The sequence below is a fragment of the Pinus tabuliformis genome, chromosome 3_2, assembly GCF_031772625.1.
Source record: "Pinus tabuliformis cultivar Carrire ecotype Pingquan chromosome 3_2, CPIR1, whole genome shotgun sequence".
Taxonomy (NCBI): domain Eukaryota; kingdom Viridiplantae; phylum Streptophyta; class Pinopsida; order Pinales; family Pinaceae; genus Pinus; species Pinus tabuliformis.
This window is the reverse complement of record NC_142302.1, coordinates 1,004,960,734-1,005,249,091: the sequence shown is the minus strand read 5'-3', so window position 1 is coordinate 1,005,249,091 and position 288,358 is coordinate 1,004,960,734.

Genomic DNA, 288,358 nt, shown 5'->3' with positions numbered 1-288,358 from the left:
GGGGGCATGAATGATCCAGGTGGATATTGGTGGCCACCTACCAAGTCCACTTGGACCCCCATCATTGTTCCTTTCAGCTTTTCATTTTCCTTAATTGTAGCACAATTTACTATTTTTAGCAGTTTTTCGGGTCGTGAACTTCCGGAGCCATTTTGAGGCCCTAAACAAAGTTTTTTGGGAAAACTGGGAGCAACATTGGTCCATGGACCAATGTTTCTCTTCCCAAAGTTGTAGTTCTCGGATAGATCTTTCTAACGAGATATTGTGCGTGTCAAACGGAGATCGTATGCCAAAGTTACGACCCCGGGAAGTTGATGTACCAATTTACCCAAACGAGGCCCACAGTTTGGCATTTCATCTTCTAGGGTTAGGTTTTTGGATGTTTAGGGTTTTCCATTATTTCTCAACAATAAATAGGCCTTCGAGCCTCATTGTAACATAGTTCAGAGGCATGTAGCCACCACATCTCTTCTCATAGATAAGTTACCATCGCGCTAGCTAGTTTATTTCCATTTCTATTTGTAAGCATATTTCAGTATTTTACAGTAATTAAATGAAGTATTATTTCTATTGCATCTCTATATGTATGGTTATATCTATAATTTGTTGCATTCCTATTTAAATCCTGACCAGAGATTCCTTGGACTATTCTTATCTTAGATAGCTAGTCCTCAAATAATATTGTTCCATCACTACTCATATATTGGATGCCCTACCTCATCCTCAAAGAGTATCGAATGATATAAGCTTACCCAATCCTCCATTTTGTCTTCCCATGTGAATATAAGAAAGATGTTCCTACCTCTCCCTCTCAACCATGGAGGATACGTCAACCATACCAAGCATGTCTCTCAAATATACAAGCTCATTATTAGGAATATATTTTGTCAATATGTCAACTACCCGATCATCGGTGGAGATATATTATAGTTGCAACACACCGTCTTGTACTAGCTTTAGAATATAGTGATACTTATTGTTGATGTGATTTGTCTTTCCATGAAATAATAGGTCTTCAAACAATCATATGCATCTGGTGTTATCACAATGTGTCACTGTAGGGTCCATCGGCCCTTTGAACAGGTCAGATAGAAGCTTTCTCAACCAGACCGCTTCTCTGCTTACTTCACATGCTGTAATATACTTAGCCTCAGCACTATTCAAAGCAACTGTGTCATTCTTTCTGCTCATCTATGAGATCAAGGAGGATCACAAACTAAAACATCCTCTCGTAGTGCTTCTTCCATCCTGCTCACTTCCCCCCCTAGTTGGAATATGTATATCCAATTAAGTGGACATCATTCCTCCTATCATATTTCAAGCAGTAGTTGATAGTTCCTTGCAGGTATCTTAGTATATGGTTTGTTGCTATCCAATGATCATGATTTGGCTCCACTTGGAACTAAATGAAAACATTTACTGTAAAACATATGTATGGTCTTCTATTCACCAAGTACATTAGTGAGCCAATTAATTGTCTATACTTATAAAGATCCATAGGGTTTGATTTAGAACTCCTTAGTCCTTTCATGTTTTTTTTATCATCGGTGTTGTCATTGTTTAGAATCCATCATGTCAAAATTATTTAACATCTTGATCACATACTTCCCTTGACATAGATAGACCTCATTAGGTCCTTTCATACTTCCAATCCCAAATAGTAGTGCATCGGCCCAAGATCCTTCATGTCAAATTCTGTTGCTTGTTGCCTCTTACATTCTTCAATTCTAATTTCCACACCTGTCAAGAGAATATCATCCACATATATAAGAATTATTATTGACTCTCCCTTCACAACCTTAATATAGAAGTTTAGATAAGCATAACTCTTTGTGAAGCCTAATATCTATCGGTATGCATCCATCCTCGCATACCCTGCCCTTGGGGATTTCTTGAGGCCATATAGTGCCTTCTTTAATCTACAAACATATGCCTTTTTGTCTTTAACTTTGAATCACAAGGGTCATTCTTTATAGAATTCCTCAACAATTGTTCCATTCAAGAATGCATTCTTGACATCCATTTGGTGGATGTTCCATCCCATCGATGCTACCAAAGAGACCGATGAATGAATAGTAGTATACCATGTTGTTGGAGCAAATGTATCTTCATATTCAATGCCTTCTTGTTGAGAGAATCCCCTAGCCACAAATCTTGCCTTATATTTATCAATGATTCCATTTGCCACATGTTTGATTTTGTAGATCCATTCAGAAGTTACCACATATTTGTCTTCAGGCATAGGTACGATCTCCCAAACTCCATTCTTCATTATAGATTGATATTCTTCATTCATGAAATCCTTCCATTCTTGGTGAGTGAAAACTTCTTCAAAAGTGGATGGCTTTTCTTCTATTAGTTTTTTCATGTAGGCTACATAGTCATAATATCATTTCGGCTTCCTGCCTTCCCTTAATGTAGCTTTAGTTGTTCCATTACATTTTTCATCTAGAAGTGTAGAATTCAACTAGTTAGGTATTTTTCTAGATTTAGGGATAGCCACAGGTTGTATAGGTTCACTGGAACCATCATCTTCATGATTTGATTCCTTGTCCTCCCTAGTAACTTCTTCTTTGAATATAGGAAGTTCTTCATCATAAGAGTCCATAAGGAGATCCTTTGATTTCTTGAATGAAATTCTTTTGTCAAATATCACATCTATACTGAATTATATCCGATGTCCTTCTTTTATGTAGATTATATAGGCCTAAGAAGAAATGTTGTAGCCCACAGATGTTCCCTTCATGCCTGATGAATCTAACTTCTTTCTCTTGTCCTTAGGCATATGAATGTAGACAGGACATCCAAAAATTTAGAGATGATCCACGGTAGCTTTCTTCCCAGTGAAAATTGCTTCAGGAGTTTTATTATTTAGAGACCTGTGGGGAATTTGATTTTGTATGTATACAACCATATTTGTAGATTCATCACACATAAATTTCAGTAAATCTTGTTCATGTATCATTGTTTAACATTCTATTAAATGGATCAATTATTTCGTTCTACAACTCCATTTTGTTCAGGATTATAAGGGACTATCAACTCCCTCTTAATCCAAAACTCCTTACAGAAAGTGATGATTTACTTAGATGTATATTGTCCTCCATTATCAGATCTTAATATCTTGATTCTTCTTTCTATAAGGTTCTCTACTTCAGCTTTGAATTCTTGAAATTAGATAAATACTTCATCCTTGGATTTCATTAAGTAAACCCATGTTTTCCTTGAATGATCATCTATAAATGTGACATAATATAGATTACCTCCAAGTGATTTAGGAATTATAGGACCACAAACATTAGAATGAATAAGGTCCAAGATTTGTTTTGACTACGAAGCACTACTTCCAAATGGTCTCTTGGTGTTCTTATCCAGTGCACATCCCTTCCATACTCCTTCATGATATTCCTTCTGTTTGGGGATTCTATCTACTATTTTATTTAGGGTTGGAAGGATTTTGAAATGGAGATGACCAAATATTCTATGCCAAAGTTAACATGGTTTTATTTAAATGTGAACTAAAGCTTGAGCAAGAGCAAATAGCAACCTGCAAAGTATTCCTTCAAAAATACCAATTACTATAGCATTTTCTATGCTTGCATTTTTACCCCATACTACTAATTTTCCATCAATTAAATCAACTATATCGCATTTATCTTCTAAACTTGAAATTGGGAGTAAGTTTTTGTGCAAACCTGGAACAAATAGGATGTTGTTGAGTGGAATATTTCCTCCATTTTCTAGCTCTATTGAGGTTCATCCAATTCCCCACATAGGATAGCTCTTATTATATCCAAGTTCTATAGAGTAAGAAGACTTTCCTTTTTATAGTTTCTTTAGTTGCTTGTGATGACCAGTCATAGGCCATGATTGTCGATCATCTAAATTCTTTCATCTTGAACAGTGCCTGTGAGTACGGAGAAGGGTCCTCCATCCTTTGTCTTGCTTGCTTCCTTCTTTGGAGAAAATAGGAGATTCTATACTTCTTTGATACCCTTCTTGAGATGAATTTCCACCTTTAAACACTTCTTAAGAAACTTCTTCAATGTAGTAGAGATATTCATAATTCCCTCATTTAACCTTAGCTCTAATACCATGTTGAGAAATCTATAGGGCAATGGTTAGAGTGATTTCCTTATATTTCATAACTTCGTGTGATGTATTTTTACTTATTTTAATTATCATCTTCTCTTATTATTATTATGTTTGTGTATTGTCAAACAACTACCAAAACAAGAAGAACAAGAACAAAAAATATAGGCTGCAAGCTAGGGCCAACACCTCTCCACTTGAGAGGAAATGAAGAAATTTAACACACTAATAATCCAACACTCATAAAATAAATAGCAGAAATATAGAAAAACCAGACATGGCGGAAAAGCCAGAGAGCCATCATGTGGTCTCTCATGCTCATGTAATTCTTCTTTTATTAAAATAATTTAATAATACATTTAAATACATGAGCTAGTGGTCTTAAGATAGTGTGTCTATCTTATACTCACTTGGTTGAGACAATTTCTCAACTTACACACTAATTTAGGAGAGCTAGTTGGAGAGAATCTCTCATCCAAACTAGAATCCTTGGTTTGAGGAATTCTCATGATTTTATCTATTTAATTTAATAATTGGATTTATTATTGATTTTTAAGAGAGTGAGGCTAACAGGAAAACCCACAAATCTCTTCTTCCTTATAGATTATTCAATTTATGAATTCCAAGATATTTATACCAAGACCAATACCCTCCAAGGCCAATTCTAGCCTCTTCGGATGATGTGCTTTCCTTGTCCAAGTTAAACCTAGTCAAATATCTTCCAATAGCACAACATAGACCCCTAGCTGCAAAATTTTGGTCTCTACTGTAGATCTGAAATTTTTGGCCCTCCTACAGTTATTGTTGCCACACTTGTGGGCTTATTTTAGTCTCCCATGGCTTCCTAAGACCTTCACTTGGGTTTCTCTAATTTTTGGAGCTTGAGGATGGTTTCTTGTGACCTTCACTTGACCTTCTTGCCTTGTCTACTTCAAGATCAAACTTGTAGAGGAAAACCCTAGATCTGGTACATAAACCCTAGCCTTCCTTCGCATGTGTGAGAGAGAGATAGACAAAAACGAAGTATTCTTCATCATCTTCATTCTTCTCTACCTTATTCCTCTTCTTCCTTCTCTTGGATGAGTGAGAGATGAATGTGCTTCAAGGAGGTTGAGTTTTCTCCTTTATATAGACTTCTCAAAGGTGGATGTGGCTCCACAAAATAGGTTGACTTCCCAATTTCTAGACCGACTTGATCTTGGAGGGTATTTTGACACTTTTAAAGAGAAAAACAATTTTCTTTACAAGCTACAATGTTCCCGAAGGGGTCTTCAACTTATGACAATGACTCTTTTTATTTCTTGACCTAAGAGTTGACCTATAAAATAAAATACCTTGAGCATGAAACCCACGCTCCAAAAACAATAATAATATTTTTTTTTTCATTTTACAATTGACAAGAATCAAAAGTACATTTCATACCTCTAAAGACTCAACCTAGTCACACTTTTTTCAACAGAAAAATTGTTGCAGCATCATGTGTAGTTTGATACAATGATGACAATGGTTGTGCATTGATGACTATTCATTCATGAGTAGTGATTTTCAGTGTGCAGTGACAATGATGTGCAATTAAACAATGATAGCTTAATGTGTAGCTTTGTGTAGTGATCAGTTTTTGGGGACAGTGATCAGTGGCTACCAGGATTCGAGATTTATTATACATCTTTCTTACAACTATTCTACATTGACTCAACATATAGGGGACCTAATGTGAAAATTATGAAACGTGATCTACCGACTCTTCTAGGTGATTGGATTCACCTTCATGTTGTGGCCCGAGAACACATAAGGTTGGTAGGGTGGTGCTAAAGCAAGTTTTGGCTTGCATATGGCATTGTGGTGTTCATTCAATTTTGGATGATAAACTAACAGGGCAACAAAGTATCCTTTCTAACAACGTCTGGTAAACAGAGTGTTGGGGCACTCATTAGGTTGTGGCTTGATCTATAGGGCGTTGAGGCGTCCTTTTGGTTGCAACAGAATATTAGGGTTTAGTAGTGTCTTATAGGTTGTGGCATGTTAATTAGGGGGTTTAAGAATACCTCAATTGTATCTGAAATCTTGACGTATATAATATTTCTTTTTAAAAGGGAAGAAGGTAATTAATAGAGAAATGTTCAGTGGTTTTTGACCGAGAGGGGGTTTTCCACCTAAAACTTATTATGTTCTCTGTTTTATCTTTCTGCATTGTTGTATGGTGTTTTCTACTATTGATTATTATTTATGATCATCTGAAGAAGAAAAATAATAATAATTGAAGATCAATTAATGCTCTGAAAAAAATTAAAAGTGTTAATATCTAATAAATGTTGATTCCCCCCCACCCTCTTATTTTTTCCAACACATCGCTAGAATTAACAGATCCTTGAGAGGAGGTTAAGAACATGTTATGAAACACGCAAGGAGTGCTAGATTATTGAATGCCCAATAATACAGTTTATGATCCATTTCTCTCTCTCCTACTCCAACTTCTTTCATAACCAAAAGATGTGAGTTTATTGTTATTCACCATGTATATACATATATTTACAATCACAGCAACAATTGTCACCATGTATATACATATATTTATAATCACAACAACATTTGTCATATAAAGGCCAATGTGTAGAAATTGTAATGCAGTGAGAAAATTCAGACAAAAGAGAAAATGGCAGTGTATTCACTTGTTCATTGAAGTCAACTTGGTGAAGAAAGTGCTGGAAAATCTTCAAAAATTAATTGAAATTTTGTGTCATTCACATAAATGTAATTCTACATGCTTAGAAAAACAAGCAAGGGAGAAATGGGTTTTTTAATTTGAGAAAGGAAAAAAAGTTAAATCATTCAAACTTCCTTGAAATTTTGTTACTTGCATACTTGGAGAAAAAAAAAAAGAAGAGAAAATGGAGCCTATTGATCTTGACTAAGAAAAAGGAGAATGGAGGCTAAAAAATCTTTTAGATATTGATAGAAATTTAATCGTGTAGACAACGAAGTAAAAGCAGAGAAAGAAATGGATGTATTGATTGATTTGATTTTCAAAGAAGAATGTGGGAAACTGGAAATAAAATTTGGAAAAAAGAGAAGAAAAATGGGGCATTTGACTTTGAACCGGCAAATATTCCACATATAAACGGAAATTTTGTGCAATTGATAGAAATTTAATGTCATGTATATGGAAATAAAAAATAGAACAGAATAAGAAAAATGAATTTATTGACTTGACCTGGAAAAAGAGAGTAAGGAAGCACACATTATGGACCTTCGATCCTTTAAATTTGGAAAAAACAAAATGGCGAAAGAGAAATGCACCGAACGGATAAAAAGGATAGTGGCTACAACAGTAGTTGTCATATAAAGTCGTGCATATGAACAAAAGTGAAGGAAATGAAATCATTTGAGTTGCAAAATTGTATGGAAAAGAGAAAATCCAAAGAAAGGGAAATCGATGTTGTATTAATTTGATTCAGTGGGGAAACATAGTGAGAAAAGTCATGGAAACTCTTTCCAAAAAGTTAATTGGAAATTTTTTTAATTCATATAAAATCCAATTCTACATATTTGGGAAAAAGGGGGAATGTGCCTCTCTACTTGACAGGGAAAAAGAGAGTTAACGTTGAACTAAAAAATGTTGTGGAACTTCAATGAAATTCAATCCTACGGATAGGGTAGGAAAACAAAAAAAATTATGAGTGGAGACTGGAAAATCTGGCTATTATTGGAATTTTGTTCAGTAGATAAAGATTCAATTATTTGAGTTTTGTTTAGTTGATATAAATTCATTCATACTGAAAAACTAGTGAAAACATGAAATATCATAAATTTTGTGTTTTTGTACTTTTTTTCAATCTTGACTATATAATGTTAATATGTCTTTTTATATCCATCTTAACTCCATATTTACTCTAAAAGATATTTGATCCCTCTCAACACTTGGTAGATCCGAAGTTAAAATAGGTCTACGTTGGTTATATTTTAATTGAGCTCAAATGTAAATGTTTACACCACTACAACATTTTCCCATATTTTTTGGTTTTAGAGTTAATTTAAAAAATGAGAGTTGTCTATATGTGAGACTTTTTAGAGTTTCTGACAAAATTCCAACCAGAATCCCACAAAAAAGTTTGTGCTAAAATCTTGATTTGTGTTATTTAAACTGGTTTTTTGACTACTTATATGGATTTAGCACCCTTAAAATCCCTAAAAAATAGACAACCCCTAAAAAATGCTATAAAATAAAATTAAAATAAATTATTTATAAAATATTTTGATTTTGAAATGAGTTATGGTTTTTGGGAAAATGGTATTGATAAGCCATGGTATTGGCCTATGGTATTGTAACAAATCCTATTTACAAGATAATAATATCCATGGTAAAATGAGGGTGAATATCTATGGATAAGAATCTTGTTATAATGTAAATATTAAGATTGGTTTTAAAATGTTATGAAATACTATTAAAATAAAACATTTATAAAATATTTTGATTTCAAAATGAGTTATGATTTTTGGGCATGTGGTATTGGCTCATGGTGTTGGAACAAAATCTATTTACAAGCTAATAATATCTATGGTAAAATCAAGGTGAATATTCATGGTTAAAAATCTTGTTATATTGTAAGTGTTAAATTTTGTATGTTTTTACTATTTAAATTCAAATATGGTTCATGAATCATTATTTTAAATTATATGGTAAAATGAATTTTAATTTACAACTACTATTTATATGTTATATATTTTAATCTGATATGTATATTATAATTTGACTTTATCTAAAATATGGTAATTTTATTAATTGCACTCTCTCGCCGAGTATGTAGAGATGTTGTAATGTAATGTAATGTGGGATGTTGTAATGTTATGTAATGTGGGATGTTGTAATGTTATGTAATGTCATGTAAACTTGACTTGATCAAGTTACTAGTTTTTTTTTAGGTTTGAGAACTCATGGTATTCATGTGAAATACAGCCTAGAAATTAAACCAACATAGACCCATCTTAACTCTGGATCTAGTACCAAGCTCCCACAAGGATCAAATCTCTTCAAATACAAATATTTTTTAGAGTGAAAAGATATTTGATCCCTCTAAGTGCTTGGTAGATTTAGATTTAAGATGGATCTACGCCGGTAAAAACAAAATTACAATATAAAAAAATGTAAACTTACAAAATGTTTACATTCTAACATCTAACACCTACACATCTCCCTTATATTGAGTTAAATATCTTGACTATATACTAAAACAAATTATTATATTTTTATATAATGCTAATGTTCCAAGAGGCCCTCTACAACCCATTATAGAGATAGATGTGTAGGCCTAAATATTTAACGTTTAACATTTATATGTCGGATCAATTAAAAAATAATAAAATTTAAAAGTACTATAGATTCAAGTATGGTGGAGATGTAATGTAAACACTTAAATATTGGCTCAATTAATAATAAAATTCAATTTTGTTTTGTAGGGTAGCTTAGCCCCTCCAACTCAAGTTAGAACTTATTCTCTAAGTTACATTGGTCAATGCTAAATTAATAATGGTTGATAGACAAATCATCCTATAATATTGCTTTGGTAGTAACTAATAAATGGAGATCTAAAATGGATAAGTAAATTGTTTTCTCAAGCAAAAAACTTGTATAAATTTTGGTGGGTAGTAATCATTAGTAACTATAAACATTTATAATTTTACTTGAGTATGTTGGAAAAAACATAAATAATGGTGGGAAGTAACTCCTTTAAGTATATTTTTTACATCTTATTCCTCTCCATTTTTTATACAATGGATTTCCTAAATTATGGTTGGAAGTAATTGATGGTAGATATGTTATTTACTTGAGTATAAGTTATTTTCAAGTATTTTATTTTTGTATGGTTTTCTTGCAAATATTAAGAATAAAAAATCACTACACAAATATCTAAAATCATGCATGAATATTGCAACCATATCCATAAATTATGGAATAAAATATGTAAGATAGTTATCCACATTGTATTATATTGTGCAAAGGTTGCAACAAGGCCTTCAGGTTATGGTCCAAATCAAAAAACAAATCCATTGCTAGACTACTACCTTGGCAAGGACTAATAATGATTCCATAACCATATTTAAATATAATTAATAAACACATAAAAACTTAATACTTACAACAAAATTACAATATAACAAGTTTCTTAACCTTGGATATCCACCCCCACTTTACCATAGATATTATTAACTTGTAAATAGGTTTTGTTACAATACTATGTCTTGTCAATACCACATGCTGAAAAAACATAACTCATTCCACAATAGAAAATTAAAACTTAAAATATCTTAGACATTACATATATAATTGATTACATAGAGTGAAAATTTTCCATCATATGGATGGAGAGAGAGAGAGAGAAACATATATAGATGGGGTAGGGAGAGAGGGGGTGGGGAGAGAGAGCGATATGGGCAAGCAGAGAGTGTGTGAGGGCAGAGGGAGCGGGGGGAGAGAGAGATGGATTTGGAGGTGGAGAGAGAGGGAGGGAATAACAAAGACATGGAGAGTTAGAGGTAGAGAAAGAGGGAGTAAGGAGGTAGAGATGGAGAGAGAGGGATAGAGGAGATGAGGGGAGATAGAGAGAAATAGAGGAGAGAAATGGAAGGGAGAGATGGGGACATAGAGATAGAGGGGGTAGATGAGGAGAGAGAGAAGGATAGAGGGAGGGAGATAGTGACATAGTTAGAGGGTAGAGATAAAGGGGGGTGGGGGAGATAGAGGGAGGTTGGAGAGAAAGGGAGAGAGAGGAAGGAAGAGAGAGGGGACTTGAGAGAGAGAAGGAGAGAGGGAGTAAGAGAGTAGAGTGGGAGGCAAGAGAGAGAGAGTGAGAGAGTGAGAAGAGAGCGAGGGAGAGATGGATCTAGCCTAGATATGGTATGTGTATATAAAAAATAGCCTAGATCTATATGAATCCCATATCTATGTAGCGTCGAGAGGAATCAAATCTCTTTTCACTTTAAAAGAGGTTTGTATATCAAGATATTTTATCCCTCTTGGTTCTTGATCGATCTGAGGTTAAGATGGATCTAGGCTGGTATATAAAGCAATATCTTCATTATACACTTTTAAAAAAACTTAATTTTTTTTTATTATTATTAAACTCATTTGAATTCATTAAATTATTTTCATTTAGTTTTGAATATTAATTTTTTCTTCAAAATATCATTTATTATTATTATTATTATTATTACTTTTCATTTTTCATTTTTTTATAAACTATTTATTAATAAATTAGCATATCCTTAACATAGGTGAAAGGGAATGCTAAAGTGAATTATGGATGAAAAAATGGGAGGAGACATGATTGAATTTGTGTTATCTATAATGTAGAATTGTTTTTGAAGAAGAATCTCATCATCAGGTTAGTGGACTAGTAGTTGTGAGTGAAGTCTCATTCTTGAGTTTTAATCATACATACAAAATAAGATTATGGATGGCACTAGTGTAAAAGGAGGTGGGACTAACATGGTAGTGGTTAAGTGAATTTTTAAGTGAGGTTGATTGATAAGAGTAAAAATAGCCACGTGAGAAAAGAAAAAGAGAGATTGACATGCTTACACTCTACAAAAATAATGTCCCACTCAAAGGGAGAAGAAGTCAACCTATCTATTGAATCCATTTTTTTTGGTTTTCTAGTTTTAGTGAGTCTTGAGATAACTGGCATAAATAACCCATGGCTTGAGTACTCACAGCCCTATGGGCATCTAAGTCGTCAAAATCACCTGAGGTTCACACTCGACCTAAGCCACACTAACTCTTGGCATGGATGAATTTTTTCCTATGGAATTTCCAACCGGTGACCTTTACACCATAGAGTGCCTTAAGAGAACACCCTACAACTATTTTCATTAAGCCCCTTGGGAAACATATTTGTTGAATCCATTAGTGTTGGTGGGAATAGTAGTGAACTGCCTTTCTAGGTAATTTACTAAACCATGTTACATTTAACACAACAAGTGTACAAGAAGGAAAAATTATTTGTATATATCATATTCTTTATTTTCTAGATATTCTTTTTCATTATGAAATTACAATGATTATGTGACATGCATGATCTTCATATGTTATAAAATTCAATCCTATTAAAGGAAAAATCATGTCCCTATGATTTGGTCATGCATTTTGTGAGTTGACATAAGAGAAGTGAATGAGACTGTTTTTTGGATGTGTGTTGACATTACTAAGTATTGAAATGTTGATTTTAGACATGGTTAATAGCACCTTGGATATAGGAATAAATTACATAGGTATATTTCTAAGTCTATTATTGACTATTGTGAGAAATATGAATGAGCTCTAGGTAGAGTATGTGTGGTTGACAAACACCAAGGAAATTGATCAAGGCATTTAGGGGAAGATTTCTTTCAACCAGTGTGAAACCTTATCATGCTAGATCAAGTTACACATTGGTGAAGGAGGACATTGAAAATGGATAATGCAACCTTTAAATATCCAAATATTTTGAAAGTTGTTAGTATTGTCTTGTCAAGTTGGTTAAATAAGGGTGATGTTATCACCCTATAAGGGTTCAAGTCTCTCTATTGAAGTTAATTCTTGTTGCATACCTATCCTTATGATTGCCATCAGAGATAAGTTCAAATATTGGATGAATTTAACAAAATGAATATCCCTATTCATTGCTTTTTAGAGAAAAAAAATTGATTTGAATATCACATAATAACTATACTGATAGGAAACTCTCATGTATTAAAGAATGGAGAAGTTTCCACTTAAATAAAATCAAGGAATAGGAACAAAAACTTTGAAAGAAAAGATTATGACCTTAAAAAATCTTTAACACAATCCATGTGACTAGCCCACTAACTAAAAGGGGGACATTGAAATGTCTATACCCCAGAAATAATTGAAAGTTTAAAGCTTTAACAAAATCCATGTGACTAACCCACTAAGGAAAAGGGGAACATTGAAATGTATATATCCCACAAATAATTGAAAGTTTCAAGCTTTAACACAATCCATGTGACTAGCCCACTAAGGAAAAGGGGAACATTGGAATGTCTATATCCCACAAATAATTAAAGTGTCAAATAAAATTGAATAAAATTAAATTCACGAGAGATTCACTCTACAAACCTTTGACATATCATGTGCGTTCATATTATACTAAACAATACCCCTAATTTGACTACATATTGGAAAATACCTCTAAAAATCACATTATTTAACCCCCTACGAATACGAACCCAATACACCTTCCCAATCTAAAAAACCCTTGATTTCACTAGATATTGTAGGTATTGATAAAGAATTCATATTTCTATTATCTCTCCCCTTCCATTCATCAAACAAGTTGATTTCATTCATCATGGTAGGCAGTGATAGCGACATTAATGTTGTTATTCATCATGGACTTAGATTGGCCAGACATGTTATGGATCTCAATGTTGGGTTGAATATAGGGTCATAACTCTACCTATCCAGTCACTAAAAAATTATAAAATTGCCTTGCTAATACTTTCAGGTAATCATGAAATTTTTTATTTAAACAAAGATAATTAATCATACAATAATAAAGATAGAAATATAAAATACATTTCAAAAAATAAGATTCACATGAAATCGCCCAATGTATAATCCATTATTCACAAGAAATTGCATGTTGAATTAGGGTCTTATCCTAATCTAGGTGGATATTGGTGTTCATCCTCCTATTCCACTTGGACCCCAAACACCGTCTCTTTTAGTTTTTTAGTTTCCTTAATTATAGCATAATTTACTATTTTTTGCAGTTTTTCAGGTCTTGAACTTTTGGAATGGGGCTTCAGCCTAGAGATTACGCAGAACCTGAGGGACAACTAGATCAGCTCAGCCCAGAAATTTCATAGAAGCCATCCATAACTTGCAGTCTAATGCATGTGCTCCCAAGTTGACCGGTTCCCTCTAGACTGAGAAATCTTAATTTGCATGCACGAGCTGCTTTTCCCAAAAAAATATAAAAAGAAAAAAAAGAATCCCTAGATTTTAATGATCCATTTCTAGTAGCTGGAGGCTACATGCAAAATCCGTTTTAGAAACCTCTCGCCAAGTGTCACTTTTTCCTAGATTTGTGGCATTCGCATCATAAGTCTCGATCTTATCAAAATTATTTATTCGATGCTTCAAAGCTCATTCCTCACTTCGATATTAGAGCTTTGGCATTCCTCATTGCATATAGGAGCATTCGGCACACTCATTTCAGTGCTTTTCGGGTAAGTCCACTTTACATGTGTTTTGTTGCTTTCTTGTCATTTTTTGTATTTCGATTTGTGTGAGTGTTGTTTTCTTGGTTTTGTTGAACGCTTGCTGTCGTTTTAATGCATGTTAGCTTGTAGAATCATTATTTCGAGTTTTCCAATGCATCTCACTACTGTCATATGCATGACATTGTTTCTGCACTAACGGTCGTCATTGCGACGACTCGCTCCACACACTTACTTGTTTTCCCATTTTCTGAACCTTGCACTCACTGTTTGCATGCATGATCATTCACTCTTGTCTGCACTTAGATCCTCCATGCATTCAAACTTTGCATGTTTTTAGTCACCCCTCGACGGGTTTGGGTTGCCTTAGCCCGGACCTTGCCTTGCCAGGCTTGCACTACGCATTTCTGAGAGTGAAGGCTCTACCTTCCTTCCAGAAATTGCACAAAGCCTGCCCAACACTGGCCTCTAGGCTTTCTCTGCACAATTCTGAGAGGCAGTGTCCTGTTGGCCCCAATAATTGCGTAGATGCAATTCTTGGTTTGCAGTCATTGCTGATTAAAACTATGCATTGCGTAGTTTCAGTCCTCAGCAGGCCAGGATGGAATGTGCTCTGAACAGTTTTAGCAGTTAGTTAGCCTAATAATAGTCTAGACTATGCTCTACATAGTTCTAGAAATCAGTCTCCCAACCTCCCAACGAAAATAACGCAATCCTTCCAGTCAGTCACCCGGGTGTGTTGCATATTAGTCCTCAAGTTTTCTTGGTTTTTAAATCGCATTGTGCTTTCCATGAGTGTTTCTCTGTCTCCAGGTATCATTGGTGTTCTTCTATCTCTCAACAGTACCAGTACAATGGCTTCTAAGAGAGCAGGGTCAAAGGACATGGTTGAGAGTGCAAATGGGGATGCAGTTGAGCAAGTGTTTATGAGATTGCCCATCTACGAAGACACTAAGTTCTTCATAGACAAGGAGATTTAGATGAAATGGCATGACATCAATGACACAATTTCAGGTGCACTTGAGGAGAATCTGAAAGGTCGCAGGGGTCTATGTCAACATACACAAGTCTAGTATGTACTGGATTTCATGCAAGTATCCCACGTTTCCATGTGCGGACATGATCCACTAGATTGTCACTCATACTGATGTGGAGATGATGGTGTTGAGAAATGTTAGTGGAACAAAATTTTCTACCTTCTGGGAAAAGGAATTTCAAGAGATGTATCCCTTGCCACAACCGATGATCACGATGGATACACCCTTCACCAAACCCAGCAACAATGCAAACTCAAGAGACATCTTGAAGAGCTGGGTGAAAATTGATTTTAGAGAAAAAAATTGATTTGAATATCATAGAATAACTATATTGATAGTAAGCTCTCATGTTGTATCAAAGAATGGAGAAGTTTACACTTCAAGATAATCAAGGACTAGGAAAAAAAACTTCGAACGAAAAGACCATGACCATAAAAAAGCTTTAACACAATCCATGTGACTAGCCCACTAATGAAAAGGGGAACATTGAAATGTCTATACCCCGTAAATAATTGTAAGTTTCAAGATTTAAAACAATCCATGTGACTAACCCACTAAGGAAATGGGGAACATTGAAATGTCTATATCCTACAAATAATTAAAAGTTTCAAGCTTTAACACAATCCATGTGACTAGCCCACTAAGGAAAAGGGGAACATTGAAATGTCTATATCCCACAAATAATTAAAAGTGTCAAATAAAATTGAATAAAATTAAATTCACGGGTGTTTCACTCAATGAACCTTTGACATATCACATGCGTTCATGGCATACTAAATAATACCCCTAATTTGACTAAATATTGAAAAATACCTCTAAAATCTCATTATTTAACCCCCTACCAATATGAACCCAATACACCTTACTAATTTTAAAAACCCGTAATTTCACTAGATATTGTAAGTATTGATAAAGAATTCATATTCCTATTATCTCTACCTTTCCAGTCATCAAACAGGTCAATTTCATTCATCGTGGTAGGCAGTGACAGTCACATTAATGTTGTTATTCATCATGGACTTAGATTGGCTAGACATGTTATGGATCTCAATTCTAGGTTGAATATAGGGTCATGTCTCTACCTATACAGTCATAAAAAAATTATAAAACTACCTTGCTAAAACTTTCAGGTAATAATGACAATTTTTATTTAAACAAAGATAATTAATCATACAATAATAAAGCTAGAAATATAAAATACATTTCAAAAAATAAGATTCACATGAAATCACCTAATGTATAATCCATGATTCACAAGAAATTGCATGTTGAATTAGGGTCTTATCCTGATTCAAGTGGATATTGGTAGCCACCCTACTATTCCCCTCCAACACCATCTCTTTTAGTTTTTCAGTTTCCTTAATTGTAGCACAATTTACTATTTTTGTCAAATTTTCAGGCCTTGAACTTATAGAGCTATTTTGAGGCCCTAAACGACGTTTTTAGGGAAAACATAAAGACTCATGAGAGACCCAAATACATATACTTGTTCCTTTTCATCCTACTCTTTGAGTTCTTTGAAACGAGGTATTATGATAGCCAAATGAATATCGTATCCCAAAGTTATGACCTCGGGAAATTGATGTACCCAAACAGGGCCCATGGTTTTGGCGCTTCATCTCCTAGGGTTAGGTTTCTGGATGTTTAGGTTTTTCCATTGTTCCTCAATAATAAATAGGCCTTGGAGCCTCATTGTAACACAGTTCAGAGGCATGTAGTCACCACATCTCGTCTCGGAGATAAGCTACCATTGTCCAAGTTAGTTTATTTCCATTCTGTTTTGTAACACATTTCAGAGGCATGTAGTTGCCACATCTCTTCTCATAGATAAGATACCATCGTCCAAGTTAGTTTATTTCCATTCTATTCATAAAGATATTTCAGTATTCTGATATTAATGAAATGAAGTGTTATTTATGTTTCATTTCTGTATTTATGGTTATATATGTAATTTCTTGAATTCTTGTTTAAGTTTGTATCAGTGGTATCAGAGCGGTCTGCTCTTTCTTTCTTTTTATTTGCATGTCCCCAACATGGTCAAGGTATAAGATGTTAGGGCTCGATCTGGTTGAACCTTTGCAATACCAGCCTCACAAACCCCGATACCCTCCCATGGCAGAAGAAAAGAAAGACGAGGGAGCATGAGATACTTTCAAAATATTGCTTGAGGAAACCCTTGAGCGACAGAGGAACACAACGATGGATAGATTTTCCTAGATCCTTCGATGACTACCCACAGGTGACGTGTCTTCATCTAGGAGCCGCTCTGGAGGCGCCTCTCCTTTTAAGGTACACTTTAACTTCGATATTCCCATATTTGAGGGCCAAATAGATGCAGATGCCATAGATAAATGGTTGAATATAATGGAAGGATATTTTTCAATTCATGACTTTTCCAATCGGGAAAATATTACTTTTTCACTTCTCAAATCCATCCCACACATCAAGAACTAATGGGAAACCTACTGTGAGCAAAAGGATGAGAGAGAATCCTCACTATTTTCACCCGCACCCACTTGGGATTCTTTTCTAGATGCCATCAAGGAAAAATATTACCCTTTTGGGAACTATGAAGGTAAATACATAAAGTGGACCATGCTACAGTAGGGAAGGGACAAAGATGTGCCAGAGTTCACAAATACTTTCCATACCCTCCGCACTAAGTTGGGTATCAAGGATTCTGAGCGGCATTTTGTACTCAAGTACCGCGGCTGTGTAGACAAGTACATCCAAGATGAGATGGAGTTCCTAGACATATCCTCACTCAGCATGGCATACCGATACACTGTAAAGTTTGAGGAGAAGTTTAAATAGAAGAAGTGATACTTTGGATCTATGAATCCAAATAAAGGAAAATGTGCCCCCAAACCACAAACCAAACGCAAAAGCCAAGGCAGGGTGGCCCCAAAAAAATTTCCGAAGTCGCAAGCAAAGAATGACACCATGAAGTCAAAGAAGGACACAGGAAAATGGTGAGTTACATAAGAGCTCCATTCACAACACAAGTGAGTGTCGGCGCAAGTAGTCACTGGTGGCCGAGTTGAAGGCTTATGAATCAGACACATGTTCTGACTCTAAGCTAGAACTTGACAAGGGGGATGATAAAGGGAAGTAGATCATTTATGCAGAGCCCAATGCCACCATGGCCACCACCAAAATCCAGAAGAATGAGCCTGAAGATCCAAAGGAGGGGAACACCTCTTCCACTCACAGAGGTAGGTGAAAGGTTCTCTGGTACAGTTCATTATCGATAGCGAGAGCCAAAAAACATGATTTCAACAGAGGTCATGAAGCAGTTGGTGCTACCAACAACAAAACATCCACAGTCATACACCATCCGATGGCTTCACCAAGGATGGGATCTCTGTGTCAGCCATAAGTTCCTCCTTCCCTACAACATCAAGCCCTTCATGAATGAGATACTATGTGATGTTGCTCCTCTTGATGTTTGTAATTTATATTAGGAAAACCATACTTGTGGAAGCGACGTGTTTTATATGAGTCTAAACCTCACTCTATGATTATTACTTTGGGCAATAAGTTGTACAGGATACCAAAGGTAGCCTCGCTTACCGCCATCTCTTTGATCCCTGCAAATAAATGCAGTAAGATCATTTCCTAGACTACGAGATTCTCTTCCTTATGATTCACCCTCAGGGCAAGAAGAAGGTTGGGGCAACAGCTTCTGGACATGGCTTCTCCACACAGCCGCAACATATGGACAAGGTAATGGAGGAGTGGCGAGGGTACCTATGCACAATCAGGTCAAGCAATCCATCGATCTAACCCCAGACCGATCTATCGGTGCTCTATTGTGGAGAATGAAGAGATCAAGAGGTAGATTTAGGAGTTGTTTCAGAAAGGACACATCAGGTGAAGGTCATCAACCTATGGCAGACCGATTGTATTGGTACAGAAGAAGGACGGAACCTGGAGACTCTATATTGACTATTCGGCGCTGAACAAGATCATTGTTCGGAATAGGTACCCAATCCCACGGATTGATGAATTTTTGGTCCAGCTCAAGGGATCCAAATATTTAAACAATATTGACTTGAAGTCTGGTTATCACCAGGTGCCTATTGAACCATTTGATGTGTGGAAGACTACCTTCAAACCGAAGGAGGGCCTTTTCAAATGGTTGGTGATGTCTTTCGAGCTGATGAATGCCCCCCCAACCTTCATGAGATTAATGGATGACATCTTGCGACCCTTCACCAATGCAGTCATGGTGGTGTATTTAGATGACATCTTGATCTTTAGTCGGAGTAGGGAAGATCACCTCCACCATATTTGTCAGGTCCTTCAAACCCTACGACAACACAAGCTGTGTGCCAATTTGGAGAAATGCACTTTTGGCATGACCTAGGTTAAATATCTGGGGTACATCTTCGATGAGAAGGGTGTGCATGTGGACCCATCCAAGCTACAAGTCATTCAGGATTGGCCAGCCTCAACCACTCTAACAGAGCTCCGCATCTTTCTGGGTCTTGCCAATTTCTACCACAGGTTGGTGTTGGGGTTCTCTCATTTCACCTGTCCTTTAAGTCAAGTCACCAAGGGTGGAGTGAAATAAATTTATTTTTGGTCCAAAACCCAACATAAGGTGTTTTCCGAGTTGAAGCATTACCTTTGCTCTGTACCAGTTCTCACATTACCATACCTGAAGCAACCATTTGAGATTGAGATAGAGGCCTCCGACTATGATATTGGTGTAGTTCTTACTCAGCAGGGGCATCTAATGGCTTACCATAGTGAGACACTTTCAAAAACAGTCTGAAAGTATCCTACTTACAATAAAGAAATGTACTCCATTGTGCATACATGTCATCAATGGAAGCAATACATTATGTGGAAGGAAATAGTCATCCACACAGACCACCGACCCCTGCAATTCATACAGACACAAGGGAAGTTGTTGAATGATTGCCATCAGAAATGGTCCACACATCTGCAACAATTCCATTTGAATATTAAGAAAAAGAAGGAAAACACTAATAATGTTGCAGACTCCCTCAGCTGACCACCAGTCATGGCGCTAATCACTGTGCTTGACTCTTGTGGGCACGAGAATGCGGGGTGGCCGCATCTTTACGAGTGTGATCCAGAATTATGCAACACATACTAGACACTCCTAGAAGGTAAGAAAGTTCCAAATTTTCACCTCCAGGATGCATTGTTATGCCACCTAGGACACATCTATGTTCCTTCAAGCGAGTGTACCAAGATGATTTGGGAGGAATTCTATAGTTGGGTCGCTAGACATTTCGGAGTAGAGAAAACAGTGGTAGTGTTGCAAAAATACTTTTATTAGCCAAACTTTCATTAATTTGTTGGGAGGTACATTAAATCCTGCACTGCCTGTGCAATTTCCAAACCAACCGTAAAGAAGCAAGGCCTATATACTCCTCTGGCTACTCCTAGTCGACCTTTGGAATCCATCTCCATGGATTACATGTCAAGACTTCCTTCTACTAATCATAGCAACAATTGCATTTTCATGGTCATTGACAGATTCTCTATGATGGCCATTATGACGGTCCACAAGAAGAGTATCACAGTAAAGGCCACTGCTAAGCTCTTCTTTGAGCGAGTTTGGGTACACTGGGATCCCACAGTCCATTGTCTCTGATTAGGACAACAAATTCCTAGGTGCATTTTGGTCAAGTTTCTGGTCGATGCTGGATACCAAACTCGCTAAGTCCACAACATTCCATACCCAAATTGATGGCCAAACATAAGTCTTCAACGGCATGATCATACACATTATGTGCATGTACAACTCGAAGCATCCACACACATGGGATGGAAGCCTCCCTTATGTCTAGCACATCTACAACATAGCTCTCCATAGCTCAACGGGCCACAACCCCTTTAGGTAGGGTTGGGATTTCAGCCATTATGTCCCATTGATGTGGCCATACCATTTCTAGTTACTCAGGAAGATTCGGCTCATGTCTAGTCCAAAGCCGAAAGGTTTAACAGCTTCATTGAGCGTATTCAACACATCCGCCAATAGGTCCATGACATATTTGACAAAGCCAATTCTAAGTACAAGCATCACCATGATCAGCATCAGGTGCCACACAAGTTCCAGGTGGGCGACAATGTTTGGCTACATTAACAGAAGGAGCGCCTCATACATGAGAAAAATCCAGGCAGATTAACCTGAAGGGTTCTACCCGCTGACCAAACAAGCAGGATTTAACCCCAAGGGTGTCAAGGATATTTGACCCTGTGACCTCCCAACTATTGAGGTACTTGGAAACGGGAACTCGACCAACTGAGCTAACCATTGGGGCTTATACCTCATAGTTATTTAAATGAATAATTAAATATATTTTATCACTCGATGTAGGGATACGAGCTCAAGGGAATAGTTTTTGTTTCATTATCATTTAATCATATTAATATCCATTTTTAATGTTACCTCTTAAATTTAATATTAGAGTAGTTGAATAGTCAAGGGCACCACCTAATTCCAAAATTATATGGTGATAAAACAACCATGCAGTCAATTTCCACACATATGAAATAATGAACATGTTGTAATTCCCCTCCAAAACTGATCCAGGTGGATCTCCAGACACAAGTGGCATGGAAAAAGCTCAAAAATAAAAGTGGAAAAAAGGCAATGAACTTCACATCAGATTGAAGTGCTTGTCGCCCTCATTCCAACAGTGCAAACGGCACTACAATCTAAGTCCGGATGAATGAGATAAAGGCAGTCAAAGTTGGGTTGACTTTTTGATGACTGGGCAGGATTAATGAAGGCACAATTTAGACTTTTTCTGGTGGATGGAATCCGGCCAACTCCTACCAGATTCCGAGCAAAATTTCACCTAGATAAAACGACTCCTTCGGTCAAAATCCAAATTTTCAAAAATCTATAATTGTTTTAGTAAACAAAAAAAAAATATTAAAAAAAGGGTGGCGGGCCACCAATGCTTCCACCCCAATCATTTAATAGTTGTTAATGGAGGGGTGGGTCACGACCCTCGGCCCCTCCCCCACACCACGAAACTCCCACGAAACCACAAGGTTGTCAGCACAAGTGGTGGGCCAGCCCTTGGGGCACGAGCTGAACCACACCATGTCAAAAGAACACTGCAACGAACAAAAAGGGATATGGAACCGTCGGAGAGGAGGTAGGTAAGGTGGGTGGACCGCCCAAGGCAGGCCCAACGCAACCTCTTTTTAATTAAAGAAAATTTGTTATGTAAAAGGGGAGGAGGCGAGGTTTGACCGCCTGACCTCCTCCGTAATAAATGAATACTAAACCAACTCATCCAACGATTTTATTGAGAAATATGCCACATTTTTATTATTTAAACGTAGGATTATCAGTGCACCCGGGCAGAGGAGGCAGTGCATGCAGTTCGAGGTAGAATTTTGTAGGAGGGTCGAATTTCCACTTTGTCAGATTTTGACAAATTTTATATGGTTTCAACATTTCTCGACGCCACGAACGTAATGGCGCTGTCCGTTTCTCCATCAGAGTTCTGCATTTTCAGCCATTTTTCAGTATGGAGGTATAAAACTCCTTTTTTGTAACTGATGCTTGTACTCTTCTTTCTCATGCCACTTAATGAATGAAGGCCTCCCCATTGATCGAGCAGGGCCCAGAGACATAGTCCAAGTCGGACAAACTCCGTTATCAAGTCTTGTTTTCTTCTTTCATGCTTTATGTGTTTCTCCTCTTCTCTCATGTGCACATTAAATTTCTATGTTAAGCTACAATTTATGCATGTAATTCTTTAACACATCTATAAGCAAAATATCTTGGATCAAGTGGTGTCAAAGCAGGTCTTTTTAGATGTAAATTGTGTGGTTGTTTGCTAACAAGAAACAGGCTCCGAAGAGGCAAAGGGAAACTAAAGTCTTTTGATCCTGAAGCAGGGTGTGCACATTGAAGGAGAAACATGGCAGATGAAGAGACTCGTTATGAAGAGGAGCTCAATTTCCATAAAACCTTCTATACAATGGTAGAAAATGTTGGTCAGTTGCTTTCAAGGTTGGAGAAAGAAGAAGGGAAAAAGGCAGAACAACAAGGTTCAGTGCATGGAAATGGTGAAGAAGAACCCCCTCCTTCTCCTTCCACAAGTGAAAGCTCTTCTTCCTTTCATCATTGTCATCGTAGAAATTCAAGGGGTGCATCTAAGAAACCTTTCTTTAAATTAGATGTCAACTTTGAACTTCCCATGTCTAAAGTGAAAGTAATGTAGAAAATCTTAATAACTGGATTAGGCAGATTGAGATCTACTGCAGGATTCATCAGATCAAAGAGGATGAGGAAAATATTCAGTTGGGTTCTCTTCAACTGAGTGGCACCGCTCTTGTCTGGTGGGAGAGAAAATTGCGAAGCAATAAGAGCGTGGGTAATCTTCTTTCCTCATGGCCTAGTTTCATTTCTGCATTAAAGGAACAATTTTATCCCTTGGGTTATAAGAAAAAATCCTTAATGGATTGGCAATACTTAAGACAAGGCAGAGGTAAGGATGTTCAAAGCCTTACCAAGGAGTTTAGAAAACAAGCACTTAATTTGGGCATTGCACTTGACTCACTTGAAATAGTAACTAAGTATATTGGATCATTACATAGTTACATTAGACATTCATTATTATTATTTGAACCTACTACCATTGAATCAACTAGTGTAAAGGCCATTCATCTAGAAAACAGGGGAACACCTGAATGGGATGACTACCAAAACAAAGCCGCAATAGCCAAGAGAAGGGGAGCAAAGCCCTCTTATACACATTGTGAGAAAGAGGGGCATGATGAAGAAAATTGTTGGAAGTTGCACCCTGAGTTGAGACCTGAAAGGAATGACAGAAATGGGAAGGAGAAGGTCGTCACCACCATGCAACAAAACCAATATTCTGAGTTAGAGGGATATGATAAGGTCATAGCTGCAGGATTTGCATGAGGTAGGCCCATTGAATTGGGGTCCAATTCGGTCGATGAAACAAAGTTTGCAGTCCTTGGGATCGTGGCAGGAGGACCCATAGATTTGGGGTCTGATTCCCGTCATGAATCAAGGATTTCAAAAGACATAATGAAAAGGGAACTCCCCATAGCAAGACTCCAAGAACTTGAGGAGATCAACCACTGCATCCAAGCAGAGAATGTTGAGCTATGGAGGCTTCTACAGGAGGCAAGGGAAGAAAAAAAAAATTACTACGCCAGTTGCAAGCCAAGGATGAGGCCTTGGAAAAGTTGCAGCATCACTATCCGGAGGTAAAAAGTGATTCCTCGATTTCATATGACTTTCATGATGACGACATTATTGCTTTTGAAAAACATACTACTAGGATTGGATCCAAACTATTGAAGAAAATGGGGTATCAGGGAAAGGGCCTCGGCATCAAAGGCCAAGGCATCATAAACCCCATCGAAGTCAAGGAATTTCTGCATCGTGCAGGACTCGGATACACCAAAAAGGAAATGGGAGAAATATCCAATATAGCTAGTAACCAGCCAATGATAGATGATGAAATTCCCTCCTCACAATCCAGCAATAGTGAAGGCCCCGTAAACACTTATCGGAGGAACACCAAGGGATAGCACCCCAAGGCAACCCCGAAAGTTTGAAGGAAAAAGAATCGTTGTAGCCATTGCAACAAAGAGGGACACCAACAAACCATGTGTTCGATGCTCCATGCTCTGGAAACATCACTAGAGGAGCCGAAAGGTGAACATGTTCAACAAATGAATCCACCCCATTCACGGTGGTCTACTTTATTAAGTTGGTTTTTCTAAGGTAGTAGCTTGTTATGGCCACCATTGTAAATCATACATTGCAAGTAAATGTAAAAGTGATGGTGTGTTTAGTAGTTGAGGTATTGATTACTTTTTATGTAATCCTTGGCCAAGGAGTGTGTGCTATAAACTCTTGGCAAGGAAGGGTTGTTAAGTCATGTGTGGTGTGCATGATTGCAAAAAAAAAATGTACTAGTTTTGTGTGTAGGTGATCGAAAGTGTGGGTTGAAAGGACACAAATAGTGTGCTAAGTGTAAATGCTTTTGGGGTCCAAAAGCTCCTTAGTAGGGAGGATTGATCCAAGTGGATATCCAAACACCAGTGGCTTGGAAAAGGCTCAAAAATAAAAGTGGCAAAAAGGTTATGAACTTGATATCAGATCGAAGTGCTCACCGCCCTGATTCCAACAGTGTGAATGACACTCCAATCCGAGTCCGGATGAAGGAGATAGTGGCAGTCAAAGTTGGGTTGAATTTTTTATGACTGGGAAGGATTAATGAAGGCACAATTTAGACTTTTTCCAGTGGACAGAATCCGGCCAACTCTGGCCAGATTTTGGGCAAAATTGTCACCTAGATAAAATGACTCCTTCAGTCAAAATCCAATTTTTTTGAAAATCTACAATTTTTTTAATAAACAAAAAAAAATATTAAAAAAAGGGTGGCGGGCCATGACCCCCAACCCCTTCCCCACACCACGGAACTCCTACAAAACCACAGAGCTGTCAGCGCAAGTGGTGGGCTGGCCCTTGGGGCATGGGCCCAACCACACCATGTTAAAAGAACACTGCCACAAAAAAAAAGGATATGGAACCATCGGAGAGGACATAGGTAAGGTGGGCGGACCACCCAAGGCAAGCCCAGCCCAACCTCTTTTTTATTAAAGAAATTTTGTTATGTAAAAAAGGAGGAGGCGGGGTTTGACTGCCCGACCTCCTCCGTAATAAATGAATCCTAAACCAACTCAGCCAATGGTTTTATTGAGAAATCCACCACATTTTTATTATTTAAATGTACATTATCAGTGCGCCCAAGCAAAGGAGGCAGTGCACTCAGTTCGAGGTAGAATTTTGCAGGAGGACCAAATTTCCACTTTGTCAAATTTTGACAAATTTTATATGGTTTCAACATTTCTCGACGCCACAAACGCAATGGCACTGTCTATTTCTCCATCAAAGTTCTGCATTTTTCGGCCATTTTTCAGTATGGAGGTATAAAACTCCTTTTTTGTAACTGATGCTTGTACTCTTCTTTCTCATACCACTTAATGAATGAAGGCCTCCCCATTGATCGAGCAGGGCTCGGAGACGCAGTCCAAGTCGAACGAACTCTGTTATCAAATCTTGTTGTCTTCTTTCATGCTTTATGTGTTTCTCCTCTTCTCTCATGTGCACATTAAATTTCTATGTTAAGCTACAATTTATGCATCTAATTCTTTAACACATCTGTAAGTGAAAGATCTTGGATAAAAACACTTACACAAAACCACTAATATCAAGTTTCATATCTCTACCTATCCGGTCATTCAATGTGGTAAGTAGTGAGAGTCACGTTACTTTTGTTATTGATCATTGACTTAGATTGCTCAAACATGTAATGGATCTCAATGCTGGGTTAATATAGGGTTATATTTCCACCTATCCAGTCATCAAAAAATTATAAACATGCTTGATCAATACACAAAAGTAATCATTAGAATTTTTATTTATAGAAAAGATAATTAATCATGCAATAATAAAGCCAGAAATGTAAAATGTATTTAAAAAAAAACATTATTTTCATGAAATCTCCCAACATAACCTATGATTTTGGTGTTCTATAGATAAGATGTGAATTCTATGTTCAAGTATTAATCTAGTGGATCTGGAGAAATATATTATAATAAAGGATTATATTTTAAAGTAGGCTATATATACTGCAAGTTTTGTCTAATTTTGGGGCTCTGTTGGAAATTATTCACCTCCAAAGACCCATATATGCTAGTATCATTTGTGTTACTCTTTAGAGAATAATTTTATCTCATGAGTTTTTAGATGATACTGAAGATAGAAGAAAATCACAATGTAACTCCCAATATATAGCTATAATCTCCCCTTAATTTTTGCAATTAATGTAATTTTTTGTTGAACTTTGGTGTTCTTTCGGAAATTATTTTCCTCCAAAGACCCTTATATGCTTAGTATCGATTGTATTCCTCTTCAAAGAATTATTTTAGTTCATGAGTTTGTAGATGATACTGAAGATGCAAGAAAATCATAATGTATCTCCCAATATATAGCTACAATCTCCCTTTAAATGTTTGCAATTAATGTAAAGTTTTGTATAATTTTGAGGTTCTGTTGGAAGGTATTCACCTCGAAAGCCCCATATATGCTTACTATCAGTTGTATTCCTCTTCAAAGAATAATTTTAGTTCACGAGTTTGTAGATAATATTGAAGATGGAAGAAAATCATAATGTAAGTCCCAATATATAACTCTACTCTCCTCCTAAATTTTGCAATTAATATATATCTATATATATAAAAAATTAAAAAATTGTTTATATATATATATATATATAGATATAGATATAGATATAGATATAGATATAGATATAGATATAGATATAGATATAGATATATATATATATATATATATATATATATATATATATATATATATATATATATATATATATATATATATATATCATCATCATTACTATCATCCAATTTTAAGGTCATGATCAAGCCAAACACCAAATTGGTGTATGAGACTCCCTTGTTTGTGGGACAAGAGAGATACCTCCTCACAAGAGTTTCACTGTGAAAACTACAAAAGAATACATACTCTACTCTCCTTCGATTTTGAACCTGTGACCTTTTAAGAGGAAACACATGCCCTTAACCATTAGACCCACTATATATATATATATATATATATATATATATATATATATATATATATATTATAATTTACCTACAAAACCTTTAAAATTTAATTAAACTCTTTATATAAATAATAAATACTATAAATTCCATACCAACTTTGCTAGCAACAATTATCACCTTCCTCTTTACCCTTTCACATGTCATGTAAATTATGACTCGCTGAAAGATAAAAGGAATGCAAAAATTGGATAAACAAATATGTTGGTGAATCATCATTGTTATGTGGCTTATTGTCCCTATAATATTTTTCCCTTAAATGATTGGTTGATATGTTATTTTATATTTTTAAGTAAATAAATACAAAATGTATGGTATAGAATATTATATTTTTTTATCATTTAATTATTTTTTAAAATTAATATTGGGATAATAATTAATAATTATAATAGTAGTGCACAAAGTCAATCTCATATTATAAGAAACAATCTCAATTATCAAATTCACTACTAAAAAAATTCACATGAAACAAATATATTTTTTTATGACTTTAAATTCAGAAATATCTTTAATATAATAATTTTATATATTAATAAAAATAGATAATTAAGTTGTAAATATATATATTACTTTTTTCCAAATTATATAATTTTATATAATGTAATATTTATGTTATTTGATTGGAAATTAATTGGATGTGATTAAAAATGAATAAGAGATATAAGTAAATTGAAGGTTAACTTGAAAATGTAATTATAGGTAATGATCATACTAAAATTTTTATATGTGAGAAGATAATATACCATAAATACCATTTAGTATTTATATGACAATTTAATTGACCACATAATAGAGTCACCAATTAGAAAACACAAAGTTTAACACAACGGAATACTTTTATTAATTTAGACTTAAGCCTGGTTACACTTGCTCACACCAAATACATCACAATGTGTCCCATTATATAACAAGGCACACATAGACAAACTTTGAAACAATATAGATCCAAATAATTCTGATCACCAATTCACAATACCAACTAGATCCAAATAATTGGGATCACCAACTCACAACACCAACTACGAAGACAAAATTCATGATAGGTAGACTCAAACACTAACTACAAGAACACAACTCATGAACTCTTATATAGACTCACTATTTCGACATTATTCCAACACCAACAACTATTATGTAGATCTACATATTTTAGAAGGAAAAATGGGCTCTCAACTTAGCCGGGAAAAAGAGAGTTAACATTGAACCCGAAAATCTGGCAGAACGTCACTGAAATTGAATCCTACAAAGAAAATGAGCAGAGTGCAAACCGGGAAATCCGGCTACTATTGGACTTTTGTCCAGTATATGGAAATTCAATCGTTTGAGTGTTGTTTAGTTGATATAAATTCATTCATACGGAAAAACCGGTGTAGGAAAGACAGGCAATTGAAAAAGTGGGGAAATTATATTTTGATTTCGCATAAATTTTTGTCACTTATATAAAGTACCTTAAATTTTGCGGTTTTATATTTTTCTCAATCTTGATTATATAATGTTAATATATAAATAGATATTTTAATTACATATTTTAAAATAATATATTATTTTGTGTATTTAAAAAATAAAATAAAATAAAAATTGTTATTTAAAAAAATAGATTTTTGTGATCTATGATTTTATATAAAAAATAATTCAAAAAATTATATAACTGTTTTATGTTAATAAAATCATATAATTGTTTTTATTTCAACATGTTTAGGACCATTCACTGTGGTTCATCATCAAGAGATATCTAGATAAGAAGACACATAAATACAGCAGAGATGCAATAGCTAAATTTTAATTGACAAAAATTAAATAATAATACATTCAAAATAAACATTAAAAGGAAAATAAAAATAGAAACATAAAACAAGAAATTAACAGAAAAGAATAGAAATAAAAATTATAAATTAACAAACTTAATTATATAAAATTATTATTTTAAATAAATATGAATACCAACCTAGATCCATCTAACTCTAGATCTATCATGCGCTGAGAGGGATCAAATCCCTCGAGGTGTTTACCTTCTTTTTGTGGAATTTGAGAAAGGTTTGCACCTCAAGGGATTTGATTGCTCTCAGTGCATGATAGATCCAAAGTTAGATGGATTTAGGTTGGTTGAGTTGAAGGAAACAATGACACATTTTTAGATTATCATTATTATGTATATGTTTGAGATAAACTTCATACTTTGAAATTTATATCATGTTTTCTTTGTTTGAGATGACTATATCATTCTCTTCTTTAATTGTATTTTTGCTGCGTATCTTGAATGGTTTCTGCAACTGCGGTTGGATGCTTTGAGTGGTTTGTGTGTTTATGTGTTTGGATTTGGATGGTAATTTTTGTGAATGTTAGAATTGGTGTGTTATATTTCTATATGTGTATATAATTGTTTGTTAGTAATTAGTTGGTGATGAAGAAGGGAAACAATCTTGTCAATAGTTTGCAAGATGCTTTGTTTGTTTGTGTTTGGATTTGGATGGTGATGTTTGTGAATATTACAATTGGTGTGTTATATTTCTATATGTGTATGTAATTGTCTATTAGTAATTAATTGGCAATGAAGAAGGGAGACAATCTTGTCAATTGTTTGCAAGAGGATTGATACTGCACATATATTTCATTTAATTTTAAGTATCACAATTTTTGACAATTAATAATTCTTAATAGAATCCATTGAGGTATTACTAAATATATTTTGAAGAGTAGTTTTAATAATTTAATGCATCAAGATTTGTCTTGAAATCTGTTGACACCTAATCATTGGGATTAGGTGAACACTTGTAAATAATAGAAAATGAAGAGTCATCGGGAGGTGAAGCCCAAAAGTCACTCACTCATGTATATAACCATGAGTAATCCTAATGAATAAACACAATTCATTTGAGGAGTTACCTCCTGGCCTGACATGGTATCAAAGCCAGCTCCATTTTTAGTTTTTCTTCCCTTGTAACTCCCTTCTGCCATTTCTGCAGTCTGTTATACTCTCTGTCATTTGTGTTAGTTTTATTGAATGCATGAATAGTATGTGTTTGGTGAAAGGTATGCTCTTTTTCCTCACGCAGCCCCTCCTCCATATGTTGGTTGTTAATACAGTCCACTATCCTCACCTCTGTCCTTGAACGCTCAAACAGTCTGTGTTACAAAGTCCACTCATTGACTATCAACACTCCTCTCTACCAAACTTTGACTGCATTCAATGGTGCTAACTTCACATCGCTCGGCCCTTGGCCCCTCCCCTCGACCTTGGTCCCTTAGCTCCAATTCCGCACAATTTTTCTACACAGTTGATACCGCATAGTTCATATCCACTCATCCATACTCTGACATCGACATCAAACCACCTCCTCCCCGTCGACAGCAGAGTTGCATTTCTCCCATACTATGGCACTCCAAACTCGCTTGGCATATGGGCATGTCAATCTGATATACAATCTGGTCATTCCATCAAACAATGGAGGAGGCTCTGATTTGGAGTTGCCATATGTAGCTATACACTGAGCCGCCTCAACAATTTCATTATTTTAATTTGAAAAAGTGGATTCCATTGCTAAAGACAACATTGCATTGGCATATACGCTGGCCCATTGCATACATCTACGCTTACCCATCGCAGACATCTACGTTGTCCCCTATATGTTATCTACGCTCTCTCCATTTCATGCTATCTACGCTCACTACCTCCTCGAAATACTTCCTCCCCCACATAATCCATCTCCCATATAACAACTACCCCATATAATTCCTCTGTCCTCAAATATCAAATTGCATTTGTTACACTAGAAGTGCATTTTTAGCCACCAAAACTACATTTTTTTCCATCAAAAGTACAATTCTTTTTATAAAATATAAATTTTAAAATGCATTCATTGATATTTATAGTGGGAGTGGTTATCATTAGGAAGGAGAACTATCTTGAGTGGTCTCAAAAGATCAAACACACTCTCATTTTCAATGATGTGTGGAAAGGAGTTTGTGTAGGAGAAGGAGATAATGAACCTACAAATCCTACCTCATACAAGGATTTCGCCATTTGGGAAAACATGAACAGCAAGGCCTATGCCTTGATTGTAGCATCTGTAAATGAAGAGGTGATTCGCCATATTTCACCATTTTTAAATGCTTTTGAAGCCTTACAAAAGTTGAAGGAACTCTATGACTCACACTCTGCGCTTGAAGTTGTCCAATTGATGATTAAATTGGTCAATCTTGAATTACAAAATGATGATCCTCTTCCTCTAGCATTAGAAGTAAAATCTATTATGCATGATATCAAAGTCACTAATGTTGAACTATACATTCCTCTGATAGATTTTGTGAAGGAACTTTATCCCACTTATTCAAATTATCTTGAGCCATTGCAAGAAAATGGAAACCTCAAAGAGATTATCTTTGACTCCCTTGTGAATAAATTTGCTGAGAGAGAGAAAGCTTTTGGGAAGAAGACAACTCCTCAGTCTTTTGAATAAGTTTTGTGTTTTGTACATAGAGAGAAGAATCATTCTCAAGATTCTTCCAAAGGAAGAGGTGGTTGAAGAGGAAGAGGAAGAAGAAATTTCAGAGGCAAGGGGGGTTAGACACTCTCAAGGAGAAAATTCTGATCTTCATTGAATACGTTGCAATAGAGATGGATGGCATGATGCATCCACAGGCAATTTTCCTTGGGACAAAATTGAGAAGGAACGAAATCAAGCCAAAGGTAAAACAAATGACAAAGAGAAAGGTTAAGCACCTGAATCCTCTCACTATGTTGTGTTGGTAGTTGACAACTAGTTAATGTAAATTTAGATAAATTGTATTAGTTATTGACAAGTTCATTTCATATCGAATCAGCAGTTATGTAATGGAGGCTCATATATAAAACTGATGAATGCTCCAACTAATGTATGGAGAATAATTTATTGATTGAATAGAGATTCCAATCCCTTTGCCCGTGGATGTTTCCTTGACACTCTGTTAGGGTTTTACCATGTAAATCCTGAGTTATTACTTGTGTGTTTATATTCAGTTTTCTTGTTAGTTACATTCCTTTCTTGGTTAATTTATAACTGTAAATGCCTTCTTTCTTGATTAGTAACTCATCTAACAACAAATGGTATCAGAGGCAGTTGAGTTGAGCCAGTTGTTGAGTTTTTTGGAGACAAATACGTCCCAGTCGATTTGAGTGAAATTTGTGTGAAAGAAAATGCTGCATAAGAGCCTGAGTGGTCTTTTTTTGCCTCTGCGTGTGCATAGACCAGAGCTCAGAGAGCCTACCACCCGTCTGCGTGAATACCAAACCCTCTTCCCTCTGCATGTGCTCTCTGTGTGGACAGAGGAGGTCGTCATCGTTGCTTCCTGTTTAGCCACTGTTGCGCTTATTGTTGGCTTGTAAACTGTGAGGAGGAAGGTGCGCCCCTATCTAGAGCCCCGTGGAGCTGTTGCTAGCTTGGAGGGCTGCCTTCTGGAGAATACCTCTACCTATACGTGCTAGAGCCATGGTCGACCTGCGTGTTGGTCCTGCGTTGACTGGAAAGGAACCTGCCTCTGTCGTTGTTGGAAACCCGCCCTAAATCCACTGGTTGTTGCTGGAAACCCTGCATTGGCTTATTTGACAAAGAAGTTGCCGAGTGAAAAAAAAGGGGCCATCAGTAAAAGAGAGGAATGACGTATGGAGCGTCCACTGCTGTTTGAAAGAACCACGTTGCCACTGTTGAAAGAACCATGCTACGTGTCGGTTTGATTAGCAAAAAGCCTGTCTGAGTCCGCTGAAGCTGAGAGCCCAAAACAAAAGAACCGCTAGTTTCAAGAAAGTTGGGTAATTTTTTTTTTTTTGAAAAAATTGTTGAAGGGTTTCTCTGGTTAAGAAAAAAAAGGGAAATTTTTCTATTCTGGAATAGTAACAGAAAATTTGAACAAAGTTTTTTGAAGGGGATTAGATTCAAAAAAAAAATTATAAACAAGCTCAATTTTTTGTAAGGTTCAAAATTGTAGAAAGGAGTTTCTTTATTAAAAAAGGCTCAGATTTCTGAAGAGGAAACCAAAAATTGAAGAAATCTTAAGAGGAAACCAGAAATTGAAGAAACCCTAATCCCTTGTTTTTTTTTTAGAAACCTACTTAATAGAAGCAAATTAGAAAGAAATGACCAAGATGTCGAATGCAAAGTTCAAGGTGGAGAAATTCACCGACAAGAGCAACTTTGCTATTTGGAAACTGAAAGTTAAGGATTTGCTGGTGCAACAAGGGTTGCACAAGGCATTGGACATGGCAAATAAGAAACCTGTAACCATGACTAATTTAGACTGGGAGGACTTGGATGCCTGAGCTCTCAATACCATTAGGTTATGCCTGGCGGATGAAGTTCTCTTCAACATTGTTGAAGAGAGTACAGCTTCAGGTTTATGGGAAAAACTGGAAAAACTATATATGAAAAAGTCATTAACCAATAGAATTTATCTGAAAATACAACTGTACAGTCTTCGAATGAAGGAGGGTTTAAAAGTTGCAGAACATTTGAATGTTTTTAATACACTTATATGCCAATTAACAGATATGGAAGTTAAAATTCAAGAAGAAGACAAAGCTATAACCTTGTTGTGTTCTCTGCCCGAATCATGGGATCACATTGTAACTTCAATCAGTTTGAGCACCATTAATTCTTTGAAATTTGAATCAGTTGTGGGAGCTCTCTTGTCTGAATAAGTACAAAGGAAATCCAGTAATGAAACAGTTGCATCAGAAGCCATGATAGCTATAGGGCAGTCAAAGGAAAGAGGAGAAAAAACAAGGGGATCTTCCAGATCTAAATCAAAGGGAAAGAAGTGTAAGGCAAAATGTTGGCACTGCAATAAAATTGGACACCTGAAGAAAGATTGTTAGAAACGATAAGAGTTTGATAACTCGAAGAAGGAAGAAAATCAGGTTGATTTAGGTATGACATACAAAGTTTTATCTGTTGAATAATTATGTATGATAGATGAAACTTCATGTAATGTCTCTCAGGGTGTTGAAAGCTGGTTGTTAGACTCTGGTGCTTCTCATCACATGTGTCCACACAGAAATTGGTTTACTTCATATGAAAATGTAAATGGTAGTTCTGTGTTTATGGGTAATAATGTATCATGTCAGACTGTTGGGATGGGAAATATCAGGATTAAAATGTATGATAACACAGTTAGAACATTAACTAGTGTTAGACATGTACCTGATTTGAAGAAAATTTTGATTTCTTTGGGAGTGTTGGATTTGGATGGTTATAAGTTTATAGGTCAGAATGGCGTGCTGAAAGTCTTTAAAGGCGCCCTAGTTGTTATGAAAGAAAAAAATGTCGGGAATATTTATAGACTCAAAGGAAATACTCAAATTAGTGAAGCAGCGATTGTGTCAGAAAAAGAAGAAGCAGGTACTCGCCTATGGCATCAATGATTGGGTCACATGAGCGAGAAAGGTCTTCAGATACTGATGAAACGTAAATCTCTTCCCGATCTGAAATCTTTGAAGTTGGATTTCTATAAACATTGTGTGTATGGAAAACTATGTAAATAGAGATTTAAAACTAGAAATCATAATAGTAAAGATATTTTAGACTATATTCATTCTGATCTGTGGGGACCGTCTCCTGTTGTATCATATGGAGGTGCTCTATATTTTTTAACGTTTATTGATGATTTCTCCCGTAAAGTTTGGGTCTTTATGCTAAAAAATAAAGCTGATGTATTCAATGTCTTTAAACAATTTAAAGCAATGGTAGAGAAAAGAATAGGAAAATCAATTAAATGTTTAAGAACTGACAGTGGTGGTGAATCACTTCAATAGAATTGAACAATACTGTAAGAATGAAGGATTTGTTAGACACAAAACTATTGTTTATACTCCTCAGCAAAATGGTGTTGTTGAACGTATGAATTATACTCTTATGGAAAGAGCCAAAAGCATGATCAACAATGCTAACTTGCAAAAGGAGTTGTGGGCAGAAGCAGTATCCACTGCTAGTTATTTAGTTAACAAATCACCTTCCGTAGCAATTAATTGTAAAATTCCTGAAGAAGTTTGGACAGGTCAGTCTTGTGATATTTCACATTTAAGGATATTTGGTGGTGATGCTTATTCTCTTATTCCTAAAATCAACGTTCAAAATTAGATCCAAAATCGAAATGTTATGTCTTTGTTGGGTATGACTATGTAGTGAAAGGATATAGGTTATGGGATCCTAGATCGCGGAAGATAGTCATTAGTAGAGATGTAACATTTGATGGATTCTCTTTTAAAATCAATTGTTGAAAGAATTGAACAGGAACAGGTATCGCCAAATCAACAAGTTCAGTTGGAGGCTAAATTTTTTGGTGACAGTCAAAAGGAAAAAGAAGCTTCTAGAGAAAAAGGTGTTGCAGATACAAAGGAAACTATTGAAGTTTCTAAACCATTTCAAGTTTTTGAACCAGTTCAGCAACCAGTCACTCTAAGAAGGTCTACAAGGGAAAGAAAAACTCCTAAAAGGTATGAAATTTCTGCTTCATCTTTTGCTTTGATTACTGAAGATGGGGAACCTTCTTGTTATCAGGAAGCAGTAGATGATACAGATAGTGAAAAATGGAAAACAGCTATGGAAGAAGAAATGGATTCCTTAGCCAAGAAAAATACCTGGGATCTTGTAGAACTTCCTGAAGGGAGAAGTGTTGTTGGATGCAAATGGGTCTTCAAACTGAAATAGAAAGTTGATGGAAGTATCGAAAGGTATAAGGCAAGACTGGTAGCAAAAAGGTGTTCTCAGGTTGAAGGTATCGACTTTCATGAGATTTTTTCACTAGTTGTAAAACTTGTTTCTATTCGTACTGTGTTGGAACTAACTGCATTACTTAAGCTTGAGTTAGAATAGTTAGATGTTAAAACAGATTTTCTACATGGTGATTTGAATGAAGAGTTATATATAGAACAACCAGAAGGTTTTGTACAAGGTCACAGCAGAAGATTAGTTTGCAAGCTCAAGAAATCATTGTATAGTCTGAGGTAGTCTCCCAGACAATGGTACAAGAAGTTTGACTCCTTCATGGTGAGCCAGAACTTTATTAGAAGTGAGTATGATCATTGTGTATACTTCAAAAGTTTCAATGGCATATTCAATATCTTAGCTTTGTATGTTGACGATATGCTCATTGCAAGCAAAAGCATGGAAGAGATCGACATGTTAAAGGCTCAGCTCTTTAGGATGTTTGATATGAAGGATCTTGGAGCAGCAAAACATATCTTGGGCATGGAGATAATGGAAAATTTTAGGGGCGAATGTTCGCCCTTTGGCAAAATTAAGGGGTTTTAAATTTTTAGTGGGCGAATATTTTGTATCATAGTACATTTTTACAAATCACCTCAAATAGCCCACCTTATTTTAAGGGAGAGGGTAAAAAAGGTAAATTTAGCCCTTGAAATTAGGAGTTACAATGTTCCATTCGCCCTAATTTTCAAGAACAGGTTTTATTTAAGTGAATCCTATGGGCCAAATACCATATTTATAAAAGAGGTATGGTAAATTAATAAAAATATAAATAAATGAGAGGTATGGTAAATAAATAAAACATTTTTTATATTTACTCCATAAGTCACCTTATATACATGCAAGGGTGTAAACAAATAAAAATATAAGTAAAGTGGAGGTATAGAAAAGAAATAAAACGTCTTTTTATACTTACTCAAAAGGTATGGTAAATAAATAAAAATATAAATAAACTAGACGTATGGTAAATAAATAAAACCTCTTTTTATATTTAGTCCATAACCCTCGTTCTATTTATGAAGGCTCAAAAAAGAGGTTTTATTTAAGTGAATCCTATGGGCCAAATACCATATTTGTAAAAGAGGTATGGTAAATTAATAAAAATATAAATAAACGAGAGGTATGGTAAACAAATAAAACATTTTTTTTATGTTTACTCCATAAGTCACCTTATATTTACGAACACTCAAAAAATGCTTTATATTTAGGTGAAACCTATGGGCAAAATACTATGGGACAAATACCATGGGCTATATTATTATTAATACCATGCAAAAAAACATTATTAACCCTAATATTAGTATTAATAAAATTAAAAATGGCACATGGTATTGACCCATGGTATTCACCAAAATGGCACATGGTATTGACCCATGGTATTCACCAAAATGGCACATGGTATTGACCCATGGTATTCACCAAAATGGCACATGGTATTGACCCATGGTATTCACCTGGAATGTAGCCTATTTAAATGGGGGAATTAAACTAGCATAGATCCATCTTTACTCTGGATCTACTAACCCCCAAGAGGTATCAAATATCGTGATATGCAAACTAGCATAGAGTGAAAAAATATTTGATCCCTCTCGGGGCTTGGTGGATCAAGAGTAAAAATGGATGTTGTAATTTAATGTATGTTAAACATTTTAGCTTGGTTAAAATAAAAAATAAAATAAAAATCAACTATTAATTTTATTAATTTTTATAAATTACTAATAGTAATTTTTAAGCTCCAGGTTTATGATAACCCATGGTAATACCATGGTATTCATGTGAGAATAAACTATTTAAAGGGGAAATTCTATCATCTTAGATCCATCTTAAGTACCAAGTGCTCAGAGGGATAAATAGATTTCATCCCCCTAAGAGTGGTAGATGTGGAGTTAAGATGGATATAGGTTGGTTTTTATGATAATCAAGATATTAAATAGACTTAGGAAATTATATTGTAAAAACATCTTAAGGTGAATGGTTAAAGCATAGACATTAGACAAGTATATTTGTATACTTTGTTTTAAACTGAAACAAATCCAGTGCTAAAAGGAATGGATTGATTGCACTAGTCATCCTTCTATAACTTTCCAACATAGGCTGGAGTAAACAGATTGTAATTTGGGTAACTTTTCTAACTGCAAACAAGAACATTCTTGTGTATTGGCAAGGTGGTTACGAGATCCCTAGAAGTGATGAATTTGAATTTTTCTTGGTTTTATATATAGTATTAGGTTTTTTCTCGTGCTTTCTGTGAATGACACGGGTGAATTTTATCCTACACCCACTAGGTTATCGATATGTAATTTCGGTAATTTTGATTTCAAAATATATTTTAAAGAAATGCAATGATTTCATTTGTGTATTCAATAAACACAATATTCTAATGGAATTTTGCATTTGTGGTTTACCTATACAGATTCCATGGAGAAGTATTAGTGGTGCGACATCAATTGTCCTCAAGCAGAGGCTTTAGTTTTACTCTTTTCTGGAAGCAAATACTTTCTTCCAACATTTTTGAGTTCCATGAAAAATTTGAAAGTCCTAATAGTATTCAATTATGGGTTCAAGAGAGACATAGTATTCAATTATGGGTTAAAAAGATCTACATTGAATGATCTATCAGCCTTATCTTCACTTACTTTAAGACTATTCACTTGGAGAGGCTGCATGTGCCCCCACTTCAAGAGCATAGTAAAATCATGTAGAACTTAGAGAAGCTATCTTTAAGCTTTTAGTGAAGATTGGAAAAATGTCTGGGTTCAATAACACCCAGTCGAGCATTAAGCTTCCAATAATGCTAGATTTTAACCTGGAGCACTTTTGTGATTTGGAGTAGATGCCCCATCGTATTTGTGACACATCTTCAGTTGTGAATTGGACTATTACTAACTGTCATTTCCTTCGAAAGTTACCTAATGACTTGGGGAACCTCAACTCTTTAAGAATGTTAAGGAAGGAAAGAAAGTACATTATTCTAAGTTCTCTTATGCTTTTCAAGTTTTTCTTGGATATATACAACGTTTCAGGTAGGAAGTACATTCTGTTAATGAAAATTTGTCTTGATAGAAAGGCCCAATTTCAAATTCTAATGCTTTTAAAAAACATTGTATAACTGTAATGTTTCTAAAAGGAAAGCATATTTTTTCAATTTAAGTATCATGATCCCATGTTCCAAATTATTTTTCAGTAACCCATTAGGCTTTGTAGCTTTGAATAAATCCATGTCTTTTGATAAGATCCTCTTCTAAATTAGAACGCAGTTTCCTTTTGGCAATAACCACATACAATGTCTTGATTTTGTTATTGAGAAAATAGAGGTTGTGAAACAAGCCTGTGCCATACAAGGACTTGATTCATTGATTATGTATCAATTATGGCTCTTGATGTAACAATGTCTTGATTTTGTTGCTTGAAAATAGAGGTTATGCTTTACTATTTCATAGAATTTCTTACAATCTTTCCATAAGTATTGATTTGTAATCTCAGTCACTGAGGGATGATAGTAATGACAAAGGTAATATTCCATGGTTTGAAGCTCCCCTCTTACTAAATATTTAAATATATCACCACAATTTAACTGATAGTTAAAGGAATTGTATTTGATTTGTAAACAATTCATTGCTTGATTTATAGATTTTGATTTAAATTTTCCCTTCTCTATTTTTTTCTCAGATTTGGTATGAGATATCTTCCAAGATTTGGGTTCCCTAGTTTCCCCACCATAGCTACGAGGTTCAGATGCTATCATTAAATATTCTCGGAATGTTACAACTTGTCCAGTAAGTGTGCTTTGAAACATTGTTGTTGCTTTTCCATGGTGTTAATGCAAATAAGAACTGCAACGAGTGCCATTATTTAGATTAAGTGCCGAAATCTAGGTGGTATTGTAATGATGGAGTGATTGTTTTCTAGCTACTAAGGCCATATTCATTTTTATCTCTTATGTTGTCCTGAGATATTCAAATTTAGAATAAGAATTGAGGTCTCATTTCCACTGTAGATTGCAGTCAGTTTCTTGAACATAATATATAGTAGATTATCTTTTACTAATCAACTGTGGATGTGATCCCTCGCAGGAAAGGAAATTCAAAATGACTTTGATTTCACATTGATTTGTCAAAACATCCACACAGAAAAGGAGATTCAAAGTGACACTGATTTCACACTGATTTGTCAAAATGGAGGCAAGAGAAAAGGAAACTTTGTATTCAACAATGCTCTTAATTTCATATGTACTTTACAGACATATTAGTAGAAAATATTGAAGGGTTGCCTGAGTAATATTATCCATTCCACTACATTCTTTAGAGCCTGTAAATAAATAACTCAGAACAATTCATTACACTACTTGTTATTCTTTATTAATCAGTGGTTAAGATTTTGATATTGAGTGGCTAAGATTTTTCTTCCTTCTGTGAAATTGTGTTTTCTATAATGCTTCTTTTCCATTCACTATGTATAGCATATAAAGTGTGTCTAATGGAGTAGGAAGATTGGAAAGTCTTGTGATCCTTGAACTATGTTACAAGGTAGAAACCCAACGGGGCAGGGTAGGTGCATCCCCACAAAGGGGTCACAAATACCGAAGTTGGTATTGGCTAGTTCCTTGAGCTAGAAAATTTCCTTTACCCTTGTATTAACAGTGAATCTGGAGAGGATTCTAATATTATCTTTACAAGATTTATATAAGTTAATATTGATGAATAAAATTCATGAGATATGTGCTAGGATGTCATTTCAAGGTGGTTGTTGATTATTGGAAGCTATGATGGCCATTATGTTAGGTTAGGTGGTCGCACTCCCTTGATCGTGAGCATGATTTTGATCAAGATGGAAGACTTCATAGTCTAGATTGATTGTTTAGCAGTGATAGTTAGTGGGCTCATTCACAAAAGCTTCTATTTCACTAATCCTTTTTATAAAGTTGTCAGATTCAATTTCCAAAGGTTTTAATTACACTATAGAGTTGATTTCTGAGAGAGTTGTGATTCACAGTGTTAAGTATAGCAGCTATGACACTTGAATGAAGACAGGCATAGTAGAGGTATCAGACTCTGTTATAAGCTTACCTGCATATTATAAGGGACTTGGTCGGATTTTTTATAATTTTATAAACAAGTTCCATGTCGTGGAAATGTGAAAAAAAACAGTGATATTGCCACCATGTGGCTCTTGTCATATATGGTTTTATACTTTTTCAAAAAATTCTCTAAGAGTTCACAATGCTAAGATTAACTAGGACTTTACAAAGTTTTATTATTTAGTGAAAGACTCGCCAAGATCTTATAAGATTTTATAATTGAGTAAAATATTCGCCATGCCTGGTGAGAGATTCGCCAAAAAATTATATATAAATATTATATTATTGATAAAATCGCCTTCCATTTTTCCTATATACCATGGAGATTCACCCATTTATTATACATATAAATTTGGGGGGTTCTTAAAATTTTCCCTAATGGAGATACACAGAGACAGGAAAAATGGTAAGCTTTGGTTATCACAGCAGAAGTATGTGGAGAAAGTACTTGAAAAGTTCTGTATGAACAATCTGAAACCTGTTAATGTTCCATTAGCTTCCCATTTTAAGCTTTCTTTGATTTTGAGTCCTAGAACTGATGAAGAAAAGCAGTATATGTCTCATGTACCATATGCAAATGTTGTAGGCAACTCAATTTATGCGATGATATCTACAAGACCTGATATTTCACATGCAGTTGGAGTTGTTAGCAGGTTCATGGCAAATCCAAGTGAAGAACATTGGCGAGCAATGAAATGGGTGCTTCGATATCTAAGAGGCACAAGTGACCATTGCATCATCTTCAATGGTAGTGAAGGATCGGTCTACGAATATGTAGATGTTGATTATGCAAGTGATTTGGACAAAAGAAGATCTACTACAGGTTATGTCTTTACTCTTGCAAGTGAAGCAATTAGTTGGATGTCAAAGGTTCAAGAAATAGTTGCATTGTCCACTACCGAAGCAAAATATTTAGCTGGTTCAGATGCTAGTAAAGAAGCAATCTGGTTAAAGGGTCTACTTGATGAGATTGGAAGGATGCAGGAGAAATTGAATGTACTTTGTGGCAGTCAAAGTGTTATTCATTTGGCTACAAATCTTGCTTATCACAGTAGAACCAAGCACATTGATGTAAGGTATCATTTTCTGAGACATGTGATCGATGGCAGAAAAGTAGCTCTTCAAAAGGTCCATAAGCGAGATAATTGTGCAGACATATTCACAAAGCCAGTTACATTAGAGAAGTTGTGATGGTGTTTAGCTTCTCTAGCTTGCAAAAAAGATGATGAATGGAAATCGGCAAGGGATTAGGAAAATTGCTGTCAAGGTGGAGTTTGTTGGTAGTTGACAACTAATTAATGTAAATTAGGGTAAATTGTATTAGTTATTGACAAGTTGGTTTCATACCGAATCAATAGTTATGTAACAGAGGGTCATATATAAAATGGATGAATGCCCAAACTAATGTATGGAGAATAATTTATTGATTGAATAGAGATTCCAATCCCTTGCCCCGTGGATGTTTCCTTGACACTCTGTCAGGGTTTTACCACATAAATCCTGAGTTATTATTTGTGTGTTTGTATTCAATTTTCCTATCAATTACATTCCTTTCTTGGTTAATTTATAACTATAAATGCCTTATTTCTTGGTCAGTAACTCATCTAACAACATGTTGTGGCTCATTGTAATATTGGAGTAAATGAAAACTTGTTTAATGCTTCACTTTCTTCTTGGGAAAATTATTGGTTGCTTGATTCAAGAGCAACTTGTCACATGACATTTAGAAGATATTTTTTTGAAGAATTTATTGAAAATGTTGATGGAGTAGTATACTTTGTAGACAAATCAAAACTCAAGCCATTAGGGCTTGGCACAAATAGGCTCAAATTGCTTGGTCTTATAGACTTTCTTCTACATGATTTTTAATATCTCCCATAGTTGAGGAGAAACTTGTTGTCCTTGGTCCACATACACCAGTAAGGACACTCCATTCATATGCTTGATGGCAAGGTTGAGGTCTGAAAAGCATCAGATCACTCACTTTTCATGACCTCTGCTCATGCATAAAATTTCTCATACAATTCTCTTTATGATTAATGTACATTTCCATCAAGTATTTTATGGCATGCTATATTTGGACACTTGAAATATGACAACCTTCGCTTGTTGAAGAAAAATGGTGTTACTGGTTTTCCTACAATCCCTAGGAAACTTAAGCAATGTGATGCGTGTATTCTAGGAAAGCATAGCAAATAATCTTTTCATGATTCACATTCTAGAGCACATAGAAAACTTGAACTCATTCATTCAAATTTATGCAGTCCAATTCATGTTCTTTCTATAAATGGAAATAAATATATGATGACATTTATTGATGACTACACTAGAATGTGTTAGGTTTATTTATTGAAGAACAAATGTGATGCTTTTTAAACATTCAAGAACTTTCATACATGGATTGAAAATTATGCACAATCTCATATTGGCTCTATTCGCACTAATAATGGAAAATAATACACTTCAAATGAATTTGAAATCTATCTTCACCAACATGGAATCAAACATCAAACAACTGTGCCTTAATCCCCAATAGAATGGAGTAGTTGAAAGAATGAATAGGACAATCTTAAATATGGTACGATCCATGATGATTTTCAAGAATGTAAAATTGAAATTTTAGGCTGTTTCAGTTCTATGTGTTGTATATGTAAAGAATAGATGTCCATCTAATGCTATCAGAAACAAGACTCCTTATGAAATGTGGTATGTCCACATTCCTTCTATAAAGCATCTCAGGGTCTTTGGTTCCACCGGTTATGCCTTGATACCAAAGTTACATAGAAACAAACTTGGTGCAAGGAATCGTAAGTGTGTCTTCTTGGGGTATTAAAATACATCCAAAGCATATTGTCTTTATGATGAAATTAATAAAAAAATTGTTATATCTAGAGATGTAATCTTTCTTGAATCTTCCAAAGCTGACAATATTGTTGAGCGACAACTTAATTGCTTAGATAGATTCAGACATGAAAAATCATTTCAAGAATTTGATAATCAAATTCCACATCTTGAATGGGGGATTCCTATACCGGATCAATCTGTGGAATCTTCTTCTGAAGCACTCTCTCCCCCACATGAAACTCCAACCACTGATTATACTTTGAGTGATGTGATTGATGGAATTGGGAGACTCAATTTTGATTCGGTCCCAACTCAGTCAACTAAGCATCCCGGACCATCTTAGAAAGGTCCCCCAAAGTGGCTGACAAAGACACTTGAAAGTGGTCTTCTTGATGAGGCTAGAAAGACAGGAACAAGAAATTCAACCAGGAAAAATGGAGGTGATGTACATGATTCTGATTCACTTGTTGTTAAGTTTTGGTATGTTCTATGCTAGAGCAATTTATTTAAATTTTCACAGTTAGCAATCACATCAGCATTACAATAAACTGCAGATAGAACATAAATATAAAACGCAGAAGACAAGCCAAGACAAGAGGACACAAGATATGGCGCAAGCCAGGGACAAACCCCACAATGTGTGGGGAAACCCTTGATCAATTCTTCTTTTATCTTCAAATTTCAGCAGAGAAAGAGAGAGAGAGTACATTTACAACAGAAGTCAACACTTTGACTTGTCTAGATCTGAGCATAGATCATCTCCTATAACGATGAGATCAGTTGAAGACATTCTGCTTCAACTGATCCTCCAAGGTGACTCCTTCACCTATCATTATCCTACATCAGGTTCTCAAGCTCCACCACTGCATATGCATCATGCTGCATCATGCATCATCATGCTGCTTCATGCATCATCATGCTGTTCTTGATCTCATGCATCACTAAGGTTGTAGAAGTAGAATGTCCTATCATAGTGGTCATGTGATGGCACCAAACTGAGGTCACTCTAGTAGTACCAAATCTTGTGGTCACTGAGTTTATCACTACAATGACACTGAACCTCTCCTTCTGCAATAACACCGAAACTGAAATCACAACACCGAATTGAAGTCACTGTCCTTTGTGGTAGCACCGAGACTTTTTTTTTTTGAGATAGTGACAAGACCTTGTCCCTGAGATAGCATCGAGACCTTGAACTTGAGATGGCACCGAAATCCTTTACTGAGATTTCACCGAGACTGTGGCGCTGTGGTGAGACTTCATCACTATGTCTGCACTAAAAACCCTTGTTGTAGTAGCACCAAAATATTCTCATTGAAAGAGCACTGAACCATACATGTGATAGTACTGAAATGTAGCATCAAAGTTGTGGTTACTTTGGTTACTGTGGTGTTGTGGGGAAAAATGCCTATGCAGGACGATCCTATCCACCTAAGGTGTGACAGTGCCTTAGCAACAAACAAAGCCAGCTATTCTGGTATTCTTCCTTTATGAAATGTGAAAGAAGAGAGATCAATAGACTTACCAGTGTCTTCCGTTTGTCCCTCGATCCGGTCTCTCTCCTCTTTGGGTGTTCACAACTACTCGCCTTCTTGCTCGTCCAGCTTCAATAGATTCCTGCAAGATCACAAGAGAATAGCTACTTGCGACAAGAGAAGAACACTACTCAAAGACAGATATTCACATTCATAACTGATTCAGGATTAGAAATAAATCAAATACACTAATGCAATCATACATCAAAGATACATCAGTATATAGGAGAAACCAAGATAGCTTTATTGATGAATAACAAGGTTCAGGAAGAGATACAACCCAGAGAGTTCCAATCCAGCATCTCCTTCCCAGCAAATGGAATTCCTATCTTCACCTCCCTTCAAAGCATTAAGCACCCAATGATGTCAGTCTCAAACTAGCAGCAATTCTTTGCAATAACAAAATTCCAGCCTTTAGATCTCATGGAGGAGAGATCCATATATAGATGTTTGGAGAGAGGATGAGTCAGCTTGAGATCTGACTAGTGTCCTCTCCCTCTGTCAGTTCTTGATTCCACTTGGAGGTTCTTGCTTCCACTTGGAGATTTGGAACCTCTTACTCATCACCAGTCGAATTCCTTGAGGCAAGTGTCATTTTGGAAGCTTCCTGGGTTTTGACACCTTGTGGAATGAGCTTGCCACATGTCCACTCTTGCTCAGCGTAGGTAGCCAGTGTTGGCTTTGACATTCAGCGCAGGTAGCCAGTGTTGGCTTTGACATTCAGCGCAGACAGCCAGTGGAGCCATTGACATGATCCTGAATTGACTTGTTTTTGAGCAGTTTCTGGTGGAGAAATTCTATGAATTGCTGTGGTTTGTTAGCCTTGTTCCTCTAGGGGTAGGAACAACATGTTTAGGGACTTTGGATCCCTTAGATTATGGACATTTCATGCTCAATGCTGTAAGGCACAAAAATGTCTATAACAGTTGCCCCCTAAAGTATGAGGCCGTTTATCGAGTGAAATGCTTTATCCAGGAGGGTCCGAAGTTCATCCAATGCTGGGAGGGGACCTGTAATAAGATACAATACAATACATTATTTTTCATACTGCTTTCATGATCTTAGCTGAGGCGGGCATTCCCATGCTCAGCTTTATAAATTCATTTTTCTGTACATAGAACAGACAATCGTCTGATGGTAGACTGATAATTTTGATGAAATTATCATCCTTTGGGTAGGATGATTATCTGCTGCAATGATGTACATGTCAATGTCTTTATCTTTCCTGAATATATATTGCAGCCCAGATGGATGGAACTAGATCCGGGGTCTTCAAACTCGTTCGATTTTCACTCTAAGTACAAGTCAATCGATGAGAGAAATGTTCTGAAGTCGAACATGGAAAGACATCGCTTGATTACCGGTCAATGAGGTAAACCATTAACAAGCACAAGAGGAATCACCGATAATGATAATGACCCTCAAGGTACTGTAGTACAATTCACGTGGTGTGAATAAAGGACCTGGCGTCGAACACCACGCAAAATCTTTCGATCGAAGGTCATTGATGTATACCTGTCGCCGGAAGTGAGAAACTTGCCATTGAGGCATGCAAGCTTCAAAGTACTGAAGGGGTTGTTCCTAGATCAACTTCTTGGATAATGAGCTGATGTCGACAAGAAGTGATCCGTCAAAGGAGGGCCTTAATGAATCCCACATCAATGACACGGAACGGAGCTAATGATTTTGATGGAGGTGAAAACGATCTGTGACATATAATTCAGGGTGGCGGTCATGAAAGGATGAAGGATAATGTACGGCAGTGGATGGGACATGGTTGACTTCTCTGAATGACTTCTCTTGAACATATGGCGACACTGATGCGATGGATCGGTAGCATTACCCCAAATATGGATGGTATGGCGAGACCATGGTGATGTGACTGGTGAATGAAACAACCCAACCCGATTGTGGTACGGAAGAAAAGTGTCATGTTCAAGAGCGACTTGCTACCATCAAAGTTCTCTTTAGTTTCTCCCAATTTTTCCCCAGTCATTGCTAACCAGTACCTCTTTATTTTTGTCAAGCTTGAGGAGGATAACATATGCTTGTTCTATAACCTGCCCTTCGGGCAAGCCCATCGCTATGTTTTAACGAGCCTAGCGATAGGGAAACTCGTTCTCGTCTAAAGACAAGTTTGTCACTATTTAATGCATTTAACGAGTCTAGCGACAAAGACAACTCGGTCCTTTTCATTTTTAGAGAGTCTGAAAAGGTACGTAAAGTTAACTCCAAAGGTTCTTTTTCGTCATCTAATCCCTTAAGTCCGAAAAAGTATAAAACAATACAGAAGGGATGAGTTTTCGATAGTTTTAACGAGCCGAACAAAACAAGCGCTCGATCTTTTTGTGTAATAATCCCTCAGGTCCAAAAAGATTAAAATCTAGAGGAGGGATAGAACTTCCGGTCGCTTTAACGAGATGGCAGGCCAAAACTCAGCAATATTTTCATATTTTACGAGTCAGATGAAAAGAGCTTAAAGAAGACTCGTCTTTTGAGGAACGAGTGATAAACAGGGTTAGCAGCTGATTCCAGGTACAGGTTGGAATTTTCCAATCACGGCAGTGTCACAAGGATGGCTAGGTGAAATCACTCTTCGCAGCTGTTCCTCAAAATGGGTAAACAATCATATGGAGGTGAACGATCGGCCAAATGAAAAGTGGAGGTGACGGTGCAAACACGACCAAGGCTTTAATGGCTGATTGTCACTACATTCACGGTGGTTATTTACCGGGTAGAGGTTCATTTTTTATTTTAAAATGAGCTTAAACGCTGGTGGAAACACTTGCTCATTGCTTATGTTTATTTTTTAACGAGCATGAAGTCTGCGTTAAAACTGCTCGGATCTTGCGTTTATTTTTTAACGAGCATGAACTGTGTGCTAAAACTGCTCGATGATAAGTTTGCATGCCCCCAACATAATAACGCAAATCGAGGTGGATGCCCCCCAAGCTTCATTTCATTCAACTCGGTGGTTGGAATGAAGGTTTACCTTTGAGATTTGAAAAGGAGATTTGTTTCATTTTTTAATGAGGTTGACACAGTAAAAGAACTATCCTCATGACTCCTTGTTTCATTTTTTAACGAGGTTGACACGAGATAAGAACCGTCCTCGGAGTCCAAATCCATTAGATATAGAAGGTTTCATATTCCACTATGGCCACTTCTGCCAGATTACTCGGAGGCGGTAGGGCAAAAGTACCCATTAAGGTAGGGTCTTTTAGGAGACCTACTCCGATATTTTGGAGCGAATGATTGCTTCCATGGATCATTGGAATGCTTCCTATAACTTGTGAATTGTTGGGGAGAAAAATTTGTTGGTCGACGATTGTAATTCCTCTTTGGAAGGGAAATGCAATTTTCCTGAAGTAGGTCGACACAACTGCGGCCATGGCATAGATCCACGGTCTTCCTAGTAGGATGTTGTAATCAAGATTCCCATCGATGACTTCAACATCTATTTCTACTGTTTTCCCTCCTAGTTCAATTTTCAAGTTACTTAGGATACCATATGGGGTATATGTCCTTCCGTCGAATGCTTTTAATGTCGTCGAAGATCGTGACAAGGTTGGAGATCCTAAAGTTTTCCAGCAACTCATTGACATAATGCATGTAGATGCCCCCTCATCAATAATTGTTCGATGAACAGTTTTGTTGAGGGCTTTCACTTGAATAAGGAAAGCTAGTTGAGCTGGTAACTGAGGGTCATATCCTTTATGATCAAAGGCCACGAGATTGGAATCCATTGGGTCAATCCCACCTATTGCTGATAATAAAGCTTGCTCTTGGGAGAAGCAATTTTGCGGTACCTCAAGTGTCGACATAGCGGACGACGGTTGGGCCAGGTCCTCTATCTGTGCTATTTTCGCACAAGGATTAAATGTCGATTTGTGTACTGCTCCCTTTTGTGACTTTATCATTGGCTCAGGAACGATGGGTGGCACAATTTCGATCAAAGTTGTTGTCGAACTACTAGGTTGTTCATTAGCCTTGTTGTTCGACAGCCTTGGATTCCTGTAATCTTTATTCCTCATCAAAGCATCATTTTGTTGCTTTGATATAGACAACATAAGCACTTGGGATCGGGAAGCATTTTGATTAGCAACCAGTTCGGTTCCCGGGCTTGGAAACGGATCAGTCAACACACTTGAGGTTTTCGAACTCTTAAAGAATCTTTTAAGCTCAGCTTTGTATGGACAATCTGCTGTCCAATGATCCTCATCGCATATATGACACCCCGCAGGGGGTTTCCTTTTTCTCCCTTTCTTTTTATTCTTGCCCCCTGGTTGCTTCAGTTGTTTGCCCTTGTCGTTCGACATGACACTTACTTCCGAGGCAAGAAGTTCCTCATTTGCATTTTGACCAGAAATCTTACGGGCCTTTTTAGATATAGCCTTTGTCGATTTCATGTCTGTTGCACCAATCACGCCATCGCCGGCATGAGAGTCATTGTTTGATTTAGGAGGAGGAGGAATTGAGAATTCCGGTCTAGGGGCATCGGGTATTTTGTCGTAGAGCATGCCAGACTGAGTGTAAACCAAGTCCAGATATTGCGCACGAGCGATGACTTGCTCTTCCGTTACGACTCCCCCCTTTGCCACATCTTCCGCGATGGCAGGAAGTAATGACTTGATAAACCATTCAACTAATAGCTGATCAGGAACGTACGTTTTTACCATCCTACGACGACGTCGCCACTCATGTATATGATCAGATATGTGAGTGGCCGTTGTCTGTTTGAAGTTGGTTAGGAGTTCCGTTCCCGTTTCATACCTTATGGGTAATTGAAAATGGGTTAAGAAAGTCGTGGCTAGGGTACTGAAGTTGTCGAATGAAGCTCTAGGCAATTCGATATACCATTTTGCTGCCAGACCAGTTAACGTCCTCTGAAAAAGGCGAAGCCTAATCGAATCATCATTTAGGGTGTTTGATGAACACCACAGATGAAAGGTCATCACATGATTCGACGGATCTTCACCCGGATTTCCATTAAATTTAGGAATATCTGACGGAAGTTTATGCGGAATCGCTGGCCACCAAGGGGCATAAGAAATTGGATCATTCATCAGCCGGTTTAGATCTGGTAATTCTAGAGTTGCTACAAAGGGCAACTGTTGATTTAGGTTAGGCGAAGCATACCCAGGATAAGATGGAATCGCCTGAGCAGTGGGTCCTTGTATACCAGCATAATGTATTTGATGCTGGCAACTTTGACAAGGTTGATGGGCATAACCATTATAATATGGTTGTTGGTAACCGCTTTGTAAATGCGATTGCCCATTACTTACAAAGACTTGTTGCTCAAGTCCTCGATATGATTGCTGGAATGGGGGTTGATGAGTTTGAACCAGCTCTGGTTGTTGGACCATTTGCTGTTGTCCAATACTGGATGATTGACCAAGATGAGGAGTCATAGTACTTGTTTGAGCCTGAGTCGCTCCAGATAAGGAGGCACTAACCAGAGGTTATGATTGAGTTGTCGAGACAAGAGGCTGTTGTATGGCAACCTGAGAAACTTGGGGTTGACATACAACAGGTAGCGCTTGTACTTGCGACGCAATCACCATACCAGGTATAGTGGCAACATTCGACACAGGGTGGACTGGTTGCATTGAATATGCAACCCTTGGTTGCTGAGGCAGTATCGGTACCCATCCGCTGGATGTAATTCCGGTTTGACCTGAACTTTGTTGTAAACTCCCATATGGTTGTTCTCCGGGGGGGGAACAATGAAAAGGTGTACTGCCCTCCATATGGTGGCAATCTAGTACTTAAAGGGTAGATTGGCCTTTGAAGACACATTGGATCAATTTGTTGAGTTTCAACATAAGAAATACCAGATGATAATCCGGATGAAGAAATAGGAACTAACCATGTCGTCGAAACAGTCTCTGATTGGACTCTAGCTTGTTGTTGACAATTTGCCGGGACAGATGGTATACCAGCGAACATCGTTGGAGTAGCGGCAGGAGGTTCTGCCGCTACTGTGTCGGATGACACAGTCCTGGATGTCGACGGTTGTTCAGACATATTTAGTCTATCCAAAATATTTCCTAGCGATTCTACAAGAACTTTGTGATGAAGGTAGACTAACTTCGAAGATCAACGAGGGAAAGGTGATGATTATTCCGTTTAAAATAAATTTTTAACGATGCTTAGACACAACTTGCTTTTTCAATTTTAAAGAGTCGAGAAAAAGCTAAGGATGACTCTAGTCTCCTTCGATGTTTTAACGAGCCCGAAGTGACAAATGCTCGGATGGACTTTTTCCGTTATAGAGTCTGAAAAAGGCCAAAAGGAACTGCTCTGGAGTTCTAGGCAGAGGGTGTGCCAAACTTTTCGTAAAACCGCAGAATACTTTTTAAGGTACGGGCGGTCGATCTTCCTGAATGTTGTGTTCAGTGCATTGCGATCAGTAGGGCGGCCGACACGGCTTCCTAAGGATAAAGGTTATATTCGTATAGGGGTCTCCCAATATATACGCGACGGTACGTGGGAGCACAATCCGTACTGGCGCTATCGTCCCTCAGGAGGAATCACCCACCTTCAACGAGATCGACAGTCACCAGGCTTTACGACGCCGGAACACGTCTCTAGCCTAGACCTCTATGTTGTGCGTTATGTTGCAAAGCGTTGTTAAGTTCATTCAATTTATTTTAAGTTGATCTTTTTAGAAGTTTTCCTTTTTGGATCACCACGAGATGTATGATACAATTCCTAAATGCAGTCTAAAGATGATAAGCAAGCTTTATATCTTTTCAACTATGAAAATCCTAGCTACAAAGGGAAAAGAAAGACACCATCTTTTCTCAAAGAGCAATCAGCACACTCTAATGCACTTTTCCTAAATCAAACATGCAAACTATCAAGATGCAAATGCACAATGCAGGTGTTTGTTTTCCGCTTTCTTAGTATTGATGCCTACAAAGAAAACTTTTTGTACAACTTTGAATTTGCTTTTAAATGACAAATACAAACAAGTTTACTTTTTCGAAATCAGAAAGGGTAAAAGAGAATACAACACTTTACGACTTTTCGAAATGAACACTTGTTTCGACACTTAAAAGAGACAAACTCAAACCGAAAGCAAAAGTAAATGTATAATCAACTGTAAACAGCCAATGAACTCTCTCCTAAGATCACAATCAACAGATCTGAATCAAGGGCTACAGGATGACTATTTCACTCATGCAAAAGGAGACTGTAAATGATGCCACAAACAAATAAAAACACTCACAGTCTTTTGTACAAAAGGAGGTGGAATTTAAGCAGAGAAAAGGAGTTATCAGACTGGTACCTATGCTGGTTACAGGCTGCAAAAATCAGAGATCAAAACAAGGCAAAACAGAGCAGAGAACCCCAGCTGCACAAGGCCTCACTGGATCAGCGCAGGTTCAACACAGGGGTTTTGACATTCAGCGCAGGTAGCCTTCACGGGACCTGCGTTGAAATGCAGAACCTCTTCACTGGGTCTGCGCTGAAGGAGAAACGAGAGTTTCTCACCGGTTCTCGGTCACAGATTGCTGATTAATCTACTGTTTCAGGCCAAATCAAAGCAACAAACAAGGTACAATCAAAGGGATGCTTTGAGGGATGACTAAGATCTATCACAAAGGATCATCAAATCATTTGTGAGTCCATTGTTCAGATCATAGACAAATCCAGTGATTGGATCAAAGCAGCAGCTGCCTACTTTGCATCTGAGCCAAGCAGATGCAGTTCGATTGCTGCTGTTGAGTCTATGAAATAAACAATGATAGAGACACAAATAAAATGACTAAACAGATCTCCCCAGCGGAGTCGCCAATTTGTTGTGGGGAAAAATGCCTATGCAGGACGATCCTATCCACCTAAGGTGTGACAGTGCCTTAGCAACAAACAAAGCCAGCTATTCTGGTATTCTTCCTTTATGAAATGTGAAAGAAGAGAGATCAATAGACTTACCGGTGTCTTCCGTTTGTCCCTCGATCCGGTCTCTCTTCTCTTTGGGTGTTCACAGCTACTCGCCTTCTTGCTCGTCCAGCTTCAATAGATTCCTGCAAGATCACAAGAGAACAACTACTTGCGACAAGAGAAGAACACTACTCAAAGACATATATTCACATTCATAACTGATTCAGGATTAGAAATAAATCAAATACACTAATGCAATCATACATCAAAGATACATCAGTATATAGGAGAAACCAAGATAGCTTTATTGATGAATAACAAGGTTCAGGAAGAGATACAACCCAGAGAGGTCCAATCCAGCATCTCCTTCCCAGCAAATGGAATTCCTATCTTCACCTCCCTTCAAAGCATTAAGCACACAATGATCTCAGTCTCAAACCAGCAGCAATTCTTTGCAATAACAAAATTCCAGCCTTTAGATCTCATGGAGGAGAGATCCATATATAGATGTTTGGAGAGAGGATGAGTCAACTTGAGATCTGACTAGTGTCCTCTCCCTCTGTCAGTTCTTGATTCCACTTGGAGGTTCTTGCTTCCACTTGGAGATTTGGAACCTCTTACTCATCACCAGTCGAATTCCCTGAGGCAAGTGTCATTTTGGAAGCTTCCTAGGTTTTGACACCTTGTGGAATGAGCTTGCCACATGTCCACTCTCGCTCAGTGCAGGTAGCCAGTGTTGGCTTTGACATTCAGCGTAGGTAGCCAGTGTTGGATTTGACATTCAGCGCAGACAGCCAGTGGAGCCATTGACATGATCCTGAATTGACTTGTTTTTGAGTAGTTTCTGGTGGAGAACTTCTGTGAATTGCTGTGGTTTGTTAGCCTTGTTCCTCTAGGGGTAGGAACAACATGTTTAGGGACTTTGGATCCCTTAGATTATGGACATTTCATGCTCAATGCTGTAAGGCACAAAAATGTCTATAACATGTGGTAACAACGAGCTTGTGATAACATTGAAGTTTGATTACTGTGATAGCACCGAAGTTGAGATCACCTATCCAACTTCCTTTACTGAAAATATTTTCCTCTGCAATTGTCATCCGAACTTGTCTCTGTAATAGTCATCCGAACTTGTTTTTGTAGCATATGAGACAGCGTTCCAAAAAATTACAGCAGATTTAGGGCACCTCTGATTAGCGTGTAAGGGCCTCTTGGGACAACGTATAAGGGACATTTAGAACTGCGGATTTATAGATTCATTGACCAACGTAATTGAACAGTGATTGAATCATGAACAACGTATCTTATAGACCAGCGTAATTGAACAGTGATTGAATCATGAACAGCGTATTGACTAGCGTAATTGAACAGTGATGGAATCATGAACAGCGTATCTTATAGATTCATTGACCAGCGTAATTGAACAGTGATTGAATCATGAACAGAGTATCTTATAGATTCATTAATCAGCGTAATTGAACAGTGATTGAATCCACTACGGTTGCCCTTCACGTATCATCTCCATTGCTTGTGGACTTATGACTGTGTTATGAATTCCATTACTTACTGTGGCTAGGGTTTGATTGTGTTAGGATTACAGTAGCGTTTGGGCCTCCATATTTAAGCGTATATGAGCTTCTTCATGACTGAGTGTAACAGGTTTCATAATGTGTGTTAGGATGGCTCCCTGTCTCCTTTGCGTGAAAAAGATTATGTTGTAGAAGCGTTTAGGAAGCCTTCTTGACTTGCATAGATGAGGGCTGTTGTTTGACCTGCAGTTAGGGCACTTGAGCTCCAATCACACTGCGATTATGCCTTCTTTGGCTGCAGCTAGGGTAAGGCTAGATCAGCCTTTAGAACAACGTATTCTCCTCTAGATCTCTCTGTCCACAAAACCCAAACACGTGGAGAGAGATCACAAGAGATATGTGTAAAATGTCTTCAAGTTCTCTTCTATCTATACTAAAAACTTGGAGGTTTAATAGACATGACGTTTGGGCTTCTAGAGCCTACATAAGTGCTAGTCGGCTTGATAATAATTACATTGACAAAATAAATTCATATCTCCATAAATACTTATCGGAATCGGATGATTTTTGGATCAATCCTACACCTCTCGATGAGAGGGATCCAATAAAAATATCAGCTGCCATAAATAAGCTGACCCACATGCAGTTTGGCCCTAGTTGCCAATTTAACACTCCCTCTCAACTAGGGGAAACTCCATCTGTTGATCCATATGTTCGACTGTAGTATCTCTGCCATTAGTGCCCTGCACTGTTCTACCCAACTCTGCTCAGCCCTGCTAGCTCTGCTCTGCTCTGCTCTTGCTCAGCTCTGGTGGCTCTGCTCAACTCTGCTGGCTCTGCTCTGCTCAGCTATGCTGGCTCTGCTCTGCTCAGCTCTACTCAGCGCTGCTGGCTCTGCTCTGCTCTGCTCATCTCCGCTGAACTATGAAGAAGAAGAATTGATTGAGAATGTCTCATAACATTCTCCACTGACCCGAAGTTAGACTCAGAGTGCGTACCACTAGTCCTAGACCAGTCTCAACTGACCCGAAGTCAGCTTCATAGTAAGTACCACTCCTACCACTGGTCCCAGACTAGTATCGCAGTCTCAGAGAGTGTACCACTGGTCCCAGACCAGTCTCAACTGACCCGAAGTCAGCGTCATAGTATGTACCACTCTCACTGGTCCCAGACCAGTACTGCACTGACATGAAGTCAGTCTCGGAGTATGTACCACTGGTCCCAGACCAGTCTCAGCCGACCCGAAGTCAGCGTCATAGCATGTACAACTCCTACCACTAGTCCCAGACCAGTATCATTGATCCCAGATCAATGGAGGACATCCTAGCGTAGGGAGTACGGTAGATACAACGATGCGTCCATCGGTACTACTATGGTCCCTAACTTCATTTCCCTGCTCATTGATCAGATGAGAGTTACTTCCCATGAGTCCCAGATTGCATGGGTAGGATGCCTCGACAGGAGAACTTAATCAATCCTGTCCTCACAGGAGAACACATCAATCCTGCTACAATCGCCATGGAGAACACATCAATCCAAGCTGCCATGGAGAACACATCAATCCAGGCCTCACAGGAGAACACATCAATCCTGCTACAATCGCCATGGAGAACACATCAATCCAGGCCTCACAGGAGAACACATCAATCCTGCTACAATCGCCATGGAGAACACATCAATCCAGGCTGCCATGGAGAACACGTCAATCCAAGCCTCACAAGAGAACACATCAATCCTGCTACAATCGCCATGGAGAACACATCAATCTAGGCCTCACAGGAGAACACATCAATCCTGCTACACAAGAGAGAGAATCATCTTGTCCCACAAGAGAGCGAATCATCTTGTCCCACAAGAGAGCGAATCATCTTGTTTCAGTGCGCACCACCAGGGGAGGGTGAGTCACCCTGTAGTCATATGTTGCTCCAATAGAACTGCAAGCCCCCCAAAGCTCCTAGAGCTCAAGGTATGCAGCATGCAGGACCCTTTTACAAAGGTCTCTCGACGACTCCAAGTCGTTCGGGAAAATCACAAATTTGATCTTTCCTTAGGGCTCTGTCCTGTACATCATCTCAGTGTGATGGAGCCTCCTTGATCATTGACTTACCATATCCAGATAAGGCAGTAATTGATGTCTATCTGCTGGAGCAATTGTCAAATACGGGATTCCTCAATAATCGAATCCCATCTCTGGTTGTCATAGAGATTCACAGTGGTATTCATCATGTGTACAAACAGCTCACTGAAGAGCTTCAGCAACTAGACTGCCTCACAGAAGGCCATACTATCAGCAATGTATTCTGCCTTGGTGGTGCTCAGAGTTACCGACTTCTGCTTCCTGCTCATCCAGGATATCAAGGCAGATTCCAAACAACATTGAGAAGTGCTCTAGTGATCCTCCATACTTCCTGCCCACTCATCATTCGAATAATCATGTGGTTTCATATTTCAGGCAGTGTATCTCAGTTCATGAGAGATTGTGCCCTGAAGATATCTTAGAATATTCTTGGCACCAATCTAGTGAGGCTCAACCAAATATGAGCTCACCATGCTAACTACAACACAGATGTCCGGACGGAGGTTCTCCAAGAACATCAACGCGAATGAAACTCAGAGGCATTTCCCAAATCTGGTCCGACATCATTACCATATAACTTCTTAAAGTTAAGATCCTCGAGGTAGTCATAAGCTTGCAGCGTATCTTATCACATTCAGAATCCAACTCCCTCTGTCTCCTATAAATGAGAGGGTCTGCACTTGTCAAACATAGGTGCCGGTACAAGAGGTTTATCATCCACAACCTTCGAGTATGGTTTGGATCGGTTTCATTCCTAGTGAATCTCAGCTGCATTAGACAGCTATCAATCCTCTCATATTATGCCTGAGGTGTTTTTCTTCAAGCCATAGAGGGCTTTCTTCCACCTGTATACATGAGATTCCTTGATCATGATTCTCAAACTCCTCGGGTTGTTCCAAACCTGTGAACCTGCTGCATGAGGGGAATGGTACCCTTATAATATTTTTCTTTGGTACATTTCAGACATGTACCTTCATGCTTCCTCTTGAATTCAGGCATCCTAGACACCATTTGACTCATAGACCTCTAGAGCTGAGTCAATGGACATGGTCCCCAGTGGACTTCTTGCAACTTGATACAACCCTGAACTCAAAAACATCTTTAAAAAATCTATTTTCAAACACGTACCTTTCCATCGATAAGTGCCACCCTGCAACCTTTGAATTCCATTTCCAAGATGGACATCAGGTTCAATTAGGTACATAAAAGATATTTTGGGGTTCCTTGCTTTCGTGGAAGAGTCGACCATTTCCTTGATGACCTGCATTACCAGTCATTCTTTTGATCATTGAAGATGTCCCAGGAATGATTGTTATCTTCATCAAGAGATGTGTCACTGCCATTCGGACACTCCTTCGCATAACGGCTGAACTTATTTCAACAAGGCATCCGCCTTTCCTTCCACCCTTAGATCCGAACTTCCCAATGAAGTGATCTTAAGATGGACCATCAAAATCTTCCGCTACGCCATTCTGATAACATTCTTTACTTTGAATTCACCCTCGGTGAATTATGAGGAACCCATTGATCCTTCTATCTTGTCCCAACTGTCTTCGGTGATTGCTGTTTCACTCTTGCTTGGGCATTGTCTTCACCTCAGCTCTGATACCATGTTAAGTTTTGGTATGTTCTATGCTAGAGCAATTTATTTAAATTTTCACAGTTAGCAATCATATCAGCATTACAATAAACTGCAGATAGAACATAAATATAAAACGTAGAAGACAAGCCAAGACAAGAGGACACAAGATATGGCGCAAGCCAGTGACAAACCCCACAATCTGTGGGGAAACCCTTGATCAATTCTTCTTTTATCTTTAAAGTTCAGTAGAGAAAGAGAGAGAGAGTACATTTACAACAGAAGTCAACACTTTGACTTGTCTAGATCTGAGCATAGATCATCTCCTATAACGATGAGATCAGTTGAAGACATTCTGCTTCAACTGATCCTCCAAGGTGACTCCTTCACCTATCATCATCCTACATCAGGTTCTCAAGCTGCACCACTGCATATGCATCATGCTGCATCATGCATCATCATGCTGCTCTTGATCTCATGCATCACTAAGGTTGTAGAAGTAGAACGTCCTATCATAGTGGTCATGTGATGGCACCAAACTGAGGTCACTCTAATAGTACCGAATCTTGTGGTCACTGAGTTTATCTCTACAATGACACTGAACCTCTCCTTCTGCAATAACACCGAAACTGAAATCACAACACCGAATTGAAGTCACTGTCCTTTGTGGTAGCACCGAGACTTTTTCTTGAGATAGTAACAAGACCTTGTCCCTGAGATAGCACCGAGACCTTGACCTTGAGATGGCACCGAAATCCTTTACTGAGATTTCACCGAGACTGTGGCGCTGTGGTGAGACTTCATCACTGTGTCTGCACTAAAAACCCTTGTTGTAGTAGCACCGAAATATTCTCATTGAAAGAGCACTGAACCATACATGTGATAGTACTGAAATGTAGCATCAAAGTTGTGGTTACTTTGGTTACCGTGGTAACAATGAGCTTGTGATAACATTGAAGTTTGATTACTGTGTTAGCACCAAAGTTGAGATCACCTATCCGACTTCCTTTACCGAAAATACTTTCCTCTGTAATTGTCATCCGAACTTGTCTCTGTAATAGTCATCCGAACTTGTTTCTGTTGCATATGAGACAGCGTTCCAAAAAATCACAGCAGATTTAGGGCACCTCTGCTTAGCGTGTAAGGGCCTCTTGGGACAGCGTATAAGGGAAATTTAGAACTGCGGATTTATAGATTCATTGACCAGCGTAATTGAATAGTGATTGAATCATGAACATCGTATCTTATAGACCAACGTAATTGAACAGTGATTGAATCATGAACAGCGTATCTTATAGACCAGTGTAATTGAACAGTGATTGAATCATGAACAACGTATTGACCAGCGTAGTTGAACAGTGATTGAATCATGAACAACGTATCTTATAGATTCATTGACCAGCGTAGTTGAACAGTGATTGAATCATGAACAGCGTATCTTATAGATTCATTGACCAGCATAATTGAACAGTGATTGAATCCACTGCGGCTGCCCTTCACGTATCATCTCCATTGCTTGTGGACTTATGACTGTGTTATGAATTCCATTCCTTACTGCGGCTAGGGTTTGACTGTGTTAGGATTACAGTAGCGTTTGGGCCTCCATATTTAAGCGTATATGAGCTTCTTCATGACTGAGTGTAACAGGTTTCATAATGTGTGTTAGGATGGCTCCCTGTCTCCTTTGCGTGAACAAGATTATGTTGTAGAAGCGTTTAGGAAGCCTTCTTGACTTGCATAGATGAGGGCTACTGATTGACCTGCAGTTAGGGCACTTGAGCTCCAATCACACTGCGATTATGCCTTCTTTGACTGCAGCTAGGGTAAGGCTAGATCAGCCTTTAGAACAACGTATTCTCCTCTAGATCTCTCTGTCCACAAAACCCAAACACGTGGAGAGAGATCACAAGAGATGTGTGTAAAATGTCTTCAAGTTCTCTTCTATTTATACTAAAAACTTAGAGGTTGAATAGACATGACGTTTGGGCTTCTAGAGCCTACATAAGTGCTGGTCGGCTTGATAATAATTACATAAACAAAATAAATTCATATCTCCATAAATACTTATCGGAATCGGATGATCTTTGGATCAATCCTACACCTCTCGACGAGAGGGATCCAATAAAAATATCAGCTTCCATAAATAAGCTGACCCACATGGAGTTTGGCCCTAGTTGCCAATTTAACACTTGTTGATATGGATGTTTCTTATGATTGTGAACTGAATTTTTCTATAGATTTTGAACCAACTTCCTTTAAAGAAGTCACTTCTCATGATGAATGGAAAGAAGCAATGCAAAAGGAGTATTATTCCTTGATAAAGAATGGATCTTGGAAGCTAGTTGATCCTCCATTGGGAACCAAACCAATTGGCTGCAAGTGGGTCACAAGAACAAGTATAAAACTGATGGCACACTTGACAAGCACAAAGGCAAGGTTGTCGCAAAAGGTTTTGCACAGAAGGAAGGGGTTGATTATGAGGAGACTTTTTCCCCCACGGAAAAATGTGCTAGCATCTAGACACCTTTTGCCTTAGAAGCTCAAAATGGTTGGAAAGTCCATCAAATGGATGTAAAAACTGCTTTCTTGAATAGAGATCCAAAAGAAAATATTTTTATGTCCTAGCCAGAAGGGTTTTTTATGAAGGGACATAAACATAAACTATGAAAACTTGTGAAATCCTTGTATGACCTCAAGCAAGCACCGCGAGCCTGGTATGAAAAGTTACCCGATCATCTTCTGAAACTCAACTTAAAACATTATGATGTTGATGATGCAACTTAGTTTGTCAAGAAAGTTAGAAAAACAATTGTATATCTTGTATTATATGCAGATGATCTTTTGATGACATGGAACAACGAGAGATACATTGCATCCATAAAGAAGGAATTGAGGAAAGGTTTTGAAATGACTGACATGGGGTATGTTCACTACTATCTTGGTATTGAAGTAACTCAACATCTGAAGTCGATATTCCTCTCTCAAAAGAAGTACATTAGAGATTTGTTGAACATGTTTGGCATGGCTGAGTGCAATCCTCTGACTACTCCAATGGAAAAAAACTTAAAGCTCACATCCATTGAAGGAAAATAAATTGAGGATGCAACAAAGTATAGACAACTTGTATGAAGTCTCAACTACCTAACTACTACCAGACCAGACATTTCGTTTGTTGTTGGAATCCTCTCTGGGTTTATGCAACAGCCTTGTGAGGAAAATCGCTCTGCTACAGGAAGAGTTTTGAAGTACTTGAAGAGAACCCAAGACTTTGGACTCAAGTATACATAGGCGGGCGACTTTAGCTTGATTGGATACTCTGATTCAAACTTCAATGGAGACAAAGGAACTAGGGTATCTACTTCAGGTTATGCTATGAGTCTTGGATCAGGAGTTGTCTCCTTGAGATCACACAAACAATCAGTTCCAGTAGATTCCACAACAGAGGCAGAATATGTGGCAATAACTAAGGCAACAAAAGTGTTGGAAATAATACTGAGAGGGGGGGTGAATCAGTATTATCAGAAAAACTTTTTCATTTTATGCTCAGAAACATACACGCTACTTCAGTTAAGTAAAACAGCGTGTACACGCTACTGTGTCTAAAGAATCCAGCGTATAACAAGAAAACCTATGATTCAGTAGTTTATCTTCAGTAAATGCATCAGGACATTATTAACCATGATAGTAAAACATGTGCAGTATAACAGAACAGATCATCACATAAAAACCACACACATGAACACTAAGATATAAGGTGGAAACCCAATGTGGGTGAAAACCACCTGCTGCAAGTTGTCTCTATCTTTCTTTAAAATGAAACTTCAGTTTACAATATTTTGTACTGGTGCAGCCTTATACCAGTACGCAGGCTACAACCTGCAGAAGGCTACAACCTTCTCTCGTTCTCCAAACTTCCTTGGAAGGGAGCTCCAACCCCCTCTGCTCTTGTACTAGCTAAGATACTAGTACGTAGGTGCTGGCCTACAATCTTCTTTCTTTCAGGTACCACCTTTCATACATTTTCAGACTGGATATTCCTGAAGCACAACATTACAATCTGAAGACCACAATTCATTCAACTTTCATAATAGATCACTGAAGCACAAAACAACCAATACTAGCATCATCAATCTTTGAAACACTGAACCACTGAAACCCTGTCAACATCAGTCACAGAAACACAGAGCAGACTACAGAACTCTGCAATAGCAGTCAAACCCAACTGCAACCCCAAAAATCAAACTTCAAAAGGTATACGCTACTTCAATGAGAGAAACCCGCGTATACACGCGCTTTTACCGAAGACAACCTGCGTACAGATCTCAAAAAAAATATTCTCAACTTGCAGCTGTACCAGACATCAGTTGGACCCAGAACATAACATTGCGTCAGTATGCAGATCTAGAAATACGCATAATCAACCATATCATAATAGTGCATTTCAAACCATTAGATCCCGATCTATCCTTAGATCTAGTTTTCCATCAGCCGATGTGATCTCTCCTTAGCTTAGATCAAGCAACCCAGAACCTGCATACCAGATCTCTTCCTTTTTCAGATATTCAAGCCTCTTCAAAGATGTATTTGCCTAATGATCTTCTTCTCCTTATATAGCCTTAGGCCTTGCTCAATACCAAGAGCCAAAACCATAGAAATCCAATACCATCAACTTAAAAACTAGGGATCAACACGTCTGTCGAGATACTTTGGTCCAAAGACATAGGCTCAAGTACCGAGGACTAACTACCACGGACCAAAGGGAAGCTTCCCGACATATACGCCCTTTTCTGTTCATGCATCTGCGTGTATACGCGCCTTCGTATATAGCTCACCTGCGTATACGCGACTTAGTATGCATATCACCAGCGTGTATACGCAACTTGGACTTAATTAACCTGCGTATATGAGATTTCTCTTCATTCTGTAGTCTGAACGGAGATCTGTCATCAAGGAGAGTTGCCATCAAGGACAACACCTGTATCATAGTGCTACACCTGTGCCAAAATTCCAACAAAAAGAAATTGTGTGGTTCAGGAAAATTATGGAAGACTTGTAGATAAAACAAGTACATTCAACTCCACTCATGATTGCCAACACCTCTGCAATAAATTTGGCCAAGAACCCAAAGTTCCATGATCAAATGAAGCACAACAATACATAATACCATCTGATTCGACATCATGTTCAGGCCAAGACAATACATTTACACCATTCTTCCACCAATGAGAAGATTGCATACATCTCCACTAAAGCACTTGGAAGAGAAAAATTTTAAATATTCAAAATGACGCGTGGAATCACCAACATCCCTTTAGATTAAGGGGCGGGGGGGAATGTTGACACCTAATCATTAGGATTGGGTGAACACTTGTAAATAACGTAAATAGTAAATAATGGAAAATGAAGAGTCATTGGGAGGTGAAGCCCAAGAGGCACTCCCTCATGTATATAACCATGAGTAATATTAATGAATAAACATAATTCATTTGAGGAGTTACCGCCTGGCCTGAAAAAATCATTTGTTTCATTTCTAATGTTTTTTTTTATCAAGTAAGAGTAGGACCTTCTATTAATCTAGCCAATAATACATAGTTTACATGTAGCCGCACCTGCTCTATGAGAGATCAACAGACAGCAGTGCAAGAAAAATCCTAACCATGCACCCAAAACCATGAGAAAACCGGTGAGATCCAGCCAAACACTTTGGGCAAAAGGTAAGCAAATGACCATCTGGTTGTACTGACGTGCACTAAATGAAACCTTGAACTCCTTGGAACACGGTTCCACAGTACCGAGGCCCACAAAAATGCCACAAATGACCCGCAGAGGGTCCACAAGAATGCCAACATCAAACCACCCTTAAGACTTTCTTACAGACTCAACGAAAAATTTAGGCACAGCTCCCAAAACCTTTTCGGGTCCGAAACACCAAACCAACTAACACGAACAAATCTCCACCGTTGAACACCCGACTTGGATCCGACAGTCTTCGTAGATATCGGGTGGACAAGTAGCGAGAGGGTTAACCACCCAATGAGGGTGGTTTTCTCTCACCTCCTCGCCGTAATGTGTCACACGAAGAGTGGAATCGGGGTCCAACCTCAAAAAACCAGATACCACTTGGACCTCGCCTGATATACCACTTGTGGTTTTTGAATCGATCGTCTTGTGAAAAAGCATGCACGCTCTTTCTCCAAGCAATAACCGTTAATCCAGTCTGGCGGGCAGTTCTTGAGCCTTCCTCCCATATTCTCTATCAAACACCATCTAAGCAATATGAAAATGGACAACCAAACTTGTGGTACTTCCTGAGTCAATCCTTTCGCCACCCAATTGAAAGAAAACAGAGTTTTGGATTGCAGCCAAAACCAAAATTGGCAGACGATTTAAGGTTCTCTGTCCTCCCACCTGTCTCCTGAACCCCTTCGATCCATCCTGTTAATCCATACCTCCATATCTATGTTCGTGTGACGGAGACAATTCTCCCACAGTTTTCCTGGAGGTAACAAATCCCAAGCATACTGAGAATCCTTGTCCCTATTGGTGACTCCTTCATTCTCCAAAAGATCTACTAACATGTTAGCTTTCCTTTTCACATGGACAAATCTAACATTTTTTAGGGTTTATAGGTGGGAGTAGATACGGTGAAAGACCTGCAAAAGCTTCCAATGCTTCAACACTTTATCTGGAGAAGTTCCATTGAATATTTTCTCGGTCGCTCTAATAATGAATTCTGAATCTACTTCAATGATAACATTATGTGAATTTTCATCCACCACGATTTCCAAGCATTGCTCTAATGCCATGAGCTTTACCATGTTATTAGTGGCCTTCCCCAAGTGGCCATGGAAGATCTTCTTTATTTTCCCCTGATCATCTCTTATGGCACCCCCAAAGCCAGCTAATCCTGGGTTGCCCTTAGATGCTCCATCTATATTAACCTTTAAGAAACCATAAGGAGGAGGCTTCCAAATGTTAACATCTGTATTTATTTGGCTCACTCCCTTTATTATTCCCTATGGGCTTATGGACTGGAGACCCAAATGAAGTATAATACTCACGTTTTAGGGCAGACGAGGATCCTTAGGAAGTGTCCTCAACAAGCTTCTTACTGTATCTTTGAGCTACCTTAGAATTTGGTCAATTATGTGTTGGGGCTTGCTTGTTTTGTTTTTGAAGATCTGACTGTTGCGCTCTTTCCAAACATTCCAGATAACAAAGCCTGGAACCAGAATCCAGGCTTTATTAATAATATCATTCCCTGAGAAGTTCTTCCTCCAGTTCTTCAAAGTGTTGGATATGCTGAGTTTGTCCCTATCAATTTGTCTAAAGATTGAGGCCACCTAGTCCCACACGTTGGATGTGAAAGTACAGAGGTTGAGAAGGTGTTCCATCATCTCCTCATGTGAGCCACAGAGGTAACTTTGGAAGGACCAATGAAACCTTTCTTTAAGAAATTCTCCCAAGTTAAGATCTTCCTTTGATACACTAGCCAGATGAATAGATTTATTTTCATCCAGTGGGGGCTTTGCCATAGTTTCTTCCAGACTTGATCAAGATTCAGATAGTTAAATCTTGTAACTTCCTGTTTAGCCTCTTTGAGGTTAAAGTTACCTTCGGTGTTCTTTCCCCATCTTAATTGGTTAGGTGAGGAGGAAACCAGAATCATTCTATGCTCTAGATCCTAGGTGAGAGCGTCTGCCTGGCGTTTAGATGACTCTCATCACTGTGTCCTAGATCCTTCCAATTCCTCCATTTTCCATTATTCCTTTCCTGGTCCCAGAATTATTTTACCTAAATTAGACCTTTGTTATCTGTGTCACTCTTGAGAGCTGCTAATTCATCCTTATAAAGTTTGGGTTCTTATTGCCAGTTGTCCTCCCAAAATCGAGCTAGGTTTCCTACTCGTATTTCCCATAAACATTTTTGTTGAACAATAATTTTATTTTCCCAAGCAAGGTTCCAAATATGGGAGCCCCTGATTTGCCCTGACATTCTAATGTGATCCTTCTCCTGCCAATACATGGCATATTTTTGTTTCCAAAGCTTAGCCCAGGGAGCAGTCGACTCCTTGATCCATCTCCACCAACGTTTGGCTCCCGAAACTCTGCTGAGGGTCTTAGGATCATGAAGCCCCAAGCCACCATGGATTTTGGGCTTTCAAATCTTGTCCCAGGCTACTAAAGCCCACTTCTTTTTCTCTTCCCCTCTGCCCCACAGAAAGTCCCTTTGTATGCTTCTTATCTACTTCTTAATGCCTTGAGGAGCAGGAAGAGCCGAAAACATGAAAATGGGAATGGCCTGCAAGACCGCCTATGTGAGCACAAGGCGCCCTACCAAATTTAGTGACCTACATGTCCATTTTTTGACCTTGTCATGAGGCTTATTTAAAATTGGCTCCTACACTTTCTTTCTTAGAGGTTTGTCAGTAAGAGGTGTGCCAAGATATTTGTAAGGTAGTTGTTCCCTATGAAACCCAAGAATTCTGGTAATGTTTCTCTGAATAGCAATATTAGTGTTAAAGAAAAATACTTCGGACTTGTTGAGGCTTACCTCTATGCCTGTTGCCATAGCAAAGTCATTTAAGATGTTTTTGATTGCTCTGGATTCCCTGATTGTGGGCATGCCCTGTAGCATTGTATCATCCGCAAATTATTAATGAGTGTTTGCCGCTCCATCCAAGGTGAGTTTGATACCCTGGATTCGTCATTCTACATTTGCCATTTTGATCGCTCTAGCTAGCCCTTCCATCATGAGAACGAAGAGGAACGGTGAGAGCAGATCTCCCAGTCTGAGTCCTCTAGAGGGTGTGAAGGTTCTTGATGGTGCTCCATTAAGTAGTATAGAAAAACTGGTCGTGGTGGCTAGTGCCATAACCCATCTTATCCAATTTTGGTCAAAGCCATAGGCTCTTAGAATTGCTCTTATGTAAGACAAACTTAGCTTATGATAGGCTTTAGTTAGGTCCAATTGAATGATCATACCAGCTTGTTTGTTGCTTTTGAGAGAGTGTACCAACTCATGAGCTTGGATGATATTGTTGAGGATTCGTCTTCCTTCCACATAGCCTGTTTGCTCCTCTGAGATTAGAGATTGTAGAAGGGGCTTGAGTCTATTGGCTATCACTTTGGAAATAATTTTATATGCCACATTACATAAGGCTATGGGTCGAAAACCATCTGGAGTCATGGCATTTTCCTGTTTTAGGATTCAAGCTATGAAGGAAGCATTAAGAGCCTTCAGAACCTTTTTGGATTTTCTTGAGTCTTCCACAACCTCGAGGATATCCTATTTGAATGTTTCCTAGCAGGCTTTGAAGAAGTCTACATTGAATCCATTTGGGCCTAGTGCTTTTCCATTTTGAATTTCATTAATCACTTCACTGACCTCCTCTTCCAACACTGGCCTATTAAGATTGTGGTTGTCCTCTCTGGTAACCAGCTGAGGGATATACTGAGTGAAATGGTCAATGAACCTGGATCTATCCTCTAATGGATCCTTTGCAATATTGAGGAAGTGTTGTAAAAGGACCGATTCCATATCATTGTGAGAGACAAGTTCAATCCCTTGAGAATCTTTGATCTTTGTGATTCTATTGTGTGCCCTATGAACCATGGTAGATTTATGAAAGAATTTTGTATTTCTTTCTCCCTCTCTAATCCATTGTGTCCTTGATTACTACCTCCAGAAACTTCCTCTTGCAAGCAACGATATTCCCATTCTTCCTGCAAAGAGTCAGTTAGCTTTTGCCGCTCCTCGGTGAACCCATCTGTGATGTTGATCTGATTGATCTCCTGGAGCTTCTACTCAGCTTCTATTTTGGCTTTGAAGATATCGCCAAATTCCTTTTTGTTCCAAAATTTAAGTCTGGATTTGATATGTTTAATTTTTTGTTGGAGCATGAACATTTTAGTGCCTTGAATGTTCAAATCCTCTCTCCACCATTTCTCAATGTTACTGGTGAATTTAAGGTGAGAGAGCAGGCATTTTCAAACCTGAAAGTCTATTTCTCAGTGTGCTCATAAAGGTGGCTTCCAGCTGTACAGGCCACTGGTCTGAGCCTCCAAAGGGCAGAATGGAAGTCGTCATGGTAGGACCTATGAGAAGGAGGTCCTCTAAAATAATAAATCTATCAAGTTTGGAAGCAACTTGAGAAGCCCCTCCCCTCCTGTTGTTCCATGTGAAGGTTCCATTTATTGTTTTAGTGTCCACTAGCCCCATGTTCATAATGAAGTTCTGGAAGGCCATGGAGTCTCTGCCTAGCTGTCTAATACCTCCTTTTTTCTCTAAAAGAGATGTTATCATGTTGAAATCTCCTGCAACAATCCAGGGTATATTGGGATGTCTTGCTCTAAGATCCTACAGGGAGATTAGAAGCTTGAGTTTGTCTGCTTGATTTTGAGGTCCATAAACATTTTTGATCATGTATATCTCCTTATCACCTATAGGTTGACATACCAAAGAAATATAGTTCTTGGATGCTTCAGCATCCAGGATTCCAAATTTCTGTGGATCCCATAGCGTGAGAATCCCCCCACCGAGTTATTTGCCTTAACTTCTAGATACTCATACTTGATTAACCACTTATTATGAATTTCTCTTATCTTATCCATCGAACATTTTGTCTCATGAATAAAAACCATATCTGGTTTTTCTTCTTTCATTCTGTTACTGAGATTTCTTTGTTTCCTTCTATTTCCTATGCCTCTAATATTTCAGGTTATGAGCTTCATTAAGAAAGGTTAGTATAGGATCATAATTACTTTAGTTGATCAAAAATTTTCCACATTCGTTCAACAACTCATTCTGTCTTTTTCTTCCTCTTTTCCTACTTGAGTTCTTTGGAGATTGTGCCTGTATATTTTCCATCATTTTGACCCCACTGGGCTCCTGGCTTTCATGATTTCTTTTGACTCCAGCTCCCTTCAATTGTGATCTCCATAGAAAGAGCTATTGTACTCTGTCATAATCCTCTTTTGGCAGGGAGTCCACTCCTATGATCTTCCCTTGTTCCAGAAATTTCTCTAGATCTAGATTTTCCCTATCTAGAATCTCCTGTAGTTCATGGTCCTCCATTCCCACTTCACTCGGAGTCATCTCATGGTCCCTACTGATCTCCATATAGCTTGGTAGATCATCCTTTTATTGGTTGTTTACTATGATATCCTCCATGTCAGCTACCTTTTCCTGCTCCTTGGTTATGTTCTCCATGTATTGGATTGTATCCTTGTTCCCCTCTTCTTCCTCTAGGATCTTGAAACTGTTGTCTCTTGTATGTCTATCCTCATTTATCTTATTTTGTGGACATTTACCCCCTTTCCCTTCCCCCCCAACCTTGGTGAAACCTTCGTGATTTCTATCCACAGTAGTTTTCCCATTACCTTCCAGATTGATTGTTGGGTAGTCTCTGAATAGATTCCCATGTTCATGGCATTTGCAGCACCTAAATGGGATGTACTCATAGTCCACAGTCTGCACCCATTCTTCATCATACACTTCTAAAATTATTGCTTCCAGAAGGGCTCCAGATAAGTCCATTTCCACACATATTCGGGCGAAGGATGTATATTTTCCTTTCAGAGTTTCCTCTAAGATCTTTAGAAAATGCCCCAGCTTGTTGCCTATTATTTTCAGAGATTTTGGTAGCCAATAATCCAGAGGAAGGGAGTATAGTCTAATCCATACCGGTGCTGATGTGAATGTTTCACATTCCAGGGCAAAGTTCATCATCCATGGCCGCATGTAGAGTCCTGCGGCAGCATAGAAATATGCCCCCCTTCGAACACTCTATCTTTGTCCTCTAGGATTGTGAACACCACTATCAAGAAGCCCTTAGAACCCAGATGTAGATGTATTCCCCCCTTTGGCTTCCAATGGCTCCTTATCCAGACGTGTAACACCCTCTCCGTCGGCCATAACCCCATGAATTTACATATGATCGCATGTTCCGTCATATGATCCCTATGCGCTTGTATCATTGGATCACTCAATATGACCTGGGGAATGATGCTCGACTTGGGTTTGCATACCCCAGTAGGCTTTATGGAAGTAGGTTTTTCATTGTTGCCTCCATTCTCCTTTTCCTTACTTGTTTCCTATTGATCCCCTTCCAGATCCTGAAGTCTTTTTCGCCCCAATATTCCCTTGCTTCTTGCCTCTAATACCTTCTCTAGAGGTTTTTTGAAATGCTTCTTTCCCGCATCCTTACTTCCCTCAGGGAGCAGCACTCCCCCCTGCGCATCCCACCATGGTACCCTAAGTCAAAACCCTAGCGCCAATTCCAACCCTAGCTCAAGTTGCAGTCCATCCTCTGCTCCCCAGACATTGCATTTTAGAAGCCTTATGTTTTCTCAAAACCGTTTCATTTCTAATGTTTGAAAAAAAATATTTCCTTCAAAATATTTTGATGATTATTTTTTTATCTATAGTTTGTTTTGCAAAAGTCAAGAAATAATGTAATTTTGAATTTTTTTAATGAGTGATAGGATTTACAAAATCTTTACATTATTTGTTAGCTTTTCCATCTTTTCATATCGATTATATGAAAAGGATAGTTGAGATTGTAAATCATCCAATTATTTAATTCAACTCGTTGTAGTAAACATCATACATTGTGCTCTCCAATATTAACAGGTTGAATTACTATAATACAAAAATCAATGCAAATTGTCAATCATTTTTGTGTGCTTACACTGAATTCAATGCATCTAATGCACGCAGTTAAATAAGATTAGAAAACATATACACTGAAATCAATGAATCTAATGCAAGCAATTAGATAAGATTAGAAATCAACATCTACAATAAAATCAATGCATCTAGTGCAATCAATCAAATCAGATTAGAAATCAGCATCTACACTAAAATCAATGCATCTAGGAAAAGCAATTAAATATGATTAGAAATCAGCATCTACACTAAAATCAATGCATCTAGGACAAGCAATCAAATATGATTAGAATCAACATCTACACTAAAATCAATGCCTCTAGTGCAAGCAATCAAATAGGATTAGAAATCACCATCTACAATGAATTAAATGCATCTAGTGCAAGAAATCAAATAGGATTACAAATCATAATCTACACTGAAATCAATCCACCTAGTGTAAGAAATCAAATAGAATTAAAAATCACCAACAACACTGAAATTGATGCATATAGTGAAATCAATCAAATAGAATTAGAAACCAACATCCACAATGAAATCAATGTATTTAGGGAAAACAATCAAATAGAATTAGAAAACATCTACACTGAAATCAATGCATCTAATGCAAACAATCAAATAGGATTAGAAATCAACATCTACACGGAAATCAATGCATCTAGTGAAAGCAATCAAATATCATTAGAAATCAACATCTAAACTAAAATTAATGCATCTAGTGCAAGCAATCAAATAGGATTAGAAATCACCATCTACCATGAATTCAATGCATTTAGTGCAAGAAAGATTCTTCCCTCTCTCCCCCCTTCATTTATATATATATCTCCCTCCATCTCTCCTTCTTTGTCTCTCTATCTCACCCCTAAACATACAGACTCTCTCTCCATCTCTTCCTTTTCACTCCCCCCTCTCTCTAGCTCCACATTTCTCTTTGTATGTCTTTTTTCTTCCCTCCCTCAGCCCCCTTCCAAATCCATCTCTTTGTCCTCCCTCTCACCTCCTCTCTCTCAATTTCTCTCTCTCTCTCTCTCTCTCTCTCTCTCTCTCTCTTTAACCTCTAACCCTGTCACTATCTTCATCCCTCTCTCCTTCTCTCTCTCCCCACTCCATCTTTGTATCTCCCTCTCTCTCTTTCTCTCTTACTCTTCTCCCTCTCTCTCACTCTTCTCCTTCTCTCTCTCTCTTCATTCCTCCTCTCCCATGTCCTTTAGTTTATATCCTTCAATGGAATCAATCAAATAAGATTAGAAATCACCATCTACACTTAAATCAATGCATCTAGTACAAGAATTTTTCTTCCCTCCATCTATATCTATATCTCCATCCATCTCTCCTTCTTTGTCTCTCTATCTCAGCCCTCTCCCCAAATAGACATGTTTTCTCCCTCAATATCTATCTCTTTCTTCTTCCCTCTCTTCACCTTCCATCTATATATCTATCTCTCTCTGTCTCTATTCTGTCTCTTTACATCACCCTAAAAAAATACACACTCTTTCTCCATATTTATCTATCTATCCCTCCATATTCCTCTCCCTCTCTCTCTTTCTCCCCCTCTCCCTCTCTCTCCCCTTCTATCTCTCTTCCCTCTTGCTCTCCTCTCTCCCTCTCTCTCCATCTCCCTTATCACTCCCTCTCTCTCACTCACTTCTCTCTCTATATGTCTTTCTTCTTACCTCCCTTATTCTCTCCCCTCCTCTCTCCTTCTCTCTCTCACATCCAAGCTCTCTTCCTTCCTCTCGCCACATGGATTGCTCTCATATACGATCCAAATGGATCTCTCTCCAATTGGATGGCCAATAACTCAAATAACATCTGTCGCAGGCCACACACAAAACGAGTAGTTGCAATTTTGCAATTTGGTTCAGACCACACACGAAATGAGTAGTTGTGAATTGAATGGTACGTTATCCCCATCTATTGGCAACCTCTCTCTATTGCGACATTTAGATCTTTCCTGGAATTCTATCCTTGTTTGGGCGGATGAAAGCTCTAGGAATACTTGGATACAATGACTTGAGGGGTCCAATTCCCCCGCAACTCGGTTGTCTGGACCGGTCCAGTTGGAATATCTCAGGTTGTTTGACAATGCTCTAAGTGGTCAAATCCCACCACAACTCGGCCATCTGGTCCAGTTGGAATCTCTCAGGCTGTATGGCAATGCTCTCAGTGGAAGCATCACAACTTCTCTCGCCAATTGCACTTTACTTGGACATTTGTATATTAACAACAACAATTTGAGTGGTCCAATCCCAATGGAATTCGGTTACCTAGTCAGGTTGGAAACACTCTGCTTCAGTCACAATTGTACTCAGCTATCAAGTTTGGCCCTAGATAATAATGAACTTATAGGAAGCATACAAAGTATTCCCAAAGCCAATATGTCATTGACCACTCTTTATTATCAAACAACCATTTAACTAGACTTCTTCCCCATAGCATAGGCAAACTAAATTATTTATATCATTTAGAGATATATAATAATAATATTTTTGGCATTATACCCAATATTATTATTGGTTTAGTGTCCCTTGAATTTCTTGATTTATCCATGAATAATTTTGAAGGATCAATTCCTGAAACTATTAGCTATTGTATTTCTTTAAAACAATTTTCTTCTCATACTATTATTTTTCTGGAACTCTTCTCATATCTTTTGCTAATTGCAATGATATTAGGTTATTGGATTTGAGGATAAATAAATTGATAGGAAAACTTCCTTCTTGCTTGACCCTTTTTTTTGGAATTTTTAAACTTTGGGTACAATAATTGCCATGGTGACATTCTAGAATGGGTAACAAATTTCACCCAATTGTCTCTCTTGGATTTATCCAACAATTTATTCACTGGAAGAAATGCCACGATTTGTAAACAATTCATTACTTGATAGGGATCTAGGTAGAGAAATGCGAGTTTACATCAAAGGAAGTGAAACCTATCAAGGAAAAGCACTATATGTGATTTGTTCAACAATAATCTCATAGGACAAATACCTTCAAGCATAGGAACTTTGAGTAGCTTGAGATTGTTAAATTTATCTGTTAACCAATTGGAAGGGTCAATCCATGCATCTCTCAGTAACATATCTACTTTGGAGTAGTTAGAGTTGAGGAAGAATAATTTGAGTGGACAAATTCCGAAAGAGCTCTCTAAACTATATAGTTTGGCTATTCTAGATGTTTCATCTAATAACCTTTGTGGGCCAATCCCTAGAGGAACACAATTTTCCACATTCAGCGCAACATCATTTCAAAGTAATAAATGCTTGTATGAGTGTCCTCTAGATTCATGTAATGGAAAGGAAAATCCAAGGAGCGAAGCTCACAATAATAGTAGCAGTGCCCATATTAAAGTGGGATGAATGGCATTGGGAATTGGATTTGGGATTGGAATTTAGGGAGTAGTTGGTGTGTTCATCTTTTGCAAGAGAGCCAAATTGTGAGTGTTGGGTCTACCACCTAATAGACCACGACCCTTCTATAGATTGTATCGATTCCCTACATAGAGATCCAAAAACAATAATTGTTGACTCTATTATGTGGTGAATTAAATTGTCATATAAATACTAAATGATATTTATGGTGTATTATTTTATCACATATAATTTTTTTACATTTTTAGATTAATCTTAGTTTAATTTATATCTCATTATTTTTTATCACATTTAATTAATTTCTAATCAAATGGCATAAATATTATTTTATATAAAATAATATATTTTGAAATATATATATATATATATATATAAACTTAATTATCTATTTTTATTAATATATATTTATTTTAATATAACAAATTATTATTTATCACATATTTAATAATATTAATTAAAAAATAAAAACACAACTTTTTAACTAAACATATTTTCCTTATTATGAAATGTGCTCAAATGAAATTGTTATATATATATATATATATAAAATAATAATTTATTATTTTTTCATGTTAAAAAATATTTATTATTGCTTTTTATTTCTTTAGCCGTGAAGATGACTTTGTCCACTACCATTATAATTATTAAAAACAACACAATATTTTTGACATAAAAACAATTAAATAATAAATAAATAAAAACATAATATTTTATACTACATTTTGTATTTTTTAATTTAAAAATATAAGTAATATATTAATTCATCATTAAAAAAAATAAAAAATCCAGCTTATAGTCCTAGGGTTGTTGATTCACCATATTTTTTTTATAAAAATGTAAGGCTGTATTTATAGTGGTTAACCCAAGTTTCATATTCATTTTATATTTTATATTTCTATTTGTCATAATTTATATGGCAAAGTGAAGTAAAAGGTTAAGCAAGATGATATTTTAATTACTAGTAACAAAGTTGATCTCAAAATTATAAGTTTTTTTATAATACAAATTTTAATAATTATATATATAAAGTAAAGAAAATATTTATATTAATTGTAAAATTTATGTCTATAAAATTGGGACTCTTACATTATGATTTTTTTCCATTTTGAGTATTATATACAAACTCATGAAATAAAATTATTATCTCAATACTAAATATATACGGGTTTATGGAGGTGAATATCTTCAGACAGAGCCCCAAAATTATATAAAATAGCTTACTTCAAAATATAATCCTTGATTAACATATTTCCCAAAATCCACTGGATTTATACGTAAACATAGAATTCGTGTCTTTAGTGTAAAACACCAAAATCATGAGCTATATATTGGTGATTTCATGTAAATCAAGTTTTTTGAAACACATTTTACATTTCTAGCTTTATTGTTATATGATTAATTGTCTTTTACATAAATAAAAATTCTATGATTATTTCTAGAATATTTCTGTGTATTTACAAGATTGTTATAAATTTTTAATTACTAAATAGGTAAAGATATGACCCTATATCTCAACCTAGCATTGAGATCCATTACATGTCTCGCCAATCTAAATCCATGATCAATAACAACAGTAGCATGGATGTCATTGCCTACAACACTAAATGGCGTTGGTATGTTTAACGAATGGATAGGTAAAGATATGAACCTATATTCAATTGTTGAGATCCATTACATGTCCAGCTAATCTAAGTACATGATCAATAACAAAAGTAACGTGACTATCGTTTCTTATCACCCTGAATCACTGGATAGGTAGAGATATGATAAGTAGAGATATGAAATTCAATATCAAGGGTTTCACGTGACTGTTTTGGATAGGAATTGGAACATGTCGTTGCTTACCACCCTGAATCACTGGATAGGAGTCAATATCAAGGGTGTCACATGACTGTTTTGGATAGGAATTGAAACATGATTGTTTCTTCGTACCCATGGAAATGGAAATTGAACATATGGTAGTTTTATCACTTGACATTTTCATAATTAGGTGGAGCTCTTGACTATTCAACAAACTGAATATTAAATTTAAGAGGTTATATTAAAAAGTAGATATTAATATGATTAAATGATACGAAACCAAAAAATCTATATTCTCAGTGACCAATATATATATATATATATATATATATATATATATATATATATATATATATATATATACATCAAGTGCATACTTATTTATTTATTTATTACGCTGATAGGCGTTTCCTTTGTTGTTTTTGGGTGGACAAACACTATTCACCTAGCCAATCAGAATGCCTAGATTTCGCCCTTCTAGCCAATAGAATCATGACATGTGTTTTTCCTTCATCTTGCCATTTGTCCAATTTCTGCCTAATTTATTTCTCTTGCAGAATTGTCAAAAAATTTAAAACTGCAGGTGTTCGTTGAGCGTTTATGGTCTAACTTATTGTATGACATGCCTAACATGCCATCCCTTATCATTGTGATAGATATGGGTATATACAGTCCCCCGTTCAATACTCATTAACCAGTCCGCATGTGCCTTCATACATTGGTCCCATAATCGATGTTGAACAAAGCAATCAATAAGTTCTTTAACAATCTGCTCAAGAAAGGCTCCAAAGAGGACCAATCATGTCATGGCATTAGATCTAGTAGCAATTAATCATGGGGAGCAAGGGATGGTTCGATAAAAAAAACTAAAGGCTTAATGGGTAGCTGTTTGGCAGAAGGACACCATCCCAACATGGAAGCAATAAGTTCTTTAACAATCTATTGATTCAGGTTCAGGTGTGACAAAGGACCCTTCCAAGACCTTTTACTTTCGTGATGTGTTAAACTGCATTTTTAAAAGAACATAAATGAATACAAGTGCATGCTGTAAAGAAGAGGAACATGTCAGTCATCAACACATGAAAATATAAGCCGTTGATAATGGAGTTTGTCGAGAAGGGACTACGTCTCCAGGTCCCGGTGTCAAGATGGTGTAGACCACTACATTAAATGTTGTCAATAGTGATGATGTACACAAAAGATGATGTCATGATCATGCAAGGAAAATGACCTCACGCAAGAGTGGCTCTAAGAGATGTTTCGCTACAAGAACTCTCAGTAAAAAAGACTCCTATCAGTATGACACAAACTCATGCATGATGAGCATCCCGCCAACATGGCATAAAAGGGATCTCAATGCAAACATGCATGACGACAACATGAGTATCCCATCAACATACAACAAAGGGATCTCAAAACATAACATGACGAATCATGACAACAAGTACATCACATAGACGATTCCGCGTCACATCAAGCAGGAATCATGAAAACAAGTAATAAACAAGATCCCTCATCAACATCAAACAAGGATCTGTGCAGCACAATGCATAGCAAAAGAAGTACATGAACACACTGCATATACCTCACAACCAGGGGCCATCTGAAGAAGCGGATGTCAAACTGCTGAAGCTGTTTGTGCCATTGATCTCACGGCATCAATCGCATGGAAATGGCTACTCGCACATGAATGCTGACAGTTGCATTCCACTTAGAAACATGGCTGGAAAATAAAATGAGCAAGTGAAAAATTGGAACGCACCATCAGATTTGTGGCGTCAAATAGTGCAAAATTGATTGTCAAATTTATGAATTCTGAGAAATTAAGAATCTGGGGCTCAAGGAATCTTTTAGATTCCCCTAGATTCCTCAAAGATTTTGCTCCATGGGTGAACTGGAAATTTGCAACTCAAAAGGTGAATCTGACTTTCCCATTGTGATCCTTGCGGAAAACCATGAAAAATGACTATAAACTTGACTATATTCCGACATGGAGAAAAATTAGCTCCTCCGGAAAATTTCAAGGATCATGGTTCTGCGCCTTGTTTCTACAGTAGTCATGGTTCCACCTGCATCGGTTTGCATGTGCACTCCTGGCCTCCTCTATCTCTCCTATGCACTGAGGAAACTGGGTTCTTATAAAAAATTTCGAGCAAATTACTCAATGAAACGGTATGGTACAGTGGTAAATAGGGAAAATGGTTAAGGAGGGGTCAGGTGGTCAAACCCCACCCCTCTCTTTTTTAAACAAATTATGATTTAATTTTTTAACTGTAATTTATTTGGGGGATCAAGTCCACATTGGGCGGCCCACCCCAATACCTTCGCAATTCAACTTGGCGAAAAAAAACGTTTTGGTTGGCACATTAAGGTGGTACGTTGGTATGTATTAAATGTTTGTTGGGTCGTATGGTTGCATGGGTGTGAGATTAGTGAGGGTGCCGGGGAGGCGGGCTGGCCATGCTGGCCAAGTGGGTTCAAGCCTTGCCACCCTCAGCTTGTTGTTGTTCTATGTTTGGTGGGGAGTCGGCCGGGTCCACCAGAGGTGGCCCGCCCACCGCCCTTAATATATATATATGGTGCATATATGGGAGGGCTCGGTGGGGTAATGGTCGCCGAGCCATATAATTAAATTGTTTTGTTAACAAGGTTGGAAAGGGAGGTGGCGGGGGTCATGGCCCGCCACCTCATATTATATTTTTGTTCTTTATTAAGAAAAAGAGCCTTTTAAAACTATTTGGATTTTAGGCCGAAGGAGACAAATTTTCCCAAAATCTGGTCCAGGTTGTCCGGAATCCAGTGGCTGGGTTCTGTCCAAATTGTGGCCTCCTTAAGCCTGCCCAATCAACAAAAAGTCAACCAAACTTTGACTGCTTCTAACTTTCGCATAATGGCTCGGTTTGACGAACCATTCACATCACCGCGATCAAGACGACGAGATCTACACTTTGGTCCTAGTCCGAAATCATTATGATCACTTTGATTTTTGAGCATTCATAAGCCCTCTTTGTCTTGTGTGTGTCGCTGGAGCCACCTAGATCAATCCTCCCCACTAAGGAGCTTTTGGTCCTCCAAAAGCATGAAAAACAATATGCAACTTTTTTGTACCTTGTCTACATCACAAGCGTCCTGAAAGGCCTCGCTTCCATCTCCTTCACCTTTGTTCTTCGGAGCCTTAAGCGATGAGCCGACACCTTTAACCTGTAGTACATTGTTTTTCAAATTACATGCTTGACTTTCATGACCAACTAATGACCCAAGCATCCCACACTTGCCATGAGTTTATAACACATACTCGGTGGTCAAGTTTACAACAAGATGGACACAATACTCCAGCTACGACAACAAGGCCGAAATATCATTGTTGCTTCAACAAGTGATGGAAAACACATCATCACTGCAACACATGATTTACAATTATCAGGCCAAGCACTATTGTCTTGACATGTGATGGAAACATGCCATCACTTTCACAGTTTATCATGCTACTAAAAATAAGACCAGACATCATTGTTGCTAAACAAGTGATGGAAACCACATCATCACTTTTACATTTTAAAATGCAACAAATGATTTACAAAAGCATGACCATGACAAGCTAACGTATCTAGAAACCATTTTCACTTATCAATGTGAATGGGTCGCCTCCTTGTGGCAGTTTTTCTTGATAGGGTCTTTCACGCCTCATCCTTTTGTGTGCTACCATTCTTTTCCAACACTTAGAAAATGTATGGTTATGTAATCCACAAAAGGTACATGTTTTTCGATGCCATGTTTTACATTCATCATTAACAGCATGATTATAATTGAAATGAACATTTGAATATCGAGAGTGGTTATACCTTTCCGTGTTGTCCCTAGTGTAAGTATGGCGATGAGAGCTTGCCTCAGCTCTTTCCCTGCTATTCGAACTACCATGGGATGATGTGGATGTGTTCCAATCATTCTCTTTCCTTGACGATTTCGGTGATGTCTCGGAAGAATCTGACACCTTCGAGCATTCTCCTTCGGTGTATCTCAAGCCTGCAAATTGAGGTCTCTGCACAACCTCCAATGGTTGAGTTTTTCCTTGGTTATTAACACCAAGTTTTTCTTCCTCCTCATGCCTCGTCCTTGTAAGGAGCATCATGTTTGTCCCTATAATTTGGATCTCCACATCTCCAACATAAATCATACTATGTGAAGATGAAACTGAAAGGAAATCAACATATTTTACCTCCTCTATCGATTTGGAAATAATTGATGAGGGCTTTTCATCATCTATTGTTGGTGGTTCGCTAGCTATCTCGACGTATTCCCTAACTTCCTTTCTGACATACCCAAGTCCTATCTGACATACCCAAGTCCTATCTATTGTTGGTGGTTTGCTAGCTGTCTCAGGTAATTCCTCCACTTTGATGGGGTTGACAATGCCTTGGCCATTAATGCCCACGCCTTTCCCTTCATACCTCATTTCCTTCAACAGTTTGGAGCCAATCCCTATGGTATGATTTTCAAAAACAGCGAAATCATCATTAGGAAACATACATGAATTTGGAGAACTACTTTTTACCTCACATGGGTCATGCTGCATCTTTTCCAAGGCCTTGTCCTTTGCTTGCAGTTGTCATATCAAACTATGTTTCTCCTCTTTCTCTTCATGTAGAAGCATATTCAATAAAGCGTTCTCTATTTGAAGATTATGTTTGTTGTGCTTCAGTTCTTCCATGGCCTCTTTCGTGGCTTGCAACCGAAGTTGCAATCGCTCTTTTTCCTCTGTCTCTTTCTGTAGAGTTTCATACATTATTTCCACCCTTTTGGAAATTTTGAGCATGGTCTCGTACATTGATTTTTCATCCTCTGTTGCTGCATGTTCAATTGTTCACGCTGCAATTCACATCAACGCAAAGACCACTCTAATACCACTTGATCCAAGTCTGGGTGTGACAAAGGACCCTTCCAAGACCTTTTACTTTCGTGATGTGTTAAATTGCATTTTTAAAAGAACACAAATGAATACAGGTGCATGCTGTAAAGAAGAGGAAGATGTCAATCATCAACACATGAAAACATAAGCCTTTGATAACGAAGTTCGTCCAGGAGGGACTATGTCTCCAGACCCCAGTGTCAAGATGGTGTAGGCCGTTGCATTAAGTGTTGTCAATAGTGATGATGTACACAAGAGATGATGTCGCGATCATACAATGAAAATGCCCTCACACAGGAGTGGCTCTAAGAGATGTTCTGCTACAGGAACTCCCAGTCAAAAACACTCCTATCAGTGTGACACAAACTCATGCACGATAAGCATCCCACCAACATGGCATAAGAGGGATCTCAATGCAAACATGCATGACGACAATATGAGTATCCCATCAACATACAACAAAGGGATCTCAAAACATAACATGACGAATCATGACAACAAGTACATCACATAGACGACTCTGCGTCACATCAAGTAGGAATCATGAAAACAAGTAATAAAAAAGATCCCTCATCAACATCAAGCGGGGATTTGTGCAACACAATGCATAGCAAAAGAAGTACATGAACACATTGCATATACCTCACAACCAGGGGCCATCTGAAGAAGCGGATGTCAAACTGTTGAATCTATTTGTGCCATCGATCTCATGACATCAATCGCATGGAAATGGTTGCTCACACATGAATGCTTACACCTGAATTCCACTTAGAAAAGTGGCTGGAAAATAAAATGAGAAAATGAAAAATCTGAATGCACCATCAGATTTGTGGCGTCGAGTAGTGCAAAATTGACTGTCAAATTTCTGAATTCTGAGAAATTGAGAATCTGGGGCTCAAAGAATCTTTTAGAGTCCCCCTAGACTCCTCAAATATTCTACTCCCTGGGTGAACTTGAAATCTGCAACTCAAAAGGTGAATTTGACCTCACCATTGGGATCCCTGCAGAAAATAGTGAAAAATGACTATAAACTTGACTATATTCCGACATCCAGAAAAATTACCTCCTCGGGAAAATTTCAAGGATCATGGTTCTGCTCCCTATTTCTACAGTGATCATGGTTCCACCTACATCTATTTGTGTGCACACTCCTAGCCTCCTCCATCTCTCCCATGCACTGAGGAAACTGGGTTCTTATAAAAGTTTTCGGGTAGATTACCCAATGAAACGGTTTGCTACAGTGGTAAATAGGGAAAATGGTTGAGGAGGGGTCGGGTGGTCAAACCCCGCCCCTGTATTTTTAAACACATTATGATTTAATTTTTTAACCGTAATTTATTTGGGGGGTCGGGTCCGCATTGGGCGGCCCGCCCCCATACCTCCAAAATTCAACTTGATGAAAAAAAACATTTTGGTTGGCGCATTAAGGTGGTACGTTGGTAGGTATTAAATGTTTGTTGGGTCGTATGGTTGCGTGGGTGTGAGGTTGGTGAGGGTGCGCGAGAGGCAGGCCAGACTTGTTGGCCAGGCAGGGCCAAGCCTCGCCACCTTCAGCTTGTCGTTGTTCTATGTTTGGTGGGGTGTGGGCCGGGTCCACCGGAGGTGGCCTGCTCACCGCCCTTAAATTATATATATATATATATATATATATATATATATATATCTATATATATATATATATATATATATATATATATATATATATATATATATATATATATATAGATATATATATATATATATATATATATATGGGAGGGCTCAGCGGGGTAATGGCTACCGAGCCATGTAATTAAATTTTTTTTGTTAACACGGTTGGGAAGGGAGGTGGCGGGGGTCATGGCCCACCACCTCATATTATATATATATATATATATATATATATATATTAATTTTTATTAAAAAATGGCCTTTTAAAAGTATTTGGATTTTAGGACGAAGGACACAAATTAACCGGGCCACAAATTTGCCTAGAATCTAGCCCAGGTTAGCCGGAATTCGGTGGCCAGGTTCTGTCCAAATTGTGGCCTCCTTAATCAGCAAAAATTCAACCAAACTTTGACTGCTTCTAACTTTCGCATACGGGCTCGGTTTGCTAAACCGTTCACATCACCGCGATCAAGACGACGAGATCTATGCTTTGGTGCTAATCTGAAATCATTCTGTTCACTTTGATTTTTGAGCATTCATAAGCCCTCTTTGTCTTATGTGTGTTGCTGGAGCCACCTAGATCATCTTCTTAAGCAAGGCTCGAAAGATGACCAACCGTGATGTGCCATGTGATCCAGTAGCAATCAATCATTGCGAGCAAGGGATGGTTCGATCAACAAGAACTAAAGGCTTAATGGGTAGCTGTTTGGCAGAAGGACACCATCCTAGCATGGAGGATTCTTACACACATTTAACTAGTATGGAGTTATGTTTCGATCACCCGCCATCAAAACCGTTTTATTGTAATCTGGTGCTACATCTTGCAAATTGTTTATGACCAAGCGAGTTGATAGGAAGAAGACCATTTTCACAGCATCCGTCAGACTACAACCTTTCTTGCTTGTCGAAAAGAAGAGGTACCTTCTGTCTACTTCCCTCTGTAGTGTTTGTTTTTCCTTTCTCTATATTGAATTTGATTGGTAGAGAAAAGGCTTTGATCAAGGTTATGTATTTCATGTTGAGATGTCTTCTTTGAGAGGCAAAGACACTGGGGAAAATGATTAAACTTGAAAACATCCATGTTAAACAAAATCTCTATTTGGGCGGATCTGTTTCTCTGATTATGGTTGACTTAAAAGATGTATTTTTCATTTGTTCTTTGTTTTTCCTAAAAAAATTGGTATTAAATCTTGTATTACTTATCACAATGGTTGTCTAGAGTAATAAAAAAAAGCATATTATATGCATAGTTGGAGACTCGTGCAATCTTCTGTATTGCTTTATGTTATGCTCTCTTTCAATTCTGCTGTCAACATGTGCCTCTCAGTGGTTTTATACACCCAACCTTCTGTTTCCTATCATTGAATTATTTTCAAGTACATTTCTACTTTAAAAAAATCCCATCTCTTTTAAAATGTTTACAGATCAGGCATTCTCCATTTGTTTAGTGATCTCCTTTCAAACATAATTGTTGAGACAATGAGACAAATAACAGTAAAATTCATATTAGCATCTTAACATTCTATGTGCCATAGAACTATCCATTATGCCAGTGTCAACAATGTACTTACACAGTTGGCACAAAAAAAAAATGCCCAAGAACGCCATTTTTACTATGGTATTATTCTTTACTTGTTTCAAAAGTTCACTTATTGTTAACTACCTGAAAAATCAATGTTAAGAATGAATGTTTTTTGACACCCCAAACATACATTCATTTTCCAACGGTGCCAACAGAAACCACATGTTTTCTTATTGTTTTCTGATCATGAAACTTTAGGATATTATATGGACTGGAAATCAGCCAAAATCCAGAGAAGGATTTTCCATGACTGACTTGAAATTATCGGGCACACAGTTTGGGACCAAACTTTTGCTCATGTAAGATCACTGAAATACTTCACTCTGTAGTGTTTCTTTTGCCTTCCTCTGTATTGAATTTGATTGGTAGAACAAAGACTTTGATCAAGGTTCTGTATTTCATGTTGAGATGTCTTCTTTGAGAGGCAAAGACGTTGGGGAAAACAATTAAACTTGAAAATATCCAGGTCAAAGAGAATCTCTATTTGGGCAGATCTGTTTCTCTGACTGTGGGTGACTTAAAAGATATATTTTTCATTTGTTCTTTGTTTTTCCTAAAAAAAATGGTATTAAAGCTTGTATTACTCATTGTAATGCACTCCTTTGTGTCATCATCAAGGACATCAATACTCGTTTCCAAGCAATGAAGCAATTCCTCTTTGTGATGTTTTCATATAGATTCTTCTCTTCAAAGTTTCTTCTTAGCATTTTCCCAAACTGCCTGTGGTTCATTGTGCAAAGAGCTTCCTATCACCTTGAGGTTAAGTGGTAAACCTATACACACTGCTTCAACCTACAAATATGTTACAGTTAAACATGTTAATATTCTGTAGAAATATATAGCATTACAAATTTTGCTCGACTTATATCACAACACACTGTGGTTGTTAACTCTTCGATTTTAGACCTATAAAACTATTTATTTGTCAAAGGGATAGAAAATCAATATAGATTTGAAAAAATTATAATAGGATGCAAAGCATTCAAGTAGGAGAGAGAAACAAACAGTTAGGGTATGAGATTTTAAATAGTATGTCATTTGCATACCTGTTTAACAACAATTTCATCTTTTGTTGTTGGAATCGAAGGTTGTCCAAAGGCCCAAAAATAGAAAAGAGACATGGGCATCAGCGTTCTGCAGCATGCCCATGTTATACACACGATTGTTCTCTGTATGTGGAATAGTGAGATCCTGCCTAGTTGTGATAACCATTTTGCATCCCTCTGCTTCAAACAATTGTTATCACCCCAAGAAACTCACCTAGGTTGTATATCAGTGATGCTCAGGAACATTACAAACTCAACAATTATGTTGGATAAAATGATGGATGAAAGGAAGATATGTTGCACATTCAAGCCAGATAACCACTCCTACTATGATTAACCCCAGACATGGGTGAACACCCCCAAACTACAAGGCTTTTAACCACCAACTACTCACAGCTTAAGGTAAAGGTGATGATGGAGAAGACTGATTACACCAGCAGATGCACAGGACCCTGTGATGGCCAGCTGCAACCAGTTAGGAGGTCTGTAAAACTATTATTTAATACACAAACAGGATGACAGCTCTCTGGTATTAAAACAACAGCAATCTGCAAGAAATTTCAATGAACAACTAAATTCTAACACAGAGGTGGGATGACAGCCCCTCTAATGCTAAACATTCACAGCACATCAAATAAATGCAAAGCAGGCATAGCCTGGAACATAGAAGAAGTGAAAAGTGAGCAAGTGACAGCAAAAGAAGCTTGTATTAGTTGGAAATGAAGACCAGAAGCTGCAGGTCTCATAGTATTTACAATCTCTAAAAGTTGAAGGCTACAACAGACTAGCACTCATCAAACACTCATCAATCCTATTACATTTGTCTTCTGGGTATATATGGAGTTTGTCTACAAAATTGCTCTATTGTGCTATGCGTGGAGGGGTCATAACTGACCACCAACCACATTTACAATCTAATACAGGCCTCTGATACAAATCTGACTGTGTTTGCAAATGGATTTGACCTTCTCTGGTGCTCTGCAGTCCTCCTCAGGCAGGTGGAGTGTAATATGGACGAATTCCATGACTGATAAATGCGCTGATCTGCTCGAGGCATGTCCTCTTTCCACTCGGCCATACTGCGTATTGAATGTGGTTGCCTGTTGCTCTGTACTGCTCCATGACTGCTTTAGAAAATTCCATGCCACTGAGAATTCCCGCCCACTTTGCTTCATTTGAACATAAAAAGTCCAAACACATGAATAGCTTCTCTATCGGGTCCGTCTTTCAGGTCGCAGTCGCATATCGCAGCCGGCCGATCCCTTGCTTTTCCTTATATTTGAAAATCCATGAAAAACGCTGGAAAACATGAAAAATTGTCACTGGCGAACTTTTAAAATATATATATTTCACTTCCCGGACACCTTAGGGTCTGGGCCTCATCGCCATCGGCAATCTCCCAAGGCTCCCCTCATATTTCATATATCTAACGAAAATACACCAACAACGTTGAAAACGGCCTGCGTGCAGACTTGTAATTTTATAATAAATCCCTTGCAAAACCATCAGGTCCGACTCATCGGCTCGCATGCATGCCTTATGTGAAAGCGTTGCCCCCTTTGGTTTTGCCGATAGCGATACGCCGATGCGACGTGAGCCGTTGATCTGCCAGTGCAATCGACGGTCCTCGCTTAATCGCTGATCTCCATTGCCATCGCCCTTTTGAAAGCGCCGATTGCGATATTGCTGCGGACCCGACCACCCCATTATACTCTGATTAATAGAATTATCATGTCTGATAGGGTAATCGCTCATCGGCCATCGGCGATGTTATAAAACATGGCTTGAAAGGGGCCTAATGGAAGCTCCGATTGCGATCCGCCGATTATATATGGGCCGTTGAGCAGCCATATCTAACGGCTGTCATGCAATGCCCAGTTTAAGCCTACGGAAATGCATTTGCATATTTTTAGAGTGTTTTGAGCCCTGATAGTGCATTTCCACTCTCCTGAGGGCACTCTTCTTGCAACTATTTCGATCGGTGGATGGCCTTTGACCAAAACTTGGGGATTTCAACAGCACACTTGGATCCATTTTAATCCTTTTGTATAGCAGCGCTAACACTAGCTCCTTCTGGGGATGAGATCCTCCCTGTGAGGTCTCAAGAACCTGCAGATCAATGCCTTTCCAGCAGCAAACAAATTAGCCAAAATTCCTAGTGTTCCATTGGGCATGGAGCCCACTGCACCTATACTTAAAACTGATAAAAACACAATATTTATAGCTTTAAGGCCAAAGACCTTAAATCACATAAACTTTCAAAAACCGCCCATTAACTGGGCCATCAAAAACTGCCTCTCCTCCCATACTTTTCAGTATGAAGGTGTTGTTCCCTTGAATCTGTGAAATGATGAAAGGGCCTGTCCAGAAAGCATCAAATTTCCCATGATTTCCTTTCTTTTCTTTCAATGCATCCCATTTCAGAACCAAGTTACCAACCTGAAAATTATTTGTTTTTGCCTTCTTGTCAAAGGCTTCCTTGATCTTTTTCTGATGTGTTGCAGCCTTTTCAACCAGCTGTTCTCTAATCTGATGTAACTCTGTCAAATCGGTGATTCTGTTCGCCATATCATCTTCATCATTATGTTCATCTTGAAGGAACTTTGCGACAGGGAGGGTTAGCTGAATTGGAACTACAGCCTCAGTGCCATATACCAGCTTGAATGGAGAACTCCCTGTAGATCTCTTAATGGTCACTCTGTCAGCCCACAGTGCATACTTGAGCTTTGAATCCCAATTCTTTTTATTGTCCTCTAACAGCTTCTTAATTATCCTGATCAGACTTTTATTAGAGGATTCTGCTAGACCATTCCCTTGAGGGTAATAGGAGGTGGAATGAACAAGTTTAATGCCCATTGAATCACACATTTCCACCAACTCTTTTGCCCTGAAGGCTGCTGCATTATCTGTTATTAGCTTATGTGGGCAACCAAATCTGCTGAAAATATTTTCTGTTAAAAACTTCATGACCACATTATGATCAGCCTTCCTTGTAGGGATTGCTTCAATCCATTTTGTAAAATAATTAGTGGCAACTAATATCCACCTGTGCTGGCCACTGGAATGTGGGTTGATTTCACCAATGAAATCCAAGCCCCACTGCTGAAAAGGTCCTTTTGCAATTATTGGTTTTAGGGGCAGGGATTTTAACTGCTGCTTTCCTTCAAATCTTTGGCACTTGTCACAAGATTTAACAAAATCAAATGCATCAGAAAATAAGGAGGGCCAATAGTACCCAGCTCGGAGAATTTTATGGGCTGTAGTTTTCCAATAATGGTGCCCTCCACACATGCTGTTATGGAACTGCTGCATAACCTCTACTGACTGTTCTTTGTCCAGACACCTTAAAAGCACTCCAGATGGATCCCTCCAGTACAACAGATTTTCCATAATGCAATACTTTGCTGCTTTAAGTTTTAGAGTTCTGGCTTGACTTTGGGTGAATTCTGAAGGGATTTCTAGCTTCAACAAGAAGTTAATGATTGTAGTATACCAATTACAAGAAGCTAGACTCTCGGCCACTGACTGCTTTTGGTCCGGTCCAGCTGCTTCTTCCTCATTTGTTTGACTGTTTGCTGCAATTGTGCACAGGAAATCAATGTCCAAAGACCTGCAATTTTCTTCAGCCAATAACTTGGCAAGACCCTGACCTCTGACAAGCTTTGTGGGCTTCAGCTCTATGTTAAATTCTATCATTTTTGCAATCCATTTTGCTCTTCTTCCATCAGCATCAGGTTGCGTTAGGACATCTTTTATTGCAGCAGAAGGCACGTATGCAATTATCTTGGAATGCAAGATATAAACTCTGAAAGCTTTCAAAGATTTGATAAGAGCATATTCCTGCTTTTAAATAATATCATACCTTAGTTCAACATCCCTCAAACTCTTGCTGAAAAATGCCACTGGATGCTCTGGACCTTCTTCATCTTGCTGCAACAGAACGGCTGCAATGGTATCCTTAGAGGCAAATGAAAACAGGTGAAACTCCTTGCTATAGTCAAGACTTATTAATGTGGGAGCTTCCATAATAGCCTTCTTAATGGACTCAAAATATTTTCTTGCTGCATCAGTCCATCTTACCTCTGACCCTTTTTTCAACATGGAGGTTACATGCTTGACTAGCTCTGCAAAATTCGGAATGAACCTCCTTACAAAATTTATTTTACCCAGAAAAGACTGCACATCTTTCTTTGATCTTGGGACAGTCAAAGCTTGAATTGCTTTGACTCTTTCTGGGTCAATCTGAACACCTGCAGCAGACACTACATGTCCTAACAGCTTGCCTTCTTCCAAAGCAAATTGAGATTTTTTGGGATTGACTGAAATTCCAAACCTCCTGCACTTCAAAAACACTTTTTTCAAATGCTGCAAATGATCATAATGGCTGCTGGAATAAACAGTTATATCATCAAGGTAGATAAGCACAAATTTTTCCTTCTCTCCCACAAAAGCTATATCCGTAGCTCTCTAAAAGGTAGCTCCAGCATTTATCAACCCAAATGGCATTTTGGCATACATGAAAGTGCCCCAAGGAGTGGTAAATGTAGTCTTTTCTTGATCATCTGGGTGCACAACAATCTGATTAAAGCCTGAAAATCCATCTATGAAAGACATTACTTTGGCTCCTGAGACCTTTTGCAACAAATGCTCCATTTTTGGTAGAGGATAATTGTCTTTCTTGGAGCATTTATTTAAATTTCTGAAATCAACACACAGTCTGATTTCTCCACTCTTCTTCCTCACCACCACTAAGTTGGCCACCCATTTTGAATATCTGAGGGGAACTATGATCTTGGCAGCCAGCAACTTTTTGATTTCTTTTTCAACCAGAGGAAGGAGCATAGGATTTATTGATCTCAGCTTCTGTTTGAAAGGAATAGTGTCTTTCTCAAGTGGAATTTTATGCTGAACTATATTCTTGTCATATGTTTTTAGATCACTGTATTCCCAAGTAAACACATCAGCAAACTGCCTCATTAATTTGCAGTATTCAGCACTCTGGTCAACAGATAGATGAGTAGACAGATTTATAAATTTGGGCTAACCTGGACTTCCTATATCATGCTTACAGACTGCAGATTGGTCTTCTTCTTGGGTAGCTTTGTAAGGCACATCATTGTGGTCAAACAATCTTTCAAGAGGAATTAGACCCTTAGGAATATGGTTACTAGGAAGCTGGACTATGCTATTCTTGCCAATCTTATTTCTAAGCTGGGACTTGGGATTTTCTAACAAGGCAGCATTATTTTGGTCAATTTGCATTTCAGAGAACTCATCAATGACTTGAAGGAACCTATTTATCTCATCATCATCATCAAAAACCTTCCAATGGTGGACATTATCAGGCAAGGAGGGTCTATACTTCATTTGCACCTCATAAACTAGTTTGGGAGGCGATGGAGGGATGAAAAAACTGGTTGAAACAGCGAGGGAATCAGCAAGTTGATTTTGGGCTCTAGGAATGTATGAAATGCAGAAATAATCAAAGAAATCTTTGACTCTCCATACCTCATCTCTGTATGCTCTTAGCCTTGGATGCTTTGCTTGGAATGTTTTATTTACTTGCTGAATTATCAGATCAGCATCTCCAAATACCTTCAGATTTTTTATTCCTCTGTCTTTTGCTGCATTAAGGCCCAATAGCAGTGCTTCATACTCTGCTATGTTGTTTGTCACCTGAAAAACCAGCTTTAAAGACAATTGAACTCTTTCTTGTTGAGGAGACACTAGAACCACTCCTGCTCCTGCAGTCTCCCTGGTACATGCTCCATCAAAGAACATCTCCCAAATCTGACTTCCTTGCTCTTTTTCGGCCTGAGCTGTTGGTTTCCTGATCTGCAATGAGGCCTTCTAAGATTCTTCTATTTGGAGAATGCATGCTCCAAAATCAGTGTCCACTGCATATATGGGATGATTTGTAGGATTCTTCTCATCACTAATGATATATGCTAGTTGTGCTTCTCTATATAACCTCCTGCTTTCTCCTCCAAACACTGGGACAGTTGCATAAGATAGATCATTCTGTAATGTCCCACCTAGTCTCTTAATCCACCCTCTAGACAACAGCATACCAAACTTAGGAGGGACATCAGCCACCACTATATCCATCATCATACTCTTCATGGGCAGCTGGGTTAAGGTAATGGCTAGATCCTTAATTAATCCAAGACACTTTACCTTCCTTGAATCAAAAGAAAACAAATCATGATAGGGTCTAGTGATATCAAGGCCTAACTCTTCCATGACAACTTTAGGCATTAGATTGTGGCTGGCCCCTGTGTCTAGCAGGCAATTGTGGAGGATTTTATCATGGATAGTTAATGAAACATAGAAAGATGGAGAATTATTATCAGCAGGTTGAATCATGGGGCTAAGCACAATAGCAGGCTCGTCATCTTGCAAATTGACAGAGTCAATGGAGGTTTGTTTAGATTCTAGTTCAAGGGCTTCAAGGATGGGCTTTCTAAATAATTCACTCTTCACCAACTCAGCCAGAGGCACAGATATTTTCAATTTCTGAACTTCTGACTCAAAACTGAAAGAAGAGAATAATTTATCAGCAATTTTTACCTCTTGAACTGGAGCTTTGAGGGTGACAGGATCAGTTGCTGGTCTTCTTTGCTTGGTATTCTGTGGCGCTGTTTGGACAACAGCTCCTTGTGCAACATTTTCTTTGGCATTCTTTGCATTGGATCTTAGATTATATCTCTGCTGCTGCTCACCAGATTGCAGAACAGCACCTCTGTCCCACATCTGACTATTTTGTTCTTGCAGCAATGACTCTTCATATTCGGCCAATGTCAAAAATGCAGCGCTGCCTTTATCTTCCATGCAGTGAATTTCATCCTCATCTTCTTCAAATTGTTCCCCCTCCATGACTACATTTTGAAAGGGAGCCTTAACTTTATGATCTTCTTTTGTTTCTTCACCCCTTTTCATAATTTGTAAGTGCTCATTTGCTTTTCTGAATGGGTTTGGATTTCTTGGAGCAAATGTGTTTTGCTGCCTTGTTTTCCCTGAAGTCTGCTCAACTTTTAGCTTAGAAATTTCAGTAGCCAATGACTCTATCATCTTAGTCATTTTGTCTAATTTAGGCTCTAAAGTTAAGGTAGGGGAAGAAGAAGCCTCACCTCTCAGCCTTCTTCTATCAACTTGACTCTTTAACTTCTCTGCTGCCATAATATTGGATTCCACTTCTAGGGTTGCATCTTGCATATCACCCAGAGTAGCATATCGTCTTTCTCTCAACAATAAGCAGAAATCAAAGTCAAAAGCATTGGCATATGTGAGTTTGGCAGCGGTGGGGGTAGGCTTTACCTCAGCTGGTATTTTACTATACATTTTATTAAATCTTTTATTGAAGTCAGGCAAAGACTCACCCTTTTCTCTTTTCAAGTTTCCAAACTCAGTATGATAATACAACAAGTCCTTCTTATCTCCCCATTGCTTCAAAAATGCATCATCTAATGCTTCAATATCTGTTATAGATCTCTGGGGTAATTCTCTAAACCACTTCCTAGCCTCTCCATCAAGGCTCTGGACAAAAACTCTCATCCATACATCATTTTCACTTATATCTAAATTATCAGCATAACTGTAAAAAGCTTCAAGATGTTCTTCTGTTGTTACTCCCTCTGTTCCAATAAATTTAGGCATATATTTTTGATATCCTCCCACAGGCATAGGATTTACAGGCACAGGCAATACCAAAGGTCCATATCTAGCAGCAACAATTCTCTCAATCCTAGTAGGTGCTTGCTGCCCTGCCATGTTTGGAATATGTGGAAGAATACTAACAGATGGAGTAGTAGGAAATAATGAAATGGATGGCAGAGATATAGGGATGTTTTAGACAGTATGGGAAGCTTTCTTTGGACTGAGATTCAAAGGGGGACTAACTACACAAGGGGCTAAACTAATCTCTGAAGGAATTTGTTTATTAACAGTGCTGGGCTCTAAGACTTCAAACTGTAATTCTTCAGCTATGAATTCATCTTTCAGAGATAAATTAGAGTTTTTAGGCTTACCTGATCCTGATGCCCCTTTCTGTGATGATTTCTTCGATTTAACAATTCTCTCAGGGTCATGCAACGGTTCAAGTGGAGATTTCTGAGGATTTCTTCGAGTATGTCTCACAAACTGAGCTAGAACTTCCCAATGGAGTCGCCAAAGGATGGTCTTCCACCAATGGAGTCGCCAGACAGATGATTACAACCAAAATCTGTGTTCAAACCTTGTCTGTCATCAAAATTTGAAGCTGTGTCATTCTCCCAGGGAAGCTGAGCTTCGATTCTCCTCTCCCCGGCAATGGCGCCAATTGATGTTATCACCCCAAGAAACTCACCTAGGTTGTATATCAGTGATGCTCAGGAACATTACAAACTCAACAATTATGTTGGATAAAATGATGGATGAATGGAAGATATGCTGCACATTCAAGCCAGATAACCACTCCTACTATGATTAACCCTAGACATGGGTGAACACCCCCAAACTACAAGGCTTTTAACCACCAACTACTCACAGCTTAAGGTAAAAGGTGATGATGGAGAAGACTGATTACACCAGCAGATGCACAGGACCCTGTGATGGCCAGCTGCAACCAGTTAGGAGGTCTGTAAAACTATTATTTAATACACAGACAGGATGACAACTCTCTGGTATTAAAACAACAACAATCTGCAAGCAATTTCAATGAACAACTAAATTCTAACATAGAGGTGGGATGACAGCCCCTCTAATGCTAAACATTCACAGCACATCAAATAAATGCAAAGCAGGCACAGCCTGGAACATAGAAGAAGTGAAAAGTGAGCAAGTGACAGCAAAAGAAGCTTGTATTAGTTGGAAATGAAGACCAGAAGCTGCAGGTCTCATAGTATTTACAGTCTCCAGAAGTTGAAGGCTACAACAGACTAGCACTCATCAAACACTCATCAATCCTATTACATTTGTCTTCTGGGTATATATGGAGTTTGTCTACAAAATTGCTCTACTGTGCTATGCGTGGAGGGGTCATAACTGACCACCAACCACATTTACAATCTAATACGGGCCTCTGATACAAATCTGACTGTGTTTGCAAATGGATTTGACCTTCTCTGGTCCTCTGCAGTCCTCCTCAGGCAGGTGGAGTGTAATATGGACGAATTCCATGACTGATAAATGCGCTGATCTGCTCGAGGCATGTCCTCTTTCCACTCGGCCATACTGCATATTGAATGCGGTTGCCTGTTGCGTTGTACTGCTCCATGACTGCTTTAGCAAATTCCATGCCACTGAGAATTCCCGCCCACTTTGCTTCATTTGAACATCAAAAGTCCAGACACATGAATAGCTTCTCTATCGGGTCCGTCTTTCAGGTCGCAGTCGCATATCGCAGCCGGCCGATCCCTTGCTTTTCCTTATATTTGAAAATCCATGAAAAACGCTGGAAAACATGAAAAATTGCCACTGGCGGACTTCAAAATATATATATTTCACTTCCCGGACCCCTTAGGGTCCGGGCCTCATCGCTATCGGCAATCTCCCAAGGCTCCCCTCGTATTTCATATATCTAACGAAAATACACCAACAACGTTGAAAACGGCTTGCGCGTGGACTTGTAATTTTATAATAAATCCCTTGCAAAACCATCGGGTCCGGCTCATCGGCTCGCATGCATGCCTTATGTGAAAGCGCTGCCCCTTTGGTTTTGCCGATAGCGATACGCCGATGCGACATGAGCCGTTGATCTGCCAGCGCAATCGACAGTCCTCGCTTAATCGCTGATCTCCATTGCCATCGCCCTTTTGAAAGCGCCGATTGCGATATTGCTGCGGACCCGACCACCCCATTATACTCTGATTAATAGAATTATCATGTCTGATAGGGCAATTGCTCCTCGGCCATCGGCGATGTTATAAAACATGGCTTGAAAGGGGCCTAATGCAAGCTCCGATTGCAATCGGTCCATTATATATGGGCCGTTGAGCAGCCAGATCTAACGGCTGTCATGCAATGCCCAGTTTAAGCCTGCGGAAATGCATTTGCATATTTTTAGAGTGTTTTGAGCCCTGATAGTGCATTTCCACTCTCCCGAGGGCACTCTTCTTGCAATTATTTCGATCGATGGATGGCCTTTGACCAAAACTTGGGGATTTCAACAGCACACTTGGATCCATTTTAATCCTTTTGTATAGCAGCGCTAACAACAACAACTACTCCACATCTAATTTTGACCAAACATCATCCAAAACCACCAACAACTATGGATTTCCTTTTGAACTGAGATTCTTCTACAATTGGTTGTATTCATCCTCCATCCTCTCAAAAACAGGTCTTCGACCTCCAATTATTTTATCCCACATTAATCTCCAAAAGGCATTGCTTGCACACTGGAGATAGTACTTGTGTGCAGCATGTGCATGAGCACATAATTTAATCAATAGTAACGTGGAGGGTGGTTGTACAAAATTCTAAATTTATGACATAATTTTGGTTGAGTTCTTATCATTATTGAAGGCCTTGGTTTCTCATACTAATGAGTTTGAGAATGTAGAGCTCAGTCTTTAATGGGACATTTTATCAGCGTATTTCTTTCCACACATCTTTATATCATAATTTTAGTTCATTATGATCTGCATGGGCAAGTTTCTCGGCATTGAAGGTAAAATTGTCTTTTGTGATTTATCTATGAGAAACTGCATACGCTTGATTTTGATGATATCTTTGTGTCTCAACTATTTTTTGTGGCACCCTCCTTTGTTCCATCATTGGGTGGTTTCACGCTCTTCTTCGCAGTCTCCTTGTCTGCTTACTTTTCAACAACCTTGTCTTATTCTCTGTATACTCCTTTGCTCTTTGTTTTTCATTACCTTGAATAAGCTATGCCACCATTCACAAAATATTGTAAGTGCCTGCATATGATTTTTGAACTTATAAAGCAGTTATCTTTGGAACATGCCCTTTATTTAAAAAAAAGGACTTTTATGGAAATCAACAAAATTTATACGAAATATGTTTATTGTGCAGTTAACCTTCAACCAAGATCGAAGACTAAATCAACAGATCTTTCTACCCTTGGGAATTTCCTCCAAGTCCAAAAAGCACTCCTTTGTTTTATCATCAAGGACATCAATACTCGTTTCCAAGCAATGAAGCAGTTCCTCTCTGTGATGTTTTGATATAGATTCTGCTCTTGAAAGTTTCTTTTTAGCTTTTTCCCAAACTGGCTGTGACTCATTGCACAAAGAGCTTCCAATCACCTTGAGGGCAAGTGGTAAACCCATAGACACTACTTCAACCTACAAATATTTTACAGTTAAACATGTTAATCTTCTACAGAAATATATAGCATTAAAACTTTTGCCTGACTTATATCACAACGCACTGTGGTTATCAACTCTCCGATTTTAGACCTATAAAACCATTTATCTGCCAAAGGGACAGAAAATCAATCTAAATTTTAAAAATCTATAATAGGATGCAAAGCATTCGAGCAGGACAGATAAACAAACAGTTAGGGTATGAGATTTTAAATAGTATGTCATATGCATACCTGTTTAACAACAACTTCGTCTTTTTTTGTTGGAATCAAAGGCCGTCAAAAGGCTCAGAAACAAAAAGAGACAGGGCATCGGCCTTCTGCAACATGGGCATGTTATACACACGACTGTTGTCTGTATGTGGAAGAGTGAGATCCTTCCTGGTTGTGATAACCGTTTTTCATCCCTCTGCTTCAAACAACAACTCTTCCAAATCTGAATTTAACCAAACATCATCCAAAACCACCAACAACTGTGGATTTCCTTTTGAACTGAGTTTCTTCTGCAATTGGTTGTGCGTATCCTTGATGCTCTCAAAAACAAGCCTTCGACCTCCAATTATTTTATCCCACATAATCTCCAAAAGGCCCTTTAATTTTGGAGACCGTGCAACAGCTATGAAAACTATATTATTTTGGAAGAAATATGATAATCACAAATAGAATAAGCACTGCAAAAACCAAAAGGAAGCAATAAAAGGGAAGCATGGTGTGACGATTAAAACAGGGGAGTTGTTCTTACCTTTGATGTGGGGATTGTTGCAAAGGGCTATTGCAAGGGTATTTTTGCCACTTCCACCCATCCCTTCAACCCCAATGATACTAACTCCCTTCTGGAATAGGATCTGTTTGACATCATTGACAATATTATTCAAACCCACTACGAAATTTGGCATACTCGGGAGTTGGGAGTTGTCGCTTCCAGTGGACTATTCAGACTATTCAGACATTGGAGTATCATGCACCCATCAATGGCACTCTGAAATAGTTTAGTTGTGCTCATTTGATGAAGCATGAAATAATTGGAGCTGGCATCATTAGTCATCTTAACCCTTTCCATTATAAGCCAACCCATTTCTTCAATAAGTTCATATTATTTGCTAGATCCCTTGAAATCCTTGATATTCTTTTCTATCTTTTGGTTTTTCTTTCCATAGCGATACCTTCTGTATAAATTAAGGCTGCTCATACGCTCTAATTTTTTGAGGAGGTGAATGCCATCTTGCAGATGCGCTTGAATGTATTTTGAATGGGTGGTGTCACACCCCCAAGCCTACGGTAGTCTTTCAACCGTGCCGGCGAGGTGCGGCACCACCGAACACTTTCTTTTTAACAATACTCGTGCACATGGACTACGCCTAATTCACTTGTCCTTAGTTTGTGTTTCTCAACCAAGTAAAATGCATTAGCCTTTATACTTAATGAAGCCCATACTCATTCATTATCCAATATGCAATTAAACCGAGAACAATAACAATTGCACACAAGTATAAAGGGAGGGGCAACTCCCGAACAACTCTGCCCAACAATAATATATTATAACAGTTCTTGGTTAATACATCATACAAGTGTGCTTGACAGACTTCAAGCCAACACTTAGAAATATTTACAATCAAGGCAAAGACAGCCTCTTACAACCAAGTGCCAACCTCACACGGTAGGAGGGTGCTCACCCGAGACACCAAGAACTCCTCCTTTCGGTTCTGCACAAAATACCAACTCCAAACCGTATCTCTGCACCTAAGCTCGATCTCCGATAAAACTGCGCACTCCAATGGTAGAGTGCATGAGTTATGCGCACTCTACTATTTTTGCGCCTTCCCTTTTACCCTTATCGCAGTTGTAGAAGAGAGATGCGAGTTGTTCGATGCCCAAATGAAGCTCTGCGCCTTTGTATATATACGCATGCCAGCTCCAAGTGTAAGGGGTGTCAGCCTTAAGGCCGACCCCATAAACCTGTCAAAACGCCCACACTTTCGCCCAAGTGTAAGTCGGCTTGCCCATATGCAAGTCTCTCCAACGCGTGGGTATAAAGCCTTTCACCCTTCGCATTTTTTCACTAAGTATCATCGCACTTAGTTCCAACGTCGCATATTTTTGTCACAAGTGGCTCAGTCGTTTGTCGCACTTCGTCGCATGCCCGGAGAATCGTCGCACATCGTCCGCCCGCTTGTCGTGCATGGAGCGCCCGCCCATCGTGCAAGGAGCGCCCGCCCGTCGCGTTCACCGTCCGCCCGTCGTGCACGCCTTCCCGAGTCGCGGAGGCCTTACATCCTCCTCCACCTGAAATCGTTGTCGTCCTCGACAACATACCATCTCGGTAGCTCTCCACCAAGATCATCATCAACCATGATGTAGACTCCTCTATATAAGGCAAACATCTCTACAACATATATAAAGCTCCATCTCCATCATGTCACACCTTAGTGACCAATTGTCACCAAGACAACCATACCAATGTATGTCATAGATGTCCATGATCACCAACCACCTTGTCACAATCTCCCCATGCTGCTCTCTACCATGGAAGGTCAATCCCTCCAACTCAAGCTACATGTCCACCGCAACAATGTGTCAACTCCACCATGTCATCATCTCCATGTGAAAAACTGCCCATGATATGTCAACAAGTGCTAACACACCTCAACCATGTGTCAACAACTCATCTCCACAATGTAGTAGTCATCTCAATGATCATCATGTGAACCAATGTCATGATACTCCAGCATAATGCCAACACATCTCTGTACACTTCGCGAACCCATGTCTGAACTAGTTGGGTAGCTAATCCAACCATCACGCCCAATCCATGAGAGTGAACATAGCCATGTCCTCATCAACTGTCTCTCAAACATCTGCCACATCCTCGACTCATCAAGAATCCATAATCCCATGCTCAGGTCCATGGAAACTCCATCCATCTGCAACATGTCATGATGCTTGATGCCAAGCCATCCCTGCACCATCAATCATACCTGCTCAAACATGTTTTAAGGACTCACTGCCATGAGCAGCTAACAATGAGCCCCATCTTCTATGTCATCTAAGAAGATGTAGAGGGAGTAGAGCCTGAAGGCTCTCCCTCACTAATCAACTCAATCCATCTATCAGGATCCTCAACCTCCATCCTTTGTAGATATGCTTCCCGGTCTTCCTTCTGGATATTCGGTCTCACATATACCTCATCAACATCATCATCATCATCTTCCACCAGCTCTAGCCTTCTTGTCAAATCCAAGATGCTATCTGAGAGTGATCTAATGACCAATGACTGCTCCACAAGCTTTGCCTCAACAGTGGACAACTGCTTGTTCCCCTTCTCCATGTCCTCCATTTGCATTCCTCCCAATTTATGATCAGGTTTTGTCACACCAATGGTTGGAACACCAATGGGTACATCTTCCCTTCCATCATAAATGTAGAGCTTCCTCAAATGTGGTACAACCATAGCCTCAAATTGTTTCATGAATTCCATCCCCAATACAACTTCATAGTCATCAATCTGCACTATAGTGAAGTCCACCTTCCCGGTCCATTCACCAAGTGTAGTGTCCACCTTCTCAGCTATACCAAGAATCCCCATAGGAGGAGAATTCATTGTCTTCATTTGTGCCTTAACCGGTACAAATTTCAGTCCAATTCTTCTCACAGTATCTTCACTCATGAAGTTGTGAGAAGCCCCACTATCCACCATAGTGAGTATATCAGCACCTCCAACCTTCATTTGAACATACTCCAATCTGTTCCTTTCCGGATCTCTTCTCTCATAATCCTCATCAATCACTGCCTCTGAAGTAGCACTCGGCCCCCCTTCACTTGTAGCTCCATTGTGAAGATCATTAGTAGAAGAGACTTCCACTAAGTGTCCCTATGTTCGTGAGGTCCTCTCCCCACTTCCTTCTTTTTGCTTTCCATCGGATTCAACCTTTTTCTTCAAGGCCTTGAGATGCCTCACCTCAAGGGCTAAGCAATCCCACTTTTTCTGATTCAATTCATGTCTTATCTCTAGCTCCTTGAATTCTGCTTCAAGTAAGACCACCTCCTTTGCAAGTTGAGAGGCTTCTTCCTCACCCTGGTCGGAAACCCCTTCTTCCATCAAGGTACGAAGAGCAATTCTTGTTTCAAACAACCTTTTGCTACAATCTGCAAATCCTTGTTTTACTTCCCTTGACTCTTCAAGTAGGTCTTCTTCGAATTCTTTAAAGGTAGCATAACCCAATCTCTGCCAGATAGACATCTTTACCAAGTCACCTGCAATTAGAACCAACCCTTGTTCCACTTCGTGTGAAACGGCTTCCTTCACCTGCAAGAACTTGTCAAGAGCAACCCTACTCAACAGCTCTTAAACTACTTGTCAAATGCTTCAACACCTGAACCTGCTTCAATCATCAACCAGGATATCTGCTCTGATACCACCTGTCACGCCCCCAAGCCTACGGTAGTCTTTCAACCGTGCCGGCGAGGTGCGGCACCACCGAACACTTTCTTTTTAACAATACTCGTGCACATGGACTACGCCTAATTCAATTGTCCTTACTTAGTTTGTGTTTCTCAACCAAGTAAAATGCATTAGCCTTTATACTTAATGAAGCCCATACTCATTCATTATCCAATATGCAATTAAACCGAGAACAATAACAATTGCACACAAGTATAAAGGGAGGGGCAGCTCCCGAACAAGTCTGCCCAACAATAATATATTATAACAGTTCTTGGTTAATACATCATACAAGTGTGCTTGACAAACTTCAAGCCAACACTTAGAAATATTTACAATCAAGGCAAAGACAACCTTTTACAACCAAGTGCCAACCTCACACGGTAGGAGGGTGCTCACCCGAGACACCAAGAACTCCTCCTTTCGGTTCTGCACAAAATACCAACTCCAAACCGTATCTCTGCACCTAAGCTCGATCTCCGGTAAAACTGCGCACTCCAATGGTAGAGCGCATGAGTTATGCGCACTCTACTATTTCTGTGCCTTCCCTTTTACCCTTATCGCAGTTGTAGAAGAGAGATGCGAGTTGTTCGATGCCCAAATGAAGCTCTGCGCCTTTGTATATATATGCATGCCAGCTCCAAGTGTAAGGGGTGTCAGCCTTAAGGCTGACCCCATAACTGTGCTCAAAACGCCCACACTTTCGTGCAAGTGTAAGTCGGCTTGCCCATATGCAAGTCTCTCCAACGCGTGGGTATAAAGCCTTTCACCCTTGGCATTTTTTCACTAAGTATCATCGCACTTAGTTCCAACATCGCATATTTTTGTCACAAGTGGCTCGGTCATTTGTCGCACTTCGTCGCATGCCAGGAGAACCGTCGCACATCGTCCGCCCGCTTGTCGTGCACAGAGCGCCCACCCATCGTGCAAGGAGCGCACACCCATCGTGTTCACCATCCGCCCATCGTGCACGCCTGCCCGAGTCGCGGAGGCCTTACATGTGGCCTCTGTGAGGCGCGGGGCCTGACTAAGAAGACAGCTTGGCAATTTCGTCAATGCTAGGCTTAAGGAGAAAAAGGTTTTTTTTAGTTCCTCGCAGGAAGATTTGTTAGAAACCATACTATTCAGGCTGGTTTTGGTTACTATGAAGAACTTGTTGATGATCGACTGAGAAACAGAATCCATAACTATACTGCAAAAATCGATACCAATCACTTTACTGAGAATGTCAAAGAATTCTTATTTCAAGTAGATAGACAAAAGAAATGGCACAATTCAAGCAGATATTTCAATCAAATGGTTATATACGAGAACCGGTATCGTTGAAATAGTTGTGCCTGATCAAATTTTCAGCATATATAATGATAGTCCCAACAATTTTCAGTGTTTGGTTGGTGGAAAGTGCTTGGTCAGCCGTAATTTGCTGATTTTTTTTAATGGTTACCGACGCCACAATTTTGCCCTGAAATCTATTTTTTTTATTAGTTTTATATATTTTTTAAAAATAGAAATAAGTTCAATACCATCAAAAATATTTTTCAAAAATAGAAATAATTTAAACACTATCAAAAATTTTGAAACATCCAAATCCTAAAATGCTATAACAATTTCTGCCTATTTTTAATCAAAATCTTACTAAAATTTACATTATTTTATAACCTCGTTAGACTACTAGAAGTCATGGATATAGTGAAACCGTTTCTCAAATTATATACTGTAAAGGAAGCTGTCCTTTAATCTTTTTAAATCAATCAAATTGTCTGGTTCGAAAACGCTAATTTATAAAAAAATAAAAAAAAAAAAATTTGAAGTGACCAATAAATGCCTTATTTCAGGGTATGTAATGGTCAGGCACTAAGTCAAGTTGCATATTTTAATGTCGAATAAGATGATTTTTAGGTCTTTTAATCATTTAAATTTGGAATATTTAAATTATATAGATTGACACACAGAGCAACAATGCAATGTGATTCAACAGTTTTTTCTCCATGACATGCATGCAGAGGAAATACCTGTACATTGTTCTTTATCTATATACAACAACATAGAAGTAGAGAGTTCGAGATAGCTGTCAAGGGTTGAAAAAAACCCTTAAATGACATCACTTACTCTGGGTTTAGAAGTAGAGAGTTTTAAAATGAGCAAGAAAATTTAGATAATTTAATTTAATTTCTTTGTTTTTCAATTATTTAAATTTTCAACCATTTAAACCAACTTAAGCTACATGTGGATCAGATCTCAAGTTGGAATGAATGTCATTCCCTTGATTTGAACCCTTATCATATCCAAAATTAAAATTGTCCAAGTAGTATAACATAAGCTCTAAAAGGGATTAATCTTTCCTACCTTATTCCTTATTGAGTTCAATTAATCCAATGATAAGGGACTTGAGACCTAGCAATCTTCTTTAATAAAATATAGTTGCTACAACGATCATTACATACCATACCCCTTTATTGCTTTCTTATGCTATATTGCAACAAAAATTGATTCTCTTCACTTATTTTTTCAAATCTTTCCTTAATGAAATTTGCATTTCGTTTATCCATACCATTTTTTTCCCTACATTCATATGCATACTGTTCAAACCTTCTACAATAATGACATTGGACATTGCATTTGTCATACCTCTGAGAAAATCTCCCAAGTGACTTGCCACTATGTCTTCCTCTTCCATGTGATTCTAAAAGGCTAATATGTCCTCCTTCATCACTCTACTATTTAAAAAGGTCCTCACATCTTGTTGTTAGCTTCACAATTAGCACACTTTGTTGGACAAGGAATCCTTCTATTCCCCTTTGCATACAACTGACCCCTTTTCATATTGTTCTTTTATAACTTCACTTCTTTTGGAGGAACAATTTGCTGCTACTTTGCAAATGATTCATGGTATTTTACAAATGTTGCAATTAGAGGCATTACTTGGCCAAACTGGTTTAGTCATTTTCCTTGTCATATTTAAATACCACTTACCTAACACAAATATGTTTTGACCTTGCAGGATATCTTGTGTTCTTCCTTGTTGAGAGGTGTAGGCCTTTGGATTTTCCTCTTTATTGCATTGCTTTTTTACATGCTGACATGTATGCATTTACACTTTTCTTATCCTTAGGAAATTAGTGTAACATTTATTTTCCCCTATTATGGAAGTTTTTCCTTTATGGTTGTTTTTTCTTATTTTGTTACACTATGTATGGTTGTTATGTAACTAGTGTTACATGCTGCCTGAAAACACAACTTATTCGCTTCTTTGTACCCTTTTTTTTCCTTTTCACTTTTCTTTCCTAAAATACAACATGCTCTTTTATTTTTACTATAGTCAGCCATTTTCTCTCGCATAAACAACCAAGCCTATTTTTTTCACTACTTTTAATTTCCTGCATCCATAGATCCATTTCATCTCAAAAGTTGCAAGGTCGCTTGAATAGGGTGCAAAATTGTCATTTCCATCATTCTAGAAAGACACTTTACTTTACACACAAAAACCATAATCAAAACAATGCTTCCTACTTTTCCTTGCTACTGCCAAACCTCTTTGTTTGAACAAGCCCTCAATGTTTGCTAGGTATCTCATTCAAATTGCCTACCCCTTCCTCTCTTCCTTCAAAAACTTTCCTTCACTCAACAAATAACAATATCATGGTGGGTCTTGTTTTCTTCTTGTTTTTCTTTCTTACTCGTGAAACATTTAACTTTGTCACATGCAAATTTCACAAATCATAAGGACAATAGTCTAGCTATCTATTCGATTCTTGTAGAACACTTGTTCTTGCTTGTTCTTCCTTCCCCCTCATGTTTTTTTTATCTTCAGTGCTTTTCCCTTCCATTTCTACTGTTGCTTCATCTCATTTTAGATAAACTCTTTAACCTTTTCCTTTCTTTTTACTACACATATTTTTCTTCACTTTTGTACACTTACAATTGTTATTCACTTGCAACACCTGTTTTTCGACAATAAAGTCGTATCACCATTGAACCAACCATCACTAACAATCCACTTCCATTGTTGCTTGTTGGCTCTACCGAGATGCAACCAATCCTCCAAGTCGTTGTTGTCAAAGAAATACCCCCTACTAGGACGTCAACCCCTTGCTACTGTGCCTTCCTTTCTGATGGTGTTCACATCCATGCGGTCTTTCTTCCTTCTTCACATGACACACTTGCAAAATCCGGACACTTGAAAATAGTCTCTATCATGCTCTTACAAAAATTATCATGCACATATGCACATCATACTATGTATGTTGCGCAACGGGAATCTTGCCTAGTCCTCCCTGCCTTTCCTCGCATTTTATGTCTGATTTAGAATCTATTTGCTTTTATCATGTTGTACTTCCCATCTACACTCACATATGATCTTTCTTTTAAGTCACTTTCTATCCTCGAACTTGAAATACTCCACCGTTTGGCACCTTTAATCGGCGAGCCAACCCCTCTTATTCTCTCCATTGAACAATTTCACCATGTGCCCTTGTCCTCATCCACTGAATCTTCCCTTTCATCACCTCCCCCCCCATTGAAAGCGAATCTTCCAACTTCACAAATTTTCTTTCTTCACCCACAACAACTCTCCCTTTTAAGGAACTTACCCCAACACGTAAATTTTTCTCCATCCAAGGTATATTTCTTGCAAAAACACCCCTTCATGCATACAAAAATGCATGCAGCACTAGGAAATCCTTCAGGTTTGACCTCGCTAATTGGGACAACGACAAAATCCATGTCTCCACATTCAATGATTTGGTAGACTCACTCCATGCCCTCATCCAACTTGGCCAAATATACACAGTTTCGAATGGCTCCATAAAGCTCCTGAATCCTATGTACAACCATCTTAATCGCCCTTTCAAAATCCTCCTCTTCTTCACATAAAATGTATCTCACCTTTTAGATGGAGATCAAACAATACCTTCCCATACCTTCCATTTTGTGGCAATAAGTTCACTCAAACTTTTGCCTCTCAACTCATTTGTTGATTTTATCGGTGTCGTTAGCTCAACCTCTCTTGCCTTGATCGTTCACATGCGTGATGGTTCTGAAACTCCCAGACAAACTATTTCCCTATGCGACAAGTATGATAACATCATCGATGTCACCTTGTGGGGAGACCACTACCACACTGAAGGCCATGCTCTCTCTAAAGTCTGCATGGAACGTATTGTCCCAATCCTTTCTATAATTGGGGGCTGACTTGTCGAGTTCAATGGGCGAACTATCAGAACTATCCCGACGACTTGCCTTCTTATAGATCTAGATATCTTTGAAACACATCAACTCAAGAAATGTTTTCAAGAAGAAGGCGTCAAATCTTCCTTGCCATCACTTAGTAAGATATACATCACCACAGCGAGCAAGCCGATGCAAACAAAAACAATTTCTGCCATTCTTGCAATGCCCCACACTGAGACGTCTTCATGGTTTTCCCTCTGTGTTACTATTACAACAATTGACTTGGATGAATTCTACTTCCTCGCATGACCCCTTATGGTTGATGGGCTTCAATGCATGAAAAAATTTGTTCAGCAAAGTGACAACACATGGCATTGCTCAAAATGTGAAGGATCCTTCCTCGAATTTGACTATCACTATGTTCATTGACTTGAATTGCATGACTACACTGGCCAACTTAAAAATGTGGTTCCTTTTGACGATGTTTACCATGGCCTTTTAAGAATATTTGCAAAGGTCCTTTTCCTCCTTTCAAGCGAGCAAGAAATTTTCTGAGCCATATCTAATGGGGTCACATCACGTCGATCCTTCTTCACGCTAGTTGTCACGCTAGTTGTCAAAATAGAAACTTTCAATAGCGTTGAACGCCTCCAACCAACCCTCATGCACTCTAAAGAACTACCTTATGCCTCCATGTCTTCTCTCCTCCTGCAAGACCTTCAACCCACTCCTCCCCCTCGAAAAAAAATTCCCGCCACCTATAAACATACCTCTCTCCCCTCTCCCTCGCTATTTGCCATCTCTTGCTCTATACTCCCTTGCCCTTTAACACTTTTCTTCCCATACTCTGCCCCCTCCCCCTTCTCCATTGATGCCCATCCTTCACCTTGTAAACAATTTCCCTATTATGCCCCTCCCTTTCCCGATTTCCAATTCCTTTCCCACCCTTCACTCTCATTAATCCCCACTTGCCTTTTTGCACCTTGTTGAACCCTCTTGTCTGCAAATTGAACTTTACTTTTTCTAGAACTCATCTTCAACAATGCTTCGGCCTTTTGTATTGCTTTCTCATTACTATATTCACTCTCTCTCAAGTTTATTGGTTCTCATGAAAAAATGGGCAAGCACTTATTTTTTCCTCTCATGCGTACATGCCCATTTGCTCACTTGTAATGTCTGTTCTATATACATGGCCATTCGGTCACTTTCTTTTCACTATCCTTGTTCATCATATAAGCTTATTTGCAACACACACACATTATTAAAATGCATATATGAATAAGGTATGCTCTATATGAAAAACACTACACACCTAATGCTTCTAATTATGGTCACATGCACAAATGAGATTCCTTTAGTCTAGGATAAATATGCATCATGTGGTTCTGTTTAAAATTAGTAATAATCATTTGAACATACCATGATGGATTACTTTACTTTGAACATGTCTAACAACCAAAAAAAACAAATATCATTTGCACCCGTCTTCGTACTGCACCTTCAATTCACATTCATCACGTTACATAATGCATACACTTTCCCTAAAAGAAACACTCACACCATATATATGATACTATACTTTGTAATGCAAAACAAAACACAACAAAAAAAATAAAACAAAAAAACAAACACAAAATTTAAACAAACAGGGAAAAAAACAAACTTATCAAGCATGCTTTACTTTCCTTTGCTCCTACTTCACTTACACCTTTGATGTTGAGACAACTTTTCTTGTTTGAAATAGCTCTGCAACCCACCCCAGTGAATAATGCACAAAAGGAACAACGACGGCACCAATACGTAGTTAACAATGATAGAATGAATGTGCACCATCGTCTTCTCTACAAAAATCATCGATCCAACCTTCCCTCTCAAACCAACCCAAACCGAACACTTCTTCCTTCCCAGGTTCGTCTCCATCCCCTAGCATCCACCCAAATTCTTCCTCTTTCCCTTCCATGTCCACTCGCTTCCCAATCAATTCCAACTGATGCCCTTTCATCACCTCCCACTTTCCATGTGCAGTCATCCCCCCATGAGGCTTCCTCTTCAATTCCAACCAATTCCCTTTTCTCACCTACTACTTTCCATGTGCAATCATCCCCCCATGTGGCTTCCTCTTCAACTACTCAGCAATGCCCCAACAACCATCTCCATCATGCACATCATCGCTTTTGTGAAAGAATTGATGCACTTAACCCCATACAAGACTGCTCCACTTGTAGTGAAGCTTACCCATCAATGAAAAAATAAATTTGTCAACATTGTTTGCTCCCGTTGTGCCTTTGAGTGAATTATCCATCACTTCTCATCCTCAAACAACATGAACCCAAGAAACCAACCCCATGTCCTCGCTTTCCTAACTCAGGTTGTAGAGATTTCGTGAAGGGTTAGATTATTTTATCTGTAATTTATTGTGATTTCTGCATTTTAAGGGTTAGGGTCCATGAAGGTCAGGATAAAGCACTAGAAGCAACAGAAACCCATCACACAGACCTCTAGAGGCAGAACCCAATACTACTTCAGGTGACACTGCAACTTGCGATACGTGGGTTGTTGCTGAAGGGGCCAATAGTTTAGGTTTTTGTTGGTTGGCGCAACTAACGTTGAACCTAGGTCAGGACCCCTCAAGTCAACAATGGCTATGGGAATTGGTAAAGGCAATGGAAAAGTTAAAGAGACAATAAATGACATTTATTTAAGTAAATAAATGAAAATAGGAGAAAGGAAGCTGAAGAGTCAGAAATATGCATGCAAGGGAAATTCGAGAGAAAATGAAGGAAAATGTGTTATCACTCAGGTTGTCCCTTGGCTCCTTAAGGGATACGGCCGAGGTAACCACAGATCAATCTTTGGACTGCAGGTTCTAGCCCACCTGCAATCAGAGAGGGCTCTCTCTTTAGGATTTAGCTTTGTTGATGAAGATTTTAGGCTAGTTATTGGGTTCAAGGGTTTTTGTTTATGTTTTGGTGGGAAGGTGGAAGGAGGATGCTTTTAAGCAGAGAGGCAATGCATAGTGTGGTAAGTTTCAAACCATTGGGCATGGAGTCGTGGAGCAGGATTGCTGGTGCGTTTTATTGGTCACAAGAGGAATGAGGAGCAAGATAGCTGCACAGGAAACAACATTCAAACTAAATGGAGATGGATTTAATGCTAAGGAATGAGAGGCAACAGAGAATCTCTCAATCAGGTTAGCAGAGGGAAGATGAATGAAACCTATCTAGGAACAGCTAAGAATTCCTAGATAACAGTCAGTCATATGTGAATTAGAGCAAATATGAGCCATAAGGAATCCATATTTATGCCTAAATCAAGAGGAAAACATTAAGAAGCCACAGAAACTGAGCATAAAGTGCAATTAGGCAAATTCTAAACCAATCTTTCGTTCTGTGACTTGAGCATATATGAATTTGAAATAGCAGAGATAAGAAACACTTATTGATTCATATGGCAGCACAAGAATTCCATCATTCACTCATCAGAACCAGTAACAACACATTAACAGTCCATTCTCCAAGCTTTCAACAATCTTTGATTAAGTAAAACAATATCAGTTGCAGAGCGAGTCTCTTCTCTAGTCAGTTCATCCACTAACCAAAAACCAACCCCTCAACAATGAATTAGGGTCGTTTATATAGAGACAGATATAAAAAAATATCTATTACGGTGGACCTAAACAGGTCTGCAGGAAAAAGTCCTTTTAACCTAAATTTGTGCTAAAATTAAATGCAAGAAAGTAACTTTAGCTGCGCCGGATGCAGCTGAGCAAAAATGAATTAATTCGGTGCTTTTGGTGGCTCGATGTAATGCTTCTGCAATAACTGTGCTTTGGGACCTGATCCACTGATCTCATGTGACTTTGATGTGCATTAACTGTGATTTGAGAGCCTTTAAATGGATTTTATTATTTTGTTGACTTTGTTGGGGGCTCTTTAATGTTCAATCTGCTTCGAGCCGCTGGAAAAATCTCCATTGATACTCTTTGCTGCATCCTGATACTCTTTGACACGAAATTGGGGTTTATCTGCTCCTCTAGTACTCAAAACTGCTAAATAGCTCATTTTCTGCTCCTTTCGGACAAAAACAGCTGCTGTGAACTTGCGCTGGACAGAGGTTTTCCATTTTAGCCCTTTTTTCTTAGCGATGCACGAGGCGCTAATCGCGCATCAAAAACTGCCTCAGAATTTGATTCTGGGCTTCCTAAGTCACAATTTCGCCCTTTCGCGCCCTTTCGGTGGTGATGTCAGCATGAAGTAGGCATGACACAAGCAAGTGGGACCCAATACGGTGGATGATGTGGCAAGGTGATGTGGCAGGGTGACATCACACAAGAAGGCAGTAACTGGTTTCATGGCGCATCGCTTCTGTGCGCAGGCGGTTTGGGAGGAGGGGGCTTCTCCACAATCGAGAGGGCGACACGTGGCGGGAGTACGACGGGAACACCGCCCATCTCCCAGATGCTAACCATCGACATGCTTCGGAGGGGAAAGGACCCACCCACCGTAGATCTGGGGCGCGAGCAATCGGACGGCTGGCAGAACAACTGAAGCGGCGGAGGGATAAGGGACAGGGCCCGCAACGCATTTAATGATTTATTCATACATCGGGCAGGGGGTAGACTTTAGAAAAGTGGGTTTTTTGGGATTATATGTGAACGAGTCAAATATTCGTAGGTAGAACTTTAGGACAAGGGAGGAATATGGGTGCTGCAGGGTTAGGGTTAGGGGGAAATGGTTGTTAGTGTGACCAGATGTCAGACTAACTCCAATTAGGACACGGATGGGTTAGTAGGAGCCCCAGATGGACTACTGCTTCCCAGACTTAATAAATATGGCTATAGTGCCAAAGGGAGGGGATATTTAATATTTTTGGGATTTTATATAGTTTTTTGCATAATAGGGGATAAGGAGATGATTTAGGGAGTTAGATAATAGAGTTAGGAGTTAATATGAATTTGTAAGATGAAGTGAAGGGGAGAATTTAAGCTTTGTGAACCGAAACTTTGACACAGAAAGTGAATGGACTATGGAAAGATGACTGTTACAGAAGAAATGTGGCTTTCTCTTGACTAAAGAAAGTCAAAACCTGACTTGTCATTTTTACAACAAGTGAAGTGAAACAGGACTGGTTGGGTAGATCCCAAGGTCCTCCAGGGGATGTTAGTGAGTGATTTGGGGAGTAAGAAGAAGGGGGAAATTAGACATGCCTCGCTTGATCTGATCCAGCTGAAAAAGTAACTCATGACTGTGATCTGAATAAATATAACACTTGAAAACATGAAATGGATCACATAGCTTGATTCTGCAACCACAAAACTACCTACCCAGCCTACTTACCTAGCATTTTTTCTTCTCTTTGGTTTGGGTGCACTTGAACAGGCAAACCCATCTTTTCCAACTTTTCTTTTACTGTTCTCCTATCTACCGCTACACTTATTTCATCCAGGGGCTCAGATTAGGCTGTTAAGCGCCCTTGCTTCTCTACCTATCTACAAATCTGCCAAGATTAAGCTGTTTGGACAGAAAAGATTCTCTATATTCTACAACAGGAAATTGAAACCTAGGGAGGCCAAGATTAAGCTGTTTGGCCTTCCTTTACCTGAAAATTCTTCAAAAATGGATAGCTCATCAAAATTGGGATACAACAGTGGCATTTAGACTAGCACACTTTCATGGCTTCTTCTGGAAATATGGGGCATTGCAGCATGCAAAGAATGACATATTTGGCCTGTGGGAATGTCAATCATGAAATATGAACACCTGTTGCAATAGGAGGCCAACAGTGGCTCCACTTGGGGATGGCTTTGCTTGGAAAGCCAAGAACGACAGGTCAGACTGCCTTGATCTTCTATTGTTGCTGTGGACTAGAAACACCTCTTTGTGCTGGCTATTGGATAATCGAAACTTTGGAATAAGAACAACACTTCCCTCAACTGAATTGCCTGCTAAATATTAGTGCAATGACAGAGATCTGATATGGCAGACCTGGCTTGATTCTGTCTTCAGAAAACTTTAATGTTGCTCTTCTAACAATCGAACCGCTTATACAAAAACAAAATAGAGTGCTGATATATACAAACATTTATGTACAAAAATAACCTAGCTGGGCTGTTTTCAACAAAAGGGATCATGATAATGCTTCAACATTCGGCCATTTACAGGGCCTTCTTCAGCTGTGCTGCCATCTGTAGACTTGAGAAAATATGTGTTATTGCCTTGCACAGCGCTGATAACAAATGGGCCTCTCCATAGAAAATCAAATTTAGCATGTTTGCCCTTGTCTTCTCTTCTTGAGTCCCACCTTAGAACTTTGTTGCCAACACAGAAATCTTCAGCCTTAACTCTCTTATCAAACATCTTTTTGAGCTTCTCTTGCAAAATTTGAGCTCTGTCATACACTTGCTCTCTGGTTTGCTGAAGATGGATGGTCTGGTTAATTCTTCTTTGAATGTCATTTGGTTCAGCTTGAATCTCCTGTAACAGCTTGATAGTAGGAATGCCCAAAGATGAAGGAAATATGGCTTCCATGCCATATACTAGCTCATAAGGGCTCATCCCAATGGATCTCTTGGATGAAAGTTTGTCTGCCCACAGGGCATTTGTGAGCTTTTTGTGCCAGTTCTTTTTGTTTTCTTCTAGCACTTTCTTTATGATGTTGATGAGGCTTTTGTTGGATGATTCGGCCAAGCCATTACCTTGAGGGTAATAGGTTGTAGAGTGGCCCAGGGTAATGTGAAATTTATGGCAAAAATTGATCATCTTTTTGGATTTGAAGGCAGCGACGTTGTCAGTGATGATTTTCTCAGGGCAGCCAAATCTAGAAAGGATATTGCACTCAAGAAATTGGATAATGGTGGTGTCATTGGCTTGCCTACATGGGATGGCCTCAATCCACTTGGTAAAATAGTCGGTGGCTGTTAAGATCCACTTGTGTTGGCCTGAAGAAGAAGGATGCATTTCTCCAATGAAGTCAAGACCCCATTGTTGAAAAGGCTTTTCGGTTGAGATGGGCTTAAGGGGTAAAGGCAATAGCTTTCTTTTTCCTTCAAAGATTTGGCATTTGTGACATGAAACAGCAAATTTCTTGACATCTGCAAATAGAGAGGGCCAATAGTAACTAGCCCTCAAAATATTGTCAGTAGTGGACTTCCAATACAAATGTCCTCCACAATCTCCTGAATGAAATTCTTTCATGATGTTGCTAGTTTCGTTCATAGTCAAGCAATTAAGTAATATGCATTCATGATTTTTCCAAAATAAGGCACCGTCTAAGACACAAAACTTTAAAGCTTTCATTTTCAAAAATCTGTTCTTGGTTCTGGACAATCCTGGGGGAGCACACAGGTTTAACAATACAAAGCAAATATCAGCATACCATGGGGATTGTAAAAAGGTTTCACTGATCTGTGGAGTCGCCAGCTCCGGTTCATTGTCTAGTTGGTTAATGTCTAAGGCCTGAAAATTTGTTTCGGAAATTAGTTTGGCTAAACCTTGTCCCTTTATCAGTTTGGTAGGTTTTATTTAAATGTCATATTCAAGAATGCTGGCAATCCATTTGCCTCTTTTGCCTTCAAGTCCCTCTTGAGTTAATATGTCTTTTGCAACAGAGTTTGGGACATAGGCAATCACATGGGAGTATAAAATATAAACTCTGAAGTCTTTAATGGCCTTAACAAGGGCATATGCCTGCTTCTCCATGATTTGGTACTTTAATGGTGCATCTCTTAAGGCTCGGCTTAAAAACGCAATTGGCTTTTCATTTCCTTGATCATCCTTTTGCAAAAGGACAACAGTTATGATGTGCTCAGTTGCAAAAGAAAAGATGATAAAATCTTTGTCAAATTGTGGACTTGTGAGGACAGACGTTTGAGTCAAGGCAGTTTTAATACTCTCAAAAGCCTGCTTGGTTTCAAGAGACCATTTTACCTTGGCATCCTTTTTTAACATGTTGCTTAACAGCCTTATCAGCTCGGCTAGATTTGGAATAAATCTCCTTAGAAAATTGATCTTTCCTAGGAATGCTTGCAGATCTTTTATGTTTCTTGGATAGGGAATTTGGAGAATGGCTTGGATCCTTTCAGGATCAATTCTGATACCATCTTTTGAAATGATGTGGCCAAGTAACTTGCCTTCTTCAAGGCCAAACAAGGACTTCTTGGGGTTCAAGGAAATGCCATATTTCCTACATGTCATGAATATTTGCCTTAGGTGTTTGAGGTGCTCTTGATCAGATTTGGAGAAAGCGGTTAAGTCATCAAGGTAGACAACTAGGAAATCATGTATTTCCTTGGCAAATTCAATGTCCATTGCCCTTTGAAATCTGGCACCAGTGTTCTTTAGTCTGAAAGGCATTTTAACATACTTGTTCCCCATGGTGTGGTAAAGGCTGCCTTATCTTAGTCATCCGGGTGAACAAGTATTTGATTGAAACCTGAAAATCCATCTAGCAAAGAGATTCTAGATGACCCTACTACTCTTTGTAGGATGTGATCCATCTTGGGCAATGGGTAGTGGTCTTTAAGGGAGACTTGGTTTAAATTTCTTAGGTCTACACACAATCTGATCTCACCTGATTTTTTCCTTGTAGGAACCAGAATGGATACCCACTCAGAAAATCTTATGGGTGCTATGATACCTGCTTCAAACATTTTCTTTACTTCCTTCTCAATCATGGGAAGAAGCATAGGGTTAATTCTTCTAAGTTTCTGTTTGAATGGTTTTTGATTTGGTTTTAAGGGAATGGTATGTTGAATCACTGAAGTGTCATAGGACTTTAAGTCCTCATAACTCCATGTAAATACGTCTTGAAACTCTTTGAACAGATCAATATACTTTGGTTTTTTATCAGGTGGCAGATTTTTGGACAGTTTAATCATTTTGGGCTTCTCTGCTGTCCCTATGTTGTGTTCTTCTATAGCAGCATTTAAAGGCTCCATTTTAGGCTTTTTAGGGACATCATTGGCATCAAACATATCCTCTAATGGAGTTAGGCGAGCAGGGAGAAAATTATCCTTCAGGTCAATGATCTCGACCTCTATTTTGGCTGTTTCCTCCAAATGCATCTGTTTCAACTCTTCTATGTTTTCATTGTCAAAAATAGTTGGGTTTAGCATTTGTTTGGCTGTTATAGCTGTTACAGCTTTCTGATTTTCACTTATTTGCTGTTGGGTATCGTTCATGGCATCCATGTCAATGTTTATATTTGAAAACTCATGCTCAAGAGTTAGGAAATTGTTAATTTGGGCATCATCTTCGAACACTTGCCAATCTTTAACATTATTTGGGACAACAGGCCTATGTTTTATCTCAGATGTGAAATGGTGATTTGGCTCAAAGGGAAGCTTGCATCTACTAGCGAAAGTGGCTAGGCTGTGTGCATGAATGTTATGATCTCTTGAAATCTTGGCAAGATTGGATTCAGTGAATGCAATGAGTATGTTGGTGGCAGCAGTCCTATAGGCCCTCATTCTATTGTCATTAGTAACAAAGTTACCTTTCATTTGTTGTATGACTAAATCAGAGTCACCTAGGATGGACACTTTTGTAGCCCCTAGAACTTTGAGCAGTTTGAGGCCTAAAAGGAGAGCCTCATACTCTGCCATGTTGTTGGTGCATCTGAAGTTTAGTCTATAGGCATGGCCTTCTGCATGATTGTTATGTGTATTGTGAATCCATATCCCTGCCCCTGCTCCTAACTTGTTAACAGAACCATCAAACTCTAAATACCATGTGATTTCTTGCTTGTGGCTAGTATTAAGAGTTTCAGTCATTTTAGGATTGGGCAGATTTGAATTTTCTATTTGGGGAGATTTTTCTTGTATGCTGGTTGCATTGGTTGTTTTGACAGTTTCATGGGTATGGGTAACCGATTCTTCATTTATACATGTTTCTTGTTCTAAAGCCAACGGCTTCTCATTAGTTGGGTAACAGCTATCATCATTAAACAGAATGAATGAATCCATATCAGAATGGATTGAGTAGATAGGGAAGTTTTGGGGCTTTTCCTCACTACTTACCACATATTTCATCAGTGTTTCCCTGTACAGTCTCTTTGGTTGCCCAAAGACAGATATAGTGGCATAAGAGAGGTCTAATTGGAGAGATCCTTGGAGCTTTGCTCCCCATGATCTTGATAGGAGCATGCCATACTTTGTTGGAATGTCAGCAACTACTACATCCATTAGGATTGTCTTGTTGGGATATTGGACTAAAGACACACAAAGGTCTTTGATTAAGCCTAAACACTTGACCTGACTTGAGTCGAAGGAGAATAGATCTTTATAGGGTCTTGTTATATCAAGGTTTAGCTTTTCCATTACAGCTTTGGGCATAAGGTTGTGGGAGGCACCTGAGTCAAACATAACATTATGCAAGATTTTTTCATGTATGTGCAGACTGATATAAAAGGGTAGAACAGATCCATATGTTGACTTTCCATTAACTTCTGGACTAAACAGTAGCTCAGGGGTATCATCTAAAACATTTACATTGTCTTTGACCTCTGGCATTTGAAGTGATTTTTGAATTTGCTGCCTATAAACATCATGCTTTGCAAGTTCTAAGAGGGGGATGGATATCTTAAGTTTTGCAATCTCTGCCTCTAAGTTAAATGGTTTCTCCAGTGGAGCCTTTGCATTAGCAGTAGCAGATTTCTCCTTTTCAAGTGTATTTTCTGTGTTTTCCTTTTGATTATCATCATTATGTTGAATAATAGTTTGTGGTATTTTTGTTTTGGGAAGGTTTTTAGGAGTCCTCTTCAGATTTTCTTCTGAGGAAGAAGGAGGCAGTGATTGATTAGTAGGAGGCTGCCTGTCTGTTATGTCCTCCATAGTCACTTGATGCGAGTTTGGGACAGTTGTATCAGTTGGTTATGTTATAGTAGCCTTGCCTTCAATTTTTTTGGGCTGTTTTTTCTCTTTTGATTTGCTAGGTATAGGGATATCATTGGTTCTAGTTCTCAGCTTGTATTGTTTGTGGACCTCATACACAGCAGAATCATAACCTTGCTTAAAATCAAAAGACTCTCCAGACTTAGTCTGAAATTGATTTATCTCAAGGTCATCTTGGTCTTCTTGAGTTAGAAAAATTTGTTGCTCGTCCTTCAAATCTAACAAGTTCATGTGAGTCTCCTCTATTGGCTCACTAGATGTGGATGCTTCTGTGTAGTTTTCTTGGAAAGGAGGCCTAATATCATGGTCAGGACTAGCCCTTCCAACATTTGGGTTTTGATTCTTTCTGAAATTTGGGTTCCTTATGGTATTTGGCTGCTGTCCTTCCCATGATGATTTCCTCTCAACACTCTCTACTCTGTCTCCCAGCCTATGCATGCCATTGATAATAGCATCTAGCTTTTGCTCTAAGGCTGAGGGTTCTTCCTTGAAGGTGGTTCTTCTCTCATTTCTGGCTCTGTTTCTTTTAGCAATTAAATTTTCCTCCACAGTAACAGCCAAATTTTGCATTTCAGCAAGGCTGTTAGGGGCTCTTTCCTTTAACTAGTAGGCCATATCTAGGTCAAATCCATCAGGGAATTTATACAAAGCAAGGTCGGGTGGAGGTCTTAAGTTCTGTGGTATTGCATTATAGACATTATTAAATCTTGCACAATAGTCCAAAACAGTCTCTTAAGGGCCTCTTTTAATTGTATCATATTTAGCTAGTATGTGCAAGGGGTCTTTCTTTTTCTCCCATCTGTTGATAAATGACTGGTATAAAGCTTCTGGGTTTGCTATGGAATTGGCCGGGAGTGCTTTGAACCAAGTTCTGACATCACCTGTCAAACTTTGGACAAAAATTTTCATTCTGACACTATCATCATCAATTTCATAACTTTCAAAGTAATCCTGCATTTTCTTTGTGTGCTGAAGGGCTGTGCAGGCACTTGTGCCATCAAAATAGGTTATCTTAGTTTGGTAATCCTGAGGCATAGCCCCGAGATTAGCAGGCAACTGTAAAGGTGCGTATCTGTTAGCCCTATTTGCGGGGACAAGTGGAACAATAGGGATAAATGGAACAACTGGAACAACTAGGATAATAGGAGTAGTGGTATGCGCAGTGAATGGAGGTGTGGAAACGGTACTTGGAGAAGTAGGTGATGAACAAGGGCAAGTAGGGGTTGAATGAAACAGAACTTTAACAGGGGTTGGAAAAGAGATGGGTTGAACTGTTTCAGGACTAGAAGCAGTACAATCTTGTTGTTTTTGCTTGCTAAGGTTTCTAGGGATTAAATTGGGATTTTCGAAAACAGCTGGAGGATTTGGGTCTGGATTTGATCTTGTATAACGTGAATTCTTCTTGGGAGCCAGCTTCAGCTTGTTTTTTTTTCAGGGATTTTTACGAATATAAGGGTTAGAAAGAAACTTCCTCAGAGGATGTCCCTAGCGGAGTCGCCATTATGTTATCACTCAGGTTGTCCCTTGGCTCCTTAAGGGATACGGCCGAGGTAACCACAGAACAATCTTTGGACTGTAGGTTCTAGCCCACCTGCAATCAGAGAGGGCTCTCTCTTTAGGATTTAGCTTTGTTGATGAAGATTTTAGGCTAGTTATTGGGTTCAAGGGTTTTTGTTTATGTTTTGGTGGGAAGGTGGAAGGAGGATGCTTTTAAGCAGAGAGGCAATGCATAGTGTGGTAAGTTTCAAACCATTGGGCATGGAGTCGTGGAGCAGGATTGCTGGTGCATTTTCTTGGTCACAAGAGGAATGAGGAGCAAGATAGATGCATAGAAAACAACATTCAAACTAAATGGAGATGGATTTAATGCTAAGGAATGAGAGGCAATAGAGAATCTCTCAATCAGGTTAGCAGAGGGAAGATGAATGAACCCTATCTAGGAGCAGCTAAGAATTCCTAGATAACAGTCAGTCATATGTGAATTAGAGCAAATATGAGCCATAAGGAATCCATATTTATGCCTAAATCAAGAGGAAAACATTAAGAAGACACAGAAACTGAGCATAGAGTGCAATTAGGCAAATTCTAAACCAATCTTTCATTCTGTGACTTGAGCATATATGAATTTGAAATAACGGAGATAAGAAACACTTATTGATTCATATGGTAGCACAAGAATTCCATCATTCACTCATCAGAACCAGTAACAACACATTAATAGTCCATTCTCCAAGCTTTCAACAATCTTTGATTAAGTAAAACAATATCAGTTGCAGAGCGAGTCTCTTCTCTAGTCAGTTCATCCACTAACCAAAAACCAACCCCTCAACAATGAATTAGGGTCATTTATATAGAGACAGATATCAAAAAATATCTATTACAGCTGACCTAAACAGGTGTGCAGGGAAAAGTCCTTTTAACCTAAACTTGTGCTGAAATTAAATGCAAGAATGTAACTTTAGCTGCGCCGGATGCAACTGCACAAAAATGAATTAATTTGGTGCTTTTGGTGGCTCGATGTAATGCTTCCGTAATAACTATGCTTTGGGACCTGATCCACTGATCTCATGTGACTTCGATGTGCATTAACTATGATTTGAGAGCCTTTAAATGGCTTTTATTGTTTTGTTGACTTTGCTGGGGGCTCTTTAATGTTCAATCTACTTCGAGCCGCTGGAAAAATCTCCACTGATACTCTTTGCCGCATCTTGATACTCTTTGACACGAAACTGGGGTTTATCTGCTCCTCTGGTACTCAAAACTGCTAAATAGCTCCTTTTCGGCTCTTTTCGAACAAAAACAGCTGCTGCGAACCTGCGTTGGACAGAGGCTTTCCATTTTAGCCCTTTTTTCTTAGCGATGCGCGAGGCGCTAATCGCGCATCAAAAACTGCCTCAAAATTTGATTCCAGGCTTCCTAAGTCGCGATTTCGCCCTTTCGCGCCCTTTCGGCAGTGACGTCGGCATGACGCAAGCAAGTGGGACCCAGTACGGCGGATGACATGGTAGGGTGACATGGCAGGGTGACATCACACAAGAAGGTGGTAACTGGTTTCATGGCGCACCACTTTTGTGCGCAGGTGGTTTGGGAGGAGGGGGCTTCGCCACAATCGAGAGGGCGACGCGTGGCGGGAGTACGACGGGAAAACCGCCCATCTCCCAGACGCTAACCATCGACGTGCTTCGGAGGGGAAAGGACCCGCCCACTGTAGATCTGGGGCGCGGGCAATCGGACGGCTAGCGGAACAGCTGAAGCGGCGGAGGGATAAGGGACGGGGCCCGTGGCGCATTTAATGATTTATTCATAGGTCGGGGGGGGGGGGGGGTAGACTTTAGAAAAGTGGGTTTTTTGGGATTATATGCGAGCGGGTCAAATATTCATAGGTAGAACTTTAGGACAAGGGCAGAATATGGGTGCTGCGGGGTTAGGGTTAGGGGGAAATGGTTGTTAGTGTGACCAGATGTCAGACTAACTCTAGTTAGGAAACGGATGGGTTAGTAGGAGCCCCAGATGGACTACTGCTTCCCTGACTTAATAAATATGGCTATAGTGCCAAAGGGAGGGGATATTTAATATTTTTGGGATTTTATATAGTTTTTTACATAATAGGGGATAAGGAGATGATTTAGGGAGTTAGATAATAGAGTTAGGAGTTAATATGAATTTGTGAGATGAAGTGAAGGGGAGAATTTAAGCTTTGTGAACCGAAACTTTGACACAGAAAGTGAATGGATTATGGAAAGATGATTGTTACAGAAGAAATATGGCTTTCTCTTGACTGAAGAAAGTCAAAACCTGACTTGTCATTTTTACAACAAGTGAAGTGAAACAGGACTGGTTGGGCAGATCCCAAGGTCCTCCAGGGGATGTTAGTGAGTGATTTGGGGAGTAAGAAGAAGGGGGAAATTAGACATGCCTCGCTTGATCTAATCCAGCTGAAAAAGTACCTCATGACTGTGATCTGAATAAATATAACACTTGAAAACATGAAATGGATCACATAGCTTGATTCTGCAACCACAAAACTACCTACCCAGCCTACTTACCTAGCATTTTTTCTTCTCTTTGGTTTGGGTGCACTTGAACTGGCAAACCCAACTTTTCCAACTTTTCTTTTACTGTTCTCCTATCTACCGCTACACTTATTTCATCCAGGGGCTCAGATTAGGCTGTTGAGCGCCCTTGCTTCTCTACCTATCTACAAATCTGCCAAGATTAAGCTGTTTGGACAGATAAAGATTCTCTATATTCTACAACAGGAAATTGAAACCTAGGGAGGCCAAGATTAAGCTATTTTGCCTTCCTTTACATGAAAATTCTTCAAAAATGGATAGCTCATCAAAATTGGGATACAGCAGTGGCATTTAGACTAGCACACTTTCATGGCTTCTTCTGGAAATATGGAGCATTGCAGCATGCAAATAATGACATATTTGTCCTGTAGGAATGTCAATCATGAAATATGAACACTTGTTGCAATAGGAGGCCAACAAAATGAAAGAAAATAAAAACAAAAAGGAATAGAATAGACATCAATGATAAAAAGGTATTAGAGAAAAAATTCTAAAAACTTTTTCTAGTTCTAGCTTTGATCATTTTCAGGGAGAGCTCTAATCACTTGGACAAATGAAAGGAAGCAAGCAAAGGATAAACAAAGGAAAGTAAGGGATCACAAAGAAAAGGTTAGAAAAGAAGCTATGACATGAGTACATTGCAAGTAATAGGTGCATGCGTGATTTCCTTGTTGATATCTGAATTCATAGTATATGCATATGATTATTTTGTTGTCATTGGCATAGGATCTTCCTAGATTGACAGTGGTTTCAACTTTTCCTTACCATTTCAAAGATATCCATGATGTAGTTTTTTCTTTGTCTGGATTTTGGATTGGTTCTCAAATTCCTTAGTGGCTGTGGGTTGGAATAGAACCTCTGGAGTGCTAGAACAACTCTTTTTCCTGGAGGCTATGGATTGATATGGTAGTTCTTTGGAGTCCTGTAAGAGCTTGGGTTCTCTGGAGGTTGTGGGTTGAGATATGTTATAGATATTTTTGGGCCCTGCAGCACCAGGCATAAAATATCCATAAACTAAGGGATTCTAAGTCCCTAAAAGTGTTGTTACAACCCCTAAAGGAACAAGGTCAACTGATTACAGCTTCTCCCAGAAGTTCTCCATGAAAAACTACTCAGAACTGGTCAAAACAGGATCATTTCACTTGCTCCATGGCCAAGGTGCACTGCATCTCACCTAAGTACACTGAGTGGGTGCGTTGCATTTCAAAAAGCCCTTCTATGGGGTGCGATGAGCGAGAAGAGACAAATGGCAGTGTTAATATGCAAGGTGGAAAAGCATGGAATCTTCCAGAAGTTTCTCCTATGACACTTGCCTCTCTGAATTCGACCAAGGATGAGTAAGAGATCATCAATCTCCAAGTGGAAGCAAGAACTATCAGAGGGAAGACACTAATCAAATCACAAGCTGACTCATCTCCATTACAGATATCTATATATGGATCCCTCATCCCAGAGATCCAGAGGCTGGAATTTTGCATCTTGTAAGGAATTGCTGTTAGTTTCTTGAGGCAACACCATAGTGTTGGGTGATCTAAGCTTTGTATGAGGTGAAGAAGGGCTCACTTGCTGAGAGGATGATGCTGGGTCAGAACAGCTGGTTGTAACTCTCTTGGCTTTTTCTTGATTATCAATAAAGCTATTCTAGTTTTCTTCCATACTCTTGTGTAATCTATGTTTTGTGCATTTGTATGGTCAATTTACATCTGACCCTAGATTGTTTATGATAATAGATCCATGTTCTTGTATAGTTTTATGTTGCTTTGATCCTACAGGTACTCTGTGAAGCTGGGTATACGAGAAGGCAAGTAGCAAAAGACTATCAGAAGAGAGAGGAACCAAACAAGGAGCCAAGCGCAAGACAGAGGTTGGTCTCCTCTATTCTTCTCTCATCTATATTTCATAAAAGAAAACAAAAGTAGACTTTACTTTGTTTGTTTCTAAGGTAGCTACCACACCTTAGTGGGATAGAGCAGTTCTATATAGACACTTTTCCCTGTAACAAAATGGTGACTCCACTGGGGAGCGAATAGATTGTTTGTTTATCTACATTTGTTTACTTTATAAACTTACAGACGGAGCCTGAAGCTAAGCCAGCTAGCCTTCGAACTGCATTTGTTTTACGAATGCAAAGTAGATCAACGTTGCTTCAGTCAATCTCCAGGTTTTGTTTATGAATTAAACACTTGATCTACAAGCTCTCTAATTGCCCTTTGTGGTGGCCTTAGTAACCTCATTAGATCCACCCCTGTTGTTGAGTTACTGATTACCATTTGCACGGCCAAAACCCCTGAACTGAACTGCAAACTGTGACCCGGAACCCGTTCAAAGTCTCGTCTCTGGTCCATCGCACCCTCTGGTCTGTGAATCTGACATTCAGCGCACTTCCCGAGTGTAGTAGGTGCGCTACATTTCAAATTCACTGTGTTGCAGGTGCGCTGATCAGACTAGGCCTTGTTCCTTGCATCTTGGTTTCTGTGTTTCACTCTTTTCAGTTCTATTCTTGAATTTTGCTGCCTGTAATCAGTACACCTCTGTTTGAAACCCTTTTCCTTGCTGTTATTCCACCTCCAATGTGCAAAGAACTGTTAATGTTTTAGTGTATTTTATCGTCATTTTCAGTTCTCTTTTGCAAAAAAGTAACATAATTGAGCTGTCGTTCTTTGATCTGAAAGTGTCGTAGCTGTCGTTTTCAGCCATAGAAGGCAATCCTCTTGTTTTGGTAGTCGATTATATGAGTTACTATTGCATATGATTTGAATTTGTGAGTTTTAAAGTGTCGAAAAGCAATATTTCATTTCAAAATCGCTAAGTGTCTCTCTTACCCTCACTTCATTTTGGAAAGAAATTTGTTAAGTACTGTCGCTTTAAAAGTAATTCAGATTTGCACATAAGCTTTCTTTTTATCATCTACATATTAAGAAAGTCGAAAACAATACATGCATGTGCATTTGCATTTAGACTGTTTGATTGGTTTGATTTAGGACAGTGCATATAGTGTGTGCTCTTTGCTCTTTGTTGAAAGAAAACTGTCTATCTTTCCTTAGTAGCTAGGATTTTCATGGCATAAAGAAGATAAAACGACTGTTTATCATCTTAGATTGCATTTTAGGAATTGTATCTATACATCACGCGGTGAACCTGAAAGGCAAATTTCATAAACAAGATCAACTATAAAATAAATTGAATGAATCTAACAATGCTTTGGAACCTAACGCACAACATCTAGAAGTCTAGGATAGAGACGTGTTCCAGCATCGTAAAACATGGTAACTGTTGCTCTCATTGTTGGTTGGGTGATTCCTCCACTTTGAGACGACAAGTGCCAAAGCCAATACGGACTTGTGCTCCCACATACCGTCAAGTATATTTTGGGAGACCACAATAGGCTTTATCCTTTATCCATAGGAAACCGTGTCTGCCGCCCTACCAATCGCAATGCACTGAACACAGCATTCGGGAAGATTGACTGTCGTACCGTAAAAATTATTCTGCAGATTTGCGATTAGTTTGGTCATCCCTCTACCTAGATTTCCAGAGTAGTCCCTTTCGTTCCTTTTCAGACTCCTTAACGGAAAAGGTCCATCTGAGCACTTGTCACTTCAGGCTCATTAAAAATTGAAGGCGACTAGAGTCATCTTTTGTTTTTTCTCGACTCTTTAAAATTGAAAAAACAAGTTGTGTCAAAGCGTCTAAAAATTTATTTTAAACAGAATAATCGTCACCTTTCCTACATTGGTCTTGGGTTGAGAAAATGGAGTCCACCAACCAAGGAATTCCCCTTCGAGGAAATCCTAGTCCCTTCTCCTCTTGGGGAGATGTTGGTGCACCCCATATGGCCACATTGTCTCTTCCAAGATTGACAAGAGGCTTGCCCGTATGGCTCTTCTCAACCTCTGTCATTCAGAACACCACAATTCCTGAACAGTCAAGTCAGCAACTAGACGATTCTAGAGTTACCCCCCAACCCTCCATTTCGTCCAATTCTTCCTCTCCTCCTTCCTCTTCGCTTGATGGGGCTGGTAAAGCCAAAAATCAAGTACCTGAGAAGAAGAAAGAAAAGAAGAAGAAAGAGAAGAAGAAGAAGGAGCCAAAGGTGAAAGGGGGCAACCAAGCGTCATCTAGCGAAAATCTACACACTGCACCGACCAGGCCTAAATCGCCATGTGTCATTTGCAAAGGAGACCACTATCACAGAGATTGTCCTTGCATCCCTCGAATCCTAAAGGACTGGTCTCCTCGTTTGCACAATCTGGTGTCGTCAACCTTTGATAATCATGTTGAAAGTACACCGTCGACTAGTGAAAGTGAAGCCCCTGGACAAAAAGGAAAATGTAGATTTCCTTGTAAACTGTGTGAAGGCGATCACGCCGTCCACCATTGTCCCTTCTTAGATGAGGCTAAAAGAGTTTTGGACGATCGTCCAGTTTCACTGTTACGACTTCCTCCTATATATAAAAGACTCTTGCCGAGTCCGTCACTAGTTGAGAATCTGGCTAACCCACCCAGGTGGTCGGCCGAAGCATCTATCATTGAAGATGAACCATCTGAGTCCACACCAGACGAAAGTCAAAAGGTCGAGGCGGTAGTTGACCCAGTCTTGCCTTTAGAGGTTCCATCTTCAGATGATACAATCATCGAAGAGAACCAGGATGACACCGTCCAAATTCTTTTCGTAAACACAGACTCCGATGAACATGGGGGCAATCTACCCATTCCTTTACCGTAGGAAGGAAGTTCGTCAGAGTCGTACGCGGCCGTCTATTCGGTCCCACCTCCAAGCAACCTAGTTGTTTCCTTCGATTGGAATCAACTCGGCAGACCCCGTTTACCGGTTAGTGTACCATTTCGAATCATTGCTCAAATATACAAAATGGTCATGGCCGATACCATCATAGATAAAGGGGCTTCTGTGAGTATCCTTTCCTCGACTGCTTGGAAAGCGCTTGGTTCGCCATCGCTTTTTCCTGAAATGAGAAATCTAACAGGCTTTGACAAAGGAACTAGTCGACCTTTAGGGATCCTTCCCAATGTGCCCATAACATTGAGAAGGAAAACCGTTCACATGAACGTAATGGTAGTCCAAGGGCCCCTGGATTATAATCTACTCCTTGGGCGAGACTATATTTATTACATGGGAGCGATTGTCTCCTCACTCTTTAGAGTAATGTGTTTTCCGCACGAAGGAAGAGTGGTCAAGCTCATAGACCAGCTTTCATTTCCTGGTTCACACATAGAAAATAGTCGTACGCCATCCTTGAATGGTATTTTCACACGAGGAATGTCTCATCAATCCCCAGTCCATCCTCCTGATGAGCGCGAGTGATTCCGAGGATATGACTGAAACCCAGGGGGCATGCACTCTGGTCTGCTTCGGCAGGAAAACTTCGGGTATAGAGTAGGTTTCCGCGAGAGATATATGACCTCCGACACTCCCGTCCATGATTGGAAAAGGGGGTTGGACTGGAATAAGATTCTCTTGTCAAAGTTATGTGGGTTGGCAAGCATCGCCACTCACCTTTGTTTATTTCGATAGACATCGCCGAAGAAGTGTTTTGTTTGCGCTGTGAATAGAACAATCTTTGATAACCTGTAAGAGGTAGACCTTTCCTGATAAAACAAGCATGTTTTGTCTGTAAATTGAGGGGTAACCTCGAAACTCTATTTTATACCTGGGGGCATGCAAACCTTTTGGCATGCAAGCAAAGAGCGATCATTTATCTTCTTTTTGGATTGGTCGTTTCCTAACTTGCATAAAGAAAGGATGTGGGGCAAAGATTTGAAAAATTGCCATTTTAAATGAGACATTCTTATTACACGACTGGATTAATCGAGCAGTTTTAGCACATAGTTCAAGCTCGTTAAAAAATAAACATAAGCCATGAGCAAATGTTTCTTCCAGTGTTTAAGCTCAGACAAAAAAAAAATGAACCAATTCCCGGTAAATAACCATCGTGAATGTAATACTTCAGCCTTTAAAGCCTTGGTCGTGTTCTGATCCATCACCTCCACTTTTGCATTGGCCGATCATTCACCTCCATTTGATTGTTTACCCCTTTTGAGGAACAGCTGCGAAGAGTGATCCTATTAGCCATCCTTGTAACACTGCCGTGATTGGAAAATTCCAAACCTTACCTGGAATTAGTTGCTACCCAATTTTATCACTCGTTCCTCAAAAAACGAGTCTCCTTTAAGCTCTTTTCAATTGACTTGTAAAATATGAAAAGATTTCCGAGCCATTGGCCTATCCATCTCGTTAAAGCGACTGGAAGTGCTATCCCTCCTTTAGATTTTAATCTTTTTGGACCTGAGGGATCATTACACAAAAAGATTGAGCACTTGTTTTGTTCGGCTCGTTAAAAGTATCGAAAATTCATCCCTTCTGTATTGTTTTATAATTTTTCGGACTTAAGGGATTAGATGACGAAAAAGGAATTTTGGAGTTTCCTTTACGTCCCTTTTCAGACTCTCTAAAATTGAAAAGGACCGAGTTATCTTTGTCGTTAAACTCGTTAAAAACCGAATAGAATAAACTTGTCCATGGCAGACAAGAACGAGTTTCACTATCGCTAGGCTCGTTAAAACATAGCGATGGGTTTGCCCGAAGGGAAAATTATAGAACAAGCATATGTTATCCTCCTCAAGCTTGACAAAAATAAAGAGGTACTGGTTAGCAATGACTGGGGAAAAATTGGGAAGAAAACTTTAAGAAACTTTATTGGTAGCAAGTCGCTCTTGAACATGACACTTTCACTCTGCATCCAAGTCGGGTTGGGTTGTTTCATTCACCTGTCACATCACCATGGTCACATCACACCATCCACATTTGGGGTTAATGCTACCAATCCATCATGTCAGTGTCGCCGATATGTTCAAGAGAAGTCACTCAGAGAATTCACCTGTGCCTCACCCGCTGCAATACATTTATGCTCCATTCTTTCATGACCGCCATCCTGAACCTTAATATCACCAGACCATTTTCACCTCCATTAAAATCATTTGCTCATTGATGTGGGATTCATTAAGGCCCTCCTATGACGAATCGCTTCTTGTTGACATCAGCTCATTATCCAAGAAGTCGATCTAGGGACACCCCTTCAGTACTTTGAAGCTTGCATGCCTTAATGGCAAGTTTCTCACTTCCGGCGAAAGGTTTACATCAATGGCCTTCGACCGAAAGATTTTACGTGGTGTTCGATGCCAAGTCCTTTATTCACACCACGTGAATTGTACTGCAGTACCTTGAGGGTCATTATCATTATCGGTGATTCCTCTCGCGCCTGTTAATAGCTTACATCATTGGCTGGTAATCAGGCGATGTCTTTCCATGTTCGACTCCAGAACATCTCTCACATGGATCGACTTGTACTTTGAGTGAAGATCGAACGAGATTGAAGACCCCGGATCTAGTTTCATCCATCCGGGCTGCGATATATATTCAAGAAAATAAAGACATCAAATGTACGTCATTACGGCACAGATAATCATCCAATCAAAGGGATGATGGCCCTACCAGAATCATCAGTCTACACTCAGACGATTGTTTGTCCTATGTACATGAAAATGAATTTATAAAGCTGAGCATGGGAATGCCCGCCTCAGCTAGATCATGAAAATACTATGAAGATAATGTATTGTGTTGTATCTTATTACAGGTCTCCTCTCAGCTTGAAAGAACTTCGGATCCTCATGATAAAGCATTTCACCCGACATCAAAAAAGATTAACGACCTCATGCTTTAGGGGGCAACTGTTATAGATATTTTTGGGCCCTGCAGCACCAAGCATAAAATATCCATAAACTAAGGGCTCCTAAGTCCCTAAAAGTGTTGTTCCAACCCCTAAAGGAACAAGGTCAACTGATTACAGCTTCTCCCAGAAGTTCTCCATGAAAAACTACTCAGAACTGGTCAAAACAGGATCATTTCACTTGCTCCATGGCCAGGGTGTGCTGCATCTCACCTAAGTACACTGAGTGGGTGCGTTGCATTTCAAAAAGCCCTTCTATGGGGTGCGATGAGCGAGAAGAGACAAATGGCAGTGTCAATCTGCAAGGTGGAAAAGCATGGAATCTTCCAGAAGTTTCTCCTGTGACACTTGCCTCTCTTAATTCGACCAAGGATGAGTAAGAGATCATCAATCTCCAAGTGGAAGCAAGAACTATCAGAGGGAAGACACTAATCAAATCACAAGCTAACTCATGTCCATTATAGATATCTATATATGGATCCCTCATCCCAGAGATCTAGGGGGCCGGAATTTTGCATCTTGTAAGGAATTGCTGTTAGTTTCTTGAGGCAACACCATAGTGTTGGGTGATCTAAGCTTTGTATGAGGTGAAGAAGGGCTCACTTGCTGAGAGGATGATGCTGGGTTAGAACAATTGGTTGTAACTCTCTTGGCTTTTTCTTGATTATCACTAAAGCTATTCTAGTTTTCTTCCATACTCTTGTGTAATCTATGTTTTGTGCATTTGTATGGTCAATTTACATCTGACCCTAGATTGTTTATGATAATAGATCCATGTTCTTGTATAGTTTTATGTTGCTTTGTTCCTATAGGTACTTTGTGAAGCTGGGTATACGAGAAGGCAAGTAGCAAAAGACTATCAGAAGAGAGAGGAACCGAACAAGGAGCCAAGCGCAAGACAGAGGTTGGTCTCCTCTATTCTTCTCTCATCTATCTTTCATAAAAGAAAACGAAAGTAGACTTTACTTTGTTTGTTTCTAAGGTAGCTGCCACACCTTAGTGGGATAAAGCAGTTCTATATAGAAACTTTTCCCTGTAACAAGATAGTAATTTGTGGACCCTTGGATAGCTTGGGAAGAGACCAATTTGGATTAGTGTTAGTGATTTCTGGACCGTTTGGGTGAAATAATTGTTGTTATGGGTTGAGGTGGTTTGGCCTTTGGAAGCCCTAGTTCATTTTATTTTGTTTTAACCCATATGATCCCACATTCATGCTTGGAATATGGAATGAGAGTGACTGGCTAAAAAATGGATTTGGTTCAACCCAATCTATGGTTAGGTGGTACATGGAAGTCTCTGACTTGGTTAGATTTTTCATATGTTAATATGAGTCATTTTTCTATTGCAATCAATGATCACTTGTACTAGCTATTATTTTGATCTTATGGTTGATCTATCATGGACTTCATTTTGGTTATATCTTTATAGGCATGGTTGAATGATGTGCTCTTGTTATGGATTTTGTTCATGGTTTGATAAATTATCGAATAGTTAATGTATGCATGGGCTAATCAGTGTTGTTGCAACTAGCTCGAGAGGGCATTGTTCCTTCTTAATGATTCTATGATGAAGTTAAGAATTCTATGATTAGATATGCATTCATGACCTATAGCTTCTATGTTACCATGTGTTTGAAGAAATGTTTCTTATGTGTCTAGCATGGTTTGGGAAATCTCTAGCCCTAGTATTCATTGTACATACTTGTTATCATCTAAGACTAAGTTTTGGTGCATTCTAGGTTGTTCTAGGGAGAGGCTTGTAGCCTACCCCTAAAAGAGTGGCACAAATCTCATAGTTGCGGCACAAAATAGGGAAATTTTTGTTGTAGCCACATGCACAGTGTGCCATGCATGCAATTGGAGTCTTTCAATTGTATGCACAATGTGTCATGAATGTGTTTGGGGTGTTAATCTTGAGAAAAGAAAATTTCAGCTCAGGAACTGATCACCAGTGGTTGTTGTCAGACACCTAGGAGATCTGGTATCCCTAAGGGGTGGTAGTATGTTTTTGTTTTGTAGACTCCACTTCCATAACCAGAACTTGGAGTCTGAGTCATTTCATAGTAACATTCAGCTCACATTTACCCTGGAGAGCTTTTAAAAGCAGGTAAATATGGGAGGGGTAGTTATAGGGTGGTATCAAAGAAGAGTTTCATTCCCATTAGGTGGCATCTTCTACCACAAGGTGGTATCAGAGTAGAGTTATGTTTCCTTTGGATAGTATCTAATACTAGAGGGTGGTATCAAAGTAGTTTCATTCCCTGTAAACCTTTCTTTGGTACCGATGTCACAGAATGGTATCATAGTGAGGTTTACAGTATTGGTCCTTAAGGTACATGAAGATGGTTACAATTATCATGAAAATAATTATTGTTACAGTTTTGTGTCATTATCATGCATGAATAATGAGGTTTATATGTGTTTCTATTACTATATTTATATTGTGCTAATCTAGATTGATTTGTGCAGATGTGATAACCTCCCTTGAGATACATTGAGGTATGATTTTGATTATGTATTATATTTGGTTTATCTAACATGGTATGTGTGCAGGAAATAGAAGGCAAAAGTTGAAGAGTAGAATGGTGGATTACAGTCCACATCACTCCCCGTACAATCCTAATGTGAATTCAATGGAATGGGAAAAGTCAGATGAGCAGCAAGGAGAAGAGTATTCTCCTAATCTAGAATATAAATTGAGGAGTCTAAGCGAAGAGATTAAAATTTACAAGGAAACTAATAACAAGTTGATTGAGGCATAGGAAAGACTTGTAGGGGCTCAAGAAAAGAAAGCGGAAATCAATGCAGTGATTCTTCAAAGCCTATCAGATCTACAGAAGTAGGGACAACTAGGGATCATTCATGGAGATATGTAGGAGGACAATACTAATGGGGCATATGGTAGTAGGTCTTAGAGGATATATAGGATGGACAAAGATGATACAATTAGAGGTGCAAGATCTTTGGACACACCTAAGAAGAGGGGTAGTACTCATAGATTATATTCTAGATCTGGTTGCAAGAGACATCATCACCATTACCACTCACATCTGTATAGGATGAGCGAGAAGAAATATTTTGTAGAAGAGTTAAAGAAATCCAAACGTCCTACTTGTGATGTAGAGATGAAGAAATTAGTATATGCAGAAGTGTTACTTCTTGGGATGAAGAAGTTCTTTAAGCTACATGACTACTCAGAGAACATGAAGTCCAAGATAGATACCTTTAGCCTCAAGGGAAAGGTAGATATCTGGTGGGAGAAACTAAAGCATGTCAAAGGCATTAAAGAAGAGGATTTGATTCAGGATGATTTTGAAAGACTCTTCAAGAAGAACTACCTATACAAAAGATATTATGATGAAAGGGAAAAGGAGTTCTATAAGTTGAGAATGGGTTCCATGACAAATGGTAAGTATACAAACATATTCTTGGATTTGTTGAGGTACATGCCTTATCTTAAGGATGAGAAAGAAAAGATTCAAATATTCATCAGTGGGTTGCGAGTAGCATTCAAATATATGATTGAGTTTGATAAGTTGTAGTCATTAGAGAAAGCCATCAAGAACCTAAAGGATTGTTATGAGAAATCAAAGCGCAAGCTTCAGTTTAATCATGACTAGAAAGGTAATGAGAAGGATAAGGTAAAATGGCCTAAGAAGCGAGGCAGAACTTAGGATCTAGGTGACAAGGAAAATGTGGAACCTTATAATAAGTTCAATGCCGTTGAGAGAGGACATGGGTCTTAGCTTGAGGAGAAAAATAAGAGTGATGGAAGAAATTATCTGAGGTGTTGGACTTGCGATAGAGATAATTGCAGGAGAGATTGTCCATCACATTAGGGTGGTAGACCTCATATTTACATTGCTTAGGAGGCACAGATAGTTGGATATATTGGTTAGACTATTCCTCGGATTTATGTTGTCGTTGGCAACATGGAGGCAGATAATTAGGCATCTATTATTGAGATGGAAGGTAATCTTTGTGATTAAGTTGTTTCTGTTTTGATTGACCCTCAATCAAATTATAGTTATATCAATCCTAACATGGTGGATAAGTGTTTCTTGAATAAATAATTTCATGAAGAATCTTGGTTGGTACAATTGGCTACAGGGACCAAGAGAAGAGTTCATCAATGGGTAAGATCTTTTGTATTTGAGCTCAATGGTGTGTCTGTATCAACACATCTAAATGTGCTTCCTTTAGGTTCATATAGTATGTTTTTGGGGATGTATTGGCTATTTATTCATAACACTAAAGTGGATTTCTATAAAAACTTTATTGGGTAAATGGATGGTGATGGAGAAAATAGAGTATTCCAAGAAAAGAAGAAGCCTACATCAATAAGAATGGTTACATTGATGCAATCCAAATGCAACCGCAGGAAAGGATGTTTATCATTTACGGTGCATGTTTCCAATGATAAAGGGAAGAATGTTGAGGATGATAAAGTCCTGAAGAGGTATCATATTTTATAGTAGGTTCATGATGTGTTTCCTACATAGATTCGAGAGCTATTGCCTCATAAGGAAGTGGATTTCTCTATTGAGTTGATGCCAGGAGTAGCACCAAAATCTTAGAAACCTTACAGGATGAGCACTTTAGAATTGGTGGAACTGAAGTTGCAGCGTAAAGATATGCTTGATAAGGGATACATAAGGCCAAGTGTATCCCCTTGGGGTTCACGAGTGTTGTTTTTAAGGAAGAAGGATGGTACTATGAGATTGTGTATTGACTATAGGTAGTTGAACAAGGTAACCATCAAGAATAGGTATCCATTGCAATGGATTGATGACTTGTTTGATTAGCTGAAGGGAGAAACAATATTATCAAAGATTGATCTCAAATTAGTATATCATCAGGTGCCCATCAAAGAAGAAGACATATACAAGATTGAATTTTGCATGAGGTATGAGAATTATAAGTTTATGGTAGTTCCTTTTTCTATGGCTAATGCTCCAACCACTTTCATTTGTTTGATTAACAATGTGTTGCGTCCTTACCTAGACAATTTTGTGATAGTATTTTTTGATGATATATTAGTATATTCCAAGAACGAGGAGCATGCAAAACACCTAGTAACAGTATTGAGATTGTTGAGAGAGCATTAGTTGTATTCCAAGCTCAGCAAGTGAAATTTCTTTCAGTCTTAGATTCACTACTTGGGACATGTTTCCAAGGAAGGGATATTAGTGGACCTAGAAAAGATTAAAGCTATCATGGAGTGGCCAACTCCTAGGAATGTGGAAGAGGTCAAATCATTCATGGGACTAGCATGTTATTATAGGAGGTTCATTTTGAACTTCTCCAAGATTGGTTATCCTATTACATCTTTGCACATAAGAGGAAATAAGTTTGAATGGAATGAGGAGTGTGCAACTAGTTTTGATTAGTTGAATCATTTTCTTAAATATGCTCCAATATTGAAGATTTTAGACTCGATTAAGGAATTTGTTGTCTATAAATATGCTTGCAAGGAGTAACTTGGTGGAGTCCTGACGCAGGAAGGGTAGGTGGTTTTCTATGAGTCAAGGAAGTTGAATGAGCACAAGCATAACTATGGGATGCATGATATTCATGAGTTTGTATTTATCATTCATGCATTAAAGATGTGGAGACATTATCTTCTTGTAAAAAGGTTTGTTCTGATGAGTGATCATAGTGGGATGAGGCACTTGTTTGACTAACCTAATATAAATGCAAGGAAAGTTATATGGTTGGATACCTTTAATGAGTTTGATTTTGAGATCAAGTACATTACGGTCGAGGAGAACATAGTTGTAGATTCTCTCAGTAGGATAGTGAAGGTGAATCATGTTTCAACTATGAGCTCTTATGGGACAGATTTACAAGTGCAGATATTTCATGCAAGGAAACATGATGAGAAGTACTAGCAGCTAAAGCAAAGGTTACAACAACAAAGTAAAAGTGACAGCAATGAATATTATCACCTCATGAAAAATGGCTTAGTGAGATTTAGGAACATGATTTATGTGCTAGATAGTAGTAAGTTGAAGAAGCTCATCTTGAGGAAGTTTCAGGTCAAGCCATATTCAGGCCACCCATGATAATAGAAGAATCTGAAAACTATTAAGAATTTATATTATTGGTTGAATATGAAGAGAGAGGTGGTTGATTTTGTTGCAAGATGTTTGGATAGTCAGCGAGTGAAAATAGAATGCAAGCATCCAACTGGTTAGTTGTAGCATATTCTAATTCCAGAATGGAAATGGGAGTTCATACCCATGGACTTAATTATAGGATTATCAAGGACATCAAGGTAGCATTATTCGATCATGGTTGTGGTTTATAGGTTGAGCAAGGTAACTCACTTCATTGCAATGAAGTGTAAAAATTTAACTAGTGAGGTGACTCATATCTTCATTAGGAAGATAGTGAGGTTACATGAGTTCCCAAGAAGATTATATCAGATAGAGAGTTCACTTCCAAGTTTTGAAAGGGGTTATTTACAAGATCAGGGAAAGCATTAGCCTTCATTAAAAATGATCATCCACAGATAGATGGACTAACAAAGAGGGTTAACAGGATTCTTGAAGATATGTTGAGGATGTATGTCACGCATCAGTAGTGGAAGTGGGAGGAGTATCTTCCACTTGTAGAGATTGCATATAATTATGGGTATCAAGACTTCTTGAATATGAGTACATTTGAGTATTTCTATGGGCATACTTGTAACACTCCTATAAGCTAGAGTGATCTAGTGAGCATGGTGTTGATTGGACCAAATATGTTGGCTGAAATGGAGCAGGAGATGCAAGTTATTAAGTGGAATTCAAAGGCAACACATGATAGGCATAAGGTTTATGCGGATCAACCTAGGGTATTCAATCTGTTCTAGGTTGGAGAGCATGTATACATGCACATCAAGCCCAAGAGGATATCCTTGAGGATTGGGTCATGTGCTAAGATGACACCTTGGTATTATGGGCCTTTTGAGATCCTTGAGTGGATTGGACGAGTGACCTACACACTTTGATTGTCACCAACAATTAAAGTATATGATGTTTTCCATGTTTCATTGCTTAAGATAGATATATATATATATATATATATATATATATATATATATATATATATATGATGTTAATCATGTGACTCGTTGGACTATATTATAGGTGGAACCAGAGGGAGAGTTCCATCCAAAGCCACAATGCATTTTGCACTGGAAACAACTCACGCTCTAGAACCGAGAAATAGAGCAAGTTAAAGTGTAGTGGAAGCACTTTGGTCTCGATGAAGCTATATGGGAGATGGTTGATCAAATGCTGGCCTTATATCCTTCCTTATTTGTTGGTTGAGCAGATGTGTTTTGGTTTATATTTATATATGAATATGTGTATTGTAAATACTACAATGAGTTGTGTTATAAAACTATAATAAGTAGTATGTTATAAATATTGCAACGTGTTGTGTTATAAATCTCCATGAGCAGTATGGTGGTCATGTTTCCAAGGGGAGGGGTTTGTAATAAATCCTAGTTGGTTCTCCATATAAATAAAATAAAAACCAAGGTTCTAAGACATGTATTCCAAGTTGAATGATGGGAAAACATTAAGTGGGCATAACTTGTGGTTTATTAATAGCTATGGAAATTGGCAAAGGAAAAGAGGAAATAAATGGAATTTAATTAAGGAAATAAAGGAAAATAGGAGAAAGGAAGGTTAAGAGACATAAATATGCATGTGAGGGAAATTAGAGAGAAAATGAATGAAAATGAAAGAAAAGTAAAAGGAAAAGGAAGAGACTAGACATCAATGATAAAAATGAATCAGAGAAAGAATTCACAACTTTTTTCAATTCTAGCTTTGATGACTTTCAGTGAGAGAGGTCTAAGAGAAGGAAAGGAGAAAGCACTTGGATAGAGGAAAGCAAGCAAGTAAAGTAAAAGAAAAGTAAAATAAGGGAGCACAAGGAAATGGTTGGAAAAACCGTTACAACAAGAATACATTACAGGTAACAGGTTGCATGTGTATTTTCCTTGTTGAGATTTGAATGCATGGTATATTCATATGGTTCCTTGGTTATTATGTTTTCCTTGGCATGATATTTTCTTGAATTAATAGTGGTTTCGGCCTTGCCTTTCCCTTTCTTGGATATCCGTGAGGTACTAGGTTCTCAATTTGAATTTTGGATTTGGTTCTCAAGTTCCCTAGTGGTCATTAGTTGGGATAGAATCTCTCGAGCCCTAGATAAGCTTGGGTTCCCTGGAGGCTAAGGGTTTAGATGGTAGTTCTTTGGATCCCTGTAACAATTTGTGTTCCCTGGAGGCAATTGTTGTATATTTTTACTTGTGGACTCAACAACTTATGTGATATGCTAAAACATAAGGCAAGAATCTACTCTACTCATCAGTAGAAACAAAATATTGGTTAATTAAAACACTAAGCAAAAAAGAAATAATTTCAAATGCACATAGCACAATTATTTTTGTGGGAAAGCAACTACTCAAAACCTTGAATATCTATATTGCATTAACTAGAAGATATGAGAAGAAAATACAATGTTTGTTCAACCCGAACAATCTCTGCACAAGTATAATCTATCTCTCTGCTTTACAAACCAGTTCTGGCCAACCCTTAGCCAATTCTACTACCTGCCAAGCCCCTAATTCCTTGTGCAATCAGTAAGGTAATTAGCCCATATTTAATTCAGAAAATCGCTCACCACAATTGTAAAATCCATCATAGGTCCTCAATTGATTGTATGCACCATCTGTACAACTCAGAAAATTATACAACTGTTTATACGTTGTCCCTGAACTCTAATATCAACTGGCTCTTTCTTAGAACTGATGATCCAAGTGGATATTGGTGACCAACCACCTATTCCACTTGGACCCCCACCATCATTTCTTTTAGTTTTCCAGTTTCCTTAATTGTAGCACAATTTATTATTTTTGGTAGTTTTTCAAGGCACTAAACAACATTTTTTGGGGAACCCACGAGTGGAAAATAAGAATTTGCAACTCGACATTCATTTTCAATAGTTCTATTCCTCAGATAGATATTTCTAACGAGGTATTATGCGCATCAAATGGAGATCATATGCCAAGGTTATGACCCCAAGAAGTTGATGTACCAATTTACCCCAATGGAGCCCATAGTTTGGAATTTCATCTCCTAGGGTTAGGGTTTTGGATGTTTGGAGTTTTCCATTGCTTCTCAATAATAAATAGGCCCTCAAGCCTCAATATAACACAGTTCAGAGGCATGCAGCCACCACATCTCTTCTCAGAGATAAGCTATCATCCCCCAAGCTAGTCTCATTTCCATTTTGTTTATAAGAATATTTCAGTATTTGATATTAATGAAATGAAGTGTTATTTCTATTGCATATTTGTATTTATGGTTATATCCGTAATTTTTTGTGTTTCTGTTTAAATTTGGATCAGTGGTATTAGAGCGGTCTGCTATTTCTCTATTTTTCTTTGCATGTGCCCAAAGAGGTTGGGATATAAGGCGTTAGGGCTTTAATTGGGTGAACCTTTGCAAGATGAGCCCCACGAATCCCAACAACCTCCCGTGGGGGAAGAAAATAAAGATGAGGGAGCAGGAGATCCTATCAGAATATTGCTCGAGGGGGGCCTTAAGAAACAAAGGAATGTGATGATGGATAACTTTTCCCAGATCCTTCAATAGTTTCCCACCAACGTTGCATCCACATCTGGAAGCGACTCTGGAGGCATCAATTCTTTTAAGGTACAAGTAAACTTTGACATTCCCATATTTGAGGGAAAAATAGATGCAGATGCCATAGATTAATGGTTAAATCTACTAGAAGGATATTTTTCTATTTATGATTTTTTAAGTCAGAAAAATGTTACTTTTTCTCTTCTCAAAGATACCTTTCACGTCAAGGACTGGTGGGAAAGCTACTTTGATTAGAAGGATAAAATTTCACCCTCACTATTTTCAGCCACACTCAATAAGAATTCGTTCCGGGAAGCCATCAAGGAGCAGTACTACCCTGTCGGAAGCTATGAGGATAAATACATAAAGTGGACCACGCTGCGACAGGGAAGGGACCAAGACGTGCTGGAGTTTACCAATGTTTTTCATACCCTTCGCACGAAGTTGGGTATCAATGATTCTGAGAAAAAATTGGTACTCAAGTACTGCAGATGCCTACACAGATACATCCATGATGAGATGGATTTCTTGAACATCTCCTCTGTTAGTTTCGGTATCTTCATCCCTCCGTCAAAGATCAAATTCTCTTGTTGCATTGCATATTAGGTGTCTCGCTCAGTCAGTTGCATTCCATTAGGAGCATGGATCATCTGACGGTAGTGGCTTGTTGTACATTTTCCGTCATGTCCTTTACTTGCTAGCCCATTTTCATTCATCAAGATCTTCCGCAGTCACTTTTTGTCTTTAAATTTGCAAAAGTCATTTCTAGGGTTTTAGTTTCATTAGGTCTAGGGTTTCATCAAAAAGGTCCCCAAAATGTCCAATAATGGTCAACAGGCACATGGGGAGGTTGAATAAAGTTCCAGTACCAATAAATTCATAATCACTTGCTCAGAAATGTATTTTTCCTCAAAACTCTGTTTTGAGGAAAAACAGAGTATTTTAGGTTTTTATTGTATAAATTCATGTAATTTCAGTTCTTTTATATGTAAATAACTTCAGTGGAAACCCTGGTCACCTTGCCAAGCTTCATCTGCTCCATCCCCTGCAAGGCAAACAAAAAATCAAGTCATTCAGTTCATCAAAAGCACAAATAAAGTAAACTACTCAAAAAACAGAGTTGAAAAAGTAAGTCACATTGCAAACATTATAAAAGTGGGTTTTATGAATGAAAATTAAAAGCTCTTGTATATAAATCATTTTTCTCAATTCAAAAAGCTCATTTTCATTCAAAGAAAAAAGATTGAGCAAAGTGAAGGTCATGTTGAGCAAAGGAAGCAAGCTTGGAGAAAAACTGTGCAAATTTGTGGGCGCGACGCACTGGGTGAGAGGCGCGGCGCATTGGGCCGCTCTCCACGGTGTTAAATTTATACTGGCACGGCACATACAAGAGGCATGGCACATTGGGTTTGTGGTGCGACGCATAGAGCTGCCAAGCCCGATTTCATCATAAACTCCCTCAAATTGCCAAAATTGCTCAAATCTTCTAGTGTGCAAGTAAGTCAAGCCCTTTTCCTTGCTAGTGAAAGAGTTTTTCTTAAAAATTTATGGTGGTTGTGTGAAAAAACTCAAACCCTACTTCCTTGCAATTTCTCAAAAAACCATTGCCTAGGGTTTGCATTTGTCATTTTGCTGCCAAGTCCACTCCACCATTCCCTTACTCTTTGACTCCTCCATTTATTTTCCCAGTTCATCCACTCATTCCCTAACTCTCATATTCCTAAAAAACAAATCATTCACCCCTATCCCCAATTCCCATTTTCCCAAATCCTAACTACAAAATCCCCAAACCCTAATTGTTGTCCCTAAGCTTACATATTATTTCCTAATCCCCTATTTTCCAAAAAACCTATCATAACATTCCCAAAAACCCTTATACCCTCTCCCTCCACAGTCCCTCATACATTCTTACCCTTGGTGGCTAAAAATAAAAAACACCATTAAAATCTTCATACTCATCAAGAAAACTCACACACTAGCAAACATGGAGTCTGATCCTTCATATGACCGAGATGAAGAGACACACAATGACTCTCCTACAGAAATACATGATCCAAGGAGACCTCACAAGGGTGGCAAACATATACGAGAGGAGCCTACTACACTTGCCAAGCTGTAGGCCTGCCCTCTTGTTATCACATGCTTCCAACACCAATCTTGTTATGAGTTCTGTGAGATGGTTGCTAGAGTCCAGTATCATCATGAGTTGGCTCGGTTGTTTGTGCTTCATCTACATAATGTTCAAGCCACTCTAGCTGGTGTAACATTCACTTTAACACTGGAGTCTATTTCTCTAGCAACTGGCATTCCTAATATTGGAGAGCAATGGAATAAAAGGCAGCAAATTGACAGGGAACATTATGAACCATACATCAAGCCCGATTATTTGAGACAACTCAGCAGAGTTTTTCCCTTTCGGTACCTAAAAGATTCATATGCTCCTTTGATGAAACATATAATTAAATATTTTAGCTGTGAGGGCCAGTTTTCTCACCTATATGCCTATCATATCAGATCGTTGATGCACTTTACCAGGGTCAGAATGATGAATCTCCCCTACTTCATGTGTCGAAATATTGAGAAGATGACCACCCTAGTACAACAAAAGACTCCTCAGTAGCAGTTTAAGAGTATATATCATTTTTCTCTCATTAAAATTGTGGTCATGCGTCAGCTTGGTTTGTAGGGCATCTCATGTGAGGATTTCATTTCTCATGAGTTCTTCACAGCTCCTCAGGTATCTCTAGAGGCTTTTCATGAGACAGGTGGACCTTCACATTAGCAGGAGGGTCATGAGACACAGACCGCTAGTGTGCTGGTGTTTGTCACCTATCAAAAGGGCACTAGACAGTTGTTCGTAGCAGCAAAGCGAGTATTTTCTCCACCCAGGGTGGAAGGGGTCTTGCTTCCTTCATCAGCACAGCAAGTTCAGGACAAGGGTAAGAGGCCATTACATGATGAGGGGTCTTCAGGTGAGTAGGAGACTGATTTCATTCTCATTGAGGATGATGACACTAATTTGGGCCCACAAAGCTCAAAGCTCAAAGAGATCATCCAAGAGCAACAGGCGGACATCAATGCTTTGTCTCTCAACTTAGAAAGAGCTAAGTGGCTAATAAAGTACCTAGAGCAAAGAAACAAGCAACTTGAGGATCAGAAAATCATTATGGAGTTGCAAAACATACGAGAAAACCGCCAAGCTGCCATAAGGAGGAAGGTGAAGCTCACATCACTTGAGTAAGAAATCAATGCTGATAGGGAATCTTAGCTTGAGAGGGCTAATATCCACTTAGAAAGGTTGTTAGAGAATTCCAACAGGGAAAGAACAATGTTGAGACATATGGCCTATCATTACAATGCGAGAAACAAAAGTGACAAGGCAAGAATGAGAAGCTTGAAACCAAAGTTGAAGAGGGCATTGAGGAGGCGAAAGGAGCAAGATAGACTTCAGATATTGGATGAGGCTTCCTTGGCTCAACACAGCACTTGATGGAGAAGACTCAACCCAAATTTCAAAAAATTTGGGACATCTTTTGTATTTTTGAAATTTTTGGGCTAAAACACATAATTTTTTGCTCTATGCGCTGCGCCACCTGGCGCTTGCTTTTGATGGAGGCCTCCAAATGAGAAAAACTCAGAACTTTTGGATTTGGCATGAATAAATATGCTTTCCTACCAATGGCCAAGAAATTTTGACAGGTTTTGAGCCCTCAAAAAGGTCAAAAACACCCAAAAAATGACCTTACTGCCCCTATTTTTACACACAGGAAGCAGTGTTGGGAGAACTTAATTTTGGATAGGCAAATGGAGGCAAAATTCGCAAATTCCACTTGTTCACGAAAGTAGACAAGCAGACCTTTCCAACAAGCACACTTGGAGAAAATTTGGACACTAGAAAGGCCTCCAAAAGTCGCTGCAAATAGGCACTATGCATAGGGAAATCAGCACGACACATTGGGTAAAATTTGCTCAGTTTGACCAAGAAGACTCTGTTTTTCGCCTAGCTTCTTGACAGTTTGACTTCTCTCCTTCTTAATGTCAAACTTATGATGTAATTTAATGTAAATTGATGGATCTTGATGTAATTATGTCAAATTTTCACTCATGGAGGTAGATTCATCTATCAAAAAGTAGTTTGCAACTGAATGAATCAGTTCCCTAGTTTCTAGAGGCAAGCTATTCCACTACCTAATTTTTAGTTCTCAGTTTAGAATTAGTTGGAATAGCTCCTAAACTTATGAGCTCGACCCCTAGAGGCTAGGATGAGTTATGGTTTGTCTATATCTTGTGATTTTTTAGTCATTAGCATGGTTGGACTTTTGAGAAAGTTTGGAGCTTCATTGTATATTCATATCAACAGTTTTGGCTAAGGAATAGACCAGGGTTTGCAGCACTCTTTGGGATTCATGTGGCATCTTGCTTTGGTATAGTGTTTTCTTCTGTAATTGTGAGTTCACTTATGTTTTATGTATGCCATTATCTATCTTGCTTCTTCTTAACTAAAACAAACAAGGATATAGGTAGAATCCATTGAAATTGCAGTGCTCTACCTAGGGTTTGCTTAGTTATTGATGTTTTCAGCTGTTTGAAGAGGATCCCTGAGGTTTTCTTGCCCTCTTCAACTCCTCACCTATCTAAATCTCTCCATTTCATTCAATTTGAAGTACCAGATTAGTTTCCTACCTTGCCCCATAGAGATCTTTGCACACTGGGCCTCATTCCCCAAACTCAAAATCTGCCTCTCCATTTGAGCCAACAAAACATCATTATATTCAATCAAACTCTTTTGCACACATACCTAGCCTAAAATCAGTCATCACATCAGTCATCTCAAAGCCCTATTGACTATATATTGCTGATATTGACCAGGAGAGAGCCCTCTCCCGACCTGGTAGCGCTAGCTACCAGGTTAAGCGTGGTTTGATGTTGTCCTAGATCCTACCTTTCTCAGTCTGAGGTAGATTTAGGCTCTAACATCCTCATTAGGCATGACATACTGATATGCTGTCAAGATCAAGCAGAAGCTTAAACAGAAAAAGAAATACTTTGGATCTGTGAATCCGAAGCAAGGGAAAGGTTCCCCCAAATCGTAGAAATGAGGACAAAGCCTAAGCGGGACAACCTAGGAAAACCAGCCAAAGTCATAAACAAAGAACAACACTGCAAAGCCAAAGAACGACATAGGAAAGTGATGTGAGTTCCATAAGAGCTCCACTCACAACACAAGTGAGTGTTGGGCCAAGCAATCACTGGTGGTGGATCTGAAGGCTTCTGAATCAGATGCATGTTCTGACTCTAATTTAGAACTTGACAAGGGGAATGTCAAAGGGAAGTAGATTATCAATGTGGAGCCTAATGAAACCATTTCCACCACAGAGATTCAGACGAAGGAACCTGAAGATCCAGAGGAGGAGGAGCGCCTCTTCCACTCCTAGATGTGGGTAAAGGGTTCCCTGCTACAATTCATTTTCAATAGTGGGAGCCAAAGAACATCATTTCAGTAGAGTTCGTGAAGCCGTTTGGCTTACCGACCATAAAACACCCACAACCATACACCATCAGGTGGCTTCACCAAGGATGGGATCTTCACGTCATCCAGCAATGTCGCCTTCCATACATCATCAAGCCCTTCACGGATGAGGTATTATGTGACGTTGCTCCTCTTGATGTTTGTGATGTATTATTAGTCCAACCATACTTGTGGAAGCGATATGTTGTGTATGGGTCAAGGCCTCACACTTTTTTTTTTACCTTGGGAAATAAGTTGTATAGGATATCGGAGGTATCACCACATACCACCATCTCTTTGGTTACTACTAAACAATGTAGTAAGCTCATTTCAAAAACCAAGAAAATTGTTTTCCTGATGATACACCCTTAGGGAAAGAAGGAGATGGTGGCCACGACCTCTAGACAGGATGCCTTGGCATGAAAAAAACCGATGGACAAGGTCGTGGAGGAATATGAGGACATATTCACCTACCCCGCAGGGGTTCCTCTACATTATTAGGTCAAGCACTCCATTGATCTAACCCTAGGTGCGTCGTTGTCTAATGGACCAATCTATCGACACTGTGTTATGGAGAATGACAAAGTCAAGAGGCCGATTCAGGAGCTGTTGCATAAAGGTCACATTTGGCCGAGTTCATCACCTTGTGGGAGCCCAATCGTTTTGGTATATCAGAAGGATGGGACTTGGGTACTCTGTATTGACTATCGAGCATTGAACAAGATCACTATCCAGAATAGGTACCCAATCCCATGGACTAATGACCTTCTGGACCAACTCAAGGGGGCCAAATAGTTCAGCAATATCAACTTGAAGTCTAGATATCACTAGGTACAAATCAAACGCTCTGATGTGTGGAAGGTTGGCTTCAAAGCTAAGGAGAGCCTTTTCGAATGGCTGGTTATGTCTTTCAGGTTGAAAAATGCTCCTGCAACCTTCATGAGGGTGATGAATGACATCTTACAGTCATTCAACAACTCATTTGTAGTGGTATACTTGGATGGCATCCTCGTCTTTAGCCAGAGTTGGGAAGAGCACCTCCACCACATCCGACAGGTTCTCAAAAAACTACGGCAATGCAAGTTGTGTGCCAATTTGGAGAAATGCACTTTTGGCATGACCCACATTCAACATCTAGGACACATTATTAATAAACATGGAGGGCATGTGGATCTAGCCAAGGTCGAAGTCATTCGGGATTGGCCAACCCCAACCACTCTAATAGAGCTTTACAGCTTTCTAGGTCTTGCCAATTTCTATAGTAGGTTCGTGTTGGGGTTCTCTCATATTACTTGGCCCTTGAGTCAAGTCACCAGGGGAGGAGCAAAAGAAAATTTATTTTGGTCTAGATCTCAACAGAAGGCGTTTAAAGAGTTGAAACATCGCCTTTGATCAACACCAGTTCTCACATTACCATACTTGCAACAAACATTTGAGATCGAGACAGATGCCTTTGATTATGCTATTGGGGCAGTCCTTACTCAACAGGGGTGTCCAGTGGCATATCACAGTGAGACACTTTAAGGCATAATCTGGAAGTATCCCATGTTGGCATTATGATTATGGTGTGGCTCTATGGTACAGGTGTTGTACTTGATGGCAACTCATTCAAATGGTGAAGCTCTGATCAGGCTCTCAAAATGATGGAAAATAAGAGGTCCGCAGATGCATAGTTCAAAAGGTACGGACCCCCAGGCACCCCGACCAACAGGTGCGGGCATACACACAGATTCTCAGTTTATAAGGTGCGGTCCCCTAGTTCACTCACTCCAATGCAGAGAAGCGCACTCACGTGGGGTTTCTTATGTTTGGCCCGTGGTATTTAGCCCATTGATCATGATCCTATGGTTTTGGTTCGTGGTATTGATTCTAAATTATTGAGCCCTAGGTTTTTGGGTCCCTTGTATTGGATCTCTATGGTTTTGCTTCATGGTTTTAGTAAGGGCTTGCCTATAAAAGGGAAAGGAGATCACTTGGCTAGTCACTTGTGAATTTTGAATATCTTAAGATCTGAAATATTGGGTTATCGGTTTCAAAAGGCTAGATCTAAATCAAGGTGAAAGTGAAGGCGAATCTACTGATAAGTCGTGATCTCTCGAGCGCATGATCAGATCTGTGGATCTGACTATCTGTGGCACATTGGAGGACTGTTAATTTGGCTCTATTCAGAGGTCCGCAGGTGATCCACAGTGCAGGTGCGGAGGTACGCAGTGAAGCAAGAGGCACAGGTGCGGGGGTACGCAACAAGTAGAAGGTGCCGGTGCGAGGTACGCAATGCAGAAGAAAGCACAGTGCGTAGGTACGCGGAGGCCCAGAAAGACCAGTGTGGAGGTACGCTGTCAAGCAGATAGTGCAGGTGCGGATCTGAGCTGCGGTACGCAGAGCAGCAGAAGGACCAGGTGCGGATCTGCGTAGTCTAGGCACAGAAAAGCTGCGGATATCCGCAGGTTTATATTGGTGAAGTTGCGGGTTTGTTTTGAAATATTTGTTGGCTGCCTTTTATCTATTGCTGTAGTGTTCTAGGTTTAGATTACTGGTATTGATCTTCTGTTTACATCATTCTGAGAAGTTTGGGTGATTCATTGGATTTATAAGGAAATTAGTTGATTCATATGTACTTGATGATTATTTGATCTTCTTGGATCCAGTCTGAAAATTTATGAAAAGTGGTCCTTGGAAAGAAAAGAAGTAGGGGGTTGTAGCTGCCTTCCAGGAGAGACTGGAAAACGAGAGAGAGAGAGTTGTAGCTCTCTGCAGGTTGTATCCTGCGTACTGGTAAAGGACTGCACCAGTACAAAATCATTGTAAAAGAAGTTTCTAATTGGAAGAAGATAGAGACATATTGCAGCAGGTGGTTTTCACCCACATTGGGTTTCCACCTTATATCTGGTGTTCTTTGGTGTGACTATTTGTTTTTCATTGTTCTTGTTCATTATTATATGGTACTGACATACAAGTTAATCACCAATATCTGAAGAATAATTTAAAGTATAAATTTGGATGGTATATTGAAAAGAATGTTGATAATACTAATTCACCCCCCCTCTCAGTATTATTTCCAACAATTGGTATCGGAGTAGGTCCTTCAGAGAAGCTTGATCGCTTGAAGGAAGATCGTTCATCACGAGCAACTACGAGAGGGAAGCATCAATCAGGCCACCGATTTTTGATGGGACAAACTTCGTATATTGGAAGGTAAGAGTTACTGCCTATCTTCAATCTCTTGGTACAGAAGTCTGGGATATCATAGATACAGGGTACACTTTTCCATCAGCAAATCCTACAGATTCGGCTAAGAAGAAGAAATATGAAACAAATGAAAAGGCAGTAAATACTTTGTTGGGATGCCTATCTCAATCAGAATTCGTGAAGGTTATGCAATATAAATCCGCAAAAGAAATATGGGACAAGATTGTTCTGAGTTATGAAGGAGATGATCAGGTAAAACGAGCAAAACTTCAAACCCTCAGAATTCAGTATGAAAATCTCAAAATGTACAATGATGAAACTGTTGCTAACTATTTTCTTCGTGTAGATGAGATTGTTAATTGTATGAAAATTTTGGGTGAAGAAATAAAAGAGGCTGTTGTGGTTGAAAAAGTTCTAAGATCTTTGTCCCCTAGGTTTGAATCTAAACTTTCTACAATAGAAGAAAAAGAGAATATACAAAACCTTAAGATGTCATAGTTGCACGGAATTTTCATTGCTTATGAAATGAGGAAAGGAGGTCCATCAGACAGGAGAGAAGCTACCTTCAAGGCTTCAGGGAAAGGAAAATACTATGAGTCAGGACACGTGTCAAAAGAAGAAGAAGAATCAAATTTTGTCAGAAATCTTCAACGGGGTACTGGAAGATTCAGAGGTAAGTTACCTTTCAAATGTTTTGCTTGTGGAAGAGTAGGTCACTATGCTGACAAATGTCCTCATAAGGATAAGATTGACAAAGGGAAGGAACCTATTAGATGGAACAAGAAACAGAATGCAAATAATAAAAGCTATTACACTCATGAAGACAGTGATGGACTATCAAATAGTGATGAAGATGAATGAGGTAATCACTATAAACTTTTAATGGCTTTTGAAGATGATGATTACATGGATGCTATAGATATGGATAGCTTTTATGAAGAGATTTCTAGACTCAAGACATGTTTAGAAGAAAAGAATGTGATCATTGATACTCTGCAATTTCAACTTGATGAAAAAGAAAAATTTCTTGAAAAGTTAGAATGTGAAATTGTTGGCCTTAGAAAAGAAATTGAGAAAACAAAGGCTCTTAATCTTAAGTTCGTTAAAGGATCTGAAACTCTGGATGAGATTATCAATGTACAACGTTCTCCACTAATCAAGACAGGTCTGGGGTATAATGGAGAAACATCTCAAGCATCCACCTCAAAGAGTTATCTTGATGCTGCAAGGAGGTATGAGCAAAAGCCAAATGGAGATCACCAGGTAAAACAGGGACAATCCACCTTGAGGGTGAACAAAAACTACAATCAGCCACAGGTAAGATCTTCTCAATTTGCCTCAAGAATGGATGACAATAGAAACTACAATCATATGGCTGGTAAATTTGATAATCACAGAAGTTTCTTCAATGGCCAATGTTTTTCTTGCCATAACTTTGGTCACAAAGCAGCTCAATGTGTTGCCTATAAGACAATCATGACTAGAGAAGCTCAAAAACAAAGAAGTATGACTGGGAATGCAAAAAGGACATATAACAACTTTTCTACCCTTGAAAATGAAATTGAATGCTCTATTTGTAATAACTTTGGTCATGAAGATTCTGAATGCAGGAGCAGGTTTCGGCATACAAAGGAATAGACATTAAGCACCAGAACATGGAGAATTAAGGAACCACGACCAGAAAGATGTGGGATAGCCTTTTATGTAGAAGGAAAAGAAATTCAATGGTACATCGACAGTGGATGTTCGAAGCATATGACAAGTGATAAAGAAAAACTTGAATCATATACTGCTTTAGAAAAGGGAAAGAAAGTTTCTTTTGGAAATGATACTCTTGCAGCCATAAAAGGAAAAGGCATTGCTCAGTTGAAAGAAAATGTCAAAGCTGGAAATGTTTTGTATGTTGATGGCTTGAAGCATAATCTATTGAGTGTCAATCAGATGTGCGATCAAGGAACCGAGGTAATATTTCGATCAAATGGATGTAGTGTTCGTTATCTTGACATAGGTGAAACAATGTTCAAAGGCAGAAGAACTCCAAATAATCTATACATATTTGAAGAAGGACAACAACAATGCTATTTGAGCGAGGATGATGAACACTAGTTATGGCACCGAAGGCTAGGGCATCTAAGCTTTTCACAAATAAGGAAAGCATGCAAATACCAGGCAGTTCATGGTCTTCCAGATATCAAAATTCCAGACAACACCATATCCAAATCATGTCAGTTTAGTAAGCAAACTAGAACTAACTTCCCTGAGAAGGAAGGATCAGCCAGCAGGCCTCTTGAACTAGTCCATACAGATGTATGTGGTCCATTTAGGACAAGGTCACCTCGAGGAGAAGAATACTTTATATTATTCATTGACGATTTCTCCAGGATGGTTTGGTTGGGACTTATGAAACACAAGGACGAAGCATTCGAAAAATTCAAATCTTTCAAAGCTTTGGTTGACAACGAATCAGATCACAAAATTAAGTGCCTCAGGTCTGACAGAGGTGGGGAGTTTACCTTAAATGAATTTTTCGATTTCTGTGAAGAACATGGAATAAGAAGGGAATTCTCTACGGCTAGGACTCCTCAGCAAAATGGAGTGGGGGAAAGGATGAACAGAACGGTTCAACAAATGTCTCGTGCTATGCTTGATGAGTCTGGAACTCCCGCAACCTTCTGGGGTGAAGCTGCATTTGCTACAGTTGTTATTCTCAACAAAACAAATGTTCGAGTGAACAGCACTCAAACTCCTCATGAGCTCTGGTATGGTGAGACTCCTTCGGTAAAGCATTTCAAAATTTTTGGAAGCAAATGCTATATTAAGAATAATGATGAACAGCTTGGCAAATTTGAACCTAGAGCAGATGAAGGCATTCTCCTTGGTTATCCTCCCCACAGCAAAGCATATAAGTGTTACAATAAAAGGCTTGGAAGAATTGTTGACAACATTGATGTAGTGGTCGATGAAAAAGGATACATTCCTAGGCAAGTAAACTATGAAAATATCGAAGAGGATGAAGACTACCCTCCAAATCAGACTGATGATGAAGAAGAAGAACCTCAAGAGGCACCAGAGGAATAGATAAGGATATAAGAGAAGACTCCATCCAGGTATGTTCAAAAGAATCATCCAGAATCTCAGATTTTGGGGCAGAAAGAGGCAGGTGTATAAACAAGAAGAACAATAGTAGAAGCCTCAAGCTATTTGGCATTTCTCTCCTCCACTGAGCCACAAAATGTAAAAGAGGCATGTAAAGATGAATGCTGGGTAAAGGCAATGGATGAAGAACTTGAGCAGATCGAAAAGAACAACACTTGGGAGTTGGTTCCTAGACCAAAAGATAAGAATGTCATAGGGACAAAATGGATCTTCAAAAATAAGTTAAATGAAAATGGAGAAGTAATTAGAAACAAGGCCAGACTTGTTTGTAAAGGGTATGCCCAACAAGAAGGAATAGATTTTGAAGAAATTTTTGCTCCTGTTACAAGACTTGAGGCCATCCGAATGTTCCTTGCTCTCTCAAGCTTTCAAAAGTTCAAAGTATTTCAAATGGATGTGAAATCAGCTTTTCTGAATGGAGACTTAGAAGAAGAAGTATACATTGAGCAGCTAGATGGTTTCATTCTTGGGAATGATCCAGATCTTGTATGCAGACTGAAAAAGGCTCTCTATGGTCTTAAACAGGCTCCAAGGGCTTGGTACTACCATTTGGACAAATACCTTCATCAACAAGGTTTTTCAAAAGGATCTGCAGATAGCAATCTTTATATAAAAATTGAAAATGACAAATTGCTAATACTTGTTGTGTATGTAGATGATATTATCTTTGGCAGCAATGAAGAAGCTATGAGTCAAAGCTTTGCCTTGGTGATGCAGAAAGAATTCGAAATGTCCTTGCTAGGAGAACTGACTTACTTTCTTGGATTGCAAATCCAACAAAATGAAGGTGGTATCTTCTTGTCTCAAACCAAGTACCTCAAGCAGATTCTGAAGAAGTATGGCATGGAAGATTCAAAACCAGTATGTACCCCTATGGTTACAGGATGTAGTCTTAGTACGAATGATGAATCAGTAGCAGTTCATCAACCAACCTACAGATCTATGATTGGAAGTCTACTTTATTTGACAGGTACCTAACCAGACGTCATGCATGTAGTGGGAATAGTTGGAAGATTTCAGGAAAATCCAAAGGAAACTCATCTTCAGGCAGTGAAGAGAATTTTCAAGTATCTTCGAGGAACTCAAAACTATGGCTTATGGTATCCTAGAGATATAGATCTCACACTTCATGCTTACACAAATGCAGATTGGGTCGGAAGTGTGGATGACAGGAAAAGCACAAGTGGTGGTGCTTTCTTTATGGGTTCTATATTAGTATCTTGGTTCAGCAAGAAACAGAGTTCGATTGCTTTATCTACAACTGAAGCAAAATATGTGGCTGCTGCATCTTGTTGCACTCAACTTCTTTGGATGATGCAGACCTTGTAGGATTTTCAAATCACTTGTACACCACCTATCTCCATCTTATGTGATAATACAAGTGCAATCAACATTTCAAAGAACCCAGTCATGCATTCAAAGACCAAGCACATACCGATAAAGTATCATTTTCTCAGGGAACAAGTGCTTGAAAAAAAGGTTAAGTTGGAGTATGTTCCTTCTAAGGAACAAGTTGCTGATATACTCACCAAACCGTTGCCCAGGGAGACCTTTGAATACCTCAGGCAAAAGCTGGGGGTTGTTGATGCATCATCTTGCTGTTGAATCTCATCTGTTTCAGAGATTGTTGGTTGTACGCAAGTTTCATATGGGGTATACACGTACATTTGTTGGGTTCTGGATTGGTCGCAGCTCGAATGGCACAGGTTCAGGGGGAGCATATATAATGCATTGTTGGCATTATGGTAGTACAGAAGGAGAACATGGATGCTGATCTGAATATGGCTGCAATATGTCTCTATCTCTTTCATGGTCATTTATGGTGTTTGATGGATCATGGTTTTTCTTGAAGAAATCTTTTTCTATGTGCAGATCTGGTTTATAGTCAGGGGGAGCATAACACTTTGCCCTTGATGTCAAAGGGGGAGAATGACATTGAAGATCTTGAGGTTGCCATCAAGTCCAAAGGGGGAGATTGTTGGCATTATGATTCTGGTGTGGCTCTATGGTACAGGTGTTGTACTTGATGGCAACTCATTCAAATGGCAAAGCTCTGATCAGGCTCTCAAAACGATGGAAAACAAGAGGTCCACAGGTGCATAGTTCAAAAGGTGCGGACCCGCAGGCACCCGGACCAACAGGTGCGGGCATACATGCAGATTCTCAGTTTATAAGGTGCGGTCCCCTAGTTCACTCACTCTAATGTAGAGAAGCGCGCTCACGTGGGGTTTCTTATGTTTGGCCCGTGGTATTTAGCTCGTCGATCATGATCCTATGGTTTTGGTCTGTGGTATTGATTCTAAATTATTGAGCCCCAGGTTTTTGGGTCCCTTGTATTGGTTCTCTATGGTTTTGCTTCATGGTTTTAGTAAGGGCTTGCCTATAAAAGGGAAAGGAGATCACTTGGCTAGTCACTTGTGAATTTTGAATATCTTAAGATCTGAAATATTGGGTTATCGGTTTCAAAAGGCTAGATCTAAATCAAGGTGAAATTGAAGGCGAATCTACTGATAAGTCGTGATCTCTTGAGCGCATGATCAGATCTGTGGATCTGACTATTTGTGGCACATTGGAGGACTGTTAATTTGGCTCTATTCAGAGGTCCGCAGGCGATCCACAGTGCAGGTGCGGAGGTACGCAGTGAAGCAAGAGGCACAGGTGTGGGGGTACGCAGCAAGTAGAAGGCGCTGGTGCGAGGTATGCAACGCAGAAGAAAGCACAGTGCGTAGGTACGCGGAGGCCCAGAAAGACCAGTGCGGAGGTACGCTGTCAAGCAGACAGTGCAGGTGCGGATCTGAGCTACGGTATGCAGAGCAGCAGAAGGACCAGGTGCGGATCTGCGCAGTCTAGGCACAGAAAAGCTGCGGATATCTGCAGGTTTATATTGGTGAAGTTGCGGGTTTGTTTTGAAATATCTATTGGCTGCCTTTTATCTATTGCTGCAGTGTTCTGGGTTTAGATTACTGGTATTGATCTTCTGTTTACAGCATTCTGAGAAGTTTGGGTGATTCATTGGATTTATAAGGAAATTAGTTGATTCATATGTACTTGATGATTATTTGATCTTCTTGGATCCAGTCTGAAAATTTATGAAAAGTGGTCCTTGGAAAGAAAAGAAGTAGGGGGTTGTAGCTCCCTTCCAGGAGAGACTGGAAAATGAGAGAGAGAGTTGTAGCTCTCTGCAGGTTGCAGCCTGCATACTGGTAAAGGACTGCACCAGTACAAAATCATTGTAAAAGAAGTTTCTAGTTGGAAGAAGATAGAGACATATTGCAGCAGGTGGCTTTCACCCACATTGGGTTTCCACCTTATATCTGGTGTTCTTTGGTGTGACTATCTATTTTTCATTGTTCTTGTTCATTATTATATGGTACTGACATACAAGTTAATCACCAATATCTGAAGAATAATTTAAAGTATAAATTTGGATGGTATATTGAAAATAATTTTGATAATACTGATTCACCCCCCCTCTCAATATTATTTCCAACATCCCACTTATGACAAAGAGATGTTTTCAATTATGCAGGCCTTCTGACAATGGAAGAATTACATTTGGTAGAAAGAAATGGTCATCCACACATACCACCAACCCTTGCAGTTCACACAGACACAAGGGAAGTTGTATAACTATCACCATAAGAAATTGTCCACATACCTGCAACAACTCCATTTGAGCATTAAGTACAAGAAGTGCAGCACTAAAAATGTTGCAGACTTCCTCAGCCGACCAGTGATCATGACATTAATTACCGTGTTCAATTCTTATGGGCACAAGACTTTTAAATGGCCACTTCTATACAAAAGTGACCCAGAATTCAGCCACACATACCATATGCTCTTGGAGGTTCAACAAGTTCCACATTTTCACCTACAAGATGCATTCTTATGTGACTTGGGACACCTTTGTGTTCCTTCAAGAGAGTGTCCCAAGATGATTTGGCAAGCACACTATAGTCAGGTCGCTAGGCATTTCGTGGTTGAAAAAATAGTGGCAGTACTACATAAGTATTTCTATTTTCTGAATCTTCAACAGGATGTCAAGAAGTACATCAGATCTTCCACTCCCTATGCCATTTCCAAACCGACCATCAAGAATCCAGACCTCTATACTTCACTGCCTACCCCCATTCGACCTTGGGAATCCATATCCATGCATTACATGTTGTGCTTTCCTTCTACTAAGCATGGCAATGATTGTGATTTTGTGGTTGTCGACAAATTCTCGAAGATGGCCATTATGGTGGCCTGCAAGAAGAATGTCACAGCAAAAGCCACTACTAAACTCTTATTTAAATGATTTTCGGTACACTTTGGGATCCAATAGTCTATCATCTCAGATTAGGACAACATGTTCCTCGATACCTTTCGGTCTAGTCTCTAGTCAATTTTGGACACCAAGCTCATTAAGTCCATAGATTTTCATCCCCAAACTGATGGCCAGATAAAGGTCGTCAACAAGATGATCATATACATTATCTGCATGTACAACTCAAAGCATCCATGCACATTGGATGAGAGCCTCCCCTATGTCCAACACATCTATAACCAAGATCTCCACAACTCAATTAGCCACAACCCTTTTCAAGTGGCCTTGTGATTCCAGCCACTTTGTCCCATTGATGTGGCCATACCATTTGCAGCTACTCAGGAAAATTTGGCTCATGTCCATTTCAAAGCCAACAAGGAAAAAAACTTCATTGAGCACATTTAACACATCCACCAAGAGGTCCATGACATTCTGGAGAAATCAAATTCCAAGTACAAGCAACGACATGATCAACATTGGGTGCCACAAAAGTTTCAAGTGGGTGACAAGGTCTGGTTGCATTTGCAGAAGGAATTCCTTACTAGAGCCTATCAAAAACTTAGACCACTCTGATATGGTCCTTACACCATTGCCAAGTTTGTGGGATACAATGTATTTGAGCTCAGCATTCCCCCATTCCTTGTCCTGCACCTAGTGTTCAATGTGGACCGCCTTCGACCATACTTCCCACCATTGTTGGACACATGAGACATTGCAAAAAATCTCACAACTACAAAGTTAAATCCAAACTGCTTTGAACAAGCGACAACTGATCGGATCATGGACACATAGATCAAGAACACCTGATAACAAAGAATCCAACTATATCGAGTTGTCAAATCAGGCCAACTCCTTCACCATGGCAAGTGGTTCGCCAGGGACTAAGTTCAGGAGAAGTTTCCTCATCTCATGGAGGAACTCAACGCAATGGGTACCATTGATTCCTAAGTGGGGTGGAATGATCTAGGTGGATATTTTTGGCATCCGGCTATTCCACTTGGACCCCCATAATTCTTTCTTTCAGTTTTTTTAGTTTCCTTAATTGTAGAATAGTTTACTATTTTTGGCCGTTTTTTGGGTCCTAAACTTCTAGAGCCATTTTGAGTCCCTAAATGATGTTTTTTGGGGAAAATCACTGGTGGAAAAGATAATATTTTAACTCAGCATTCTCTATTGAGGTATTATATGCATCAAATAGGTATTGTATGCCAAAGTTATGACCTCAAGAAGTTGATGTACCAATTTATCCCAATGGGGCCCATAGTTTGGTGTTTCATCTCCTAGGGTTAGGTTTTTGGATGTTTGGGGTTTTCCATTTCTTCTCAATAATAAATAGGCCCTCAAGCCTCATTGTAACACAATTCATAGGCATGTAGCATCCACATTGCTTCTAAGAGATAAGCCACCATCGCCGAAGCTAGTCTTATTTCCATTTTGTTTGTAAGCATATTTCAGTATTTGATATTAATGAAATGAAGTGTTATTTCTACTGCATCTTTGTATCTATGGTTATCTCTATAATTTGTTGCATTCATGTTTAAATTCAGATCGACTAACATGCATGATTTATTTATGAGTGAATCTTCAGTTAACTAGTGGAGCAGTGAAGCTGCACTGAAGTTGATCCCCACTACTAGACCTCCTAATAATTCCTCCAATTTATTGAACTATTTAACTGAATTTAACTTAGTTGGACTGAGTTAATTAATTACAACTCAAAATAACTCAACCTAAACCCCTAAAATTTATGAATCACTCTACATGACTCTAGATAGACTTCGAACTCGAATTTATTGAGCCAACTAAGTCAAATTAACTTAGTTAACTATTACAAGTTTCTATGAGAATAGAATTTCGATTTAATTCCTAATGTAATTCAAGGAAAAGTTAAATTACAATTTCTATATGCTAATTTTAACATTTCTTATTGTTATTTTCAACACTCCCTCTCAACAATGAAGGAATTCATCTTTATTCTGATTTGGCACTTTTGGAATGTTCTATATGCAACACTTGTCACTATTACAATTTCTATTGGAACATCAACATCCAAAAAACATCAACACTGAATTATCACCAGAGCCTCTAACTACTATTAGCTACTGCAGTTTCTACTGAAAACTCTTTGTTGCTCTTGACTCTGCACTGTACCATCTGGGCTCCTTCCAGCGCGTCTCTTTGCTCCCTAGTATCTATTTACTTCCAGTCTCTGCATTTATCACTATGAAATTTGACTACATCAGCCGCCACTAATCCATCCTGCTACTATGTACTCTGGGCTCCTGTAGCAATGTAATGATTCATGAGACAAAACATCTCAATGGACCCTGCCCAAATTTCTACACTCATAGGACTATTACTTCACATCGCCGCACCTCTCACCTATATGTATTGCTACATGTGCTCCCTCTGCCCACTTGGCTCAAAATTTCCCCCTACTGGAGGTCACTTCCTGAGTGGATGTCTCCACTCAGTCTCCTCTTTGCTTCTCCAACTGTGGTTTCTCCACAACTTACTAAGTCTTCTTCTGAGGCTACATGTTGTGAGGTAATTTACGCTCCCTCTCAACCACCAATTCTCTAACCTTTTCCTTGATCCTCAAGGATTTGCATGCATATTGTACCTCAAGTACATACAGGTTCTTGCCTCACACACCAATCTATTACACTTGTCCTATGGCAATGTGTCCAAGGAAAACCTTTCCTTTGCTAAAAATCACATTGTAGCCACATTCTTCTAATACAGCGACGGAAAAAAGATCCTTATTTAGTCCTAAAGCATACATCACATCTGTGGATCTGAGAAGGGAGCCAGACTCCCTCTGAAAGGTAACTATATTGATGTCACTCACGCTATACCTCCCATCATCTCCAAACTCTATGTTCTTCTTGAGGTATTTCTCCTTCAAGTAACTGAAGAGATCTTTATTCCCGATCATATGGGACGAGGCACCATTGTAGAGATACCACATGCTTTCCATTACAGTGTTGGCCGTGCATGCAATGAGAGTGAAATCAAGTTCGAATTGTGAATCTAGAGCTTCACTGTCTGCTACTATTATCGGATCCTTCTTGCTTGCTTTCTTCTGTGGGAAATTCGTGGCATAGTGTCCATACTCGTGACAATGAAAACACTTTATGTTCAACAAGTCCTTATTCTTGACGCCCTCCTCACCTTGGTACTTATTTCCCTTGGATTTCTTTTCTTTGCTAACTAATGAAAATTCGTCTTCCACTTCTTTCGATGAGGTCCTATCTCTGGTGTTTCATTGAAACTCTTCTTGCACCAAGTCAGACCAAAATCGCTCCCACTCTAGTAGCTTCTCCCTCCTATTAACTAGGTCCTGGTAACCGTGCCAACTCTTGGGAAGTCCTAGAAGTTATAGGTTCACCAAATCATCTTCGGAAATAGTAATCCTGACACTTCCAAGCTCATATTTACATTGGGTGAAATTGGTCAAGTACTTCAGACTAGATTCGTCCTTCTCCATCTTGTTCTTTCTGAGTTTATCCTTCAGTGGAAGCTTCCTGTGGTCACTTCTATTTTGAAATAGGTCCATCAATGCCTTCCAATTTGCAAATGGAGTTTCCTTACCATGGATATTCAAGACAATATGATCTAGAACTCATTTTAGGATAATCCTTCTCACTTTTGCCACAGACTAACTCCATTTAGCCATAATCCTTCTATGAATTCCTTCAACTCGTTGTCTTCCAACACTACCTCTATCCTTTCCTTCGATGCTATGTAATTTGAGATGCCCTCCAGGGCATACTCAAGTCTCAAACTGTAGAATGACATACTTCTGACTCTAAAGTATGAACTTGCAAATTCGATTTCACCTACAAAATAAACTCAAATTATCCTCTTCTATATTGTCTTCAGCTCTGATACCATGTAGATTTTTACTAGTATATTCAATAGCTTATGTGATATTCTCAAACATAAGACAAAAATATACTCTACTCATCACGAGAAATAAAAAATTAGTCAATGAAAACACTAAGTAGAAAAGGAAGAATTTCAATCGTACATCACACAATGTTTTTATGTGGAAATCAACTACTCGAAACCTTTACTATCTATATTTCATTAACGAGAAGATCTGAGAAGAAAATTCAATGCTTGTTCAACCCAAACAATCTCTGCATAAGTAAAATCTATCTCTCTTCTTCACAAACCAGCTCAAGCCAACACAACTAATTCTACTGCCTGCCAAGACCTTACTTCCTTGCGTAATCCCTAAGGGAATTGGCCCATATTTAATTTGGAAAATCCCTCACCACAATTGTGCAATCCATGATAGGCCTTCTACTAATTGCATGCACCATTTGTACAACTCATAAAATTATACAACTGGTAGTATGTTGTCCCTGAACTCTAACCTGAATTAGGTCTTTCTCAAAACTAAGATGCATGGGATATTTATGAGTGTATCTTCAGTTAACTGGTGGAGCAGTGAGGCTACACTGAATTTGATCCCCACTACTAGATGTCCTAATAGTTCCTCCAACTAATTGAACTATTTTAACTGACTTTAGCTCAATTAGATTGAGTTAATTAATTGAAACTCAAAAGAACTCAACTTGGACCCCTAAAATTTAGGAATCACTCTACATGACTCTAGATAGACTTCCAACTTGAATTTATTGAAAAAACTAAGTCAAACTAACTTAATTAACTATTACAAGTTGTTATGAGAATATAATTTCATTTTAATTCCTAATTTAATTCAAGGACAAATTAAATTAGAATTTCTAGATGTTATTTTTAACATTTCTTTTTTCTATTTTCAACAATGGGTTGAGATGGTAATCCCTCGAGCTCTAGACAACTTGGGATGAGACAAATCTAGTTTGGTGTTAGTGATTTCTAGATTGGTTGGGTGAAATCACTATGGTTGTGGGTTGAGGTGGTTTGACCTCTGGAATCCCTAGTTGGTTTTATTTTGGTTTAACCCATATGATCCCACATTCATGCTTGGAATATGGCACAGGGGTTATTGGTTGAGAAACAGATTTGGTTCAGCCCAATCTATGGTCGGGTGGTACGTGGAAGTCGTTGACTTGGTTGGATATTGCATATATTAATATGACTAATTTTTCTGTTATAATAAATGAGCACATGTACTATCTATTATTTTGATCTCATGGTTGATCTATCATGTATTTCATTCTGGTTATACGCATGGTTGAATGATGTGCTCTTGCTATGGATTTTGTTGATGGCTTTATAAGTTATCGAATGGTTAATGTGTGTATGGGATAACAAGTGTTGTTGCAACTAGCTTGAGAGTCTATTGAGCCTTCTTGATTATTCTCTAATGAAGTTAACAATTCCATGATCAGATATGAATTCATGTTCTATAGCTTCTATGTTTACCATGTGTTTAAAAAAATGTTTCATATGTTCCTTGCATGTTATGAGCAAGACCTAGCCCTAGTATTCATTGCACATACTTGTTATCATCTGACACTGAGTTCTAGTGAGTTCCCAGTTGTTCTAGGAAGAGGCTTGTGGGCTAGCCCTAAAAACGTGGCACAAATCTCATAGTCAGTAGCACATAACAAGGAAATTTTGGTTGTAACCACATGCACAATGTGTCATGTGCGTGGTTGGAGCTTTTAACCTGCATGCATAGTGTGTCAAGCATGTGGTTGGGGTGTTAAGCTTGAGAAAAGAAAGTTCCAACTTGGGGATTGATCACTAATGGTTGTTGTCAGACACCTGGGTGATTTGGTGTCCTTGAGGGATGGTAGTATGCTTTCGGTTTGTATACCACACTTCCATAACCAAAACTTAGAGGTCAGGTCATGTCATAGTAACACTCAGCTCACGTTTATCCTAGAGGGCTTGTAAAAGTGGGTAAATGTGGGAGGGGCAGTTACAGACAGAAAACAATTATAGATATATCTTAATCACATAATATGAGTTGAAAAAGTAGTTTTTCTTTGCCTTTTTACTCCGAAAATGGTGAATCATCCACCATGGTTGACATCATCATATTGAATCCTATTAGTTCTTATAAAGTTGAAATTTGTTGTAGATTTTTGTTTTGAGACTGATTTGTTACCTCAAAATTTCTCTAATGGTATGGAATATAAGTAGAAAGTCAATGTTATGACATCTTGTGTGGAAACATGAATGTGCAAAAACTGCTCATGTGAAGGATTGAATGTGTAGGAACAATGGATATGTGCAAGGACTAAATGTGTAGTAAAATGATGCTTAGCAGATTGTATATGTGAAAGAATGATTGATGAAACATTTTACACATAAGGACAAATGAATAAGTATAGGAAATCTGGAAATTATGGTGTAAGCCTTGTGGAGGTGCGCTAATATGTGTGGAGTGGTGAACTATTTCCACACATTTCACTTGAAAAATGACTAATTCAAGAAAGATTTTGGGGATGCGAAAAATAAAATATGAGTGAAACAATAAGCCAACGCATATATAAGTAGCTGAATTCAATTTTATTCAATTTTATTTGAAACTTTCAATTATTTTGTGGTATATGGACATTTCATTAATGTTTCCCTTTTCATTGGTGTGCTAGTCACATGGATTGTGTAAAAGTTTGTTTTGTGGTCATGATCTTTTCATTCACATATTTTTTTCCCTTGTCCTTAATTATCTTGATTTGGAAACTTCTCCATTCTTTAACACATGATAGTTTACTATCATTGCAGTTATTTTATGATATTCAATTAAAGAAAAAAAATTAAAAATCCATGAATAGGGATATTTATTTTGTGAAATTCATCTAAGATTTTCACTTAGATATAATTGCTATCATAATAATATGCATACAACAAGAATGAACTTCATTGGAAAGACTAGTACGCTCACAAGGTGATAACATCTCCCTTCGTTTTCCAACCTGGCAAGCCAAGGCTAACAACTTTCGAAATATTTGGATTTTTAAGAGTTGCATTATCTACTTTCAATGCTCTTCTACAATAATGTGTTACGTGATCAAGCATCGTAATATTCCACATTGGTTGAAGGAGTCTGGTTCAATCTTAGATAGAATTGAACTTCTTAGCCTTTATTTATATCTTCCAATTAATAAAACTTTTTTTTTCTTTTTTTTTTTTGTGTTGGTGGTGGTTGAGTCCCAATTTTTTGGGACATTGGTTCTTATCCTGGGTCAAAGTGGGACACATTGTGTTTGTTTCTGTATTTTCTCCAATTTTCTCTCTTATTGTGTGGAGACAAGTAGTATTGTATTGCCTAAACTTGTTGCCACAAACTATTTTTTATTGGAGCAAGCACATGCAACCCATATTCATCACTAAAGATTTGTTGGAACTTGAATTCGAAGGATTAAGTCACGATGAAAAGAAATCTCTTAAGGAACTCATTAAGAAAGATAATGAAACACTTTCACTTATAGGAAGTATTGTTGAAGAATCTATATTTCCAAGAATCAATGGTGTAGTATCATCTAATGAAGCATATGATATCTTAAAGAATACATGTGAAGGTGTTGTTGTAGCTAAATTGCAAACATTAAGGAGGAAAAATGAAAATTTCCACATGCAAATTAATGAATGTATTCATGATTAAATCAAAAAAATAAAATATTTTATTAATCATATGAGGTCACTAGGTTGTTGGCTTGTTGGAGCCTGACCCAGGCTCGAAGTTAATTAGCCAAACAAATCCCTGTACTACTGGCCCTTTTCACAACAGTCCGCAGAGCACGGACTGAGGTCTCACATGAAGTAGTATGGGAGGGTGCTGGAACCAGGTTTCCGCACCCTTGAGATGTCTGAGAGGTTCAGCTGGTCCCACTATTCATCCCTGCCCACAGGTCACTTCACGCACTTCCCTGTTCCTCACACCCTGATATACTATCTTCATGTAGCCCTAACCAGGGATTGTGGAGCTTCTGCACTGCTAAAGCAACGCTCTTCGCTATTACCCAAGATCTTACTTATCTTCCTGTACCATCTAATTATCTTCGTGTACTTGGATGTCTTATGTTATATTTATTTATACAAGGCATTCAAATGAGTTAGCACAACAAATAAACAATATACTTGCAGATTATACCCAATCATACATTAAAACAAGAAAAGATACACATAAATATGGTAAGCTTCTCTTTATTGATTCTCCCAACGGTTACAAACTTGACCTGCCCTGCGCACTCAACTGCAGGGGTTCACGCACTCAGCTATAGACTACTAGGCCTCTACGCACTCAACTGCAGAGCCTTCTCCTACTCTACGACCCAAAGACACACTTCACACTTTGACTCAATCACTTAGACTTCTCATCCTTTTATCCTATCCTCTATTAGTTATCTTATACACTTAGAGCCTTGCTCTATTTATACAAGGTAGGTCTATCCAGTGGACATTACATTACAAAAACTAGGGCGAACAACCTTGTGACTCTATTATGATTTCGCGCTCCGTGCTAGCAATTTGCTAAGCTTTTACAAAAGGATTTGGTCAAAACTTGGGCATTAAGCCCCAAAACATGCCTCGGGGGTGATTCCATGCCCAACAGGCCCCCTACACAAACATCATGACTTGCCCTCAAGGCATTTTGTCGGTGCGAAGATCTTCATGCGGAGTCCTTCCAACTCTGCTCAAACTACTGCAAGGTCGGCAGCGAACTGAGCTACTGCCTGCTGGATCTATTGTACGTGTTGTTCCAAGACCACGGTGTCGGAACTACTTCTCTGCATTTGTTCTTGTATCCCCTGCATTTGTACGAGATTTCCTTCAATTTTTGCTGTGATGGTGAAGGCGTCATCGATCCAAGGTTGAATGCGCGCCTTTAGGACTACTTCCTTGTGTAGTGTCACATCCACCTATTCATTTAGCGTTTTGGCTTCTTACATCTACACGAGAGTGAGGGCGACCATCTGTTATATACCTAGGGGGGATAGTATGGGGTACCAAGGGAGGTACCCAAGGTAATAATGTAATAATGGGATGGGCCATAGTAATAAATAAGGTGGTTAACCCATGTCATGTAAGGGACCACAAGTAGTTAATAATAATATAATGGGCCCATGGTATTAGTTGATGGTATGAGGGAACCATGGTAATGACCCATGGTATTGTATGTACGAGGCCTATATAGAGGCTAGAGACTCCACATGGGAGATAGTCAAGGATTATTGTATGAACATGCATATGGCTTGTGGAGTGTTCTCCTTCCTTAAGGAGTGAATGTATGGTGTTGCCCTACCTTAAGGGTTGATAATAAAGAAGCATTTCTATCTATTTCTATCTTATTGTTTCTGGGTTTATTTCCATTATCATATATTTCTGGGTTAGATCTACAACAATTCGTATCAGAGCTCTTTCTTGGGCACAAAAGTGGAGATTTTTTTTATTTTTTGCAGGGTTTTAGGGGTGGCAACTTTGCAGGTCAGATATGTACATTTTGGTGCAAGATATATAAAATATAATTATAGATCTGGATTTTTTGTGCAAAAATAGTCGAATTCAAAAAAAAAATCAGTTGAATCGGAGTCCGGATGAAGGAGATATCACTGATCTAAAAATCAGTGGGGTTGTAGACAATTTTCAGGGCAGCGATTTTGCGGCGCAGATCTAGACGTCCTGGTACAAGATCTGCAAAATATAATTGTAGATCTAGATTCTTTAGGAAAAAATACCCAATTTAAAAAAAAATCAGTCAAATCGGAGTCCGGATGAGGGAGATATTGCTGATTTAAAATCAGCTCTTTTTGCAGAAATTTTGGTGACGGCGAGAGAGTAGCAGCACATATCTGAAATTTCAAGTGCCTGGATCAAGATTTCTACCACATGCGCAGATGCAGAATGATTGTTCCATTTCTAAAAATAGGTTATAATATAGATTCTGAGCAATATTGACGAAACTGTGACAATTTCAAATTTTCGCCAAGTGTGTGTTTTTTTTTTCAAAACTCTCTTCATGGCTTCTAGCAAGGTTCTATGTTTTACAGGAACCGATAATAGTCCTACTATTGAAGAATGCATAAAAGAACACAAGTTATTATGGACACCTCATTGGAGAACTTTTATAGTGTTTAATTTTAAAGATGAGGCAGCCACATGGTGGGGATTACTTAACCAAAAGAAGTGTTCCGACCTGCCCGATGAAGAATTTGAAAAATTACTTTTAGACAGATGGTCTCATGCCAAAAAACAAGATAAAGAGAAATATGTGGGGTTATTTCCTACTGGTATATCCTTATTGCAGGTTCATGGATTGATTCAGAAAGAAAAGATCATTGTTTCTATAAATCCTAGTTGCAAGTATAATCTCATAAATGTCAACTTGGCAAAAAAATTGCAAGTTCCAGCGAAACAAATTGAAAGTACACAAGTTGATGATGAGTTTGTTCAAATTTATAAGGATTTGAAACTTTCTATGGATAAGTATGTGTTTCATGGTGATTTTTATGCTTCAGATATGGATAACATGGATGTTGTTTTGGGATACCCTTGGATGGAATTAGTGGGTACTATAAATATTAACGTGCAGAAGAAATTCCTGAAGCTCTGGTATAAAAAGAAGAAAATTATATTACAGGATATTTCCATTAATAAGCAGGTAGAGTCCAAGGAGGTTGAAGCAGAAGACGTTACAGGGACTGACATATCAGATGATGAGTAGTTGATGGTCGACAATCAAACACAAACAGAGGCTGAAGCTGAAAGGGTAACAGGTGCTGACACATCTAATGAGGGTTCAGTGGTTGAAGTAATATTGGAAGATAAGGCACCACATCAGGCACCACAACATGCACCAGATAACAGTCAGGCTCCAGTAAGGGGTGAATTAAAGAAAAAGACATCGTGGGTTAAAACTTCAACATATCATCACCCACATCACCCCGCAAGACAACCATCAAGATGGAAACCAAGTAGTCACATGACGGATAGCGAGGAGAGAAGATCCACCCACTACACATCAACACAGAAGAGCTGCCACGATCAACTTCCATCTCAAGCGAGCGAGGCACCAGCGAGATCGAGGGTTCACCTTTCTCTTGGATGGCTAGATGCACGTGCATGGTATCAGTGGACTACTCTTTTGAGTAGATCTTATTATTTATGTTCTTCCCATGTTTCGGGGACGAAACATGCTTAGGGGGGTGGAATGTTATATACCTAGGGGGATAATATCGGGTACCAAGGGAGGTACCCAAGGTAATAATGTAATAATGGGATGGGCCATAGTAATAAATAAGGTGGTTAACCCATGTCATGTAAGGGACCACAAGTAGTTAATAATAATATAATGGGCCCATGGTATTAGTTGATGGTATGAGGGAACCATGGTAATGACCCATGGTACTGTATGTATGAGGCCTATATAGAGGCTAGAGACTCCACATGGGAGATAGTCAAGGATTGTTGTATATCTAACCCAGAATATATGAGAAATAACAAATATACCCAATAAGAACAAGATCAAAATAGATAGAATGCTTCTTTATTAATCTCAAAACCCTTAAGGTAGGGAAACACCATACATTCACTCTTTAAGGAAGGAGAACACTCCACAAGCCATATGCCTGTTCATACAATATTCCTTCACTATCTCCCAAGTGGAGTCTCTAGCCTCTATATAGGCCTCATACATACAATACCATGGGTCATTACCATGGTTCCCTCATACCATCAACTAATACCATGGGCCCATTACATTATTATTAACTACTTGTGGTCCCTTACATGACATGGGTTAACCACCTTATTTATTACTATGGCCCATCCCATTATTACATTATTACCTTGGGTACCTCCCTTGGTACCCCATATTATCCCCCCTAGGTATATAACATTCCACCCCCCTAAGCATGTTTCGTCCCTGAAACATGGGAAGAACATAAATAACAAGATCTACTCAAAAGAGTAGTCCATTGGTACCATGCACGTGCATCTAGCCATCCAAGAGAAAGGTGAACCCTCGATCTCGCTGGTGCCTCGCTCGCTTGAGATGGAAGTTGACCGTGGCAGCTATTCTGTGTTGATGTGTAGTGGGTGGATCTTCTCTCCTCGCTATCCGTCATGTGACTACTTGGTTTCCATCTTGATGGTTGTCTTACGGGGTGATGTGGGTGATGATATGTTGAAGTTTTAACCCACGATGTCTTTTTCTTTAATTCACCCTGTTGTGGTTCCTGTTGTGGTGTTTTCTTTTCCAATATGACTTCAACCACTGAACCCTCATCAGATGTGTCAGCACCTGTTACCTTTTCGGCTTCAGCTTCTGTTTGTGTTTGATTGTCGACCATCAACTGCTCATCATCTGATATGTCAGTCCCTGTAACATCTTCTGCTTCAACCTCCTTGGACTCTACCTGCTTATTAATGGAAATATCCTATAACATAATTTTCTTCTTTTTACACCAGAGCTTCAAGAATTTCTTCTGCACATTAATATTTATAGTACCCACTAATTCCATCCAAGGGTATCCCAAAACAACATCCATGTTATCCATATCTGAAGCATAAAAATCACCATGAAACACATACTTATCCATAGAAAGTTTCAAATCCTTATAAATTTGAACAACCTCATCATCAACTTGTGTACTTCCAATTTGTTTCGCTGGAACTTGCAATTTTTTTGCCAAGTTGACATTTATGAGATTATGCTTGCAACTAGGATTTATAGAAACAATGACCTTCTCTTTCTGAATCAATCCATGAACCTGCAATAAGGATATACCAGTAGGAAATAGCCCCACATGTTTCTCTTTATCTTGTTTTCTGGCATGAGACCATCTGTCTAAAAGTAATTTTTCAAATTCTTCATCGGGCAGGTCGAAACACTTCTTTTGGTTAAGTAATCCCTGTTATCACCCCAAGAAACTCACCTAGGTTGCATATCGGTGATGCTCGGGAACATTACAAATTCAACCAAATATAGTTGGATAAATGGAACAAATGCTGCATATTCAAGCTAGATAACCACTTCTACTATGATTGACCCCAGACATGGGTGAACACCCCCAGACTACAAGGCTTTTAACCACCTATTACTCACAGTTTGAGGATAAGGTGATAATGGAGAAGACTGACCACACCAGCAGATGCACAGGACCCTGTGATGGCCGGCTACAACCAGTTAAGAGGTCTGTAAATCTAGTTTCTAATGCACAGACAGGATGACAGCTCTCTATGCATTAAACAACAGAAACCTGCACACATGTTCTATGATACATGCTAAATCCTAACACAGAGGTGGGATGACAGCCCCTCTGATGCTAAACATTCACAGCAATAGAACAAATGCAAACAGGCACAACCTGGAACAAGAAAGAGAAGTGGAAAGTGAGCAATAAACAGCAAAAGAAGCTTGCATTAGCTGGAAATGAAGACCAGATGCTGCAGGTTACAAAGTAGTTACAGTCTCCAGAAGTTGAACCTTACAACAGGGTTCTCTTCATCTAACACTCATCCATCTTATTACATCCCTCTTTTGGGTATATATGGAGTTTGTTTACAAAATTGCTCTGTTGGTGATGCATGGAGGAGTCCATAAATGGCCACCAACCACATTTACAGTTAAAAATGGGCCTCTGCTACGATATGCATGCTTTAATGAATAAATTGACCCTTTCTGCAGTTTGGTGGTTCTTCTCTGAGCAGGTGGCGTGTGATATGGACGAAGTCCATGACTGATAATTGCTGCTATCTGCCCAAGGCATGTCCTCTTTCCATGCGGCCATGTTGTGAATTAATTGCAGCCGCTGCTGCGCTGTACTGCCCCATGCTTGCTTTAACACATTCCGCGCCGCTGAGAAATTGTGCCCCCTTTGCCTCATTTGAGCACCAAAGGCTCATTCATGCATAACTCCTCTATCGGGTCGCCTCTCGGGTCACAGTCGCGTATAGTAGCTGGTCGATCCTCTGTTCCTTGAAATTTGAAAAATACACAGAAAACGCGCCCAAAATCAATGAAAATGGCCTCAGCGCGGACTTGAAAGTTTATAAAATGGAGCGCTGAATGATATCGGGTCCGGACTTCTCGCATCGCAAGGCATCAAGGCTCCCTTTTGTATTTTCTTTATATAAAGAAAATACACAAAATACATTGAAAACGCTAAGGGCGCGGACTTGAAAAAATATGAAATGGAGTGTTGTGTTGTCGTCGGGTCCGGCCCATCGGGTCGGAGGTATGCATATGTTTAAAGCCCCGCCCCCTTGTCAATCCTCCATTGCGATACGCCGATAGCGATATCGGCGATCGCCCATCGGCGATACCACCTCGCTGCCGCTGCCTGCCTCCTCCGATTGCGAAATGCCGATGCGATCTGGACCGTTGATCGGCCAGATCCAACGGCCGAGATTACAGCGGATCCTTAAGCCTGTTTTTTGAATTTGTTAATGATTTTAGAGCAATTGTGCCTCCCGATAATGTATTTCCACCCCTTCAAGGACTTTCCTCTTGTAGTTTTTTGATCGGAGGGAGGTTTTTGGCCATAATTTGAGGATTTCAACAGCCACCATGGATCCTCTGGCATAGCAAAGCTAACACTGGCTCCTTCTGGGGATGAGATCCTCCCTGTGAGGTCTCAAGAACCTGCAGATCAATGCCTTCATACAAAATCAGCTTGAAAAACACTTGCCTAGTATCCATTGGGCATGGAGTCAACTAAGCATACAATAAAAACTGAACAAGAAACTATTTACAAACATAAAAGCCTGAAAATGTAAACTTCAAAATTTGCCCATTTGTTGGGCCACCAAAATTGTTTCTCCTGCTCTCAGCCTGGTTCATCATATATCAGCAGGACAGGATTTATTTGATCATCCACCTCAAACAGTTTAGGACACTTGAGCTTAATAGGTAGAGATGATCGGTGCTTCATTCCCTTTCTGTGTGTTTTCCTCCTTGGACGTTTTTCAGAGGAGCCTTTGTACACCTGCTGGATAATCATGGCTGCAGTGTACGAGTCTGTGTCTTTTGCGGCCTGCTCCACTAATATAAAAAAGGAACCATTGAATTTTTGTGCAGGGGATACAGAAACAACCTCCGCTCCTGAAACTTTGTTTGAACAATCCTCATCCAAGGAGGACTCCCATGACTGCGCATCCTCTCCCTCTGTTATCTGGACGGCTGCCCTTTCGATTTGTGTGGAGACCTCCTGAGCAGGCATCAGAATATTAAGACTGAGGTGATCAATCTCAGCCTTGGGCATTGAGTTATAGCCTGCTTCAGGGCTTAGTGGGCAACCATGAGGGCTTGTCATCTGAGCATACAAAGAAACAAAATATGATGATGGAGAGTTTTCCTCTCCCTTTTTAATCGCTGGATCGGGGGAAAAAGTGGGCTGGAAAATCGGCAGATCTGCATAGCCATGTAAAGATGAGCTGGCTTCAGGCACAAATTCTTCGAGGGGGAAGGGATCTGCTGCTGGCTGCCACTGCTGGTCAACTTGTTCTTCTGCAGTTACGACAAATTGTTGAACAATGACTTTGGATATTGCTTCCTCATAAGCAGCCCTTGTTAAGAAAGGAGCACCTTCCAAAACATGGACCTCCTCCTCTTCGGGATGCTCTTCTTCCATGACTATATTTTGACAAAGGGTTTTCACCCTTTAATCTTCATTTACCTCTCTGCTTCTCTGCAAAATCTGCGCATGCTCATGTGTTCGTCTACATGGATCTGGAGTTGGAAAAGAAATAGAACAATGAGCTCCTGCTTCTTCAAAACGCTGCTCAGCTCTCAACTTGGAAACTTCAGAGGTCAAAAGCTCGATCATCCTAGCTAATTTATCAATCTCAGGCTCTGAGGATGATGAGGATTCACCTCCCTGACTTCTGCATTCATCATCACCTTCAAGTCTTCCTGCAACCATAATATTGGCTTCTACTTCAAAGGCTGCAGCTTGCATATCAGCCAAAGAAGCACATCTCCTTTCTCTTAACAACAGGCAGAACTGAGAATCGAAGGCATTAGCATATGTGAGCATGGCAAAAGAAGGGGTAGGTTTTATTTCTGCTGGCATTCTACTGTACAAATGATTAAATCTGATATTGAAATCAGACAGCAGCTCACCATCTTCTCTTTGCAAGTTCCCAAATTCATCATGATAGAAGAGCAGATCTTTATTATTTCCCCAATGCTTTAAAAATACATCATCTAAAGCATTAATGTCTGCAATGGACCTAGGGGGTAAATCTCTAAACCATTTTCTAGCCTCCCCATCTAGGATTTGAACAAAAACCCTCATCCAAACATCCTCTTCATTGATATCTAAATTGTCAGCATAACTATAAAAAGCTTCAAGATGTTCTTCTGCTGTCACTCCCTCAGTTCCAGTAAATCTAGGCATATATTCCATATAATCTCCTACAGGCATGGCATTCAAAGCGGTAGGCAAGACCAAAGGTGCATACCTAGCAGCAACTATTCGTTCTATCTGTGAAAGGGCTTGCTGGCCTGCCATGACCGAGGTAAGGTAAAAAGATACTGGTAAACTGAGTCATATGAATCAATAAAGAGGATAGGAGAGACAGAGGAAAACGATAGACAGCATGGATGCTTCTTTCAACTGAGGTCCGAAAGGGAAATGAATGGGGGAAGGAGCTGAATGAATCTCCGAAGGAAATACTTCAATTAGCAAAGATACATAAACTTCTTTAAGGCTTACCTGACCCTGATGCTCCTTCTACAATATTTTCTTCGATTAACGATCTTCTCAGGATTAGGCACTGGCCAGCTAGTGATTTCTGAAGATTTCTCCGAGCAAGCTTCACGAACTGCGCCAGAACTTCAATGTGGAGTCGCCAAAGGATGGCCTTCCTCCAGTGGAGTCGCCAGACAGATGATTACAACCAAAATCTATGTTCAAACCTTGTCTGTCATCAAAGTTTGAAGCTGTGTCGTTCTCCCAGGGAAGCTGAGCTTTGATTCTCCTCTCCCTGGCAACGACGCCATTTAATGTTATCACCCCAAGAAACTCACCTAGGTTGCTTATCGGTGATGCTCAGGAACATTACAAATTCAACCAAATATAGTTGGATAAATGGTGGATGAATGGAACAAATGCTGCATATTCAAGCCAGATAACCACTTCTACTATGATTGACCCCAGACATGGGTGAACACCCCCAGACTACAAGGCTTTTAACCACCTATTACTCACAGTTTGAGGATAAGGTGATAATGGAGAAGACTGACCACACCAGCAGATGCACAGGACCCTGTGATGGCCGGCTGCAACCAGTTAAGAGGTTTGTAAATCTAGTTTCTAATGCACAGACAGGATGACAGCTCTCTATGTATTAAAAACCAGAAACCTGCACACATGTTCTATGATACATGCTAAATCCTAACACAAAGGTGGGATGACAGCCCCTCTGATGCTAAACATTCACAGCAATAGAACAAATGCAAATAGGCACAGCCTGGAACAAGAAAGAGAAGTGGAAAGTGAGCAATAAACAGCAAAAGAAGCTTGTATTAGCTGGAAATGAAGACCAGACGCTGCAGGTTACAAAGTAGTTACAGTCTCCAGAAGTTGAACCTTACAACAGGGTTCTCTTCATCTAACACTCATCAACCTTATTACATCCCTCTTTTGGGTATATATGGAGTTTGTTTACAAAATTGCTCTGCTGGTGATGCGTGGAGGAGCCCATAAATGGCCACCAACCACATTTACAGTTAAAAATGGGCCTCTGCTACGATCTGCATGCTTTAATGAATAAATTGACCCTTTCTGCAGTTCGGCGGTTCTTCTCTGAGCAGGTGGCGTGTGATATGGACGAAGTCCATGACTGATAATTGCTGCTATCTGCCCAAGGCATGTCCTCTTTCCATGCGGCCATGTTGTGAATTAATTGCAGCCGCTGCTGCGCTGTACTGCCCCATGCTTGCTTTAACACATTCCACGCCGCTGAGAAATTGTGCCCCCTTTGCCTCATTTGAGCACCAAAGGCTCATTCATGCATAACTCCTCTATCGGGTCGCCTCTCGGGTCACAGTCGCGTATAGTAGCCGGCCGATCCTCTGTTCCTTGAAATTTGAAAAATACACAGAAAACGTGCCCAAAATCAATGAAAATGGCCTCAGCGCGGACTTGAAAGTTTATAAAATGGAGCGCTGAATGATATTGGGTCTGGACTTCTCGCATCGCGAGGCATCAAGGCTCCCTTTTGTATTTTCTTTATATAAACAAAATACATAAAATACATTGAAAACGCTAAGGGTGCGGACTTGAAAAATATGAAATGGAGTGTTGTGTTGTCGTCGGGTCCGGCCCATCGGGTCGGAGGTATGCATATGTTTAAAGCCCCGCCCCCTTGTCAATCCTCCATTGCGATACGCCGATAGCGATATCAGCGATACCACCTCGCTGCCGCTGCCTGCCTCCTCCGATTGCGAAATGCCGACGCGATCTGGACCGTTGATTGGCCAGATCCAACGGCCGAGATTACAGCAGATCCCTAAGCCTGTTTTTTGAATTTGTTAATGATTTTAGAGCAATTGTGCCTCCCGATAATGTATTTCCGCCCCTTCAAGGACTTTCCTCTTACATTTTTTTTGATCGGAGGGAGGTTTTTGGCCATAATTTGAAGATTTCAACAGCCACCATGGATCCTCTGGCATAGCAAAGCTAACAATCCCCACCATGTGGCTGCCTCATCTTTAAAATTAAACACTATAAAAGTTCTCCAATGAGGTTTCCATAATAACTTGTGTTCTTTTATGCATTCTTCAATAGTAGGACCATTATCTGTTCCTGTAAAACATAGAACCTTGCTAGAAGCCATGAAGAGAGTTTTGAAAAAAAAACACACACTAGGCGAAAATTTGAAATTGTCATAGTTTAGTCAATATTGTTCAGAATCCCTATTATGACCTGTTTTGGGAAATGGAACAACCAATCTACATCTGCCCATGTGATAGAAATATTGATACAGGCACTAGAATTTCAGATCTGCGCTGCAACTCTCCCGCCGTCACCAAAATTTCTGCAAAAAAGAGCTGATTTTAAATCAGCGATATCTCCCTCATCCGGACTCTGATTCAACTGATTTTTTTTTGAAATTGAGTGTTTTTTCACATAGAATCCAAATCTACAATTAGATTTTGCATATATTGCACCAAGACGTCCAGATCTGTGCCGCAAATTCGCTGCCCCGAACAATTGTCTACAACACCACTGATTTTAAATCAGCGATATCTCCTTCATCTGGACTCCGATTCGACCGATTTTTTTTTTGAAATCGGGTATTTTTTCACATAGAATCCAGATCTGCAATTATAATTTACAGATCTTGCACCAAAACTTACAAATCTGATCTGCAAACTCGCCGCCCCCGAAACCTTGCAAAAAATAAAATAAAATAAAAAAAATTCTCCACGATTTGCCCAAGAAAGTGCTCCGATACCAATTGTTGTATATCTAACCCAGAATATATGAGAAATAAAAAATATACCCAATAAGAACAAGATCAAAATAAATAGAATGCTTCTTTATTAATCTCAAAACCCTTAAGGTAGGGCAACACCATACATTCACTCCTTAAGGAAGGAGAACACTCCACAAGCCATATGCCTGTTCATACAATATTCCTTCACTATATCCCAAGTGAAGTCTCTAGCCTCTATATAGGCCTCATACATACAATACCATGGGTCATTACAATGGTTCCCTCATACCATCAACTAATACCATGGGCCCATTACATTATTATTAACTACTTGTGGTCCCTTACATGACATGGGTTAACCACTTTATTTATTACTATGGCCCATCCCATTATTACATTATTACCTTGGGTACCTCCCTTGGTACCCCATATTATCCCCCCTAGGTATATAACACCATCTGTGCAATTCCTTTGACGCTATCATACTATTATTAGAGTTCTCGCACCTCTATCTCTAAGCGCTGGATGTTGAGATCCTCCTACAGATTTGTGAGGACTTCAAATGACTCTTCCAACAAGCTGGTGCAGTCTCGCACTACACTACTAATCTCATCTAGTCCCTCAGTAATAGCACTGGCGTGCTGTTCTCTGACTTAGGGTGGGGTGGATAATTGTGCCTTTAACCGCAGCTAAGCGATCTGAAGGTTTAGCTCCAGCTGAACCTTTGTCATTTCCTCCCGCGCCTCATGCACCCCTGTTGCTAACCTATGGATGTGTGCCTCTGATGGTGTGTCTCCTAGGATGGCCAGCTCTGAGATGCTTTGACAAGCTTCATCTATTACCTGTACCAGTTGTTGATTTTGTGACAGCACTTCATCATGTTGCAAGCTCAACTGTTCCATGTTGATTTTTTGCTCGCTAAGGACTTGTAGTGCGCGGCTCTCCCTAGCTCACAATTCTATAGTTATCCCATCCTGTAGAATGTATAAGATCTCCCATGTGAGTGCAGCCATGTTGATGCTAAGACACTTCAGTGCATTAACCATAGGCCTGTCGGCCTCATTTATTGTTACTAGTGCCCCTTCTGGCAGCACTATGGTATTCGTCACCCGAGTGCACAATATCTATTTTGCTTCCATTGTTTCGATTTCGAGGCTGGTCAAAAGGGTACCAACCTAAGGAGGGTGCACCTACAACTCCAACAGCTGCGCTCTGAGGGCCCCCAACATAATCTCATTCTCCTGCATAAAATTTTGGAGGGCCTCAGAGGTGACATCGCACACTTTCTCGCTGATGTTGTGCAGATCACCCTCAGTCAAGGTGATCAGGTCAATAGACAACTTCGACGCCTTAACCTTCTTGCACGACCATGTCTGCTCGGTTGGGTGCTGGCATTTCAACTATGTTGACGTGGTTTGTGGGTCCGCGCCTCCCTCTTCTTCCTCTTCTTCCTACCCATGCGAAGGCGACATTTGGCCCTCCCGTACCTTTTTGGCTGCCTCCTGTGTTGTTGCTTTTGTTGTGGCCTTTTCCTATTCAGTTGTTGTTTGTACAGTGTCCCGTGCTGCCCGCGCTTTTGCTGTTGCTGCCTCCTTCCTTCTCTTTTCTGCCAATTGTGCGATGCACAGTTTGGCCTCTTCTTTCTTCCTTTGTGCTGCCAACTTCTCTATCTTCGCGATGTGTGGAGTGCACCATTCCAGTGGCCATGTCTCCAGTATGTTAAAGATTACATCATCTGTGGCTACAAAGGGTAGCTCTCTCCATTTCTTGGCTAGGTCCTTGCGCGCTTTGATGTATATTCTATGGATGTCTGCTTTAAATTTCACAAAACTTTGCAGGTTTTTATAGACAATGGGCGACAATCGCGGCTTATAGTTGATCCCCATTCTAAGGTTCATCTCCATGAACACCCAAAATATTTCACTGTCGCGTATCCTATTGGCATCCTTTGTGGCCCAGAGCGAAACATACTTTGCGGCCTCCAGTAGATCCCTGTCAATTGTGGGGAATTGACTATCTTCTGGCAATTCCCCTGCCACAAGTACTATGGATAGCATAAGCCATGCATAGTGGAACATTTTGCCCTGTTCCTAAGCTTCGCAACAATTCTCCAATAATTCCTTGCAGAGGAACTCGGACAAGTTAAACTGAACCCCCTCCACGCACTGTTCCACAAGTCCTACCATCAGTGCGGGTACTTCGTCCGCACGGCACTTGTGCATAACCTTACCGGCTAGTATTTGGGTCACCACTTTCACTTCTTTATCATTTATGTTTGATATGGTGTAGCCCCTTTTCTTCTTCGCCAGCTTGTATTTCTTCTTCATGGCCTTTGTGATGGCCAAGTCATTTATATTCCCCTCTGAGATGTTTGCGGGGTCCTCGCCTTTGCATGGAAGCCAAGTAATGTGGTGAATCAAGTCTGTCATGATGGGGATGGGCTCCTCCAGCCATAAGCACCCATCATACACCAAGAAAAGTAGCTGCCTGAAATTTGTTATTGGGGCATGTGTTAGAGCCTAGATTGACCTCAGGTTGAAGGAAGGAAATTCTAGGGTAACCACAAACCAAGCTTAACCTGGTAGTTAGCCCCACCAAGTCGAGAGAAGGCTCTCTCCTTATGAATCTTAGTCAAGCTGACTAGATTATGAATAAGATTTTATGCTAGGTATAGTAGCTCAAGGGTTTTGATTGATTTTGTTGGTTTTTTACTGGATCAGATGGAGCTAGGCAATTTGGGTTTGGGAAATTAGGTCATAACACAAGGTGTTCTATGGGGCAAGGTAGGTATAGGCTTTTACACTTGTAATTGAGTGAGGTGAGATGTCTAAGACTAGTGAGGAGCTGAGGAGGGCATGTATAGATCATGTATCCTTCTCAAACAACAGAAAACATAGAATACTAAATGGTTTCCCAAGGTAGAGCATTGTAAACAATGAATTCTACCTATTTATCTTGATATCATTCAGTTAGAAGCAGTGAAATAGATGATGGCACACATAAACATGTAAAAAAAATGATAACAAAAGAAGAAACTATGCAAAAACACCATACCACAGGTATCCCATAAAAATAGCTGCAACTCCTATTAATTTCCTTGCCAAACTGCTTACAATGATGTACAATACTGTTCAGAGCATCCAAGTGAATCCAACCCTTGCTAATGACAAAGAAAATACATAATATAGACATCAAAACTACTCATCCTAACCATCAGGGGTCGAATCCATGAGAAGAGGAGCAGTTTCAACCATTTCCCAACTAAGAATTGGAATATAGGCAGTCAAACAACTTGTCTCTATAAGTAGGGAAACTGATTCATTAGCCTCAAAACCACCTCTAACTAATGAATATACCTTCTAACACCATTTACCATCACATTTACATGCCATGTCATTAATAAAATGAGTGAAAACATCCATGAGGATAGAGAAGACAAATCCACAATCAAAACAGGCGAAATTTTGATTTTCTGAGCAAATTGGTCAAAAGCGCAATGCCACTGGTCAAAAGCACAGCGCCACATTCCACTTGCTTATGGAGGCCTTCTCCTTAGCCCAATTGAGATCATGATCGCTCATTGGAAAGGCCTTCAAGTCTAGTTTCTGGAACAATTGGAATTTTTAAATTTGGAGGTCATTTGTCCCCTCAAAACTTGAATCTCCCAAGACTGCTTCCGTGTGTCCAAAAAGAGGCAAAAAGGTCATGTTTTGGTATTTTTGGACCTTTTGGTGACCCAAATTTGCTCCAAAAATTCTGAAAATTTCCAAAGAGTATGTTCTCATCATGCTGAATCCAAATATGCAAACCTTTTCTCCATCTGAGGCCTCAGGAAAAAGCCCAGCGCTTTTGGGCAAATTTCATGTGTTAAAAATTTCAAAATTGCAAAAATGCAAAAACTCTTCAAAATTTGCCCAAATTTGGCATGGGACACAACCATCAACTACTTTGATGGACTAGGGAGGATTCAGCGAACATTCTCAATCTATCTTGCTTCTTTTTGCCCTCCAAAGCTCTCCTTAGCCTTGCCTTCAATTTTCTAATCCTCATCTTACAAATTTTATTGTGGGTCATGTAGTGATATGCCATGTGCTGGAGCATTTTCTTGTCTCTATTGGCCTTGTCAATTAATCCTTCAAGATGCATGTTAACCCTATCAAGCCAAGTTTCCTGATCTTGTTCAATTTCTTGCTCAATGGGAGTCAAAGAGACATGAGCTTCTTTGTCACTTTGCTTCTTCATCTTCAGAATTTCAAGTTCCATGAGGACCTGCTTATCATTCAACTATTTGTTCTCCTACTCTAAATATGTGATGATATATCTACCCCTTGCTATAATGTCCATCAACATTCGAATGTGTGCATCCTTTTCCATCATAAGCATGTTTTGAGCTTAGTTTCATATTGGCTTTCTAAATCAATGTTCTCTACTCCATGATGGGTATGGTGTTGTGGCTCATCATCATGCTCTTCTAACTAAAATTCCCTCTCTTATTCATCATCCAAGTCATCCTCCAGTATCTTCTCCTTGCCTTTGCTCAGCTGCTCAACCTATACCTATTTTGCTGACGAAGAAGGCAAAGCCCCTTCCACACCTTGTGGAGTAAACACCTACCTGGCAGCTGCAAACAACTTCCTTGACCCTCTCTGACATGTCAAGAACACCGATATCTTAGTAGTTTTTGTCTCTTGGTGTTCATCTCCTGTTTCCACATGAGTTGAAGGCCCAACTGTCTCTTCATCATAGTCAGAATCACTTCCTCTGTCCATTGAAACCAACTGTTTAATTTCACAAATGTTTACAATCATGTAGATGGGACAATGTAAATGGTGTGAAGGGTATGCCCTAGAGTTTATGAGTGAATCTATGAGGTTAGGACACAAAATGTAAGGGTTAAAGGAGGGTTTATGGGATTGAAATATAAGTGATGAAAAGAAGGTGAGGATGGAGGAAATGATAAGTGAAAGGCTTGAGTTTTGAGGCTAAACAGTGAAATGGAAAAACAGATTAGGGTTTTAGTGAAATGAAAAAAGAGATTAGGGTTTTATGGAGAAGGATTAGGGTTTAGCAATAAGAATGGAGGAGAGGTTCAAAACATGAGATGTGCAATCTCGACACTGTATAGGAGGGAGTACTTACTTGCAAAACATGAAATTGGAGGAAATTTGAGTGAAATTTGAAGTTTGGAGTGATTTTTTTCTTTTTTGGCCAAATCACAGTGCCACCCTACAGAAGCACAGCGCCTTTCTCAAAGTGCGGCGCTAGTTGTTTTTTGCATTGGAAATTTTGCCTCAAAGTGCAGCGCCACCCTCTCAAAGCGCAATGCATTTTGCAGGAAACGTTTGGAGGCCTTCCCAGTGTCCAAATTGGGCATATAATAGCTCGTTGGAAATCTTGTCGAGTCTACTTTCCAGAACATCTTGAATTTTTCAATTTGGAGTTCATTTTCCATGTCAAAAGTCCAATCTCCCAAGACTGGACAAAATGTGCAGAATGAGGCTGCCAAAATGCACAGTGATGTTGCAATCAACCTTTGAAGGTCTTACGCAACTCCAAATTGAGCTCATGGTAGCTCCTTGGAAAGCTATTTGTGCCTAGTTATCAATTGTCTCATCAAGAAAGTCATTTGGTCATTCCATCTAGGAGAAAAATTGATTTTACAAAGGTCACTCTAGAGGTGCATCAACTCTCTTGTAGCAACTGTATTTTTGACATTTCTCTAAAACCATGACACCTAGGTAAAAATTGAAATATTTCTTTCTTCTTGGGTCAATGATGGACAAAAACCTCTCTCACTTTTGTCAAATGCATCTTTTCTTGCTTAGAAACACAATTTTAAGAAAAATCATCCCTTATGTGTGGTGAATGGGTTATTCCTTGGAATGACTTCTTGACAAATGATGGAGACCTGATGTTTGATGATATGAAATAGCCTCATACCTTCTGATATCCCTTATGCCTCCTCTTCTCAGACATCTCTGCTCCCATATCCAACCCTAGCTCAGTGGGAGAGGAAATTAAGGTTTAGTGCTTGTTCTCTTTCACTTTTGCAGGTGAATTGGTGCTTATGATGACTTGATTTTTGCCGTGGCAGGTGCTTGGAAACACCATTAGATGCTTAGGAGCAGCTGGGAACCAATATTACATATGGAAACATAAAATTACATAAGAAATGAAGATAAAAACAAAATACTCTATTTTCACCTCAAAACAAGGTTTGAGGTGAGAATTACATTAGGCTTTCAAAATGACAAATTATGGCTTTACCAATCATTATCAGCCTCCTCATGTCCTTGATGATCATTATTGTAATTTATTCATCAAATTTTGACTTTGGTGTAACCCTAAAACCTAATGAGACCAAACCCTAAGACCTAATGAAATGAATTGCAAAGGGAACATGAGCCATGACTGAAATATATGGAAGAGGATCAATAAGTACAGATCATGAGGGAAAAACTGAAGTGGTTACCACCATCAGTAGATCCATGACCTAATGGAATGCAAACTCATCAATATGGGACTCCTAACATGAAAATGCAAAAGAGCAGATTTTAATCACTGATGGTAGTGTGAAAATGCTGACACTAACAACGTGGTGGAAATGCGGCACCCAGAGCAGGTTAAGTAACCCGGCCTTTTCCACTTTGCGCAACCACTTTCATGGCTCTAATTTTGTAACTCCCACTGCATTTTTTTGCTTGGGCTTCATGAGGTGTGAGGTCTTGATGTGAGGGAACTTCTCATGGTCAGCGCGGTCCCAATATTCAAATTTTAAACTCGACACATGTCTCAGGTGTGTGCCCTAAAAAATGATGTTGTCTAGGAGGAGTGGGGTCTAGAGCGAGCTCTTGGTCTTGTCAAGGTCCTTGAGCACTTTAGCCTTCCCTTTCCACGGGGGGACATAGGCGGTCAACTTTTTCATAAGGTGTGTATGCTTAGTTTCCTCCTCCATGCCTTCATCCTCGTCTTCTTCGAGGATAAGGTTCTCCAGGTATTCTTCTTCCTCATCGGTCTTTATGGTTATGGCTTTCACCTTCTCCTCCATCAACAACTTGGTGCACAGTGGGTTCCTTAGGGACACACATACGGGAACCATCGCTTGTTTGTCATTCTTTGGTCTTAGCTTGCGCAGTGATTTCAGGATTTCTGCCACAATCTCGGCACCTTCTGGAGCATCCCCCACAGTCAGGGCCTACGCAGCCTCTGCGGCGGTAATTTCTGTTATTTCCATAACTTCCTCAGCTACTGCCATCGTGTCCATCTATAAATCTATCACTCGCAAATTTAGGGGCTCAATCAAATCTCGACATAAAACAAACAGGGCTCTGCTTAATAGCTCAATTTGCAAATGACCAAGTGTTGTTTGTTGGGCAGCCCTTTGTAATTTATAGCTCTTTTTGCATTTGAATTTGATTTTTCCCCCCAAATCTGGTTCATTAATGCTCCCTTGGTGGAAAATTTTCCCAAATCTTACCCATAAATCGTGTCTTAAATGCCTGCCACCCGCTCCATTTGGTCTCAAGTCAAGCATCCCATCATGAATAGTGACTTCAATGGTCACTTTCTCGCCAACCCGCGTGGTAGCTTAGCCCCCATGCGTGGTTGAGAACCTTGTGATTCTTTGCTTCTGTGTGCAACTCCAACATTGTGCAGCTCCTGGGCAGAATAGTTTATAGTCCCATGCTTCCTTTCAACTGCCTAGAGTGCTAAGACTATACTTCCCTTAGCTAGTCAAGTGGTCACACCACTTGTATAGAGTTTCATCTTGTCATCCATCATTTTTCCTGCAAAATATCCACCTTTTATTATTACAGGTGGCATCGCGCACTTTATCATCTGCAACGCACTACCCTGGTTGATTCGCTTAGTAATGTGTGGTTCAAGCCAAGGCATCAGACCAATCAATTCATGGCGATAGTCCTCAAACTTATCAGTGTGATCATGCACATCCTGTCTTATCACCCTGGTCTTTTTACCAAGAAAATATTCCTTTATCTCGTCCTCTAGCTTCTTGACTTCAACATCTACTAGAGTGCTTTTCTTCCTTAATCGCACCCTTTCTTTCTCAAGTTTTTGGAGACTAGAATTTCCTTGTTGGATTTCTTCTTCCAAGGTTTCGTCAACTATCGTATCTACCAGTGCTATCATGCGTGGTCTAGTCTTTTCATGTACTATAGCACTTACAGTGTTTGCTTTATACTCCAGCCTTGGTGGTGCCTGGGCGGTCAGGTTCTTGTGCATGGTGCTATAAGCCCATAGAACCGTTGGTACGTGCAGGTCCCGGTCAGTTCACTTCGCATTGTGGACCTTGTTCAGCACTTCACGTACTTTGTTAAAGGCTTCCATGTGGATATCCTTCTGTGCACTTGGTCTTTCCATACTCCGTGGTTCCAATCGGAGGGGTTGTTCACACCATTACCTTGCTCGCACCTACTTACTGATCGTGTCTCATACCATGAGGACTATGTTCATTCGTGTAGGTTTCGCACCATATGCCTGTATCCACTTGGATAGGTGGGTGCACAGACTGTTTTGTCCAACAATCTTGTTTGTTAATCGCATTTAAGGCTTCCCAAACCATGTGTGCATCATCTTTCTGCAGTCACGCCAATCCTCAAAACTTCTTTGGTGCGTACCCCACCATCATGCGGGTGTAGCCCACAGTACCCATTTCAGAGCGTCAAAGCATTGTTGTTCCAACACTTCTCTTTCAAATATGTTCAGGAAGCCATCCCCCTCACTTAACCCATCATACATAGGCATATCTCTTACCTCTATTGCTACACAACATAGTGATATCGTCATCATGTTACAGTTGAGTGTGGTTATCTCGTGTAACCAGTTCTGCGATTGTTCTATATCCTTGTCAGAATCTAATGTGCAGGAGCTTTTTCGCTCCCATGAGATTCAGCCATCCGCGATTTGATTTACCCAGTCTTAGTCCCGTTCGTTTATCTTGTAGATGCAGTCCAAATCATTGTCGTGCACTGGCTTCGTGTAGCGTGATCCTTCTATAGGATCTAAAGGTACCACTACGTGCAGATACTTTTTCTTAAAAATAATCTTACACTTCTTCAGATTTATCACTCCATTCATGTTAGTGGCCCAATCTATTCCTAATAGCGCGGGGTAGGAATTGCTGTCATCAACAATCTCTATCACTTCGAAATCTACTAGCATGCTTACTCCTTCGATATCTACTATGATTCCCTACAATCTCCCCATAGGTAGGATCTTTTGTTGGTTCACCATTCACAGTTGGATAGGAGACCTTTTCAGTGCAGGCCTGCCCATGCGCTCCCATGTCTGCTTTGGCAGGACATTCACATGTGGTCCTAAATCCAGAATCACTTGGTCCATCTCATATTCCCCAATCTACGCGGTCAAACTCATCTCCCTTCTTGTTTGCATTGTGTGTTTCCCGAGCTTCCGAACTATGCGCGGTTCTCCTGGTGCAATCCCTGCGCATCTAGTTATGAGTTGTTGCAGACCCTTTACAGCCTTGTTGTCATGCAGCAACTTCATGCATGTCTCCAAGAATGTAGTGAGAATCAATGGGTCCATTTATGGCTCCAGTCTGTCTTTACTTCCTGAAGTGGAGGCATCAACGAAGATCCTCTTAGCTTCCATGAAGGTCTCCTTAGCACGCTCCAAATCCAATTCTGGTTCCTTCGTTGGAGCCTTGCAAACCTAAGTAATTTCTTTAGGCTATTTTCCTTTGTCATCCCCTGCCGTAATTCCACTCCAAAGCATGATATTTACTTTAGGGTCTTCGTCACACAGCTCAGACCTCATCATTTGCAGGTTTTGTGTCGGGGGAGGTTGGAGTGCTCCTTTATCACGCAACCTCGCTATCAGTATGGGACAATCCTCCATCGCATGATCAAACAACGTATAATACAAGCATGATGGTCGTGTTGGATTCATACAATTGTGGGAATAATACCTTGGCCCTCCAAAATTGTAAAATATCTGCTTTCTGTGACCTCTTCCTGGTCCCCCTCCACCTTGGCCTCGTCTGCACCCCTAAAATCCAGTGCGCATCATTCCTGCATTTTGATCGAGGGGCTGTGTTTTGGCCTGAACTCTGTATGTAGTAGTTTGATCCATCATCAACTCATAACTTTTACAGGTGCACTCATCATGTCCCACTGACCTACAGAAATGACAAAACAACTGCTGTGAATTATGTGTATACTTCTATAATAGATGGCAATTATTTGTAGCATGCTTTCCTCCTATCTGACAAATCCCACATCATAGTGCAAGCACTGTGCTTGGTCCTACTTGTGCCTCCGGTCTTAATGGCATTGGCCCTCCTCCTGCAAGGTAATTTGCGAACACCAGGAAGTGGTCCTTGTCATGCCCCTGGCCCTTGCATTTTATGCACCATACATCATCACGCATCTTTGGGCTGGTTGTCCTGTCTTGTTTCAAACTCTGCATTTCAAGGCACAAGTTTTTAACTACGGGTGAATCTGCTAAGCTCCCAAGTTGGGATCTTGTATCGGGGTCTCATGCAATCTCATCGTGACATCCAAGGCCTCAGCCTGAGTGGTTATCCTTTGTTGTGACAACATGTTGCGTAGATGTGGTGTTAACGATGCTACAAACCATTCACAGTGTTGCCCATCTGTTAACGTCATGTTAGCTTCATGAATTATGCACTTTAGTCTTTCATCCAACTCCCAAGGGGTCTCGCCTGATAACATTGTGATTTCCTTGGACCTAATGATCGACTGTGCCTCAGACTTTGGCCTATGAAATCATTTGCTTAGTGAAGCTTGGATATCCATGATCCCCGCATTTAGATTATCATTGGAATTCTTAATGTACCAAGTCAGCATGCGATCTTGCAAAGCGCTGAGCAACGTTGCCTTTGTTATATTGTCATCTGTGACTCCCTGTGCTTCCCATACAGCTTTTATCATGAACCAAAACTGGTCTAAATATTCATTCCCTACTCCCTTGAACACTGGTAGCTTTACTGCGCTTTCCATACTTCTTCACGATGGTGGCAGAGGTGGTATGGGTGAAGACAAGGGTGAAGACAGTGAAACTAGCGGTGTTGTTGGTGGGGGTGGTATGTGTGGAATTCTCTGCCTTATTAGAATGATCACACTTCTTGGCAAGACCTTTGCGAGCTCTTCTTCACCCCCTCATAGAGGTGAAATCAAGGGGCTAGTTTCTAGTTTTGTGCTACCTTCGTTTCTGTAGATTTTCCCACTTCACGTAGCCCCAAACATCAATTTATTCACATAACCTATTTTTCACACAGTAGTATTTTAATCCAAGTGTTTAAAGATTTAACGTACTTACCTTGCGGTCCTTTGAGGAAGCATCATTCTGCCTCACTATAATTGGCTGATGTATCTACAGTGAATTCGGTGATAAGTCCTCCTATGATTTGATCGATCCAATGAACAACAGCGTGTGCGATCTTATCTTTTGATGCTTCTAGTCTGCGCACCAATTCTGGAGTCCACACAATAGGTTTGTCGAGTTTACACCTTCCTTGGCTATATGCCAACTTCACAATCCACTCGCACAACTTAGTGGGGTAGGATGCAAAGAAAATTTCATGGATCTCTTTATGTAAGTAGCAGTCTAACCACTCCTCCTTTGATAGTCATAGATTCCTATTTTCCTGCACCGTGAACTCGTGAATCTTCCTATCCAACAAATCTTCAATTCCTTTCATTGTCGAATTCCAATGATACGACATCAGACATCTCTATGCAGATCCTGGTCCCAGCAACAAAACCGTTTGTTGGCTTGTTGGGGCTTGACCCAGGTTCGGAGTTAATTAGCCAAACAAATCCCTATACTACTGGCCCTTTCGGCAACAGTCCGCGGAGCACGGACTAAGGTCTCACCTGAAGTAGTATGGGAGGGTGCTGGAGCCAAGCTTCCACACCCTTGATATGTCTGAAAGGTTCGGCTGGTCGCACTATTTGTCCCTGTGCATAGGCCACTTCACATACCTCCCTATTCCTCACGCCCTGATATACTGCCTTCGTGCAACCCTAACCAGAGGTTGTGGAGCTTCTGCGCTGCTAAAGCAGCGCTCTGCACTATTTCCCGAGATCTTACTTGTCTTCCTGTACCAGTTAATTGCCTTCATGTACTTGGATGTCTTATGTTATATTTATTTATACAAAGTATTCACATGAGTTCGCGCAACAAAAAAATAGTATACTTGCAGATTATACCCAATCATAAATTAAAATAGGAAAAGATACATAGAATGTTGGAAATAATACTGAGAGGGGGGGGTGAATCAGTATTATCAGATCAGTAAAACCTTTCCAATTTCATACTCAGAAACATATACGCTACTTCAATTAAGTGAACCCGCGTGTACACGCTACTATGTCTAATGCAACTAGCGTATATCCAGAGATCTTATGATTCAGTTAGCTTAATCTTCAGTAAATGCATCAGAACATTATTAAGCATATTAACAGTAAACAGGTGCAGTATAACAGAACAGAACATCACACAAGAGCCATACACATGAACACCATGATATAAGGTGGAAACCCAATCTGGGTGAAAACCACCTGCTGCAATTCGTCTCTTTCTTCTTTAATAAGAAACTTCTTTTACAATGTACTGGTGCAGTCCTTTACCAGTACGTAGGCTACAACCTACAGAGGGCTACAACCCTCTCTCGTTTTCCAACTACTTCTGGAAGGGAGCTACAACCCCCTCAGCTCTTGTACTAGCCGATCCATTTACTAGTACGTAGGTGCTGACCCTACAACCTTCTTTCCTTCAGGGACCACGTTTCATCAATTTTTAGACTGGATCCGAGAGTACAAAACAAACATTACTGCAATACAATCATCAACTTATACTTGCATCATAATTCATTAAACAACCCAATACTGAATCACTGAAACCCTGTCATCAAGAACACAGAACCAAAACCAGAGCCCAGAACTCTGCAACAACCACCAGAATCAACAGCAACCTGAAATATCAAATCTTATTATGCATACACTACTTCACTGTACCAAAACCGCGTGTATACGCGTTTTCTCCAAAGGCAACCCGCGTGTAGATCTAGAAATAATTACTTATACCTTCACTGTCAGATCCGACCCTTGCCAAGCGTATCGAACAGATAACCAGCAATACCAGATCTTCTCCCTCCGTCAGATACACAATACATACACCTTTGCCTAATGATCTTCTACTTATATAGCCTTAGGCCCTTCACAATACCACGGGCCAAAACCATAGTAACACAATACCATCAACTTCAAAACTAGGGATCAACATGTCCCTCGAGACACCATGGTCCAAAACCATACGCACAACTTCCAAGGACTAACCGTCACGGACCAAAGATAAGTTTTCTACATACACGCTCTTTTACTGAAGCCAACCTGTGTGTACACGCAACTTGGTATATAGCGAACCTGCGTATACGCGACTTGGTATATAGTGAACCTGCTTGTATATGCGACTTGGTATATAGTGAACCAGCGTGTATATATTTTCTCTTCATACTTGTAGTCTGATCATCAATTCCTTGCTGCTATCCTTCTGCACTATGATTTGTCATCAGTGTGATTTGCCATCAAGGACAACACTTGTCTCATAATGCCAACAATCTCCCCCTTTGGACTTGATGGCAACCACCACACTAGGTCACTCTCCCCCTTTGACATCAAGGGCAAAGGGCGGACCAAGATATTTTCTTCTTTGGTATACCTTCTGTTGTCAATACTGCTGTCCATACTCTCCCTGAGTACATGCTAGAGTTTCTGATTTGGCTCCCCCTTTGTTTATGCCAAAGTGTACCAATCTATCCATGCTCCCCCTGAGCAGATGCAGGTTCTAAGACCAGCCATTCAGATCTGTATCATAAGCATCAGTCTGCAATACTATTCCTTTGATCAAACAACAAGATGTATCATTTAGTTTCATCAGCAACTTCTAACCATAATGCCAACAATGAATTATTTGAAGTATATGCTCCCCCTGAGTGTGAGCCAACCATTTCCTGAGTCTGTTCTGCTCCCCCTGAGCCTGAGCCAACCATGACTGAACCTGGGTCTGTTCTGCTGCCCTTTCTTCATATACGTGACTTTGCAGCCTGTAACTCGCGTATATACGCGACATGTCTTCATTATATCAGCGTATGCAAGGAATACTGAAATTCATTACTTTCAGATTCCCCTGTGTCTGTTATGTCAGCTGACTGAGTTATGCCACACTTTTCTGTCTCTGTCTTCTTCAATTCCTGGAACTGTGATGATGTATGGTCCTCTTGTTTTGAATTTTGAAATCTGCTCCTGCATTCCCTTGCTTTATGTCCATATTTGTTGCATGTATAACATCTTACATATTTCATGTTCCTTCTATCACAATCAATTGCTTTGTGTCCATATGCATTGCAGGCAAAGCAATATCCTCTGAAATACCTGGGATGCAATGATCTTTTGTAATGGTCTTGAACCATTCTACTTCTACATCTGGCTGCAACATGTCCAAGATTATGACATACAAGACATTCAACATTATTCAGTGGAGGAGATAATCGTCTATCACGTCCATAGTTAGGATTAAAGGATCTTCCTTGAGGAATTTCTTTCCTTGGTTGTCCCTTGTTGAGCATTTCAGATTTCTCCTTAGAATTTCTTGCCTCACCTTGTGAACTAGATTCACCTTCAACATATTCATGAAAACCAAGACCAGTTTTGATAGCAGGAGACCTTTGGCTATTAAGAATATCATCCAAGACTTTAGTACTATCTTGAAATCGTAAAAGCTTATCCTTTTCTTCTAGTTTACCTTTCAAGATATTTACCTCAACTTGATCTTGTTCTTCCTTTTTCAGATACTGATTCCTTAGGTCTTCTTCAGCTTTTCTTCCTTCTTCCACTTGTCGCTTTAGTTTGATCACTTCATGTTCTTGATCTTCAAGAGCTTCTCTGTTCTGTTCTCTTGATTTTTTAAGATCTTCTTTTAGAGAGAGGATCTTTGATTCAAGCCTTTGAATAGTTATGCTCTGATCCTTTACTACATCCTGCAATTTCTCCCTTACCCTGGTTACTGTCTCCAATTGTTCATTTAATTTGGTAACTTCTTCAGTTTCTGCATTCTTCTTTTCATGTGCCATGAGACTTTTAATATCTTTGCTATTATTGGATGAAGCATTCTTCTTTTCATGTGCCATGAGACTTCTAATATCTTCACTATCATTGAATGAACTTGTAATATGGGTATAATAGCTTCTACCATCTTCTTCAGATATCTTTCCTTTGTTATGAGGGCATCTAGCAGCATCGTGACCAACTCTACCACATAGAAAACATTTGAAAGGTAGCTTACCTTTGAACCGTCCAGTTCCCCGTTCAAGATTCTTGACAAAATTTACCTCATCTTCTTCCTCTGACACTTCGAATGCGGCTTCTGGTGGTACCTCTTGTCGCATTTCAAAAGCAGTTAAGATCCCGTGAAGCTGTGACATGGTGATTTTCTGCACATTCTCCTTTTCTTCTATGGCAGATACTTTAGAATCAAAGTTAGCAGACAGAGATCTCAAAACCTTTTCAACTAAGACAACTTCCTCAAATTCTTCACCCAGATCCCTCATACAATTCACAATCTCATCCATACGCAGGAAATAATTAGCTATGCTTTCATTACTATTCATCTTAAGAGTTTCATACCGGATTCCGAGAGTTTGAAGCTTTGCTCTTTTTACCTGATCATCTCCTTCGTAGCTTGTGACGATTTTGTCCCATATTTCCTTAGCTGATTTGAAATGCATGATCTTCATAAATTCTGATTGTGTCAAACTACTCAATAGGACAGTAACAACTTTGGCATTGAGCTCATATTGCTTTTTCTCTGTTGGATCTGTAGGAGTTGCTGATGGGAATTTGTATCCTCCTTCTACGATTCCCCAAATTTCTGCTCCAAGTGATTGTAGATATGTAGTGGTTCTTATCTTCCAGTGAGTAAAATTGTTCCCGTCAAAGACTGGTGGCCTGATGTGTGCCTCTCTTTCTGGATTAGCCATTCTGATGGATCTTTTCCTTCAAGCGATCAAGCTTCCTCTGAAGGACCTGCTCTGATACCAATTGTTGGAAATAATACTGAGAGGGGGGGGTGAATCAGTATTATCAGATCAGTAAAACCTTTCCAATTTCATACTCAGAAACATATACGCTACTTCAATTAAGTGAACCCGCGTGTACACGCTACTGTGTCTAATGCAACTAGCGTATATCCAGAGATCTTATGATTCAGTTAGCTTAATCTTCAGTAAATGCATCAGAACATTATTAAGCATATTAACAATAAACGGGTGCAGTATAGCAGAACAGAACATCACACAAGAGCCATACACATGAACACCATGATATAAGGTGGAAACCCAATGTGGGTGAAAACCACCTGCTGCAATTCGTCTCTTTCTTCTTTAATAAGAAACTTCTTTTACAATGTACTGGTGCAGTCCTTTACCAGTACGTAGGCTACAACCTACAGAGGGCTACAACCCTCTCTCGTTTTCCAACTACTTCTGGAAGGGAGCTACAACCCCCTCAGCTCTTGTACTAGCCGATCCATTTACTAGTACGTAGGTGCTGACCCTACAACCTTCTTTCCTTCAGGGACCACGTTTCATCAATTTTCAGATTGGATCCGAGAGTACAAAATAAACATTACTGCAATACAATCATCAACTTATACTTGCATCATAATTCATTAAACAACCCAATACTGAATCACTGAAACCCTGTCATCAAGAACACAGAACCCAAACGGGAGCCCAGAACTCTGCAATAACCACCAGAATCAACAGCAACCTGAAATATCAAATCTTATTATGCATACGCTACTTCACTGTACCAAAACCGCGTGTATACGCGTTTTCTCCAAAGGCAACCCGCGTGCAGATCTAGAAATAATTACTTATACCTTCGCTGTCAGATCCGACCCTTGCCAAGCGTCCCGAACAGATAACCAGCAATACCAGATCTTCTCCCTCCGTCAGATACACAATGCATACACCTTTGCCTAATGATCTTCTACTTATATAGCCTTAGGCCCTTCACAATACCACGGGCCAAAACCATAGTAACACAATACCATCAACTTCAAAACTAGGGATCGACACGTCTGTCGAGACACCATGGTCCAAAACCATAGGCACAACTTCCAAGGACTAACCGTCACGGACCAAAGATAAGTTTTCCACATACACACTCTTCTACTGAAGCCAACCTATGTGTACACGCAACTTGGTATATAGCGAACCTGCGTATACGCGACTTGGTATATAGTGAACCTGCTTGTATACGCGACTTGGTATATAGTGAACCAGCGTGTATATATTTTCTCTTCATACTTGTAGTCTGATCATCAATTCCTTGCTGCTATCCTTCTGCACTATGATTTGTCATCAGTGTGATTTGCCATCAAGGACAACACTTTTCTCATAATGCCAACAATCTCCCCCTTTGGACTTGATGGCAACCACCACACTAAGTCACTCTCCCCCTTTGACATCAAGGGCAAAGGGCGGACCAAGATATTTTCTTCTTTGGTATACCTTCTGCTGTCCATACTGCTGTCCATACTCTCCCTGAGTACATGATGAAGTTTCTGATTTGGCTCCCCCTTTGTTTATGCCAAAGTGTACCAATCTATCCATGCTCCCCCTGAGCAAATGCAGGTTCTAAGACTAGCCATTCAGATTTGTATCATAAGCATCAGTCTGCAATACTATTCCTTTGATCAAACAACAAGATGTATCATTTAGTTTCATCAGCAACTTCTAACCATAATGCCAACAATGAATTATTTGAAGTATATGCTCCCCCTGAGTGTGAGCCAACCATTTCCTGAGTCTGTTCTGCTCCCCCTGAGCCTGAGCCAACCATGACTGCACCTGGGTCTGTTCTGCTGCCCTTTCTTCATATATGCGACTTTGCAGCCTGTAACTCGCGTATATACGCGACATGTCTTCATTATATCAGCGTATGCAGGGAATACTAAAATTCATCACTTTCAGATTCCCCTGTGTCTGTTATGTCAGCTGACTGAGTTATGCCACACTTTTCTGTCTCTGTCTTCTTCAATTCCTGGAACTGTGATGATGTATGGTCCTCTTGTTTTGAATTTTGAAATCTGCTCCTACATTCCCTTGCTTTATGTCCATATTTGTTGCATGTATAACATGTTACATATTTCATGTTCCTTCTATCACAATCAATTGCTTTGTGTCCATATGCATTGCAGGCAAAGCAATATCCTCTGAAATACCTAGGATGCACTGATCTTTTGTAATGGTCTTGAACCATTCTACTTCTACATCTGGCTGCAACATGTCCAAGATTATGACATACAAGACATTCAACATTATTCAGTGGAGGAGATAATCGTCTATCACGTCCATAGTTAGGATTAAAGGATCTTCCTTGAGGAATTTCTTTCCTTAGTTGTTCCTTGTTGAGCATTTCAGATTTCTCCTTAGAATTTCTTGCCTCACCTTGTGAACTAGATTCACCTTCAACATATTCATGAAAACCAAGACCAGTTTTGATAGCAGGAGACCTTTGGCTATTAAGAATATCATCCAAGACTTTAGTACTATCTTGAAATCGTAAAAGCTTATCCTTTTCTTCTAGTTTACCTTTCAAGATATTTACCTCAACTTGATCTTGTTCTTCCTTTTTCAGATACTGATTCCTTAGGTCTTCTTCATCTTTTCTTCCTTCTTCCACTTGTCGCTTTAGTTTGATCACTTCATGTTCTTGATCTTCAAGAGCTTCTCTGTTCTGTTCTCTTGATTTTTTAAGATCTTCTTTTAGAGAGAGGATCTTTGATTCAAGCCTTTGAATAGTTATGCTCTGATCCTTTACTACATCCTGCAATTTCTCCCTTACCCTGGTTACTATCTCCAATTGTTCATTTAATTTGGTAACTTCTTCAGTTTTTGCATTCTTCTTTTCATGTGCCATGAGACTTTTAATATCTTTGCTATTATTGGATGAAGCATTCTTCTTTTCATGTGCCATGAGACTTCTAATATCTTCACTATCATTGAATGAACTTGTAATATGGGTATAATAGCTTCTACCATCTTCTTCAGATATCTTTCCTTTGTTATGAGGGCATCTAGCAGCATAGTGACCAACTCTACCACATAGAAAACATTTGAAAGGTAGCTTACCTTTGAACCGTCCAGTTCCCCGTTCAAGATTCTTGACAAAATTTACCTCATCTTCTTCCTCTGACACTTCGAATGCGGCTTCTGGTGGTACCTCTTGTCGCATTTCAAAAGCAGTTAAGATCCCGTGAAGCTGTGACATGGTGATTTTCTGCACATTCTCCTTTTCTTCTATGGCAGATACTTTAGAATCAAATTTAGCAGACAGAGATCTCAAAACCTTTTCAACTAAGACAACTTACTCAAATTCTTCACCCAGATCCCTCATACAATTCAGAATCTCATCCATACGTAGGAAATAATTAGCTATGCTTTCATTACTATGCATCTTAAGAGTTTCATACCGGATTCTGACAGTTTGAAGCTTTTCTCTTTTTACCTGATCATCTCCTTCGTAGCTTGTGACGATTTTGTCCCATATTTCCTTAGCTGATTTGAAATGCATGATCTTCATAAATTCTGATTGTGTCAAACTACTCAATAGGACAGTAACAGCTTTGGCATTGAGCTCATATTGCTTTTTCTCTGTTGGATCTGTAGGAGTTGCTGATGGGAATTTGTATCCTCCTTCTACGATTCCCCAAATTTCTGCTCCAAGTGATTGTAGATATGTAGTGGTTCTTATCTTCCAGTGAGTAAATTGTTCCCGTCAAAGACTGGTGGCCTGATGTGTGCCTCTCTTTCTGGATTAGCCATTCTGATGGATCTTTTCCTTCAAGCGATCAAGCTTCCTCTGAAGGACCTGCTCTGATACCAATTGTTGGAAATAATACTGAGAGGGGGGGGGTGAATCAGTATTATCAGATCAGTAAAACCTTTCCAATTTCATACTCAGAAACATATACGCTACTTCAATTAAGTGAACCCGCATGTACACACTACTGTGTCTAATGCAACTAGCGTATATCCAGAGATCTTATGATTCAGTTAGCTTAATCTTCAGTAAATGCATCATAACATTATTAAGCATATTAACAGTAAACAGGTGTAGTATAACAGAACAGAACATCACACAAGAGCCATACACATGAACACCATGATATAAGGTGGAAACCCAATGTGGGTGAAAACCACCTGCTGCAATTCGTCTCTTTCTTCTTTAATAAGAAACTTCTTTTACAATGTACTGGTGCAGTCCTTTACCAGTACGTAGGCTACAACCTACAGAGGGCTACAACCCTCTCTCGTTTTCCAACTACTTCTGGAAGGGAGCTACAACCCCCTCAGCTCTTGTACTAGCCTATCCATGTACTAGTACGTAGGTGCTGACCCTACAACCTTCTTTCCTTCACGGACCACGTTTCATCAATTTTCAGATTGGATCCGAGAGTACAAAACAAACATTACTGCAATACAATCATCAACTTATACTTGCATCATAATTCATTAAACAACCCAATACTGAATCACTGAAACCCTGTCATCAAGAACACAGAACCCAAACCAGAGCCCAGAACTCTGCAACAACCACCAGAATCAACAGCAACCTGAAATATCAAATCTTATTATGCATACGCTACTTCACTGTACCAAAACCGCGTGTATACGCGTTTTCTCCAAAGGCAACCCGCGTGCAGATCTAGAAATAATTACTTATACCTTCGCTGTCAGATCTGACCCTTGCCAAGCGTCTCGAACAGATAACCAGCAATACCAGATCTTCTCCCTCCATTAGATACACAATGCATACACCTTTGCCTAATGATCTTCTACTTATATAGCCTTAGGCCCTTCATAATACCATGGGCCAAAACCATAGTAACACAATACCATCAACTTCAAAACTAGGGATCGACACGTCCGTCGAGACACCATGGTCCGAAAACATAGGCACAACTTCCAAGGACTAATCGTCATGGACCAAAGATAATTTTTCCACATACACGCTCTTTTACTGAAGCCAACCTGCGTGTACACGCGACTTGGTATATAGCGAACCTGCGTATACGCGACTTGGTATATAGTGAACCTGCTTGTATACGCGACTTGGTATATAGTGAACCAGCGTGTATATATTTTCTCTTCATACTTGTAGTCTGATCATCAATTCCTTGCTGCTATCCTTCTGCACTATGGTTTGTCATCAGTGTGATTTGCCATCAAGGACAACACTTGTCTCATAATGCCAACATAGAAATATGGTAAACTTCTCTTTATTTATTCTCCCAATGGTTACAGTCTTGACATGCCCTGTGGACTCAACAACAGGGGTCCGTGCACTTAGCTTTGGACTACTAGGCTTCTGCGCACTCAGTTGCAGATCCTTCTCCTAATCTATGACCCAAGGACACACTTCACACTTCGACTCAATCACTTAGACATCTCATCCTCTTATCCTATCCTTTATTAGTTATCTTATACACTTAAAGCCTCACTCTATTTATACAATCCCATGGTCCACAGACCATGGGTAGGTCTATCTAGTCGACATTACATTATAAAAACTAGGTCGGACAATCCTGTGACTCTATTATGATTTCATGCTCCGCACCCACAATTTGTGAAGATTTTACAAAAGGATTTGGTCAAAACTTGGGCTTTAAGCCCCAAAACATGCCTTGGGGGGATTCCATGCCCAACATAGGTGAAGATGTTCCAAAAACAAGGCTAATTGAGAAGATTTTAAAAAGAGATATGCCCAAGTTTCAGATGGTCACTTTCGAAAGACTTAAATACAATTAAAATTGATGAATTAAGTGGAGTTCCTTTAACTGTTGAAGAGAATAAACCATCTGAGAAAGTAGAACATGCCTTCTCTGCAAAGCATAGAGAAAGAGGGAGGAGTAGGGGTCATTATGATAATCATAATCAAAACATAAATTAAAAAAAGTTCACAAGGAAATGCATCTCCTTCAAGAGGCAAAGGGAGGAATTCCAATCAATTCAGAGGAAGAGGCAGAGATGGATCTCGCGGAAGAGGACAAGGAAGGGATGGAGGAAGAAATGGAGGAAGAGGTAGAGGACCACAATGTTATTATTGCCAAAAAAATTTCCATCTTGAAAGAGGTTGTTATGCAAAAAATTCGAGATTTGGAGCATAAGGGTGCCAATACAGTTGTTGAAGAAATTAGAAATGAGAAGTTATTCATCTCAAGTTTGATGGCACATAGGGAAGCATGGCATATTGATTTAGGAATTTCAGGTCATATGACATCTCAAGAGGATTTTTTTACCAAAATTAAGGACTATTATTCTGGTAAAGTCATGTTTGGTGATGATAGTGTTTCCGAAGTGAAAGGGAAAGGCACAGTTTCAATACCAACATTGCATGGAAATAAGAAGTTAATTAAGGACACTTTGTTAACACCAAAATTGAAGAAGAACTTAGTTTCTATACGAAAAATGATAGAGAAAAATCACAAGTTAGTGTTTGATAATAAAGAGTGCTTAATCATGGATAAGTTGAATGAAAATGAAGTTGTAGCAAGAGGTGAAATGACTGAAGATGAAATTTTCAAGCTCTCTTTTGATTCAAGTAACTCACAGAGATTCAAAGCAACAAAGAAAGAAAATAGTAAGCTTTGGAACTTAAGGATGGGACATCTAAATTTTCAAAGTTTGGTGTTGTTAATAAAACAGAACATGGTGAATTGTCTTTCTTATAACAAGTTGGTAGATAAACTATGTGAAGGGTGTACTTTTTGGAAACAAAATAGGGTAAGTTTCTCAAATAGAACATGGAATACTAGAGAATCTCTAGAGTTGATGCATTCAGATTTGTGTGGGCCAATGGAGACTATGTCATTTGGAAAGGCATGTTATTCTAGGAAGACATGGGTGTATTGTTTTACAAGATAAGTCTGAAGTGTTTTCTCATTTTCTTCAGTTTAAGGATTTAGTTGTTGAGAAATGGAACAAGAAAGTATCAACTTGATTTTGGCTTGATCAAATTGAAAAAATTCAAATTTCCACATCAACATACAACTTGGATGTAGTTGACATGGATTTTTTCACTCAGTTAGCTGAGTAAATTCAAGTTACAGGAGTTGGATTTCAGTTAAGCATGTGTGATTGCTAATTTGTCGTAATAAAGGCAAGTTATTTCAAGTTGTTTTTAGTTAAACTAGTTCTAACTGTTGGAGGAATTAGTGGAAGATAAATTATGGAGTGAGACTTCAGTATAACTCCGTGATCATCTAGTTAACTAAAATATCAACCCAAAATAGCTAGTGCATGCAGAGATTCGAGTTCCCCAGTTGTGTGGATATTCCAAGGTAGTGTAACATCAATTGTAAACTAGTCTTGTGTGTACAGATGTTTCATGTAGTTAGATGATAGGCCTTGGATTCACAATCATTTTGGAGGAAATTCCTAAATAATAGGGGCCTAATTTCCTCAGGAATTGTGCAAGGAAACATGGGTTCAATCACGAGCACAAATTGATTGAGTCTGGGTCAAATCTTCTTAGTGAGTAGAGAGATAGGTTATTCACTTGCAGTTTGTGCTCAATATACGAAAGCAATTGTAATACATATCTATTCATCATATTAATGCAAGTAGGAAAATGGGTTTTTAGCAGATTGCTTTCCCCTGGGAAAATATTGTGTGCATCTGTGTTATTTCTCTTTTCATGTTTGCAGGGAAACTTTTAGTGGCTAATATTCGCAAGTGGGCTAATTTTTTATACTTTTCTAAAAAAAAATATTCGCCATTTCCATTTTTCCTAAAAATAACTCGCCCAAGTTTTATAGTATGAAATTATTTTACCTTAAAAATCACCCAGATCTTAGATATACTAATACAATATAATCAAAATTTTATAATTTTTACAAAAATATAATCAAACATTTTACAATTTTTCTATTATAGATTACTAAGATTTTCTAAGGTTTCTAAACTTTCAAATAGATATCCACCCTTAAAATTTCCCCTGCATGTTTTTTATTTATGTTCTAAATTGTGTTTTGTAGAGCAGTAGAGTAGGATTGTGCCTTGAGATTTAAATTAAATTTCATGATAATTTACAATTCTACATCATAATTTCTACATGGTATGAGAACAAGGTTCACATCAGAATAAGAATATCAAAGTTGTTTCTGAGGAGTTTCGAACCTGCAGTTCAGTGTAGCAGGATCTCTTTAGAGTTGGGAAGATTAATTTTAACGGGTTGAGACTAGAGAATTCCTTAGAAGAAAACTATAATTCCATTGCATGGAAGAATCACATGGAGGCGGTGCTTGATGACAATGGCTTTCTAGAATACATCAATAAAGATGTTCCAAAACCAACAAAATCTGATGCACAAACCTAGCCCAATGGAAGAGAGATGTATCCAAGGTGATGACAATGATCTTGGAGGGAGTAAGAGACCACATTCTCTCAAATATCCATGCAAAAGAAACTTCGTTCGCAATGTGGAAAGCATTTACATAATTGTTCAAGAATATTAGTGACCACAAGAAGTCGATGCTTAAGGATAAACTTCGAAACATCAAGATGAAAAATAATGACACTATCTCATAGTATCTAAGTATATTTACAGAAGTTCATGATGAAATTAGTGGGTTTGGTGTTAATTTTGTAGAAGATGACTTGGTAATCCTAGCTCTTCTAGGCATTCCCAAAAGTTGGCATAGCTATTGTTAGTGTCAGCCAGTTCAGCCTATCACCAGTGATCAAATATGCTCTTACAAGGTGTTGTTAGGGTGTCAAGTCATTTTTTTGTCATTTTAGTGAGTCTTCAAATAAAAATTTGGTCACTGGCTGTTGTGTCTAGGTCACTGTAGCTCCCTTCACTTATGCATGGTCTTCTCACTCATCATGGTTATTTTCTTCTTCAAGGTATCATATCTTCATTTAAGTGTCTTGGGTCATGAAATGATTATATTCCTCATTTTAGGTCATGGTCTAGGGTTTCACTCCATGTGTCATCATGATACCATATGTCAAAACAAAATCATGTCCATAATTTAATTTAGTGGGTGAAGGGAATTAGCAGCATAGGGAAATAAAAATAAAGGTAAACGTAATGTTTTATTTGAAATAAGACAATGATGTAGTACACTACCTCATCTCATCATTTCTCATAGGGATAGTTTTGCTTCAAAATATGTTTCTAACCAAATGGAGAAGAATTTTACAAAAGTGAAAGGGGTTTTTGTCAATTATAGTCCAGGGAACAAAAACATCCTTCAGTTTATGCACAAGTGTTATGATTTGAGATAAATTCCCAAACTACACTTGCTACAGAAGAGTTGTTGCACTTCTGGAAAGTTTGACTTCAAGACAATTTTTTGGGGATTTGGAGCAGGTGTTGGCAGTTCTTAAGGATAGTATTGTGTATTATACGTCATACTATTTCCAACCATACCACTTTCAACCCAAAAATCCTCTAGGAAGGTAGTCAAAGGTGCTCTACAAGTTGGTGTTGCGCTTTTGTCAGAAGCACGCTGTGTTTTTGGAGTGACCTTGGGAAAACTCATATTTCTCAGCCTTGGAGAGGCCATTTTACATAATTAAATACTATATGGACAACTAGACATCCTAATATTTCCAATAGTACATTCAGATCATGATTTGGATTAGTTTAAGGCATGAAACATTTCTTTGCAAGTTGGAGTTGTGCTTTTGTTAGAGACACTGTAGGTTTTTGGAGTGACCTTGGGAAAATCAATTTTTCTCCCTGTTGGAGTGTCCGCATTACATTCTTGAGGAGTCCATCTTGTATCGGACTTGAATATAGCTCCAAAAAACTATCAATTTCACAATTTGGAGCATTTTAAGGCCTCCACAAGCGGGTTGCAGGTTGGCATTGTGTTTCTAGAAGTGGTGTTGTGCTTCTGTGACTTGCATTGTACTTCTAGAGGTAGCGCTGCACTTCACTGAACTGTGTTGTGCTTTGGCATTATGCTTCTTCCAATGGCACTGTGCTTAGGATAGAGTGGCCTGAAACTTGACAAAACTCACCCAAACTTCAAATCTAAGTTTGCATTCTGATTTCTTGCTCTTCTAATTTGTTCAAAAGAGTTTCTATCATAATGGAGGGAGATTCTTCATCATCGGAAAGGAAAAAACATCATAAAGGAGGTAAAATCCTAAGATATGATCCAACCAACTGCAATGAAATCAACTCATCACCATTCATCAAGCAGTACTTTGAGGATGTCAGTTGTCTATGGTTTTGTCAAAGGGTAAGTGAAGTGGGTTTCCATGAACAACTAACTGATTGGATTGCCACCAATCTAAAAGGAGAAAATGCCATCATAGAAGGGATTGAATTTACATTTTTAGTAGCTGCCATTTCTCTTGCCACAAGGATACCTGATCATGGAGATTATTGGTTCAAAGGCATAAGCTTGGACCCTTGACATTACAGACCTTTCTTGAAATCACCCTCTAGAGAGGCCCATACACACATCATCCCATTTAGGTATCTGTTGGCAAAGTATGCTCCATTGATGAAGGTTGTAATGAATTTTTTCACCTCTGAGGGAAAATTTTCCAGATTATATGCATACCACATTAGGTTTCTAATGCATTATTTATGTAGAATCCTTATTAAAATGTCTGAGAAGGTAAAAATTAAAGGAAAAGAACATCACCCTAGTGTTTTTCATCACAACTCGATAAAGATTGTAGTTCTCCATCAGTTAGCAGAAAGGAACATGACATGGGATTCATTCATAGAAACAACATTGCAGTGGAATGAAACTACTTTTTCAGTTCATCATCAAGATGTATCAACACAGCAGGTGGAGGTAGGATTATCAAGCAAGTCAGTGGAGGTTCCCAAGGCACCTAAACCTGAGGTGACTAGAATGTATCAAAGAGGAAAAATGGTTGTGTTTACTTCTCAAGTTGAGAAAAGGGCCAAGCCTTCTACATCAGCAAAACAGGGATCACATGTACAAGATGAAGACCTAATTGAACATGATTTTGAATTGGTGGACTTGGAAGTAGAAAATGAACCTTCAAACATGCAACAGATTATTAAAGAGAAGGATTCTCAAATCAAAGAGCTCACAAACAATATGGCAAGAGTAAGGTTCATCATTTCCTTCCTTGAACAAGAGAACAGTCAGCTTAAGGCTAAACATCTCATTATGGAGAAAGAGAAATCCAAGGTACTGTATAAAGGAGGCAAAGGTAAAGCAGTGGTGGAACCTGGTGAACATGAGAAACATGAAAAGAAAGTTGAGAAAAAGAAACCAAGAACCAAAGGACTCAAAAGAGCATTGAAGGAAGAGAAAGAGCATAACCTGCGAGATGAAGACTTAGACATGGAAGACAAAATTGCCTTGGAGATCAATGAGGATAGAGAGTATTGGTTAAGTAAGGTAAATGACCACTTATAACAGCTTCTTGACAAATCCAACAGGGATAATCAGCTATTGAGGCACATGACCCATCATTATCAGACCAGAAACATGATTTACAACGTCAACCTCAAGCAGTTGAAAAACAAGCTAAAGGAAACCCTAAAGGACAAAACTGGGAGGGATAACTTGGAGATGCTTGCTGAAGCATCCATAAGGGAATGACATACCTCATTTTTCAATTCATGACCAATTTTGAAGGTTTTCTAAGCATTTTTTGTTTTTTTGAGAATTTTGGTTCCAAATTCAGAAATTGCGCTAATCATAGTTCCTCAGGACTCCAAATGACAAGTGGCTTAAATTTTTGGAAATATGATGAGCTCCTCTCAAATCCCATTTCATAAGATTTCTCAGAAAGGGCTCATATTTTGAGAAAAATGAAAGAAATGGGTTAAAAAGCATCATTCTACCACTCTTTTTGATAGGCATTGTGCTTCTTGAGACACCTTGGGAGAATGAGTGTTTGAAGGCCTTCCCATGGGTCAGTTTCAAAAATTCAAGGTGTTATAGAAACTAGACAAGACAGGCTAGTTGACCATTCTCTCAGATCACATTTTGGACTTGAGGAAGGCACCTAAAAGTGGGTTCAAAGTTGGCACTTCGCTTCTGCGAATTTATGAGTTTTTATTTAAAATATCACTCTGTAATTTCTTAGGTTTAGTTTGACTTGGTCAAAGTCAAACTCATGATGTAACTTCAGTAGTTCAAGGTTTAGATGTTGTAATCATGAATAAATAGACATGATAGGTTGTTTTTTATGGTTAATTAGGCCTCATAAAGGAAGCAAAACTCAAAAGAAAGTGTAAGAGAAGAGTTTGTATTTGGCCTTCTCACTCTTCCCTATTAGTTGAGAGAATCTTGGAAACAATTCCACCACTTAGGAATTTGACTCCTAAAGGTTGTTTTTTATGGTTAATTAGGCTTCATAAAGGAAGCAAAACTCAAAAGAAAGTGTAAGAGAAGAGTTTGTATTTGGCCTTCTCACTCTTCCTTGTTAGTTGAGAGAATCTTGGAAAAAATTCCACCACTTAGGAATTTGACTCCTGAAGGTGGGGAAGCTGTTTTATTTAGTCTGCATGTATGATTTCTCATTCAGTAAGAAGGGTTGAAATTTTGTGGAGAGGCTTGTATCTTATGTTCTCTTACGACTAATCAAGGAACAGTTGCAGCTATATTTCAGGAATACTTGTTTAGTGGGTCTATGGTTTTGTTTTCCTTTCAGATCATTTTCTAATTGATGAAATTACTTCTCTTTTCATGATTTACCTTCTTCTTATGGTTTTCCTTGCAGTCATATAGACATAATTCTTAGATTTAACCTCTGTTTATGTGGAAAATCATGCTTGTGTTTTCTTTTCTTCTATAACTAATGAATTCATGCTTATACATGCTCATTATGTTCTCCTAAACTCTTAGACCTATACCACAATAACAAAATCTTAAGTTCACCATAACAAACTAATGTATATCTCCTCTTTATACTTGTTACTCTACACTTGAGGCCTTGACGTAATTACCTCCTCTAATCCCTAGTCCAACAAATTAAAAAACCCTAAATTCTCAAATACTCAAACAAGATTTGTATATCTGGCCTAAAACCTATTTATTTTCAGTTATTCATTGACAAATCCTTAGAGAGATCCCTCTCTGGTTTAGTAGGTCTAGCTATTAAACTAAAAGTGGTTCGAGGTTACCTCTTTCGATCTCCTCCTCAGCCTAGGAAATTGTAGGGGATACCAGCTATGAGGACTTAGTGAATTGGAGGGAGAAATTACAAAACTGGGAATGCTTATGGTCTGATTTGGTACAAGAGGAGATAAGACAGAATACTAGAGATGGAACCTCATCCAAGGGCAAGGATGAATAAAACTTTGCATTGGTTGAAAAGGGAAAGAAGGGAAAAGGGAAGAAATCTCAAACCAAACTAGAATCTAGCCAAGGGGGCAAGAAGAAAGACTTGTCCAAAATCAAATGCTTCAATTTTCATGAATTCAAGCACAATGCCACGAAGTGTCCATAAAAAAATCCAAGCAAGAATACCTTAGGAGGAGCAATGGATGGAGCCTTGTCTTCTCAATTCAAGCTTGACTTCACCCTTATCATATGCATGACTAGCATAGTGATGGGGAGCATGTGGTACTTCGATTCTAGTGCCTCATTCCATATTATAGTCTATAGAGAGTTTTTCAGTGACCTGGAGGAGAAATATCTCCATATGCATATTGATCTAGGGGATAATGGAAGGTACAATGAAAATTGAATTTCTACAGTCACCTTTTAGATTGATTCAGGATCCCCTCTCATACTCAAGGATGTCATGTTTGTTCCAGGTCTAAAGAAGAATCTCATGTTTGTAGTATTTTTGGAGGAGTGTGGTTATGATGTGATCTTCTGAAAAGAGAAATCATTCCTAAGACACATACCCATTGGACATGTGAAGCAGATCGATGTTTGTGTGAAGATATTGTATAAGTTGGATTTGGAAATTTATATTGCAATAAGCAATAAGGTAGAGAAAGTGTAGAGCCACGTTGTTGGTGAAATTTGGCACAAAAACATGCCCATTTTCATCATGGTGCGTTGAATATTATGTAACAAATAACCACGAGCCTCCCTAAAGGAGCACTTGAGCAACAAGATGTATGCAAGGGTTGTACCTTAGGGAAGCATGTGAAATCCACATTCTATGATCTAGAAATCAAAGCACATGTAGTCTTGGAAAGAGTCCACTTTCATGTCTATGGACCTTTCTCGATGACTGCCACTACCAGAAATAAGTACTATGTTATATTTGTCGATGGTTTCTCAAAGAAGTGTTAGATCTTCTTCACATGGAACAAAGATGAGACATTATCAAATTTTGTAGAATTCAAGTCACTGGTTGAGAAAGAAACTGACAAGAAGGTGAAGTCTCTCAGGAGTGACAATGGAGGTGAGTATGTATTTAATGAATTGAAAGATCTTTGTGTGGAATAAGGCATTCAAATAGAGATGACAACACTCCAAAACTCGCATCAGAATGGCATAGCTAAGAGAAAAAACAACAACCTTGTTGGAACTGTGCGATCCATGCTACATGACCAAGGCCTACCACTACATTTGTGGGCAAAGGCATGAAACATAACAATCTACTTACAGAACCAGAGTCCTCATCAAATTGTTGGTATGATCACACAGGAGGAAGCTTTCTCAGTGAGAAAGCCAAATGCGTCACACTTTAAGATTTTTGGAGCCTCTGTTTACTACCATATCTCCAAAGATTCGAGGAAGAAGCTTGAGCCAAAAACATATTTGGGAGTATTTGTTTCATTGAAAAGAAACTCCTCACAACTACTGGATGTAATTTCCATCCTTGAGAATGATAGTTATGCGAAGGGATGTAAATTTTGATGAGGAGAAAGTGATGCGGTGCTTTCTTGAGAGAGAGATTCAGATGCCACAAGAAGAGGAGATTTTCGATCCAAAGGAGGAGCCTCAAGAAGTTGTGGAGAAACCACAAAGTGAGGAGTAGAGTGGAGACATCCACTCAAGCATAACCATCCATAGAAGGTAGAAAAAGAACCATGGAAGCTCATGGATTTCTGCAAGATGGGAGCGAGAATGTGGGAGCTCCTTCAAATTTGCGGAGGCAAAGACGGTCACCTGAGAGGTACATTGGCTACATGTCTCTAATGATTGATCTTATAAAGAATGATCCATCCTATTTTAAGGAAGAAATAAAGTAACTTGTATGGGTTGATGCAATGGTGGTGGAGTGAAAATCCATTGTAAAGAACAGTGATTGGGAAGTGTTCCCAAGATTGACAAATAAATAAGTTGTGGTTCGAGATTGATCTTCAAAGTAAAGCATGCAAAAGATGAAAGCATAAAGAAGTATAAGGCTAGATTTGTGGCCAAAGTATTCAGTCAAGTTGAAATAATTGACTATGATGAAACTTTTTCTCCTGTAGGATAATATTCGTCCATTAGATCAATTCTTTCACTGGGTACGCAAATGGGGTGGAAGATCCACCATATGGATGTAAAAACAACATTCCTTAATGGGGTTATTGAGGAGGAGGTATACATTGAGCAACTAGAAGGTTTTGACACATTTGATCAAGAGTCTCATGTGTGTAGAATCAAGCAAGCATTATACGATCTCAAACAAGAACCTCATGCTTGGTACACCAGGATCAATAGTTATCTCACTGGTTTTGGCTTCACCAAAAGTGACGCGGATGTGAACCTCTATCATATCTTGGTAGAAGGTAAATTGCTTATTATTGTCTCATATGTTGATGATTTGTTTTTAACTAGTGATGAGCAGCTGATCAGATGTTACGAGGACCTCTCAAGGGAATTTGAAATGAAGGACATGGCTCTCAAGCACTACTTCCTGAGGTTAGAATTATTGCAAGGTGATGGGGAACTGTTTGTGTCTCAAGGAAAGTATGCAAATGAGAGACTACATAGATTCTACATGGAGAGTTACAAACCCATGGAGATACCTCTAGTAACCAACTAGAGGAAGGAGGATGCCACTTCAAGTAAAGAGGTAGATGCTATTGTTTATCTACAACTAGTGCATTCACTGATGTATCTTGTGAACTCGCAACCAGATATGTGCTATGCATTCAACCAGTTGAGCCAAGCTATGGTTAGGCCAAAAAAATTATATTGGAAGGTAGCTAAGAATTTTTTACTGTACCTCAGAGGAACTAATCAGTATGGATTATGGTATAGACTAACAGAGGGAGTGAAGTTGTGTGGCATCACAGATGTAGATTGGGTAGCGAGTTTATCTGACCGAAAGAGTACACTAGGAACAATTTTCAATGTTGGATCCACAATTGTTTCCTGGTATAGCAGGAAGTAAATATCTGTGCCACTCCTCTCTAAATCAATAGAATACATGTTTGCAAGTCAAGAAACATGCGAGGTGATCTGGAAGAGAAAGATATTTGTGGGACTATTTCGTTAGACGATGGATCCAACTATGATCTATTGTGATAATCAGAGTTGTAGCAAGCTCTCTGAGAATTTAGTATTTCACAGTTGATCCAATCATATAAATATCTCATATCACCATTTACGGGACTATTTGCAGAGGAAGATAATGTTGCTACAATAAATTCAAACAGAGGAACAAGATGCTGACATTTTGACAAAGACATTGTGAAGAGGAAAGTTCGAGTTCCATAGGTGCAGGGTAGGGGTGGTTGATAATACATTTCCTGCTGAGAGGGGGTGTTGAAAAATGTAGCAAGAAAGTCTCAATTTGATTTTTTATTGATCAAAGTGAGAAAATTTGAAATTCCACATTATCAAACTACTCAAATGAAGTTAACTGACATGACATGGCTCTTGTCACTCAGTTATCTCAGTAAATTCAAGTTATAGAAGTTGGTGTTAAATTAAACAAGTGTGATTTCTAATTCATAGAAATCAAGTTTAGTTATTCCAAGTTGTTTTTAGTTAAACTAGTTCTAACTGTTGGAGGAACTAGTGGAAGGTCATTTGTGCAGTGAGACTTCAGTCTAACTCAGTGATCATCTAGTTAATTAATCAATCAGCCCAAAATATCTAGTGCATGCAGATAATTTGAGTTCCCCAGCTGTGGTGGAGATTCTAAGGTAGTTTAACATCATTTGTAGACTAGTTTTGAGTGTACAAGTGTTGCATGTAGTTAGATGATCAACCTTGGGAAATGCACAATCATTTTGGAGGAAATTCCTAAATAATAGGGGCCTAATTTCCTTAGGAATTGTGCAAGGAAATAGGGCTCAAGCAGAGGCAAAAATTTACTAATTATGGGTCAAAGATTCTTAGTGAGTAGAGAGATAGGTAATTTACTTGTAGGTTGGGCTCAGTCAAAAGTAAGAAATTGTAATACATCTCTATTCATCATATAAATGCAAGTAGGCAAAGAGGCTTTTACTAGATTTCTTTCCCCTAAGAAAAAATTGTGTGCATGTATGTTGTTCCTCTTTACATGTTTATGATTGATGTTCTAAATTGTGAGTTAAATGCCACAAAGAAGTAGAGTATGATTGTGTCTTGTGATTTAGATCAAAATTTAATGAGCAATTACAATTCTACACCATAATTTCTACATTACTTGGAAAGCTGGTTTGAAAATTCTCACCCTAAGAACAAATAATGGAGAAGAATACAAGTCAAATGATTATTTATTTTATTACAAGAAGAATGGAATAAAAAGAGAGTTTACCAATTCATACTCTCCTCGATAAAATGGTATTGCAGAAAGAAAAAACAGGACCATAGTTGAAATGGCTAGAAGCATGTTAAAAAGTAAGTCTCTTGGAAATGATTTTTGGGTTGAGGAGATACACACAACAGTATACACTCTTGATTGATGTCCTACAAAGGCAGTGTTGCATTTGACTCTAGAAGAAGCATGGTCAAGATATAAACCGAGTGTTGCACATATGAAATATTTTGGTTGTACTGCATACACACATGTTCTTAAGGAAAAGAGGAAGAAATTGGATGATAACAGTGTGAAGTGTATCTTTATTGGCTACAATACTAAAACAAGAATTAACAATTTATTTGATCCTAAAGCCATGAGGATGATAATAAGAAGAGATGCCATGTTTGATGAGTAGGGAATCTACCCTCTAGAACATGTACAGTTTGAATAGAAGAAAGATACAATGAATATTTTTGATGAATCAAATTATAAGTTAGTAAAGATAGATGAAGTTTAGAAGAAGCCTAAGTGGCTTGAAATGAGACATTGAGAAAGTAGCATGTTCGATAAAAAAGTTGAAAGAAGGATTACTAGATCCCAAAGTTCTCTAGTAAATTATGCACTTATGGAATAGGTAATGAAAATAGATGAATCACATAATTATGTAGAATCATCAAGAAATAAGGAATGGAATGAAGCTATGGAAGCAGAATTGAATGCCTTGGTGAGAAATGATGCATGTGACTTAGTCAATTTACTAAAGGGAAAGGATTTAATTGGCACTACATGGGTTTATAAAACCATAAGGCTCATTTAGTTGAAAAGGGTTATGCATGTTGGGCGTGGAGCCTAATTATCTTCTTTATTCAAAGGTATCACCGAATTGGACCCTAGTTCATAATGTGGTGGCAACGCCGCCTGTAATATTGACACTGCAAGGGGGGTCCAGGGGTGGATGGTTGTGACCTTTGGGAGCCCCACCCCCCTGGCGAGGGATCGGGGGCAGCACCCCCAAAGCTAAAAATAGATGTAAAATTGCCTTGTAAAATGTTGTAATTTCATAGTCAATCTGAGTCATTCATTAGACGGAGATCTGACGGTAGAAGTTATGTTTAATTTAGAATTTTTTCCCTAGAAGGCAACCCCTCACTATATATGAAGAAATTTTATTGTGTCTATGTAGATCGGTATTCTGAGTGAGAAAGAGAGAGGAGATTGTGTGAGAGCAAAGAGGGAATTACACTAGATCTGATATAGGTTGTATCTCTTCAGTTTGTTGGATAATATAAAAGGAAGGACTAGCTATTTCTCGATGGACGTAGACCAAATTGGGTGAACCATGTATATCTGTGTTTCTCTTGTTTTATGTGTTTTATGTGTTTGTGTTTATGAAATATATTTTATGTGTTTTGTTGCTCTGTAATATATAATTTTCTAACAACAGGTATCAGATCCGAAGGTCTATTTGGTTGATAAACTCGCAGGAGAAAAGGGTCCCTGGTCCAAGTGGGAGAAATGGTAGAAGATGGTAGGTTTAGGGTTGAAAAATTTAACGGCCAAAACTACCAACTGTGGAAGATGTTGATGGAAGATTATTTGTACCAGAGAGATCTGTACCAACCATTGAGTAGAAAGGAAAAGAAGCCGACATGTATCCCAGACATAGAATGGGATATTCCTAATAGAAATGCATTTGGAACAATACGACTATGCGTAGCGGTGTCGGTAGCCTTTAATATTTCAAAGGAAACGACAACAGAGGGTTTAATGTCGACGTTGGCCAAACTATATGAAAAAACCTCAGCCTCAAATAAGGTATTTCTTATGAAGCATTTATTTAATATGAAGATGTTAGAAGGTGGATATGTTGTTGATCATTTAAATGAATTTAATATAGTTACCAGTCAGTTAAGTTCTGTAGGGGTAACTTTTGATGATGAAGTTAGGGCTCTTTTATTTCTGTGCTCATTGCCAGAAAGTTGGAATGGTTTCGCTATGGCCATTAGTAACTCTATCTCTGGATCTATTACTTTAAAGTTTGATGATGTTATTGGTGCAATCCTTAGCAAGGAAATGCAATGGAATATCTCCAGTGAGACATCAGGTAATGCTTTGACTACAGAGACGAGGGGAAGAAAAATGGAAAGAGGAAAGAGCCCTGGATATCGCAGTAAGTCAAGAAAAGGCAAATCCAAGTCTAGATCGAGGATAGTGTGCAGGAAATGCGGGAAAAAGGACACCTGAAGAAATACTGCAAGTCTCGGAAGGGAAAATAAGGAGATGCAGAACAAGAAAATAATCATGAAGCAAATGTAACAGGTGATGTGTTGCAAGATGCTTTGATTCTTTCATTAGAAAATATTATTGATGCCTGGGTGGTAGATTCAGGGGCCTCATTCCATGCCACACCTAATAGGAAACATTTTGATGATTATGTTCAAGGATATTTTGGATAGGTTCGATTGGGTGATGATAAAACATGTAAAACCATTGGAATGGGTACAATTTTCATAAAACAGCAGAATGGAAATCAATGGATATTGAAGAAGGTAAGGGATGTTCCAGATTTGAAGAAAAATCTGATTTCAATAGGGTAGTTGGGAGGTGAAGGTTGTGTAACTACCTTCACAAATAAAACCTAGAAGGTCACTAAAGGAGCCATGGTAATATAAAAAGGAGAAAAGGTTGGTACATTGTATTTATGCAATGGTATTTCTAATTATGTTAATGCTTTAACCTCTATAGGAGCAGATACAACATTGTCGCATCATAGGCTTGGGCACATGAGTGAGAACGGGATGTAGATCCTTCACTCAAGAAATTTATTTCCAAGTTTGAAGCATGTTGATTTGGAATTCTGTGAAAATTGTGTTTATGGAAAACAAAAGAGAGTCATATTTCTTAATGTTGGGAAAGAAAAGAAGAGCGAAGAATTAGAACTTGTGCATACAGATGTATGGGGACCTGCTCAGGTATCATCTCTCCATGGCTCTTGCTATTATGTTACTTTTATTGATGATGCAACCAAAAAAAGCTAGATTTATTGTATTCGAAATAAATTTGATGTATTTGATACTTTCAAGAAATGGAAAGCTTTGGTTGAAAATGAGACATGAAAAAGGTTGAAGTGTCTCAGATCAGAGAATGGAGGTGAATATTGCAGCAAATATTTTGATAGGTATTGTTCAAAAAATGGAATTCATAGAGAGAAGAAAGTTCCAATAACACCATAACAAAATGGTGTTTCATAAAGGATGAATTGGGCAATCATGGAGCGTGCAAGGTGCATGAGATTGCATGCAAGATTGCCTTTACAGTTTTGGGTAGGTGTTGTAGATATTGTTGTTTATCTAATAAACAGAGGGACTTCAAGTTCCTTGGATGGTGGTATTCCATAGGAGGCATGGATAGGTAAAAAGGTAAACTATTATTTTTTAAAGACTTTTGGTTGTGAAGCCTTTGTCTGCATTAATAAAGAAAATAGAACAAAGCTTGAGGAAAAATCAAAGAAATGTAACTTTATTGGATATGGTGTTAATGATTTTGGTTATTTATTTTATGATTATGAAAAACATAAAATCATTAGGAGTAGAGATGTCATATTCAATGAAAATGTTTTGTTTAAGAATCAGCTGCAGGAAAAGAAATAGGAAAAAGAAAATGGAGAATACACAGTGCTTGAAGAGATCACAGAAAAAGTGATGGTGCCTGAAAATCATAATAAACAACAACCATAACGTTAACAGCTACCACAACATCAAAAAGCACCTCAAACACCTAAAAGTGGTGTTAGAATATCTACCAGGATATGTATACCCCCTGAATGATACTCTCCTTCATTATATTATGTATTGTTGACTGATTCTGGTGAACTAGAATGTTATGAAGAAGCAGTGCAAGTAGAAACTAGGAAGAAGTGGGAGCAAGCCATGAAAGAAGAGATGGAATCCTTAGCACATAACCATACTTGGGACTTAGTCGATTTTCCTACAGGTAAAACAACATTGTAGACTAAATGGGTTTATAAATTGAAGAATATGGAGGTAGAAAAAGGTATAAAGCTAGACTTGTGGTGAAGGGGTTTGCACAGAAAAAGGGTATAGACTTTGATGCGATATTTTCTCTTGTTGTTAAAATGACTTCAATCATACCTATTTTAAATCTAGTAGCAACTGAAGATTTACATCTTGAACATTTAGATGTAAAGACAGCCTTTCTCCATGGGGATTTGGAGGAAGAGATATATATGCAACAACCACAAGGATATGATGTAAACGGTAAGGAGAAACTAATGTGCAGATTGAAGAAGAGCTTGTATGGCTTAAAATAGGCTCCAAGGCAGTGGTATCTAAAATTTGACAGGTTTATGTCTGAACAAAGTTATACTATATGTCACTCTGATCATTGTGTTTATCTCAAAAAGAAAAATGATGGCAGCTATATTATATTGTTATTGTATGTAGATTACATGCTTGTTGTAGGTTCTCACAGGCAAGAAATAAATGTGCTAAAAAACAATTGGCGAACTCATTTGCAATGAAGGATTTGGGTGCTGCAAAATAAATCCTTGGTATGAGAATAACTAGAGACAGGAAGAATCGAAAATTAACATTGTCTTAGAGTGAGTTCATAGAAAAGGTGTTGAAAAGATTTAATATGCAGAATGCAAAACCAATTAGTATACCTTTGGCTACCCATTTCAAACTAAGTAAGGAGGTGTGTCCCAAGACTCAGGAAGAAATCGCTGATATGTCTAAAGTTTGATATGCATCAGTAGTTGGAAGCTTAATGTATGCAATGGTCTGCACAAGGCTTGATATTGCACATGTAGTGGGAGTTGTAAGCAAGTACATGAACAATCCAGGGAAAGAACATTGGATGGTAGTGAAGTGGATTTTCAAGTATTTGAGAGGTACTACAAATCAAGCATTATGCTTTGGTGGTTCAAAAATTGCTCTACAGGGATATGTTGATGCAAATATGACAGGTGATAGAGATAACATGAGGAGCACAATAGGGTATGTGTTTACTGTAGGTGGAATAGCTATCAGTTGGGTTTCAAAACTACAAAGTGTTGTTGCACTCTCAACAATGGAAGTAGAGTATGTTGCTACTACAAAGGCTAGTAAAGAAATGATTTTGTTACAATTTTTTCTAGATGAATTGGGTAAGAAGCAGTGGTTGGGTGGGTTATACAGTGAAAGCCAAAGCACCATACATCTTGCAAATAACTATGCATTTCATTCCAAGACAAAACATATACAGCTCAAGTATCATTTCATACAGTCAGCATTGGAAGATGGACAATTGAAGTTGGAAATGATACACACTAGCTAGAATCCTGCAGATAAGTTAACAAAAGTTGTAACCAGGGAGAAACTAAGATTTTGATCAGTTTCAATTGGTCTTCAAGTATGATGAAGAAGATGAGAAACAACTAGGTGTAGAGTGGAGTCATTGTCCAGTGAATGAAGTAGCGATCAAGTTGTTATAATCAGTCTCCAAGTGGGATATTGTTGGGTGTGGAGCTTGATTATCTTCTTTATTTAGAGGTATCAACGCATTGGACCCTAGTTCATAATGTGGCGGTAACGCCGCCCATAATATTTATGCTGCAGGGGGGTCTAGGGGGAGCGACTGTGACCTTTGGGAGCCCCCCCGGAAGGGGATCAAGGGCAGCACCCCCGAAGCTAAAAATAGATGTTAAACTGCCTTGTAAAATGTTGTAATTTTGTAGTCAATCTAAGTCGTTCATTAGGCAGAGATCTGATAGTAGAAGTTATGTTTAATTTAGATTTTTTGGCTCTAGAAGGAAACCTCTTGCTGTATATGAGGAAATGTTATTGCATCTATGTAGATTGGTATTTTGAGTGAGAAAGAGAGAGGAGATTGTGTGTGAGAGAAGAGGGAATTACACTAGATCTGTTGTAGGTTGTATCTCTTCAATTTGTTGGATAATATAAAAGGAAGGACTGGTTGTTTCTCCATGGACGTAGCCCAAATTACATGAACCATGTATATATGTGTCTTTCTTGTTTTATGTGTTTGTATTTCTGTAATATATTTTATGTGTTTCATTGCTCTGTAATATATAATTTTCTAACAATGCGCAGAAAAAAGAGATTAACACTGAGACATTTTCTCTTGTGGAAAAATTGGATACAATCAGGATGGTTCTTGCATTAGTTGCACAATATAAATGGCCATTCTTACAGGTGGATGTTAAATAAACTTTTCTATATGGTTATTGTAGAAATTATGAAAATTCTCTACAAATCTACCTCTAAGATGTCTGTAGAAAATCTGACTGTAGATTAACCCGATAATGCAGGATAACCAAAGAAAAATATTATAATCTACTTATACTATCAATCTATAGAAGCTAAAAGATTGAGAAAGATCGAGCTCAACAAGAAGAAGAAGAATCAATCATCCAAGACACATGAAAATACTTAGGAGAAAGCCTCATCTAAAAACCCCACTATCTGTATTATCATACAAGGTGGAAATACATAGGAATTATACAAAGCCTTAGCTCTCACAGCTAGCCAACTCTTAGTAAAATCCTCACATATGCTCACGGGCAATCTTGGCTTCTCACAAGCCTTCTCCTCTACCATCCAAGCTCCTATTTCCTTGCACTGTTCCTAGTGGATGATTCTCACCCCACCAAGTGGATGATCACCTGATCACACACACTGTCAGAACTGCGCAATCCTCAAGGAACTTTCCTTTGGTTACATGCATGAGTTTCCTATATAGGAAAACACATGCAACTGATAGTACACTGTCCTTGACATTTAGCTCAACTGGGTCTTTCTCAAAATAGACATGCATGAGTTACTGATGAGGGAATATTTAGTTATCTGGAGTACACTGGTTGAGTGCATGCATGCATCAACTGACTGATAACTCACAATTAGTTCCTCAAATAGTTTGGAACTAATTTAACTGGACTTAACTCGATAAACTGAGTTAACTAATTACAACTCAAATATAACTCAATCTTATATCCTTAATTAAGGGATAATCTCCTTAATTTAAGGGATAACTGTTGCATGAATTCAAAAAGACTTCAACTTGAATTTCTCCAACTAATTAATCCACAATGAATTAATTACTTATTTCCAAGCAGTTGATGAGACTAAATTTGATTTTAATTCACAATTTTAATTCAAGGACAAATTAAAATTGGAATTTCTGGATTCTATTTTTATCATTTCTTGTTGCTATTTCAACAGTTATGTTGATGAAGAAATTTATGTGGAGTATCCTAAGGGTTTTGAAGTACCAAAAAAGGAAGATTATTTTTATAAGTTGAAGAAGACCTTATACCAAGAGCATGCTATTCTAGAATTGATAAGTATTTTCATGATCATGGCTTAGTTAAAATTTTATCTAGGCCTAATCTCTATATATTCCAGTCAGGATGATACATTCTGATAGTTGTCTTATATGTTGATAATTTGATATACACATGGAACAATGATGAACTATTATAATAATTTAAGTCACATATGATTGATGGGTTTGAGATGAAAAATCTTGGTGAGTTGCATTATTTCTTGGGTATTGAAGTTTGGTAAAAAGAAGATAGTATTTTCATGTCACAAGCTAAGTATAGCTGGGGCATTTCAAAGAGGTTCAAAATGTTGGGGGACAAGCCAGTAGTAACTCCTATGGAATTTGGATCGAATTTATATGGACATGATGTCCAGTTCAATTGATGTTACTTTGAATCGTCAATTCGTTGGAAGTTTGATATAATTAACTACAACTCAACCAAATATTTCTTTTGCAATCAGTATGGTATCAAGATTTAAGGCAAAACCCAAAGAATTGTAGCAAAGAGGTATTCTAGAATTGATAAGTGTTTTCATGATCATGGCTTAGTTAAAATTTTATCTGGGCCTAATCTCTATATATTCCAGTTAGGACGAGACATTATGATAGTTGTATTATATGTTGATAATTTGAAATACACATGGAACAATGATGAACTATTTTAATAATTTAATTCACATATGATTGATGGGTTTGAGATGACAGATCTTGGTGAGTTGCATTATTTCTTGGGTATTGAAGTTTGGTAGAAGGAAGATGATATTTTCACGTCACAAGCTAAGTATAGTTGGAACATTTCAAATAGGTTCAAAATGTTGGGGTGCAAGCCAGTAGTAACTTCTTTGGAATTTGGGTTAAATTTATATGGACATGATGTCCAGTTCAATTGATTTTACTTTGAATCATCAATTCAATGGAAGTTTGATCTAATTAACTACAACTCAACCAAGTATTTCTTTTGCAGTCAGTATGGTATCAAGATTTATGGCAGAACCCACAGAATTGTAGCAAAGAGTATTTTAAGATATTTTCATGGAATAGTTGGATATGGTTTGGGATACAAATTTATAAAAGATTTTAGGTTGATTGGTTATACGGATTCACATAGGGTTGGATTCATGGATGACAGGAAATAAACTTTTGGGTATTATTTTAGTATGGGTTCAACAAAAACTTCTTGGAATACTAACGAGAAACCCGTAGTTTCTCTATCCATAACAAAAGCAAAGTATAAAGCAGAAACAACAACAACATGTGAAGTAGTTTAGTTGAGAAGAATTTTAGAGGATCTACGTGAGCAACAAGAGCAATCCATTTAGTTGATATGTGATAATCAAAGTGCTATTCAGATGACCAAAAATCCAATTTTTCATAAGAATACCAAGTATATAAATATTCAGTATCATTTTGTTTTGGATTTGGTTCAACATGGAGTGATCGAGATTGAATACTGCAGAATAAATGAACACGTCGATGATATATTCAACAAAGAACTATCTAAGGAAAATTTCTACAAATTCAGAGATGATCTTGGGATATTTCCAAATGGTCATTATGGGGCAGGAATGATGGAATAATAAATCATTTGTTAAATATTAAATTTTTTATTTTATGTGAGAGAGATTTATAGAGAGATTCGTGGAGTGATTTGTGGAATGATTGTTGAGAAATTATAGGAAATAGTTGAGAGATTTGTGGAGATGGAAGATTTGAAGGCCTCTCCTCGTGTATAAATACATGGTCTTGATAATGAATATGTTTGAGTTGGCATGTTATTGTTAATTGTTTTTGCTCTGTAATTTCCTTTTTACTGTGTTTTCTTGAAATTTAATAGTTACAATATAACAAGATTGTTCACCATGAATATTCACCTCCTTTCTACCATGGATATTATTAACTTCTAAATAGACTTTGTTACAATACCATGGGGCAATACCACAAGTGAGAAAACCATATCTTGTTTCAAAATTAAAATATTTTAGAAATATTTTATTTTATAACATTTTTTAAATTAAGTCTTAATATTTACACAGAAGGTTTTCCTATGATGGATTTGGATGGGTAGATTTATCCAATCATAGTGGCTCAATTTTGTTCTCCTCTAGCCAACAATTTTTTACCACATCGCAAAGTACAACAATTAGATTTTGACTGTTGGCGGGGATCCAGAGTGATATTTGGAACTGAACAAGGCTTGACAAATAATGCATAGCTCAGTAAACATCTGACAAATAATGCATAGCTCAGTAAACATCTGACACATTCACAATGTGTTCTTTCCCCGCTGATTGGTTTCCAAAAATATTCATCAATTCCTCAATATATGACGTGAAACAACTCTCCAGTGCGCCCACTATGTCATGGTCCTCCTAGCAGCCTGATCGTGGCGAAATTTCTTGGTGGTTTTGGAGCATGGCCAACAACCAATCTTTAGCAATGGTTCCAAGACCATGTTAAATGTAGCGCATTTTGTGAAAAAGGGCATAATCATTAGTCCTTTTCATTTTGGTGTATAAATTGAAAACCTTTGTTTGTTTTCATGATCTACAAAAATGTATCAAGTGGTACGCATGTGTTAATGAATTTAAGGATGTTGTGATCTCATTTAATAAAAAAGTTGCATCTTGGGTGGAGACCTTGAAGCCCGCATTTCCTGGTCTTAAAATGGGGTATATTAACATATATGATAAGCTACTTGACATGATAAAGAATCCCAATAAATATGTTAAATTATCTCTTTCTAACCCCTTCATTATTCAATAAGTCTCAGGGAATCTACGGGTAGAGCTTGCTAATTGTTTATAAATGAAGGTGTGGAAGCCTTTGAAGAAGGAAAGGTTGCTGTGAAATAGGTATGCTGGAGATAGCTACCCCACGAGCCCTCTATGTTCCAATCTTTAAAAATACGTGTTCTGGTATTCTTTCGATCCAACAGAAAGAGCTTACAATATCCTCATCCAAGTAATATTCTCACAGGTTGTTACGGTTTTACATATGTGAAAAATTCACTCGAAAGGAGAGTTTGTTATATATTAGGAAATTCTAAATAAGATGTCCATAGATGATGGGAAACTAAAGCAATAAAACCAGCATGAATAGGTTTGTGTTGTAGATTTTTACTGTATATTCAACAGCTTATGTGATATGCTAAAACATAAGACAAGAATCTAATCTACTTATCAATGGAAACAAAAATCGATCGATGAAAACACTAAGAAGAAAAGGAAGAATTTCAATCGCACATAAAAAAATATGTTTCTAGCGAAGGAAACTTCCTAAAACCCCGACTATCTATATTGCATTAACCAGAAGATCTGAGAAGAAAATACTTGTGCAAAGATTGTTCGGGTTGAACTGGGTTGAACAAGCATTGCATTTTCTTTTCAGATCTTCTGGTTAATGCAATATAGATAGTCGGGGTTTTGAGCAGTTGCTTTCGACATAAAAATATTGTGTTATGTGTGATTGAAATTCTTCCTTTTCTGATTAGTGTTTTCATCAATCAATTTTTGTTTCCGTTGATGAGTAGAGTATATTCTTGTCTTATGTTTTAGTATATCACATAAGTTGTTGAACCTACAAATAAAATCTACATGTGTTCATTGATAAAAGTCATGGGTGTAGATAAACCAGTGTGAGTAAGTTTTTATCATTAATAAGAACCACTAGTGTGTAAATTATTCATGAAAGTCAGAGGCGTATAATTAATCAATCAACAAATTCACGGGTGTGTAACTTGTTCAATGATAAAATTTAGAGGCATATACTTATTCGATCCACAAAGTCACTGGCATATACTTATTCGATGCCCATATTCAAGCGTGACTTCTCTATTCAACCTTAGTGTTGCTTTGAGAAAATATTACTCTATTGCAAAAGCTAAATTTGGAAGCTTTAAATAGGAAATTTAGATAAGTAGAACACGTCACCAACATTGAGATACAAATGAAAATTAAGGAAAATAACCTTTGTTGGAGACAAACATATGATAAAATAATAAACCTTTAATAAACATAGAGAAGGTTGTGAGTTCGAGTCTAGTGATGTCATTGCATCCCAATATTTTATATGAATAAAATATCGACCACAACCCGCACATGGTTCTAATCACGTCACTTTGATCAGTAGTTAAATGAAGGTCTTCAATTGGGTGCCAAACACGTCACTTTGATCGATGGTCAATTGAGAAGCGGTTATGTGGTGTGAGTACGAAAAATACATCTATCAAACGTCTTATGTGAAGTTAAGTGTTTAGGGTTATGAACATTTTTCCATGTAGAGTCTACATTTGTTTGGATGGAAGCCTACTTATTCCATGTAGAGTCTAAGTTTATTTTGATGAAAGCTTGCTTAAACCTAAAGAGTTTTGCCCAATGCTTCAAATTAGAGAATTATTCCTTAAAAAATTTGGTTTATTATTACACAATTTTACTTAAAGTGTTTGATATCCTAAACTCTAAACTCTAAGATTCAGTTACTTCTTCAGGAAATAGTGATCGAGGTTGAATTGTATAGTTAAATATGGGAGACTCTACCACAATGTGCATGAAACTAGCAAAGAATAGATGGATTAAAAATACAAGGCAAGGGAACACTCCCTCTTAGAGGAGGCAAGTAATGATCCGTAAACTGCCATGGATATTCCACACGACTATTCGTCACAGCAAATCTGATAATACTATATTAAAAATCTGATATTGTACACTATTGCAGTTTTACTAAATTTTAAGATCTGTAGATTTAACTGTAATTATTGCATGCATGCAAATGGAAATTATGTAGAAAAGTAGATAATGGAAAAATAATCATACACACACACACACAAGACACAATATATGATCTCTAGGAAACTACTTCGGGGGAATACTTAGTTGGAAGGTGAGGCCTCTTCACTCTCTTTCTTTGTATGGAAATATGGTTGTAGGTACAAAGAAGTAATGCATGTGGCCTGTGGGCTGCTATAGTGGATAGATATTCTTGTGTTATCTACCTTTATCTCTCCTAAGTATCTTTGCTCAAGTATGGAACAAAATTCTCTCAAAAGAAGGGAATGTCTCTTCCTCCTAATGACTTGGTTATAACATAGCTCGATAGCCTACTAGTGGTTAATTTTGACTACATCAACTCTTAACTAGAGATACATTATAGACTCTCCTATAGTGTTTTACATCATAATCAAATGGCTAGCCTGTTTTCCATGAATAATGGGGGTTGAAACGACATCCTCTCGAACTATAGGTGTGAAAACAAAAAGGTTAACTTCTTAGTGGCATAAATTTTGCATACATACTCTGATTAACATGCTTCTTGCATCGTTGGAAAGATATTTGTGTGTAGAATAACATGAAATGGTGTTTTTCTAAAGATATAAAGTTTTACCCCCAAAAAAATGTCATTTTATGCTTGAAAATGCTCCCGAAGGGTTTCAGACCCTATTTTGCCAAACTAGGTCCCGCTGGTAAAAACGGTCCCGCGAGTTGATTCCTCCACTTTATTCCACTCCAAATGCATCGAGATGGATGAAAAACAATATAATGATCTAATCCAGATCAACTAAACATTATAACCCAGTTAATTCACAATAGGTGAGATGTGCTACCTATTTCACTTGAGTTTCTCTTTTCTCTTCTAAAAGGACCTTTATATTATCACAATTCCCATATTTACAAAACTAAGAACATAGAAGTTCAAAATTAGCACAGAAATGAACTTAACAATAAAATGATTAACTAAATTAGGTTTCTTTTTCTAGAAGAGTGTCCCTCTTTCCACTTCTAGAAGAACACCACTCTACTCTACTTCCACCTCTGTTGTCATTCTCATTCCTCTTTCTCTAGCTGTACACTATACCGAAGGAATTGATGATGGCATCTTTCTGAATACTGAAAATGCCTTCTTAAATCCTAATAGCAACCTACCAAAATTGCCTTCTAACATACTAATAGTTGTGTAATTATTCTCATCGGTTGTTAAAATATAATAGGTGGAGTCTTATTCAGATGTTTGTATGCCCCTTTCTATTGTCTCTGATTAGCTTTACATTTCTATAAACTACATATTCTTATCGAGAAGAAATATTGCTCCACTAATAGAAATTATTAATGATGCTTGCATTTGAGTGAGTCACGAGATGATCTTCCCAAATATTTTATTCTTTCGGTGTACCTTTGCACCTTTAGGGGAAATTGCTAGTTACAATAAACAAGGTCCTTAATCGAGGTGGATATTGGTGGCCACCCACCTATTCCACTGAGACCTCCAGTTGGTTTCATTTGTTTCCTTGTTTATTTCAGCATTTACTATTTTTAGCAATTTTCAGTTCCTGAACTTCTGGAGTAGTTTTGAGCCCCTAAACAGTGTTTTCTTAGGTCCATTGCAAGCCCATAGCCATAGGCAGGGGCCTATGCAAAATCTTGTAGTAATTAGAGAGACCTTTCCAACAAGGTATCGTACACACCAAATGAAGATAATATGACCAATTTATGACCCCGAGAAGTTGAGTGCCCAACTAACCCCAACGGGGCCCACAAACTCTTGGTGTTACATCTCCTAGGGTTTGGGTTTTGGTTGTTTAGGGTTTTCACATTTTTTACAATAAAAAATAGGCCCTTGAGCCTCATTGTAACACAGTTCAGAGGCAAGTATCTGTCACATCTCTTCTCAGAGATAAGCTACCATCGTCTGAGCTAGTCTTATTTCAATTCTATTTGTAAGCATATTTTAGTATTTGATATTAATGAAATGAAGTGTTATTTATCTTGCATTTATGTATTTATGGTTATTATGCTGAGAGGCACATTCTATAGCCCAATATGACCCCGATGTGTAAGTATGTCATGTCCTTAAAAAATAATAAATTTAATTTTGGCTAATGACAACCAAAACATTATCTTAAATCTTAAACTATATATAAATTGGATCTTTAGATTATATATAACTTTTTACTAAGATTAATTACTAAAATATAACTATGTATAAACAATTTTAATCTCATGCTTATCATATGCGTGACATTGAATGGATCATAAATTTACCTTTAACAAAAAAAATTACTATAGTAAATATTCCATATTAGGTAAAATTTTAAATATTTTTAGTCTTTACTAAAACTGATACCATTTCTTAAATCAAAAGAAAAAGGATAAGTCGACACAAAGAATAAAAAATCTTGGTCCAAAATCTTTTAATAATGTTTTTAATTAAATATTTGTAAAATTAATCTTTAAAAGGAAAAACCATATCCTATGGATATATTAAAATCTTTAAAGACATAAATATTTCCACATCAAAGTTGTAATAATTGAAAATATTAATTTGATGTAGTTTTATTATAAATTTTGTTATCATGCCATGTAAAAAAACCATTAAATCTAATATTAATATTAAAAGATTAATAATATTATTATCATCAAATATAATAGTGATATTAATATATTATAATATTATTAAATTTAATAACTTTGGATTAATACAATATTAAAGTTACTATAATATCCAGTTTGTCATATTATAATATATATTAATATATCATGGCACATATTAAATCTAGATATATATGGAGGGAAGAAAAAAAACATAAAGTGATAGACATGGAGAGATAGAGGGAGTGACAAGGGAGAGATGGACATGAAATGAAGCAGAGGGGGTGGGGAGGAGTGAAGAGAGAGATAAAGAGAGTAGTGAGAGAAGGAGAGAAGGGTAAGAGAGAGAGAGAGAGAAAGAGAGAGAGAGAGGGAGACACAAATATGGAGGGGGGAGAGAGAGAAGGAGCGAGGAAGGGAGATAGTGACAAGGTGAGAGGGCAAAGAGAGAGAGAGGGGGGAAGGATCAAAGAGAGGACGAGAGGAGGGATAAAGAGGGAGGGATAGAGATATGGTGTTGGAGGGGGAGAGAGAGGGAGTGAAGAATAAAGACATAGAGAGAGAAAATTGGAGAAAGAGAGAGGGAGTGAGAAAAGATAAATGGAGAGTGTGTGTGTATATTTTGGGGTGAGATAGAGAGACAAAGAAAGAGAGATGGAAGGAAAGGGGGAGAGAAGGAGAGAGGGAGGGATATAGTGGCAGAGTTGGAGGGAGAAGTGAAAGGGTGGGAGGGGAGACAGAGAGAGGTGGGAGAGAAGGGGAGAGAGAATTAAGAGAGAGAGGATGTGAGAGAGAGAAGGAGAGATGGAGAGAGAGAGATGGAGTTGTAGGGGGAGAGAGGGAGGTAAAATTAAATACATAGAGAGATAAAGGTGGATAGGGAGAGAGGTAGTGATAAGGGCGATAAAGACAGGTAGAGAGGAGAATAGGAGGGAATATAGATAGAAGGGGGAGACAGGGAGAGAAGGGGAAGAGAGAGGGGGAGGGAGAGGAAAAGGGAGTGAGCAATAGCCAGATATGGAGAAAGAGTGTGTATGTATATAGAGAGACAAAGGAGAGGCAGAAGCAAATAGATATATAAATGGGAGCTGGAGAGAGGGAAGAATAGAGAGATAGAGAGAGGGAAGGAAGGAGGCAGATATATATATATATATATATATATATATATATATGGAGAGAGAGTGTGTGTGTGTGTGTGTTTGTGTGTGTTTGACGGGTGAGATAGAGAGACAAAGAAGGAGATATGGAGGGAGATAAATATATAGATGGAGGGGGGAGAGAGGGAATAATATTTCTTGCACTATACACATTGATTTTAGTGTAAATGATGATTTCTAATCCTATTTGATTGCTTGCATTATATGAATTTATTGCAATGTACATGTTGATTTCTAATTATATTTGATTTCCTGCACTAGATGCATTGGTTTCAATGTAGATGATGATTTCTAATCATATTTTATTTTTTTCTCTAAATGCATTGATTTCAATTTAGATGGTGATTTCTAATCCTATTTTATTGTTTCTACTAGATGCATTGATTTCAGTGTAGATGTTGATCTCTAATATCATTTGATTGTTTGCACTAGATGCAATGATTTCAATGTAGATGTTGTTTTATAATATTATTTTATTGCTTGCATTAGATGCATTAGATTTTATTAATCTTGAAGATGTAGATTATTAAAAAAAAAAAAAATCAAGATATATTTAGTATTACCTAGAGGAGCACTATTAAAAATTAATTCGTTGTTAAAAGTTGTGATACCTAGACTTAAAATGAAATAGATATGCAAAATCAATCATCCTTAAAAGTGTAAATTAATCCTTCACAAGATTGTTTCCCTTCTTCATCACCAACTAATTACTAATAGACAAGTATATATATTCAAAATATATTCAAAACTACATATATTCAAAATTACTAATAGATAATTACATACAACAATGTATTCAAAAGTTTTATAAGAGGAAAATATATATTTATAAACATTCAAAATAAATAAACATATTCCTGAAGGAGATGTTATAATTGTTTGGAGAAACAAATAATGTAAAAAGTTTATAAATATGACCACTCATTAAAAAAAATAAAAAATACATTATTTCTTGACTTTGCAAAATAGACTATAGAGAAAAAAAATCATCAAAATATTCTTGAATGAAATATTTTTTTTCAAACATTAGCAAAGAAACAAATTATTTCAAGAGTAATCTTGATGTAGTATTAAAACTACACTTCAAGTTATATTTAGCAATTCTGGAGGGAAACTATTAAGAATTAATTAGTTGTCAAAATTTGTGATACATATAATTAAATGAAATAGATGTTCAATATCAATCCTCCTGCAAATTATTGACAAGATTGTCTCCTGTCTTCATCGCCAACTAATTACTAACAGATAATTACATACATATAAAAATATAATAAAATTTACCATCCAAATCCAAACACACAAACCAGTCAAAGCATCCAAACATAGGCGTATAAACCATTCAAGGTAAGAAACACAGACTAAATTAAAGCAGAGCATGATATGGTCATTCCAAGCAAAGAAAACATAATGTGAATTTTGAAGTTAATCTGAAAAATATACATAATAATTATAATCTAAAAATGTTCCATTGATGCCCTCAACTGCAACTAGCTTAGATACATATAACACTAGTTCTATCATGCGCCAAGAGGGATCAAATCCCTCAAAGCTTAAACATTTCCTCAAGTTCTACACTCCAAAAAGAAGGTTTTCATCTTTAGGGATTTGATCCCTCTCAACGCATGATAGATCTGGTGTTAGATGGATGTAAGCTGGTATCTATAATTTGTTTCATTCATGTTTAAGTTCGGATCAGTGGTATCAGAGCGGTTTTCTCTTTCTCTGTTTTTGTTTGCATGTCCCCAACGAGGTCACAATAGAAGGAGTTAGGGCTCGAACTCGTCGAACCTTTGCAAGACTAGCCTCACAAATCCCAACAGTCTCCCATGGTGGAAGAGAAGAAAGATGAAGGGGTAAGAGATCCTTTCAAAATATTTCTCGAAGAATCCCTTGAGCAACAAAGGAACACGATAATGGAAAAATTTTCCCAAATCCTTCAACGACTACCCAAAGGCGACGCATCTACTTCTGGCAGCTACTTTGGAAGTCCCACACCCTTTAAGGTAGAAGTTAACTTTGACATCCCCATATTTGAAGGTCAAATAGATGCATATGCCATAGATAAATGGTTAAATCTGCTAGAAGGATTCCTTTTATGTTCACAATTTTTCTTGTCTAGAAAATATTACTTTTGCACTTTTCAAATCCGCCCCCCATATTAAGGACTAATGGGAAACCTATTGTGAGAAGAAACATGAAAGTACATCCTCATTGTTTTCAGCTGCACCCACTTGGAATTCATTCAAGGATGCCATCAAGGAGTAGTACTACCCTATCGCGAGCTATGAGGATAAATACATAAAGTGGACCATGCTACAACAGGGAAGAGACTAGGACATGCCGAAGCTTTCCAATGTTTTCAATACCCTTCGTACAAAGTTGGGTATCAAGGATTTCGAGAAACGTTTGGTACTCAAGTACTGCAGCTTCCTACATAAGTACATTCAGGATGATATGGATTTCTTGAACATCTCCTCACTCAGCACGACATATCACTACACTATCAATATTGAGCAAAATTTTAAACAGAAAAAGCAATACTTTGGATCTATGAATCCAAAGCAAGGGAAAGGCGCCCCCAAACCACAAAACAAAGGGAAAATCCAAGGTGGGGTGACCCAGGATAACTCACCGAATCCGCAAGAAGAAGAAAACAACACCACGAAGAAAAAGAAGGACATGGGAAGGTTGTGTGAGTTCCATAATAGCTCCACTCACAACATAAGTGAGTGTCGGGCCAAGCAGTCACTGGTGGCCTAGCTGAAGGCTTCTGATTCAAACGCATGTTCCAACTCTAAGTCAGAACCCAACAAGGGGAATGACAAAGGGAAGAATATCATTGACACAAAGCTCAGTGCCACTATGGTCACCACCAAGGTCCAGAAGATCGAGCCTGAAGATCCAGAAAAGGGGGAACGCCTATTCCACTCATAGATGAGGGTGAAGGGTTCTCCGATACAGTTCATTGTCAATAGCAGGAGCCAAAAGAACCTCATTTCAGCAGAGGTCATGAAGTGGTTGGACCTAACGACTACAGAACATCCATAGCTATACACGATCGGGTGGCTTCACCAAGGATGAGATCTAAGCATCATCCAGCATTTTTGTCTTCCCTAAAGCATCAAGCCCTTCATGTATGAGGTGTTGTGTGATGTTTCTCCTCCAGAAGTTTGTGATGTATTATTAGGAAAATCATACTTATGGAAGTAGCATGTTTTATATGAATCTAGACCTCACTCTGTTATTATTTCTTTGGGTAGTAAGTTATACAAGATACTGTAGGTAGCCCCACCTACCGCCATCTCCTTGATCTCTACTAAGAAATGAAGTAAGGTCAAATCCCAGGCTAGGAAATTTTTTTTCTTTCTAATTCACTCTCAAAATAAGGAGAAGGTCATAGCCACATCCATGGCCCCTAGGAAGGGTTCCTCCAAGCAGCAGAAGTAGGTGGATATGCTCATGGAAGGATACAGGCATATATTCTCCTCACACACATTGGTACCCTTGCATTGTTAGGTCAATCATTCAATCGATTTGACTCCCAGATCACCTCTACTCAACAGGCTAACATATTGTCACTCCATTATGGAAAATAAAGATATCAAGCTGTAAATCCGGTAACTTTATAACAACCCTGGTGAAAATTCCATGTAATAAATGTTAAAAACAATAACCATGGATGAGTGGGACGCTTCTTCCAAACTGAATGTTGGGAGAGACATCCTAGGGGTGTTCATTTGGTTGTTTATGGCTAAGGAAATTGGCAAAGACGATGGCTAAGGCATTAAAATGAATTTTGGCACATTTATTTATGAAAATAATGGAAATTAAGAGAAAAAGGAGGTGAAAGGTCACAAGTTGCATGTGAAGAGGAAAATGAAGGAAAATAATGAAAAATGAAGAAAATAGAGGCATCCTTCATAAAAAGGCTTATGAGGATTAGTTGGTAACCTTTTGCTAGTTCAGTGTTGGAGCTCTCTCTCATTATTCTCTCTCTCATACTCTTGGATACTTAGAGATTTCTTGGAGCACTCTTGGAGGGTGTGGCATACTCGGATTTTTGGAACAAGAAGGCAAAGGAAGAGAAAGAAAGCACAAAAAGGCGTCGACATCAACAACTACATTAGATTTTCTTGCAGTTACCAAATTTCATGTAAGATTTCTTCACTAGTTTTGTCATGCATGACATATGCATGTGGTTTCTTGGTTGTTATCTGTCATTGACATGGAGGATTTCTTGGATTGACATTGGATTTCCTAGCCTTTCCATTTCATCGATAGCCATGGTGATTGTGGGTTTACTTCCATTATTTCATTTTGGTTGGTTCTCATGTTCCTTAGCTTGGGTTGAGTTACTAGTCCTAGAAGCCCTAGTTGAACAAACACTCTGGAAGCCCAATAATAGCTTGGGTTAACTTACTAGTCCTGGAAGCCTTGGTTGGACAAACGATTTGGAAGCCCTTGGTGGGTTGAGTTACTAGTCTGTAAATCCTTGGTTGGAAAAATTCTCTGGAAGCCCTTGGTAGGCTGGGTTACTAGTCCTGGAAGCCTTGTGTTATCACCTAGATTTACCTCAGGCTGAAGGGAGGCAACTTCCAGGGTAACCACAAACCAAGCTTAGCCTTGTAGCTAGCCCTAAAAGGCTGGGAGAGGGCTCTCTCCTTTAGAATCTCAGTCGACATGACTAGATCAGGTAAGGATTTTAGGCTAAGTATAGTAGCATGGGAATTTTGATTGGGTTTTGTTGATGTTTTGTTGGATCAGGAGGAGTTGGGAAGTTTAGGTCTAGGGAATTAGGTCAGAATTGCAGTGTTTTCTATGGGGCAAGGTAGGCATAAGTTATAGCATTCTTAAGTTGATGAAATGAAGTGTTTGATTGGTGAGGATTAGAAAGTTGAAGGCTCGGTTAAGGAGCGCTTTAGAAGGCAAAAAGGAGGAGGATAGATTAAAGATGTTGACTGAAGCCTCCTTGGCTAATAAAAGCAGTTGATGGTGGTGCCTCATACAAATTTTGGGTAGTTTTTGAGGAAATTTTGTCATTTTTGAATTTTGGAAATTCAATACATAGAAAATCTACGCAGAAGCGCAGCGCCACCAGCATTGCACTTTTTCTAGGGGCACCCAATGGACAAATGGATTGAATTTTTGGATTTAGGGCATTAAGGACATGCACCCTAGAAAATTTCAGAATTTTTGGAGCAGGATTAGTCCACTAGAAGGTCCAAAAACACTCAAAAATTAACCTTTCTGCCAGTTTTTGGACACACAGAAGCAGCCTTGGGAAAATCAATTTTTGAGGGGTCAAATGAACTCCAAATGTAGAAATTCGAGGTGTTCGAGAAAATATACTTGAATACCTTTCCAATGAGATATCCTGGTCTCAATTTGGATGACGAGAAGGTCTCCAAAAGTGGACTGAAAGTGGTGCTATGCATAGGGAAATTTTGCTCAGCAATGCCTAGTTTGCCAATTTTCGACTATTTTCTTGATTTCTCTCTCATGGTAGAGGATTTACTAATGTAATTAATGTAATGGCTTATAAATATGAGGGTCAAACACTAGTAGATGTTATATTCATTAGATTAAAAGTGGTTTTGAGGGTAATGAATCAGTTTCCCCTCTTTTAGAGGCAAGTTGTTTGATTGCCTAGATTCCTATTCCTTGTTTAGAAATGGTTGAAATAGCTCCCCTTCTCATGGTTTCAACCCCTGATGGTTAGGATGATTTATTTGAGTGTCTATATCATGTATTTTCTTTTTCATTGGCAAAGGTCGGACTCAGCTGGATGCTCAGCACTTGATTGTATTTCTCTTGTAAGCAATTTTTGGCAGGCCATTAATAGGAATTGCAACTATTTTTATGGGATCCCTATGGTATGGAGTTCTAGCATATTTTTTCCTTATGTGATCATTTGTTTACTTGTTTCATGTATGATCTCAATCATCTGAATGCTTCTTGTTGAATTTTTTCAAGTAAGATAGGTAGAATCCATTGTACTTAATGCTCTGCCTTGGGAAAACGCTCAATATTTCATGTTTTTTCTATTGTTTAAGAAGGATCCATGATCTCCACATGCCCTCCTTAGCTCCTCACCAGCAAAACACTTCATTTCATCAAGCTTAAGAATGATATAACCTATGCCTACCTTGCCCCATAGAACACACTGCAATTCTGACCTAATTCCCTAGACCTAAATTGCCCAGCTCCTCTTGATCCAACAAAACATCAACAAAACCCAATCAAAATTCCCGTGCTACTATACCTAGCCTAAAATCCTTACCTAATCCATTCATCTCAACTGAGATTCTAAAGGAAAGATCCCTCTCTCAGCCTTGTAGGGCTAGCTACAAGGCTAGGCTTGGTTTGTGGTTACGTTGGAAGTTGCCTCCCTTCAGCCTGAGGTAAATATAGGTGATAACACCTTGGTTGGAAAAATGCTCTAGAAGCCCTGTATAAGTTGTGGGTTGAGTTACTAGTTCTAGAAGCCTTGGTTGGAAAACCACTCTGGAAGCCCTGGAAGGCTTGGATGGAGTGTAATCTAATGATGGTTTTGGTGATGTTTGACTGTGAGGTGGAACCATTGGTTGATGAGTTGAGGTGGATGGACTCTGGAAGCCCTAGATGAGTTTTGATTAATATGTTCTATGAGATCCCACATTCATGTTTGGAATATGGCATAGGGGTTAATGGATGAAGAGAGATTTGGCTCATCCATTATATGGTCGGGTGCAATGTGGTAGTCCCATCTCCAGTTGGTTCATTGTATTCATTAATGAGAAATCCTTTCCTTGATTTCCATATGTAAAGGTACTGATGTATTTATGGATTTGATGGTTGTCATGTTTATTTTATTTTTGTTCCTATTATGTTGGTTATATGCACATTTTATGACAGCATTTATGTCTGGATCTCATCATGTTTTTACTTTTATGTGAATGGATAATGTATCTATGACCTAATAGATGCTAATGCATCAAATCGCATGGGGAAACAATGGTTCATATTGATTGTCAGATAAGTATGATATCCCTATTCTTAACTCTATTATTTACACTTGTAGATTACATGTCGACAATATGTTTGACGAAAAGCCTGTCATGGCTAGTAGGGATCCAGTCAAGGTCTTGAAAAAGTATTTTCTTTAGCGTTTTCATTTCCATGTTACTTTACTAAATTGAAGAGATGGATCAGTTATAGGTAGTGTCCTGGGCTGTGATATTGAAAAACATGCCTTAAATCCCAAGGTCATTGGCATAGCACTGACAATTTTGGTCCATAGTCACTGACAAGCAGGCCTGTGAGAGCGAATTTAGGTTGTTGGTCACTCGCTTGCCTATAGCATGAGAGTGACTATGGACCAAGAGACCTAAAGCAATAGTGGGACCTAGGGACAGGCTGTCTGAGTGGTTGAATTGTCTTCTAAGGGTTCTGTTGATGATGTTGGATGTCTGTATGGTGTGTTTCCATCAGTTCCACTTCCTGAATGTGACTTAGGAGGTCGAATCATGTCATAGTGGCCTCTCATCATATGTTTACCCTGGCTAGATGGTTTCTTTGGTAGATGTGGGAGGAGGCTATTACAAAGTGGTATTAAAGCATGGTTCACCCCTTGAACTGGATAGGCTATGTGTTGGTCATGCATGCATGTCAGTTTCATGTGTGTCTCTTACACTTACATACTTGTTACACTTACTTGATGATTGATTAGGGTTGTAGTATGGTTATCATGAATAATTTGGTATTGATTTCATGAAATGCATTGTCATAAGTATGTGATTGACTATGTATGGATTTTATGTCGCTTACATGTTGATTTTATGGTGCCGACTTACATCCTTGTATGTTAGGTTACATTCTTGAATATTTGGACTACATGTATCAGTCTTGTAGGTTGATTACAAGATTTGATCGTTTATGTTCGAATACATGCATTTATGTGTCAGTGTAGGTTATTTGGCATTTCTTCTGCATACCATTGGTTTCATGTGGAAATGGGTATAATGGAATAATGGTTGTTGTCATGCATGAGGTCATAGCATGCATTTTTGATATGGCCTTGCATTGATGACTAGATCCTAGTTAGAGTGATGTTTATGTGTTGATACATTTATTGATTTATGTCTACATGTTGTTATGATTATGTTATACATGTATCACACTGATTTGGGGGTGTTGCAAACAAGTATCCTCCATAATCTATACTAAGGTACATTAGTTTGTTTTGATTTGGTTTATCTGAAATATTATGCCTTGCAGGAAGAAATATCTAATGGCTATCAAGATGGTTGACTATATATACTCTCCCTATGAATTCGAAGAGAAGTATGGTGTTGGGAACCCCTCTGAATTGGAATTTACATTGAAAAGTTTAAAGGAGGAGATAAGGAGTTGTAAGGAAGATAATGACAGAATCATAGAGTCACAGGAAAAGTTAGCAGAGGTGGATGTAGTAATACTTTAGAGCTTGTCGGATTTGTAGCGACAAGGACCACTATGGATCAGTCATGAGAATAAAGATAAAATTAATGGGGAATACGGTAGTAGATTGCATGGTGGTCATAGATCAGATAGAGATGATACAGTTAGATATGACATATTTTTGGACACTCTGGAGAGGAGGAGGGATAGACACAGGTATGATTCTAGTTCTGATTCAGGTACGCACTATGATCGTCATTGCTATCATCCTTACAAGAAGAATGATAAGAGATAATTCCCAAATGAAATTAAGATGGAAAAGCCACCTACTTTTGACGGAGAGATAAAGAGATCACAAGATGCAGAGGCATGGCTGCTTGGTATGAAGAAATTCTTTAGGTTGAATGACTATTTAGAGAAAATGAAAGCTAGAATGGATACTTTCAGTCTTAAAGGTAAAGCAGACATCCAGTGGGAAGATGTGAAGAATGTCAGAGATATAGATGAGAAAGATCTGACTTGCAGTGAGTTTGAGTGGCTATTAAAGAAGAAGTATTTGTCGGAGAGATACTTGGATGACTGGGAAAAATAATTCTATGAACTTGTTGGCTTGAGGGGGCTTGACCCAGGTTCAGTGTTAATTAGCCAAACAAATCCCTACACTACTGGCCCTTTCGGCATCAGCTCGTGGAGCACGGACCGAAGTCTCACCTAAAGTAGTATGGGGGAAAGCTGGAACCAAGTTTCTGCACCCTAAGATGGTTATGATGTCGTTTGATCTCTTCTATCCCTTCCTTCACACATGTGATCTCTCTCTAGGGCTTGTAAGACAAACCCTTTATTCTAGCTTTCAATACCTTTGCGAAATTATACGATTGACCTTTGCGCAGCCCTAACCTAGGGATCAGCTACTTTCATGCTGTTATGGTAGTGCACTATACAGATTCCTCAATTATCCTTAGTGATTTTCTTATTTCACCGAACACTTTAAGTTTATTATCACGTAATCAGATATTCATAATTGCGTTAATTATTCAATGTAACTGTATTCATTCACGCAGCATAATATCATAATAAAGGAATTTATACTCAAAATATCCAAACCCATCAACAGAACAAATACACAAAAATTGTAGAATAAATCCTTTTGTTAATATATTCCAAATATTACAGACTCTGTTCACCCTCCACACACAGTTGTAGGGGTCTGCGCACTCAGCTGCGAACTTCTACCCTAGGCCTCTGCACACTCAGCTGCAGAGACTCTACCTACGCTACAACCCAAGACTTAGACTTCTTGCTCTAAAGATATGACCCTCTTACATGTTCTTTTTTGCTAACTACTTAGAGCTTAGCTCTTTTTATACAATCCTCTCTTATAGCCAACTTTACTTTACAAAACTAAGTGCGGACTACCCTTTGTGACATATAATACCTTCATGCTCCGCAACCACAAAATGTGGAGTCTTTACAATAATATTAAAAAAAATTGATTTAAACATGGGCTTTTAGCCCCAAAACTTCCCTTGGGGGACCCTGCTCCCAACAGGCCCCCAACACAAACATTGTGACTTGCCCTCGAGTCACTCAGTAGGTGCGGAGATCTTTATGCGAAGCCTGTCCAACTCGATCATGATGACGCAACTTCGGTTGTGCACTGAGCTGCTGCCTGCTTCGCATCTTCAACTGTCTTCTCAGTTACTACCCCTGTGCTATCAGCCTGAATCTATTGTTGTGTCAATTGCAGAGTTGCAAGTTTTCCTTCAATGTTTCCTATCACTGCATAAGCTTCCACTAGTCAGGGCTTTAGTTGCGCCCTCAGCACTGCTTCCTTGTGCAGCACTGCGTCCACCTATTCCTTCAACTACTTGGCTTCCTACAGCTTGGCTAACCTCTGTGTCAGCCGGATGGTTTGCGTTATGCCCTTAACTTCGTCATAGCATTGTTGGAATTTGCGTGCTTCCATCTCGAGCCTCTAGATGTTTGAGTCCTCCTACAAGCCAGTCAGGACCTCAAACGATTGTTCAAACAACTGGGTGTAGTCGGCTACTGCACTCTCCACTGTCGCAACTGCTTCTGTGATAGCGGCCACTCATTTTTCCTTTACCTCTGGTGGAGTTGAAGGTTGATCCCTCAACTAGAGCTCTGTAATCTATAGGTTCAGCTCCAACAGAATCCACGCCATCTATGTCCGAGCGTCGCACACCCCTGTGGCCAATTTACGGATGTGGACCTCGATTGTCTTGTCCTTCAGAATGGGAAATTATGGGACCATTATGCAGGCCTCCTACACAACTTGTATGATCTTCTTACTCTGGTTGGTCACCTTGGCCTCGGCGGTGATGGCAGCATCCCTCTGTAAGGCCATCTACTCAATTTTTATTCTCTATTCGCTGATCACTTAGATGGAACGACGCTCGCGGACCCTTAGCTCTATAATTACTCCATCCTGCAAGGAGTGGAGTGCTTCACATAGGAGCACTGCCAGGTTCAATCCCACTCCCTTTAAGGTGCTGATAGTGATCCTGTCAGCCTCATTTTCTTTTTTCAGTGCTCCATCCAGCAGCACTAGAACACTGGAAGCCTTCTTGTGCAACATATCGGTAGCCTCTGATGTGCAGATAGCCAAGCTGGTAGACACCGTGCCAAATTGCAACACGCAGGTCTGCAACTCTTGTAGTCCCGTCTGGATGGCCCCTAGGATGATCTACTGCTACTTTTCAAATTGTTGCAGAGCTTCGCAGTGACATCTCTGACTGTGTCACTGATGTCGTATAAATCTCCCTCCATTAGTGTGATAGGGTCCAACGAGGTCTTGGTCACCTTGGACTTCTTTCTAGACCCTCCCTTTTTCAGCTCTCTTGAGAACTTAATGCGGATGGACATCGCTTTAGGGTCCACATTGTGTTTCTTTGTCTCCTCTTCTTCAGTTGCAGGTGAAGACGACCGTGTGCCTTTGTCAGAGCCCCGCTCTATGCCACCTATCTATTTTCCTACCTCCTTTCTTGTCTGCTCTGCCTTGGCCTTCTCAGTGGTCTCCTTCTTCCTCTTCTTGACCAGATGTGCCATCTTCAACTTGGCCTCGTCTTTCTTCTTTTGTGCAGTGGACTTGCTTCCATCCACCACCAAGTCCATGGTGGTGTGCCACTTTTTTGGCCATTTATCCAACACCGCATCGATGGCATCATCCATGGCTAAGTACGACAAATCATACCACTTCTTCGTAGGGTCCTCCCGTGCCCCGATTAAGATATGATGGAAATCATCTTTGAATTCGGCATAGCTTTGCAAGTTAGCATATATAGTGGGTGATAATCACGGCTTGCGATTGATAGCCATCCTGATATTCATTTCCATCAGGATCCAGAATATTTTTCTGTCCCGAATGTGCTCTAAGTCCTTGGTCGCCCATAGCGAAGCATACTTCACTGCTTCAGGAAGATTCGGCGGGACCAAGGGGAATTGTCTCTCTTCTGGTAGCTCCCATGCTACAAGTACAAGTGATAGAAAAGATCCATGCGTAGTGGAATGTCTTGCTTTTCTATTGTGCCTCGTGGTAGTTTTCCAGGAACTCACCGCAAAGGTAGTTTGACTAATTAAACTGGACTCCTTTCATGCACTTCTATGTGAGCGTGATGATAGGCGCCAGAACCTTGTTGGCACAGCACTTTTGCATCACCTTCCCTACAAGGATTTGTTTTTCCATCTTCACAGCGGGGTCACATATGCTAGAGATTGCGTACCCACGTGACTTCTTCACCAATTTAAACTTCTCTTTCATTGATTCTGCAAGTGCCAGCTTGCCACACTTGCCACCAAAGATCATAGCAAGATTTTCACATGTATATGGCAGGCATTTTATGCAGTGAATCAGCATATCAGTGATGGGTATCAGCTCCTACAGCCATAGAAACCCATCATACACCAAGTACAATAGCTGCTTGATGACTAAAATTATCACCGAGGTGCGGTTATAGTGCGACACCTAGAGCAGGTTAAGTAATCCTACCTTCTCTACTCCTCTGAGCCACTTATGTGGCTCCAGTGTAGTCATCCTCATCTTTGTGTCTATGATGCGGCACATCAACTGTTCGGTTGCCAAGTGCGGGAACTTCTCATGGTCCGCCAAGTCGCAGTCTTCGAGCTTCAAAATCGGTACCCGTGCCAAACATGGACCATCAAACTTGAGCTCATCCGGTAGTAATGGGGTTTGCAAGGGAGTCTTACCTTCATCAATGTTTTTTGGGACCTTGGACTTAGGCTTGTGTAGAGGGACATACTATGGCAACCATGTAAGACAGTCCACACCCTGGGCTTCAACCTCCTCTATTTCCACTCCCACATCCTCATCATCCATGGGGATGTCTTCAATATTCTCTTCTTCTACCTCTATGTTTATAGCCTTGCCTTTATCCTAGGCAGTGGGCTTTGTTGGGTTTCGTCTCAGTGACGCGCACATCGGGATGGCAGGCTACTTGCCCTTCTTATCTTTCATGGTCTCCTTGGTTGGGGTTGGATTTGGTCTCAACATTCTCAGGGATTTAGGGACCTCCACCAATACTTCATCCATTTCTGGGGCGGCTACTTCGGTCCCCATATCAATTTCTTTCACATTTTCTTCAGCTGCCACTCCTTCAGTCTTCATAGCTTCTGCATGAGTTGAAATGATTCTCTTTACTAGCTTGTGTCTCTCTTGACAATTGTTCAAATGCTAGACTCACTATTAGGTCTTTAAAGAATTCATATTTCATGTGCACCTGGGAGCACAACAAATCAATTCTCAAAATGCCAAGTGTTTTTCGCTAGGCAGCCATTTGTAATTTATAGGGCAATTTGAATTCAAATACGACCATTTCCCTTGAAATTGGTTCATTAATGTCAAATTGGTGACAAATTTTCAAGGATCTAAGCTGTAAATTTCGTCTTAAATGCTGACTGCCTGCTCCATTCGACCTCACTTCTGTCGTCTTTTCATGAACAATGACTTTAACAGTCACTTTCTAGCTGAACTATGCAATTTATCCCTGGGTAGCGCAGCTCCCTCCAAGCTATCACGGACCCAATGACACATCCTTGCTTCACACCATCTTCCAATCGCGCAGCTCCCCAACTTGTGCAGTGTAGTTTATAGTCTCGCGCCTCCTTTCAGCTGCCTGGAGCACTAAGACTGTGCTACTTTCATTTAGTCATATGGCTGGACCGCTGATGTATGGCTTCAAGTGACTACCATTCACCTTTCCTGGGAAGGGTTCTCCATTTAACTTTACCAACTATACTGCTCCTCCATCAATAATCTCCTTAATAACATAAGGCCCTAACCAGTGCATCTTGAATTTTCCAAGGAATTTATCAAACTTACTTTCATACAACAAAATAAGATCATTTACCTTAAATGTGCACAACTTGATGTGTTGATCATGCCATGCCTTTTCACGCTGCCTTTGGACCTGCTAGTGAAATCCAACCAAAAATATTTCTTCTTCAAGCTCATCCAGTTGTGTGAGCCTCTCTTCTAGGGCTCTGTGATCGTCATACATGTGAGCGCTGTTGTGCGTAGACTAGGCATGATGTATCACATAGGCATTATGACTTCCACACCATAGATAGGACTAAAAGGGGTTTGTCCCATCAATTTCTTGCATGTTGTTTGATAAGCCCACAATACTGTAGGTATGTGTAGGTCCCAATCACTTCACTTAACATTGCAAACATTGCTCAACGCATTTTCAAGCACTTTTTTGAACACCTCGTGCCCATACAAGCCTTCACTGGTTGCACTTCTGCCCAATGATTCAGATACTTTGTCGCAGTGATAATGTACCTTGCTCCTATCTTCCCTTATGGCTGGATGGGTCCTACAAAATCTATTGCCAACTTTTCGAAGGGTTGCAACGTCATTTGTGGATTCAAAGGCATTTCATCCCTCCGCAATGGCCTGCTTGTTCTTTGACATACATCACATGCCTTGCAATATTCTTTTGAATCCTGGTGAAGGGTTGGCCACCACAACCCTGCATGTATAATATTCTGCATGGTTGCTCCCCCTGCATGATGTCCTCCCACGGCGCCCCCATGAGTGTCCATGAGGATGTTGCTTCATTTGAACTTAGGTACATACCGTCACAATATCTCATTAGTCCCCATCATGTATAAATTCCTAGCAATGACAGAGAAATTTGTCACACGGACCACTAATTCCTTCTTTTCCTGGAAAAAGTATCCTTCCGGTGTAGTTATTGTTGTTAGGAAGTGTATTATATCCTCAAAATGACCATCTGCAACATGCACTGCAAATAGTTCTGCGACAGATGGTTTGGTCCCACATTCAATCATCCAGGCTTCACAATAACTTCAAAATCGTACTCTTGTAACAATAAGAACCATCTGCAAATTCGCCCCCCAACACAGGCTTTTTGACCAAATACTTCAGTGCGAAGTGATCCGTATACATCCTAAAATGGCCTCCTAGCAAGTAGTTTCGGTACTTCTGGAGCGCATACACCATAGCTAGCCCCTCGCGTTCATTGGCATAATAGTTCTTCTCTGCTTTGGATAATTTGTCGCTTGAAAACGCAATAGGATGGTCCACGACTTCTCCACCATCTTGTATTAGTACTGCCCCTAGTGCTAAACATGACACGCTAACATGTACATGAAACTCTATCTTCCAGCTTGGGAAGACTAGAATCAGCATGGTAACCATATTTTCTTTCAATATATCTAAGCTTTTCTTATAGTCATCGTTCCAACAGAACATGACATCCTTCTTCAACAATTTTTCCATCGGAGTGGTAATCTGGGCATAGCTTTTGATAAAATTTCTGTAATATCCTGTATGTCCTAGAGTAGCACGCAACTATTTCACACTCCTCAGCACTTCCAAGTTTAGCATCACCACAATCTTCGCGGGCTCTACAATTAGTCCTTGTTCGCAAACCACATGCCCCAATGGGTTCCCAAAAGGAACGCAAAACAGACATTTCATGAGATTGAGAAAAATCTAGTATCTTCAATAGGTACCTAGCATCAAGCGCAAGCTTGCTACGTGGCACTTAACTAGCCCAAATATAGACAAATCATCAAAATATACCTCCAAGAACTTATGAATAAATTCCTTGAATGCCGCAACAACCACGCACGAAGAGATTGCAGGCGAATTCTTCAATCCAAACGGAATTATAATGTATTGAAAACAACCCCACTTAGTCGCAAAGGTTGTCTTGCTCCTATCCTCTGGCGCAATTTTTATTTGGTGGTACATAGAGAACCCATCAGTGAAGAAATATGCTTCCTAGCCACCTACATTGTCCAACACTTCATCTATGAACGGAGTCGGGAAAGGGTCATGCACACAAGCGTCATTTAGTTTTATGAGATCCACCCATATCCTTATCGCATCCTTTTGGTTCTTCTCTTGCACCACCATTGGTCTTACCCAAACAAATTCTTCCACATGCTCAATGATGCCTGCCACTAGCATCTTATCTAGCTCTAAGTAGACCTTTTCCTTGTATTTCGGATTGAGGCAGTAAGGCCTCTGCTTAACTAGCTTCATGTCGGGCTTTAACATGATCTTCATTGCTCCTAGGTCTCCGATTATTCCTTTCAGATCCATAAAATTGGTAGGGAATAAGTCTTGGTATTCGTGTAGCAATTCAGTGACATTATCCACCATTACATCATCCCACTACTCTCCAATCTTTGCAAATTTGGGTTCTACCTCCGTACCAATGTTCACTTGTTTTGTTTTCACCGGTGTGGTTATATCAGGGTTCTCAATCTGCGGTCCTTGAACCTCGCAGTGGCCTTCTATTTCTAGAATTTTAATCTTTCACTGATCCTCATCCTCTACTTCAGTACTTACATTATAACATTCGAGCGTGTGACTCAGCTAAGTAGCCCATTCATGCTAAATTAGGTCTAAAGGATCCTGCGGTATCCTAAAGATAGCTGCTTTCACCTCTTGTAGCACTTCATCAATACTGTCAAACACGTCCTCAAAACTAAATGTCATCATGAATCCTTCGTGCAGGATATCCCATTCACCTGTCCCATGGCGGAGCTCTGTTTCTATATACCAATTCATTGGGATAACATCAGGGTATGGAAAAATAGGTGCACCCACTCAGGTTGGGGATTTTCTCCACAAGTCTACATCCATTTGGCCAGATGCACGTGCGGATCATTCTACCCATCGTACTTGTCTATTAGTTACATCTTAAGCTTCCCAAATCATGTTCTCATCATCCTCCTACATTCGCGCCAATCATCAAAGCTTCCCTTGTGCGTACCACACTATCTTGTGGGCGTAGCGCGCAGTGCCTAGTCTAAGGCCTAGAAGCACTGCTTTTCTGGTACCTCTCTTTCAAACACATCCAAAAATATATCTATCTCATTTATACCATCGTAAATAGGCAGATTTCTTAACTCTGACAACACACAGCATGACGACCAGGTCATCATGTTGCAATTCAGCATAGTTACTTCATGTAACTGATTCTACCAACGTTCTATTTCTTCATCGAAGTTTGAAGTGCAAGAACTCTCGCGATCCCATGTAATTCATCCATCCACGGTGTGATTCACCCAGTCACGTCATCACTCTCATAATCGCACACTAGTTTCGTATATTGTGATCCTTCAGTAGGATCGAGGGATATTATTATGTGCAGTGATTTCTTCTCAAAGATCATCTTTTGTTTCTTCAGATTGATTACCCCATTTATATTAGTAGCCTAGTCAATTCCCAGGAGTGCAGGGTAGGGATTGTTTTCATCCACTTTCTCTATTACTTCAAAATCAGCTAGCCGGCTCGCTCCCTCAATATCCACAGTCACCCCCTATAGCTGCCCCATGGGGATGATTTTCTGTTGATTCACCATCCTTAGCTGAATCAAAAACCATTGCAGTGCAAGTCTCCCCATTCGCTCCCAATTCTTCTTTGGTAGTACATTCATATCTGGCTCCAGATCCAAAATGACATGGTCCATTTCATACTCTCCTATCTGTGCAATTAGTCTCATCTCCCATCCCATCCTTGTTTTATGCTTGCCAATCTTTCATACAACGTATGGCTCACCTGTCGTTGTTCCAACGCATCTATTGATGAGTTCTTGTAACCCTTTCACAGCCTTACTATTGTGCAGTAACTTCATATAGGTTTCCAGGAAAGTTGTGAGCATAAAGGGGTCCATCTTCAGCTCAGGCTTATCCTTGCTTCCTAAGTTGGAGGCCACAGTGAAGCTCTTCTTAGCTTCCATGAAGGCTTCATGAGCGTGCTCCAAATCAAACTTAACCTCTTTTTTCAGGGCTTTGCGAACCCATGTACTATCTTCTGGCTATTTCCCCTTGTCATGTCCCATCATGATTCCACTTTTGAGTTCTATATTTACGTTTGGATCTTCCTCGCGTGGCTCAGATCTCATCATCTGTAGGTTCTGAGTTGGCGAAGGTGGTAGCGCCCCTTTGTCACATATCCTAGCTATCAGCATAGGACAATCTTCTATTTCATGATCAAAAAACGTGCAATACTTGTACGATGAATGCGTTGTATTAGTGCAATCGTGGGCATAGTGTCATGGTCCTCCATAATTGTAGCAAATCAATTGTCCTCGACCTCTACTAGGTCCTCTTCTGCCTCGGCCTCGTCCACACCCATGAAATCATGTCCGCGCCATCCCTACATTCTGGTCAAGGGGCCGCGTTTCGACCTAAATCCTGTAGGTAGGAGTTCTATCCATCATCAATTCATAGCTCCTGCAAGTATGCTCATCATGTCCTATCGACCTACAAAAGTTACAGAATAGCTGTTGTGGTGCTTGTACATACTTTTGTAGCAAGTGACAGTTATCCGTGGCATGTTTTTCGGCTACCTAACAAATAGTGCACCATAATGCAAGCCCCGCACTAGGTCTTGCTTGAGCTTTCGACCTTAAAGGCATCGGTCCTCCCCCTGCAATGTAATTTGCAAAGATTGGGAAAAGGGCTTTGTCATGACCCTGAACCTTGCATTTCAAGCACCATACCTCCTCACATACCTCCGGCCAAACCGTCTTGTCCTTCTTCAGACTTTGCATCTCAAGGCACAGATTCTTTAGCTGCACATGGATTTGTCAAACTCCTAGATTAGGATTTTGCATCGGAGCCTCATGTAGTCTCATGGAAATCTCCAAGGCCTCTACCTGAGTTGTTATCTTCTGCTGCGACAACGGACTCCTTAAATATGGTAGTAGCAAAGCCACAAACCACTTGCGATGCTGTCCATCTATTAAATTCATGTTTGCTTCATGGTTTTTACACTTCAGCGTCTGATCTAGTTCTCAAGGCATCTCGCATGGTTGCATCGCGAACTCTTTGAATCCCACAATCAACTGTGCCTCAGATTTAGTCCTGCTAAATTCCCTATTTAGTGCTGCCTAGATGTCTGCTATTCCAACGTCCGGGTTATCATTAGAATACTTAATATACCAGGTTAGTGTTTGATCTTACAGAGTGCTAACCAGTGTCGCCTTCTTTATGTGATCATCTATAACACCTTCAGTTTCCCATACATCCCTCACAACGAACCAGAATTGGTCTGGGTCCTCATTTCCCAAGCCTTTGAACAAAGGAAACTTCACTGTATTTTCCATACTCAACCTCGGTGGAGGTGGAGGTGGTATGGGTGAAGTTGGAGGCGATGGTGGTGAAGTCAGATGTGGTGTTGGCGGAGCTAGTATTTGCGGGGATCCTTGTCTTATTAACTGAATAGCACTTCACGGAGAAACCTTCGCTATCCCTTCTTCATCTCTTCACGTAGGTGGAATCAAGGGGCTATACTCCAGACCCCTTTTTCCTTTGTTCCTGTAAGTTTCTATGCTTCGCGTAGTACCGAACATCAAGGTAACTGCATAACTCGTTTTTTCACGCAAGAGCATTTTAATCCAAGTATTCAAAGATTTTACGTACTTACCTCGAGGTACTTTGAAAAAGTGTCGCTTCACGTCGCTATATCTGACTGACGTGTCGACCACGAATTCAATCACAAATCCTCCTATGCCATGATCGAGCCAATGATCAATAGTGCGGGTGATCTTATCCTCTGATGCTTCCAACCTTCGCACTAGCTCTAGGGTCCACATAATAGGACTATCAATTTTCCACCTTCCTTGGCTATATGCTAGCTTTGCAATCCACTCGTATAGCTCAATAGGGAAAGAGAAGAAAAAGATCTTGTGGATCTATGTATACAAGAATCGGTCCAACCACTATTCCTTTGTCAGTTGTAGGTTTCTATTCTTTTGTGCTACGAATTCATGGATCTTTCTATCCAACCAGTCTCTAATCTCTTTCTTAGTTGAATTCCAATGATATCACATCACACATCTCTTATGCAAATTCTAGTCCCGGCAATGGAACCATTTGTTGGCTTGAGGGGGCTTGACCTAGGTTTAGCATTAATTAGCTAAACAAATCCCTACACTACTGGCCCTTTTAGCATCAGCCCGTGGAGCGCGGATTGAAGTCTCACCCAAAGAAGTATGGGGGGATGTTGGAACCAAGTTTCCACACCCTGAGATGGTTTTGATGTCATTTGATCTCTTCTATCCCTGCCTTCGCATAAGTGATATCTCTCTAGGGCTTGTAAGACAAACCCTTTATTCTAGCTTTCAATACCTTCGCGAAAGTATATGATCGATCTTCACACAGCCCTAACCTGGGGCTCAGGTACTTTCATGCTGTTATGGTAGTGTGCCATGTAGATTCCTCAATTATCCTTATTGATTTTCTTATTTTGTCGAACAATTTAAGTTTATCACCGTGTAATCATATTGCTGCACAAAAATCTGTCACCATGACTATCTACAGTTAGTATGGGTTCATCATTAACCATACTATCCTCCTTGGCAAGTCTTGTACCTCAGCTCCTCATGTCAAGCTTTGAAAATGGGAGAAAGTCCTTTAAAATCAATAAAACTCTGGTTCCGCACTTTCTCCTACTATTGCCTATGGTCCCGCACCCCATGTTCATGTTACTTGTGAACCTTCCTGCTCTGTCTATAAAGGGGTGGGTGTGGACCCCTGTAAAAGTCAAAAGGCGCAAGTTTAACTTCAAAAAACTCACTTTGGGTTAATTCTAGATGATTCTAGAAGGAATTTTGACGTGGATTGTTCGCTCCTAGGTGGTTCATGCATCCCAATAGAGGAGGAACTAATCCCTTGATGAGAGGAGTTATCCCTTTGAAGAAGGAGCTTATCCCTTTGAAGGTGGACCTAGTAACTGCCCTCCATTGCACTATAAATTAAGGCATTGGGCCAGTTGCAGGAGAGGTTAGAAGCTGAACATTTCTAAGGGTAAATGCTGGTGAAATTGAGACTCCCTAGTTAAGCTTGAGAGGAGAGATTACATACCTTTTTGGCTTCATTGGGAAGTGAGTGAACTTGTCAAAGTAGAGGAAACTTCTTGCTGGACCCTGGGAGGAACTTGTACAGCATCAAGGCACAGGTTGTAAAGTTCTTCTTTCATTTGAATTAATACAATCAGATTCATTTTTCTCAACAAATTGTCTTATGTCAATTGTTTCATAAATTCCTTGATCATTATGATAGATATGCTTTATGATATTGGCTTTTCAGGTGCTATTTAATTTGTTTGCTTGTTTGTGTATGCAGATTTGCTACCAAGGAGCTCATTTGGATCAAAGGACTGAGGCTTCCACAAACTTGCATTGGACCCAAGGTAGGCCCAAACACCTGTTTTCTTTTGTTAATATATTGCATATTTAGAGAAAGATAGTTTTTGATTGGCTTGCTTGTCACTAGATATCGTTAGATACTAGGAAGGTCGATCTTGTCCGCAAGATTGACTCATTCCGTGTGACAAAATGGCGACTCCGCTGGGGACTTGATTTGTTTTCCTTGTTTTCTACTTTGACCTGAGAAACTGTTTCTTCGTTTCTAGTTTTTGGCTTGATGATTGTGGGATTGGGTAGATCTCCTTGATTTTGAATTATTTTTTATTTTTCATAGTTTTGGGAGAGGATCGCACCCTCTGCGTTAAGCACAGTGCGGACTTGTCCGCACTTTTGCTTTGTACACAGAGCGGGACCGCACCTGTGTAAACTGGGTGCCTGCGTACCCTGTCAAAATTTTGAAAAATTTTAAATTTTCTCTTTTTTATCAGTTTAGATTTTGTTTATAGCTTGTTAGCCACTGCCCAGACCTACCTGTTTCTTGTCAGAAGCTTTCCTTGGTTTGATTTCATTAGCGTTAGGGTTTTAGGTGAAATTCATAGAGATTTTGTGCTTGGGTTTGATTTTCATTTTGGTCTTGTAGTAGCTCTGAGCTTAGAAGCTGTAGACACCTCAGATCACTTTGGTCTTTACCAGTCTTCTTGTGAGTTTGACCATTTGCAAAATCTACCTTTGTTGAGGAATCCACCTTGTGTTTTCTCTTTACGAAATTTCGAAAAGCTTGTGTTCAAAGTGTGAATTTCATTTTTAGAAAAGGAAACAAGAGCTCATTGTTTTTTGACTGATTTGTGATTCTGGACAAATTAGTCCTTAGTTGGATGATAGCTAAGTAAAACATCCTTGAAATTACATCTTGTAAGCTTTTACTTCAATAGGTTTTTACTTCAATAGTTTTTCTTAGATTTTATAGATCTCGAAATTAGTTTTTGATTAATAGTTTTGAGTGCTTTATAAAGATATAAAAATACAAAAATCTCTTTTGAGGAAAAGTTTGTTTTGTAGTATTTGAGTTTTGGATAAGAAAAAGGAAATTTTTGTGAAAATATCTAGTGGTCTCGTTTTGAGTGCTTTGAAAAAGACAAAAGCTTTTCCTTTGATTTCATTGTTAAGAAAGATTTGTGTTTACAAGTTTTGCATTCTCAAACTCTCTCTTAGCTAGAAGTTCATTGAAAAGAAGGGATTATTTTTCATCTTAAGTGCATATTTTTTAGTGATTTTGAGTCGAGTCTGTACACCACGAGTTTCATCTCCGCCACCTCTTGTCCTAAAGAAAAGCCAATAAAATTAACGCTTAAAGTAAAATCAACTTAGTAATCTTTTTATTTCTTAGGGCTCTTTATCACCAACTAGCTTAGGCTAGTGTCTTGGAATAGGTTTTAGTTAACAATCCAAGACAGTAAAACAAACAAGTAGCTTATCTTGCGGTAGGATTAAATCCAATTGTTACATCTATGCTCTGGGAAAGCTCCTCTTAAAGGAGAAGCACGAGATCGTGTCCGAACCAGTGAGGGAATCAATCCTCCTTCATTGGGAACGACGCCAGATATTCACGTATTAAAAACGGTAAACCTCAGATTAACCATTGTCGAGGAGCCTGGGGTCACTTGTTGGTAAACCTTGGATTATGTCAAGGAGCCTTCAAGGGGATTGAGCTTGCTACTCTGCCCTTGCGTGCGTATCGGATCGTAGACTGTTCCCCTAGGTATATTTGTTTCCGTTGGTAACCATAGTGACCATAATCTATAGGATTCTTCCTAAGGTGACGGTGGAGGGAAGACCCCACTATACCTGGAGCAGATGTCAACTAGACTCACTTGGATTTTCTGGGGGGTTCTCTTCACTCGAGAAGGTTTTGTGGAGGAACTTGTGCCAGTCTATTCATTAAGCAGGTTGCCGGGGTAACTGTTCCAAATGCCATTTCTTTATTGGATTCTACAACGTTGGATTTCATCACCAACTAGTGTTTTCAGTACGGAAAGTTACTGTTTGTGTGTGGTTTGACTCCTTAGATTCTTTAGGCACGTGCTTCAAAATTGTTTGTTTCTTTAGAGACTATAGGTGGTTTTCATTGAGATTTTACTTTGTTTGCGTGTGCAGTAGTTAAAAATTTTTAATCGTGGCTGAATTACCGAGAAAGTCCCGTCGCCTTCGGGGCCAACCTCCTGAGTTTTCACCAAGCCAGCTAGAAGGGCTACGAGCCCTTGTTACTCCTAGTGAAAGTAGAGAAGGATCACCTGAAGAAGGAGAGTCTTCTTTGGTGATACATCCTGATTACCAATCCTTAGTAGCAGATTATAGCCAGCAGCCTATTTCAGTTTCCGAAGTTACTGGTAGTTTTTCATCTTCTACCGAATTCACCGAGGAACCTGAAATATCTGAACCAGAAACTGAACCTCCTGCTACTCCAACATCAGAGTTAGCCTCTCCAGCTTCTAGTGCTCCTGATTCACCCAGGGTAGAAAGAGTTATTACCCAAAATCTTCCTTTTGGACTAATTGCCATCGAAGAACTTGCTACTCTAGAGGAGGAGGAAGGTATATCTATCCCTGAAGGTCAACCAGTTATTGAACTTAGAGAGCGTGAATCTATATTTTACAGTCCACCTAGGAGTGAGGCTTGGTATCTTTCATTGACTAATTTTTTGGAAAACCCAGGTCTAAGTTTTTCGCCACCTCGTATTCCTTTTCACCCAACACCTAGAGGTTATTATCCTCCATTAAATATGTCGAGACAGTCATCCATGTCTTCTCAATCTCCAGAAACTTTTATTCATGGCGGTCCTTCTGTTCCCTCTGGGTATCAGTCTCTTTCTAGTACTTTTTCGGGAGCATCTCCTCAACCTAGTCAACAAGGGTTATTAACTGGAAATAACGGAACTAAACCGTTGAGTGTAGAAGACATTCTTATGATGTCAGGTACCGTTCCTAATCCTCAACCTCAAGGTGGCCAGTTACCGCCTGGGGGGCAGCCTCAAGGTCCTCAAATATTGCTTGGGGGGCAACCTCAAGGTACCCAATTACCACCTGGGGGGGCAACCTCAAGGTACCCAATTACCACCTGGGGGGCAACCTCAAGGTCAGTACATACCTACGGGACAGTACATACCTCAAGGCCAACCCCAGACTCAGTATGTACCTCAAGGTCAACCCCAGTACCAATACGTACCTCAAGGTCAACCTCAGTATCAGTATGTGCCTCAGGGTTATCAACCCCAGGGTCAATATCCAACCCAAGGTTTCCAACCACCTTCCGGTCAGTCATTTGTTCAAGGAACTGGAAATGTACCGTTGAATTACCAATCCTACCCTCAACCCGGTTATGGTCCTCAATATGCTCAACCTGCTATGGGTCCATACCCCGGAATGACTTTAGTGTGGGATCCATCACAATCCCAACAGGTCTTGCAACTGAATGTGCAGTTGTCATCTCAAACTGGACAACCCTTAGTTTCTGGTTCAATCCAGCAACCTGTCCAGTCTACTATTCAAACTTCTGCACCTTCTGTGGTTTCACAGCCTGGGCCTAGTACGCCTCGTACTCTGCCCCAAATGGCTGCTGCAACTGCTGCAACATCTGTTCCATCTACCCCACCTACGTCCGGAGTATCTACAGCCCCGGTTTCTACTGTTCCTGTGTCAATTCCTCAAGCATCTTTACCTCAGTCTGGACCCACAGTCCAGACTTCGGTTCAAATGCCTGTAGGACAACCTGGTCCAAGTACGGTTGTCACAAGTCAACCTCAATTTACTTATCAACCGTACCAGGGACAGTACCAATACGGTCCAGCTGTACAACAGCCAGTCTATCAGTATCAACCGTACCCTGGGTATACATATCAACAACCTCAACAACCCCAGTACGGTCCAGTTAATCCTGGTTTTCCGGGAGGATATAATATCCCAAATGCAATTCCCATTCCTAGTTATCCTGGATATCCTCCTCCTGGGGATAGTCTAGTGACTCAGAGTTTTAGGGACCCTAATCGTCAGTTACCATTTATCGTAACTTTGGATTTGCCTGACTTGTCACACCTTACAAACGATCTAATTAACTATCTTTCGTTTTGGCCGCCAACGCCAAATAAGTTGCCTAGTGATATTCCCAAGTTTGAAGGTAAACCAGGAGAGGACCCGTCAAATCATGTGATGACCTATCACCTCTGGTGTGCCTCTAATTCCATTTCAGATGATTCGATCCGTTTAAGACTTTTTCAACACACTCTAATTGGTCTTGCGGCCAAATGGTATATAGAATTACTGCGAGCCACTTTTTATAATTTTAGTCAGTTAGCTACTTCGTTTTTAACTCATTTTCAGTTGCCGGTCAGGTATGATAATGGCACGGAGTTATTAACTTCATTAAAACAGTCAACGTCCACTTACATTTCCGATCACATTCATGAATGGAGACGTCGACGACATTTAGTGAAAGTTTTTATCCCGGATCAAATCTTAGCTGAATGGTTTGTCAAATCATTACTACCGAAGATTACTGAAGACATAGCTAAAGCCGGGGTAGTTACTGAGGAGCAAGTAATTGCTCAAGAACAGTACCTTGACCTAGTTTACACGCAGTCAGGTACGTTACATGAGAAAATCCCCAATCTTCCCAAACAAAATCAAATAGCTGCAGCTCCGTCAGGGTCTCATGCTGCTAATGGCATGATTGGTACGGTTATACTAAAAGCAAGAAGAAATCTTCTAATAATTCTTCTCTTATCATAACCTTACCATATTCCCCGACGGGAGATTCTTCTGCGGAAATTTCCGCCGATATTCATGTTGTAGAGTCATCTTCAACTAAATCAAAATCCGGCGGTAAAAAGAAAGGGAAGAAGAAAAATAAAGCAAACAAAAACTCAAAAGAGAAACCAGAAAAAACGGAATCTACTGATGAGAAACGCAAACCTCGTTATCCTTGTCTTATTTGTGAAGAAGAACATTTTACAAGAGACTGCCCTCATCGTGCAGAGGTTGCGAAAATTGTCAAAGGTTCCCAAACACCTGCTGTTTTGAAGGATCCTTTTCCTAGTCAAGACAGTAAGATGATAGGTTCTTCCTCGAATGCCTCTGAAGAACCCATAATGATGATGTCCCATGTTAGGATTGCGACTCGATCGCATGATTACGGAAGTAAAAGTCCTATTGGTGGTAAGGAAGCAGAATCTTCTAATTCAAACCCATCAACTTCAGCTCCCGGTTCCAATCCACTACAGATCGAGAAACCTAACCCAGACTTAGTGATCAAACCGCCCGCTAAGGGTATACTTCGAAAGTCTACTTTCAATCCTCATGCGAGAGTAGCTCAGAACTATAACATTGTTGAAGATTTAGCTGTTTCACCTTCAGCAATGTCGGCTTTGGAAGTGCTGCAGTCATGTCTAGCACAGCGTAAATTACTATTGTCGGCTATAGGAGCTGTCGACGTTCAGGACTCGAACCTGATAATCTTCGATCTAGAAAATAGTACACCTCGTTTACCTCATCAAATGGCTTTCCAGATTCCAGTGTTAGTCAAAAACAGGCCCTGCTATAGGACTATGCTTAATGAGGGAGCCTCGACATGTACTATGTCGATTCAGTGTTGGAGATCACTTGGTTCTCCTACACTTAACCAATACCCAATGATTCTAAAGGCCTTTAATGGCCGTGGGTTTCATCCTTTTGGCATTCTACAGGATTTGCCTATAGGGGTTGAAGGAAAAACCATTAATCTAGATGTGGATGTGGTCGATGCCCCTCTGGATTACAACCTTCTCTTGGGTCGTAGTTGGTCTTACGCTATGACAGCTGTCGTTTCATCGGTCTTCCGGCTTGTGAAGTTTCCTCATAATGGAAAGATTGTAACCATAGATCAGCTGACTTACTTTTCGTCCGACCCAGCCTCTTCTGAGAGTATTCAACATGTCGGTAAAACGGCCATCCCTTATAAGGATGTTGGAGTAGGACTCGTTAAAGATTCTTGTTTACTGGGAACTTTTCCTTTTTCTCCTCCTAATGTATCGTCTTCTATAGCAACCATTCATATGGTTTCATTGGACACTCTTATTTATGACGATCCTTGGATCGTACCCTCTGAATCTGAAACAGATTCATTCGGTGATGCTATGCCTTTGAGTCCGTATGAAATTGCATATCAAACTGTACAGTCTTTTTCCGACACGTCTTCAACTAAAACTGACTTAATGAACGTGGTCCATGACGAATCATTTTCGACATCGAACTCAGATTCACAAACATTTTCCGAACCTGTTCATACTGATGAGCAAATTTGTGAAATCCTGTGTGCAGATGATCTACCATGGGAAGATCTTCATCACAGATCTTCGTTTTTACCTGAGATTGATCGTTTTGAAAATGATTTTTCATCTATTTTCTCAATCAAATATGTCAAGGAACCTCAGATTCCAATGAAAAATCCTGATTCTGAGCTAAATTTAGGAAACATTTCTCGAACTAATCCTATTGACATTTCGGTTAAGCCCGGAATTGTTGAAAACGTTCATATAGGTGCCTCTTGTACAGAAGATGAAGTTCAAAAATACAAGGCCCTATTTCAAGAATTTCGCGACGTGTTTGCCTGGTCATATGAGGAAATGCCAGGAATCGACCCCGCCATTGTTGTTCATGAGATCAAAACTTACCCGGACGCTAAACCCGTCCGGCAACGTTTGCGTCAGATTCACCCGCGAAAAGCTGCTGCCATTAAAGCAGAAGTTGAAAAATTATTGAAAGCAGGGTTCATTTATCCTATCCCGTTAACGGACTGGGTATCGAACATTGTTCCTGTTAATAAAAAACAAGGAACAATAAGAATATGTATCGATTATAGGGATATTAATCGAGCCTGTCCAAAAGACAATTACCCAACACCCTATATCGATCAAATCATTGACGATTGTGCCGGTAGTGAACTGTTTTCCTTTATGGATGGTTTCTCTGGGTACAATCAAATAAATATTCTACCTGCTGATCAACCAAAAACGGCTTTCATCTGTCCGTGGGGGACATTTGCTTATTGCAAATTACCCTTTGGACTCAAGAATGTCGGGGCAACTTTTCAATGGGCCATGTCTTACGCGTTTCATGACATCAAGCACATTGTGCAACCTTATCTCGATGATTTACCTGCTCATTCATTACATCGAGCCGATCATCTCATCCATTTACGAGCAATCTTTATGAGGTGTAGGCATTATCGAATTAGGTTGAATCCACATAAGTGTGTTTTATGTATAGAAACAGGTCGGTTACTTGGGTTTGTTGTTTCAAAATCTGGCATTCGCGTCGATCCCTCGAAAGTTGAGGCTATCATCAAATTGCCTCCTCCTTTGAGACTTCGCCAACTCCAAAGTTTGCAAGGGAAAGCAAACTTTTTACGTCAATTCATTCCTAACTACGCCAAGATCACTAAGGGTTTTACTCGGTTTTTGAAACAAAATACACCATTCTTTTGGGACGAAATAGCTAACAAATCTTTTGATGCTTTAAAACATGCGTTAACCCATGCACCGTTGTTGCATCCGCCCAACTACAACCAGGACTACTTCTTATATCTCGCCGCTTCACATTCCACCATTGGGATGGTCTTAGTTCAGGAAGATGAATCCAGTAGTGAACATGTGATATATTACCTTAGTCAGACCTTAAATCCCACTGAGCTAAAATACTCACATGTGGAGAAATTGGCCCTGGCAGCTGTTCAAGCTGTCCAGCAATTTCATCATTACATTTTACTACGCAAAACTACAGTCATTTTCGATTGTAACCTTATGATCTATATTTTAACTAAACAATTGCTAGGGGGCAAGTACTCCAAATGGATTGTCATCCTATAGGAGTTTGACCTAGAATTTGAAAAGTCTAAGTCGAAGAAATCTTTGGTTTTTGCGGAGTTAATGTGTGACTTCCCGCGTGCTGATACGGAAATAGTGGCCGAGGAACCCATTGCGGATGAATCGTTATTTCTAATCAGCACTTTAGATCCCTGGTATGGAGATATCATAGTTTATCTCCAAACCCAATCCTTTCGGCCCGAACTTTCAAAATCGGAACGTCGCAAAATACGATTTCAGTCCCAACAATACAAAATTATTGGAGATACACTTTATCGTTACGGAGTGGACTCTATTTTCCGACGCTGCTTAACTCACGAAGAAGCCGAAAGGGTTCTTAATGACTGTCATTCTGGAGCATGTGGCGGTCATATGTCTGGGTTTGCCACGGCCCAAAAGATATTGCGCGCTGGCTATTTTTGGCCGTCTTTGTTTAAAGACTGTATTAATGCGATCCGAAAATGCCACAACTGCCAAATTTTTGATCGAAAGATGCGCGCTCCTCCTGCTCCTCTCCACCCTATAATTGTCGTCGGTCCTTTTGCCAAATGGGGAATCGATTTTATTACATGTAACCCTCACTCGACCGGGGGGCATGCGTACATTATCCTTGCGGTAGATTATTTTACCAAGTGGGCCGAGGCGATGCCTACATTTGAGGCAGATGGCAAAACTGCTGCAATTTTCGTATTCAATCATATAATTGCTAGGTTTGGTGTTCCACAAGCAATCATTACTGATCATGGACGTCATTTTCGAAACATTATGATGACGGAACTTACAGACCAGCTTGGCTTGCGTCACGATAGTTCAACACCTTATTATCCACAAGCTAACGGTCTGGTTGAAGCCATCAACAAAGTTCTAGTTGTCATGATCCGACGAATCATTGGAATTCACCGGTCAAATTGGCATAACATGCTATTCTCAGTGCTTTGGGCATATCGAACCACAGTAAAATCGTCAACTGGTTTCACTCTGTTCCAACTAGTTTATGGTTTGGAAGCTGTGCTACCCATTGAATGTGAAATCCCATCATTGCAAATGGCCATCGAATTACTTCCAGCCACCTCTGAAGAGGAGAGACGTTTGTTATACTTAGCTCAGCTAGATGAGAGTCGACGAGATGTTGCACTAGCAATCGAAGCTCATGCCAAACGTATTAAAGCTCAGTATGATCGAAATGTCACCCCTCGAAATTTTTCGAAGGGAGACCTAGTTTTATTGTACAATCAAGAAAATGATAAATTAGGCACTGGAAAATTCGTGCCCATGTGGCATGGTCCTTATATTGTCAAGCGAAATCTGGAAAAAGGGGCCTATGAACTAGTAGACTTTGATGTGGTCTCTTTAGGTAAACCCAGAAATGGTCTTTACCTGAAGAGATATTATGCGTAAATTTAGATGTGGAGATCTTAGTTAGGTTAATTTTCTTGAGACTTGCCAAGGAGGACAGTATGGTTGATGATAGGCCCATACTGACTGCAAATAGTCATGGTGACAATATTTTGTGTAACAGATTGCCCCCTAAAGTGCGAAGTCTGTAGTAGATAAGGGTTTCATATATCATCTAAGAAGAGTGGAGTACTTTATCATTTCGAGGATTATCTTGTGGAGAGCCCGATTGGAACTTGTAAACATTCATTACAAAATATATATATGAGATCATAGCATCGCTAAGGTAGGCATTCCCATACTCAGATCAAAACTAACTAGCAAACTAACTACTGCTCTGATATAGGAACGATCTTGCAATACATCATAATCATAGACACATGTAGACACAGTATGGGCGTAGCCATCTGTTTATGAATAATCTACAGTATAATGAATACAGAACTCCTCGCAGCCTGGATGGCGGAAACTAGATCCAGGGTCTTGATTTTTACTTCTCGAAATAGTACGATTCTATCCATGCGAATGAGTGTGTTGAAGTTGAACATGGTAGAAACCACTTGATTACCAGTCAATGATGTAAGCTGTTAACAAGTGTGAGAGAAACCACCATTAATGTCAATGGTTCTCAAAGTACTCAGCACAATCCATGAGATGTGAATAGATGTGTTGATGTCGAACATGTCACGGAGTCCTTCGATCGAAGGTCAATGATGCAACCTGTCGTCGAAGGCGATAAACCTACCATTGAGGCATGCAGATTCCAAGGTACTGATGATTTCTAGATCATCTTTCTAGATAATGTGCTGAAGTTAATAGAAAGCGATCCGTCATAGGCAAGCCTACAACACGAAATCATAGATCAAGGTTGAAAAAATATTGTTGCAAGGACCGACTCAGGGATGGTCAAGATGGATGACAGATATTTTGCATATGAATGGCTTATTTGCATGAATCTCTTGAACACATAACGACACAGCAGATGGTTTGGTGACAATTGACCCAAAGTTAATACCCAGAAACCGGCTGAAGACTTTCAAATGGTTTGATCAACTGTTAGGCAAAGGATTTCCCAACCCAGGTGAATGAAAAGTGTCGTGTTCAAGAGTGGTTACAAGGTTTCTATGAGGCAAAGTATGACAAACAGGCTCATTTTTCTCTCTTTTCCCCCACCATTTCTGGCAAGTACCTCTTTATTTTTGACAAGCTTGAGGAGGATAACATTTGCTTGATTATAAGCTCACCCTTCGGATGAGTCCAACTTAGTTTAAATTCGAACCCTAAGAAGGAGTGGTCCATTCCTGTTTGTAATTGAACAGGTCCTTTACTGTTAAATTTTAACGAGTCCAGTATAGGAGAAACTCGGCATTTTTTCAATTTTATGGAGTCTAAAAAAACTTAAGAAAACTCCATGGTTGTCCTTTTTCATAAATTTGTGTCTCCCAAGCCCGAGAAAGTATAAAATAATACTTGAGATAACCGCTTGATCATTACAACCAAGGAGTACTTTTCATAATTAGTGCCTCTGATCTGAAAAAGTAAAAAAGTGATCAAGGACATGTTGTTTTCTTTCCAATATCGGATTTGAAACGACAAAAATCCGGAAATCTTTTTGTGTTTTTACGGTCAGAAAAGGGCTGTAAGAGGACCGACTTTTTAGTTCCGTTTTAACGAGTTTAAAAAGAAAAACTCAGCGATCTTTTCACGTTTTAGGAGTCAGAAAAGAGCTTAAAGGTGACTCTGATGTTTTTTTGTCAAAAATGATCAACTTTACCTGAACAATCCGTTATCCTGCACAAAAGCCGAAATATTACTCATACCTGTTTAAAATGGATAAAAATGCTTCAAAAATACCTTTCCATAGTGAAAAATAAACAAATTGACAATTTATTTATCCAAAAAACTTATAAAAAGGACTTTTACCAATTCATTTTTACCATTTGACTGTTGAGGTGAGAAAAAGGGCTTTTGGTCAGAAACTTCCCGTGAAGATTGCGGAAAATCCGACCGTTGAAATCGAATGCCGTCTCCTCCAGGTAATCCACAACATCCCACTCTTCATTTCTATCCATTTAAAATTAATTTTTAGGTCTTTAAATTTATTTTTGGGAGGTCTTTAGGTTTAAAAACCCACGCACCGGGGTCCGCAGGTATAACACTGGGGACCTGCGGACCCCGACTTTTTCGCAGTTAGAAAAAAGTCGGGGGTCCGCACCTGCCCTTAAGGCAGAGTGCGGACCCACGCACTGTCTCTAAAGACAGGGTGCGGACCCCGCGCAAAGGTTTTTAAAACCTAAAGAACTCAAAAATGGCCCAAAAATTTTCATTCTATGTATTCTAACTTGCCTTTTTGTTGCATGTAGATCACTCACCATGCTTGATTGGTGAGAACGAGAGCACGAGGATGTAGATTTGGCCGCCATTAATCATCAACCTTCGATTGATGCATTGAAGGCATGTGGCTTATACAAATTCTGGGCCATACCTGGCATGAGGGCCCAGGTGGACTTCTTGCAATGGCTGGTAGATAGATGGAACGTCCAGGATCAGTGCTTCTTCATAGGTGGTCACCAGCTCGAAATGGAGCCGGAAGACATTTATTTTTTGACTGGTTTGCCTAATAGAGGTGAACATTTGACTCTATTCGAGACTAGGCCAGGTGGCCAGTCTGTTGATAGCCTCCGGTTAGAGTGGTGCAATGTCCAGACCAGAGACAAAGGGATAGACATCAAGACCATATCCTGTCCTGAACTTATGGTTATTGCTTTTACAGTTACCAGGCTCTGCGGTAGTGTAGCACTACATGTGGCCACTAGATCCCAGATGCGGATGGCAGTGGATTGCTTTCGAGGCACCATCTTCAAGTGGTGCACATCTGTGTTGGCTAATATAAAAGGCCAATTGACTAGAGCTAAGAACGGACAACTAAAGACTTTTGGATATGGTGCTTTAGTTATGAGTTTTGTCTTGGAGAGGGTCCCAATGTTGGTCCCGTAACAGCTTACCATTGAGGTTGGGCTTCCTCGAGAGCCCAAACTGATGCAATGGGTCGCAGTTATGGCCCATCATCCTGAGGAGGGGGCAGAAGTTGTTCGATTCACTCCTAAGTACTTTCATTGGTTAGAGAACCAAGTATTCGCTATTCAGGATTTTCCTTATGCCGGGGTTGATTTCCGTGGTGACCCAGACATGGCTCTTCCACCAGGAGAGCAATGGGATGATTTAGGTAACATCATTTTTAACATTTTCTAATTTAATATTTTTTTTTTCGTCCCAAAATTGATAGTAAAAAGTTTCAAATGCAGATGTAGGTCCATGATGACCAGCCACTCTCCGGCCTTACGAGAGAAGACAACCATTTGCAGTGGCACCAGCCCCACAGGACGAAGCCACAGAGACTTTCGCCGAGTTGGAGAGCCATCTAGAGCGACTAACATCAGACATTCCAGAGACCACTATAGATGACATTCCTCTGCGGCTGCAGCGCTATGTGATCGGGGTCCCAGGACCTTTTAGGAGGTTCCTTTGTAGGGTGGCCCGTACAGTGGTTTCATACCGAGATCATCACCAGTGATAGGATGATCGCTTATGTAGACACATATGACATTTTTTGCTTTTTGTACTATCATTTTTGCCGATCATAAGGTGTTTTTCAACCTATGATTGAAGACGATGTATATTTGACACACTACTATGATATACTATCTCATTATTACCAGCTCACCTTGCAAAACATGTTATGAAATGTTTTTGAATTTACTTGTATGTTTTATTGCAAATGTCTATTTAACATTCGAGAAGCAATTGCATTTGCTAATGTGTTTAAATATCTTGGAATATGTTGATATTCAATGTAATCAAACTCACGTTCCAAGAGACGAACTCTCAAAAATAATCTCAATAAAACTGGATTTCTAATGGCATATACTTTATTAAGCTGTAACACAATGAGTTCAAAATCTAACCTCACTATCAAACTCCGAATCCCAAATGAGATGGATTCAGATAATAACTAAATCACTGCACTATACTCTGCAATGTTGTTCGTTGTTTGACCCAGGGTCACCCCATGCATAGATACCAACTCATCAGAGGGTGAATAGATAACCCAAGTTGTGGAAGAAATGTTCTGTGTATTACGAGAAGCACCATCAGCGAAACCAATATATGTTTGGAGAGACGTCGACATCTGCAATATCAAGAGTAAAATCAAGATAAGCAGGAATAATGATAAAACACTCTCTAAAACTAAGCACACTTTAAAATCTAAAACACACTAGCTATAAAGAAAATTAACCTAACTAAGATCTCCACATCTAAATTTACGCATAATATCTCTTCAGGTAAAGACCATTTCTGGGTTTACCTAAAGAGACCCCATCAAAGTCTACTAGTTCATAGGCCCCTTTTTCCAGATTTCGCTTGACAATATAAGGACCATGCCACATGGGCACGAATTTTCCAACGCCTAATTTATCATTTGCTTGATCGTACAATAAAACTAGGTCTCCCTCCGAAAAATTTCGAGGGGTGACATTTCGATCATACTGAGCTTTAATACGTTTGGCATGAGCTTCGATTGCTAGTGCAACATCTCGTTGACTCTCATCTAGCTGAGCTAAGTATAACAAATGTCTCTCCTCTTTAGAGGTGGCTGGAAGTAATTCGATGGCCATTTGCAATGATGGGATTTCGCATTCAATGGGTAGCACAGCTTCCAAACCATAAACTAGTTGGAAAGGAGTGAAACCAATTGACGATTTTACTATGGTTCGATATGCGCAAAGCGCTGAGAATAGCATGTTATGCCAATTTGACCGATGAATCCCAATGATTCGTCGGATCATGATAATGAGAACTTTGTTGATAGCTTCAACTAGACCGTTAGCTTGTGGATAATAAGGTGTTGAACTATTGTGACGCAAGCCAAGTTGGTCTGTAAGTTCCGTCATCATAATATTGCGAAAATGACGCCCATGATCAGTAATAATCGCTTGCGGAACACCAAACCTAGCAATTATATGATTGAACACAAAAATTGCAACAGTTTTGCCATCTGCCTCAAATGTAGGCATCGCCTCGGCCCACTTGGTAAAATAATCTACCGCAAGGATAATGTATGCATGCCCCCGGGCTGAGTGAGGGTTACATGTAATAAAATCGATTCCCCATTTTGCAAAAGGACCGACGGCAATTATAGGGTGGAGAGAAGCAGGTGGAGCGCGCATCTTTCGATCAAAAATTTGGCAGTTGTGGCATTTTTGGACCGTGTTAATACAGTCTTTAAACAAAGACGGCCAGAAATAGCCAGCGCGCAATATCTTTTGGGCCGTGGCAAACCTAGACATATGACCGCCACACGCTCCAGAGTGACAGTCATTAAGAACCCTTTCAGCTTCCTCATGAGTTAAGCAGTGTCGAAAAACAGAGTCCGCCCCGCGACGATAAAGTGTATCTCCATTAATTTTGAATTATTGGGACTAGAATCATATTTTGCGATGCTCTAATTTTGAAATCTCAGGCCGAAAGGATTGGGTTTGGAGATAAACTATGATATCTCCATACTAGGGATCTAAAGTGCTGATTAGAAATAGAGATTCATCCGCAATGGGTTCCTCTGCCACTATTTCCGTGTCAGCACATGGGAAGTCACACATTAACTCCGCAAAAACTAGAGATTTCTTTGATTTAGATTTTTCAAATTCTAGATCGAACTCCTGCAGGATGACAATCCATTTAGAGTATTTTCCCCCTAGCAATTGCTTAGTTAAAATATAGATCATGGGGTTGCAATCAGAAATTACTGTAGTTTTGCGTAGTAAAATATAATGATGAAATCTTTGGACAGCTTGAACAGCTTCCAGGGCCAATTTCTCCACATGTGAGTATTTTAGCTCAGTGGGATTTAAGGTCTGACTAAGGTAATATATCATATGTTCACTACTGGATTCATCTTCCTGAACTAAGACCATCCCAATGGTGGAATTCGAAGCGGCGAGATATAAGAAGTAGTCCTGGTTGTAGTTGGGCGGATGCAACAATGGTGCATCGGTTAACACGTCTTTTAAAGCATCAAAAGATTTGTCAGCTATCTCGTCCCAAAAGAATGGTGTATTCTATTTCAACAACCAGGTAAAACCCTTAGTGATCTCGACGTAGTTAGGAATGAACCAACGTAAAAAGTTTGCTTTCCCTTGCAAACTTTGGAGTTGGTGAAGACTCGAAGGAGGAGGCAATTTGATGATAGCTTCAACTTTCGAGGGATCGATGTGAATGCTAGCTTTCGAAACAAAAAACCCAAGTAACCGACCCGTTTCTATACAAAAAACACACTTATGTGGATTCAACCTAATCCGATAATGCCTACACCTCATAAAAATTGCTCGTAAATGGATGAGATGATCAGCTCGATGTAATGAATGAGCAGGTAAATCATCGAGATAGGGTTGCACAATGTGCTTGATGTCATGAAACGCGTAAGACATGGCCCGTTGAAAAGTTGCCCCGACGTTCTTGAGTCCAAAAGGTAATTTGCAATAAGAAAACGTCCCCCATGGACAGATGAAAGCCGTTTTTGGTTGATTAGCAGGTAGAATATTTATTTGATTGTAGCTGAAGAAACCATCCATAAAGGAAAATAGTTCACTGCCGGCACAATCATCGATGATTTGATCGATATAGGGTGTTGGGTAATTGTCTTTTGGACAGGCTCGATTAATATCCCTATAATCGATACATATTCTTATTGTTCCTTGTTTTTTATTAACAGGAACAATGTTCGATACCCAGTCCGTTAACGGAATAGGATAAATGAACCCTGCTTTGAGTAATTTTTCAACTTCTGCTTTAATGGCAGTAGCTTTTCGTGGGTGAATCTGACGCAAACGTTGCCGGACGGGTCTAGCGTCTAGGTAAGTTTTGATCTCATGAACAACAATGGCAGGGTCGATTCCTGGCATTTCCTCATATGACCAGGCAAACACGTCACAGAATTCTTGAAATAGGGCCTTATATGTTTGAATTTCATCTTCCGTACAAGAGGCGCCTATATGAACGTTTTCAACAATTCTGGGCTTAACCGAAATGTCAATAGGATTAGTTCGAGAAATGTTTCCCAAATTTAGCTCAGAGTCAGGATTTTTCATTGGACTCTGAGGTTCCTTGACATAGTCGGTTGAGAAAATAGATGAAAAATCATTTTCAAATCAATCGATCTCAGGTAAAAACGAAGATCTGTGATGAAGATCGTCCCATGGTAAATCATCTGCACATAGGATTTCACAAATTTTCTCATCAATATGAACAGGTTCGGAAAATGTTATTGAATTTGAGTTCGATGTTGAAAATGATTCGTCATGGACCACGTTCATTAAGTTAGTTTTGGTCAAAGACATGTCGGAAAACGACTGTACAGCCTGATATGCAATTTCATATGGACTCAAAGGCATAGCATCACCGAATGAATATATTTCAGATTCAGAGGGTACGATCCAAGGATCGTCATAAACATGAGTGTCCAATGAAATCATATGAATGGTTGCTATAGAAGACGATACATTTGGAGGAGGAAAAGAAAAAGTTCCCAGTAAACCGAAATCTTTAACGAGTCCTACTCCAACATCCTTATAAGGGATGGTTGTTTTACCGACATGTTGAATACTTTTAGAAGAGGCTGGGTCAGATGAAAAGTAAGTCAGCTGATCTATAGTTACGATCTTTCCATTATGAGGGAACTTTACAAGCCGGAAGACCGATGAAACAACAGCTGTCATAGCGTAAGACCAACTACGACCCAAGAGAAGGTTGTAATCCAGAGGGGCATCGACCACTTCCACATCTAGATTAACAGTTTTACCTTCAACCCCTATAGGCAAATCCTGTAGAATGCCAAAAGGATGAAACCCACGGCCATCAAAAGCCTTCAGAATTGTCAGGGATTGATTAAGTGTAGGAGAACCAAGCGATCTCCAACACTGGATTGACATAATACACGTTGAGGCTCCCTCATCAATCATAGTCATATAGCAGGGCCTGTTTTTGACTAATACTGGAATCTGGAAAGCCATTTGATGAGGCAAGCGAGGTGTACTATTTTATAGATCGAAAATTATTAGGTTCGAGTCCTGAACGTCAACAGCTCCTATAGCCAAAAATAGTAATTTACGTTGTGCCGGACATGATTGTAACACTTCCAAAGCCGACATTACCAAAGGTGAAACAGCTAAATCTTCAAAAATGTTATAGTTCTGAGCCACTCTCGCATGAGGATTGAAAGCTGACTTTCAAAGTATACCCTTAGCGGGCGGTTTGATTACTAATTCTGGGTTAGGTTTCTCGATCTGTAGCGGATCGGAACCGGGAGCTGAAGTTGATGGGTTTGAGTTAGAAGATTTTGCTTCCTTACCACCAACAGGACTTTTACTTCCATAATCGTGTGATCGAGTCGCAATCCTAACATGGGACATCATCATTATGGGTTCTTCAGAGGCATTCGAGGAAGAACCTATCATCTTACTGTCTTGACTAGGAAAAGGATCCTTCAAAACAGCAGGCGTTTAGGAACCTTTGACAATTTTCGCAACCTTTGCACGACGAGGGCAGTCTCTTGTAAAATGTTCTTCACAAATGAGACAAGGATAACGAGGTTTGCATTTCTCATCAGTAGATTCATTTTTTCTGGTTTCTCTTTTGAATTTTTATCTGCTTTATTTTTCTTCTTCCCTTTCTTCTTACCGCCAGATTTTGATTTAGCTGAAGATGACTCTACAACGTGAATATCGGTGGAAATTTCCGCGGAAGAATCTCCTGTCGGGGAATCTGGTAAGGTTATGATAGGAGAAGAATTCTTGGAAGATTTCTTCTTACTTTTAGTATTAACCGTACCAATCATGCCATCAGCAGCATGAGACCCTGAAGGAGCTGCAGCTATTTGATTTTGTTTGGGAAGATCGGGGATTTTCTCGTGTAACATACCTAACTGTGTGTAAACTAGGTTAAGGCACTGTGCTTGAGCAATTACTTGCTCCTCAGTAACTACTCCGGCTTTAGCTACATCCTCAGTAATTTTCAGTAATAATGATTTGACAAACCATTCAGCTAAGATTTGATCCGGGATAAAAACTTTCACTAAACGTCGTCAACGTCTCCATTCATGAATGTGATCTGAAATGTAAGTGGACATTGACTGCTTTAATGAGGTTAATAACTCCATGCCATTATCATACCTGACTGGCAACTGAAAATGAGTTAAAAACGAAGTAGCTAACTGACTAAAATTATAAAAAGTGGCTCGTGATAACTCAATGTACCACTTGGATGAGAGACCAATTAGAGTGCATTGAAGAAGCCTTAAATGGATTGAATCATCTGAAATGGAATTAGAGGCACACCAGAGGTGATAGGTCATCACATGATTTGACAGATCTTCTCCTGGTTTACCTTCAAACTTGGGAATATCACTAGGCAACTTATTCGGCATTGGCGGCCAAAACGGAAGATAGTTAATTGGATCATTTGTAAGGCGCGACAAGTCACGAAAATCTAAAGTTGTGATAAACGGTAACTGACGATTAGGGTCCCTAAAACTCTGGGTCATTAGACCAGCCCCAGGAGGAGGATATCCAAGATAACTAGGAATAGGAATTGCATTTGGGATACTATATCCTCCCGGAAAACCAGGATTAACCGGACCGTACTGGGGTTGGTGAGGTTGCTGATACGTATATCCAGGGTACGGTTGATACTGATAGACTGGCTGTTGTATAGCAGGACCGTATTGATATTGTCCTTGGTACGGTTGATAAGTAAATTGAGGTTGACTTGTGACAACCGTACTTGGCCCAGGTTGTCCTACAGGCATTTGAATCGAAGTCTGAATTGTGGGTCCAGACTGAGGTAAAGATACCTGAGGAATTGTTACAGGAACAGTGGAAACCGGGGTTGTAGATACTCCGGAAGTAAGTGGGGTAGATGGAACAGATGTTGCAGCAGTTGTAGCAGTCGTTTGAGGCGGAGTTCGAGGTGAAGTAGGCCTAGGCTAAGAAACTACAGAAGGTGCAGTAGTTTGAATAGTAGACTGGACAGGTTGTTGAACTAAACCAAATACTAAGGGTTGTCCAGTTTGAGATGACAACTGCACATTCGGTTGCAATACCTGTTGGGATTGTGATGGATCCCGCACTAAATTCATTCTGTGGTATGGACCCATAGCAGTTTGAGGATATTGAGGACCATAACCAGGTTGAGGGTAGGGTTGATAATTCAAAGGTACATTTCCAGTTCCTTGAACAAATGATTGACTGGAAGGTGGTTGGAAACCTTGGATTGGGTACTAACCCTGGGGTTGATAACCCTGAGGCACGTACTGATACTGAGGTTGACCTTGAGGTACATATTGGTACTGGGGTTGACCTTGAGGTACATACTGAGTCTGGGGTTGGCCTTGAGGAATGTACTGTCCCGTAGGTATGTACTGACCTTCAGGCTGCCCCCCAGGCTGTAATTGGGTACCTTGAGGTTGCCCCCCAGGTGATATTTGAGGACCTTGAGGCTGCCCCCCAGGCGGTAATTGGCCACCTTGAGGTTGTGGATTAGGAATAGTACCTGACATCATAAGAATATCTTCTACACTTAATAGTTTAGTTCCGTTATTTCCAGTTAATAACCCTTGTTGACTCGGTTGAGGAGATGCTCCCGAAAAAGTACCAGCAAGAGACTGATACCCAAGGGGAACAGAAGGACCGCCGTGTAAAAAAATTTCTGGAGATTGAGAAAACATGGACGACTGTATCGACATATTTAATGAAGGATAATAACCTCTAGGTGTTGGGTGAAAAGGAATACGAGGTGGTGAAAAACTTAGTCCTTGGTTTTCCAAAAAATTAGTCAATGAAAGATACCAAGCGTCACTCCTAGGTGGACTGTAAAATATATATTCACACTCTCTAAGTTCTATAACTGGTTGATTTTCAGGGATAGAAATACCTTCCTCTTCCGGAGTAACACGTTCTTCGATGGCAATTAGTCCAGAAGGAAGATTTTGGGTAATAACTCTTTCTACCCTGGGTGAATCAGGACCACTAGAAGTTGGAGAGGCTAACCCTAATGTTGGAGTAGCAGGAGGTTCAGTTTCTGGTTCAGATATTTCAGGTTCCTCGGCTAACTCGCTAGTAGATGAAAAACTACCAGTAACTTCGGAAAATGAAATAGACTGCGGGTTATAATCTGCTACTAAAGCTTGGTAATCAGGATGTACCACCAAAGAAGACTCTCCTTCTTCAGGTGACCCTTCTCTATTATCACTAGGAGTAACAAGGGCTTGTAGCCCTTCCAGCTGGCTTGGTGAAAACTCAGGAGGTTGGCCCCGATGGTGACGGGACTTCCTCGGTAATTTAGCCACGATTAAAAAATTTTAACTACTTCACACACAAACAAAGTAAAATCTCAATGAAAAACACCTAAAGCCTCTAAAGAACCAAACAATTTTGAAACACTCACCTAAAGAATCTAAGGAGTCAAACCACTCACAAACAGTAACTTTCCATACTGAAAACACTAGTTGGTGATGAAATCCAACGTCGTAGAATCCAATACAGAAATGGCGGTTGGAACAGTTACCCCGGCAACTTGATTAATGAATAGACTGGCACATGTTCCTCCACAAAACCGTCTCGAGTGAAGAGAACCCCCCAGAAAATCCAAGTGAATCTAGCCGACGTCTGCTCCAGGTACAATGGGATCTGCCCTCCACCATCACCTTAGGAAGAATCCTATAGAATATGGTCACTATGGTTACCAACGGAAACAAATATACCTGGGGGAATAGTCTATGATCCGATACGCACGCAAAGGCAGAGTAACAAGCTCAATCCCCTTGAAGGCTCCTTGACATAATCCAAGGTTTACCAACAAGTGACCCCAGGCTCCTTGATAATGGCTAATCCGAGGTTTACCGTTTTTAATACGTGAATATCTGGCGTCATTCCCAATGAAGAAGGATTGATTCCCTCACTGGTTCGGACACGATCTCGTGCTTCTCCTTTAAGAGGAGCTTTCCTAGAATATAGATGTAACAATTGGATTTAATCCTACCGCAAGATAAGCTACTTGTTTGTTTTACTGTCTTGGAGTGTTAACTAAAACCTATTCCAAGACACTAGCCTAAGCTAGTTGGTGATAAAGAGCCCTAAGAAAAAAAAAAACTAGATTGATTTTACTTTAAGCGTTAATTTTATTGGTTTTTCTTTAAGTCAAGAGGTGCGGAGATGAAACTTGTGGTGTGAAGACTCGACTCGAAATCACTAAAAAATATGTACTTAAGATGAAAAGCAATCCTTTCCCTTCGATGAAATTCTAGCTAAGAGAGTTTGAGAATGCAAATACTTGTAAACACAAATCTTTTCTTAACAATGAAATCAAAGGAAGAGCTTTTGTCTTTTTCCAATGCACTCAAAACAAGACAACTAGTTATTTTCACAAAAATTTCCCTTCTCTTATCCAAAACTCAAATACTACAAAACAAACTTTTTCTTCAAAAGAGATTTATATATTTTTATAAAACACTCAAAACCATTAACAAAACTAATTTCGAGATCTATAAAACCTAAGAAAAACTATTGAAGTAAAAGCTTACAAAATTTACTTTCAAGGATGTTTTACTTAGCTATAAGAAAACTAAGGACTAATTTGTCCAGAATCACAAATCAGTCAAAAAACAATCAGATGTTGTTTTCTTTCCTAAAAATGAAATCCAAACTTTGAACACAAGCTTTTCGAAGTTTTGCAAAGGAGAAAAACAAGATGGATTCCTCAACAAGGGCAGACTTTACCAAACGATCAGACTCGTAAGAAAGCTAGTCAAAACCAAGGTGATCTAAGGTATCTAAGGCTCTCAAGCTCCGAGCTACTACAAGACCAGGATGAAAATCAAAGCCCACACACAAAACTTCTAGGAATTTCACCTAAAACCCTAACGCCAATGAAATCAAACCAAGGAAAATTTTTGACAAGTCACATGCAGGTCTGGGTAGTGGCTAAAAACCTTAAAAACTAATTCTAAGCTGATGAAAAGATAAAATTTAAAATTTTTCAAAATTTTGACAGGGTACGCAGGCACTCAGTTTACACAGGTGCGGTCCCACTCTGTGCACAAAGAAAAAGTGCGGATAAGTCCGCACTGTGCTACAAGCAGAGGGTGCAGTCCTCTCCCAAAAGTATGAAAAATGAAAAATAATTCAAAATCTACTAGATCCACCCAATCCCACAATCATCAAGCCAAAAATTAGAAACAAAAACACAGTTTCTCAGGCCAAAGTACAAACAAAGGAAAAATCAAACAAATCAGTTCCCCAGTGGAGTCGCCATTTTGTCACACGGAATGAGTTGTTCTTGCGGACAAGATCGACCTCCCTAGTATCTAAAGATATCTAGTGACAAACACACCAATCAAACCCTATCTTTCACTAAATATGCGATTTATAAATAGAGGCAAACAAGTGTTTAGGCCTACCTTGGGTCCAGTGCAAATTTGTAGAAGCCAAGCTCCTTTGCTCCAAATGAGCTCCTTAATGTAGAATCTACAGACACAAACATGCACACACATTAAATAGCACCTGAAAAGCCAATATAATAAAGCATATCCATCATAATGATCAAGGAATTTATGAAACAAATCACATAAGACAATTTTTTGAGAAAAATGAGTTTGATTGTATTAACTTAAATCAAAGAAGAACTTTACAACCTCTGCCTTGATGCTGTACAAGTTCCTCCCAGGGTCCAGCAAGAATTTTCCTCTACTTTGACAAGTTCACTCACTTCCCAATGAAGCCAAAAGGTATGTAATCTCTCCTCTCAAGCTTAACTAGGGAGTCTTAATTTCACCAGCATTTACCCTTAGAAATGTTCAGCTTCTAACCTCTCTAGCAACCAGCCCAATGCCTTAATTTATAGTGCAATGGAGGGAAGTTACTAGGTCCACCTTCAAAGGGATAAGCTCCTTCTTCAAAGGGATAACTCCTCTCATCAAGGGATTAGCTCCTTTAATATTGGGATGCATGAACCACCTAGGAGCAAACCATCCATGTCAAGAAACCTTCTAGAATCATCCAGAATCAACCACAAGTAAGTTTTTTGAAGTTAAACTTGCGCCTTTTGACTTTTACAGGGGTCCGCACCCACCCCTTTAGATACAGAGCGGGCAGGTCCGCAGGTAACACGAACATGGGGTGCGGGACCGCAGGCAATAGTAGGAGAAAGTGTGGAACCAGAGATTTATGCTTTTTAAAGGACTTTCTCTCATTTTTAAAGCTTGACATGAGGAGCTGAGGTATGAGACTTGCCAAGGAGGACAGTATGGTTGATGATAGGCCCATACTGACTGCAAATAGTCATGGTGACAATATTTTGTGTAACAATATCCTTAATGGAAATTTCTACTAAATTTCCATTGATATCTCGAATATTTTTCCGTGTCAAAGTCGAATGCCCATTTTCCAGTTTCCAATTTCTTTTTTTCCAAAATCAAATCAATCATGACATCCATTTCTCTCCGTTTTTCCTTGCGTGTCTACACTGTTAAATTTCTATCAATATCTCGAAGATTTTTCGGTCTCCATTCTCTCTGTTTTTTCCGAGTCAAGATCAAAAGGCCCATTTTTCCAGGTATACAGCTTACGTAATTTGAATGAGGTTCGAATGATTTTCCAGTGCAACAATTTTTTCGATTTCTCCCTATCTTGCTTCTCTGAGCCTGTAGAATTGCATTTATGTGAATGACAAAAAATTCCAAATAAATTTTTGAACATTTTCCACCACTTTCTTCACAAGCTTGACTTCATTAAACATTTCTCTAAATTTTCTCATTGCATTACAATTTTCACCCATAGGCCTTTTAAATGACAGCTGCTGTTGTGATTATAAATACATGGTGAATAACAACACTTTAGCCCTTAGCTTTGAAAGAAGTTGGAGAGAGAGAAATGGATCATAAATGTAGTGTTTTGCTCATCACCATGTTTGTGTGCTTTGTTCATTACCATACTCATACTCAAGCTCATCAACATCTCATTGAGCAGGCAGGTGGATTCACTACTCTTCAACGTCTTCTTTTGATGAAGGTGGAGAAATGCCACTTGACATTAAAAGAAGTGAATATACTCTATCATACATGTACAACAAAAATGCTATATTTAATTTGTCCAACAATAATCTTATAGGACGAATACCGGCAAGCATAGGAACTTTGAGTGGCTTGCGATTGCTAAATTTATCTGACAACCAGTTGGAAGGGCCAATCCCACCGTCTCTTAGTAACATATCTACTTTGTAGGAGTTAGGCTTAAGCAAGAATAATTTGAGTGGACACATACCTGAAGAGCTCTCTAAACTATATAGTTTGGTTGTTCTCGATGTTTCATCTAATAACCTTTGTGGGCCAATACCCGGAGGAACACAATTTTCCACATTCAGTGCAACGTCATTTCAAAAGAATAAATGCTTACATGGGCATCCTTTAGATTCATGTAATGGAAAGGAAAACCTAGGGAGAGAAACTCACAATAATAGTAGCAGTGCCCATATTAAAGTGGGATGGCTGGAGCATCTAAATGACAAGATGTCATTAATGGCATTGAGAATTGGATTTGGAATTGGAATTTGGGGAGTAGTTGGTGTGTTCCTCTTTTGTAAGAGAGTCAAATTGTGGGTGTTGGGTCTACCTCCTAACAAACCACTACTCTTCTATGGATTGCATAGATTCCCTACATAGAGATCCAAACAATTGTTGTTGGCTCTGTTATGTGGTGAATTAAATTGCCATATAAATAATAAATAATATCTATAATGTATTATCTTCTCACATATAAAGTTTTTGCATTTTTAGATTATTTATCTCTTATTCATTTTTTATCAAATTTAATTACTTTTTAATCAAATGACATAAATATTATTTTATATAAAATAATATATTTTAGAAAAAAATAATAAATATATTCACAACTTAATTATCTATTTTTATTAATATATTCATTTTAATATCAAATATTATTATTTCTCACATATTTAATAATAATTAAAAAATAAAACACACAATTCTTTCACTATCTTTTTTATTAATTAGGCCTATTTTCCTTATTATGAAATGTGTGAAATGAAATTATTATATTTAAAATGTTTTTGTTTTTTAAATTAAAATATATATATATATATATATATATTATTATTATTATTTTTTTCATGTTAAAAAAATATTTATTATTACTTTTTATTTCTTTAATAATGGATTTGATAATTAAATTAATTTTTTGTAAGATAAAATGGACATTTTTCATGACCATTACAAATATTAAAAAACATCACAGTATTTTTTAAGATAAAACAATTAAATAAATAAATAAAACATAATATTTTATACACATTACATTTTGTATTTTTTTATTTAAAAATATGAGTAATATATCAATTCATCATTAAACAAAGAAAAAAAAAATCCAGTGAAAACAAGAGACAAGAGGGATAGGGTTGGTGATTCACCCTGTTCTTGCCATAAACATGCAAGGTCATATTTATATTTGTTAATCCAAATTTTCTATTCATTTTATATTTCTTTTAGTCCAGACAAAGTGAAGTGAAGTGAAGGGTGGAGGAAGAAGGGGATATTTTAATTAACAATAGAAAAGTTGATATTGAAATTATAGTATTTATTATTTATATAAAAAATTTAATTAATTTTGAATTTTTTTGTTAAAATATATATTTTTTAATATAAAATTTACTAAATAAATAAATAAATTATATATCTTTATATATATAGATGATGATGATGGTGATGGTGGTTAACATCCACTGAGACCAAATTTTGGTCTATCGGACCTAAAGAAACGAATTATTTAGTTTGATTTAAGATTTTATTCTTATGCTCAAAAAGCTTGGAGAGAAGCCTCCCGAGCTCACTATAATTTTGACAATGTAAAAGGCTAGGAAGGTTAGTATTGCAACAAAGATTTTGAAACTGAGATCTATTGTGGTTGTACGTGCTCTAAGAGGAAGTGATTTTCATCCTCGATGTTCGTATTCTCACAGAGATGGTAGAACCTTTCCATCCATGGTGTTTTAGGAACTGCCCAACGACCCATTTCACTATGGAGCACATGAGTTCGTTCTAATATTGACTATATTAATTTTCTTCTCTGAGCTAGTTAAAATAGAGAGATACTTTTGATCTTCTAGGGTGGGGTTGATGACCTCCTTATAATATCTTAATTTTCTTTTAGCTACTAAATCTTTCTCACACCACATTTTTTCTTTGAACTTAGAAGTAACAATATTTTTAATGTTATTAATCTTTTGCAATGCAACATTCTCATCGATCTCCCAATGGTTTAACCAGGCCCTCGTGTCTTTATACCAACCTCATTTGAGCCTTAGGTGGTTTTGGGTGGAATTTAAAGCTAGCTTAGGAAGTCTATGGTCTCCTATGTTATTGAGTTTGAGGTTGTACAATAGAAGCCTAGTCATAGCTAGGCTCTCGATAGGGAAAAGACCAACTTCTATAACGAGAATAGGATAGGGTGTGTTGCTTTTAATTTTGAGGTTATACATTATAAAATGCTTCTGGATTTGCTCAATCTTTCACCAGGATTCTCTAGAGATGCTACAACCCCAAACCTCACATCCATATAAGATAACCGGAGTGACTAAAGTTTCAAAGAGGAACTTCTTTCTATCCCACATTACGAGGTTTGTCATTTTACAATTATTTTCAAGACCAAAATAAGCTTTCCATCCCCCATTAATCCTTTTCTCAATGCTATAGTTCTAGTTGAGATTGTGATGAATATCAATTCCTGGGTACTTGTAGGAAGACACTTCCTCCAAGCAACAAAAGAGACTGGATTTATCATTGCAGCATTCCTCCACAATGATCCTAAGTGTAACGAGGTGGTCTATTCTTGAGTGCTGCTTTCTAAAACCCGCTTGGCCTTTAGCTCGCTTACCTTCACTTTGAAGCCATATGCTCAACTTCCTTTCCAACATAATACCATATAACTTGGCTAGGAGAGGGATGATCATAATTGTCCGATAATTAGAGGGGTTATTTGTATCCCCACTTTTAAAAATAGGGGTAATGAGGCTTTGAGTCCATGGTTTAGGGAACCCTTGCTTGACCGCTCGATTGAAAATCTTGTGAATGTGGGGGATGAGGACAAGACCTCCAATTTTTAAGATTTTCACCTGTTAACCTTCCATGTCCTTAGCTTTCCCATTAGCCAAGCGATTAACCCCAAAATCAAGGTATTCTAATGAGAAAACTTCTTTCATTGTGAGAATGGTTTCAAAGTTATCCATGACATTTGGAGATTCATAAATCTTTTTAAGATAGGAATTCCAATCGTGTAAAGCAATTTTATTATTATCTTTAGTTTTCCTTGTTAGAATCTACCTCCAAATTTCTTAGGAGCTACCTTAGAGAGGTGTAAGAGATTCTCTTGTCTTTTACGAATATACTACCCTTTTTTCCTTTTAGTTAGGGCTTTGTATATTTTTATCTTGCCAATTTTAAGAGATTCATCAACAACTTCCTTAATTGCTCTCCTCTCACTTTTACAATCTTTGTCATACCTTGGGTTGGTTTTGCTATTTCTCTTATTACTTGAAACTTCAATTGAGAACTTGTTAATAGAATATGATAGGGTTGTAGTAAAATTATGATAGAGATCTTCTATGTTGGCTATACTAGATAAATGAAGAAAATTAGTTTTTAATTCATTTAGAAAGAGATCTTTTTTATTTCTATCAAATATTAACTTCTTTTGGCTGTAAGGATTATCTTCTATGGGATTTCTATGCATGAAAAAATTGAGAGTTATAAGTAAAGGCCTATGATCAGAGTTAGGCTCGTGGTTGTTTAAGATGTCAAAATTTGTTATTTTGTTGTATAGAGGGATATCGGAGACAACATGGTCTACCACGCTGCTACCAAGCCCATGGATGCAGGTCGTCTGGCTAGAATTGGGCCACTTCTTTAGACCATTGCAAATTATGAGATCCTGAGCACTACAGAGCTTAACTAGCTCTGACCCAAACAAATTCTCCCCGAGGTCTTCAGAGCTCCTTTTGTACCGACTAGCCAAAGGAAGGTCTTTATGGTTTTTTTATAGTTATATTGGGAGTTACATTATATTTTAATTACTAATAGTAAACTTGATATTGAATTATAGTATTTATTATTTATATAAAAAAATTAATCAAATTTGAATTTTTTTTGCATCAAATATATAAAATATGTTTTTTTTAATATAAATATTAATAAATTATATATATAATATGAAAATATTTATATTAATTGTAAAATTTATGGTCTGATTATAGTTATATTGGGAGTTACATTATTATTTTCTTCCATTTTCAGTATCATCTACAAACTCATGAAATAAAATTATTATCCCATTACTAAACATATATGGGTCTCTCGAGGTGAATATCTTCCAACATAATCCAAAATTAGATAAAATAGTCTACTTCAAAATACAATACTTGATGACAACATATTTCCTGAGACCCATTGGATTAATCCATAAACATAGAATTCATTCCTTTAATGTAGAACACCAAAATCATAAACTATATATTGGTGACTTCATGTAAATCAAGTTTTTTGAAATACATTTCACATTTCTAGCTTTATTATTGTATTATTATATGATTATTTGTCATTTGCATAATTAAAAATTCTCATGATTATTTCTAGTTAATATTTCTTTGTATTAACAAGGTATTTTTATTTTAAAAAAAATATTGATATGACCCTATATTTTAACTCAACATTGAAATCCATTACCTATCTAGCCAATCTAAGTCCATGATCAATAACAACAATAGCATAGTTGTCACTAGCTACCAAATTAAATAAGGTTGATATGTTTGATGACTAGATAGATAAAAATATGACCCTATATTCAATTGTTGAGATCCATTACATGTCTGGCCAATCTAAGTCCATGATCTACCACTGCTTACCACCCTGAATCACTCGATATGTAGAGATATGAAATTTGATATCAAGGGTTTCAGGTGACTGTTTTGGATATGAATTGGAACATGTTTGTTTCTTCATACCCATGGAAATTTAACACGTGGTAGTTTTACCACCTCACATTTTGAGAATTAGGTGGAGCCCTTGACTATTCAATAAGTTGAATATTAAATTTAAGAGGTTATACTGAAAATTGGAGATTAATATGATTAAATGATAATAAAACCAAAAACTATATATTCTAAGTGACATCTATATATATATATATATATATATATATATATATATATATATATATATATATATATATATATATATATATATATATATATATAGATAGATAGATATATATATATATATATATATATATATATATACACACACACATCAAGTGCATAATTAATTAATTGTTCATTTACTATAAATAAAATATTTTATAATCAAAGTCTCAATGACCAAATAAATTTAATTAAATTGTACACATGTGCACAGATAAAAAATAGTAGACACCCATCTCACAAAATTTCTATCATAATAAAGATAAAGAGGGAGCCACGTCATTTGATGTGGAAAGGCCAAACGAAAAATAAACAGTGGTTTGCAAATATATTTTATTGAAAAGATTATATTACTAGTGAAGTTTGATTTTCATAACATTTATTTAACAAGGTCACATAGCTAAGTGTTTCCTGTGGCTTAGTTTAATTATTGAACATTGAAAGGTATGAACCAATTTTTACATTTGATCATGAGTCTAATGTTTGACTTGAAATTACAATGTATAATCAGTTAATACATATTTATTCATTTCAGCTTTGAAAGTACAGTATACTTAAGCGAAAGTTGAAGGATGGAATGCATGCATAAGAATGATGTGCATGAACACAGGGATGTTGATGATTTCCTTGTATTTGAACATGTATGTGTGATTAACTTGAAGGGTTGATTACTTTGTTGTAAACATGCATGTAATGTAATCGTGACTTGGGAAAAGTTGATTTGGTCTCCAGGATGGAGATGATGATGAAGTGTTTCATCTTTGAAAAAGAACTATAGAATTCCTTTTCTACATGCTTGACTTCAAGGGTCAATTGTTTTAAAGGCATGTTTTGTGGGCTTGTTGTCTAGTCCATCATTTGTATGCAAATGTAAGACATGAAGGTAATTCACAAGATGTGAAATTCTGTTTCTTTTGTTGAAGCAAGAGTTTAGGCCATCCAGTTGTTGTCTATAATTATGTTGTTGTTGACAGTATGTCAAATAGGTATAAATGTAAATTTTTGTGAAGAAGATGTAACTTCACATTTGTTTGAGCCACCAAGTATCAATGATCAATGAAGAAAGGGTTAAACTACCTACTGTAACCTTCTCAGTAGGAGTTCTGCATGAAGAGAAGGAGGAAGACAGTTCTTAACTGAAGGACAAACACATCCAGGAAGGAAAGTGTTGAATATCTTCGAGTTTTGGCTCAGAGGCACTAGCTATGCAAGGCAAGTGTATGAAGGCTGAAAGAAGAGGGTGTTGTTACTCTCATCTACTATTCAAATCAATATATCAGTTTTTTGGGGTCCAAAAGATTTCCAATGGGGAGGCGTGATCAGAAAATGACCCTAGATGACTTTTTACTCAAAAATGAAAGTCAAAGGATGCTCTTGGAAATAGTCTCATTGTAGATCTTTTCATTCTGAATCTAATGCAATTTGAATAGACCAAAACAGACTCTGGATGAAGGAGTTATTGTAAAATGAAAATTGTCGAATGTCTTTAGAAGAGGAGGCAATTTCTTATTAAAGCGGACTTAAGGGTTCCTTAAAGAAATTGCATTAGAAAGGTTCAAAGGGAGGACTTAAACGGAGGTGGAAGGACTCCCCGATTGTGATCTCTGATATATCACATTGGAGGAAGGCCTTCATGCGATATCGGAACAGACCCTGGGTCGTTTACATGTGCGATCAGCGACGGCGATATCAACGATTAGCGATCGGAGGGGTAAAGCACCAGAACTCAGACCCATGCGACAATGCGATATGCGATTGCTACCGGAGATCAGTGTCGGCGATCGATGATCAAAACAAAGGCCTTATGCCATGTGATATGCCGAAATGCGATAGCGCCGATATCGACGATCGGTGAATGGGATCACAGCCATATAAAAGAGCTGCGCATTACGACATGCGACTTGCGATATGCGCAGACCCGAAAGGAATATAGATGTGGCTAGATTTCATTTGAGTTCCGGCTTTAGGCTCATAGTTGGGTTTTCGTCAATTTTTCCCGTGTATTCCATTATTGGGTTCTGTTTCGGGATTTATGCCGGAGGAAGGCCGAATGGTTGGGTTACCTGCACCCGTTGTTCCTTTCATTTGTAAACTGATTCTTTTAATGAACAGTTGGTTCACGCTTTAAGCAATTGTTGTAACAGAACATGTTATAAAAACACAATGAACCCAGAGATGCTCTAAAGGGAGGATAGCCACTAGAGGTTGGGAGGTACAGCCAGAGTGCCAAAGGGAGGATAACCACCAGAGGTTAGGAGGCAGAGCCATAGCGCTTAACAGAGCGAAGCCACCACAGGTTGGTGGTAGCGCCTAAATGCTTTAGTGAAGTATCAGATGGAAAAGAGATCGAAGGATCAAGCTGTTGTTGGTGTTTGTTGTGCAGAAGGCAGAAGAAGGAATTCCAGAGACAGTGTAGAATTTTGAGGGAGTCAAAGAAGCCAGAAGCTCAAGAAGCTTAGAGAACTGATTGAAAGAATTAGTCCAGACAGCCTAGATCTATTTGCAGCTAAAGGACAGCCAGGGGTAAGATGGAATTCTAAGCCCATTGGTTCAGTTGTAAACCTATGGAGTTAATATAAAGGCTTGTAAAAGAATTCAAGCCATAATCCCAAAGAGACTAGTCGAGTTGACAAAAGCTCATAGAGATGTAGCCCAAGAGGTTTGGGTGAACTCCTAATTATACTGTTGTTATGTGTGTTGGTTATTATTTGCATTATTTCTTGTTATATGTTTTTATATCAGTTTAAGCAAATCAACTTAAAGCACTTGAACAGTTAAAGGAAAACAAAGCATACACCTATTTCAAATTCTTTTAATTCTGCAAATTATCAATCATAAGCATAGATCTTGGAAATTGTTTAAGCTTTGGAATGGGAGAGGTTCTTGTTGTTCTTGACAAGAAGCCTTTAGGTCCCCATTTCAGATCAATGATTCAAATATATTTAAAATTCATACAACTTCTTCGTGCATGTAACCTAGCAGATGTGGATGTGTAGTCTTGGGTGCCTTCTTGCTGAGCTTATAATCAATGAACGTGTTAGGTGTCATGTATCTTCCTAGGCTTATAATCAATGAATGTGTCAGTTGTTATGTTGGATGGACTCAAGCAATTAATTGGATTTTCACACAAATTAATGTTTGCTAGTGCCGGGACTAAAGTTTCCTTCACTTTGTGAAACATTTTAGCTACCTTCACCTTGTCAAACATTTATTTTAGCACAAATTGTGGATTGTGATTTTCCAGGAACGTCTCCATGTTGGTACTTCATTGTTGTCACTACTAGATGTAATTTGTGCCAGCAATGTTCACCACTCTAAGTATTGGTATGATACTTAGTGAATCATTCCCAAATAAAACAAAGACAATAAAATGCAAAAAATACAAAAAAAAATATTTTAAAATTTTCTATTCGATGGATAAATAATTTGGGAAATAATAATAAAAATTGAACTCATACAAATCAATTGAATTTACATGTAAATAAATTTAATTTACATGTAATGATAAATAATTATGGTTAAACAACAAATATATTAAATATAATATAAAGCACAATGTTTTAAAATTGCACTTTATTCTCCAAATTATCATCATACAGTTCTCTTCTCTTCTCCGCATAATAAAATTAAGTGTGTTGGAAAGTAAATGGAATATAATTAAACGCCATAAATTAAAGAGACAAATAAGTAACTATTCTCCAAATTATCATCTTACAGTTCTCTTCTCTTCTCTTGTTAATAAAATTAAGTGTGTTGGAAAGTAAATCGAAAGAGGCAAATAAGTAACTAAAATATACTGAAAATGAAATGCACGAATTCATGTGTCATTTTGTAAAAAGTTCGAATTAAGGAGAGATTTGTTTTAAATTAATAAGTTGATCCTATTTAATTCTCATTGTAAGTGCCATGCAGGTGATAGTCAATTCTACTTGAAAGAGAAATTTGTTTCAGTAATGTCAGTAGTGATATGACAAGTTGATATCATTGTCAAATAATACGAAGAACAATAAAAATTAAGAAAATACAAAATAATGTATTTTAAAAAATAAATATTTTTGTTTATGTAAATATTTTAATTTTTAGGCAAAACGCTAAATAATTCGGTACCCAAAGACTTTTCGAATGTGATATGCCTGCCTGCGGCAACATAATATTTAAACGTCACAGACCATTTAATGTGACTGACTTCAGTTTGTCATTTATTAATATATGATGGTACATTGTCATCATTACTTAATAAGAGCATAAAAACCACAACCAATCAAAGTGGAGGAAAAAAATAAAATTAAAATATTTGAAAAATAAATTAAAATGATTTTTAATGTAAACTTTATAAAATGTTGTTAAATTTTTTTTGTGAATCTAAATTAATTTAGAGTCGAATGCATATCCAATATGTTATACCTTAGGGCAGTAGGGATTTTCATGATTTCTTTTTGTTTGGATCTTATTTTTTCCCAAGATGATTATCTAGTTTGGTAGGTTTTAGAAAAATAATTGCTATTCTAAAGGCCATTTATACAAATCAATCTATCCCTACACTATTTTGTCTTTATGTCATTTATTTTTTCAATGTAAATGACAATTTATGCTTTTTCTCTCTAGAGATGTTCATATAAAAAAATTTCTATTTCGCTTTAATTTCAAGAAAGGATAACTTGTAATTTACACAATAGACTGTTGCAAACTTTTGAGCACTACAAAGAGGGGTGAGGAGGGGAGTGAGATGAAACAGTAGTTTGATCTTCTTAATAATTTTACCAATTTAATCTTTAACTAAATTACACATATATTCACCAACAACACAATAGATTAGCTCGTCAACATAAATCATATAAGAAACTAAAACAAAGTAACCCTGAGTGCAACAATAAAAATCACATCAAAATGCATCCACACAAGAAACACAAGATATGTAGTGGAAAACCCTTCACTAGGAAAAAAAAAAACCTTACTGCTATTACATTGCTCTGAATCTTTTATTAAGAAAAATTGTCTTTTACATAGATTTGTTGACTCCCATCGGCATGGAGAATCAACCTCATACACAATAGGCTAACACCAATAAGTCAGAAGACTCGATTCTACTGATAAGCTCAGAAGAATCTATTCTCACACGGATCTATAGACTACCATCTACTAAAGGCCACCACAATCAACAATCCTCACCCAACTTCGATTGGACTTTCCAACTTTGGTTGGATGGAGAAACTGTTCCTTTCGTCGAAGCTTTGAAATCACTGCTCCTCTCTCATGAAGTTACTGCTCCTCAACACTATGTGGACCTCATTTCATAAATTCTCCAACTGGATCCAAGACACTTTGCTCAACAATATTTTAGCTCTAAAAGTATGCTCTTAGCAACAAGACTCTCTACAAATCACAATAAAAAACACCACAAATATATGCTCTCCACTCTAGCAATATAGTGGCCATAATCCATCAAACAAAAACTGAATAATATCACCAGCAACTAAAACAAAAATCATAACAAACCCTCACACCAAAATATGAATGTTGCATAATACAATAAACAACATAAGACACTATGCTATGTACCAAATGCATCAGAAGCTCCTGCAAAAATAAATGTGAGAGTCGCTAATATGGAGCTCCATCAATACCAAACTCTGCTACAATTCTATGCATCACAGATCTGAAATATGGAGATCTAAATCAATATTATGCTTTAAGAAATAGATCCTCTCATATTGCTTTCATTATAGCTCATACACTAAAGCAATCAAGCTCACTATGGCTCTGAAGCATACCCACACAATGCATCCTTCTCTAACTCACTCTCATACTCAACCAAACAATACTCAACTCTAAAGTTATGTATATAAAAAGCGTTGACTGAAATTCATCTTAGACATTGGATCAAGGGCACACAATTTAGACTAAATCAATACACTAACATCACTACTTATGCATTAAAGGTGTTCACATCGTTGGAGGACCTTTTCAAACCATTCCCAACAATTGAAACTTATTCTAGAAGTCTCTAGGAATTTCCATGCCAATTTTCATCTGATTCGCATGAGGAATGCGAAGGGTTTTTCATGAAAATTCTCAGTTGCATGCACAATACTACCTAAACTCGATTATAGCCTTCAGTCATTTTCACATGCATGTTTCCTAGTGACTAGAACCTTTCATTCACATGGATAAGCCTCCATGGGAGTGACTGGGGTAGAGCATAAGGAAAAACCACAAGCCCTCATCTCAGATTCTCTACCACCATTTGGATCCTCTTCTTCAACATTTGAACTCACCTCCAAACCTCTGCTAAGCTTAGTAACACCTCTACAAGTAGATAAACAAGTCTCCCAAGTGTCACTACCAGGTTGACTTAAAAGGCCAACAAACAAGGTTGGAAAGAGTGCCAACAAGTCCTCAACTCTCCAACAAAAATCTGCACAAGCTGCAACACCTCTAATAGACTTGCAATACATTGTAGTACATCTCCATCATCAACATAAGGCCACCACACTACAAAAATTCATCGCCATGAGTGTAAGCATGAAGACCTAGTTTCCAACTCAGCTAGTGTGCCAACTCATCTTAAATCATAACAATTCTATCATTTGTTCATCAATACATCACAAGGTTTACATCAATGCCAACACATTCATCTCAATGCCAACTCAACTAGTTGCAACCATGCTACAATGAAGGCATCCAAACATCAACTATTCTACAAGGGTTGACATCAATGCCAAAATGAGCTAGCTTCAACCATGAACCAATGCCAACATCAGCTAGCTGGATCCATGCGAACCATAATGCCAACAATCTCCCCCTTTAGCATTAATCGCAACCATACACAAACGCCAGACCAATCTCCTCTATCACTCACACTTTTACATCAATGGAAAAGGGTCAACTCCATCTAGTAAGGCAATAAGAACTGAAGCACAAATATTGGAGCAATAAACCTCTAAATTTCTAAAAAGTAGTGCATATCAACCAATGACCATACTGTCCACATCAGCAACAAGCAACACATCACCAACCATCATCCATAGAAACATACCAACCAACAACCTCTAGCAGTAAGAAACAATATTCCAACGTAAGGCAACCATACAATCATCAATCAAAAGCATAATAATGAGAAACAACATGCAACAATGTGCACATGAGCATGAACCAAAACTCTCCATAACAACCACAAAGAAACAACATCAATCGACCTCTCTATTCAAAACATGAGGTCAAAAACTCCAACTTTCATAGCATAGTATGAGGCACACCATGAACACCTCTTAGTAGACCATGATGTATAATAATGAATGGATGAAATAAATAAGAGAAAATAGATGATCCCCCTGAACGCATGCCATCTCTAACATCATCTCCATACTAAAGTGAAATATTCCCACTGCAACATTGCTTCCTTGCCCATTGAAAGAAGCACAATGTGGACCAAGAGTCCACATGACCATGACTGATGACATATTACAATATATATACATGGTTATAGCAGCAATACAAAGACCTCATACATGACCAATATATGACCATAACATGACCACATGACTCATGACTAAATAACCCAATGATAGTACGACATACGTACATGGCTCCATGAGAATTTTACATACATGGCTCCTATGATAAACTCCTCTGGATCAATGATTGAAATACATAATACATCATGACTATTACATTATCATTAGCCCATACATGTGGCTACAAAATTACTCCATAAGCCTATCACCATGACAACTTGATTTACAAAAGACTAGACCCTCTACCAACATAGAGTGATTGCTACAGATCCATTTGGGCATATCACTCCCATCATCTAGATCAATGTTTTAGGGCTCATCAAAACCTAATTTCAGTTGCTACATGCCCTAAACAAGTCAACCTTTTGAATGTCTCCTTCCTGATAGTTTCATGACTTGAAGGCATCTTGAAATGATCTCTAAAGGGACCAGCGCATGTAGGCCCATGTAAGGGTGCGCTGCAGAGAGGATAAGTCCATGCCAGGGTGCTCTGTAAAGTACTTAGGTCCTCTTTGACCTGCATTGGGTGAGATTGAGAGAAATTCACATAGGGTTTGGGGAATATTCTTATCTTTTGGTGTCTTCTAGAAATTTCCCTCACTTATCAACTACTATGAGCTCGAAAATGGATGAGGAATGAGTTAAGTGATCAGGGGCTGGACTTTGATGAATTGTAAGGAGATAATGTTGCCATGAGAATTGACTTTGAGACAAGTATTGTTATGCTGCCGGAGTGTCATGCTTTTGATGTGATGTGGATGGGATCAAAGCTAGAGGAGTGAATTTGAATCAGACTTCATGGTTGTAATTCTACCTTCTATTCAATAAAGTATTTGAACCTTTTTCCATATGCTTATCTTGTTATATGATGCTTATATGTGTGAATGTATCTGATTCCATTTACTTATAATCTACAGATCTTTTGCTTTGATTGTTTCTTTGTCTTCTATTGATGTTTACAGGTACTTCTCAAACATGTTAAGTATGGGAAGGAGTGATGAGACCAATACAAAGGAGACAAGAGGAAAGCGAAACTACAAGTAGGTCTTCTCATCCTATTTGTCTTATCTATTGCTTATAGGAAGAGGCTAAAGTGCTTTAAACTGTTGTTCTAGATATGGCTACTTATCTAAGGAATTAGTATTTATCCATAGATACCAAATTCTCCAAAAAAAATTGGCTACTCCACTGGGGAACATAATCCTTCTTATCCACCTCCTAGGACACTCTTGCAGACCCTACTTGTTTTCATTGATTGTATTTCAGCTCTGTTGCATTGAATTTTGGTTGAAAACTGTGTCAATTTGCCTCTTGAAATGGCTTACTGTCACCAGCACAGGCTTGTGAGAGACACAGTGTGCTGCAGAGAACCCTTGGCTTAGGGACAATGCTCTGAAGTGCATTGTCTCCCATTCAAGGCTGTGTTGATCCTCCTAGGGTCAATTTCCCACCTTTGGATTGAGTTTTTTGCCAAATTTATTCTATTTGATTGCCTGTTGATTGGTTAATGAATGTCATGTCTCAGAAAACAAGTTTTTATCTCCTTTGATAGCCCTACTTTGACTTGGTTGATTAATGTTTCTTAAATGTTTGCTTTGACATTATCGATCCATAGTCAAAGTTAGATTATAGTCGATTAATCTTTGTTCGAAAGAAAGTGTTGTAAAAGTCTTCTTTTCCTTTGAAAAAGAACTGCCATAAAGTCTTCGTTCTTGAAAAAAAGGTTGATTGATTGTATTTGCATTAGTTTCATGTTGTTCATATTCACATTAAGGAAATCGAAAAGAAATACATGCATTTTTCATTAAACAAATTTGTGTGTGCTCATAGGAATAGTTTAGGGAAATTGCATTAGATTGTGCTCTTTGCTCTTTGATCGAAAGAAATATGATTGCTCTATCCCTATTAGCTAAGATTTTCATTGTTAAATTGAATGGAAAGAATGCTTATCATAATAGTTGCATCCCTAGGTATTTCAGAAGACATCGCGTGGTGAAATTGAAAGGAAAATTCCTAAGCAAGATCAACTTAAAATTAACCTCAATTTACCTAATGGAGCATTGTCACTTAACGAAAAACATTTAGACGTCTAGGCTAGAGACATGTTCCAGCATTGTAAAACATCGCAGCTATTGCTAACTTGTTTGCAATACATCTCGAGTGTGATACCTCATTCCACATACATGAGTATATCATAGCTCATCCACGTACCTTTGGGTATATAGGGCGGTGTTACAATACGTAAAGTATATGGGAATGCTCTCACTACGTGATTTTGCATTAGACAATGCTAATACAGATTGGGCTTCCACGTACTTTCGGGTATATATGGGAGGAAAAAACTAGGTTGCTATCCATCCTTGGGTAACCAAGTCGGCCACCTTCTACACTGTGATACACTGAACACAACATTTGGGGAGATTACCTACCCGTACTTCTTGGTTTGCGAGGAGGTATTATGCATTTCACAGTTGCTTAGTAAACCTTTTTCCTAGATTATCCCTTTTGTTTTGTTATGTTACTTTGATTAAAATAAAATTAATTGACCTCAGATAACATCCTCCATGCTCACTCCTTAGTTGGTCTTAGGTTGAGACATATGGCGAAAAATCCGGAGTCCACCGATCAATGAAATCCTTTTGATGGGAATCCTAGTCCTTTTCCTCCGTTTGGAAATATTGGTGCTCCTTATATGGCTACATTGTCCCTTCCAGGACTTACCATTGGCTTGCCAATATGGTTTTTTTCAACCTCCTTGGTTCAAAATGTCATTATTTCTCCGCAATGGAGTACTCCTCAAACTGGAAAAAATCAACCTCCAGTTTATTATAAAGTTGACCCTTTGCCTTCTTCCTCGGTTGTTTCTTCCTCCCCTTCTTTCCCTTCGCCCAGTGAAAGTATTGGTACTAGTAACCAGGTGGCTAAGAAGAAGAAGAAAAGTAAGAAGAAGAAGAAGAAGAAGTAAATTCAATAGAGGGGAAACTAAGAAACCATTGCTTTGAATGCAACATATAATGAGAAACCATTCGTCAAGCCTCACAAAGTTTGATATCCATGCAAACTTTGTACGGGAGACCAAAATTGTCCTGATATTCCTCAGATCATAGAAGAATGGTCTTCTCGTTCACATCATCCTGTGTCATTAATTTTTGGAGATCATGCTGGTGACACACCATCAACTAGTGGTAGTAAATTTCATGGAAAGAAGGGTAAAGTTAAGCTTCCATGTAGGTTATGTGAAGGGAATCACCCCATTCACCTTTGTCCCTATCTGGATGAAGCCAAAAAAGTGTTGGATAACTGTCTTGCTTCACCGTAGCAACTTCCATCTGGTTACAGGAGACTATCACTTAATCCTTCACTAGTTGATAAAGTGATTGACCTAAATCAACTGTCAATCAAACCCATTCTATATGAATGTGAATCCCATTTGTCTATACCTGACCAATCACAGGTTGAGGAAATAGTTGACCTGATTTCACCTTCAGTTAATCATACCTTTCCCTAAGAGAGTGAATAGGATACCACTCAGGTTATTTTCATTTCTTCAAATTCCAATGAGCTTGGAGGCAATCCTCCTATTCCATCAAGACAGGAGGAAAATCCTCCCTCTCTCGTAACTCAAGGGGTTAATTCTCTCGTTTCTACAGTACCCCCTCCAAGTAGTCTGGTCACTTCCTTCAATTGGAATCGACTAGTAGGATGTCGTCTTCCTTCTTATGTGCCTTTCCAGATCATAGTACAAGTTTGTAATATGATTGTACCTAGTACTATTATAGATGAAGGTGCATCTGTGAGTATCCTTTCCTCCACCGCTTGGCAAGCGCTCAGTTCGCCACCATTTGTGCCTGTTACCCAAAGTCTGTTGGATTTTAACAGAGAAACCAGTCAACCATTAGGGATCCTTCCTCAGTTGTCTATTACTTTGGGAGGAAAAATTGTTTACCTCAATGTGATGGTAGTCCCAGGCCCTTTAGATTACAATTTACTTCTTGGGCACAACTATGTTTATGACATGGGAGCTATTGTTTCAACACTCTTTCGCGTGATTTTTTTCCCACATGAAGGTTGAATTGTCACCGTTGACCAGCTTTCATTTCCCGGTCCAAATATGGCTTACAGTCAACCATCTTCCCTAAGTGGTCCTTTTGTACCAATGGTATCATCCCCGCCATGGGATAATTATGTGGCAACCCGTTCCATGGCTACATCAACTCACGATCAATTCAGGGATGTTGTACATTATGTATTGGGGGCATTGGAACCAGATCTCTCTAATGGATTCCTTGCTACGGATCCCTTCCAGAGCATTGTTTTCCCATCTGATGAGAACCTCTTGGAAGTCATGACCTCTTATGAGTCGTGATCAAAGGGCATGAGGATAGTTCCTAGTCTTGTGTCAACCTCGTTTAAAAATGAAACAAAGGGCATGGGGATAGTTCCCGGTCTTGTGTCAACCTCATTAAAAAATGAAAAAAAGGGTACGAGGATAGTTCCTTGTCTTGTGTCAAGCTCGTTAAAAAATGAAACAAGGAATATGAAGATAGTTCATTTTTTTGTTTCAACCTCGTTAAAAAATGAAACAAGGAATATGAGGATAGTTCTTTTAATGTGTCGACCTTTTTAAAAATGAAACAGGTCCCAGAGCATAGTTCCTTGTCTTGTGTCAAGCTCATTAAAAAATGAAACAAGGAATTTAAGGAGAGTTCCTTGTCTTGTGACAAGATCATTAAAAAATAAAACAAGGTCCCCTGGAGCAAACTTCCAATTCGAGTCTTTAATTAGATCTCGTAAAATCCTAGCCAAGTCTTTCACCTGATCTCATAAATGAACCTTCATTCCATCCACCTGATAGCCATGAGTAGTCTACTTAGGTGAATACAATGAAGCTTGGGGGGTATGCACCTAGTTTCGAGTCAACATGCTGGGGGCATGTAAACCAATCTCAAGCATAGTTGTTCATTTCAAGCTTGTGTAAAATTCAAACTAAATTCAAGCATAGTTTTTCATTTCAAGCTTGTGTAAACATGAAACTAAATCCAAGCATATTTTTTCGTTTCAAGCTTCTTGGCTGTGGAGCCTGATTATCTTTTGTATTCAAAGGTATCATTGTATTGGACCCCAATTCGAAATGGGGCAGAAACGCCACCCGTAAAATATTCACTGCAGGGGGGGGTCAAAGGGGGGGGGGGTGGCTAGGACCTTTTGGGAGCCCCCCCCTGGTGAGGGGATCGGGGGCAGCGCCCCCGAAGCTAAGAATAGATGTAAAATTGCCTTGTAAAATGTTGTAATTTCGTAGTCAATTTGGGCCGTTCATTAGATGGAGATCTGATGGTAGAAGTTATGTTTAATTTAGGGTTTTTTTCCCTAGAAGGCAACCCCTCGCTATATATGAGGGAATTGTATTGCGTCTATGTAGATCTGTATTCTGAGTGAGGAAGAGAGAGGAGATTGAGAGCAAAGAGGGAATTAC